Source organism: Ursus maritimus, unplaced genomic scaffold (assembly GCF_017311325.1).
Source record: "Ursus maritimus isolate PB19 unplaced genomic scaffold, ASM1731132v1 scaffold_9, whole genome shotgun sequence".
Classification (NCBI taxonomy): Eukaryota; Metazoa; Chordata; class Mammalia; order Carnivora; family Ursidae; genus Ursus; species Ursus maritimus.
The window spans coordinates 75,570,783-75,859,140 of record NW_024427107.1 but is presented as its reverse complement, the minus strand read 5'-3'; the positions used below and the strand labels follow the sequence as shown (position 1 = coordinate 75,859,140).

Sequence of the window (288,358 nt, the reverse complement as noted above, 5' to 3'; positions counted from 1 at the left end):
AGGCCGCTTGTCACAAAGGCATCCTCAAAAGTATTTTTTCCATTTTAAAAGCCGTGGACTTAAAAGGAGCTCTCCCGCAATCACCTTCCTTTCTCCTCCTGCCTGAGTCGATGTGTTCTTCTCCTCTGCTACCTGTTTGGAGAGCTCGGCACCCACCCCAGGCCGTGGAGTCAGGACACAGGATTTCCAGCCATAGCTCTGCTCTCTGCATCACCTTGGAAGAAAACCACTCACTCTGCAGAGAATCAGGTTCTTCCGTAGCACAGTGAGGAGAGTGTGATGTTGTCGAGAGCACAGGGAAGATCCTCACACGTGATGTGGAGGTAAAGGAAGACGAGGGCTAATGTCACCTATCTGTTTCTGGCCTGTGGTCACATTAACCCCCCTGGCTTGCCATTCCTCCTCTTTAATCTACAGCCTGTAGTCACCTCAAAAGAAATACACGCTGCCTGTGCCTTTTACCCCAGTTAGTAAAACCTCATGAAGGGGTTATTCCTGCGAGTTGCAGCCGAATGCCTTGCTCGCCATTAGAGTGTGAGTTTTCGTTCAGCCTACATCCTCGGTGCTTGGCATGTACCAGATGCTCAGGGGATGATTTTGTCCTGTGAGTAAACCGGGGCCTCGTGTGACCTCAGTTTACTTACAGTAAAGAGATCACTGTTGGGAAGAAACAGTTGGACAATACCAATAATAAAACGGAGGAAATTCAAGTGTGAGGAAAGCTCCCCAAACAAAGAGAGGTGTTGGGAAAAGAGTTTTCTGTGGAAAAACAGGAAGTCATCTTTAAAATCCTCGCATCTTCGGGGGACCTGGCTGGCTCAGTCAGTAGAACATGTGACTCTTGATCTTTGGGTCGTGAGTTTAAGTCCCACATGGGGCGTACAGCTTACTTAATTAAAAAAAAAATATTCCTCACCTCCTCTCTCCGCCTGTCTCCAGAATCACAGAGACAGTGACGGTCTCCTAAGGACTTTCTCTCTGACTCCTCCTTCCCTCCCCAAACCATCCTGACACCCACCTCTAGGAGTTTTGTCCTCTGACCTCCCTCTGGAGCCAATTCCTTTTTTTTTTAATTTAAATTCAATTAGCCAACATACAGTACATCATTAGTTTCAGATGTAGAGTTCAGTGATTCATCAGTTGTATGTAACACCCAGTGCTCATCACATCACGTGCCCTCCTTAATGCCCATCACCCAGTTACCCCATCCCCCCTCCTCTTCCCCTCCAGCGACCCTCAGTTTGTTCTCTAGAGTTAAGAATCTCTCATGGTTTGTCTCCCTCTCTGATTTCTTCCCATTCTGTTTTCTCTCCCTTCCCCTGTGATCCTCTGTGCTGTTTCTCATATTCCGCATATGAGTGAAACCATATGGTAATTGTCTTTCTCTGATTGACCTATTTCACTCAGCATAATACCCTTGAGTTCCATCCACATTGACGTAAATGGTAAGTATTCATCCTTTCTGATGGCTGAGTAATATTCCATCGTATATATGCACCACGTCTTCTTTATCCATTCATTTGTCGGTGGACATCTCTATTCTTTACACAGTTTGGCTATTGTGGACATTGCTACTATAAAGATTGGGGTGCAGGTGCCCCTTCAGATCACTACATTTATAGGGTAAATACCTAGTAGTACAATTGCTGGGTCCTAGGGTAGTTCTATTTTTAACTTCTTGAGGAACCTCCACACTGTTTTCCAGAGTGGCCATACCAGCTTGCATTCCTACCAACAGTGTAAGAGGTCTCCCCTTTCTCCGCATCCTCGCCAACATTTATTGTTTCCTGTCTTGTTAATTTTGGCCATTCTGACTGGTGTGAGGTGGTATCTCATTATGGTTTTGATTTGTATTTCCCCGATGCCAATAGGTGTGGAGCACTTTTTCATGTGTCTGTTAGGCGTTTGTAGGTCTTCTCTGGAGAAATGTCTGTTCATGTCTTCTGCCCACTTCTTGACGGGGTGTTGAGTTTGATAAGTTCTTTATAGATCTTGGATACTAGCCCTTTATCTGATATGTCATTTGCAAATATCTTCTCCCATTCCGTAGGTTGCCTTTTAATTTTGTTGACTGTTTCCTTTGCTGTGCAGAAGCTTTTTATCTTGATGAAGTCCCAGTAATTCATTTTTGCTTTTGTTTCCCTTGCCTTTGTAGACATATCTAACAAGAAGTTGCTGTGGTCAAGTTCAAAGAGGTTACTATCTGTGTTCTCCTCTAGGATTTTGATATATTCCTGTCTCATATTTAGGTCTTTCATCCATTTTGAATTTATCTTTGTGTGAGGTGTAAGGAAATGGCCCAGTTTCATTCTTCTGCATGTGGTTGTCCAATTTTCCCAGCACCATTTATTGAAGAGACTGTCTTTTTTTCCATTGGATATTCTTTCCTGCTTTATTGAAGATTAGTTGACCATAGAGTTGAGGGTCCATTTCTGGGTTCTCTCTTCTGTTCCATTGATCTATGTGTCTGTTTTTTTTGCCAATACCATGCTGTCTTGATAACTATAGCTTTGTAATAGAGCTTGAAGTCCAGCATTGTGATGCCACCAGTTCGGTTTTCTTTTTAAACATTCCTTTGGCTATTAGGGGTCTTTTCTGGTTGCATACAAATGTTAAGGTTATTTGTTCCAGCTCTGTGAAAATGACAGTGGGCACTGACAGTGGTGCCCACTGTCGTCACTGTTGTTCAACATAATACTAGAAGTCCTAACCTCAGCAATCAGACAACAAAAGGAAATAAAAAACATTTGAATTGGCAAAGAAGAAGTCACACTCTCTCTGTTCACAGATCACATGTTACTTTACGTGGAAAACCTAAGACTCCACCCCCAAATTGCTGGAACTCCTCAAAGAATTCAGCAAAGTGGCAGGATACAAAATCAAAGCACAGACATCCGTTGCATTTCTATACATGAACAATGAGACAGAAGAAAGAGAAATTAAGGAGTCGGTCCCATTTACAATTGCACCAAAAACCATAAGATACCTAGGAATAAACCTAACCAAAGAGGTAAAGGATCTGTACTCAGGAAACTACAGAACACTTATGAAAGAAATGAAGGAAGACACAAAGGAATGGAAAAACATTCCAGGCTCATGGATTGGAAGAATAAATATTGTGAAAATGTCTATGTTGCCCAGAGCAATCTACACACTCAATGCGATCCCTATCAAAATACCATCGCCATGTTTCACAGAGCTGGAACAAACAATCCTGGAGCCGCTGCTCTTTGTTCTTTAGTTTCCCTGCTTCTGATTTTACCCTTAGATTAGCTCCACCCTAATTCAGCTCAATAAACTGGATCCTAGGAGGTGAGGCCACAGGCAGGCAGGTGTAGGAGTGGGGGAGGGAGACCAGAGCGCTCATGATTGCGGACACCCAGCACACTGCCCCCAGAGCGCTCATGATTGCGGACACCCAGCACACTGCCCCCTTCCTCTCTGTCGTCACGTCACCTGGCTATCACCTGACAGGAGGCACATGTCCTCACTCTCCTTTGGTTGATGTTGCTGCCCGTCACCCCCAAGAGACGATTTCTGTTCTCAGTGCCTCGAGCACTGTGTCTCTCAAACTCAGTGCTTAGTAAATGCTTATCGACTGAATGAATTTGATGAATGGCAGTTTTGAATTGATGTCTTGGATCGACTAATTAGAAGCTCTCTTTGTTTGAGTTCTGCCTTTCAGGTTTGACGTAAGATTTTAGAAGATCACACAATGTCTCTTTGTTTGCTTTTTATTTCCTGTTTTTCTTCCTTGCCGTGAAAGGCTCAGACGCTTCGGTGCGCCCCTGTAGCTGACTTATCGAGATGGACTCACGTTTCCTGGCTCCTTTTGGAGAACTTCTTTGGCACTAGTATGACCTAGTTAAAAAACAAAACAAAACAAAAAGTGTATTAGAGTCAGATAGACAAGATTTCAGATCCTGTCCAAATCAGTTAGTAGTTTGGGTACAACATTCGTCTCCTGTTCTGTTATTTGGGGTTGGAGATCTCCTTCACCCAGATGCCGTGAGACATGAGGCTCTTACTGCCAGCCAGCACTGAGGTAGATTGTGGCCTCTGCGTCCCCACCCCACACACCTCCACAAGCACACAGCTTGTGTGCTATCCGTCTGGGGAGAGGACCTCACAGGGGTGTTACACTGCACTTCATGCAAGCCCGAGCGTGGGCCCTGCCTCGTCCCTGGAGGCTGCCAGCCAGCTGCAATCCAGCAACGTAATTCAAGGTAGACCACCCTCCAGGTAAGCCATCAGGTGATGCAGACGTGCTGTCCCAAGAACGATTGTCTGGTCCTTTCTGATCTGTCGGTGGCATTGGATTAAAATCGATCCGTTTCCCGAACTCCATTGCTGTTCTTTTCTTATCGAATTACAGACCCAGCTACAGGGCACCCCTCCTTCCCCCCCGCCGAGAGTGGGGACTCCCATGGACAGCAAGGCTCTTTGACACAATATGGTTTGCTTGGAATTCATTACTCTGGGGACTTGGTGAATTGAAGATCTATTACTTTTTTACATTCTGCTTTCTGTGGAGTGCCTGGCATAATGTCCTGGCCACCCTCCAAATCGTTTTGATTGCTTCTCTCCACCCCCCTCTCTCTCTGTGTCCTTTAGCTTTGTTTGATTTTGCTTTGTGTTTGGTGGTGGAGGTTGTTTGGAGATAACATAGTGAAAAAATATATCAATTTTAGGTCTGAAAGGTAGAATTCAAGTCCCAGATACATACGATTATTTGACATTTTAAAACCTGTTGAAAGGAGATAATAAGTGGCATCTATCTGAGGGACGTTGAATGTGTCTGGCACTAAGTAAGTGTGCTTCGCAAACGAAATGTTAAACACAGAAACACACACGCAGTGACTATAAAGAGATGTTCAACTGTCAACAGTTATCATAATTCCCATCTTCTGCTTCCTGTTACACTCGATTATTTTTATTTTTTATTTTTTAAATATTTTATTTATTTATTTGACAGAGATAGAGACAGCCAGCGAGAGAGGGAACACAAGCAGGGGGAGTGGGAGAGGAAGAAGCAGGCTCCCAGTGGAGGAGCCTGATGCGGGCCTCGATCCCATAACGCCGGGATCACGCCCTGAGCTGAAGGCAGACGCTTAATGACTGAGCCACCCAGGTGCCCCACACTTGATTATTTGTAAAGTAGAGGCTAGACTCAGACAAGCCGGATTCTATTCCTGCTTGTGCAACACACCCTGGACAAGTCAGGTAATATTTTGAGACCTCTACTTTCACATCTGTAAAATGGTTCGAAGGGGATAGCTAAGCAACTTTTACATCCTTTGCCCACTGCATAAAAACTTATTTATCCAAGCTGATATGGTAAATCTTCAGCTAATTGGCTCCGGTCTATACCTCAGTGTATAAACATATGTAATTCTTCAGCACTCTCCTTTACTACCCTCCTACTCCCTCCTACCTCCCAGACTTCTTCTGTTTCCCTCCCTTGTTCAATAATTACTTACTCAGTGTCTTCTATGTGAAGGCCTTGTTTTAGGTCATGAGTAGAGCAACAAATAAAAATCCCTTGCTCTCATGCAGTCTGCTAGGGGGGAAAGAATACAAAAGCAATCAGCATCTGGTGTGTCAGCTGTGTTAAGTGCAATGTCTTTTGTTTTTTACATAATAATAGTAACGATGGTTAGTGAATGAAGATTCCCACTTTGGTCTGAGCCCAACCAAGTACCCCCATTCGAAGTGTCGCTGTCCCAGTCCTTCCCAGTTAGTGGCCTGAAGTTCCCATAAGAGCCTTGGTGGGTGTATAACTTCAGGTTCACTTGTAATTAGGCAACTGGCATAAAGAAGGCGTGGTTTTGACTCGTAGCCTTGTGTGCCCTGTGGCCACAAGAAGTAAGGGCTTCTGTGAAAGTTGCCACCAAGCCCGTCTTTTTGTCTGATCAGAGTGGAGTTGATACGGCAGTCTGGGAAGCCTGATCTCACTTTCTTCTTCTTGTCTCTCCTGTGCAGTGAGACGTATCCATCCCACCCAGTGTCCTTAAACTCAGGAGCCAAGTTCAGCAGCCGCAGGGTCCTCAAACCCTTGGCAGAACAGACACCTCCTCCCCGGAATGCACAGGCAATACAGGAATTAATTGTCATACCACTCCTTGCCATGGATTATTAGAATCATCCCATTTTTCACTGACATGGAGCTCAGCACTGTATTCCCCTCCAGAGACATACGCAAAGCTGTCTTTTTGGGTGTGTTGTCTGGGACCACTTCCGGTACTAGGGAAAGTAGTTCCCAAAGCCTGGTTAGAAACACAGAATCATCAGTGGTTTTTTCAAACAGAGGGATTTAGTGTGGGGCCTGGATTATGTAAGTGTTGGGAGGTTGGGAGAACAAGAAGGTGGCGATGGCTCAATGATTGATCATGAGTCATTATGATTATTAATAACTTATTGGTGAATGATAGTACAGGAAGAGGCAATAATTGCTAAGGCCAGGGAACCAAAAGGAGGAATTGGAGACCAGAATTTAAAAGCTGAGACCTCCAGGAAAAGCTGCAAGCTGCCGGTGCTCCACCACTAAGGAGGGTCTGGGGAAAAGCTATGGCTCTGTCCTCTGGTCCGGGCTCTCTGCAGGTGATACTCTGAGTGACAGGGAAACACAACCCATTTTGTTGGTGGTAGCTTTGAAGGGGAGAGGCGAGGGGTGCCAAAGGAAATGAGGTCTGGAGTGGAGCTGTGCTCTGTTGCTAGGACCACCCAGACGGGAACTGAAAAGATGAAAGAAGGCCATTTCTTCTCTTTGTTGCTTCCCATTCTCCCTCTGGCACCTTCCATTAGCAGCCTCTAATAGGAAGTCAGCCTGCTCGTGAGTCAGAATAATGTGCCTTGCAGATTCCCAGCTCCAGTCTCACAGAGCAGAAAGAGGTGGGCTTGGAGCCGCGAGAGAAAAGGTCAGTAACCCCAAACCGAGCCTGGAAAGGCAACACTGAAGCCTGCCTGGCAGGGTGTCTGCCGAGTGCTGGCACTGGACAGACCTGTTCCGTGGCGACGCTGGTCCTGATGGGAGTCAGGAACACTCCTTGCTGCTCCCGAGGGTCCTTCCGTGCAGGTACTTAGCAACCCAGGCTCGTGTACACGGTGCTGCTCTTTTGATTTCCTCTCCTCACGCTCCACCTTCCGTGAGTCTTCCCAAGTCTTGCTGGTTTTTACCTCCCGTGTATGTTGACGATCTGTTCCTCGTTCCCTCGAGTACAACCATTTCAGTCTTCTGTTACTGCAGGAATTACCTGACCTCCTTCCTTCCCTGTGCCTTCCCCTCATCCTTCCTTCCTACTGCTAGCACATCATCCTTCTTCTAAAATAACGTATCATCCCTCCGGCTACACCATCGCAGCGGCTCACCGTGGCACGCGGGATGGCTCCAGGGCTCCTCCACACTCACTCACCCGGCCAATGAGGATCTCGCTTCGCTTCTTCTTGCCTCCGTGCTGGTCTTTGTGTTCCGCCTCTGCCTGTGATTCCCTCTTCCCCTGGTCTGTCTGTGCATCATCTGTGCCCATCAAGCCTTCCTTGCCTGTCCCCTCTTCTCTGAAGCCCTTTCTTATCGCAGTCTTGGTTTCCAAGCGCGCGCGCGCGCGCGCGCGCGTGTGTGTGTGTTTCAACACAGAGCTGTTGGTATCTCCACTGCACTTACGTAACCATCACTGAATTGTAGGCAGAAGTGGAAGGGAAAGAACATAGGCTTTGGGGCTAGACAGTCGTGAAGTTGAACTGAAGGTCTGACACTTCATTGCCAGGTGAGTTTGCCCAAGTGACTTATGCCTCCTTGAATCTCAACTGCATCTGGAACGTGGGCTCTAAGGCCGACCTCCAAGAGCTATTAGATGATTTAATGAAATCACATCCTTAATTTCCTACCATGATGCTTAGCACCCAGTGGACTTTTTAAACAGCGGTCAGTTCCTTTCTTTGACTTGAGTGTGGCTGGTCACCCCCATACACTCTCAGTAGCATCAAGTCAGCAGCAAGATCCTGTACGTCATTACCTCTCCACAGATCCTGGAACAGCGTTGGGCCCATCGCAGACAGTGACGCATACCTAGTTTCTGGAGGGGTCCTGCCTGCCCTACAGCTGGCCTGCCTGGTGGTCCCTGCCAGTGCTCGGCAGCCACGACAGCCGGAGCACAGTGATGTTCACCTGGCCAGGAGTGAGGATGAAGTCGGAGTGCTGTGCGGGGCCTGGAGAGGCCCTGCACATAGACAGCTTGCGCATGGAGCAGGTGCTCTCCCGTCGTGGCGATCTGCGGCACCCTACTCACAGCGTCTGAAGGGCCCTTGATGACCTGCTGTCGGAGGAGGGCCCAGAGTAGTCCGTCTCCCCATATGTCCTCTAGCGACATCTGGGTTTGTGTGGAGCATTTCCTTCAGGGTTGAAGGGGAGACTGTTGCTTGTGGGCAGCGAGGACCATCGAGGCTACACAGTGTGGAGGAGTGAGCGTAGGCTTTGGGATGGGGCAGGCTGGGGCTCACCCCGATGTGTAATTAGTCACTTAACCCCCAAGCCTCATTTACTGCCCTGGGTGCTGTAGATTTCCCTCACACTGACCACCTGGGACCATTACGAGACGACAGTTGATCATTCGTGTGGAGGAACTTTGAGACCTGGAAGAGAACTGTCTTCGGGCTGGCCCTCAAACAAAGATTTCCACAGATCCGCGCTCTGGAAACTCTGCTTGGTAAAGCTCCCCGTGGATAAATGAAGGCCTTCCGATGGGCAGGAAATAATTTCATTTCCATGCAAGTTAATTGAGATCTGTGTTTTCTAAAGGCTAATGGTCTGGTGAGAGACGTCCTGAGTCAGGCTAATGTGATGACCTACTTGTAATTTTTCAGGTACCCGTTATCGAGCAGAAGTCCCATCTGTCACTGTGTACCTGTTTGCCCAGTGACCTCTCCCGCCCCGCCCACCAAGTCTCCATGGCTGGTAGAGGGGAAGAAGGCCATCCCATTGAAAGACCCGAAACGCACCCCCAGGCAGCTTGGTTTCAGTTATTGCTACATTCCTTGAAACAGCTGGACCAGTGTTTGCTTAGGGTGTCTGGGCCAGGCACAGGCTAGACATGGGCTCGAGGAAAAGAAGTCACGACCTCCAAGCTCAGAAGGCTCTCCTTTTTATTGGGCATGGGAAGAAGATTGGAAAGAAAGTGAAAATGTCCATGTATATTACAAGAGCAGCCACGATTCTCTATAAAATATGCACGAGGTGAGGCTGGTCCATCATTCAGGGCAGTTAATGCTACGTCAGTGTCTTTAACGATGTCTAACAGCCCAAGAGGAAGTACAAATCCCATATTGTAAAATCATAGGAGACAAGAAAATCAACCACCCCTTACCCCAGGCTTGCTTTCTTCTATTTTATTTATTATCTTTATACTGCTTATCATGATTCAAAATTATTTTTTTCTCCCTCTCTGTACACACACACACACACCCCCACACGCATACACCACAAATTGCCACATGCACACACATGCACACATACACACACTGCACATAGAGAGGCAGCCTCGTGATACCTCGATCAATAAATGAGGGCTTTGAGGAGAAGATAAGGACAGAATGCATGAAATAAGGTTTAAGAGACCTAGATAAAATAGTTTCAGTTGTCAGTTTTATGATGTAAACTAATTATCTCGCACCAAACAGTGATAATCTTTATTTTATTGTATTGTATTTTATTTAAATTCAATTAATTAACCTATAATATAGTATTAGTTTCAGAGGTAGAGTTCAGTGATTCAGTAGTTGCATATAATACCCAGTGCTCATTCCATCACGTGCCCTCCTTCATGCCCATCCCTCAACCCACCTCCCCTCCAGCAACCCTCAGCTTGTTTCCTAGAGTTAAGTCTCTCTCATGGTTTTCTTCTCTCTCTGATTTTGCCTTGTTTTATTTTTCCTTCCCTTCCCCTATGATCCTCTGTTTTGTTTCTTAAATTCCACATATGTGTGAAATCACACGATAATGTCTTTCTCTGACTGATGTATTTCCCTTAGCGTAATACCCTCTAGTTCCATCCACATCATTGCAAATGGTAAGATTTCATCCTTTTTGATGGCTGAGTAATATTCCATTGTATATATACACCACATCTTCTTTATCCATTCATCATTCAATGGACATCTGGGCTCTTTCCATTGTTCGGCTATTGTGGACATTTCTGCTCTAAACATTGGGGTGCAGGTGCCCCTTCGGATCACTATGTTTGTATCCTTTGGGGTGAATACCCAGTAGTGCAATTGCTGGGCTATAGGGTAGCTCTATTTTTAACTTTCTGAGGAACCTCCATACTGTTTTCCAGAGTGACTGTACCAGCTTGCATTCCCACCAACAGTGTAAGAGGGTTCCCCTTTCTTCACGTCCTTGCCAACATCTGTTGTTTCCTGACTTGTTAATTGAGCCATTCTGGCCTATGTGAGGTGTTATCTCATTGTGGTTTTGATTTGTATTTCCCTGATGCCCAGTGATGTTGAGCATTTATTCATGTTTCAGCCGTTTGTAAAACGTCCATGAATATAGAACAGAAGTTTCAAGAAAGCCGGTAACTTGTTAAAGCCTGTTCTAGAAGTATGCCTGGAACCTATATGTGTGCAGTGATTATCTGTTGAGTTAATTAATTGATTAATTAATTATTATGCTGGGTTCCTAGTCTCCTGTAGCTGATCTCTCCAAATACTTTGTCCCCACATACTTCAAAAGCTAGTATCTTTGTGAGACAAAAACTGTCCAACTTTATAGGATTCTTTACTTTTTTTCATTTGAAGGAGGGGACATGCCAGCCTCATTTTCATGCCTAGCTAATCTTCATTGATTGTGAGCCTATTTTCCATTATGTCATTGAGTAGAGTTGTAATGTTTGCTAATTCCAACACCTATGTCATCTTGTGGTCAGTCTCTATTGATTATCTTTTTTTTGTTGTTGTTAAAGAATGGGACACATTTTCCTATTTCCTGTCCTGTTAAACTTGTTTTGGACTCCCTCTTGGATATTGTGAATGCTACATTGGGGAGACTCCAGAGTCTATAGTATTCTTCTGAGGAGTGTTTTGTTGTGATGTTCCCGTTGTCATTTTTTGGCATCTTTGTTGTAATGAGCAATTAACTTGGTTCCATTGAAATTGCAGTCTCTGTCTATTGGGCAGTAGTTCAAATCTGGGTTAGTTATTTTATCTTTGGTCTGGCTATTCGGAGTCTGCCCCATCCATGCATGATTTGGGGGCCAGCCAGGGATTTGGACAGAGTGTGGTTCCCTTCTCTGCTTCTTTCCTTTGTAGGTTTCTGCCTCTCTTTACAGAGGTTGAAGTTTCCTGAATCCTGTCCTCTGGTCTTTTGGGCCCAAAAGACTATTGTCTTTTATATGGCTGGAGCTCCACCCCCATGCTTAAAGCCATATAAATAGCGAACACTCCTGCAATAATAGGCATGCAAATTGGACCTGATCTGTGGGCTTAGGAGGAAGGTAGCTGGTGTGTGAAAGGCACTGAAATTCTCTTTCTCTTTCCTATCTTCTGCTGTACTTTCCAACTCTTCTCCACATTCTTGCTAAGGAAGCAGAGGGAGTCAGTCTGCAGGATCCCGGCTCTCAACTAGATAGAACTGTGCGATCTCCTCGATGAGACGTGGGGAATCTAGGAGCTCCTTTTTACTTGAGAGCCCCCTTGAGTAACAGTCATAAAGAGATGTTATAATAAAACGTTGCATTTAAATTGCCTCTTATTCTTAGGATGTCAAAGTGCTTAACAAACACGAATTGCTAGAAACCTTTTAGATTAATTAAAATGAACAGATTTCCCAGACAAAGAAGGTGACTGTGTTTGTACTTTCAGATGTTTCCCCCCCACAGGTGAGTGAGTGGAAGCACAAATAAGTTCTTCCTTCAGACTAAGATGTTCTGAGAACAGGTGAATTCAGCGTGAGCACCGCAGCCGTACTGCCCAGTTCCATCGCTCTTCAGAATAATAATGATGCTAATACCGGGGCTTCATGAATACTGCGCTCGGGTGAGAGGATGTGTGCTGCCAGTTACTGAGGGGCTGCGATAAATCAGGCTTGCGGCCTGGCACACGGTTTGCAGACGGCATTGTTTTCCTCTCAGTGCCTCTGTGAGGTGGGTCCCACCTTCACTTTAGGCTGCTGGGGGGGTGGGTCTTATCTCCATTTCACAGCCCAGGCAACCGAGGCCGTGAAGACGCTTGCTGTGGTCCTCCAGCGAGGAAGCGTCAGTGCTGGGATTTTAATTCAAGTTTGTCTGATTCTTGCATTCTTCCCACAGTCTTCTCTGGCTTTTCTATATTTCTGTAGAGATTCCCATATTCTTCTCTACCAATATCATTAGCAAATATGGCGCCCCGCCCCCTCCCCCATTTCTAAAGTCCTGAGGATCATAACACAGTCTCATTAGAAATAGCAGCTCATCACAGACCCTGCTGACTGGGAATGGGGGTTCAGTGCTGGCAGTTGGAGGGCCTAAGGACGGAGTGTTTGCCGAGGTCGGATGGGAGGCCGTGCACAGTGAAGCCAAGGCGTTTGGACTTTCTTCTGCTCTCCAGATCATCCCGTGTGCTGGTGCTCACATTCAGTACTCAGTGGTCCAAAGGCAGAGGGAGGGAGACTCCCATTCTCTGGAGCACAGACAGGGAGCAGATCCTGTAGCAAACAGGTTGCCAAATGTTATTCTCATGAAAACCCTACGGGCAGGTCCTCATCTCTATTTTACAGAGCTAGAAACTGAGACTTGGAAAGATGAAAGGCTTTTTCCAAGGTTGCGAGCCCTTAAAAATGTCGACAGTTTTCTTACCTTCCAGACTGTTCCCTGTCCTTCTCACACTGTTTAGACAGTCACATTCTAATCAGATCTGACGGCCCAATCAGTCTGCGTTGAATACGCCTATCTGTGTGGACGTGCTGTGTAAGGATTTTCTGTCCGGGGTGGACACGTGGTTGCCAAGTTTGCATTTGGAGACTGTTCTGATTTTCCATCCTGACCATACCAGCAAAATACGAGAGCGCCCTTCCCATTGTACCCACAGCAGCCTCACCATGCTTCTGTGTGCAAAGGACCTTGCCCAGGGGTAAGCCCGGCGGGGTGCCTTTGCTCTTCGCATTTCCATTTTGTTCATAGGATTGTTTATGACGCTCAGAGCGGATCTTTGATGCAGGTTGATGTGCTGGGAGCACAGCTCAGACATCCGTGCATTTCACGGAAGGCCGGACTCAGAGTGTGGTGCTCACTGGCAAAACCAGCAGGCACTTTAATCCCTGCGGTCCAGCTCCGCTGAAGACATTTGGACAAGTACTTCTGTGGAGCGAGCCATTTCTCCACCATGCACTGCTGTCGCTTTCCCGACTTCTCACTCACAACACATCATGGGAGGGACAGTGCGGGGGTTTTCCAGGGAAAGGGAAAACGTGCCCAGAGAAGTGGGATCTTTCCCGCCCTCCTGATAACGTTTTCCTGCCGTGTTATGCCCAATGAACTTCTCTTCTTGTGAATCCATCCAAGGTTTTCTTGTCTTCTGATCACCAGGGACACTGCTTAGTTCCGTGTTGACATTCTCCAGGGCCCAACGGCCACATCGAAGAGAAGCCTGGAAGTAAATGCTCCCTGCCTGTCATGTTGCATGAAGGGGGAGGACTCTGGCTACACCCTTTAATGGCACGGTTGTTACAAAGTGGGGCTGCGCCAGCCCTCCCGGGCTGGTAGGGCACACAGCTTGTCACAGATGCTGTGGTCCCAAGGCCAGGATAAGTGGGCTGTTAGGAGGCCACAATAGCTCAGAGCAGCACAGCAGCACTAACAAGATGGTTCTGGAATATCTGCTGATTCCAGACCCACAGCCTGCAGCTGCTGACGGCCGTGGCTTACTTCAGTTCCACTGGGGATCAGATTTGAAGTCTCCCCTTGTTTTTAAACAGAGGAGCAATAGGACCAAAACTGCAATTTAGAAAAATTGTGTTGAGAGCAGACCAGAGGGCAGTTGGCGGCCTTCAAATAGGTGTTTTGATTCATTTGCGTGATTTGTTTACTTAATTATCAGAGAAAATTGAGGTAATATAGTTGAGAATATATGGCAAGTTCCAGAACTGTATACCTGAACTATTTTTGGATATTGTTACTATCTTTGGTACATACTGTTTCATACAGTAATGTTATGCATTTTCATAAGTAATATAACAGTAGTATTATGGTATTTGAACACAGTGGTGATGCAGAGTAAGACAGGACACCTGTGAAATGAGGGTGACCCTCTCAGCTTGCCATGTGGTGAGGAGGCATCAGTGGGAAGCCACGCATGGAGCCTGTCGCGTGGCTTCTGCCAGATGTGGAAGAACAGAAGCTCCAGGGGAACGAGCAGGAGGGAGCTCCAGGAGGCTCGTGGTCAGAGGCGGGCAGTGCCACTGCTCAGGGCTTGTCCTGGAGCTCAGAGGGCCCCAGTGTGACCGGTAGTTATAGGGTATGGGCGGAGACCCCCATCCCTTGAACCATACATTTCATATTAGCTCTAAGAACCACGTTTGGTTGGTGCCCCCAGTTCATACACAGTTGACGGGTTCAGAATAATTAGCTTCCTAACTGCTAATACAGTGTCTCAAGGTGATGGTGGACAGCACATGTCATAGCCACGTCGGGGAGAATTTTGAATGTTACTTCTAGAAGGAATCATAACGTGGAGTCACTCTGATAACCACGTCTCATGTTGTAACCAAGTGAGACAGGGCAGGAGTGTCAAACACATGAGATCTGGTATCTAACTCACCTTACTTAGAACCCTAAGGTTCTAAGGTTACTAGGAAAAATAAATGGCTTATATATGCTTCGGGTTCCTCATCTATAAAATGGGATCTCTTATACCTACCTTAACTTTGAAAAGCATAGAGCCAGAGTCAGGGGCAGGGCAGACACTCAGTATGTCACCTTTTTTTTTTTTAAGCTTTCCTGATTATTTTTACTCCCAAAGAAAAGGAAGGCTCAGAATTGAATAAATCCAAGAGCTTCAGAAACAACATTAGACTCATATTTAGACAGCAATTAATTTTTTCCTTGGGTAAGAAAAATTATACATTTGCTTCTAAAATATGAAGAGTGGTGATTATGATTCATGCACACATGATTCATAGTGAGAGCTGGAGCTAAAACACAGCTAAACTAATAATATTTCGTCCTTGTGACTAAAGCTTGTCTAAGCTTAGAATGTGTGCCCGCCGTTAGAGCAAAGAGTCCCAAGGGCAGCTTTGCTGATGCTTTGATTCGGTGATGGGGCATAAGCAGAGAAGGTGTTCTCCCTTTCCCAAGCGGGGTGCCTCTGAGTCCTCTTCACCTGCTTCCCGCTCTGCACCTGCTTCGTTTCCAGGTATGATTGATTTCTGGTAACAGTGCCCAGAGCCGGACGTCATCCTTTCTGCCGTGGCTTATTACGACAGCTCTTAAATGGATGTCCCAGCCTCTCCAGCAAACCTGTTCTCTCTCTTCTTACTGAGGTGACTTCTTCAAGCATGGGTCACCTGTGTGGCTGAGAAGAAAGGTCGTTGACTTGGGCACTTGCCATTTTCTCACATGCGACCCTCAGCCACCATCACCTCGCTGAGCATGACCGTCATCATCTGTGAGAGAGAGATGGCCACAATTTGATAGTGTCTTTTAGGAAGATTAAATGTATATAAAGAAGCTTATGCAGTTCCTGAAATAAAATAGGTAGACAGCAAGCTCTTCAGTGACCCTTCGTCACTGGGAAAATCAGGCCTCATTTGATGATGGCATTCTGCATGCGCCTACCAGAGACACCTCCCCCACGTGCCTCCGCCCCCCTCTGCTGTCTGTATACAGCTCGCTGTTTCCTGTCTCCTGCTGCTGCTCTCACTTTGTACTTCTCTCCATCAGAGTCTCCCAGGGCCTGATGCTTGGATGGACACTTCCATTGGTTTTCTTTCCCGTGTGCCTTCTGATCCGGCACCTGGACTGTTCCAAGAACATTAGGGTCTCCTGGGGCCCCTGCCTCCCCAGCAGACTGGAGCAAGCAGCGTCCCAGACTGTACCTTCTTTGCGTGATTCTGGCCGTTCCTCTGTTCCTGAAGAACGTGCTGTGTGCTCTTGCTGTGTAGTATGGGTCTGAATCGGGTGTGGTCACGGACTTACGGACTCAACAACCTAACAGGAGATGAGAAGGCGAAACAAATCCACACCTAGGCGTCCACCAAGGGGAATGAGAGGCGTAGTGGGACGGGCTGGGGAAGAAGGCTCACACAGGAGGGCATTGTGGTTTGCAGGGCGTGATCAAAGACTTGAGGAAGACCGTGATAGGAGAGCCTGGACGTGAAGGCCAGGAGCAGTTTCTGCAGACGGCGTGGAGCCGCGGTGGCCACGCAGGCTTTGGCGCAGAGACAGGGGTTTGAGTACCAGCAGCTCCCTGTACCTGAGAGCTCTTTCACACGGTCTTGCCAAGCCCTGTGTCTTGTCTTGCCCAGGGCTATTTTTACAGGTCACATCCTGTGAGTCCTTCTCTGGACGCTCTTTCTAAAGGTACCTGTAACTCTTAGGCCGACCGTAGTCACTCTTCAGATCAGACACCATTGGTGTCTAATATCCTCAGCCCCTGGGCCCCCAGTGTTTTAGGGGTGTACCTCTCCAAAGCGTGATTTAGGGGAGAGGGATCCCAGCCCCAGCCCCAGCCCCAGGGATTGTTCTGATAGGCATGAGTCCAGTATATTGGTGTCTTTCCCTTCCCAGCACCTGGTTCAGGGAGGACGGAAGGCTCACGTCTGGTTGGAGAAGCACAGAGGGACGTTGTGGGGACCTCAGGGAAGAACTGGTTTGTTTCCTCCCAAGAGAGGCACTCTTAGGACTGGTCTCTTCTCTTTCCAGTGTTGTGGATGTTAGCCACCCTGCAAACCTGGAGGGATCCAGTCTTGGATAAAGCTGTCACTTGAAGGCCAGAGGATGGAAAATTGGGAGGAGCCCAAAGGCATTATGACAAAAGTGACCAGGACACATGATGCCCCTTTCCTCTGAGTCTTCAGTGACTAGGGGCGAAAGGGGGTGGTAACACCATTTCTTACATGTCTGTCTTGCTTAAGACAGAGATGGGAAAACTTTTCCTGTAAAGGGCTAGATAGGAAATATTTTATGATTTGCAGGCCATGTGACCACCTGTCACAAGCATCTGATACTTAAACGCAGCTGTAAAGACTCGGTAAACAAATGGACACAGCTGCACTCCAATAAAACTTTTTTTTTTTTTTTAAAACCAGGACGGGTACCAGCCCAGGCCCATGGGTCACAGTCTGTGGACCACTGGTTGCTGCCACTGAGTAAGGACTATCTGTTTCAGGTGGAGCTGTGTCCCCTCGTGCATTTTCTCCCCTTTTACCCCGATCCATCTGATGAAGAGCCAGATTACAGGAAACTCATTATTTCCCTGTTTGATGATTTAGTTTCTTTGTTACTAGAATATAAGTTCCAACAGGGCAGGGGTGCGTTTTCTCTTATTGGCACCTGGCGCAGAGGAGCTCCGTGGATGTGTGAGGGAGCCCGGGAATGAACTTGGGTGAGCTCATGAATCTCTTCGAATTTTAGTTCGAGTTTGTTTTTGCCTATTTCCAAAGGTTAATGATAATATTAGCTGGAGGTGACTGTAAGTTCCATGTGTACCTGTTGTGTCGACATCATTACACAAAGTGGCCCCTCCCCCTTTCACTCTCAGAAGTATCCTGTATTGGATGATAAATCATATGGTTATTCTAAAATTAGCAACTGGTCATGGACACTTGTGTGGGGGACACGGTGTGAAGTTCATTTTATGCATTGCTTTATTTACTCCCTTATGAAAGCTTAGGAGATTAGCTTCTATTATTCCCATTTTAGAGGTGAGAAACGTGAGGCTCAGAGAGGTGGGATAACTTGTCCGTGGACACACAGCTGATGGCAGAGCTGAGATGTCCAACTCCAAAGAGCATGAGTCCTAGCCATTACACTCTGGTGGAGGTATTCCCAGAGGTGTCCGTAAAGATACCTCCTGGCCCATGCTGCCTGCCCTTTTGCACAGCGTCCCTCCCACTGCCCCATGGAGAGGCAGAATCTCTTTTCTCCTCCCTTGGAATCTGGGCCAGCCCTGTCCCGTCCCCAAGCCTGACGAACGGGATGTGGCTGAAGTGCTGCTGTTTACCTTTGAAGCCTGGACCCGAAGAGACCTGCTGCTTTCACCCTCACCTTCTAGAATGTTCTCTTTTGGAGATCCGGCACCAACTTGAACCCTGACCACCCAGCAGGAGAGAAGAGGCCATGTCCAGAGAGGCCAGGCACCATTTTGCAACTTTCAGCCACAGCCGAGTGCTCCCAGGCTGGATGTGGAATCACAGCTGAGCTCTGCTCAGATCCCTGAGCCACTGAATTGGGAGCAAACAAAACCATCGTCCCTTTCAGTCAGTGAGTTCCAGGGTGATTTCTTTATGCATCAGTAGATGCCAAGTGTCACCTGCAGAGTGCTTCTGAGCATTAAGGTGGTGGATGTCCAGTGTCTGCGTGGGTGTGGCTTGCAGGTGATCAGTAAGTAGTGGCTGCTCTTGCATCCAGTGCAGATGGAGGTGGAAACCCCAGAAGCAAGTGAGGTGGGTACAGACGAGTGGCACTGGGTGAAGGGGGGCAGCTAAGGCACTGAAGAAGTAGAATGCAGTAGCGAAAAGTGCACCGTGCATTTGCAATCCGTGTAAGCTTTCCTTTCTAGCAAGTGCTCCCTCAGCTGGAATCCCGTGCTTCCTGGGCCATGGGTATGAGTTTCAGTTGCGCAAGAAGAATATGTTCTAGTGACCCATTGCACAGCGTCGTACCTGTAGTTAACAGTATGTGTTATGCACTCAGAAATTTGTTAAGAGGGTGGATCTCGCTTTCAGAGCTCTTACCACAACTTCCAAGAATGTACAAAGTACATCCACAAAGTACTGGGAGAAAAAATAATACAAGAGCTGGGCATGGTGGGAGGACTCTTGCATAGAAAACCTGCAAAGCGGGGGCCTGAGACCCAGTGTTGTCCTTTGCTTGCTCTCTGTCCTGAAATTGATCTTTCCAGACCTCAGATAGTTTCTTTGTCCTTGGTGCTGCTTGGAGAGGGTTTCTGAAAGGGGTCTTCCAGATGTAGAAAATCCAGCTCTGAGTTTTGAAGTACTTATGACCAGGTTTTCTCTGGCACAGAGACAGTGTCTTTGATCTCTGCTCTACGCTGGATGACACCCCTGTGTCTTCACCCGCCTTGTAAGCTGGTGTTTTAACCAAGCTTAATGCAAAACACAGTCATGACTCCGGAGTTGTGAGGAGTCAGTAACAGAAAGCTGAGCTGCTACAAGCTTGTGAAGGAGGCTGGGGAGGAGGCACGGAGAGCACATTAGCCTCTCAGGGAGGAAGTTGGAGCTAGTCTGCTTTCTTATTCCTTTGATATCCACAAAGTGCCCCTTCCTTCCTTTTGTCCCAAGAAGGTGCCCTTTAGTAGAGGTCATCACACGGGGCTTATGCTCACTCCAACACTCCCTACGTTCTTCTTCAGTGACGGTGGCGGACGCAAGTGTAGCAGGTGTAATGCTGAGGATTACATCCCTTGGCCACCTACAATGGGCCACCCATGGCTTCTAGGACATGGACTCAAGGCGTGAATAAGACATGGTCCTGTCCTTGTGTTACTCATAGATTATTGTGGAAACACATAGGAGGGCAGATTACAGGGCAGTGAGGTGAGTGCAGTGGTACCAGGATGATTAACTCTGCCTGAGGAAGTCTCCCCTGATCTCCAAGACCAGGACCAGTGCCCCACTATCCTGTTTCAAAGCTCCCTGTACTCTTCACTCATAGTGCTTACCACGGTTGGAAATTGCTTTTGAAAGCAATGCATGCAAGCCCCCCTCAAATACATAAGCATTGGAAGAACAGGGAGATGGCTATTTATGCACCGTTGAAGCCTCCGTACCTTGGCTACTGACACCTGCATTGCAGGCCTTTGGGGATGGTTTTTTGAAGGAAATAAGGGAGTAAAAGATCTGAGAAGACTTCTGAGAGAATGAGATATTTGAATTAGGTTTTGAAGGTTGAGTGGAAGCCTGCATCCAAAGCAGCAGGAACAAAAGTAAACCTAAAAATATTGACAATTTAAAAGAAAGGTGTGACCCCATTAGCCCTTTGTTACGGAATTGGCAGAGATCCCTGCTAAGAATCATTGACATCTGAATCTTTAGGGAGGTGGGTTTGTGGAGGACAGAGCCTGGCATAAAATCATTAAGGTTGATGGTTCTAAGCCCAGGTCCCACTGCTGCTTGGCCACTGTGAGCTCCAGTTAACACGTCTTCAAATTGAGGAGAATGTTCTCTGTCCTCTTAGGATCAAATAAAGTAACCCAGGTTGATTCTTTGGCTGCTGCAGATGACAGTATGCATACATATGACTCCCATCTTCTCATTCCTCTATTGCATAAGATACAGCGACCTAGGCACTGAAATAGACCTCTGCCTCAGTTTCCCTGACTGTAAATGGACACATCACATTGTGTTACCAGAGAGACAGCCTTATGTCCAGATCCACCATACTGAAAATCTGTCAGTCAGTCGTCAGTGATAGGCTGAGATACTTTGGGATAGAACATTCGGCATGGCAGCCCAGCAGCTCCTCTTGTTCCCAATTTTGTAAGAAAGATGTATTAGTCACCTGGAGCCTCTGCGAACTTATTTAAAAACTGGGATAATAATGCCTGTATTTCCTTGGTCCTTGTCAATTCGTGTCATAATTTGTTTATTTTAAAGCTATTCAACAATGTATCCATGTTGTTTCAGGGATAGATTAGATATTATAAATTAATGTATGTAAAGCATGTAACCCAGAGCTTGACACATGGGTGATACCCAGTAAGTGGGAACTGAGTATGATAGTGATACTGTTATTGTTCTTAGAAGAGTAGACAAAGTGTGGGAGTTAGAAAGTGAGAGAGGACTTTGGGGAGATTACATGTGGTGTGCATGGACATTGAGAGAAATAGGAATGCTCTGGACAGGTTGATGAGATGGGAATTCCAAGAAAATAGAACATTGGAGTCAAGACCAGGTGCAGAAATAAAATGGGTTCAATTTGGGATGAGTAGGGGGTTTATTATAGCAAGAATGAAAGGTTCATCAAGGCAATATAAATCGAAATATGGGAAATTGTCAGGGAATGGTATGAAATCTGTTTAAACACTCTACATGGTATGACTAGATTGGCATAGCCACATTATAGTATATTTGTAAATCCAGTTTTAGTAGATATCGCTACATTGTTTTTCAAACTGTAGAGCACATTGGAGTAACAACATTGCTAGGATTCACTCAGTCACTGCAAATATTTGTTGTGCCAGTAAGTTGTTGGTACAAATTTTCTAATTTAATTCTCATATCCACTTTGTGAAGGTAAATGTCATAATTCTTGTCTTATAGGTTAAGGCTCAGAAAGTTTAACTTGTGTCTTTGAAATATAGTTTTAGCTTCAGGATAAAACATATGACTTTTGGAAAAATCGAGGTCAAAGGCATATATCAGTGTCATGGAAGAAACTTAAAGAAAAATTTAATTGAAATATACATTTGTATAATCTCAACAGATGTTCTCAAACTAAAAAATCTAGTTTAACTGGTGCACAAATCAAGAAACAACATCATCCATGTTCCTATAAATCCCCTTTGTGCTTTTCTCCAATTACTACCCACCACCACTGCCAAGTGTGGCTACTACCTTGACTTCTGGCAACGCAGGGTTATTAGTTTTGACTGTTTTTGAACTTTATAGATGTGCGGTCATACAGTATGTATTATTTTATGCTTGGCTTCTTTTGCTCAAACATGTTTATGCAATTCATCCATCTTGCTGTATCTAGTAGTATCTCATTCTTATTGCCTTTAGTGTCCAAAGTATGACTGTACCACAGTCCATTCACCCATTCTCCTAAGATCTGTGTAATCTCCATTGTTCGAGTATTATAAAAAACAATACGAACATTCTTATACCTGTTTTTTAATTCCTATTTATATGCATTTCTGTTGGGTATATTACAGAGAACGCACAGCTATGTTATAGTGTATGTACATATTCAGTTTTAGTAGATACTGTCAGACTTCCTCCAGCAATATCTAACAGTGTCAGTGTCTGCACCTCCTCGCACACTTGGTATTGCTGGCCTTTTTCCTTTTGGCCCTTCTGGTCAGTGTGAAGTGGTATCATCTTATGTTAGCAGTTTGCATTTATAAGATTGTAAATGAAATTGAGTATCTCTTCATATGATTATTGGTCTTCTGGCACAGTAGTTTGGTGTATGCTTTAAGACTTAAGTTCCTTTCTTGCTGAACTAACTGTAATGTACTAAAATCATCCAGTTTTTTTTTGTAATAATATTTTTTTGTTATATTATGTTAGTCACCATACAGTACAACCCTGGTTTTTGATGTAAAGTTCGATGATTCATTACTTGCGTATAACACCCAGTGCACCATGAAATACGTGCCCTCCTTACTGCCCATCACCACCCTATCCCATTCCCCCACCCCCCTCCCTGCTGGAGCCCTCAGTTTGTTCTGTGAACTCTTTGATGGCATCAGCTGAGCTCCATGCCTCTGTGTGGTCTCAGCACCAGGGACAGTGTCTCAGACAGCTTTCTGACCAAAGCTCAGGTGAAAGCCCAGGGTCCACACTAAGTAAGAGGTGAAGCCAGGATGGAAAGCCAAGCCTGGCAGATGCTAATCCTATGTTCTCACCACTCTAAAGAGGGTGAATACGGTGTGGTTCATCTTTCCTTCGCTGTTGCCCCAGAGCCATTCCATATGGAATGCTCAATTAATCCGATGAGTAGAGTCCTTATGAACAATGGGCATTCTAATATGGCCACAGTAGGGAGCACACGTGCAGGAAATAAGACTGTGCTCTCTCTGAACAGCTTTATGAATTCAAGAATGGGCTGTATCCCAGCTCTCTCCACAACCACATCTTATCGATGGGGCCTACCTCAGAGTGATATTTGTCTTCTCAGCAACTACACTTGGTGTTTCCAAGTAAGTACTTCTAGCTGAAATATAGTGCCTAAAAGTATGTGCTGTGGGGTCTGGTTCTGCTTCTCATTTACTCTGTTTGAGCTTTGGCTAAATTATTTGCCCTCTCTGGGTAATATTGGGATATCTCACCCACTTCAAAGGTCATCGAAAGGATCAAATTGTCCATGAGTATAAAATACTCAGGTGAGTTCCTGGCACTCACTAAATGCTAGATCTTATTATTAATGCTAATACTTGGGGAGCTAAAAAAGATGATGATGACTGTGTGGTTGGCTCAACATGGCTTTGGGATGCAGACCTGTTTGTGACAGACCTGTTTTGTAAGTGGCGAATCAGTGGAGCAGACCGTGGCTAATTGAGCATTGCAAGGGTTACGTGGTAGCAGTACATAGAGACTATACTTTGAAAAACCACCTGAGAAATAATATTCATAAAATGCAGTGTGGTGTATGGCTCAGAAAATGTTGTGGCCACGGGAAGGAAGAGGAAGTTCCCTGAAAGACTGGGGTGAGAGGTGAGGCTAAGAAAGTACATTGAAGCCAAGCCATAGAGGGCTTTGAATGTTATGCCAAAGAGGGGGACTTTAGTTTCTAGACCTCCCAGAGCCACTGGAGGCACTTGATAAAGGAGTAAGTAGATGAAGCCATTTTTCAGGAGATGGACTTAAGGGGAGCTGAAGGGTTAGAGTAGGTTAAGTTACTGTGTCACTGTCATTAATTCTTGGACTCTGGAGAGCAGTAGGATTGCCCCTGGGGCCATATCCCCTTAATTAGCCATTTGCACTAATTAAGTGCCTCCTGTCCTTCTGTCTTCAGCCACGTAGATCATTTAAGATCTCCTGCAAAGTCAACTTTAGCTCTGCTCTTTGGGAAGCTTCATGAGAAATATAAGGAGGTCAGCATGAATTTGAGAGACCTGGGTCCCAGCCCTGTCTCTGCTGCTACCTTGCAGTGTCCTGGTCTCCCTAGGATTCAGTTCCCAAACTCTATATTGAGAGAGCTGGCCTGGAAAGTTACCCACTGGGCAAAGATTCTATGATTAAATCCTTTGTCACTGTCACCGCAGATAGCTAAACTGGGAACCGTGAAGCATTTCAGGAAGGTCAGGGAGGAAACTGCTGCTTACCGGACACCTGCTCTGGGCCAGAGACTGTGCGAGGCTCTTTAGTCATGGTGACCTAGCTCACCAATCAGATTTACAAAAAAAGGTAGCTGTGTTTCTCTAGTTGAACCTTGTGTCTCTTTTAGCCTCTAGGCCATAGAGAACAACAAAATCCAGAATCTTTCTTCACTCTTTGGTGAGGTTGAAGCCAGGTTCTTAGACTTGCAGAAAGCCACAGTGTTAGAGATGGGGGTTGAGGGTGGGGGATTGGGTGGTTAGCCCTTGATCATCATCTACCCTCACCAGCATCCTTGGAGTTTATGTCTTCCCATAGGATCCTCAGTTGTCAGCCTCTTGTCCCTTACCCCAGGGCTTCCACTCCTGGCTCCCTGGGCCTTTAAGGTCCTTCTGATAGGATACCAGTTGGTGCCTAAGGAACTCTGTGGACCTGCTGTGTCCCCAGGCTTAACCCAGGGATGAGGACACAGGTACTTTCTGCACAGAGATTCCTCCAGGTCGTGTGGGGATTCTCATTCTCCCTTTAGAATAAGAGCACTTAGCAGGGTTTGAGGGCGGGGGAGGAGCATGCGGTCTCAGCGGAGAATGAGCCAGGTGTACAGTCATTTCTGCTTCCTCTTCAACTCGCCCTCAAATTGCTTTCATCCAATCAGACTTTATATGGTTTCTAGGTTGGGGAGGGGGAGAGATCGATTCCATTCTAGGCTTCTAACCTCCTCCTAATTCCTAGACTATGGAAACTCTAAAACCTTTGCTATCAAATGACAGTCTTTCCCATTAAATTCAAAAGTCTGTTTCAAAACTTACAATCAAGGACCGGCTGTTCTCTTTGTATGTGTGCAGTTGTAATGCACCAGCTCTCTTCCGGAGGTGGGGACGCAGGTACCCAGTTATCCTGGGTGGAAGGTGGTGTAGGGATAGAAGTCTGTCCCGGAAGAGCCATCTGTTTAGAGTCACATGATTTCCTGTAATCCTCACTGCTGCCCATTGTGTGAGGCTGTGCAGCCCCATTATGGTTTCGGTTTTATAGTTGAGCGAACTGAGGCTCAGTGGCCAGGTGACTTGTCCCAGTTCACATATCCTAGGAGAGGGCACAGCAAACATGCTCTCTATTCATTACCTAGCTGAGAACTCAATGAGCTGTCTCAGGTGGTAATGAGCTTCCCACCTTTGGAGTGTGTGCGTGTATGTGCATATGTGTGCATGTGTGTGTGTGTGTGTGTGTGTGTGTGTGTGTGTGTAAAGGAATTTAAGCAGATTCAGTTATTAAATTCTCTCAGCAGTTCCTAAGTGTTTTAAAGTCCCTGATCTGTAGACACATTTCTTATGGTTATAGAGCTTCGGATGCTCTATGTTCTTGCTCTTGAAAGTAAAGCCCTAGTTGGAGGTGGGGTGGTGGGAGGTGAGGGTGGTTGGCCTACCTAGCCAGGGTAAAGGGGGATGTGAAAAATGCTTAACACCCTCTTCCTAGATTTTCTCTGCATGTTTACCTGGAGATTTCACAGGCTCTCAAATGCACAAGGAGTAGGGCCGGATCATTGGCTTTGCTGGACTGAGCCCCTGGCTTATCAAACTGCTGGCTGAGTATAGAAATGGTAGAAGAATGTGTGTTTTTATGCTAATTCCTCTCTTCCAACAGAGGAGTGGACAGCTTTTGGATTTATGTTAAACTTGTCAGCACTATGTTAAAGGGAAAATTAGTTTTTGCCATTCTTCTTCCATTATTCAGTGCATCCATTCATTCAATGAAAAGTAATGAAGCACTCAGGGGGCCAGATGAGAAAGCGTTCACAGTTAAGTTTGCCATGTTTTTTGAGAAAAAAATGAATAATTTAAGCAGACGTATACTCGAGGTACTTCCAACATGTCAGACAAGGGATGTGTAGACCAAATGGATGGGGGTATTGGGGAAGATGTCCTAGATTATTGGATAGGATGACCCTTAAAGTGTGTTATTAAGAGTACTTAAGAATTAACTGGAAGGTGGGAGGCTCTTCAAAGCAGAGGGAACAGATGAGCAAGGACTTGGAAGTCTGAAGCAGATTGTGAGGTGAAGGACACCCGAGCTGCAGAGTGTCAACAAGGCACGCAGGACAGGGAGGGAGAGAGGGAGCTGGGAAGGAGCAGGTCAGAATCTGTTCGTTGGACATGGCTTGTGTCTTCCATTTTGCTTTGTGGTCTGCTGAAGGTGAGGCAATGTAACAACATTTGGAATTGTAAAACTTTCAAACTAAAAGGGGTCCCCCAGCCATGGAGAGAAAAGGCTTGACCATTCCCATGGATTGGGCACCCTGTTGCATTAGATACTGTCCACCTTAGCCTAGCTGGCCCAGAAAGCAGAGCTGGAGACAAGGATTGTGTGCACAGAATGCTAGGGAGTGTGATCCTAGGGTCAAGGAAGTAAAGCATGAGAGGAGAGAGAGCCAGCCCGGGTGCCAGCCAGGTGGCCACGTCCACAGTTCTGGATTCGTACTCCCGTAGGTGACAAGTGCAGTGCCTGATGAGCAGGATAAAATGTATCTCAGGATGCCATCCTGGCTGCCGGGAGAGAGGAAATCATGTATTTGTTGTTCCTTGGCCCTTGGACCGAAGTTTGTTCCCAATTGGATGTGCAGGGGTGCAAGGCAGATGCAAGAGAGAGTGCAGTGTAAGGTTCAGGCAAGGTGGAGCAGATCCCACTCCCAGAAAGGTGACTGGAGCCCCAACAGAACTGGTCATCCCTGAGATGATTTGGGTTAGAGTCAAGTGAGGTCCAGAAGATGAGAAGTAGCACAGAGGAAGCATCCAGTTGGCACACTGTGTGAGTTACCTCTGACCTCAAAGGTCATCAGCTCAAAACAATAATATGTGTAGTGTCACAGGGTCGGGAATCTGCGTGTGGTTTTGCTGGGCCGTCTGGCCCAGCACTCTCCATGGTGCAGTTAAGCTGTTGCCTGAGGCTGCAGTCCTCTTAAGGTTGATCCCTTTCCAATTTCACTAAAATGGTGGTCTGCAAGATTCGGTTCCCAGAGGCTGTTGGCTGGGGATCCCTCAGACCCTTGCCGTGTGGCCCTCTCCAGGCTGTTATCAAAGAGAGCAAAAGAGAAGGCAAGCAGAGTGGGAGCCAGAATCACTGTGGTCTCGGGGGCGCCTGGGTGGCACAGTGGTTAAGCGTCTGCCTTCGGCTCAGGGCGTGATCCCGGCGTTATGGGATCGAGCCCCACATCAGGCTCTTCCGCTATGAGCCTGCTTCTTCCTCTCCCACTCCCCCTGCTTGTGTTCCCTCTCTCGCTGGCTGTCTCTATCTCTATCGAATAAATAAATAAAATCTTAAAAAAAAAAAAAGAATCATTGTGGTCTTGAGGGAGGGTAACCCAAGGGCACAGATCCCAGGAAATAAGGTCTGTGGGGCCCTTTTAGAGGCTTCCTGCCGCAGGAACTGTATGGTATTAAACATTCACCGGAGTCCAGAGGGCATGATGCTCTTATGCCATGAGGAAATCAACTCAAAGGTTTGACATCCTCTCCCCCTGGAGTGGAGCCGTTCCTGAGAAAATCAGCCCCACAGATGGGGTATCTGCTTTCTCTAGGCCTGCCTGCCATTCCCTCCTCTTCCATAGAATAGGAGTATTACCAGGCTCATAGTCTCTTCTGAAGATTGCTTAATTGAAGACATGAAAAGCACTCAGAACAGTGCAGGACTTTTCTTGGCATTTAATGTTCTCTGTGTTCCTCGTGCCCAAGATTCTCAACCTTGACAGGATCCTGTGGGAAGGACTGTTCTGTGCATGGTAGGACCCATATCTCCGATCTCTCCCCACTGAAAGCCAGTGGCCTTTTCTGGTTGTGAAAACCAAAATGCCTCAAGGTCTTGCTAACAGAATTGTCCCCATTTGAGAACCTCTGTCTTGTACCAATCAAAAACTCCAGAGAGTTTTTTGAATGCATGACTGCGGATTGGGATTGGGTCTCTGTGATTTGGAGAACAAGGGCAAGGGAAATGTGTGCCAACACAGATGAGCTGCCTGCATCAACCCTCCTGGGAAACTGACTTGCAGATCATGATTCCTGGGCCACTGGCCAAGGTGGTGGTAGTGGTTCTGCCAGGTAGGGCTTGAGAGTGGGGGGCGAGGGGCTCGCCTCAACCTTGGGAAGGTGGAGCAGGAGAAGGGGTGGAAGAGACTTGCCTCTGGAGAGGAGCATGTTGAGACATCGTGTCCTGGGATCATCCCTGAGTTTTGCTGTGCAGTGACTGGGAGCAATATTTTTTCATTTTTCCGCAGACTTTGGTTTAATCTCTGTTATCCACCTTTGCGCTGGGAGCAGAAACTGTAGCCATGCAGCATGCTGGCCGAGAGCACCGGCTCTGAAGGTAGACCAGAGTGCTGGGGCCCAGCACTGTCCTGTCCCAGTGCTGGCCCTTGGACAGGTGACCTGGTCTCCTGCCTTTGTCTCCCCTTCGGTAGAAGCACCCACCTCCTTGGGCAGAGGCGAGCCTCCATAGAGGATCTGTGGGCACGATGTCTGGCCCAGGCTGAGTGCTTCGTGTCTGTGATAGGTGTCTTGCCTGAGAGGGGCATGGTAGAAAAGCAGCTGACCTGTCTTTCACACCTGGGGTGAGAATGTCCAGGGCTGAGCCCCAAATTGCACATGAGAGTTCTTCCCTATTTATTCACGTGTGTGCCTGTGTGTGCCTGTGTGTGTGTGTGTGTGTGTGTGTGTGTGTGTTAGCTTTCTTACTTACTTATTTACTTTTGGTGGGAACACTGTCCCTGCTGAGGGTTTTTTTTTTAGCCATTTTATTTATGATTTTATTTTTAAAACTTTATTTATTTATATATTTGTCAGAGAGAGAGACAGAGACAGCACACAAGCAGGGGGAGCAGCAGCAGAGGGAGAGGGAGAAGCAGGCTCCCCACTGAACAAGGAGCCCAATGCGGGGCTCAATCCCAGGACCCTGGGATCATGACCTGAACTGAAGGCGGACACTTAACTGACTCTGCCACCCAGGCGTCCCTAACCCGTTTTATTGGAGTATGATTGACATGTAAAAAGCCATGCATACTTCATATATGCAACTCCACGAGTTTAGGAGTCAGTACACACCTGGGAAACCATTGCCAGCATCAGGGCCACACACACCCATCATCTACTAGAGTTTCCTCCTGGCCTCTTTCTTATTCCTATTATTATCTTATTATTTATTTTGTTTTTTTGTGGCAAGAACATTGAACATAAGATCTACCCTTTCCGCCAATTTTAAATTTATAATCGCCTTGTCGGCCATGGGTGCCATGCTGTTTAGTGGATCTCCTGGACTTATTTGTCTTGCGTAACTGAAACTTTGTACCTTTGGCCAGTCATCTCCCCATTCCCTCTCCTCTTTAGCCCAGGCAACTGCTGCTGTAATCTGTTTCTATGAGCTTGACTCTTTACAAATCTGCATGTAAGTGAGATCATACAGTATTTGTCTTTCTGTTTCTGGCCTATTTCACTTAGCCTCATGCCCTCCAGGTCCATCCATGTTGTTGCAAGTGGCAGGATCTTTCTTTTTTAAGATGTAGAAGTAAAGCTATGTATAGACCACATGTCCTTTACCCATTCATCCATCATTGGACAGTTAAGTCATTTTGATATCCTGGCTATTGTGAATAATGCTGCAAGGAATACAGGAGTGCAGGTATCTCGTTAAGATTCTGGATTATAATCTTTTGGATAAATACCCAGAATTGGACTGTTGGATAATATGCAAGTTCTGTTTTTAATTAATTGAGGAATCTCCACATCCCTTTCCGTAAAGGCTGGGCCAGTTTGCATTCCTTACCCTGTTTCTTGAATGTGTGTTCTGTTTCCCAAGCAGAATAAGAAATCCCTTACCTGGCTTTGTAGGACCTAGTAGAGGACCAGGCATGCCCTGTGGAAGGGGTTGGTGCTGCCTGGGAGGAAGTATTCCAACCACTCCTGAGTCCACGGGTTTCTAAGACCCCAAAGAATTAGGAGTTTAGCTCTAGCTGCCTCTTCTTCCTGTTTACTCTGCATGGGAGCCATATTCCTGGGAGGGCTTTTGCAGCAATCTCTGTCTCTTTCTCTCTCTGTCTGTCTGTCTCTGTCCCTCCCCCCCCCCCACACGCACGCATGCCAGGGACAGACACACAGCAGGCACTCAGTAGCTACTTGCAAGCAGCTGACAAGCATGTGATCGGCACAGCTATCTGTGGAAGTCAGGAGTCGGCTGGGGAAACTGTGCCTATGTTCCCAGGCCACTGGTACTTTCCGTGAAGATCCACTTAAGCCAGATGGTGCTCAGAAACGATCAGGTCTTGTAGCTTTACCCTAAGATGTATTACCCTGGGTGGCGTTCCTGGACCATCAGTCACATTCATCACCTGGCTCTTGAGAAAGGAAATGCAATTGGTGGTTATTGCTACAGGAAAAGACTACATTAGGCAGAAAGACACTCATCCTTGGCCTTCCCGGGTCCCATTGCTGTGTCAGCTGGGGTTAAAAGGCCATTTTTCTTTCTTTTTGCTGAAGATCGGGGAAATAGATGTGAAACGTCCCTGGGACCGACATTTGGCTTGGAGCCCAGGCAGGTAAGCAGATGGGTTCCTTCCAAGTCCGTGGCTGCCACTCCGGAAAGAGAGCCAGCATGAGCTCCATGCATCTCCTGTGTGCTTGCTCATGGTTTTCCGTTATCCCACTCCTGGTTCTGCAGGCTGGGGATTGCAGAAGAGGCAACCGAAGTTCACAGCATTTCAGTGGCTTGCTCAAATTTACAGAGCTGGTAAATGGGAGTTTCCTTGTCTTTACTAGGACGATATTTGATTAGATTAGGTTTTCTGTAGGGACGGTGCCATAGTCTATTGGTCCAGGTGATAAACCACAAAATAAGAATTCCATATCAGGGAAGGTGGAGAGAGAGTCTTTACTTTTTGGAGTGTCATAGAGGGAATAATCCTCTCTGAGGCTCTGAGAAGTCCTGCAGGCTTGACATCTGTTTAACCCAGTTTCTTCCAACTTTCGTTGAGCATGGAAACCTTTGATTTAACACCAACTGATGTTTCATATAAAAGAATGTCCAGGTTCATAATTTTGTAAGTAAATGCTCGACTACAAGATCTCTAAGGGCTCTCTCTTTGGACCCCAAGCATTTTGTGTTTCCTGAATTTCTAGGTTGCTGGTGAAACATACTGCAGTATGAAATCCTATCAGAGGTATTGACATGGTTGATGGTTTAGTTTGTGCAGAGTCACCAAACTTTAGACAATAAACCACAAATAGTTTACCAGCATTTCAGCTCTTCATCTAAGACAGTATTTCTCATACATTCTAGTTCCATGTCCAGGGTATATTAGAGTCTGGGATTTGGAGGGGTCATTTCCCATAGGTGTGGAGTGAAGTTGTGGGTGGCCCCAGGGGAAAAAAAAAAGATCTTGGCAGCCGTGGAAGGTAGTAGGTACCCTGTGTTGAATGGGTTTAGCCAAGAGCTGAGCCACAATGTGCTAAGGAATTAGGGGGACTCCTCAGATTGCATCAGGCAGCTCCTTCCACATTTGGGGTTCTGCTGGAGAGTAGGCGTCTGACCTACTTTTCCTGACTCATCTTTCCCGGTCCTCCTCCTCCTCCTCCTCTCATTCCACCCTTCTTCCCACTTCTGTACAAAGGCAGTGTTGGAGGCTAAGACTGGGAGGATCCACAGAGACACTGGGACCTCAGTCTTAGTGGATGACCAGACTTCTGGTTTACCACCCAGTCTCTGACCGCTGGTGCTGCATCCTGCTCCCCAGCCATTCTAGAACTGAGAGTTGGCATGCTGCCATTCTGTTCTAGGCCCTGAGTAAGTGGCACAGTGGTTTGCCTTATGTCTCCTGGTCTGGGACATTTGCATTCTTCCACCCTGTCTGAGCTGGGGTACCGAGGAGTGCCTCTGGCTCTAGCATTAGCCCACCTTCCGTTTGACCTCAGGCAGAATCCCAGCTGAGCACTGCCATGCTTCCAGAGCACCCAGAGCCCAGGTTCCAGAGAGACCCACCACAGGGGACTCCTTGACCTCAAGCATCCATTCACCCATCTGATATTTATTGAGTCTTTACACAGTGCCAAGTACTTACAGGAACTCCGGGGAATAGATACAAATCAAACCTAAATCCTGGGGCTTCTGGCATGAAGGGAAAACTAAGTGAATGAGAAATTGTCTATGCACTGGGTAAGCATAATGGATGCACATACAGGCGTTGGGGGTCAGAGAGTACGCAGGGTAATTAAAGGCCAGCTTTAAGGAGAAAATTAAAAGTATGTGGTTTGCTCGATAATGTCAACAGATGATGGTATGTATTCATGGTTTCTCTTTATAACCTTGCCAAGGTTATACTTTTTACCTACAAGGCCAAGTGAGCTCAAGGATTCCTTCTGTAATTAGGACTTTTTGTTGTGTATTTGCCTATTATAGCCTATGAAGTTAGGGTGGATTGTACTGACATGAGTGTTTTGGTAGTGAATTTTGCCGGAATATAATTGGTCACTAGGAAGTCTGTGTCAGTCAGTTCAAAGTAGCTGTCAGCCTGGGAAGTTATTAGGTAATGACTAGAGCTTTTCAGTCATTTATTCCAGAAGCATTTACTGGGACCCATGGGCCCGGCATTGTTCTAGGTACTGGTGATAAAGAAATAAATCATTTTGTTCAATTTTTTAAATATTAGACTTTTTTGCCCCCCAGGAACTCCTGCGGAGACCTTTCTTCTTCCTCTGTAAAATAGATAGCAGGGGTTTGGTCTGCCCACGCTGGGGGTGGTAGGACGCCTGAGCCCCAACCTCCTGGTTTTCCTGAGTTCCCTGGGGGATCCTAAGGAATGCTTCTCCCTGGCCAGGGGCTAAGGGGCATTATCTGAAAACCACGCATTTTGAGAGGAAATGTTTGGGGAGATACTCGCGCTCAGCCTCTATTTTAGACAGGCTACATTTGAATCCTGGGCTGCCACTTACCTGGAATAATTAGTCTGTCTGAGCTTCCATCGCCTTCCTTGTAAAGAGGCAGCAGTAATAAGGCATACCGTGGAGTGTCGCTGTGGGGAGGGTGATCATAGAAGGTCTTGTTCACACCTGACCACTTCGGAGCACAAATGGGGACGCTGTTAATCATTGTACTGTGGGACACTAGCTATTAGCGGGCATTCCCTGGAAAATGACATGTGGGTTAATTAAGATGATACATACTGTGGAATGACAGCCTGTAATTGGTGTTTCAAAAAAAATGTTCATCATGACTTCCATCATTCTTTTATTAATGATGAGACCGAGAGTAAATATCCACACCAAGGTGCTGTGGTAGGATGAGCTCTGTTCCAGAGTCTTGGAGATCTGAGTTCAAGTCCTTATAACAGGTGTTTATTATTTTCCCAGTCAAACTTCCAGCAAGAGTCTGTTAAAGAATTTACCATACTCTGTATTAGGGGAAATCGAGGCTGGAGGAGAGGCCAGGTCTGGGTGGGGACTGAGCAGCTGTGGAAGACAAGGCATTTTTACTCCTTTCTCTTGGGGTCTGACCACTGACCTCTCAAAAGCTTTGCACAACTTTCAGCGTAGGCATAAAACCATCACGTCCACATGCTGCCTTAAATTCACAGAAGATCTCCACTTTGGAAGAATGTCCTCCACCCATCCTCTGCTCCCTCCTCTCCCAGCCCACCCATAGGTGCCTTTAATGCCTCTGTTACCCCCAGAGCAAGTCTCTCCTGGGCCTGGCTCTGGGTCTGCAGGTTGGTGAGCTGGACTCCTTTCTCCACAGGCTCTGAATATGGCTGATTTTTCTTAAAACTCATGGCTCACTCTTGCATGTGCTGTGAGCATCTGTTCCAGGTTACCTGAGGCTAGCAGGGGTGGGGAAGAGAGGTAGCAAGGCCTTGACATGTAAATTGGACAGATTTAATGTGAAATCATCCGTAGAAGAACTGCTATATTTAGCACCCTCATATTCTTGAAAAGCCAGTCATTGCCCCCTCTCTGCCCTGGGCCTTTCCACCTGCTTGGACCCCAGGAGCACCCCACCCCTGGGAGTGAATATGCCATGCCTCTTCTCTGGCCCCACGAGCATTGCCCCCATTTTACAGAAGATGCAGAGTGGCTCAGCCCACCTCACAGGGTCCTTGCAGAGCTGGCTGCAGAGCCATGGCCCCCCTCTGAGTCTGCCTAGTCTGGGAGCCGAGGGCTGACAGCCTAGTGAGGAGGGTTACATGCAGGGGAGCCCCATGCCCAAGCCTAGGACGTGTAAAGGCACTAGAGGCTGGGGTGCACTCGCTCAGGTTGGGAGAAGAGATGCAGTGCTCACCGGAGGAAGGTGACCGCTTTGGCCTGGCAGGTGGTGAGCCTCCCTGCGGGTAAGCTGGGCTACGATGGGCCATGGGTAGAGCAGTGCCTCTTCCTCTCTAAGGCTGAAAGACCCAAGCCGTGTGTGGTCTTCAGAGGAAAATGTTCTGGGGTGGTGAGCCCTGAGGTCAAACTTCTGGAGCTCTGTCCGTAAGAGATGGAGACTCAGTCTAAGAAATTGGAACCAAGAAGTGGGCGGGCAGCCTTGAAGTCAGAGAACAGACATGATAAAATCCTAACAGTTAATTTTTTTTTCAGAGTGAAAGAATTTCATATTACTGACCGATTGGCTATGAGAGTCACATAATACGAGCATATGGGAGATTGTACGTTTTTGTCGAAGTGACGCCGACATAACGTAAAACGTAGGATTTGAAGTGTCTGTTCAGCACCTTCACAGTGCTGTGTGTCTGCTTCCCAAACATCTTCGCCCCCCCCCAGAGATGTCAGGTCCGTTAGCGGCCCTCACTCCTACTTCTCGCCACATCCTCAGAAGCCACGCACTTCCCTCGTTAAGGATTTCCTGTTCCGCACCATTTCCAGGAGCATGTTTGTAGGATACATGACCTTCTGTGTCTGACTTCTTTCACGGAGCATAGTCTTTTCCAGATCCACCCATGTTGTGGGGCCAGGCTTTGTGTACCGGCCGAGTTTGTCCGGAGTTCTTGGAGACACCCGGCCGGGCCCCGTGCAGGCTCTTATATGCGTGTGGTGCTACTGAAGCCGTACGTTGACCCTGGGCGGCTCAGCATTGGGACTGATCACCTGGGAAGGTGGTTAACTGCTCTGTTCTTCCACCTGGGGGACTGCACACCCCAGCTCAGGCACGTGTTCGCTGGGGCCTCAGGCAAGCTGGTCAAGGAAACCTCCTTTTGCACACATTGAATTTGTCTCCTGGGCTCCTCTGGCTGTGTGACCGAATGAGCCAGGCCTACCCTGTGGGTCAGTGCGAGGGCCAGGTGTGTGCTTTACAGAAGAAGCAGGTGCCGCCTTGGGGTGGCTCCGGGGAGAGGGCAGCCAGGGGCTCCTGCTCTTCATGGCTGCGGGTGGGGAGAGGGGGCCAGCCCCGTCAGTGGCCCTGCTACTCCAGATGATGCTTCTTGGAGTGGGGCAAGGTGGACAGAGCGGAAGCTCGTGGGGGAGGCGTGCACTTCTGTAATCTGCACTTTTGCCATGGGCCTCAGTATCTCCATCGCTAGTAATGGTCATAGACAAAGTGCCATGAGGGTCAAGTAAGTAAATGAATGCATCCAAACACTCATAATTTATTGGGCCTTCGTTACCAGTGTGTAGGGACTTGTGTTGGATGCTGGGGAGACGGGACAGGTGACTCTGTTCATGGTCTAGTCCCCTCTTCATCCTCCCTACCCCATTCCTGTGTCCTGGGCACTCAGTCAATTGGATGGCACCTGAACACAGTCAAGAATGAGTTTACTCTGGGGCTCCTGGCTGGCTCAGTTGGTAGAGCATGTGACTCTTGATCGTAGGGTTGTGAGTTTGAGCCCCATGTTGGGCATAGCGATCATTGAATAAAACAAGAAAAAGAAAAGAATGCGTTTACACTATTTCATGAAGTCTACACAGCACAGCTGCCAATCTCTACCTTCTGTCCCTTTCCTTCCTTATTCATGCTAAGTGGCAATGCAGCCTCACATGCTGGCCCCTGTGCTTCCCTGATAGACGACACGTGGTCAAGGGCATGCAGGAGGCTCACAGTTGTGGGGGAAGACACCAGGGAAAGGAGCCCTTGGGGGTTCTATAGCGCAAGGGCACTCCCCCAGTAAGCCTCTGGTGCAAGTCTGGCCCCAAAGCCCATGTTCTTTTCAGCAAACAGAGCTGCCCTTTCATTGCACGGGTGGGTAAACTCAGGTCCATAAATAGAGAAATAAATGACGTGAATGTACAGCAGGGAAGCTGGTATCACAGTCCTAATGCCCCGAGTCCTGTCTGGAGGAAATCAGCAGAATAACTACATCGCTTCGTGGAGCACAGGCTGTGACCCAAAGACCGTGGTTGGGGCTTTGCATGAATGATTTTGATCATCACAGACATGGGGAAAGAGGACTACTATTCTCCTTTTATAGATGTTGAAAATGAGGTGCCACAGAGTAAAATAATCAGCCTAAAGTCATCTCTTTGTTAAGTGGCAGGTTAAAATCAAGGTCCGTAGGAGTCCAGAATGTCTCTGCTCTCTGCCCCCAAAGCACAGCTATAAATGGTTCTCTGTCATGTGCAAATGCCCAGTGCCAAGCATATTGATTGGCACATAATATGTGCTCAATAAATGTTTGCTGTGTAAATGAGACCTGTTTCCAAAGAGACCCACCTAGGACCTGGAAAGATGAGATCCCGCCTCACATCTGCCCACGTCCAAACCCTAGGATCTTGTGGGGCTGAATCTTGAGGTGAGGGGATAACACCAAGGCCACCCAGCTGGTAAGCGGCAGAGCACGGATGCACTCAGGTGTGTCTGGCCCTCAGTTTTTCCTCTTACCCTAGAGCTCCTTTGGTTTTCCAGGTGCTCTGTCTTGCACAGAACAGAGCCCATCTGCAATGCAAAGTAGCAGCAAACCTCCCGCAAAGGAGAGGAGCTCCATCTCTCCGCCAGGCTCCTTCTATTTTGGGGCTGGTGGTTCTGCGGGGAATTCCTCCGAGGACCAGAGACCACGAGGGAGGCTTGGGAGCAGAGGTAATGGCAGGCTGTGCAGGCAAGTTTATGTACAAGTAGAGATATTTAAGTATAATTAATGTAACTGCGGTTTTATTAGATAAACGGCACTGGGGGTTGGGGCATGTTTCCCTCGCAGGCACGGGTGGCGCAGAGAAAGGCAAAGGTATGAACTCCCAGCATCAGAAGCATCCTGCTGGGTCAGTGGGGGTGGTTGAAGTGTGTGGGGAGGCAGGTGGAGAAAGGCAGAGAAACAAAGGCTAAATGAAAGTCTTGAGAAGGGACACAGTGACCCAACTATACCCATACCCGTTCAATGGTTGGGTCACTGTGTCCCTTCTCAAGAATTCACTGGCCTCTATTTCTCTGCACTTCTCCACGTGTCCCCCACCACCACTTCAGCCATCCCAGCTCTGTGTGCCCCCAGCTCTCAGGAAACTGGGTGAAGTACCAGCTTCCCTGTGTGTTCACAAGGGAAGCCTCCCACCAGCCCCACTCTTTCCTGTTGTTTCGACCTCAGTTAGGATCAGTCTCCACCAGTCAGTGGTGCTGGGACCTGGGCTGTCGTGGCCCGTTTCAACCTCTGAGCTCATCAGTAAGACAGGAATACTGACTGTCACAGGGCTACTGTGGGGTCCAGGGAGAGCCCCTGCCGAGGACAGGGACCATGGGAGGGGCTCCCAGGTCACCTCCTCCAACGCCATTCTCTGATGATGGAGAGGTTACTTAGCTTTTCTGAGCCTCTACTCCCTCATCTGTAAAATGGGGAGGATCATAGTAGCTGCGCCCAGAGTTGATGGGAGGTGGAGTGAGCCGATGTGGTAAAGCACACAGCCCCATTCTTGGCATGTGGCTCGTTATTATCAGGTCCACGGCTCCTGAGCTGCTGGCCCCTGGGATAGACCCACTCTACAGATGGGTTTTGTTTGGACTTCAGACGGTTTTGAGAATCACTAAATCATTTCCAACAGTTGGTGTCAGGAGATTTCACATAGTAAATTCAACATCTGTCTTTTGTTGGGAAATAGAGCAACCCCAGGCTGACTTTGATGAAGGGCCACAGCCTCTGGGGCTCAGGGGCCCTGTCCTCTGGCCCATCACCTGGCCCAGAGCCTCCATTCATTCAAGCACGTCACCTGGCTCCAATCTGGGTCAACTCCCTATATCATCAAGGGAGAGACTGAGCCTCAGAAGGTGCGTGGCTGGGTCACAGGGGTATGGCGTTCCCATGGAAGATCTGGTTCCCAACATGGGTGTTATAAATCCTCCGACAGAACTTCGGTTCTCACATCATTCCATCTGTCCATCTATCCGTCCATCTCTTGATCCCTCCGTCCATCCTTTCAGCAGTATTATGTGGATGTGTATTTTGTGGTACATGCTGCTCTGCTCCCCAGACGTCAGAGTCTCCAGAGACACCCAAAGAGAGAATGCAGAGGCACAAAATGTGAGGGTGGGGGAGGGGAGTGCCAGACATGTGCTTAGTGGGTCCTAGAAAGTAAACCGCGTGACGGTTCAGCCTGGGGACACCCACTGAGGTTCTGCTCCATGCAGAGGATCCCATGCTGAAATCAAAATAATCCTTTCAGGCACAAGGGCAATGTTCTCCTAGTGCATCTGGCCCTCCAGCTTGTAAGCTAAGTTTCAGAAAGTAAGTTCCTTGTTTATAGATAACCCTGCTCATGGCACATAGCACAGTCTTAACAACAACAAAGGTTTGGACTAACTCAGTGTCATGGAGAGTACTCCCACCTTGGAGATTGACACCAAACACTGGTGTGTTAAATGCTGCTTAAAGGCTCCGAGAAGTCCTGCAGGATCAAGGGTTAACCTTGTTTAGTCTGGTGAGTCCCAAATTTATTTGACCAGGAGATTCTTTTGGGAAGAAACACTTAATAAAGAATACATTCAGAGCACAGTCTAATTCCTTCCAAGAGGCTTGGAGGGTGGAAGAAGGGGGGGAGAGACGTTGGCACAAGGAAGAGAGACCCATACCCCTATCCCCTGCTTGTACCAGGACTGTGTTGGGCTAATCCCCCCAGACCTAGAAGCTCAAAAGAGGTGAACTGACTTGCCTGAGGTCACAAAGCTGGAAAATGGAGGTATTCAAACTGAAGTCTAATTCAAGAGCACCGTTCTTTTCCCATTTTGGTTTAGAAAAGTCCCACTCTGGTGGGATTAGCTCTGTGACTTTGAGAAGGTGCGGGAGGTGGACAGGCTGACTGACTCCGGAGTGTTGGCAGTGAAAGGTCAGGCCCATGCAACCAACATGGAATCTGTTTGGCTTCTGCCTTAAAATGCATTCCCCTCCCTACTCCCCTCCACCCATTGGCTTCATTCACACCTTAGTGAGAATTACTCTAATTAGCTAATGTTTTCACACACAGCAAAGTGCTACTTACTTAGTTTTCTGGCCTAGGGAGCTCTGTGAAGCAGACTCGAGGGACACACAAGGTAGGAGCAGAAGCTAGGTTTGGGTGGGAGGGCTCCTTGGCCAGAGGCCAGATGAAAGAGTAGTTTGCAAAGACAGTTGCAAAGTCAGGAAAGGCAAACGTTTTTTTAAATGAGATGGTTAAATTCCAAACCTATTTGAATGTGTGACATTCGATATGCAAGTTGTTTTCCATATGTTATGCAGTTTCGTTCAGTTAATCCTATTCACCACATACCCTGGTCCCCTGTGCTCCCTCCTGAGCTAGGTGCTGGGGCCAGCACGACAGGTTTGCCTCCTCCATCCCTGTGCGGTGCCTACTGGAGGCACAGGCATAGCGGGGCAGCTGGGACCCCAACGAGGCCCCCTTGGTTATCATATGGGTTTTGCTACTTAATTTAGCTGTGTGACCCTCAGGCAAGTTCCTTAACCTGTCTGTGCCTCGTGTGTAAAATGGAGGTGATCGTAGTAGTACTGAAGTGCATAGAGTTGTTGGGAAGATTACACTAATTGTATAAAAATCTTAGAATGGGGCCTGACACCCGGGGAGAGCTCAGTAAGTATTAGCTAGTGTGATCATTACTGTACAACCATAATGACTGAGAGGAGATCTGGCTGAAGTGGGGCAGGGGCTGAAGGCCTGCCAGCTAGCCTGCTTGGTTTCAGAGGGCAGCTGGCATAGGAGTCCTTCTGGAGGTTGGGAGGTTGCCGGGTTGGAGAGGTGAGATCAAGGTAGGGGAATAGTCTACACAAGGCTAGGCTGGAGGAAACGACGAAACAGCTTGAATATTCTGGAAACCAGTAGGGTCTCCATGATGCTGGCAGGTAGAGAGGTTGATGGGGCAGGCAGAGAAGGGGACTGGTGCTGGAGGTGGGGGTTGGGAGAAGCCAGTCTTGTGAGGGGGGAGGGGCTCAGAACTCTAGATCCGCAGCCCTAAAATGGGAATAGACACCCACAGGCCAGGATACATTCACTGGAAGGGATTGGGACACCCAGCATCTCCCCAAACTCTGTGGCTCCAAGAGCAGAGACAAGGAGGTCAGCTAGTCAAGAACGGCCTGCAAGGGGGTGGTGGGAGGGAGGGGGAACAGGTGGCTCTTTGGTTTCAGAGTCGTCTTTTGCTGCCTATTACTGTCTTACTCATCCCATCTTCTAAAATTCCAGATCCTCGGAAAGTCCCTCTGAGGGTGACCCTTCCTCTCTGCTTCCCTGGTGGCACTCCCAGGGTGATCACCGTGGCTCCCGTCTTCCCCTTCCAATTGTAAATTTCCGTAGGGTGGTTCCATGTTCCTTACTTGACATCGCCCTTGCTTATTCTGCTTCTGCCCCACCACAGTGCCGGGGAAGGGGACAGGAAGGGAAGGAGAAGGCAAATCTAGACGTGGCCACCTCGCCACCTTCCTCTGCTTCTCATTTTGCTTTCTCTGCCCGCTAGAGAATTACAGTGGTCGACACACACACATGCACGCCCACGGTGACTGAATTCCTTATTAGTGAGCACAGGGTATGGGGCTAGGGATTATGCCTTAATTCCGTTTCTCCTGAGTGTTTATTCTGCACCAACTCTGTGCTCTCGGGATACACCGGTGAGATAAGGCTGCCTGATAAAATATGGGAAGCCCCGTTAAATCTGAATTTCAGATAAACAAAGAAATTGTTCTTTTTTTTTTTTTAAATACACGTTGGTCCCCCATTTCACCTTACTTGTTGTCTTTTTAATTGCTGAGTCTGGCAATGCTAAATGCAGGACAAGGTAGAGGAGGGTTATTCCAGGGGGCGCGTGCATACATCATGGAGATGAATGCATAAGAAGATAGAAATACGGTGGGAAGCACAATGTGGATCGTTACAAGAGGGCATCCTTGTCCTCGCTGGCTACTTGCTGGGGCCCCCTCATGGCCTTGGGCTAAGTTGTTTAGGGAGAGAAGTTTCAGAAGAGGATGAAGGAAAGGGACTTGGTTTTCTTCCGTTTTTTTTATGGTGAAATGCACATAACATAATATTCCCCATTTTTTCCCATTTCGAAGTGTAGAAGTCAGTGGCATTCAGCACATCCGCAGTACCGTGCGGTGACCACTACTCTGTTGTCCCCGAACATTTTGTCACCTGAAAGGGAAATCCTACACCCGTTAGCGTTAGTCCCCATCCCCCTCCTCCCAGTCCTTGGAAATCACTCATGTGCTCTCTGTTTCTACGACTTTCCTACTCTGGAGATTTCGTATTAATGAAATGATATAATGTGGACATTTTGTGCTGCCCCCTTTCCCTTAGCATAATGTGAAAGGCTTGCACGTAGGTCCTACTTCATTCTTTTTCATGGCCGAGTAATATTCCACTGCAGGGAACACCCACATTTGTTTATCCATTCGTCAGTTGAGGCAAATTTAATTCATTTCTACCTTTGGATTATTGTGAATAATTCTGCCGTGAACATTCAGGGACAGATTTTTGTTGGAACATGCGTTTCAGTTTTGGGGGGTACGTACTGAGGAGTGGAATTGCTGGGTCAGGTGGTCATTCTGTGCTTTGTTGTGGAGGAGCTGCCAAACTTATTTCCCCGGTGACCGTATCATCGTACATTCCCACCTCAACGTACAAGGGCTCTGATTTCTCCGAATTATCGCGCGTGCTTGTTTTCAGTTCTTTGCTTGTGCGTTTTGGCCATCCTTGTGGATGTGAACTCATTGCGACTGGCATCTCACTGTGATTTTGATTGCCATCTCCCTAAGGACGAAAGATGTTGACCCCCTTTTCCTGTGCTTTTTGGGTATTTGTACATCTTTAGAGGGATTTGATTTTACTTGACGGTGGAAGGGAAACTGATGGGGTTATGGGAGTGGATTTCATCTGTCCGGTGGAACAGACCCTCTGGTTTCTGGGTGAGAATGGAAGAAGCAGACCTGTCACTTGGGGAGGTATTTTAGGAGACTGAGGAAAGATCATGGAGGCTTGAGTGACGTTGGTTCACGACTCGGTCACTTACTCTCTGACCCTGGGTAAGTCACGCCACCCCTGACCCTCAGCTCCCCCTGTGTGGAATGTCCTCACGGGAGTGGGCTTACGGTTCAGTGGGGTTGTGGTTCCAGGGAGCCCACCCTGGGGCCTGGCATGAAGCAGGAGCTCCGAGAAGCAGGAACAACATCCCTGGCGGCAGCTTGAAGGTGTGTCCTGGCTGGAGTCTGACAGGGACCCTGAGGAGCTGGTCCCTTGCAGCTCTGTCCATTCCCTCTCTGCCCTGTTGCTGCTGGGCTGGGGGTGGGGGGAGCAGGGAAAAGGAGACGGGAGAGGAAGGTGGGGTAGAGAGTAGATACATGTCAGACTGCGTTTTCTTCTCTCTGCCTCTCTGTCTGGCTGTCCCTCTCTCTCTCCAAGGCTCTGTTTATGGACAGACCCCCTGGTCCCCGCCCCACAGAGCATGAGGAAGCCGGAGGCCCCCGGGGTCTGTGCAGTGCAGTGCAGGGAGGCTGGGTGGGGAGGAGGCAAGGTCTGGGTCCTGTGAGGCCCGGGCCCCAGCTCACTTGGAAAGTCTGATGTGGCTTGCTGTCGCCTCTGTGCCCCCACTCAGCCCGCCCCATAATGCTTGGCTTGTCTCTGCAACTGTATGTCATGTTTATGTCAAGTGTTTACCATTCGTCTTTAATTCCTGGATGTCAAATAACACTTTGTATGTGGCTACATATGTCAAGTGAAGTGGGGGAGAAGTGTGACTTAGCGAGTGGGTTTCGTACTTGTCCAGCTCTTACGGCACCTGGGGCCTATAAGGCCATCTCCAGCTCCCCGACTTGTCACATGGGCACAGGAGTGATGGCAGCCCCCCTCCCAGCCCAGCACCCTGTGGCAGGCTCCTTGGGTAGTCACCTTGGAGTACTTACTGTGGCGTGTCCTCATTACCTGGTGTCTCATTTCCCGTTCTTGAACTCCTGTCTTATGCGTTCGTGTCTCCCTGATACCTGGCGTGGTTGCCGACGCACCCATGGCCTCTAGTTAATATTAATGTTTGCTCAATGATTGAATGAACCAGTGGTCTCATCGTGACGAGGGAGGTGGTCCAAGCAGCCTTTGCTGAGATATTTATAAAGGGAAGATTGTTTTTAAAATTTAAAAAGCATCAGTTCATGATTAATTCATGCCCCCAAACAAGTTGTTCACTGTCATTTTATAAAGATTACTACCCAAGCCCGCATGAAGGTGTCTATGTCAAGCGTGTTCTGTATCACGCTGGAAGGGAACTGCCGAAATCCTGGACACTGCTGGGTCTTCCGCCGTCCTTCCCCCCGCCCCCAGGCCTTTCCTTCCAGCCTTGCACCCCCCTCCCTGAACACCGCACACGACCCTGGGTGTTTGCCAGGATGCCCATCATCCCTTCTCAGGGCCCAGGGCCCATAGCCCCGCCCGTGGTGCTGTTGTGGGGCTCCCTTAGCTTCTGTGTCCTCCCACAAAAACATGCGCATTTTTACAAAGATCTGTTAGGCTGGGTTTTGAAAACTAAATGCAATAAAATGACCCAAGTATCCAGTAACATAGCTATTCCAAAATTTTTCCCCCTTCCCCCCAGACCGCACCTGTCCCCTCTGCTTTAAATATACCTTTCCCAAAGGCCCTCAGCTCCTAAATCATCTACTTTCTTCAGTACTCTGCTCAATTTGGACCGTGGGCTCGTTGCGTAGAGATGTGTGGAGTGCTGTCTCTGGGTCAGGCCCTTTCCTCCATGGGGGTTAAGGCAGCCTGGGAATGGATGAAAGCCTGTCCTCCTGGAGGGAAGGAAGGAGGGAAGAGTCCTGGAGGGAGCTTGCCTGCTCTGGAGAAACTGAGAGGAAGTGAAAGGTTTCTTGTGGAAATGACATTTGAGCTGGGACCTGGAGGAAAAGTGAGGACCAGCCCTGGGGCAGGCTTCAGAGAGAACCTTTGAGACCTGCCTTATGCAGACCCCAGCCCGGGAGCTTGAAGAAACAGTAAGGGGCCCGTGTGCAGAGGCATCTTAAGGGAAGTAAATTACCCAAGATAGAGCTGGGAGGTGGGGTGCTTGGGGCACGCTGGCCACGGCTTTGGTAAGGAGCTGAGAGGCTGCTGGAGGGTGATATTATGGGGCTGACTCCTTAGGAAGACCCCTGTCCCTCATGCTGCTGAGCAAGGAAGGGACACTTGGGGGCAGGGACTAAGAAGAGAAGCAAGGACACCTGTGTGGAGGCTTGTATCCACCAAGTGAGCGTCCAGGTGGTGGAGGGTGAGGTGACCGGTGGCCAGCCTCTGTTTAGAATATGTCTTCAAATGGCAGGGCTTTCTGAAATAAATATTGGGGCATCCTGGACCATGGTGTTCTTGCTGCCTTCCTCTCCCCCTTTGCTCTACTACATCCATTCTCAGGTTTTTATAAGGAAATAATCTGAATAATTGGGAAAATAGAAACACAGCATCCTCAGGACCCCACCAACTTGGACATCAGCTAACTTGAATAATACTTCTGTGCAAATTGCCCTTATGTCCATTAATCTCCACTCTTCTCCTGGGAGACAAGTGTGCTTTTTGCAGGTGAAGAAAACTGAGGCCCGACCATGTTCAGACATTGGCTTAGAGTTTACGCTGATTGGGGTTTGAACCAAAACCAGTGTGGTTTTTAAGGCCCTGAGTGGAAAGTCTACGTAACAGAATGGACCCTGGGTACCTGTGGGTTTGTGGGCTCCTGCACCTGAATCATTTCTCCTGGAGCCGAAGGAGCACATCGCCTCGTTGATGTCTGGACCAATAGATGAGGGAGGCATTTCGTGGTTGGGAGGAATGGGAATACTCTTCTGTGGCCTTTCAAGTTCACAAGCTTTGCCGGGCCTGGGGTCCCATCTGGCCCTGGACAGTGGACACGTCCAGGTCAGGCCAGTGTCTGCCCCTGCCCTGTCCCCATGCTCTCCATCTGTGAGATGTCCTTTTGGGCTCCTCTCCACCGTCCTGGGACAGCTTCTTGTGAGATCGTGCCTGCAGGGCAGGCTTTCAGGGATATGTTAAATATGAAATGAAACCCCTCCATTCATTTTACGGGAGATTATTTCTGACCTTGAAGGGAAGAGTTATCGTTTCTCTAAATTACTCTCCATCCCGTGCTCGCCGCCGTGAAAAGAACGTTAGTAATAGCAGCAGCTACTTTGAGCGTTTTCTGTATGCCAGATACTGTGGCGATAAGTGTTTCACTCTCTCACGCCAGCCCTGCAAGGAAGGTCTTATTAGCCCTATTCGCAGATGAGAGAACCGAGGACCAGAGAAACCAAGGCGCTGGCACCAGGGACTAATCAAGGGCAGGCTTTGTGCTGGTGATGGTTTGGTGCCAGGTTTGCTGCTTCCTCTGCACAGAGCTATGTCTCAGGACCCTGCGTGGCCTCAGTTTCCTCTTCTATAGAATGGAGGAGTAGTGCTCACTGACCCACGAGGCCCCCTCCAGCTCTGTGGGTCTGGGGGCTGACAGCTGATGCCTAGAGGCCCTCGCCAGTGGGGTCCACGCCCCTGGAGGTGCCTGCGGCCCCGCAGAAGGAGGAACCCGCGGGATCGCCGACCTCACGGAGCGCGGGACATACTGACTCTCCCCTTGCTCTTGGCGCCTGGGAGGCTCCAGGAAACGCTGCCGCATGCGGCTTTTAGGGCCCTCCCTCTCCTGTCCCTGCTTGGCTTTCTATTTTGGCGGGGAGGGTGGCTGGACGAGGGCGCCCACGCGTGTGTGAGAAAGTTGAGAAGGCTCGCAGATCCTGTGGGTTGTCAGCGCGAACACAGACGCAGGCTGAGTCACTGCGACGCTCGGGAAGCTAATGACAGGCGTCGGCAAAGCTGGATGCCCAGGCGCGGTAGCCCGGCGCCAACAGCGCGTCTGAAATGCCAGCCTTGACTCACTCTCTGGGGGCCCGGCGGCTTGCATTCACCTCCTCTCCTGTTTATGCCGAGGCGTCGGGAAGGGTAAATAGAGCAGTCCTCTGCAGGGGGGCTACCCTCTGCTGTCACTGCATCCCCGCCCGGGCCAGCTCCTCTGCGGGATCCACTCCAGCACGATGCATGGCACCGCCTTCCCTCTCCCCTTGGTGGACACATGCAGTGGACAGAAGGAGCTCAGGCTTGCGCTCAAAATAAGGGGTACAGTTAGCATCTCAGTCCCAAGTAGCAGCTGCTTCCAAGTCTCAGGGAAAGTGTATTTGATTGGAAAGAAGAGTCATCAGCGTGCGTTCATTCCTATGTGCCTTTCTCTGGCATTTGTCGATTCTTGCATCCCTCCTCTCCTTCACCCCACAGATGTTACTGTGTACTATTCTCTACCCTGTTGTATTGCTAAAAAGTGGTGGCTGTCCCTTCCTTTAAAGGGCTCAGAGTCTGACCTGCAGGAGAGGTAGGCTTCTAGAACATCACGTGGTCAGGGCTGTTTCCGTCCGCATGCAGCCAGCTGGGGCTTGTGCTGGGAGGGGAGGCATGGCCGCTCAGGGGGGGCTTCCTGCAGCTGCTGCTTGGACATGTAAGCCTGGGAGCTCATCAGGTGGAGGTGACAGGTGGCCAGGGTGGGTAGAGCTTGAGTACGGGAAGGCCTGCTTTGAGGACATGGAGCAGTCCAAGGAGGCCAAGGGGAAGGTTCTGGCTGGGTGCACTGACATAGAGAGGGTGGGCTGCAGGGCAGGAATGGCCTAGAGTTTGAAGTGCCTGGCGTTCCTACCCAGAGCGTGTGCTGTGCAGAGGTTAAGGTCTGGCGTGTCAGGGCGGGCCACCCCTGCCCTGCGGTCGGGCTGTGGCTGTAGAGTCTTACAGAGCATATCCCGCTCGAAGGACTTAGATACCTGAGGTCCAGGCATGGCTTTTCCCACAGATGCCTCTGATCCTGGGACAGACCCTCAGTCACCTCCATGTCCCGCTTCCTCGGCCCCAAAATGAGGGGACAGAGCTGTGTGATCATAACAACTTGTACTTCACTGAACATTTACCATAGGCCAGGCTCCAAAGCAGTTTCCAGTTGGGAAATTGAGGCACAGTGAGATGAAGGTCTTGCCTGAGGTGACACAGCTGCTGAGGGCCGAGCTCTGGATCCCTTGGTCTGGCCGGGCCCAGGCCGACCGCCCATGTGGGTCATTGACTTCTCTGTGCATCCTCACGTCATGGCACCTATCCCCGTGGACCACACTTGTGACCTGGCTCTCTCCTTTCCGACCTGTGTCTTCGGGGGGCCCGAGGGCCATGGCTCAGTTGTCTCTACGTCCCTGGTGCTCTGAGCAGTTCTGTGTGCTTGGTCCCAGTGTGTGGAAGGAATGCCCGTGTCCACGAGATGCTCCATCTTTGTTCCTAAGGAACTGCTCTGACCGGGCAGCGTGGGCCCATATTCCAGATGTGAACACTCAGGCTCAGAGACGTTACAGGACTTGTCCAAGCTCCCAGGTACAGGCAAGGCCCTGGGGTGGGGGCCTAATGCCAGTGAGATGCTCTCATAGCAGGATAGAAGCCTGACTCTCGGGGGACCCTCCCTCCTCGATTAACTGCTGATTTTCATGCCTAATGGGATTATTTTCCTTGAGCTTGTAGCAGATTCTCCCCGCGGTGATTATGCCAGGAGTCGGTCCCACGGTAGAATGTCCGCCTGGAGTAAATCATCTGGGGGATGGGCATCCCCTGATGTGGCTACAGGTGTTTGAGAAAGATTCCTGCTGCTCGCTCTTCCTCTCAGACCCCAGGAAAGACAGCACGTTATGATGGGGGGCTCCGGGCTCCCACGTGGCTCTCCCAAGAACGTTCTGGGTCGTGCCCTGGCATCCCTTCTCTGTCCTTACTGTTCTGCTCTGTAGCACGAGAGGGCCTTTCCTGAACCCATCCCCACTTACCCTGTCGTCATTCTTTGATTTATAGTCTTTTGAGCACATTAGCTTTGCATGCCCTTTTCATAAAGTAAATGCTGATGCGTGTTAAGATCAACACGCTTTTTTTCCATTTAATCTTTCAAAGGCCATGCACTTTGAAGATGGATGTTTTAAAAGAAAAAATGCATATTAAAGGGAGATGTATTTGTAAAAGGATTTGTTTCTAAATAGTATCTAATGAGGTGTTGAAATCGTGGTGTTTCTCCAGAATACAGCTGTATCACCCTTATCTGTGGTGGATTTGTTCCTAGACCCCCAGTGGATGCCCGGGTCTACCTGTAGTACAGACCGTACGTGGACTGTGTTTTCCCTGTACATCCGTACCTGTGACAGTTTCATGTACAGATTAGGCACAGCAGAAGATTCACAGCAATGACTAATAATAACATAAACCAGTTACAACAACGCTGTAATACAAGTTATGGGAATGTGGTCTCTTTCAAAACATCATACCGTACTCCCCTTCCTCTTGCGATGGTGGGATCTGATCAAAGGCCCACATGATGAGAGGGAGTGAGAGAATGTCGCAGGTGCTGTGACGAAGCGTTAGGCCACTGCTGACCTTCTGACGCTATGTCAGCAGGAGGGCCATATGCTCCCAGACCACGGTTGACCGCGGGTAATTGAAACCACAGAAAGCAAAGCTGTAGAAAATGGGGGACCACGGTAGTCTCGATATTTTCAGCAAATGTCTTCAGAGGCGACTGAGAATGGTCTAAGACATATGAGAAAATGCAAATAACTGATGAAACATTTTAGACATATTGCAAGAAAAAGCACAATTACTCAGTATTAGTTGGCGTGGAGGCCAGGCCTCCAGGGACCCTGGAACTTGGAAAAGAAAGGAGGGAGGCCTGCGTGCCTGATTCCGTGAGCGGCCTTTGAACTTCTGTCGGCATTGTTGAAGGCAGGAATAAAATAAATAAAATAATAACCATGGGCTGCTGAGGGATTGCCAATGCCAGGACCTGGCTGAAGTTCTTGAGACACGTGACTGTCTCCGGCCCCAGCACGTGGCGCTCTGGCTCGTTCTCGCGTCTGTGGGGAGACCGAGTCTTCAGAGGACTCAGGCTCAGCTATGATGCAGGAGGGGGGAGGGGACCACCCAGCAAGAGGGTGGTGACAGGGACAGGGTGGCAGCTTTGGAGACAGAGAGAAGGGGTTGGATTTGAGAAGCTAACGGTCGTCGGGACTGGTTGTCTTTGGGGTGTCCCCGTCGATTCCAGCAGGCTAGAGCAAAATGCCAGTCTGGGCGGCTTACGTGTCACAGAAACGTGTTGCTCATGGTTCAGGAGGCCGGAAGTCTGAAGTCAGGGGGCAGCGTGTCTGACGAGGGCCCTGGTCTAGTTGCAGGCGTCTTGTGTCCTCACCTGGCGGAAGGGGAAGGGAGCCTCTGGGCCGTCTTTTAGAAGGACGCTCATCCCATTCATGGTGGCTCTGCCCTCCTGACCTACTGGCCTCCCAGAGGCTTCACCTTCCAAAAACTTCACTTTGGGGGTTAGGTTTCATCATACGGATTTTGGGGGACACAGTTATACCATAGCAGGGGGGGAGGGGAAAGAGGACTACATGCTGATGCCCAGTCGACACTAGACAATTGGGGAGGGGGTGGCCCCCTTCTCCAGCTTGGGGGCCAGTCGTCAGGCCTCCAGTGCAGGGAGCGGAGAGTCATCTGTCCCGTGACCCTGTGGGCTGCGGCTCTCTGGAAGAGAGAACAAGGATTCTCTCCCACCCACACCATGAGTTTTGCATGTCTTTGAGTGTACCGTTCTGGATCAGAGTGGCTTATGACGGGAGGGAAACGAACACACAGAAAGAAAAAGCTCCATGAAATCCGATGACGAAAGAAAAAGCAAATTCAGAACGAAGCATTCCTACAATTAACTGAATGCATTAGCAGTTATTCTTGGCGACTTCAGCTCTATGTGTCACTGGAGGGCTGGGACTAGCATCTGTTGTCAACCTTCTGTGTTGCCCCCGGGGGGAAGATTTATCTCCAACTCACAGAGGAGGCCACGGAGCCTTGCGGAGTTCTGTCACGTGCAGTAAATTGTAGAACAGATATCTGGCTCTTGGCTTGTTTATCCCCGGACCCGATGATCTTACACACACACACATACACACGTGCGTGCACTGCCCTGAAGACCCTGTCCAGATGCCACTCAGAACTACTGCTTTCTACACGGCGATCGCTATATCAAGACCACGCTATGAAGCCCTGTCAGAGAAGAGCTTCATTTCTGGAAGAGAAGCATCCAATATTTCTTCCCCGAGGGGCCTCCTTGCCCTCCGTAGGTCACACAGATGGACAGCGGGTGCATTTCTCTGGGCTCTGGTTCAGGACTTGGCTACATGCATGGATTCCCCATCTGAACTGGCATCGGGGTTCCCCCTTTAGCCCGAGTCTTCCTCCATCCCATTCCGAGTCTCATGGGGTGGGACCCAAGAATCTGTTTTTGTGTGTTTCCGAGGTGGTTCTGTCGGGGAAGGTCCTCGCCCCGAGTGCTCAGGAAGGCTGGACTACCCCCAATGTGGTCCCCGCCATGCTGTGGATGGAGAGATTAGGGGAACATCTGCCCTTGCCCTGCACGCGCTCCTCCTGGACACCTCACGCTGCGCTTGTCACGCCTCACGTCAGAGCCTGGTGCCAGTCCTCAGTGCTGGACAAGCCTGGAAGGGCTCCGCGGGCCGGCCTTGTCAGTGTCTGTAAGCACAAGGGAGACGCTGTCTCCCACATGCTCCACACCTGTGCTCACACTCCTTTCTGGAGCCGTGGGTGTTTTGTGTCGCTGTTTTCCCTCGTTGAGATCGGCCTCCCTTCCACGCTCACACTCTGGCAGCAGCTTGGTCCCCGATGCCGTCCTGTATTCATTAATTCCACAGCCACCGTGGGAGCCGTGGAGGGCTCAGAAAGCCATAAACAGACACGACTTCTGCTCTCAAGGGAATCAAACATCTCCACTCTCAAGGAAGAATAAGTTACGTGCTTATTTTTCCAAAATAGTTTCTGTTCCTTACTTTATTAAGACCCTATTTGACACTGAATACAGTTTCATACTTTTTAAAAATGCCTTTTGTTAGTTACCCTTGCATATCATTCTCTTGGTTGGTTTTCCCTTGATGTACAGATGTGGAAATCCGGGCTCAGAGAGGCAACGTAATGTACAGGTGGGTAACTCCGGGGACATTGGCTCTGAGCTGGGGCTTCCCGACTTTGCAGCCTGTTCTCTCCCCTGCTGTCTTCTGAACCTTATAACTTGTTCCTCATTATTCCGAACTAAACGTGGTCTGCCTGGGGATGATGGGGTCTTACGACTTTGAGGCTGAGAGGGAATTTCGTTGCCACTGAAACAATGCAGGGGCCTGGGGTCCCTGAGCAGCGGGGCCCCTCCTTTGCCTGGACGCCGTCAGCGAGGAGAAGTTCATTGCTTTACGAGATGGGCCCATCCCTCATGGGAGCACTGTGATGTGAGAAGTCTCCCAGAAAGGGCAGGCCGGGGGGGGTGCCCGATAAAGATTGCTCTGAGCGAACGCAAAGCAAGCGGCAGCCACTTCAGTGTGTGCTATTCCCAGCCTGCGTCCAGTCTTTGTTGGGGTTCGTTCTGTGCCAGGTTCTAAATGCCTTATGTGTACTAACATTTTTCCAGAAAGGGCAGGCCGGGGGGGTGCCCGATAAAGATTGCTCTGAGCGAACGCAAAGCAAGCGGCAGCCACTTCAGTGTGTGCTATTCCCAGCCTGCGTCCTGGAATAAAAATGAACAATGGCCAGTCTTTGTTGGGTTCGTTCTGTGCCAGGTTCTAAATGCCTTATGTGTACTGACATTTTTCACTTTACAACCCCATGAAGACAGTATTACGATGGCTCCCATTTTACAGAAGAGGAAGGTGAGGCCCAGGGAGGGCAGCAGCAGGTTCCAGGTCAGCCGGTGTGAGTCGGACCCAGCCGGCTGGTCCGCAGCACGTGTGTGTAGTGCCCTAGCCCGACGCTGTTCTCTCCCCGGCCCCCAGGGAAGGCCGCTCTGAAGCTCGTGTCCCATTGTCTCTGCCACGTGCATCAGGGGTCCCTCACTTACCCCCACCTTTCTCTCCGGTGCCCGTCCCTAACTCATGCTGGCCAGGGGCAAGCTGCCCCCACACACGCAGGTGCGGGCTGGTGGCGCTGCTGCCTGGGGGAGGAGCCTCACTCCGTGTGGGGGAAACAGCAGGTGCAGCTGTGCCGACGCCAGGTGGGCTGAGGCCCTGAGGACCTGCTGGGGGGCTCTCCTTGCTCTTTGTTTTTAAATCCTAGTTAGTGAATGTAAGTGTAAAACTAGTTTCAGGTACACAACATAGTGGTTCAACACTTCCTGTACGACAGCCGGTGCTCATCACAGCAAGTGTCTCCTTCATTCCCATCCCCTGTTTCCCATCCCCCCCCCCCCCAGTTCTCCTCTGGTGACCACCAGTTCGTTCTCGAGAGTTAAGAGTGTGTTTCTTGGTTTGTCTCTCTTTTTTTCCCTTTGCTTATTTGTTTTGTTTCCTAAATTTCAAATATGAGTAAAATCATAATGGTGTATGTGTTTCTCTAACTGACTTCACTTAGCATAATATAGTCTAGCTCCATCCACGTCATTGCAAATGGCAAGATTTCATCCTTTCTGTTGGCTGAGTAATATTCCATTGTGTATGTACCCCATGTCTTCTTTATCCATTCATCTATTGATGGACGGTTGAGCTGTTTCCATAGTTTGGCTATTGAGATAATGCTGCAGTGAACATTGGGGTGCACGCATCCCTTCTCCTCGCTTTTTAAGCAGAGGGAGGTTTTCATGGATGACCCTGGACCAGGCATGGCCTCATCACTCAGACGTCTGCCTTCCCAGGGGTGCCTTCCCCAAGCATCCAGGACTCTTTCCCCCCATCCTCATCACGCTTCTTGGGACTGGCGCTTGATTGCCCTGTCCCAGTCCTGAGCATCGTGAGGACGAGGTCAGCTCTTAAGCTCACTGGACATGCATGTTGGGAGTTGAGCGTCTCAGGACCACACCAGTTGTGGTCAGATGATTATAATCTCTAGCTTTGGAGGTGGCAAGGGTTGTGGTAGGAAGCTAGTGCAGAGTTATCCGTGGTGTGTGGGGGGTGGATATGGTCCCTGTGTGTGTGTATCATGGGTCACGTGTGTTGCGTGTTACGTGTGTGCAGGGTATGTGCCATGGGTGTCTTGTGTGTATGATGACTCTGGCCTGTTGGTGTGTATGTATTATGTGTGTATAATGGGTGTGTGTGTCTGTGCCTGTGTCTGAGTGTGCACTGGGTGTATGAGTATAATAGGAGTGTGGAGTGTTCTGAGCGTGTGCCGTGTGCACATGGAAGGTTTGGGTTATTTGTTATGCAGCAGTGGATACATAATTAATAGTCCATACACTCTGTATTTTGAGAAGCCAATGAATTCCACCAGGTGGGCAATGGGGACACTGCCGTGACCACACTTCGAGCCGTTTGTGTGTTTACAAACGTTGTTGTGTGACTCTCTCTCTCTCACACAGAGCTGGCATCTTCCTGCCCAATGGGACGTTTTAAAAATAAAATCTGGCCTATATTTTTAAAAAATGCCTGTATTGTGTGCGTATGCTCTAACCCCAAATTAGACACTTCCTGTGCTTTCTCTCTGTTGATCCTGAAAACCACCTTATGGGGCAGGTACTCCTTTACTCCTGACTGCACCAGGAGGAGACTGAGAACAGAGAGATCCAGCAAGGTGGTGGGCCCAAGGTCAGGCAGCCCCCAGGGAGCTAGTGATCACAGCCCGGGGTAACTCCAGCCTCCAGTCTTTACACAGGTGGTTCTGAAAGAGTGTCAGCATCAGAATTCCCTGGAGGGTGTGAACACCGATTCCTGAGCCTTATTCCGTCCTACAGTGTCTGGTTTAGTAGGTCAGGTGTGGGACCCAAGACTTTGCTTTTATAACAAGTGGTGCTGAGGCTGCTGACCTGGGGCCACCTGTGTAGACCACTCCTCTGAATATGCTCGCTCTACTCCTCGGGTAGAAAGGGCAGAGGAGACAGTTGGGACCCAAGCTGATGCTTTCGGATTCCTGCAGATTCCTGTAATTTCTGCCAATTGGACCACGTACAATTACCAGGAAAATCAATATGGAGGTTTTTTTATGATTGTATTTATTTATTTGAGAGAGAGAGAAAGAGAGAGCACAAAAGAGAACCTGAAGCAAACTTTGTGCTGACTGCAGAGCCCAGTGCAGGGCTTGATCCCGAGACCCTGATCACAACCTGAGCCAAAACCGAGAGTCAGACGCTCAACCAACTGAGCCACCCAGACGCCCAAATATGGAGTTTTTAAACACATGTCACTTCATTCTGTGTCTTGGTTCTGGCGGTGTAGTTGCCGCACGATGTTGCGTTAGCTTCAGGTGTGCCACAGAGTGGCTCAGCTGTTCTAGGCGCGACCCAGTAATCACCATGATGACCGTGGCCACCTCTGTCACCACACGTCGTGAGAGTGTATCGACCGTACTCTTCATCCCTGTTCTCTATATTGGTGAGGTGATTTTGGTTTCGCTTGTTTATTCGTTTGTTTTTTTAGGTTCCACATATAAGTGAAGCCATCTGATATTTGTCTTTCTCTGTTTGACTTAATTCACTTAGGGTAATATCCCCTAGCTCCATCCATGTTGCTGCAAATGGCAAGATTTCATTCTTCTTTATAGCTGAATAATATTCCAGTGCAAATACACACCATGTCTTCCTTATCCATTCCTCAGTCGGTGGATGCTTGAGTTGCTTTCATATCTTGGATTTTGTAGATAATGCTGCAATAAACATAGGGTTGTGTGTATCTTTCCGAATTCGTGTTTTCATTTGCTTTGGGTAAACACCCAGCAGTAGAATTAAGGGATCATATGGTCTTTCTGTTTTTAACTTTTTGAGGAATCTCCATACTATAAAACTGGTATTTTATACATGAGCTCATCTTCCTCATTGACTAACTGGGTATCTGGGTTATAATGAATCACATGGCCTTAAAAAGGAGCAGGCAGCTTTCCAGCAATAAGCTGTGTTTGCATTAAGTTCCAGGCTCTAGCTAATTAGTCCTGAGCAATAGGACAAGAGGGTGCATCCTCCCAGGAGAAGACAATGTTCTGCATGATATTTTCTGTGCATTAAGTATTTTTGCTTCTAAATACTAATTACCCAGGAAAATACTGTCACAGCCATTCTCCCGGGAAGGGCCAGAGATGCAAAACCCTCATCTATAGCTCCTGGGTCAATGCTGTTCCGTACAGTGCTGACTCCTGGGTGAGCCAGGGCCAGGACTGCCGGCCACCGAGATGTTTTATGGAGTGCACGAGATACGCATGCACCCCCCGCCCCCGAGCACTGTTTGGTGTGCAGTAGGCTGGAATGTTAGTGTGTGCTGTTCTTGCTTGCCCTCTGTTCCTTACTCTGTAGCAGCCTTCCAGAGTCGGGAGTCAGGGAGGGTCAGGAATTACTGACCCTGGCAACCACAAGCAGGGGTCAGATGGCTTTGCTGGCTCTGCAGTATTTTAAGGATTGAGACTGAGTGCGAGACAGGGAAGTAGGGAAAAGGCAGCTGTCCATGTGTTTAATGTGATAATGAAATTAGGTGCAGAGTGGCTTTATTTGCTGGCCCTCACTCCAGCTCTTACTGGAAGTGCCTTGGCATTGAAAGTGGGTTTCTTTTTTTTTTTTTTTTAAAGATTTTATTTATTTATTTGACAGAGATAGAGACAGCCAGGAAGAGAGGGAATACAAGCAGGGAGAGTGGGAGAGGAAGAAGCAGGCTCACAGCGGAGGAGCCTGATGTGGGGCTCGATCCCAGAATGCCAGGATCACGCCCTGAGCCAAAGGCAGACGCTTAACCGCTGTGCCACCCAGGCGCCCCTGAAAGTCGGTTTCTGACCTTGACCGGCTCAGGTCTGCACCTCAAGGGCTCTCCCATTAGGGAGATAGGTTTTCAGCACATTTTGTGAGCTAGACCTCTCTGGGCGTGTCAGCTTGAAATTCTGTCTTGCAGGATTTACAGAGGCTGTGTTCTGGGATCTGCTGCATTTTAATTTGGTCAGCAGAATTCTGCATCTTTGAAATGTTTCCCTGCGTGGCACCCTTGCTACAGCTGAGATGCAGAGTTAAGGCCACGTTAATCTCTTGTGCTCTTATTCTTGGGAGCTGGTCTGGCATGACCCCACTGGCTACAGTGAGGTTGCACTCTGAACCCCAGTGATGGTGGTCTAGTCATTGAGGCGTCAGGGGAGCAGAAGGAAGAGAGGCTTTGAAAGGAGACCTAGGTGCCAGCTAGGAGAGACTGGATCTCCTCCTAGCTGCCCTCCTCCCTCTCTCTCATTCTCCCCTTCCTCAAGATCATGCCAGCTGCTACCTAGTGAGAACCTCCTGGTTCCCCAAGAATCTGCTCTTTGCAAGTCACCTCCTGTCCTATGGGGGCTCCTCCTAGGTAGCTCGTATCTCCCCATTACACATGGTGGCAAACTGAGGCTTGGAGAAAGTGCGGACACCTTCCAAAGTACACACCGTGAGAGCATTCTAGATGAGGAAAGTGGGTCCATACTAGAGCCTCTCTGATCCTTTCCTTCATCTGCATTATGGGTCAAGAACCTTTATCACAAAATTCTTATTTGACAAAATCAGGCAACTTGCAGAAAATACTTTACGCAGCACCAAGAATATAGTAAATTATTGCTGTCTACACAATTTCGTATCCTCGGAAAATTCAGCCTGCTTTGAGTCTTTCTTCCCCTTGTTCGTTTCTCATCCTAGACGTGGGCTATTTTAATTTTGTTCCCTCCCGTCTTCTCCATCCAGCCCTCGTTATTGGCCCTCAGGTCTCCTGGCTTGGAAACGAGCACCCTGTCAAGTTGGGTCCACCATATGCTGGGCAGCGGCACCCACTCCCTCTGCTTCCCGTGCTCGGTAGAAAGCATATCAGGCCTTGCCACCCCAGGCCCCTTAGCACTTTCGAGATGGCGTTTATACTAACAATGGTCAAGTCATTTTTTGTTCCTGTTCTTAATCATTACGCGTGTTAGGAACCGTGCAAAGTGCTCTGCATGGAAAACTCATTTAATCTGTCCATCCTGTATCAGTTTTGTGCTGTTATCAGGGCTCGTGTTGTAGGGGAAAAGGTAAGGGACTTGCTCAGAGTCACACAGGTAGAAAGTGAAGAGCAGGGACTCTTGCTCCATTGGCCATTGGGCTGCTGTTGCCTCCACAGCACAGATAGGTAAGGAAGGACTGTAGACTGGCCCTGCTTTAGGATTAGGATAACTGGGTCCAAGTCTGGGCTTTCCAAGAGTGAGCTGAGTGACATGAAGTGCGTCTTCCTGTCTCTGTGTCTTTTCCTATAAAGAGAACCTCTGAGCAATGACATCCAGTGGACACACCATGGTCCCATTGGACAGGTACATTGGGTTCCCCTTATGGAAGCCCAGGCTTTCTGTGTTTGGCTGATGGGGTCTCAAGCTGTCAATTTCTCTCTTGTTTTTCAGGTAATGAACCAAAAAGATCATGTCTGAAGTACAAGGAACGGTTGAGTTTTCTGTAGAGCTACATAAATTTTATAACGTGGATCTCTTTCAGAGAGGGTGAGTATGCGTCACTGTATCTGTCGGTGTGTGTATGCATATACGGTGGGCCCTTGACCAACACGGGTTTGAGCTGCGCAGGTCCAGTCGTACGTGGATTTTTAAAGATAGCATAGCACTGTGGATGTCATTTCTCTTCCCTAGGATTTGCTGAATAACGTGTTCTTTCCACTAGCTTACTTTAGAGTAAGAATACAGTGTATAATACATTCAACATACAAAATATGTGTACTTGACTGATTATGTGATCAGTAAGGCTTCTGGTCATCAGTAGGCTAGTAGTAGTTAAGTTTTTGCAGAGTCCAAAGTCCTATGTGATTTTCGACTATGTGGGTGTGGGTGGGTGCCTCGAACCCCACCGTTGTTCAAGGGTCCTGTGTGTGTGTGTGTGTGTGTGTGTGTGTTTCTCCTGGCAAGAAGTAGAGGTGGTAAGGACAGGTGGTAGGACATTTTGGATTAATGAGGAAAGTATTTTCATTATTTTTCCTGCCAAGTGGAACATCCGAACATTTAGCACGGTTGAAAATCACCCATATATGGACAGACTTGAGAATGCTAATTTCTCTCCTCCCTCCTGCACTTCCGTCTGCCTTCACTCTTCTGGGCTGTTTTTCCCAGGACGTAGGTACATCAGTCAGTTTTAAAGGGAAGTAGATTCATCAGAAATGAAGCTTGCTTGTGTAGCTCTGAGAAAAAGGGGTCTGCACGATCAATATTGGGAGAAGCCGTCTCCCCAAAACTGCATGTCATAAGACCCGTGCCTAGATATCTCAAGACCTGAAAACTTGCGATGTCCTCTTTACATACAGAATTAAAATGTAGTTGCTTGCGGTGTTGGAGGATGTGTTCTGAATTTGGTATTTTAGACGCGTGATCTCAGTAGGTCTTCAGGATAAACTTCCGTCTCAGGGTCACCGCAAATATTAACAACATGGAACGGTTCTGAGAAGTAGCTGGTCCCGCGGCAGGAGATCCGTGTACTCCCAGTGGCGGCCGCTGCTTTCCTGGGTTACAGACCAGGAAACCTAAGTTCACAGAAACTGAATTTGTGATAGGCTCCAGTTAACAGAAACAGGAGGTATCCGTGTTGTGGAAAACTGACCTCCATGCTTCAGAGCCAGAATGTAACTCCAATCCAGAGCTGGGGAGAAAGAGGAACAATAGTTTTATTGCTGTGCGGGGCCAAGGAGGCGGCAGCCACCCATGGCCTTCAAAGATCTGCAGGAGGAGGGACTGGGCCACTTTATTGGGAAATACAGGGTCTGGCTGGTTTCAGCAGGAATTGTGGACGAGCTGCCGGCATCCTCCTCTGTCATGGGTCCTTCTCAGGGCTGTACCCAGTTCCTGAAACGCCGGTCTAAGAAGGGAGGAGGGGAGGTTTGCGGAAGAGAGGAAGAAGGGTACTTTAGAATTGAGCTTTGCTGAAGCATCAGTGCGGCCATTTTGATTTTGGTTCAACTTTATGGTTTTAAGTGGTTCCATCTGTTGGTTGGTTTTTGCTCCATAACGAACCACCTTGCTGAACCGTAGTGGCTTCAAACAGCAGCTTTCCATTTAGCTCTTGATTCTGGGGGCAGGTAGTTTGCGCTGGGCTCCAACTGCGTGGTTCTGCTCAGCTGGCATGGGCCTGGCTGCCCTCACCACGGGCTGCGCCAGGACTGGGCCCTCGGCTGGGACGCGGCAGAGAAGCCCTACAAGCAGGAGAGAAAACACACACAAGGAGCTGCTACCTAGCCTTAGACTCACAGAGGGGGGTTTCCGTGGCCTCCTGCTGGCCAAAGCCAAGTGCAAGGACAGGCTGGATTCAGGGTGGAGAAGTAGAGACCAGCTCACACTTGTGCCGTCTGCTGCCCAGGTCAGTCTCCAGTTTCCAAAGGATGGTTCTGAAGTTCGTGCTTCCAGTGCCTCTTGTATATGACGGCCCCTGGTTACATAAGGGGAAATTCAGTGGCTGGGGCATTTTGGTAGGTGACCTGAAAGAGGTGGTGAGGGGCACAGGGAATGATCCTGGGACCAGCTATGTTCCAGGGATGGGGGGGCACACGAGGGGTTCTGACGGGTTTCTGGAGCTGAGTTTTGAGGAGGCAAAGCTCTGTGCATCGTCCAGGAGTTTATCGCCATCAGTCTGCCCCTCCTCACTTGAGCAGAAGTTGTGCAGTGTGGTGAGAAGAGTCTGGGCTTGGGGCCTCCTGAGTCCTGGTTTGGTTGCTGCTTCCTGGAGCCCCTTTGGTACCTCCCCCTGTTCTGCTGTTCAGGTTCAAGAATGTCATGTGTCCATCATAGTGTTAGACACTTCTGATTATTTCCTAAAGCCTCATCACCAACCATAGCGTGAGTGACAGTATCTTTATTTTGCCTGATGGGTAACTTGGGATCAGGGTGGTGGAACTGTCCGTAGCCCTAACAGCAGACTGGGGATCTGGGGCTCAGTTGCTTGTTTTCTGTTATGTAAGCTTGTACTCCAAAGTGGGCTGCCTTCTCCCCAGGGCTGCACAAAACATCCATCAAGATGTGGGGAGAAAGTATTAAAACTTCCACTTATAATTGTTCTCCTTAAAAATCAGAGAGAAATCAAACTCCCTTAATAATCAGAATCCGGACCGACCCTGGAAATCTTTGGTGTCCACACGGCACACAGTCGTGAGTTCCACTCAGTAACTCTGGCACCAAATAAAAGAGGGCGTCCCACAGCACAGAGGACTTGATGACATCACCTCATGGGGCAAATACCACAGTTTGTGACTGGGCAGTTATGCACATCCGTAAACCGTCATAAAATAGCAAGTGGCTTACAAGCAAATATGGTAAAACAATCATGAACTGAAGGTACTATTACGAATGAAAGCATAGCAAACAGCAGGAAATGGCAGAACCACACTGGTCTGCTCCCGCACAGGCCTGTTCACATACACACTGAGACGGAATGACAAGCTGATCAGATTCAAAAATAGGAAGACTGAGAAATTTGAACTTATTTAAACAACTTATTTGATACATGGGTTTGTAACCATAATTCTTCATGATACACCTTATCCTGATGGTCTTCTGGGTCTTCCGGTATTAAGTCTTGTATGAAATCGTCACCATTCGCAGGACATTTCAAGGCGCACATCCAGAACTTGGAAGAGGGCCCTGCGCAGTTGGTTAAGGAGTTCACAAGACGAGTGTGGAAACCATGACTCACTCAGCCAGCCCAAGATCCTCTAGGCCTGTGTGTTTTGGGGAGTCTTCTTATGTAGCCGTGCTCACCACGGAAGTCTAATATGTAACTAGACTAAATTAAAAACAGAACATCGAATTACTGTAACAGGCATATTTTTAGTAAGAGCAAAAAGGTTATGTGTTCCTTTAATATAAAAAGTAATTTTTAAAACATGGATTATTACATTCCTTATCTTTTGAAAGATCCTTTTCTGTACTTACAATGTGTATTGCAAGGAGTATGCAACCGTAAGGGTATAGGATTATAAATAAATATACGTATATTGGGGTTACATGCTTAAAGATGTTTTTACTGTAGTTATGAAATTATTGACCATTGGTGACCATGGGTCTAGTGGAACAAGGGCTCTCACAAATTTCTTCCAGCTCTTCATGCCAGCCCTTCATGGTGTTGGTACCTTGATGTGGATGAAGGCATAATCTTCTGATAAAACATGCTTGCGATGGGCTTCATAGCAGCCATGCCCATGAATATGGGCATCATTTGGAAGAAGGCAGTCAGACCTCTTAGGGGGATGGAGTGGGTTCTTAGATCTCTAGAGCCCTGTCAGCAGTAAGACCTTGAAGTTCAGAGTCCCCAGTCCCTTGGGTCCGGCCTGAAGAGAGCCGTGGATAGGCTAGGTGCAGGACCAGCCAGGATTCTGCATCTTCCAGAGGGGTGCCCGACAGGTGGGGTCCATGCTGCTCGATCGCCAAGGGTTTTCCTGCTCCGAATCCCACAGGAGCCATGTTCATAGAGAGATGTCATGACTTTACCCAGCAAACACTCCATGGGGATGTGATGACTGTAATCCAAGCCTAGCAGGCGAGGTGCACCCCAGGTGAAAGAAAATGGAGGATTTCCACGTATCATTGAAGAAAAGGAAGGCTGCGTTTCAGGAGGCTGGCCCATTTTTGGGTGCGAGGATGTGCTCCAAAGGTTCTTGAGAGGTAGAAATTACTTAGGGGTTGCAAAAGAAGGAACGTGTCCTTCCTCAGACTAAACTTGACTGTGGGCATCCACATTCCAGCAGTTTCTCCAGATAATGTGACATGCCCCTTGCACCTCCATCCTGATGTCCCAGATCATCACCGCCCGTTCTGGCCAGGTAGACACCCCCTCTTGATTCCTTGTGAGATGCTGCGTCAGAACCACGTGGATGCAGAACTGAGGATACTGCGTGAGATTCTGCCCCGATCAGGGATTGCTTGCTTCTAGCACGCTTACGTTCGTGGATGGTTTTTCTAGTCCCAGGATGCATATTGCCTTTTGGTGATGTTTGCTGTGAGCAAACAGTCAACTTGCATTTATTCAAAGTCTATATTGTCCGAAGCAAATTCTCCAAGGAAAAGCATCTCATGAAACCAGTCGACAAGCATTGTGAATTGTCAACCCGTGCTTGGCAGCAAGACTCATCCTGACAAAAAGGGCAGGGGCAGGGAGCCAGGCACTGGGGAGCCAAGCTTGGAGGTCAGACCTGAATGTGAAGCCACACTCTGCCACTTGTAGGCTCTGAGAGCGTGAAAATGTCCCTTTAAAACACTCTGAGCCACCATTTTGTCACCTGTACAGTAGTGATGACTGTATCACGGGGTAATCGGAAGTCTTATGGTATTAACCGCATGAAGTAACGTATGCAGAGCAGCTGGCGTGGTGTCTGGTATCTAGCACATGCCGTCTAAATTGTCAGTACTGCTAACAACGACGCGACCGCCTTGCTTTCCTGTTTACAGCCCTCCAGCCTGCCCATGCTCTCACCTAGCTTAGTGTTCAGAACCCAAACGGTTTGACCTTAAACTTCTGTGCTTTATTGTCTGTGCTCAGATCGTTCTTGACCCTCCTCCTTTCAAGGGAACATCTACCTTGAGAGTTCTACCCTATTAAGTTCTAGCTTAAATGTAATCTCCTGTCCAGACTCTTTTTTACCAATATGTATCTACTGTATTCAGCCCAGTTTATAGGAATCCTTCATTCCCATATTTTTAAAAGCCTGCCTCTCCTATGTTTTATTCCGCCATCCACTGACACAGTCCTCACTATAAACCCTAGTCAACATATTCTAAAGTGATAGGCTCTAGAAACGCGAAGATGACAGACTCTGCCCTCAGAGTGTTTACCGGCCAATGAGGGAGGCAGATGCACACAGGAAATGACCACGGTGTGGGCTAAGTTCTGTGACAAAGACAGGCTTCCGATGCTAGGAGGAGCAACAGCAGGGGGAAGCCAGTCTGTGGGCAGAGTCAGAAAAGGCGTCCCAGGAAGAGATCACACAGAACGGTCTCTTGAAAGGTGGGTGGGAGTCAGCCGCGCAGGGGACCTGGAAGGGCAGGACCACAGAATGGCTCAGTGGTGTCAGGAAGCAGAGCCCACCAGAAGGCCACGGGAAATTGAAGTGTAAGAAGGAGGGAGTGGAGGGTCACTGAACTTATCGCAGCCTGTCTCTTGTTAGACTGGTAGTTATAGGGAAGTTAATGTCAGTGCCACAGATGTTCTGAGATGGCAGTGGTGGGGGACAGAGTCGGGCTGCGGAAGGGAGGAGCGGTAATGTCTTGTCTGGCTTTGTCTTCTTGTCAAGTGGCTTGAGGCTCCCTAAGGGTAAGGACCTGATCTTACCGGACTTTATATGGCCTGTGCCCGGCCTGCCACGGAGCCTGGCATCTCCTAAGAGATCCATGACAGCTGGTGTAATTTTCTACTTCTTTGACAACTTCCTGCAACTCAGATGGGGGTCACATGGGTCTTTATTAAATGATGCCAACAATGAGAAAACAGTTCCTGATTCCTAACGAACCGTTTACATCAGTGCATCTCAGAGTGTGGCCCGCGGGCAGCAGCGTCGCCATTCACTGCTGTTGGAGCTGCAGAATCTTGGCCGTGTCCCAGACCTACCGAGTCCAAATTGCTGCTCATGAGGCTTCACAGGTTCCCCAGCTGAGCCTGATGAACAGCACAGGAAGTTTCTATGACAGCATCCACCTAGGCTGTGTGCCGCAGTCATCTGCAGAGCGGGAAAATCCACCCTCCAGGCTACTTAGATTTCTAGGGTGGGACCCCGGGCACCAGCACTTGTCAAGTTTCCCAGGGAGTTCCCAGGTGGAGAATGGCTGGGCTAGGACCACATGCTGAGTCACCTCGGCCTTGCTTGGAGACCTCTTCTTCCAAAGAGAAGAGACCCAGGTCCCTTTCTTCTTAGCAGGACTGTGGCATCTCCCCTTCCCCAGGAGAAGACGGGACCTTGCCTCCCTTTGCACACACATGCGTCCTGCTCAAGAGCCCATGGAGATTCCGTGTTAGCTTTCCAGTGTGGATTCCGGGAGCCAGAAAGCAGAAGGGAAGGTCTTACTTCATTTATAACACTTTTCTCATAAGGAGATACTTAGGTGATCAAGTATAAAGTACACAAGTATAAACCCCCCACTACATGAATATTCGTAGTCATCAGTTTATTAAGAGCTCATTGATACTTATTTAAGAGCACGTGAGCCTTCATTCCCAATATCGTTCACTGAAAGGGAGCCAACGTTTGTCCTTGAAAATGTATTTCAATTTCATTTTAAATCTTAAGTCAGACAGAGCTCTCCATCAAACTGGCTTCTTTCTGAGCGAAGGTTTCCCCTGACGTTGGGATTCATCTCCTGGCCTTTCCTACACGCCTTCTCTACAATCTCACCTAGAAGATTTTCTGCCCCGAGGTTTCAGATAATTACAGATACATTCTGTCCTACCGACAGAATAGTTGCACAGAAAGACCTACAATCAGGATTATCAGATCTGATGTCTAAGGTCAGACACTCATGGAACTATTAGGATTGAAATCCCCTTTGGACAAACTCACCTGCCTTTTCTCTACCAGAGTGAAAATGGTTGAGTCGTAAGTCAAGGGATTCCTGAAAGAAAATGCCACTTGTGTTTATGCCTCGACGTCCCCATCACAGCCTAATGGCCAGTGACAGCCAGCTCCCTGTGAAATGAGTTAACCAGCCCTGATGTGCCTTAATAGACTCAGAAATACAATTATCTTTGCTTGCCAGAGATCAATTAATTGATTTGTCTGATTCTGTCAGAAACAATCCTTTTCTTCACTTCTCTTATTAAAATGTGTTGTGATCCTTTTCATTCATTCCCTCATTTTTGAAAGGGAGTAGGGATTATAAACGGTTGAGAGCCCCATTGGATGTCCAGCTTTGCAGGGTGAGGAGAGGCCAGGATGGCTCTGGGGGGCAGGGCACATGTGAACCCACTGGTGACTATCTCCAGGGTCTTGGCAGTAGTGCATTTGCTGCCGAGACAGAGTGTGCGCCCTGATGAATGGCCGGTGGGTCCAATTTTCACAGCACAGAAACCATGGCGCTAATGCACCATTTCAGGCCCATGGCTTTCCACGTGTGCAAACACACAGGTTCCCTTTACTTTTGTATAAGTCAGTGTGATTCAGGATTTTTATCACTCAGAGTGAAGGGTTCCATCTTGCGCGGGGAATGTGGGTCAGCTCCACGGTCTCTAAGAATTTAAATTCCATAGTTGTGGTTTTAATAACCATTTGATCTCTCCCTCCCTGTAAAAAGGCATTATTAGAATTATTCCTATAATGGTTACTCACGTATTTATGTAGTTGGCCATCCTGGATTATTTTTCTAGCAAATCCTCATTGCTGTCAACAATGGTCCTGTCCCATTTTTCCTTCTTTTACCTTTGAATCTGTGACTTTCTGAGCCTGCTGCTTTAAGCCTTTTATCCTCTTAAGCCCTGGCTGAGGACAGGCTCGGCAGGTCTGGGAGGAAGAGACCCTTCCAGGGGGCTCGGCGCTGCCTGTGGAGATTAACATGCTTCTGGTGAGCTCAGAGCCGCCCATGGGGGAATCAGAGGTGAGGCAGAAGCCCTGGGCAGTGCGGCCCTTTCTAGTTTTGAACTCAAAGTGGTTCTTGTGAAGGCCTCTCAGGGAAGGGAAAGGCCTCTGGTTGCGAAGGTGATTGAGGGAAAGGACCGCAGATACAGATCTTGATTCGGATCCTGTTTTTTCTGTTATTAGCCAGGTGTCCGTGGGCAAGTCGCTAACCTTTGGCCTCTGTTTCTTCACTGGTTTTGCAGGATCATATTAGAAGCCAGTGAGGTGATATTTGTAAAGCTCCTGGTTAAACTGAGGTCACGACCTTGCAGGGCTAGTCAAGATGGCCCGAAACGGACCGCTGATCTGGTGGGTGACTTGGGTGTCCCTGCCTGTGTTTTAAGCAGCTGCTTTAATAGTCACCACAACTAATCCCCCAGGAAGAGGGGAAGGCTTCTTGGTTTTAAAATTGTTTTTAGGGCCACCTGGGTGGCTCAGTCGGTTAAGTGTCTGACTTCGGCTTGGGTCATGATCTCAGGGTCCTGGGATGGAGCCCTGTATGCAGCCACGTAACATCGGGCTCCCTGCTCAGTGGGGAGTCTGCTCCTCCCTCTCCGTCTGTCCTTCCCCCTGCTCGTGCGTGCTCTTTCTCTCAAAGAAATAGATAAAATCTTAAAAAAAAATTTTTTTTTAAGTTGCCAGTGGAAAACCTAGTGGACACCATGCTGGTTCGGATTGGCCTCACTGTGGGAAACCTTGCGTCCTGTTCTTTACCTCATACTTGGGACCTCCAAAAAGAAAATGCCACCGTTCTTTTTGTTTCCAGCCTTATTGAGATATCATTGACTTGTAACATCATGTAACCCTAAGGTGTACATGTGCTGGCTGATTCGGCCGATGTGTCTATTGTGAAAGGATCACAATAAGGTTAGTTAACGCACCCATCATCCCCTGTAGTTGCCTCTGTGTGTCTGTGTATGTGTGTGTGGTGAGCACATGTAAATTTACTCTTTTATCAACTTCCAATGCACAATACATTTCTAAAGAAGTAATTGCTTTGTGGACTCTTGTGAAATATAGTCAATAGAGATAGACTAAATCGCAGATGTTTCTTTTCTAGAAGGTTCTTTGAATGGATCTTGAGTCAGAGTAGATGGTATCAGGGAGTAAGTTCCTTAATGGCTCTTGTTTGGTTTCATTGGTTATCCAGTATTGCTCAAAAGCAATTTTTAAATGCATTTATTTTATTTTTTTTATAATAATTTTTTATTATATTATGTTAGTCACCAGACAGTATATCCCTAGATTTTGATGTAAAGTTCCATGATTCATTACTTGAGTATAATACCCAGTGCTCCATGCATTTAATCAGATTTCCTCACACACATAGGCACAAATAAGGTAATTTTGCCTAGTGAAGGAATCATGGTGACATTTATGTCTTTTTTTAATAATAATTTTTTATTTAGTCACCATACAGTACATCCCTAGTTTTTGATGTAAAGTTCCATGATTCATTGTTTGCGTATAATACCCAACGCTCCGTGCAATACGTGCCCTCCTTACTACTCATCACCAGCCTATCCCATTCCCCCACCCCCCTCCCCTCTGAAGCCCTCAGTTTGTTTCCTAGAGTCCATAGTCTCTCATGGTTCATTCCCCCTTCTGATTACCCCCCCTTTCTTCTTCCCTTTCTTCTCCTACCGATCTTCCTACTTCTTATGTTCCATAAATGAGTGAAACCATATGATAATTGTCCTTCTCTGCTTGACTTATTTCGCTTAGCATAATCTGCTCCAGACCCGTCCATGTTGCAGCAAATGTTGAGAAATCGTTCTTTTTGATGGCTGAGTAATATTCCATTGTATATTTATATCTTGTACTTCTCCTAATTTTCCACACTACACATATTTCTTTTATAATCAAAATTCCTTCCCACCTTCCCTCTCCATGTCCCCTCCCCCTCCCTCTCCTTCCCTCCCCTTCCCTGTCCCTTCACCTCTTCCTTTCCCTCCCTCCCCCATCCCCTTCCTCCTCTTCTTCCTCTCCTTCCTCGCCCCTCTGCCCTGTCTCCCTCTCCCTTCCTGTCCCCCTCCCTCTCTCCCCTCCCAGGGTCCCTCCCTCCCCTCTTCCTCCCTATAATCCTCCCTCCTTTCTTCCTCCCCTTGTCCCCCTTCCTCTCCCTCCTTCGCCTTCCCTGTCCCTTTCTCCCTTCCCTATCCTCCTCCTCTCCTTCTCTCTCCTTTTCCCTCCCCCTCTTGCTCTCCCCCTCTTTCCCTCCCTCCCTTCCTCTTCTTTCACTGAGCAAATACTATTTTATATGCACACGTGTTTTCCTTTGCAAAAATGTAGTAGACCAGTTTGTTCTCTATTTTTTCTCTTTTCCTGTTGGGAACACTTCCTGTAACCCTGTGCATTCCTTTACAACATGCATAATAGCCGCAAAGGATTCCCTTACAGCGTTCAACCATAATTTACTTAACCGGTGCTCTCTTCTTGGACATGGTCTTATTTTTAAAAAATATTAGAATGTATTTTATTGTTGAGAATTTGTCATGACATTTTTTTAAAATTAGGAAATGTTTCACGCTTGATAGGAAAAACCAATTACCCTGAAAATGACTAAATTTTGCTGCTTCTCATGCTTTTAAGTCCCTGATAATGTTGATGGAGGTTAATACCGTGGTTGACCAAGCACTTTTATTATCCAACAAGGGGAGGAAGGACATGACTTTCAGCCTAACAGTCCTCACTCTCAGATCTCTGTTCCATCTCGTCCGGAACCCCTGTGAAAGGCGCAGTCTGCAGCTCCAAGGACTTCAGCCCTGACTTGGGGGCTCCGTGGACTCGGGCAGTAGATCTCCACCCCTTCCGTGTGAGGAGCTCTTAGGAGCCGCAGAAGTCTGAACAGCGCCCCTCCAGCCAATGCCGGGGTCTCCATGGCTCCACCGGCCCCATGTGCTGACATCAGGTCTCTGAAGTTCCTGTTGGAGGACTTGCAGGAAAAGGAGAGTCACCAGTCGACAGCTGGCCCTTTCCCGCTCTTCCTAAAAATAGGCTGATCTTTGTGCTAGCCAGCACACTCTGTGTTCCCTAAACGGGTGAAATTCTCGGCTTTCTTTGAAAAACTCTCTTTCATTTCATTTGATGAAACCATCTCTTGAATTCTGTCTCAACCCACTAGAGTCAACCAGAATTTCACTGGAGAAGAAAATTTAAAAATTCTGTATCGCTACAAATAACCTCTCATAATCCCATAATTTGATGGGGAGTGTTATCCGTCCATTGCGAGGACGCAGAGGCTCACGTAGGCTCAGCGGCTGCTTGGGTTCACACGCTTGGCCAGTGGCCAGAGAGAGGGGTTCTCTCGGGGTGCCTGGACCTCAGAGTCTGGGCATTCCGTCTGTACCCCACCAGGCATGTTTGTTTCCCTGGGGCCGGACTGGGTGTTCCGATGTTGTGAGGTCTGTGTCACTGCTTCCATAAATACTCTACTTGGAACAACAGAACTACGGAGTACTGCTGTCAAGGGGAAATCAGGCTCAGACGTGCTTTCCTTGCTGCCCGCTACCCGCCTGCATCTCTTCCGTGCATAATGAGAGGATGATATACGGGGAATTCAATCCTCCTGGCCAATGAGGGTCAGGCAGGAGGGGCACTTTCTCAACCAAGCGTATTCACACCTCCATGACAAACGTTCTTCCCCGAAATAGAACCTTCACAGATGAGCATTTGCTCCCCCATTTTCTTACCCACTAGAACTTTCCCTAAGTCATCCTCCTCAAGAGGAAATATGTGGCGTCCCTCCCATGGAGTTCCCATTCACATCCCTCCTAGTGAAGCAAATCGGTGTCATCTCCTGTTCCTCTGTTTATGCATTTATTAACTCGTTAATTTACTCATTCGGGGGACACTGAGCTCTAGTTTTCCTCAGCGCTGCCCTAGGAACTCTGGCAGAACAAGGAGAAAGACAGAGACATGAACTCAGGTTGTCTGCAGTGGGCTGCGGGAGTCAGAGATGCAAGCCAAGAGAGCGATGTCCCCAACGGGAAAGCAGGGCTCAAACAAGGGTGCCCCCCCCCACCCGGGGGGCATCAGGACAGGTTACCTGCAAAAGGGGGCTCACCAGGCTCATAAAGACTGGGAGGGGGCCCCAGGCATTGAGATCCCCATGTGCAAAGGCCCAGAAATGAAAACGCATGGCATCTCCTGGAAAGTACCACGGTATTCAAGACGGCTGCGTAGACGTGGTCTTTTCCGTAGAGTGGGAGGGGGTGTTAGCCCTGGTCATCGTGACGGGCAGATTTGCTGTGTCCTGGCGACGGATGGCACCTTGTAGCTGAGGGAGGGCTAGGGGACAGTTGAAGGAAGGACATTATGGATTGCGGGGACTGTAGAAATGCCTCTTTGGAGGGAAAGAGGAGGATACTTGGGCTGGGGAAAATGATGACGGTGGTGAGGCTAGCTCAGAGGAGAACACTTGGGCGATGCTGAAGCAATGGAATTGGAGAATTGGGGCTTTTACATAACGTGGAGGGGAGAGAGGAGCTGCCGTGGAAATCAGCTGTTCCCCTGGGTGAATTAGTAGATGAAGCCGAGGTAGGGGGGGACTGGGCAGTCAGGGTAGATGTCATGAGTCCACAGTCCAGAGGCCACAAGGGAGCGGAGTCCGAGGACAGGCAGATATCTAGGGATTCATCAGCTCAGGGATGTTCAGTGACTTGTGACACTTTGTGAGCTCAGACTGTGTGTCAGGAGCTTTAGGACCTCAGTTAACGTGGTGCTATTGACTGCTCTATGAGTTAGGTATTATTACTTTCATCTTCCAGATGGGTAAACTGAGGCCCAGAGATATACCTGGTGATCCCACAGCAGAGCCAGGGTTTGAATTCATGTCTGTCTGTCTGCAAAGCCAGGATGATCAACACTGTTCTGTATTTGTTGGCAAGGCAGATGCCAAGAGAAAAATCACCATTTCAATACATTTGAAGGTGGAGAAACATGCAAAAGTGTCTGAGCTCAAGCTGTCGAGGAGGTGTCAGAAGCACCAGAAGAGAGGAGAAATCGCTGACGGGAAGAAATGCGAGAGCCTGAAGGAGGGAGCATCTCCAGGCTCGCATGTTGCGGAGGGATCAAAGGGTGTGGGGACCCAGACTATCTTGAATTTGGCCTCAGGTGGTCAAGGTTCACCTTCGTCAGAGTAGTTTGGATGGTGGGAGCATGGAGCCAGAGAGGCTGGTACGCAGACAGGTGTGAACTGGCCCTGCAGAGGAAAATCTCCCCAACTACCGGGGAGAGAGGACTCCTGACTTGGGCTTTCCTATTCAGTGTGATCAAGACACGTAGAGCCGCTGGGCGTGGCCATTCCCCACCTGCTGCCCTCTGGGCTGATGCTGCTGGGAGCAGAGGGTACCGAGAGGGCCCCTGGGGCAGGCAGAGTGCATACCAAGGAGCTGGAACTGTTTCTTGTGGGGTTGGTGCAGGGGTGGGGGGTGAGGATGGGATGTTGGAAGCAGGTAAGTGATCAGATTTGGATCAGAACGTCATTCGGCTGGAGTGTAAGGCAGAGATTGTAGCCGGAGGACCAGTGTCTGCTTGCTGGAGGGTTGGCAGGCATATATTTGAATTCATAGTTACTGGGGGAGGTTACTTATATGAACGGGGTGGTGATGACGCAGGAGACATTTACCGAGCCACGTGACAAAGAGGTTTCTTACCGCACTCCAAATCCTATTGATGAGCGATTTCTAAGGTTTGTATAAAGCACAAATCCCACCACTGATCTCTCTTCCCGTGGCTTAGTGAGCTGTAGAACCGTAAGAAACAGTCATGAAATGGAACCAGAGTGCTTTATTTATAGCTGGGATGGTTCCTAAGACTCTCCCAGTGCAGGGTACTGAGCAAACAGATCGGGCAGGGAGGGTTAGGCATAAGCGTGGAGGCCGAGGTGGGATTGCTTCCTGTCTCTCCCCACTCCAGCAGAGATAAATCTTTAGACTCAAGTGTTTAGAGGTAGCAGGGAGGGAGAGGAGAAGGAGAGAAGATGAATGAATGTTTGGGTCCCAGGAGGGGCCCAGGGTCCATCGGCTGAGCTGTAGTTACTGAAAACAAGGAACGCACTGCAGGTAGAAGACTATGGTTCTTGATATGTAAGGCGAAGTAACCCCGCCCTTTATTAAAATGCATCCCATTCATTGTCACATTGTCACTGCTTCTCTGTGGACACTCACTTCCCAGGCCATCCAGTCCCCTGGGTTTAAATGCCATCTGTGTGTCACTGGCTCCCTCGTTGATGTCATCAACCTCTTCCCTCTTCCAGACTTCAGACTTGCCCAGCATGAGTGGGACTCATTATCATCTCGCTGTCCAAAGGACACCCAGACCAAATGCCTGGTCTCCCACCCTCCCTCCCAAACCCCTTCCGTCAGTCACCCCACCTCAGTTAATGGCAACTCCGTCCTCTGGTTGTGGAGATTAACATCGGAGAGCAATTCTCAGCTTCTCTCTGCCTCCCACCTCATGTCACTGCAGCCAGAGATCCTGTTGGCTCTGCCTTCAAAATGCATCCAGAAGATGACATTTGTCACCCCTACCGCAAATGCCCCGGTCAAGCCACCATCTGTCCCGTCTGAATTTATACAATTGTCTTCCCTGTCTGGTCTCCCTGAGGCCGCCCTTCGCCATCCCTGGTCCCCCACAATATAGAGGCCTGACGGTCCTTCTAAAGTGATGCTCCTTTGCTCCAGCTCTCCAAGAGCTCTTCAGTTTGCTGTGAATGGAGCCAGAGTCCGTGGGACGGATACTTATTCTCCCCTCTTTCATGTCCTGCCTGCCACAGAGGGGTCTCTGTAGCTCCTTGATTGTGCTGGACATGATCCTGCAGTAGAACCTTTGTGCTGGCTGTTCCTAGTGTCTGGAATGTTCTTCCCTTCACTCTTTCAAAGCACTGCTGCAAGTCCCCTCCCGTAGCGGATGCTGTGACCTGCTGCCTGGGGACCTCTAGCCGTGTGGCTGGGCACCTGCTGCCCGGGGGTCTCTAGCTGTCCAGCTGGTTACACGCTGCTGGGCACCTGCAGCTGGGTCCCTCCTCAGGAGGGTTACATCCGCAGGAAGTCTCCACCTTGCCCAAAGTTGCATGCAACCCCTCCCCCTGCTCTGGGGCTGTTGACATCCTGTGGCTGGTTGATGAGCGCTGCAAAGGTCTGTCCCCCTTGCCCTGATCAGGGGCATCTCTGATGGACCATCCCAGGTTCTGGGCTGGCCATGGTTTGACCGAATCTCCTGTTGCACTTACAGCTCCATCCATCTCTCCCGCCCTCCAGTCCTACCTTCCTCGCTCCCCCATGGAGGTGTTCCTGAGATCATGCCTCAACATGCAGATCTCCAACTCAGAGACTCTTCATCAGGTCTGCCTGATGAAACACGGATTTGTACAGTACAGTGCTGTAAATGTATTTTCCCTTTTTTTAATAAAATATTTTTTATGTATTAATCAGAGAGAGAGAACACGAGCTGGCGGGAGGGGCGGAGGGAGAAGCAGACTCCCCCCTGAGCAGGGATCCCCATGTGAGGCTCGATCCCGGGAGCCTGGATCCCAACCTGAGCCCAAGGCAGAGGCTTCACTGACTGAGCCACCCAGGCACCCCTGTTTTCTTAATGATGTTATTAATAGTATTTTCTTTTTCTCTAGCTTGCTTTATTCTCAGAGTGCTGTCTATAATACATGTAACATACACCATATGTGTTCAGCCACTGTGTTATCAGGAAGGCTTCCAGTCAACACTGGGCTGCTGGCAGTTAGTTTTAGCAGAAGTCGTAAGTAGCAGGTGGATTTTCGACTGCACGGGGGTCAGAGTCCCCCAGCCCCCAGGTTGTTCCGGTCAGCTGCACATGATTTGCATGGCTGGCTCTACTTTGTATGTCTTAGCCTGCAGAAAGGATTGCTTCTACGGGTCCCAGACACGCCTCTGTTGAGCTTATCCACCCATCTATCCACATATTCATTCATTTGTTCCTTTGCTCTTCCTGTCATCATGCCTGTATCAAATAGGTCATAGGAAAAAAAAAAAAAAATGAACCAGCTCGTGTTTAGGCCCTGCTGTACCCATCTATCCACATATTCATTCATTTGTTCCTTTGCTCTTCCTGTCATCATGCCTGTATCAAATAGGTCATAGGAAAAAAAAAAAAAATGAACCAGCTCGTGTTTAGCCCCTGCTGTATCCTAGGGATGGAGCCAGGCATTTATCTACAACGTTTCATTTAATTATCCTGGAGAAGCAGATATTATCTTTCCTATTTTACACATGAGCAAACAGCCTTCAACAAAGTATAAAGCAGAAAATCTTACTTGAAGGCACGCAGGCTACTACCTCTCTGAGCTTTGCACCTGCCCCCTCTCCTGCTTGGAGCGTCCTTTCTGCCTGTGATGTTCTCCCTTCTAGCTCCTGCCCAGATTTCCTCAGGTCTTCTCAGATGCCACCTGTCTCGGGACACTGATGGCTCAGCCTGGGTCAGGAGCCTCCTTCACGCTGCCCTTCGTTCTACCACTTATGCCGGTCACCTCCCTCTTGTACTGTAAGGGCCTGGCATCCGGGTCCTCTCAATTCCTACTTCCCAGGCTTGCCCCTCAGGGCTCAGTTAAAGCTTGGGGGTAAGTGGATGACTTGGGTTGAAATATTTTGGCCCACCTCACCGAGTTCTGGAACACTACAGTGGTATTTATTGTCTACTGTGTAGTTGAGACAGGTCTAGCCATGTTTATGGTTATGACGCAAGTAGAACAGTCCCTGTTCTCATGAATACATGGGTCCGGTGGGAGAGATGGCCATTCAACCTAAGCCCTTTGCTAAGTAGATGATTCAGCTTGAACTGCATGCTATGATATAGAGAGCAGGTGGCCATAGGAGCAGGACAGGTGACACCTGGTTTAGATTAGGGCTCAGCAGAGGCTGAGGAGACTTGAAGATTACTTTTAAAAATAGCTAAATTTGAGTGAGAAGAATGAGGTCAAAGGAGGGGCAGGCAGAAGGGATGAGGTCCCAGGCAGGAAACTCCTAGTCCAGAAAACACACCAAGGTCACCGTGGCTGCTAGAAGGTGAGGGGTGTCAGATCATGCGTGGCCTCTGTGCTCTAGTGAGGCTCGCCTGCCGCGGCACATTGGGCAGTCTGCCTTTGAGAACTACAGGTGACCACACGGACTGAACCTCAGAGTCATTCTTGACCCGTCTGCTGTTGTTACTCTCCCTATCCTTCTTGTCCCTCGACAATGCCTTTGACTTACAGGCACCAGTACCCCAGATCCGGCTGCTCTCCCCACCGTCCTCACTGGGGCCATCCCAGTGCAAGCCATGTCCGCTCTCATAGAGCCTGCCATTGCCGCGCCCTGCTCTCTCAGGGGCCTCCCTGTCCCCACTCTCCCTGTGTTGTCAGTACAGCAGCCAGAGTGTCCTTTTAGAAGCTGAGCCAGGGAGTGGCACTTCCCTGCACCAAACTTCCCAAGGACTTGACTCCCCGCTTCTCTCAGGACAGAAGCCCAAGTCCTGGTGATGTCCCATGAGGCCCTTCCTGACTCTCTGGCCACTCCAGCCATTGTCCTCTTCCTCCTACATGGCCCCCTGGGGCCCTTGGGACACTCCCCTCTATCTGGAACATTCTTCCCGGTATGTAATTTCCCACCTCCCATTAAGTGTTTGCTCAGATGACCTTCTGTAGTTACCCTTCCTTCACACCTGCAGCTTCCTGCCTCTGCCCCCCAGCAAACCACGGAAGTAACTCCTCTGTGACATCTGCATTCTTTCTTTCTTTTCTTTTAATAATATTTTTTATTATATTATGTTAGTCACCATACAGTACATCCCTGCTTTTTGATGTAAAGTTCGATGATTCATTAGTTGCGTATAACACCCAGTGCACCATGCAATACGTGCCCTCCTCACTACCCATCAGCAGCCTGTCCTGCCCGGAAAGGGAAGCCGCGCCAGGACAGGGGTTTTATCTGTTTGCCTTGCTGGTGGATCTCAGCACTGAGGGTACCACCAGACAGGCCGTGAGTACACGACAACTGTGTGCTTCATACATAGACGGAATAATGGGGAGAGACATGGTGCACTGGCATTTTATTTTTATTTAACTGTATTATTATTATTATTTTTTTTAGTAATCTTTACACCCAATGTGGGGCTTGAATTCACGACCCCAAGATCAAGAGTTGCATGCTTCTCTGATTGAGCCAGCCAGGCTCCCATCTAACAGCCAGGGGAACCAGCCACTCCCCTAAATGAAAGCCCACCCCTCCTTTTCCACCCAACCCCTTTCCTTCACTCCCTTCAAGCAGAGCAGGGGTCTGGCTTCCACGGGAGGCCGCCGAGTAGGGATTCGAGAATATGACCATGTTCGTGTAGCTGCTTATTGAACAAGCAAGGGGGCAGGGGTTTGTGGTCTGGGAAGGAATGCAGGTGGAGGTGCTTCGGGTATTGAGGAATTTGTGTTATTACAATGACAGAGTGTGACAGAATTGTAGAGATGGGATAGAGGAGAGGTGGTCTCTAGCAATGAGGAACTCAGGGGTCCGGGGGATCTGATATCCTGCCCTACACCAGGAGAGTAGCTGTGGACCAGAGAGGCACACGGTGGGTGAGCCAGCTGCCCCAGGTCCCAGGAGAAGGTCTGTGGACAGCAGGGATAGGCAGTATGGGGAGAGACACCTAAGCGGCATGGGTTCACAGGTAACGCTTGGACAAGGGGCTGGGGCCCCAGTGGTCTGGAAGTGGCCACGGGAGCCAGGAACTCCCAGATGTCACCTCTGAGCCCAGTGGTGTGCAGATGAGATTTTAAGAAACTGGTGCCCACTGCCAAGGGCTTGAGGGAGCCCGTCCTCGGGAAGCGCAGGCTTTCACACAACAAGGAGACACAGGGAACGTTTCAGGGCTTTTGCTGATCATGAAATGAGAGTTCCAGGGGACCCAGTGGTCTGGGTCAGGAGGTAGCAGAATGATTAGGGCATGGTCAAGGGCAAGGAAGAGCAGAGCATTCCGGGAGGCTCGCGTGGTGGAAGATAAGCAGTCTTACCCTTTGAACGTTGGCCAGTGAGAACACAGGGTAAGAGGTTCTAGAGCTGGTCTCGTAGTGGAGACTGGCCCCGGCACACTCATTTCCCCGTGCGTGCCGAGGCTCAGCCTGGGAGGTAAGCAAAGTTCCTGCAGCTTCGGGTCAGGCCTGGGGGCCGTAAACAGAAGGCATTGGTGGGATGGAGTTAGCTCTGGAGCCCCGAGGCCCCTCTAAGGCCCACCTGTGGTCCTGGAGATTGAGCTGTGTGCTTGGGAAGCTGAGGTCAGGGTGTCCTTGCCTTGGTGTGGCTGCTCATGGTGGCTGAGGAAGGATCCAGCAGAATCATGCCTCATGTTCCTTCTTGCCTGCATATCCCAAGACCGAAAACCCAGGGCACCATGAGAGTCAGTTCCCTCCGTGGCCCGCTCTGGGGTCAGAAAGCCCTGCAGTGGGCGGGGAAGTCTCCCTCTCCTTCCCAGCCCTCCATCCCGGGTTTCTCCCAGAACCTTCTCAGGACACGCCCTCTCGGCTTCTAAAACTAGTGGTCAGGGGCCCAACTCTTCAAGGAAGGAAACGCATGCAGACTTCGGGAGCCAGTGCGCGTCTGTTGCAGCAAGAACTTAAGGAAGAAAATGATACTGGTCTATAAACACGCATAGACTTTGTGGTGGTCGCTTCTGAATTCTGTGGGCACGTTTGTGGAAGCATGTGGCTGTGCGTGCATGTGTGGCTGTGTGCAGGCATGTCTGTGGTCATGTGTGGCTGTGTGCAGGCGTGTCTATGTGCATGCATGTTTGTGGTCATGTGTGGCTGTGTGCAGGTGTGTCTGTGGTCACGTGTGGCTGTGTGCAGGCACGTCTGTGGTCACGTGGCTGTGTGCAGGCATGTCTGTGGTCACGTGTGGCTGTGTGCAGGTGTGGCTGTGTGCATGCATGTTTGTGGTCACGTGTGTCTGTGCACATGCATATTTGTGAGTACAGGAGGCTGTGTGCAGACACGTTTATGGTCACATGTGGCTGTGCAGGCGTGTGGCTGTGCGCATGCATGTCTGGTCACATGTGGCTGTGCGCATGCATGTCTGTGGTCACGTGTGGCTGTGTGCATGCATGTCTGTGGTCATGTGTGGCTGTGTGCAAGCGTGTCTGTGGGTACATGAGGCTGTATGCAGGCATGTCTGTGGTCACGTGTGGCTGTGTGAAGGCGTGTCTGTGCACATGCATATTTGTGAGCACATATGACTGTGTGTGGGCATGTTTGTGGATACTCATGCATGCTCGATTACACAGATGGGCAAACAGGTATACCTGAACCCTGTCATGAGGAACTGGGGACTCTGGGCTTTGGGGAAGGACCCTGGTTCTGCTCCTTTCTTGTGTTCCTTCCCCCAAGTGATTCCTTGATTATCCACCTCCCTGTGCTAAAAATGAAGTCTCTCTGAGTGTCACAGTCTCCTGCTCAGCCACCCTCTCCGACGCCCTCCTCTCTCCCAGGGGTCTACAGAGCTGTGTTCTAAGAACAGCTGGAGTACTGAGGATGCTTTAAAGTCACCGGAAGGGCTCCTTGTCACAAGCACAGGTTAAAGCACCACCCCTTTCTCCGATCTGAAAGGAGGCTGTGCCTCTTGTCTCTTTGTAGCTGGCGCGTGAATTTGAGGTCAGAGCAGGGATGGGTGTTCCCGCTGACCATGAGCTGAGGCGGTTCTAGGCCAGGTCCTAAATGGCTAGGCGGTACCCGAAGAGTCACTGTATGTCTCTGCTCCCAGGTCGCCATCTGTCACTGGGGCCTGGATCAGCCCGCTCCCGGGTGCTCGGGATTGATCATGGCCCTGCCTCGCTGGAACGCGGGGTGCTGCTGTGATGTCTCTGAGCTCAGTCGACCTGATTTCTCTGTATCATAACCTATTTCACGGTGTTGCAGGGGTCAGAGGTGAAGAAATACGGAGATCTTAGCACCCAGTGGGTGTTCTTAATGGTGATTCACGGCAGCGTCGAAGACAGGGAGAGTGCCTGTCCTGTCTGCTGGCTTGAGGTCACCAAGAGCGTCTGGGATCGCGGCACGCCCAGCGCCTCGAACAGTGTGTAGAGCACAGCAGGAGCTCGTTAGAAGTTTCCAGATGGAGGGTGTATCATGAGCACCCCTTTCCTGCCCTTCCTCAGAGAGCTTCATACCCTCCCTGCAGAGACGGGCCCGGTGCTGGGCTGAGACACTATGTTTTTGTTTTGGGGACAGGAGGGGCTCGATAGCAGGAGACATGCGCCCAGCCATGTTGAAGGGCAGTGGAGCGGGGTCAGAAGAGGCTTGCATTTTCTCCCGTTTTAAACAAATTGTGGTAAAATACACAATAAAAATGTACCCCTTTCTCCATTTTTAAGGATGCTGTCTGTGGCTTTAAGAGCATTCACTTCGCTGTGCACCCATCCGTGCCACTGTGTCCAGATCGCTTTCCTCTTCCGCACCAGAAGCCACAGACTCCTTAACCGCCAGCTCCCCGCCCCTCCCCCAGGCGCTGGCACAACCCTCCACCTCTGTGTCCCTGCACTTGGTGGCTGGGGCATCTTGCTAGTGGCATCACCCAGTGTGGGCTCTCTCATGCACGGCTCATTTCAGTTCGCGTCTTCAGCGCTCATCGGGGTTGGAGCAGACGTCAGAATCGCCTTCCTCCCTAAGGCTGAATAACGTCCCATTGCGTGGATGGACCGCATTTTGTGTATCCATCCGTCCGTTGGTGGACAGATGCTTGGGTCACTTCCAAATTTGGCGACTGAGGCTGACCCTGCCACAGATGCAGGGTGCCACTGTCTGCCTGAGGCCCTGCTCGTGCTTTCTTTGGGCAGACACATGGTACCCAGCACCTTTTGAGTACTTTGTCAGGCTCTCTCCCAAGTGCTGGGGACAGAGGGAGAATTTAAACAGTGAGACCGTGTCCCTGTCCTGGGGAAGTGCTCAGTCTTGTGGGATAATGGAGCCCTGGGGGACGGGGCTGATGCAGGGACCAAGAGAGCCTAAAAGAGGGCATGGTCGTTTATGGATGTCAGGAAGTGAGCCTCACCCATCCCTTCCGGGGAGAGTGGATGTAAAATGGCATGATGACATCTGGGCAGAGCCGGGCTTGGGGCTGGGGATGGAACATGCGTGGCATGCAGAAGGTGAGGAGGGGATGCGTGCAGAAGGGCCAGCTCACAAGGACCCTAAGCGCCCGGCAAAGGGACGTGGGTGCCACCCCGTTGGGAGCGTCTCTGAAAGCAGAACAGCTTCATGGTCGGGTGCTCAGTCCCAGATATAAACAGTGAGCGGGGGCAGGAATCCTGGCGCCCAAACCCTTGGGTTTGCTCTCCGGCTGTGTGACCCCGACACATCCCCCACCCTGGAGCTGTGCCCGATCCTATTTGTGGGCGATGGTAGGGATCATAGCATGACACAGTGAGACCTTAGTGGCTACGTGGACAGGGCTCCTGTAGGATGTAGGGCGTCGCCAGGAGGCTCAGCACAGAGCTGGCGGCTAGGCAAGGGCTCGGTGCCTGTCACGGCTCTGTCGTCTTTCCCTTTGTTCCCGCGGCATTATTATTTCAGAAGAGGCTCTCTGGCGGTGGCAGTACGGAGGGCGGGTTGGGTGGTGCTGCCTGCACCCGGGGGCAGAGACGCTCTGCATGTGAGCGTGAACTGCCCTTGCTGTCCCAGAGCCCCGTGGCCTGCTCTCCGTGGCCAGCTGGTCAAGGTCCCAGCGAAGGGCTGCAAGTGAGAGGAAAGGAGTTCTTAGGGCTTCCTGCCCATCCCCAAATGATGAATTGGGCCCGGCTCCCAGAGATCACAGGTTAGCTGTGAGGAAATCAAATCGAGGAGCCAGGCGCCCTGCAGGCCGGGCTGGACGGTGGCGGGAACAAGGCACAGCCTCCACCCACGCGTCCCCTGCGTCTGGACTGGAAGCCAAGGATCCCTTTCCTTGGAGACCAGCCCTGCCGAGGGTACCAGGGGGCCTACCTGAGGGGTGTGGTGGGAGGGGTGAGTGGGGGAGGCTCTCCTGTAACACGGAGCAGAGAGGAATTGCCTTCAGATTGTTCTAGTTTTAACTGCGAGGCTGCCACGCTCAGCCGATGAAACGCTCTCATCACTGTTTAAATGCGGCCGGGCCCCGTTCTGTCAAAGCTCAGTGCACTCGCCTAGGCTCCACCACCCCTTCCGCTGTTTCCTGAAACCCTGGAAGCATGGTGGAGATGTTTGGTGTCTCTGTTCCTGACTCCAGCCGGTCCCTGACCTCCTGGCTTCAGGGCAGCAAAGCAATAAATAGAGCTGAAGTGGCCAGCGGTCCACATTGTTTACATGTAAAATATATGTTTACTTAATTTAGTAAACACAGTGCAATTGTATCAAATCTGAATTACTGCCACAGAGCCACTAACATTCTTATGATTGTTTGAGGTTTTTAAAAATACACACAACACATTGCACAAACAGTAGGAGGTGGAAGGGGGACAGTGGGCAAGAAATCATTTAAAATACTCCGTGTGGCTGCAATGTAACATGACCTCCACTGAGCTCTGGTGGCCCCTGGGTTGTGTGTCACCTGGTGCTGGGGCTCTGTGCTGGGCGGCTGGCACGGGCGCCCATCTGGCTTCATGGACTCCTAACCATGGCTCTGGGACAGGGCATTTTCACCATGAGGACCAGTTTGGACCAGTTTGTAAACTGGGGCTCAGAAGACCACCTTGGACTCTAAGTCCTGTCTAGTGCTTTGTGGGGAACCTCCCACGGTCCACATTACATGCATCCTGTTGCACAAAAATGCATATTCATTTATGTAAATTAGAAAATGCAGAGAAACACAAGGCCTGTTCCTCAAAACCATTACTGAACTTTTAGAAACTTACAGACCTCTCTGCATGAAATAGATACATGTACCTACTGTCAGCAGCTTAAACAAAAACAAGATTCTCTTGCGTTCATTGAATCATGTTTTTTTTCTGATTATTTACTAAAAGTTGAGTGAATGAATATTTTCGAATATCTACAGCCATTTGCTGTCGCCCAAACTCTGGGTGATGTGAAGTATTGCCAGAGTGAGGTGGAGGTCAGGATCAAGAAAGAAGTGGTCAGCTTCTGGCCCCAGAGTGACTCAGGATTAAGTCATTCACTCAGCCCTCAAATAAACAGGTTGAGGAAGCAGTCTGTGGAAATCAATAAGGTACAGGTTCTTCTGGCAAGGAGCTCACAGCCGGGGGCTTGGGTTTAACAGATAAAATGCCTGCGTTAATCCCTTTCTAATCCCTGGGGAGGGACAGGATGGCTGGGGGAAGCAGGAAGGAGCTGGAAGATAGGATTCTAATGGGGACAGACTGCCCAGGAGGCAGGTGGGTGGTGGGGAGGCAGAGTCCTCCATGCAAAGACACTTAGAGAGCAGAGGATGGGGACAGGTGGGGCCCACTCTGCAGGTGTCAGGGAGGGAGGCTTTGAGCTGAGTCCTGACCTGTGAGGGCAATTCCCCGAATGTTTGAGGCTGGCATCCCAAGGAGGGGTGGTGGCATGTGTGCAAAGGTACGGTGGTGTGCAAGAACAGGAGGCGGGTGCAAAACCACAGCACATTATAGCAGGAGCAGAGACTGCCCTCTGCCCCCCCCCCACACACACACTCACTGTCCCCCTGCAGCACCTCATGGGTGTGCTTGGAACTCCTGAAACAAGTCATCTAAGCGGCCAGGCTCTTCTGCCCGCCACACTTTTGCTGATCTCTTCACCGGGGATGAGAGGGAAATCACTCTTTTCGTCATATGTTTCTTTTTGAGCTCCTACTTCCCTTGAAAACACAGTTCTCATATCCCTGGTGTCTTGCGAGGAGCCAGGTTAAAGGAATGGGTGGTAGCAAGCACAATCGTTTTTGTCCTGGCCAGAGAGAAAGGCCCATATGAGTCTCTGAGAATGGCAGCATCATTGGAAAGCTGGAAGCAGGGAGAACTGTGGGCCACAGGCATTGGCTCACAGAAGTACCCTTTCCTTGCAGACCAGAAGGGTCAATCTTGGGCTAGTGCAGGGAGCTCACCTGGGTTCCAGGGGATGTGGTGCTTGAGCCTCAGACTACGAGCCAGGCAGTCCAACTGCAAATCTGAGGTTGGCCACCTCCCCACCGAGAGCATCATTAACCAGAAGACCAGTGGACAGTCTCTTAGTTGCACCTGTCCTTTTTACTTTTTTTTTTTTTTAAAGATTTTATTTATTTATTTGACAGAGATAGAGACAGCTGGCGAGAGAGGGAACACAAGCAGGGGGAGTGGGAGAGGAAGAAGCAGGCTCATAGCAGAGGAGCCTGATGTGGGGCTCGATCCCAGAACGCCGGGATCACGCCCTGAGCCGAAGGCAGACGCTTAACCGCTGTGCCACCCAGGCGCCCCCTTTCCACTTTTTCTTGCAAATAAGCATGGAAACATGGCTCTCAGGCTTCCTGGGAATTTAAAGACTGGTTCTAAGCACTGCAGAAGGTTCCTTGGTCAGCTTGGAACAGGAATTAAGTCTGGGCTTCAGAATTTTTTAGTTCAATCTCCTTATTTTGAACATCCAGACAGAGAGGCCTGGGGACACTGGGTGACTTGCTGGAGGCCACATGTGAGTTGGGGGTAGCCATGCTTCTAAAAGACTTTTGACTTTGGTCTCCCAGAGGAATCCCATGGCAACATACCAGGGACCCTGACTGTCTTGGGAGTTGTGTGGGGCCCTGCCCAGATTCTGCTAGGTTTTTTTTTTTATCCCAGCTTTAACCCAGCCTGCTATGAGAGAAGTGGAAACCCAGCTAACCAGAAAATGATAGGTCACTAGAGAGTAAAGACTTTTTTCAGATATCCACTAATTTGTCATCAATGTGAGGTTACTCAGGATTGACTGTGTTGTCTTATCTTTGGAAGAACTTTCTGGAGTTCAAAGAGTCTGATAAACCTTGGTTTAAAATCTCAGCTCCCCTGTATGTTTGCTGTGTGACCTTGGGGAAGTCTGTCAATGTCTCTGAACCTCTTTTCTCATATGTATTCTGGAATAATGCTTACTTTTAGACCTGCGTTTGGAAAAGAAATGACACTACTCTCTGTCATCCTAAAGCTAGTAGAGCCATTTTATTTCTTCCCACGTTGCATGATAGCATAAACTGGCATTTTCACATTATTGATTAAAATGCCCAGAGACCCTCAGTTAGTACCTTGTATGCCTGACGAAATGCGTGCCAAAGGAGGCGGTGTATTTCTTTCTTCAACTAATGCATTTATGATCGAAGTCTTTCATTACTCAGCACTTTATGGTTTGGGGTCTCTGTGTGAAGTCAGAAAACACTTCTAGCACTGATTTGCATGGCATGCTAAGGACACAGGAATGAGAATGAGAGATTTATTGAGAGAGGCTGACAGCTCACCATGGAGATGATTGATTGCCTGAAACCCCAGAATATAAGTCCTGCTAAGAAGATGTGGGGTGGGGAGGCAAGGACAGAGCATGGGCTTCGAGGATGACAGAACTGCCCCGAATGCCCGTTCTGCTAATCGTTAGCAGCAGAGCCTTGGGAAAGCCACTTAACCTCTGTGAACCTGTTTCTTTCATTAATAAAATGAACGTGGCCATACTTAGGTGGTTCACTGAAGCCTATGGAAAAGGTGTCCTCCAGGACTGAGCAGTGGCATGTGCCAAGATCAGTGCTTGGGAGCTAGTGATTGTACTAATTTTATTTGGAAAGGGCAGCACCCTTGAACAGGAAGCGTTGAGATTGTGGCGGGGCAGTGAGTATTCTCTGCACACCTGCTATGGGCCTGAAGGTTGAGGGGCCTGCGGCTGCTCACGTTCTGGCCTTGCAGGACGAGTTGTGGATCGCTGTCCGCTGGAGGGCCATTGCCGGGAACCACATAAACCAGCCGCTGGAGCTTTGAACTCCTAGCACCTTGATTACAGGGAAGGGAGAAACATAAGAAAAGGCCATCGTTAATAAAAATGAGGAGCTGGTGCCTGGCTGCCTAAGAGTGGACACCCTCACTCTATAGACAGAGAAGAGTGTGTGTGTGTGTGTGTGTGTGTGTCAGAGAGCGAGCAAGAAAGAGAGACACAGAGAGACACAGAGGAAGAGAGACAGAGAGCGAGCTTGAAGAGATGAATCCGTCAAGGGGAGAAAGCCATCCAAGGGCAGGTTAGGTCCCACATTCACGCCGGCTTTCCTGGGTTCCGCCCCATACAGCTCTGTGAAGCAGTCCCTAATTCTTCTCTTTGGCATTGGGGACTTTTCCCTTTCTTCCTTCTGGGCAATTCCCTGAGCATTTAGATGGTGCCATGAATCCGTCCAACTCCCTGACCCAGGTCTTCTTAGCACCGGCCTGGGCTTTTTCAGGCTTAATGCTGATGCTGTCCCTGGGGCCGGTCGCACGGAATCCTGTTCCGCCGCGTCCCTGGAGCCTCGCAGCCATGCTGGGGGGCGGACCTGCTGCTCCCCCACGTCCGGCCAAGCCCGGGCCCCCCCACCCTGCTCCATGCACCTGCAGGCCAGCAGTGCATGGCAGAAGCACGCGACCCTCAGTGGTGTCCACACCGTCCGCCGTAATTACAGAGCACATCTCTGCGTTAGATGGAGCTGGGGGACGTCTTTGTTGTTCGGTCTGAACAGTTTTGCAGAAATAAAGATTTGATTGATGAGGAAATGGGGAATTTTTACGCAGATGAGGAAAACCCTTGAAATCTCCAGGCCGCCTTCAAGTCCTGGCAGTTTCCATATCCAACAGCAATTAAGAGACAGGGCTGAGGGAAGAAGCCTAACCAGGGCTGTGACAGTTTCTTCTCAGAAGAGACGCATTCTGATGGAAGGGGCTGGAAACTGGTCAGGGATTCTTCCTTCCAGAGGACAGTTGGCAGGTGTGTCTGTCTGTCAGCCCCCTATCTAGCTGCTTTCATGCCGGCCTCAGTGGCCTGCTTCACCCACCCTCATCGCCTGGATGAGAAACGTGGCTCATGCTACATTGCCTGAGAGAGGAGGCAAGGTAGACAGACGGTGGTGTCATCCACAGGGAGGCCCAGAGCCTCTTGTGTTTCCTGAGTACGGGTGTGTGCGGGCACCTAGCAAGTGCTGCCTCGGACTCCTTACAGCGGACCTACCAGATGGGCATACTTATCCGTCTTTGACAAGTAAAGAAACTGAGGCTCGGAGAGCTGGAATGATTTTCTTCATGTCACACACCTGGAAGGTGGCAGAGGCAGGATTCAAACGCGGGTTTCACTCTGAAGACCGTACCTCCCCAGGGTAGCACAACGCCTTCCATGAAGACTTTCTTTATCAGCATAATAATGGCAATACATCCATTAATCAGTTAATGATCACTGGAGACTTACTCTGTGCTGTACTGAACTGTTTTTATGTCATGCTCACTCAACCCTGTGTGTTGGGCTTAATTGTTTATCTGCATGTTACAAAGGAGAAAATGGTAGTTCAGAGAGGTTAAGTAACTTTCCTGAAGTCACACAGCTGGGAGGGGATGAATCTGACTCTTAACAAAGTTCTGTTCCATTTCACAGTTGGTGCCTTTAACCACAACACTTAATCCTTTGTGTGGGCCATCTGTTTACACAGTACCAGATACTGGGATAAATATTTGGGAAAGAAATATCTATTTGTAGTTCCTCATTCCCCATCCTGTACCCCGGCCAAACTCAGCTCCCCACTATCCCTACACACGTCTCCAGGCACCACCCCTCTGCATTTTTCCAAGCTTTCCTTCTACCTCAAATGCCATTATGGCCTAGACCTACCCCATCTTCAAGGATGAGCCCAGATGGCATGGGAGCTTCATCAGTACTAACTTACATTTGTCAAATGGGTCAGACTCTGGACCAGTCAGGTGAACTCAGGCATAGCAATACGTAGTGTGTACAAAATTCCATTAGAGAGCATCTCTGGCTACCAGCATCTCCGCCGTGCTCTGGGTCGCAGCCTGCAGTCTAAAACTACGGAAGTGCACCGTGGTTCTCGGGGGAGTCTGGGTCTGTGGGACGCCGTCCCAGCCTTGTTCCCCAAGGCCAGCAGCACCACAGGGCCCTGATGCGAAGGGGTGACATCAAAGATACCGTCTTCTGCTCCGGCCGCTCTGCTGTCATTCCTGGCCTTGACCTCCCTGCTCACATTCCTGGTCCTTGACGTGAGAGATCCCTGCTGCACACTCTACGATCTTTTAGGGACTGGTTTTCATTCCCCCCTGCCTCCCACTGAGGCACTAGCTTTCTCCTCTGACCTAACCTTGCCCTTTATCTCATCCTCTTGCAAACTCCAAGAGCCTCCTTAGGGTTATAATTACTAGCTGTGAAGTTCGTTTGTTCTCTACGAGGCTGTAAGCTCCCTGAGGGTGGGGACCGTATTGTCATTTTTCTGGGCCCTCAACCTCTGTTGTGGGGCCTTGTCCCCACGTTGTTCAGTTCAGTTGACCGTAACTAAGTAGCGAGAATGTGAAGTCAAAAGATTGGCGGTGGCTTTTTCCATCACTGTCACTGGTATGACTTTTTTTTTTGTTTTTTTGTTTTTAAAGAGCTATAAATTTCTTTTTTTTTTTTAATGATTTTGTATTATATTATGTTAGTCACCATACAGTACATCCCCGGTTTCCGATGTAAGGCTTGATGATTCATTAGTTGTGTATAACACCCAGTGCACCATGCAATACGTGCCCTCCTTACTACCCATCACCCGTCTATCCCATTCCCCCACCCCCTCCCCTCTGAAACCCTCAGTTTGTTTCTCAGAGTCCATAGTCTCTCATGTTTCATTCCCCCTTCTGATTACCCCCCTTTCTTTATCCCTTTCTTCCCCTACTGATCATCCTAGTTCTTATGTTCCATAGATGAGAGAAACCATATGATAATTGTCTTTCTCTGCTTGACTTATTTCACTTAGCATTATCTCCTACTGGTATGACTTTTTTATCTTATTTTTTTTTTTTTATATATTTTAAAGGGATTTATTTCTTTCTTTGAGAGAGCATGAGCATGAGCGGGGGAAGGGGCAGAGGGACAAGCAGACTCCCGCTGAGCGAGGAGCCCCATGCGGGCTTGATCCCAGGACCCTGAGATCACGACCTGAGCTAAAGTCAGATGCTTAACTGACTGAGCCACCCAGGCGCCCCCAGGTATGACTTAATGCTTGAACTCTTCGTGCTATTATGACCCATGGTACCCCAGCCACCTTTGTTGCTGGCCAGTATGTATGAGCAGACCCCAGTTTGAAGACTACTTTTGTATCTTTGGGGCTTCTTCTTGCATGCCACGTGTTTTTATGCTCTGTAAGTCTGTGAGTGAGGTCTGATTTTTTGGAACTTCAGCTTCCATATCGGAAGGCTGGAGGAGGTAACGACCATCCTTCCTGAATACTGTCCAGGTAAAAGCTCACGTCACATGGACAGCACCTGATGTGGGGCCTGACTCAGGGTTGGTTTGCAAGGACGGGCGGCTTCCTTCACTCTTGCTCTGATGTTGCAGTTGTTATTGTCAGTATTTATGGGGTCTCCCAAAGCAGCAAGAAGATAATTTATCCATCTGCTTATAGAGTGTCTTTTCTTATCACTTAATATCAATGCTGTAGAATTAAATTATGTCCGAGTGTATTAGTATAATGGATTAGACGATGGGCCAGAATTAGCAGTCTTGTGTTCTTCAATGGACTCTGCGAACTAGCTGGGTGGACATGGGGATCCTTTCCCCCCGTTCTAGGTCGACTTCCCACTTGCAACATCTGGTCCTAATGATGAGAATAGGCCCGACTACATTTTAGAAGGAACTGGTGTTTATGGCGTCTCATGCACCACGCCAGGCACTTCACCTGTAGCGTCCCATTGGTTCCTCACAGCCATTGACTTCTAAGATGAGAGCACCAGTGCTCGGAGAAGGAGCATGGATTGCCGAAGGCCACACGCCACTCATAAGTGGAGAATCCGGTATTTAACGCCCAGTCTGTCGGAGGCGAAAGCCAAGGCCTTGGGTTTCCCAGTGCATGTTCATACCACCCTTTTGATCGCTCCACATGAAAGACCTGTCCTCTCCCTCCAGCTGCTTGGAACTGGGTGTTGGATATGGTCTTGCCAATTAGAAAAATTCTTTCTTCAGAGACCCCTGTCACAGTGTGATTTTGCACGGCAGATTTTCTGGTCTGAGGTTTTAAATTACCCATGTCATTGCAAGCTGTGCGGGAAGCTTAAAAGCCTGTTTCTACCTCACCTCATTTAATCAAGCCACACAAATGCAAAGAAAACCCAGGGCTACTTCCTATCAAAAGAGAAGAGACCTGGCCCCTGTTGAAGATGCACGATGTCCCGGGTAGCTTGTGATGGAATCCCACTCTATGCGCTGCTAAGAGGGAGTCTTCATTTTCCCTGCAAATGGTTCTTTTCTGGCTGACCTGGAGACTGACACCAGCAACTTTTCAGAGAGCAACACTGACACGCGGCCACTCATGCAAATTAGAAACCCCATCTGGGTTGACTCATTAGCTAGGAACAACAGGTTCACCGGGGAGTGTGAATCACAACAGCAGAGGGGGATGCTGGGATGGAGAGACACTTTGCAGCGTTTCGGCGCCCGGCAACCTCATTTTTTATACTTGGCATCTCCAACTGGGCTACTTGCATTGCTGATTTGAGCTCCTTGAGCCTCCTACTCTGGTGAATAGGGATGGGAGTTCACCAACAAATCAGGCTGATATGTAAAAATAATACCCACCATTTATTAAAGCCCAGTGTTGCTCTGCACCTTGATTCTGATTTCTGTCTCTATCAACTCCAGAAGGTAACTGACCATCCCCATTTGCAAATGAAAAAACGGAAGTGCAGAGAGTTTAAATTGTCTTAAGTTGGACAAAAAGCATCATCATTGCTGTTATTGCTACTATGGGTTTGCTTTGTTTTGATGTGAGTAAGAAGAGGGGAGAATGGGGGGAGAGGTATAGCTACTTTGTTCAGACTTTGGAATCTACACTCACATGGCAAGCCTCTTGCAAAGGTCCTTCTTCTCCTGCTCACAGAATTATCCCAGGAGCTTAATGAGTATAGCTTTTTTCAATGAGGCATCTCAAAGCAATGAAATAGATTTCTCCTGAGGGCTCAACAGTTGGAGTCCTACCTAACAGTGACTTTCTTAGAACTGTTCCAAATTGCCCCCTTACTTAATCTGCATGGGCTCTGTATTTCCTTTGGTTAAAAGGATGGAGTGGTGTTCGTGAGGGGTGCAGTGACGTACTGAAAAATGTTTAAAAAGTGGCTCAAAAAAAGTGCATCATGACATTTGTTGATTTCCATGGTGTAAATACTCCCACCACGGCCAGTTTCAAGCTACCAACTTTGAGGTCGAAAACCATGAAGTTGTATACTGTTGGCATACCACTGCCTGGTGGGGGAAACACCATGAAAAATGCAGTAACTGTGTATGTATTTTTACAGACATTTAATTTAGAAATGATTTGATTCAACAAATATTAAGTGCCTGCAACTCAGTTCTGTTATTACGAGAGAGAAAAAGAGCAGGAGCAAGAGCAAGCAAGCAACCTCACCGTAGGTCTGTGCAGAGGGCTACCCTGGGATCTCTGGCTGAGTCCTGATCTGTCTATTTGTGCTAGGAAACTGAGGGGCTTTTGGAAGATCTTATTTCCATATCTGTAAGTGGGAATGTAATATACAATTCAAAGAGCTCTCATGAAAAATAAATGTGGTCTCTGTTGGTGTGGCTGCCACATAGCACTAGACATGAAGAATGAACAGAACCGCAGAGGGTGTGTCTCCTTCACAGTTGGAAAGGATGCAGGGGTTGGCAGTTCAACCTTTGACCACGTGTGTCCCTGAAGTTTTCAGGACATCCTTATAGATTCACAGCATACCCATCGAGTAAAGCTGAAGGCGCTCGATTGTCACCTGGGGCTTTAGACCTAAACCCTGTTGGAGAACGCATTACAATGAGCTGGGTTCAGCTTTGCGGAGAAGACCCTTTCCCCTGAAGAAGCAGCTTTAAACTCCAGTGGACAGAAATATCTGCTTTGTTTCTACCCAAAAGTCTAACCTGGATTCTTAGATTTTAATGGCTCTTTTGCAAGGAAAAGCTCAGCTTTCTATCCAAGAGAAAAGATAGTGAGAGAAATCAGGTTGCCGATATCGCTGCTTCTGAGTTTTCCTCCATGGTAAATGCGGCCCCAGTGAGGTCTGGAATCAGATTCCATCCATCAGGATTGTGTTTGGCTTCAAATGATCAGACAGATGACTAATCCTGGCTTAAAAATTACAAGATGTCACAAGAAATCCTGAAATAGACCATACTGCCATGTCACCAAGGACACGAAGAACTCAGACTTCTTCTGTCTTTCTGCTCTGTCATCGTTTTCATGTGGCTTTTATCCTCATGGCCAAAACATGGCTGTTTTAATGCCCACTGGTATTTTCTTTATGTATCAAGTCAGGGGACGACAGTCAGAGAAGGGACAGACAGCCCGTGGGTCATGAAACCCAAGACTTCTCCTTTAAAAGTATTCCTCTTTGCTCCATCTGGCAATGCATGTTTTTTTCTCATTAGCCAAGAGAGGATCACAGGATCTCTCCTAGCTGCAAGGGAGTCAGGAGCGGTGAGTATTTTTAGCTTGGCATGTTTCTTTCTCTGGCAAAAACTGTTTTTTGCTTTGTAAGGAAGGAGGGGACTATGACCATTGAGCAGACAGGTCAGAGTGTGAGTGTCTTACAGGCCCCTCTGGATGAGCAAGGAGATGGGAATGAAGGAATGAGAAAGGTCATCCCCTTAACATCGGTGGAGTCTGACTGAATTGTTACAATCATTATGTTTTGATCATATCAAAGTAACCAGGCAAATTTTGCTGAAATATTAGAATGGACTTTTCTTCTTATTTTATTTTATATATATATATGTATTTTAATTATATTAGTCATCATTAGTTTTTGATTTAGTGTTCCATGATTCATTAGTTACATATAACACTCAGTGCTCCATGCAATATGTGCCCTCCTTAATACCCATCACCGGGCTAACTCATCCCCCCATCCCCTCCCCTCTGAAATCCTCAGTTTGCTTCCCAGAGTCCATAGTCTCTCTGATTGGTCTCCCCCTCTTTTTCCCCCCTTTCATTTTTCCCTTCCTTCTCCTAATGCCCTCCCTGCTATTTATTCCTTATGTTCCACAAATAAGTGAAACCATATGATAATTGTTTTTCTCTGCTTAACTTATTTCACTTAGCAGAATCTCCTCCAGTCCTGTCCATGTTGCTGCAAATGTTGGGTAATCGTTCTTTCTGATGGCTGAGTAATATTCCATTGTATATATGGACCACATCTTCTTAATCCAGTCATCTGTTGAAGGGCATCTAGGCTCCTTCCACAATTTAGCTATTGTGGACAATGCTGCTGTGAACTTTGGGGTGCATATGGCCCTTCTCTTCACTACATCTGTATCTTTGGGGTAAATACCCAGTAGTGCAATTGCTGGGTCATAGGGTAGCTCTATTTTTAACTTTTTGAGGGACCTCCACACTATTTTCCAACGTGGCTGTACCAACTTGCATTCCCACCAACAGTGTAAGAGGGATCCCCTTTCTCCACATCCTCTCTAACATTTGTTGTTTCCTGCCTTGTCAATTTTTGCCATTCTAACTGGCATAAGGTGGTATCTCAATGTGGTTTTGATTTGAATTTCCCTGATGGCTAATGATGTTGAACATTTTTTCATGTGTCTGTTAGCCATTAGTATGTCTTCATTAAGTGTTCATATCTTCTGCCCATTTTTTGACTTGATTATTTGTTTTTTGGGGAGTTGAATTTGAGAAGTTCTTTATAGGTCTTGGACACCAGCCCTTTATCTGTAGTGCCATTTATAAATATCTTAGAGTGGACTTTTCTTGAAAAAGTATCTCATTATTTGCTATTGAGGCCAATAAAATCCAACAGAGTGGCTTGTAGTCCTGTTATGGTGGGTGGACACTGTCAGAACAGATGAGTCAGCCTATGAGTGTACAGTAAAAATATATTGGTCATTTCCTGGGTCTTTTTTTTCCTTTTTTTAGTTAATTTTTTAGAACACCAAGGCCTCTCTTACTGGCACGACTACCCTTTCTTCCCTGTTAGGGTAGAGAGTTCTGCCTTGGAACCAGCGGGTCTTCCATGGTCAAGTTAGATCACAGTCAGGGCAGAGTTCCAGAGTTCACACTCATAACCACTATGCTATATTGTCTCAGGACACTCAAAGAAAGAGGGTTTTCTTCTTAGCCATGTGGGCACAGCCATGTCAGAGCAGAGTATTACTTCTGGTGTCTGCCATTTTGTGTTATCAAGTCCTGTGTGCCACAGGCGTCTCTGAACCTTGTCCCACCCAAGCCATCACCTTTCCCCCAGCTTCACCCCAGCCATGAGCTTGGATAGATTGAGATCACAGCTGCGGCATGATGTCTGTTCCACATGTCTTAGGTAATAGTAACAACAATATTTTCTCTTTATCGACATACTAAAGGTTGAGCTTCATACTAAGGGCCATACGCCCACATCCTGTTTGTAGCTCATGATGGTTCTGTGAGGCTGGGGCAGATAGCATCACCTGTGAGGAATGAGGCTCAGAGAAGGAAGTTATTATTTGAGGTTTGCCTGTTTGGCTTTGGGACCTAGGCGTTCTGACTCCAGAGTCTCAGTTTTGACCCTTTTGCAAACACAGTGATTTGTGCTTTAGGTCATGTCACCTGTCTCTGGGTCAGAGTGGTTATTTCATAACATGCCTGATATGAAAGTGATTATAACAAAATATCATAGATCTCTGTATTCCCACGTAGAATATCATTTCTAGTTTTGTTTCATAAAAATTGCATGTGGATTCTTAGTCACTCACAGAACTGTAGATGTTGGGAGTGGATTGTATAACCCCATGGTTTTTGAAGGAGTCTCTGTTATTGGAAAGATCCATCGATCTTTCTTTTTCTTTTTTTCTCTCTTCCTTCCCTTCTTTCTTTCATTCCTCTGACACTGATGGAATGCCAACTGTGTGCGAGCACCATGTTAGTTGCTGGAAATACAGAGATGAATAGGACATGGTTTTCCTCCTCCAGCAGCTGCTGGTGGTGGATACTTCTATAATCAACCAAGAACAAATGTTTATTAGATGCTTTTCTCTCCTTATACAGTGCTAAGAGCTCTAAGGAATACAAAAGAAGCAAAAGATAGCATTCTTATTCTGAAGGTGCTTTTGAGAAAACAAAGGGAAATACATTAGTGATCAGAGGGAGAATGTGATTGGACTCCTGGTGATAATAATGATGGGGAAGTTGAAGGGAGCCTAATGAAGTTTAAAACACCTGGGTTTGCCCCCCCCCCACCACCAAATAAGAGTTTGGTTTAGTCAAATGGCCCTACATTTTAAACCCCAAACTTTCCATTAACTAACCATGTGACTGTAGGAAAATTACCTAACCTCTCTGAGTCAGTCTATATATTGTTAACATAGGGGTAGTCACTGCTGCCCATGAGCTCTGTCACGAGGAAGAAATTTGAAAGCCTGTATCCATTAGTTTGCTATAATAAATTCCTACAAACTAAGTGGCTCAAAACAACATAAATTTAAAATCTAACAAGTCTGGAGGTCAGAAGTCTGAAATGGCTCTCACAAGGCTAAAATCTGGGTGTTGCAGGGACTGTATTCCTTTGTGGAGGTTCTAGGGAAGAATTTGTCTCTTTGTCTTTTCCAGTGCATGTAGGCCACCTGCATCTTGGGGCTGATGGCACCTGCCACCTGGGAAGGCTACAGCGGCTGGTAGGGTCTTTCTCACATTGCGTTACCCTGTTACTCTCTCTTCTACCTCCTTCCATTTGGAAGGATCCTTGTGGTTACACTGGGTGTACCTGGGTAATGCAGAATAATCTCATTTCAAGGCCAGGTGTTCGGCAACCTTAATGCCACCTGCAAACGTAATTCTCTGTTACGGGTTCTGGAGATGAGGACGTAACTGTCTTTGGAAGGGGCATTATTCTGCCTACCTCATTATATAAAGGGCGTAGTTGATGCCACTCTTACAGATGGAAGCCCATAAGGTAAAAAATGACTGTATGTATTTATATCCCAAAAGGAGTCATGTGCAAATCGAGACAAATGTGCTGGCACACTGTCTGAAGGTTTCTACCTCCTGGTTTCCGCTTCCTTCTTCCATCCTGACGGCAACTCACTCCCTCACCCCTTGTTCACCCTCCAAGGACTTGAGTTAACTGCTCCCTTCTTCACAATGTCCTCGTGAATGACCCCAGCTAGAAGAAGGTGGATTTAAGATGGTTAAAGGAGATCCATGTGTGAAACAATGAGGTCATGCCTGGAGATGTGTTAATATTACTTACTGAATGCGTGAACTTGGACAAATCTTTTCATCTCCGGGAGGTGGTTCTCTCATCTTTAAGATGGAAATCATAGTAAGGGTATCAAAGGTTTCCTGCAGGGATCAAATGATATCATGTATGTCAGGTAGGACACGTGGTTTATGGATTTATGACCTGGCAGAAATTCATGTCAGATAAAAGAGAATTCTTAAAGGGGTTTAAGCATTCTGTTTAATCAGGGCAGAACCCAGTTGGGCCAGTCTAATTGAAACTTATTTCTTTCAACCCGTGCCTGTAACGCATCCGAAGTTCAAAATGATAACTGATTCCTTGAAGTAAGACTCAGCAACATCAAGTGCTTAAAAGGAATAAGAACTCAGACAGTGCTTTGGAATTGGGTATAAAAGGTTTTAATGTATGCAGTAAAATGTGATTCCTATGAGGTGTCACAGGCAAAAATTTTTTATTTTATTTTATTTTTATTTTTTATAATAATTTTTTTATTATGTTAGTCACCATACAGTATATCCTTAGTTTTTGATGTAAAGTTCCATGATTCATTACTTGCGTATAGCACCCAGTGCACCACGCAATACGTGCCCTCCTTACTACCCATCACCGGTCTATCCCATTCCCCCATCCCCCTCCCCCCTGAAGCCCTCAGTTTGTTTCCCAGAGTCCATAGTCTCTCATGCTTCATTCCCCCTTCTGATCACCCCCCTTTCTTTATCCCTTTCTTCTCCTACCGATCTTCCTACTTCTTATGTTCCATAAATGAGTGAAACCATATGATAATTGTCTTTCTCTGCTTGACTTATTTCACTTAGCATTATCTCCTCCAGTCCCGTCCATGTTGCTGCAAATGTTGAGAAATCGTTCTTTTTGATGGCTGAGTAATATCCCATTGTATATATGGACTACATCTTCCTAATCCAGTCATCTGTTAAAGGGCATCTCAGCTCCTTCCACGATTTAGCTATTGTGGACAATGCTGCTATGAACATTGGGGTGCATATGGCCCTTCTCTTCACTACATCTGTATCCTTGGGGTAAATACCCAGTAGTGCAATTGCTGGAACATAGGGTAACTCAATTTTAAAAATACATTTATCTCTGAATTAGAATGCTGGCTGCCCTTTGCTACTGGGTAAGTAGTTCGGTATTTCCATTGTCTTCTCTGGGTAACACCTGAGACGTTGCTTTCTCTCACAGAGGATTCATAGAGGCTGCAACAGGATTGCATACGTGGAAGTTCCTGGTCCAGGCCCTGGCAAACGATGCTGAATAAGGCTTGCACAAAGCGATAACTGCTCTAAGCACCGCCTGATAGAAAAGTGATATATCGCCTCTGGCAGGGAGTGACCCATTTTGTGTTCAGAGAAGAAGCCATTAGAATATTAAAACTGGTGGTGGTGGTGGTGGGATTTACATCTCTTCCTCTGATGATGAAATTATGGGAACACATGGGTCTTTTTATTAAAGAAACACCAGAAGTGACGTCTGGTATTTGTATCCATCAGCGTTTGCCAAGGATTGGCGTGTGGGGAGTTTGCCAGCAAGTTCGCCATTCTGTCGACACCAAGCTTGATTGTGAATGCGGTGGCCACGGTGGCTGCCCCTCATTGTTCTGCTGTCGCTGTTATTGCTCCTGTCGCTGTCGTTAATTTATGAAGCAACATTTCACGTTTTAAAGATGTTCTGTTAAAAATCCAAATTCCAGGGCGCCTGGGTGGCACAGCGGTTAAGCATCTGCCTTCGGCTCAGGGCGTGATCCTGGCGTTATGGGATCGAGCCCCACATCGGGCTCCTCCGCTATGAGCCTGCTTCTTCCTCTCCCACTCCCCCTGCTTGTGTTCCCTCTCTCGCTGGCTGTCTCTATCTCTGTAGAATAAATAAATAAAATCTTTAAAAAAAAAATCCAAATTCCTGTCTTCCCTTGAAAACCCAAAAGACCTAGCAATACGCAGTCAACCTTTCTTTTTTTTTTAATGTTTTTTTATTATATTATGTTAGTCACCATACAGTACATCCCTGGTTTCTGACGTAAAGTTCGATGATTCATTAGTTGCGTATAACACCCAGTGCTCCATGCAATACGTGCCCTCCTTACTACCCATCACCAGCCTATCCCATCCCCCACCCCCCTCCCCTCTGACGCCCTCAGTTTGTTTCCCAGAGTCCTTAGTCTCTCATGCTTCATTCCCCCTTCTGATTACCACCCCCTTTCTTCTTCCCTTTCTTCTCCTACCGATCTTCCTACTTCTTATGTCCCATAGATGAGAGAAACCATATGATAATTGTCTTTCTCTGCTTGCGCAGTCATCCTTTCTGCACAGGGGTAATTAGTGGCCGCGAAGGAGCAGGTGTCTCCTACAGACAGGTTGTCCCCCCCTGCCTCAGTCTCCCTCACACAGATATGTGAGCTGATTTGTGATCGTGCTTCCCCCACGGATTTCACGGTGGGAGTAAACTGCCTCTGTGTAACGAGCCATCACTCCCGAGGAAACGTAGAGTGAGGGGCTGGGAGCTTTTGTCATGACATGTTCATCAACTGATCAATACGTAACCTTGTTTTAGGTGTGTTTCTGTTTACAGCAGTGCTATCTATCTGTCTTTCTATCCATCCATTTATCTATCATCGATCTATCTATCCATCCATTTATCTATCATCTATCTGTCCATCCATCCATCCATCATCTATCATCTATCTATCTATCTATCTATCCATCAATGTATCTATCATCTGTCATCCATCTATGTCTCTATGTATCTGTCATCTATCATCTATCCATCCATCATCTATCCATCCATCATCTATCTATCTATCTATCTATCTATCTACCTACCTACCTACCTAATCTATCTTTGATCCACTAGCATTGAACTCATGCCAGTGGCACTAGACCTCAGGCCTGAGTGCAGCTCATCTAACAGACTGTTGTCTCTACTGGTGTCCTACATTTAGGGACACGGGGCAGGACTTCAACTCTACACTACGGGCCATTTTAAATAACAGAGTCACCAATAAAAAACACAAAAATACAAAAAAAAAGTAGCACTAAATAGACTGTGGAGGACATGTGTTTACAGCATGCGAACTAGAAACAGAAGGTAGTGTTGTCTTGCTTGAGCTCAGGTGAAACAGGTGCACGGGGGAGTCAGAACTTACCCATCTGGGAGCACATCTGCGTGACCATGGAGCCCCTGAGGTTGTAGATACGCGTTAGCAAGTAGAAGAATCCATACGTACAGAATCCGTAAATAATGACAGTCAACTGCCTGTGATCGGCACGTATTTTCTCTCACCATGTAGCTTGTCTTACAGTCCTCTTAGTGGCACGTACTGCAGGCCACGAGTGGTTAGCTTTGGTGAAGTCCAATTTATCAGTTATTTGTGTGTGTGGATCGTGCTTTTGAGGTTAAGAACTCCTCCATTATCCCTAGATTTTAAAGCCGCCTTTTATTTTTCTTCCCGAAGGTTTCATAGTTTTACAGTTTGCATGTAAGATTATGACCCACTTTGAATTAATTTTCATAGAAAGTATGAGATCGAAGTTGAGCTTTTTGTTTGGTTTGGGTTTGGGTTTGGTTTTTGCCTATGGACATCCAGTCGCTTCAGGACCATTGATTGAGAAGCCTACTTTTTCTCTATTGAATTGGTCTTGAACTTTGTCAGCAATCATTTGAGCATATGTGTGCCCTCGTTCCTGCTGGGTGGGGTTAGAAACTCAGACCCCCCCCCCATAGTCTGTACTTTTAAAAGGTGGGATTCTCATCACCATCTATTAGTAGGAAAATCTGAATCTGGCTCCCTACTCAAAGACCTTCTCTTGCCAGGTGAGGAGGGTGCTAGGTAAAGCTTGGCAGTGGTGGACATCGAGGCTCCCACTTGCTCTTTGCAGGTGTGTGTGGAGGTGAGGCCACAATTTTTGTGTCTCGTGGCTGTGTACGGCTACTACTGTCTAAGAGTTTTCTATCTTGCTAGGCTGCCCCTTTTCTGTCCTTTGACTAGAAAAAGCAGGCATTTTGGGGGGGGCGGGTTTTTTTGTTGTTGTCGTCCTGCACCCATTAGAATTTCTGGGTGGTTGGCTTCTCTCTGGGGTCTACGAGGCAAAAAGAAAATGCAGAGAACTCACCAGCATGTCTTTATCTGGACCTTGAGGTCCATAGACTGTTTGCTTTCTTCTTCATCTGTAAAAATCTTTTGTTTGTTCTATACATGCTGTCTGGAGGTTTTAGTTATGGTGGGAAGGATGGGGAAAGTATGTCTACTCCATCTTTCCTGGAAGCAGATGTCATAGCAGGTCCTTTTTTTTTTTATCATCATTTTACAAATACAGACATATGTTCAGAGAAGTTGTGTATTCAAAATCACACAGCTCCTAAATGATGTCACCCAAACTCCAGCTGTGACTCTAGCAATGGTGCTTTGCTCTACATCTCCTCTGCTTATCACACACACACGTACAACAAACACGAGCCTGTCAACAGAACCTTCTATTAGTATATTCACAGTGCAGTGTCGCCCCCAGCCATAAGCTCAATGAGCCAGCGGAGACTGATGTGTTCATGGTTCATTTTACCTCTATTTCACTTTGTTTTATTCACATCCCATTTCACAATAGGCTTGAAATCGGTGGAAGGGGAGAACAGTGTGACACCAGAAGTATTCCTGAGTGTTTGCAAGTGGAAGGGCCATAAATTGCAAAGGCAGGGACGTGGAGAAGGTGCTTGTGGCCCTGTGACGGAAGTGGCCAGATAGGAGGGTTACTGATAGTGTGGGAACCTGCACGATGTCCTGAAATGATGGAATTTGGAAATGGGAGTGATGTATTACAAATAAGGGCACAGAAATACGTTGGAGGAGTGGTTGGCAGGTCCCCCAGGCTCAGCAACCCAGCTGTTGTTTCTAAAGGAAGAGTTTGTCTGTCTCGCAACATGATAGGAACTCAGTTTTAGGGATGGGTTTTGCACCAGGCATTAAAGCTTCCATTTTCTCGTAGGATGGACTTTCCTGACTAAACAAAAGCCATGCCCCTTAATGTACCTATTCATATGGCCAACCCACTATCCCTTTCCCTCTCCCCTTTGCCACCAAACTTGTATGTGTCTCCGTGATCTCACTTCAACTCAACTTCCTTTCTCCATCATGGTCCCATCTGATCCCTCTCCCACTGTCTCTCCTCGATGCCAAGTGACTGTGCACACTGCCTAGAAACTTCTATGTTCCCTTTGGTCTTTAGGAGTAAGTCTAGGTACTTTTAGAAGAAGCCAACATTAAGAAGTCTGATCTTCATCAGCCTGTCTTCTGTTTTTTCCTTAGGTATTACCAGATCCGAATGACCTTGAAGGTGTCCTCAAGGATCCCCCACAGACTGAGCGCCTCCATCGTTGGGCAGACAGGTGAGCAGGAGGATGGCAGTGGGACACTTGTTTTCCACTGGTAAACAGTCATTTATCACTACATGCCAGCGCATAGCAGAGTGCAACGCACATAGCGACATTCAGTAAATCGTGTTGAATGTTGGATGAGTGAATTTTGGAAATGGAGGCCCACGGTTGGTGTAACCCTGTGTCTACATTGTTGCAAGGGGAACCTGGCTGAAGGAAAACACACTCTCCCAGGGTTAAACCTGTCTGTGAAGGGTTGGCTACAGTCAAGTCAGGAAGGAAGACGCTGGCAAATGGCATCCTGTTGTCAATCCCGACAATCAGCTAGTTAAAGAGGACTGATTAAGTTGGCAGTTGTGGTTGTGCTCCCCAGGCACAAGGAGGAGTCAAAATCAACACTCCCAGCTTGGGGAGAAGGATTGCCAAGGACAGCCCAGGTTCTAACCTGGAGGAGGCTGAGTATTAGTGGGCATCCGGGACTCCCAGCAGGTGCTTGATGTAATAGAGTGTTGAGTCCAAAATATAGAGCTTATTACTTGGATAGACACCAAGAGGAAATACTTACATTCATAAATTTGGGAGAATGTGTAGATCAGTCATACAGTATGAGGTAGAAAAACATAGGGATGGAGGGGGGACGTCTGGGTGGCTCAGTTGGTTAAGTCTCCACCTTCGACTCAGGTCCTGATCTCAGGGTCCTCGTATTGAGCCCCGTAGTGGACTTCCTGATCAGTGGGAGCCTGCTTCTCTCTCTCTCTCTCTCCCTCTTTCCCTCCCCACTGCTCATTCTCCCTCTCTCTGTCTCTCTCAAATAAATAAAATCTTTAAAAACAAAACAAAAAAAACCCTATAGGGATGGGAGAGAGAGAAAGGAATGAGATATGCAGACAGAGCTATGGAAAATCTGGTTAACTTTAACGATACAAGTAGAGGTAGTAAAGATTATTGTAGACATTAAATCCAGTGAAGTTGAAAGCTCTGGTCATAACTACCCTTCAGAGAATTCCTTTTGGAATTTCCCTGGCAATTGGGCCACTTCACTATTGGCAGTGATATTATGGTGAGTGGAATTGCATGCAATGAAGTACCGCCAGACTGGGGGTGTAGACGCAGTGGTTGGCTTAACTCCACCTGCAGGAGGCGTGGGCGGCGTGGGGCAGAGCAGGCTACTCAGACCACACAGGATGACATCAAGGACTGCTGTGGTTTACAGGCAGTAGGTTCACCAGAGCCTGTGGTCTAGAAATAGAAAGATGCTGGAAACCACCCGTTCCTCCTCTGACTCTGGGCAGAGTTAAGTGTCAAGTACTAGGCAAGTCACCCCCTTTCCAGGGCATTCCTTGTCTTCCACTCTGCTCCTCTCTGGGCAATGGAGACTGGCGGGCCCCTGGTCTCCCATGTCCCGTGTGCATTCCGGAAGCCTGCGGTTCCCTGCTCTGCTGCTGCTGTGGAGCGCCCCATCTCCACCCCACTTTCTGCCAGCAGACGGTTGGTGGGATTGGCAGAGGGAGTAGGAATCCTGCCATTGCATGAACTCCTGTGTGACCCCAGGCATTGGCAACTTGAAATTTAATTTCCTCACCCCCAAAATGAGGACAAAAACCCATCCTTTGTAGTGTTCTTGTCTTAGAGATTATAAAGGAGAAGGATATTTTACAGTCCCAGAGATGATACAAGTCCATTGCCAGGAGAGAAACTGGCCCAATGTCAGGGTCCAGTCAGTCTGACCTGTGAGTGGCCACATAGTCGGGTCTGCGGGGCTAGGTGTATTCTCAGGGATGAAGCTGGGACCTGGAAATCGGGTGGGATCTGCACCCCAGCCCACCTGCCCACAGGCATCCCCAGGTACCTGACAAGGACTCAGTTCCTTCCCTGTGACTCTAGCGCCTGAGCTCTGTTCATTCACCAGCGGAGCCTTCTCTCGGAGCTGGTGGTCCCCATCACCCACCATGGGGACCCAGAGGGCTGTTGGATATCCAGCCACCGGCAGAGCCCGGCAAGGGGCTTGGGGAGAGGAAGACTTTCCACGCAGAAACAAAGACAAATGAAATGCAGTTTAGGGGAGGGAAAAAAAAAAGCTTTTCTTCTTCTTTGGTCTGACTTGACACAGGGATAACTGGGGTACACTTGCTATGCCCTTGGAATATACACGAGCATACTGTTTAGGACGGAATGCTAACATAGAGGCCAGCAATAATTACCATAAGGATTGCTCCATGAGTGAGCAAGAGATAGCATTCATGATTTCTTACTCGAGGTGAATTTCCAGTTGCATTATTTTCAGTTAGATATCACTGCATTGCCAAAAACTTAGTGGTTTAAAACCATGATTTATTCTCGATGTTTTGAGTTGGCTGGCCTCAGCCAGGTCATTCATGTGCTGCTTTCTGCTGCGGTTTCTGCAGAGAGGGTGGGTTGTCGGAGATCATGACATCAGAGGTGTCTGATCCTTGGTTGGCATGGCTGGACTGCTCAAGGGAACGGCTGAGCTTGTTTCCAGTCGGGTGGTCCAGCCTCTCACATGGTGGCTCAGGTCACTGAAAGAAAGAGGGGGAGTGAGGGGAGAAAGGAGATTCTAGGTCTCTGACAGTCTGGGCTGGGAACTGGCACAGGGTCTCTTCCCCACATTGCATTGGTCAAGGCCGGGTGCAAGGCCAGCCCACATCAAGGGGAGGGGAATATACACCACCCCTGATGAGCGCCCTCTGCAGGCAGAACAATGAAAGAGGTTTTAACAGTCGTGTTTGCATGATTTCCATCACCTGCATGTAGTTCTAAGTAAGCAAAAAGAAAGAAAAATAGATGTTTAGACAATAAGGTAGGATATACTGAGAAACAACCAGAAGGCATCAAAGCACATGGGACCTAATGATGTCTTTGACATTCATTAGTGGAGTGGTCTTGCAGGGACACATGATTTAATTTGGCTCTTTTGTTCCATTTATCTCTAAAACAGAAAAGGTTTGCTGTGTCTAGAAGCACAGAATTCAGTAGTGGTGAGAGCCACAGACTCTGGGCTTTCCAGGTTCAAATCCTACTTTCAACACTTCTCTGCTGTGTAGATTTAGAAAAGGTTTTTGATATGATTGATGGATGGATTGATTGATTTTTGGGTTCCTCACCTGCAAAGTGGGGCTGGTAAGAGGTACCTACCTTCTGGGTTTGTGTTAAGGATTGAATGAATTATGCAAGGAAATGCCTGGAACAGTGTCTGGCACAGAGTAAGTGCCTGGAGTAAGTGTCCCTGTTGTGCACACAATGGTTATCGGAGGGGCTCGCAGTTTTCCGAGGGAGACAGAGAAGTGTCCCACGAGTCCAGCAGAGGTGGACGGTGAGATGGGGTCCCAAGTGAGATCTGGAATTGGGAGCAGATGTTGGCTCAGCAGGCAAAGGTAGGAAAGGATGATCTGGGGAGGTGTAGCAAGATGACTGGGGCCTGAGCAGTGCAGGGGTGAGCACAGAAGTGGGGTGGCAGGGGGCGCCTGGGTAGCGCAGTCGTTAAAAGCGTCTGCCTTCGGCTCAGGGCGTGATCCCGGCGTTCCGGGANAAATAAATAAAATCTTAAAAAAAAAAAAAAAAGAAGTGGGGTGGCAGGGCCGACGGAGGAAGAGAAAGCACTGCGGGGGACGGGGATGGGGGGGCACGCCATGCGGACCAAGCACTCGGACTTCCTTGCCGCGGGTTGGCTGGATGAAATGAGAACACTCCAAAGACACAAACCCAATGCTGTTCAAACGCGACGTGTTGTCTCATAAATGAAGGGGCAGAATTAGACATTTTTGTTCTCTTCTTCAACATGTCCATCCCCTGGTGGCCACATCATGTAGAGATCGTTTCAGTTAGGCAGACGACTTCGATACTGCTTCTCGAGATGGGAAACAATTGCTCATTGAATTTTCTGGGCTTGATGTTTATGGTGAGATTCTGTAAATAAGAGAAAATTAATAATTCCCCGTGTGAGACGCAGCCCTTACCTGCACGCCACTGTGTTTCCTTTCATTGATTTGGGGAAGTTTTCTTCTTGTCTGAGTGAAATGCGTGTCTTATAGAATAGACTGTGATGGGCTCTGAACTCAGAAGGGACCGTCCCCCGGGCATTCTGGAAAGATCCCAGCATTACAGAACAGACATGTGTGCAGTCGGCTGACTGCCCAGCCAGGGTGACAGGTGTCCCATCTGCTCCTGGAACTGGGGGCAAGGCACAGAGGGGGCAAATTCTCCATGGCCATGGGAACAGTGGGGGGTGTTTGACCCTGGTGTCCAGTGGGAATTTAAAGTCCACGGCGTCTTGGTCATTACCAGAAATAGAAAAGTATAAATTACAGGCAATCCTGTCACGACCCACCAAGGCCAGGACATCTCCGGGCTGTCCCCAAACCTTTCAGATGCCTCTTATAAACCAAAGTACCGGGACCTGAGACATACAGAGATGAATTTTGGTCACTTAAAATGTGAGGCTTCCTGTGTAACAGGAAGAGAAACCAGAAGTAAGAAACTTTAAAATGTGATTTGCTCGCCTCACAGCCTTGCTTACCTTTCGTGGGTCTCTCAGAACGGTCACCTCGTCTTTCCTGAGGTCTGGGCTGCGAGTACTCGGCATGTCCGTGCCTGTGAATAGATATTAAGTCTACTTAATTGTGATGATTCCCTTCCACCCAGATGGTGCTATTTTAATAGATTTTGCCATCTCTTCCTCCCTGGAGATGTTAGAAAACATTCCCCTGTGGTGGGGGAGGGGTGACCACTGAAGTCAGAGAGGGCAACAGAAAAGGCATCCTCTCATCACGGCTCATCAAAGCCAGAGAGAAGATAGCACGGGAAATCGTGGAAATGTATAGAAATTACCACGATTAGTTTTAGTAACGCTTTGAGAGGTGATTTCCATTAAGTAGAAGCATTTAAGAATTTCACCATGTAGGGGACGGCGGGGGGGGGCATTTATTCTTTAAATGAATCAATATAATTTCTTTTCAGGGTCCATTAAAGTGCACCTAAATATCAAATATGCCTGTTTTCATGGAGAATACTAAGCAGGTATAACAGTCGCGCTCCCAGGCTCTGAGTACCCACCTGGGGTCAGAGAAGAGCGCTGCTCGGGGCTGTCAGAAGGATGTCTCTGGTGAAGCCCAGATTTGAGCCATGTTCTCTCACCTGTTTGGCTTCTGAGAGCAGCAGTCAGCTCAGAAACACTGAAGCCCAGGTCCCTCACTTTTGACCGCCTGGACAGGCAGGAGTCTTCTCTGCCAGGTGGCCCTGTAACCCAGCTGTTACTGGGCCAAGCCCGGTGTCGCCCCTCCTTTGTCCTTGAGATGGCATCTTTAAGCCTGCTTGACCAGCAGGGCTGTCCTTGGGAAGCTCTCTTCAATCTGCTCTGTCTCTGCCTCTGCTCTTGCTGTTCCTTCCACTCTGAATGCCTGTCCCTCCCTCCCTCCCCCTTGGGTCCAGGAGACTGGCAGAAGGAACTGATGCAGCTTCTGGGAGGGAGAGGTCCCCCCGCATCGAAATTACCAGTTACCCATCTGAGCGTCCTTCTCACAACTGCACACACACACACACACACACACGCGTACCTCCCCCATTGTTGTGCTTCTCCCACACCATTTCAGCGTGTTCTCATTCCCCACACCTGCAACTTGGCTTTGGAGGACTTCCCCAGGTTGCTGGAAGCACTTTGTTCAAGATTGGAACTTGCCCGAGCCTCTGAATCCCACTGCCCCTCACAGCCGTTCCAACCCCTGCCCGCACCCATGATTCTTAGTACAGGGACAGGGAAGCCCCGTGCCTTGTCTCACGATGGGACAAGCTGAGATGTTACTCATATTCCAGAGTCCCCTGCAGGATCAGGCCGGTCCCCTTCTTGGGGGACCTTTGCTGAAATGCACCCATGTCTGCCTCCCCCGCCTTTCCCTGCCCCGTGTTCCCCGTGCTGCTCTCACCGGAGCACATCCATAGTAAGTCACCAGCCCATGAGCCCTTGTCTCTAGGTCTGCTGCTTTATCAACTGTATCCAGAAACCATTAGAAATTGTACAACAGTTAGTTGTATTATAGAAAGTGGAGTGTGAAGTTAACCAGACCTGAGTTCACCTGGGTTCCTTGTGACCCTGTGCCAGGAGCCGCTGTGCGTAGCCCCCTCTGTAAACGGAGTAATAGTGATAGAAACAACCCCATAGGGCTGCTTTGGGGATCAGGGAACGTGCCTGGATACACCAGGAGCCCCCACGTGCACACACACCAGCTCACGGGCTCCTTGCTTCAGCTGCCCACCACGTGTGGCAGGAATAATCTCCCCGTCCACCCCGGAGTAGGTGTGCATTCTGTGGAGACACTCAGCCTCAAACCCGTTTCTGAAAGTCGGCCGTGTGAGGCTGTTGAAGCAGAGCCTGCTGGCAGACCCTGCTCTCTCGGGGCTCTGGCGTGGTGCTGGGGGGACCGAGGGGCTGAGTGACAATGACAGAGAGAATGATGCGGGCCTAGGAGGAGAGAGGCCTGGCTGCTCAGGGCTTGGGCAGCTTCCCCGCCAGGGCCTCTGTGCTCTCTTGCCAGGTCTGACTCCGTCAGGCACACCTGACCTCCAGGGGTCCTGGCTTCTGGCCTGGGGTCGTCGGGGCTAATCTCTTTGTGTTCAGAGAGCAAGGAAAGCCCCCCAGCAGGTCCTCAGGGCCTCAGCCCACCTGGCGTCAGCACAGCTGCACCTGCTGTTTCCCCCACACGGAGTGAGGCTCCTCCCCCAGGCAGCAGCGCCACCAGCCCGCACCTGCGTGTGTGGGGGCAGCTTGCCCCTGGCCAGCATGAGTTAGGGACGGGCACCGGAGAGAAAGGTGGGGGTAAGTGAGGGACCCCTGATGCACGTGGCAGAGACAATGGGACACAAGCTTCAGAGTAGCCTTCCCTGGGGGCCGGGGAGAGAACAGCGTCGGGCTAGGGCACTACACACACGTGCTGCGGACCAGCCGGCTGGGTCCGACTCACACCGGCTGACCTGGAACCTGCTGCTGCCCTCCCTGGGCCTCACCTTCCTCTTCTGTAAAATGGGAGCCATCCTCCTCATCCTTCTTCATGGAGTCCTGAGAATTGACAATGTGAATATTATGAAAGGGAGATTGACATCTTAAGCGCTCAATACATTCTGGATCTTTTTAATTTTATTGAAGAAGCCAGAGTCAGACACGGGTGAAATCTATATGGACTGAAACAGTAGCCCTGATGGGGTTTTGCTTATTCTGTAAATGCTCCTTGAGTGTTTCCTGCATGCCCTGTGCTGTCCCCAGAGCTCTCAGAACTCCCAGAGGCCACCCCCCCCCCACCATGTTGCCTTCCCGGGTGAACTTCCCATCACTGGAGGTAGGTTCCCAGCTGGGATTTCCATCATGGTTTGAGACCTTGGCAATGAAGACAATATTATAAGATAGTGTATGTTGATTCCTAGTCATTCTAGTCTTATGAAAATGAGGTCGCTTTTTACTGCATTTGTGTGTGGGGGGAGGATATTCAGGGATGTAAGCAAATCTTCCATGAAGAGGATGATGCTTAAAACCCTGGGACCATGTTGCTTTATTCTGTTCTAACTTCCTGGTGCCTATCACCATGCCTGGAACATAGTTGGTGTTCCCTGTACGTTTATTGAATTAATGAATGAAAGATCAGGGAATGGAATGTGGACCAAAGAAAGAAAGAAAAGAAGCTGAATTCCATGCAGTTAAAAAAAACATAGGGAGCTCTCGAAGGCTCAGCAATACAGGGAGGAAGCATCCCAATGGAGAAGACTGCTGTTTCTGTTCTCAATTAATAGTCATTAAGCTGTTGTTTTAAAAAAAAAATGATTATTTGGAAAACAGTGAAGTGTCCAAGAGGCAAGACAACCTCTTTCTGATTTGGCCACATGGTATCTGAGAGTCTAAGAATGAACCAAGTTGTGTGGAATTGGGAGTATCCATGAGGGAGATGTCTGGGAGGGGAGGGACCCCCTCAGGCCTCCAAGTGTGGGGACCGCACCCTGCGGGATCCCTGAGGGATCCAGTTTCTAGATGCCCCCTCTCACCCCTCCTAAGTCCACTCTAAAAGTGACATGAGATGGGAAGCAGAGAAAGTATCAGAGAGGAAATTGACATGGACACACAAGATGAACTTGGTACTCTGTGAGAACCTTGGAATTCTGTAATTGTAGCTAATAAGTTGATCCTAATGGCAGATAATTGGATGGTTTCATCTTCTCTGCTCAGTGAATTAGAGCTAGGTGAAGAAATGCTGAAGTCTTACCACCTTAACATAAGGGACCGGTTCCCTGAGGGTGGACCTGCTTGGCAGAGGGTCCTCATTCTTGACCTGCCCACAGGTGCATTTTCACCTGGTGCTGATGGAAAAGGTATAATCATCAAAGAAGTATTTGTTTCTGAGCTAGCCGCAGTGGTTGAGCACATGAAATTGTGACCGCCATGAATAGCGGGGACCCTCACTCTCTGCGGTCCAGACTCGCCCGGACATGCGGCCCAGCTGGGCCCAGGGCTCTGTCTCCACCATGAAGAATGATCAAGTCTGTCCTGGCCAGTATTTCCACAGTGAAAATGAGGGAGTCTGTGCCCCGTGACATGTGGGTTTTTTTTTTTTTTTAATCCAAGGGATCATGGATACGTATATCAGAACCCCTGGAATAGAGGGAGGGGGAGCATTCTCAAGGCCAAATTCCTGCTGAGGGAGATTCTGCACCCCCCACACTGGGTCTTGAGAGCAACTTTAGAACCTCCGGCTGGTTGGCCCCAGGCGCTCTGACTTTTGGTGACCCCCTTCACTTCCTAGGAGATGTGGAAATGTACCAATTTCCCACGTTGAATACACATTGTGTTCTGTAAAATTTGTTTTTATTTTATTTATTATTTTTTATTTAGAGAAAGAGAGAGAGTGTGTGTGTACAACCTGGGGGGAGAGGGGCCGAGGGAGAGGGAGAGAGAATCCCAAGCAGGCTCCACACTCAGCGTGGACCCCGACATGGGGCTTGATCTCATGACCCTGAGATAATGACCTGAGCCGAAATTAAGAGTCAGACACTTAAATGAGCCACCAGGTGCCCCTAAATTTTGGTTTTAAAATTAATTCGTTCCAAATAACTATTTGTGAACTGTTGTGATTTTTCTTCATACTTAGATGAAATGTTGCAAAGTAAGACAGTCTCCCTTTAAGGTCTTTGCAAATGCACTGTAACATTTATAAAGACTAAATGTGCCCAATGTATTATTTCAAGGAAATTTAATGAAGTGTTTATATGTCGAATCCCATTCTTTTGCTTTTTTTTTTTTTTAAAGATTTTATTTATTTGTTTGACAGAGATAGAGACAGCTAGCGAGAGAGGGAACACAAGCAGGGGGAGTGGGAGAGGAAGAAGCAGGCTCATAGCGGAGGAGCCTGATGTGGGGCTCGATCCCATAACGTCGGGATCACGCCCTGAGCCGAAGGCAGACGCCCAACCGCTGTGCCACCCAGGCACCCCCCATTTTTTTGCTTTAATCTCAACCATTAGGCCCTTGGGCAGCTTGGAGACTCCAGGCATCCTGACAATGGTGGCCAAGCCATAAGGCAGCCCCAGCTGATGGGCCGGTGTCCTACATACGGGGCATGGTCCAGATTCACTGGACAAGTTGAATCAGTGGCCATTTCAATAATAAAAAAGTGAAACTTTCTATTTCCACATTTATTTTAAGAACTAAGTTTCAACCATGCCAGTAGGACAAATTGGGCCTTGTGCCAGAGACCGAATAGTGGGGTTCTAAGGGCCTTTGAAGGCAGAGAAAGCTGGACTCACATCTCAGCTCAGTCTCTTATGGGCTTTGTGCCTCCGGGCAAGTCACTTGATCTTCCCAAATTTCAGGTCTTTTATCTGTAGGGTGAGGATCATAATTTGTACCTCACAGCACGCTTAAAGGCTGAAGTCGGCCTTCCCCGCAGTGTGGTGTTAACACGGATATTGGCTAGTAATCGTATGGGATTGTGAGTGACGCAGACGTGGCACATCAGGTGTTAAGCCAGATGTAAGATGACTTTTCACTCGCATTAAACTCCAGATGCGGGCAGACCACACTGGCACGGTGTCGTCACGTGGCCGCCAGACCCTGAGCTCCGGCTGTCTCCTGCTTCCTCTTCCTGACAAGCAGCCTCCACTATCGAGACCCCCTTAGGGTCCAGGCTGACTCCTGAAGTTCTGGCCGTGGCATGCGAGCCACAGGCTGTGGGGAGAGGAGAAGCGCAGGGAGGGTGTGCAGTCCCTTCCTTTTCCCGGGATCAGTGGTGGGGCTAGTGGGGTTCCTATATCTCGTTTACTAGGATTTATTTCTCAGGCCCCACCTGAGAAACAGAGACGCCGAGAAGAGCGGCCTTTGAGGTGGGCACCATTCTAGGTTTGTCTCTGGGAAAGAAGAGCCTTTGATTCGTCCTCTGTCACTAGCGGCCTTTGCCCTGAGACTGCCGGGAATCAAGATGAAGATGGCAGACCTGTGAGATAATGGTCCTGAGGCGTAATCCCTATAGAAAACTGTCTTCATTTTCCGTTTTCTTTCAAGGCTGTGTTTAATTCAAGAAAAAAAATGTGTTTTAGGATAATAAACCTTTGCTAATTTTCCTTTTTTTGTAGCAAGGAGAGCAGGGGCAGAATCACCCCCATTGTCAGGAGTATCTGGCTAGACTTTAATGACACTGATTTGTTTTGCTAAAGGAGGAAAGACATGCTGCAAAATCACTGTATGCGTTTATTTGGGGTCTTAGGGATTGCAATCTGGGAGATGCAGAGACAGCCGAAGTCCGGCATGCTCTGAGCTGTAGGCAGGAGGCAGGGTTTTGAAGGCAAAGAGATGCAAGCTTCCATAAAGTGTTTGAAAGACTCACGATTGGTTCTGACAGTATTAAAACTGTCACGTGATTGGCTGTTTAGTTAACAGCGTTGCATGATCTCTGTTTCAGTCCAAAGTGTGAGATGTTTTCTAGGATATGTTACCCTTATTGCTCAGTCCCGAGGACCAGGATGTTTTCCAGGATGGAGCTAAGCTGCGGTTGTCCAAAGTCAAAAGTCCATTTCCCAACTGGTGTGGACGTGCCTGGGTTCCATCCCCACTCCACTGTAAACAGAGTCCCCGAGCCATGCTTACTCCATTGTGACTCATACGTTCCACCAATCTCTCCTAGAAAGCAACAACGGCTTTGTTTTTATTTAAAAGAATGATGCCGATTTCCCTTTAAGTTAAATTTTAAAGCAGAACAAATTTTTGCAAACAAATGTTAAGTAATGCCAGTAGAGGTAGTCTGGGGATATAGTAAAAATCATCCATGTTTTATGTAAATAACTGAAGTTGGGTAATTGGCTACATTAAATCCATTGGTAGACATAAAGTTCCCAGCTCAGTGTCTGAACAGTTACATTGTACTGTGAGCCATTTTTATTTCCTGAAAGAGCAAGATTCAAAGGTACTCTCAGTTTTATAGAGTGCCTCTGATTCATTGCCCTATTTATATGTGCCCAGTAAATAAATTAGGAAAATATTACTTGGGACAATGGTACAGAGCAAAATTCTCCCACAGAGGCAGGCAATTTGAACGAGATACATTTTAAACCAGACCCGGGGTGTCCTGGAGAGTGGGGTTTACTAGATCAGGAATTCCCACAAATTGGCTTTCAGTGCGTCTGTCCAACATGTCCCTTCTTTCCAAAGACAGCCAGAGACAAGAGGATGGGATTCATGTTAAAAGTTTTCTCATGCAGGAAAATTAACAGAAAATGCTCCTCTTACTTTTTTTGTATTTATATTGTATTTGGGCCATTGCAGAAACCGCATTTCCCATTTCGTCTTGTTAGCTAATTGGGCCCATGTCAAGGGAGAAGCCAGGAGGAATGCACTGCCTCTCAAGTGTGCTTTTACTCAGAATGCTCTTGAAGGAAGAGCCCGAGAGTTTTGTTTTTCAACGTTGCATTCTTCTTTTACCTTTTTGGTAATAGTACATCCACTTTGGGTGGGCAGTAGGCTGTAAAGACTTGACTTACCTTGACCCAGCATGTACATATCCTCGGGGGAAGGTTGAAATCTCCACGCGCAGAACCGTCAGCCACAGCTTCCATCTCTGAGCAATGCAGTGTCCCTCTCCAGCACTCCCACGGGTCAGGTCACCACTGCCAAAGGCCGACCTTTATAACCTGCTCACAGAAGCCAGAGGACTAATTTTTACTTGTGGATAATTCAGATGGTGTTAGTTCCCTGCTCAGAATCCACAGATGATGATGACGAGGATGGTGGGGACAGTGGGGAGCAGCAGTGGCAGCTAATGTTTATATTAGCTATAAACTAATATTTATATTATCTATATATAATATAATATATATATTAATTATATATAATTAATGCTTGATAGGCTCCGGGCACTGCTCCCGCTCTTTGCAAATATTCACTTCTTCACAACAACTCTAGAGGGGAGGTACTGTTGTCATCCCCATTTTCCAGGTGGAAATACTGACGGAAACCCCTGGGGAGCGGTGGGGTCAGGATCCCATCCCAGGCAGTCTGGCTCTTACCTACAACATTGTATCACTTCTTGTATACCTTGGAGCAAAATACAAACTCACTGGCAGGTGCTGGTTGGTGCCGTTTGATCTGATCCGGGACTTGCCCCTCCCACTCATCTGCTGCCCCTCCGCCCCAGCCCTCGTACTTTTCCCTGGATGCACCAAGCCCATTCCCAGCTCGAGCTCCTGGACTTGCGGTTCCCTCCACCTGGATTCTGGCTTGCTGTTTCGGTGTCAGCTCGATGGCACCTCCTCAGACAGGCCTCTTGCCTTAGGTTTCTGACTAGATTTCCCGTTGTCACTCAGTTCCCTATTCTGCTTTAGTTTTCTTCAGACAACTTCAGCTGATTTTATCATATCCTCATTTATTGTCGGTATCTTCTCTAAGATGTAACGGTAATGCCCACTTTTAGTAAATCATTACTGAGTGCCTTCTATGCGCCAGGAAATAGAATATTTTAAATATTTTGTGTATGGGAACGTACTTAACTCATTACACCCCTACAGGTGTGGCCCCTCCTCCCCCCTTAGTGCTGGAAACAGGACCTGTAACAAACAGCAGCTGAAGGAAAACATCAGCTATGTTGAGAAATGGCCCTGCCACCCAGCATGTCCAGCAAGAGGGTCTGCACTTCACCTTGAATCCCTCCCCCGCTGTCACCGCTACACTGAATCAGATTTCAAGTTCCATCAGTTGGGACTTTCTCCTTCTTGGCTCTCTTGGGGCCCCTCCACACCTCATGACATAGCTATGGCTCAGGTTCCCATTCTTCTTTCGTGGGCTCAGCCTCCTCACTGACCCTCCTCCCTGTGCACCCCCAGAATCCACCAGTCATGCACAGGAGCACTGTCAGAGTCGTGACAAACCAGGCCTGCAGGGCTGCCCGGCCCATGTTCCGTGGATGGGCTTAAAGGACATTGCATATGCCATCCCAATTCTACTACTTAAATATTTTAAACTTTCATAAAAGAGGCAGCGAATGAAATGTTTGTGTTATTATCTCAGTCTACTCCAGTCTATCTGGGTCTGAATCCTGGTTCCACCTCTTTGAAACAGTGAACCAAGTACCTGGTGCCTCAGTTTCTCTGTACGGAAATGAGAGCGGGGCAGAACCTCCCTCCCAGAGTCACGTCGAAGGTTCAGTTAGGTAACACGAGTCCCCAAGGGGGGGTCTCAGATGTCAGCTGCTGTCATCCTCGTCACCGTCATCAGCCCGTGCTGGACTTGCCTTTCTCTCCGGCCATCTTTCAGCCATGCGTCACTGTGGGAGGGACGCAGCAGGTGCACACGTCCGGTCACATGACCTGGTGCCAGCAGACACCCCCTCCGTGGCTCCCGCACGTGACGGGCACGGATGCCAGGCCCAGATGCCGCAGCTGCTCAGCACAGATTGGCGCCGTGATGTGACAACAGACGGCAGCCCAGGTCATGGTTATATTGTATCACATGCAATGTCAGCATTTACTTTGAGCTCCCCTTGCTTCCTATTTGACTTTAATATTCATGAGGAAGAGCATGAGCATTTGTTGGATATAATCAGAGAGAGAACTTTCCAACAGAAATCAATGACGAACCTTTGTCTTCCAATCAGTTTCAGGGCTCTTGAAATATCAAGGGAGATAGTGATCTTGGGAGTTAAAATGAAAAACAGAACCAAAGCCAGTGTTGGGGATAAAGGATAGGAGCAATCAGGCATTTATCACACCGACACTTATAAACAGTAATTATTGTAAATGTTAAATATACTGTATCTTATGCAATCAGGGGAAAAGCAAAGCTTGCCTGTGCCTCCTTAGCTGTTGATTCCAAACTTGCATGTCAATCAGAATGGCTTCTTGATTTCATTGATTTTCTTTCACAAATGTTATACATTTGCAAAGTATGAACCAAATGACATTAATAAAACCATGCTTCCACGTTTTACAGATTCGACTTCCATATCAGATTGAGTTGGGAGGGAGGAGAGGGGACTCCATCGCCTAAAAATAATTCAGCGTGACAGCGTGCACGAATGCCTGAGTGCAGGGAAGTCGGAGCTGGCTCCAGGGAGGCTCTGAGCTGTGGTTAATCCACGCGGAGCCATCAGCGAGCAGCCAGAGGTTCGAGCCAGCGGTGCAGACACGTGAGTGCACGTGGAGGTTTCTGCGGCTGGTGGAACGTCCAAGGGTGGACAGATGGAAAGAGGCTCATGAAGAGGCTCAAGGAGGAGCTGAGAGAAAAAGACCAGGGAGGGATTGGATTTCAAAGAGGAGGTCCCAGTCTCAGGGCCAGAGTTCAGGTTTCTGATAGGAAGCGGGAAGCATCCAATAGCAGTAAATTTCTAAACTTTGGCTTCAAGGTCTTTGAAATCAAACTTTCCGAGTTATCCTGACATGTGTCCTGGCTTGGCCGGGACTGCTTCCTGTCCCCCTTCTCTTTCTGTGGTCCCCACCCATGGGCTTATGCCCCTTCCCTGGTGAAATCCTACTGGATCATCAAATTCCCCAGCTCTGTTTCCTCTTCCCATTTTCACAGAGCCTTTTATCCTCCAGGCAGGAGTAATCTCGCCTCTTATAATCTTTTCCTAATGTTTTATCTGAATATCCCGTAGGTTCTTACCGCTTCTGACCACGTGTGTGTGTGGCATATGGATTAGCACTCCCCCGAACGTGCTGGCACTAGAATATAGGACATTTGCGTGTATCTCCCTCTGTCTCCCCTGCCCTTCGCCCCTTTACTCCCAGTCTGCCTTCAGAACTTTGCCCACAGGCCGCTTGCCCTGGGAAGTCTCCCCTGGCCTGGCTGCGTGCCGGGTGCCTCTGCTCCGTGGCATGCATGACTGCCATCATGTACGTGTGTGCAAATACCGGGCTCTTCCCTTGGTCCCTGCGGTTTCAAGCTCGGTGAAGGCAGGAACCATGTGCTCCTGTGTATTCTCAGCACATGACCCACCACCCAATGGTCTCCATCAGGGCCAGCAGCCTTGTTCTATAGGTAAGAGGACTTGTGTCCTCTATAAAGTCGTAGCTCCCGAGACAAAGCCACCATGGGAACACGCATGCCAGGTTCTCAGCCTGGCATCCTTCTTAACAGGCTGGACTGTCCCTCTCACCTAGGAACACTGTCTGAGAAATCTGTCCCCTGGGAGCCTTTACCGCATTGGGTGCCAGTCCTCCTTGGGCTTCTGCATGGGAGGGACCCGAGCCAGGGGATTACTAACCAAAGGAATGGAGCAGCAATGGTGGAGTTTTAGAGTTGAATCAGGAGTGTGTGAGGACCTATCATGGTCTGACTCTTCTTTCTGGTTAGTTTACTTTCATTGAGAAAAGATTCTGAAGATCATTGCCTTGAAGTCTTTGAAATAGGAACCGGAAGAAATCAGAAATGGGAATTAAATGGGCAATTCAACACATGTTTAGGGCCAAAAGGGACTTTAAAAATGCAGTGGAAACCTTGCAGCCTCAGAGTCATTAAATGGATTGGCCAAGGTCACTGGTCAGTGGAAAAGCTGGTATTTTAAATTCAGGAACTTGAGATTTAATGGATATTTTCTCCGACAAAATTTTTGTTCCATTATGAGAAAGTCCCTCCCTTCGCCATTGGAATAGTGAGGAATTTGTTTAAGATTCCTGGGTTTTAATTTCCCCTGTGGAAGAAGAGGCCTCGTTTTGTCGTTCAACCAAATGGATCCAGCACCATGAAGCTCCCAGCATAGCACTTGGCATGGTCATGGCAGTTGACTCCTTGGATGCTGTCCCCCTTTTTCTACCAATGGAACCCTACTTTTCCTAGGAAAATGTACATCTCCTGTCTTCTCAGCCATGTGGCTTACTGATTTACTTCCCAGCTGTGGGCCTGGCTCTCATGAGCTTACACCAGTCAACATATCCCTTGGTCCTGGTCTGGGGAGGGACCTGTCTTCTCTCTCTATTCTTCTGGATATTGGGGTGCAGAGATAGTGAGTTTTGATTCTGCTGTGTCCATTTTTCTATGATAGAGTCTTGGACTGTCTACACAAGGATCAGAGGGAGTCAGAGTAAGGGAAAGCAGAAAGAACATCAGGGTTTCGGGTTTCACCCCGAGCCAAGAATTGAGCCATCCTCAAAGCTAGAACTGCTGTTGGGTTATGATTTGAGTTTTCTTTCTTGTTGAAGACCGTGCGAGTTGAACTTTCTGGCCCTTGAAACAGCTTTCTCATGAACACAGATATTTAGTAAATACGAATTTTCTTAACATCCCCTTAATTTTAAAGTAAGTGTCTTTGAAGACAGCAGAGGAGGCCGCGTGTCTCGGGGTCCACCATACTTTAAGGACTCTGATTGGAGTGTTAGAAAGACCTGCCTGACCTCCTTCAAGGTAAATTCATTTAAGAGGACTCTGAAGTTGCAGGTGTCACCTTAGGACTTTTTACCAAGCCAGCCTCTTCCGCCTCCCTGGAGGCCTGGCCAGGGGGCTTTTTAGGAGTCCTTGATCCACAGCCACGTGGCCAAAACCCTCTTCCAGAGCTGAGTTACAACTGTGAGCGCCTGGGGCTTTCCACATCTCTGCTCCCCCTTCTCTCATGAGGCAGGTGGGTTCTTTGGGTAGGTTTCTCCTAATTGCAAAATGTGTGCGTGTTCATTGAGAATATATTTAAAACCCAAAGTGCAGCTACACAAAGAAACCCATAATGCCACCATCTAGGTATCACATAAGCAAAGTGTTCAGTGAGTTATCTGGTCACATTGTTTTCTTTCCTTCTCTTTTTCCCCCTCACCTCTTTCCCTTTCTCTGCTCTCTCCATGTCTCTTTCTAAACTCTTCTCTTTCCGATCTCTCTCTGTATATATGTAAACAGAACGAGATAATTCCACAGCTTGTACTTTAATTTCTGTTTATTACAAAGGTTGGCATTTCATTAGTTAGGCCAGGAGCCACATCTTTTTACTCCCTTCCTAACGTTCCATATATTGGGTCTCAGGCGACTTATTTAACCTCTCCATTAGGTTGCGTGGTCTGATTTCAGTGTCGTTTCTCGTGAATGATGACGTGATGAACATTCTATGCCTGAGTTCTGCCAGCGTCTTTGTTGGCTTAGAAATGTCTTACAAGAGTCAGTGCCTAGTTACCTTAATGAGCATGCATATAGATGACCTTTTGAGGTCCCAACCTTTCAGGAAGACTTGCTAGTCTCCCAGTCTAAATATAGCTACCTTGATCCAGCCACTTCTCAGCCCACTTGTTTGTTCCGTTTCAGGCTAATATCAGCTAGCTCTGCATGGGGCATTTTATGAAAATTCTATGTAACAAACAGCCGATAGTTGATACATTTTGCAGATCACAAGAGCACACAGCAGGGTACGGAGGTGCAGAGTCCCTGCCACCTGTCCTAGGCAGCCGTGCATAATGCCGACTGGGGATGGAGGCCGCAGAGTGAGTTTGCATCTTGACCCAAGCCCAGGAGTGGTGCACATTTGCTCCTCCTGCTTTGATTTTGGATTCCATGAGGACAAAGGCTGGCAGGGTCTTAGGGCACTTTCCCTCTGTCAGCCTCAACTTCCCCACCATAAAATGGGAGTGCTAATAAGCAGTGTTCATGGTACTGATGAAAGAGTGAAGTGAGGGGTGGAAACAATGAGAGGAGAAGCGGCAGCCCGAAGGATGGCTCACGTCCTTCCACAATAAATGGCACTACGTATTTCCTGGTCTAGATCTTGCTGTAAGATGTTTTGATCAGTCATTCCTTAGCTCCGACTGAAGCAGAGCAGTTGCCAAAGAGGAGAGAGAGCCAGGTGGAGCGCCGGATGCTGGCTGAGCAGACACAGCCCCACCTTTCCCTATCAGGAACTGGTGTGACCGGTCCACAGTGGCCAAAGATGGGAAACAAATGAGAGTAACAGAAAGCACAATTTTAGAGTGCCTGGGTGGCTCAGTCGCTAAGCGTCTGCCTTTGGCCCAAGGCCTGATCTCAGGGTCCTGGGATTGAGCTCTGCATTGGGCTCCCCGCTCCACTGGGGAGCCTGCTTCTTCCTCTCCCACTCCCACTGCTTGTGTTCCCTCTCTCGCTGGCTGTGTCTCTCTCTGTCAACGGAATAAATAAAATCTTTAAAAAAAAAAAAAAGCACAATTTGGCAGTTTTGAATTTTGCAACCAGAGGAGCCTTGCCGGCCTCTCAAGTGCCATTTCTGCGGCAGAGCAAAGATGGAGACTGGTACCCAGGACGGCATTCTACCTCCACTGTGTACCCCGTGACCTTGGTCATGTCATGCAGGCTCTCCCCGTCTCACCTGATGCTTCCATATGATGGTGCTCATGAACACACTTCACAGGGCTGTGAGGACGGTGTGAAATAGCAGGCACCCCAAAAAGTGCCTGGTGCACAGTACGTGTTCAGTAAGTGTGAAATCTCCAGAGCAGGGCGGATGGAGTGAAAAGGGTCTAAGCGGAGGCCCCGGGGGGAGGGGGTTAGTTGTGCCGCTGACCACATTCTCTAATACTCAAGGTACCTAGAAAGTGGAGGTAGCCAAGGGATGGCACCTTGCTCCACAAGCTTGGGCCGTTTGAGAAATGTGGCTTTGTGTCCTCACCTTACCTGAGCCTGGGTCCTGATTAGAGCAGATGCACGGATGGACCCTGGGACGGGGGAAGGCAAGCCAGCTGTAGGGAAGAGATATCTAAGCTCCTCAGAGCATATAAATTGTAGCAAAGTTACTGCATTAAATTAAGGCAACAAATCTTGTGTAGAAAGGTAGATATTCCATAAATGCCTTCTGGTATAACACAAGATGATCATGGATCGACCATAGCAAACTTCTGCATAGAGTGTATTGCCTAGACCACACGTAAGTAAGAACCTTCCCTCCCCCTGCCAAAAAAGAGGGGGGGAGTGGAGGGAGGATGGGCAAGAGAGACACCGGCAACATAACAACAGAGCCACAAGCAGGTGCACCTCTGAGGGCGAATGCTGACGCCTGTTCAGACCAGGAGCCCCGGTTAGTGGAACCCCAGACACTCATCAGGCACAGATATAAATCTGTTCTGGAGGAGAGCATCCTCCATTCATGTCCCCAGGATGTTCACAGATCCTGCTCCACTAAATACAAACTCAGAAAAAAAATTCCAAAAGCGCAAATGCACCTGGTATTCCGGGCTCCATCCCTGTGTTTCCCTTCTGGGACCGCCTGTGTCTCCTGAACACCTGGACCAGCGGGCTCCCCTGAGCTTCTGTCCACAGAAGCCACTGGTGGAAAGCCGGAAGTCAGGAAGGAGGGAGAGCAGCACCTCCTTTCCCCAGCATCTCTGGTGGGGCCCCTGGCCGCTGGAGCAGCAGGGCAGGCAGAGCGGGCCCCAGAAGCCTAGCGGTGCCCGCGCAGCTTCCCTGCCTCCGCTCTGCAACAGCAGCGAGTTCCCGCAGCCCCGGTCACGCTGGCAGTGTTTCCAGGTGAGCAGCAGCAAGTTGGAGCTCCAGGGACAGCGGCAGCTCCTGGAATCCATGAGCACCGACACCCCCTCCCTGTGGCGTTGCCAGCCCGTCCAGTACCTGTGTCCGAATGCCTGCACTGGGTCCCTTTCTGCTCAAAAGGTGTGGAGCCCCTTCTGCTCTCCTGAGTGGACGCGGCTACAGTGCAGGAATAAGCTACTGGAAGTGAACATCAACAGACACAACAGACAGCTGGACCAAGCTGGATCTCCCGAGCCAAGTTTGTGTTTCTTAAGTGGGGCCTTTCCCCTTGAAATTAGGAGAAAAACTATGGTTTAAGGAAAAAAAAAACCAGCACATGTTAGAGATTAGAGTGTTGGCTATGTTGAGACCGTTGAGTTCTCTTGCAAAGGAAACAAAATGCAGGCATTGACTGCTCCCTGGAGACCGACAGGCATCCAGGGTTGGGTGCCACGTGAACCCTCCATGGGTTATTTCTCCGCAGATTTAAATCCCGCTCAACGCCGACCCCAATATCATTGCGCATTCCCCATGTTCAGAATAACACTTGTCGCTGCCCTGACACATGCCTTAGATGGGACCTTCATCTCCCTCACCAGGGGTGGACAGGTTCTGACTCCAGCACACCCCCTGCCTCACGAGGAGCTCAGCAGTGCTTCACGACGGGGACTCTGGTGGCGGGTTCCGGAGTGTTCTGTTGATCCTCCCTCCTGAGAAGCAGTGCAGCATTTAAAACCCTTGCTTCAAAGCTCTGGACACTCTGTATCTTCTTTATAAAGTGTCCTGGCTACACTTCTGGCCTGCTGTGTGTGACCTCGGACCATCTCAGCTTCCTCTGTGCGCAGTGCTACGGATGACCTCTCTCATCGCCAGCTGACCCCTCGGGCTGGTGGTGCCCTGCCACTTGAGTTAATTAGATGTTTCATGATCATGAAATTAAACGAAGAGAAAAACTTTGGCTGGCACTTGGAGAAGCTCCCAGGATGCTGGAGATGGAACACGATTTGCAAAGCAGGTGTGTGAACAGAGCTGCTGGGCTGACGGGCTGCAGGTGAGCCCAGTACCGAGGGGGCTAGTTGAAGTGTGCTGGGGATGACTCTGGAGAATGAGGTGTCCCGGTCCCTGCCCTGGGAAGACACGACAGAGGTGGGCACAGTCCAGGGGAGGGTCCAGAGCCAAGCCAACCTGAGCAGAGCTTGGGAACTATTTATTGAATGAGTGAAGGCATGATTCTCTCATTACTCCATGGACCCATTCATCTGCAGGTACATTCTTCAATGGCTCTGAGGGGAAAGTGCAAGGTAGAAAATGAGAAGAAAACCCTCCATTATCCAAGGCTTGTGATTCCCTTTAGGTGGGGGTTTCATGGTGATTATGAGCTGATTTCTCCTGATTGTGGAAGCTTGGAGAACAGTGTGCAGGAATCTGCCTCCTTTGAGATGTGATGCTCTGAGATTTGATTGACAGTTGAAAAGTCTCTAATGCTGCTGGCTGAGCTGAGAATGTATTTAAAGGGAGGGAGGGAGGAAGGAAGGAAGAAAAGGTTTTCATCCACAAAGAAACTGGACATGTGCCCAAGGAAATGAGGATTCAAGTTGACAGTGGGCAATAGAGGCTTAGCAGGACGGTGCATGGATGACAGAAGAGCAAATGCAGGGATCACTTTCCGGACAGCACCAGTGGGTCAGGAGGACCTCTGTTGCAGGTAGACTTCCAGCCTGCAGAGGCAAGCACCATGCCAGGAAGGAAACCCGTCTTTACTGCAGACCCGCAGTGTGACCGCACCTCTTCCAGGCTCCACAGGGTGGAGAATCTTGGACACATGTCCTAGAAAAGGTTTCCAGGAGACTTTGTCCTCTGGTGATTTGTTTTCGAAAAATTTCACGTTTTTGTTTGCTTCTGTTACAAAAATATTTTGTTTACCAACATGGCCCTGGTCTTGAGACTTCCCAGCACTGGTCTTCCTTCCTGCATGGTATCAGCTCCCCCCACAGCCTGTTTGCCTGCCAAGTTCCAGTCCCAAGGGCTTCTTGCACTCCCCCACAGCCCCTGCTGCGTCCCCTCTGCCTGCTTTACCAGGATCTCTCCCCTCCGTGTGGCTGCTTCTAGCTTGCCCTTCCGTCTGCTTCCCTTACCTTCTTTTACTCTAGATCCTTCTGGTGTTGTACCAACCTGCAGATTTACCCCCCCAACACCCCAGACATTGCCAGTGTCGCACCCACAACGTGCCTCCTTCCTCCCTTTCTCCACCCTTATACCGTGCAAATCACTCACCAGCTGATTATGAGCTCCCCCAGGCTGGGGAATTTGATGTCCATATTTTTGGCCGCCATACTCTCCTGCAGAACGAAGTGGGCACTCGGTAACAATGTATGTAATGCTTGCATGAGCGGACTGGATTGCTTCCCCTCAGGCCATGGTAGGAGGGAGCGTAATGGAGAAATCCGCATTGATTGGCCATTCCATTCATTTGCCGCATAATGAATACAACTATGTTACTTCAGTGTTTCGCACTGTTCATTTTGTTACATAAGTGACCTCCCTGAGCATATTACAAAGAAGGCTTAAGATCTCTTTGACTACTATCTAAAGGCAGGACCTCGCCCCTTCCCAAAGAAAGCATTACTCACTTGCTGTGTGTCCTCTGCCTTGTTTTTATTTCATGCTCTACTCACCATCAGGTACTATGTAGATGTTGGGTTTTCTTACCTTTACAAAATCTGTTCACATGCTCTGTTGGGCCCGCGGGGTCTTGCAGTCGGCTTACACCAGCTCCCCAGAGCTGCTCCTCTCTTCCCGGGTTTAGAGACTTCACCTAGTAGCTTAAAACTGGCCATGGGTGGGACTGGTTGCAGCCGGAAATCCGCAAACACGAGAAGCCTGGTGTTTGGAAAGCCACTTGTTAACGCAAGTACCAGCATGCCAGTCTTTGGGGGGCTTTGGTAAATGGAGATGACTCTGTAAGCATTCGTGCACGCGTCCTTGTGCAAACATGTGGAGGGCTTCTCTAGGGGAGATTACAACAAGCCCCACCGCTAAGTCAGTCTCAGGGTGCGCAGATTTAATTTTTTTTAACAATGACTGCCAAAACTGCATCTCACCGGGTCAGTTTAAACTCCCATCCGTAGTGTATGAGACTCTTTCTCCCCGCACATCTAGAGGGGTGACGCCTAGTATCATGTTTTCGTTTGCATCTCCCTGAGGTTGACCCATCTTTTCACGTGGGTATTAGTCCTTTTTATTTCCCCTTCTGTGAATTTCCCATTTATAACTTTTGTTTCTTTTTCTTTGGGTCATTTGCTCCTTTGTGATGCAGTTTTGCTCCTTACCTCCAGCCAAATGCATCTTCCAGAGAGATTCTTTGATCTGGTGGAAAATCTCTTCTCCTGGGCTGTCGCTTGTCCTTTAACTTTGTTTGTAGGTAATTTCTGTCATAAAGTCCGACCTTTCAAGTCCAGTGTATCAAAGATTCTGCCTATTAGTATGTTCCAGATGAGTTCTCCTTTCACGCCGTTAGGATTTATTCTTCCCAACAATCTGAGCCTGTAAGGACACTCCCACTTACAGGAGGAGAAACTGAGGCTTAGGGAGGTAAAGGGTGGGACAGGATCTATGCCTGGGTCTGTTTGGCCTCATTATCACTTTGCTTCCAGCCAAGGCTCCATGCTGCTACTTTGGGGCACCCTTGGAGCCCCTACCAGCCGCTCCCAGCACCTCCTGCTGACTGCCTGCCCGGCATCTCTAACTCCTCACTGGGCATGTTTCAGTCACACAGATGTTCCCTGCTGGGGTCTTCTTGTCCTTCCAGATGGTCCCCTTGGGTCGGCCTTAAAATAGCACCAGGCCAGCTCTCCTTCCCACGTGTCTCAACTCTGGTCCGTAAGCAACGCCTCCTTTCAAATTCCAGATGTCTAAGCTTATCCTAATACATCAGTCTGTATCCTGTGGACCTTCACTTTCTGAGGCATGAAACGTGCACTGGCCCTCTGGTCCCCAGACTGTGGGGGTCTGCATCAAGCTGTCTGAGTAGGCACTTCATGTCTGGATGAAAGGAGGTGACACCTCTTTTCTCTCCTCCATTGGAGGAGGTACAGAGACTGACTTCCCAGCAAGGGCTCTTTCCAAACATCTACGTATACGCTCTTTCCAAAATCCTTTCTTGCTTCTCCACCTGACGCATGTGACCCCCCTGACCTAACCGAGGGTCAGGAGCCATGGTTCCCACCCTCTCCCTCCTGAGCCTTGCTTTTGAGTCTGGCCCTTCACGTTGGTTTGAGGGTTGGTCGTGGCCCGTCAAACTTCACTTTTAATAATCCATAAAATTGGTGGTTTTTGTATGTTAACCAACTGGAATTTAAATAAAAACTTTAAAAAATGCAAAAAAAAAAATCCAAATAAAAAAAGAAAAGAAAAAACCCATCATGGAACTTTAAATCATTTTAAACAATTAATGATGTAAAAACGAGGCCCTTTGTTTCGTATGTGATAATTGAATGTTATAATCAAAGATTCGTAATGTCAAGTTTATGAAAAGCTTTCATTAAAGAATCTTGCTGCTGTTAAGAAAAACAGTTGTTTTCATCTTTAGACCGTGAGCTCCCCCACTCCAGATGAAGTGTGCCATATTTCCTTCAGTCTTGATTTTTGCAGCGTGTAGGACATTATAACTGAAGGATCACTTGCGTTTTTTGGGTTTTTCCCCATAGTATAGCGTAAGTTCCAGGAAGACAGAAACTCTCGCTTCCTTGCTGCACACAAGAGCCAGGGACCCGTCTTCTCCCTCCCTTTAGGGCTTTGTGCTGAATTGGTGGACAGACGGCTGGATGGAGGCATGAGAGCGAACGACAAGCTCTCCCATCACTCCCAGGTGTCAGTGAAAGAGCCCTTCCTCTCACCTCTATCTGTTTGAGAGCTTCACCTGGACACACACTCCCCAGTATTGATTGCTTTGGTTTAGAGCAGTTCAGGTCGATATTGTTAAAGTTTAAAGCACAATAAAAGTCATGACTCCTGAAAATGAATGTTCTTGTTTATCTTCTTTGAGGTAAATGTACTTCACCTCAGTCTTCTGAAGTACGTACCAATGGCTGACCCACATTTTTATGGATCGGTACCAATGACACTAAAAAATTTCTGTTGATTGTGCAGCTGAATATACCAGCCACTGTGCTTGGTATTTTGTAAATATTATAAATCCTCCGAACAATCTTTGGAGGAAAGTACCTCTGTTCCTATTTTCGAAGGAGGAAACAGGATCTCAGAGAGTTTATAAAGAGTGGAGTCAAGGAGTTGGGTGTTTCTGAGTCATTGCTCTAGTTGGGTTGTTCACTTTTTTTCTCAAGTGGATAACTAGACTTCTCTCTCTTTTTGTAATTTTTTGTAATGGTCAGGCGAGAAGGAAATGAATTTTTTTAATTAAAAATGTTAATGAGTCAATAGCTTTTTGCTTTTGTCAAAACTAATAATACATATTTTTTAATTCCACATTCAACAAATATCTATCAAGCAGCTACTGAACTGCTCTGTAGGCTTTAGGTCTGTTTGAGCAGAAAGAACCTAGTGGGCACCCAGGACTTAGTCTAACATAGGAGGGGGCCATTTTTATGCCCGCTAATATCACGACCCTCAGAGAGGTGCATTGTGGAGTGAGAGCTTCTGTAATTATGGGTTTGACCCTGTGAGGGAGATTAGAAAACACTTCCTGGGAAAAGAGATGTCTGAACTGAGGGCAGAAGGGTGAGCAGAAGTCAGCTGGGTCCTCAGGGAAGGGAAGCCCCACTGCGGGTGGAGGGAACAGCATGGGTGCCACTGATGGGGTGACAAGGAGGGACTGACTGGCCAGTGTGGGTGCAGGGCAGTGAGTAGGGGAGCCAAGGGTGAGACGAAGACAGAGAGAGGTGGGGAGGGCAAATGGGCTTTGAGGAGGTCATGAGAAATTGTTTCCTTTTACCCTGAGAGGTGTGGAAAGATTCTGAAGGCTATTTGCATATTGGAAACATTCTTCTCTGGAGACATGGTGGGGAGTCAGTCCACAGGAGGGCCAGGTGGAGTAGAATGAAGTCCCTCGATGGGCCAGGTGAGGGGTGGGGAGAGCATGGGTAAATCCACTGGTGGCTGAGATGGAGCGAAGTGGGAGCGTTTGCTGGGGGATTACATTTGGAAAGTGAGGGAGAATACAGCAAGGACGGCTCTTAGATTTCTGGCTTCCATGAGAGACCGGATCCTAGAACCACTTACTAAAATAAGGAATCTTGGAAGAGAAACCAGCTTTTTAGCTTTTTTTTCTTTTTTGTTCTAGTGTGAGACAGAAAAGTTTTTGTTTTTTTTTTCAAGATTTTATTTTTAAGTAATTGCTACACCCCACGTGGGGCTCAAACTCATAACCTGAGATCAAGAGTCGCAGCCAGGCGCCCTGGAAAAGTTATTTTTGAACAGGTTAAATGTGTGATGCCTTCGAAAATCCAAGCGGAAAGTTGCAGGTATCATCTTACTGTACAGGTCCTGAACGTAGAGGAAAAGTACGGGTTAGGGACATACATTTCATTGAGTGCCTGTGTGTTACATTCCATTTTATGTACCCGACTCAGAATGCAAGCAGGCAACCTTACTGGTCTCCTAGGGCTTCCATTCTGGTTGGAGGAAGAGACCATCAGTAAGCCTCAGTGGTATTGTGCTTTGGAGCAAAACAAACCCCTGGAAGGGAGGTAGGAAGCGCCGTGGAGGAGTGTAGGCACCCCTGACTTTCAGAGAGGAGGAGCTGACCAACATGGCAGGGCCATGGGGGTGTTGAGCCTGACATGGGCTCACACTTCCCCTAGAATCTGAGCAGTGTGTTGGGTCCTCTCTTGGTGGTGATAAGGGGCCAGGAACCAGGTTTTTGTTGTTGTTTGTTTTGTTTTGTTTTTTTGTGGGAAGAAGGGAGACTCAGAGAGTGGGGTCATGAAGAGCAGAAGCCGCCAGTAGACATTGGTTGGCTGAGCTCCTTGCTCCGGCAAGGGAGGAGATAGGGTAGTGGCGTGGGGGAGCTTGGAGTGTTGACTTCTGTATGTATTTGAATTCTAATGAGAGAAAGTTGACGGTATTTAAAAGCCGTTGGGAAGAAACTAGTTTAGGAGAAGCTGAATATGTAAATTAAGAAGAAAAAATAATTGAAATAGTCATTAGAAGTTTACTTTTTCTCTGGCCTGATGCCAAATGGCGTGACTGTTGAGATGAGCTGTAGCATGACCGAGCCCCAAGAAACTCACCCAGATGTGTAGACCAGCAATGCCAGGACACTGGGTGGTCCGAGGAGTGTGGAGCCATGTGTTTGGCAGCCCGGCATTGGGTGGGGCTGGCTGCCCAGGACGTCCAGCCGTCCCCCTGTCCCCGGACCCCGACAGCTTACACTGGCCAGGGGATAGCAGCCGTGGTGCATAAACCGCAGGCTGGCAGGATTGCCTCCTCGCCAAGGTGGAGATGGGAAGACAAACGAGCATGACTTAGCGGGCCATCTGGTGATTGAATCTAAAGCTGCAATAATTGATTCTGAGGACGTAGGCCTAGGTGTGCATTGATTTTTGGAGCCAACTGGCTAAGGTTGGCTGACACCCAGGCAGGTGCTGCTGTGACTTTCAGATGCTGGTTATGGAATTTGCTCGGACACAAAGGCATTGAGAGATCCTTGGCAAGAGCCCTTCAGTGCCCCAGCGAGCGTCAGGGCAGGGCGGGGAGGGGGCAGGAGGTGGGGCCCTCAACCGGGATGCCGGATTCTGGACTTCACTGCTGGTTCTGCCCTTGGGCTGGATTCTCCATCTCCCTGAGCCTCCTAGTTCCTATCTGTGAAATGGGTTTATAGAACTATGTGATTTTCTTTTAGCTGTCAGCCCCCATATTGAATGTGTGGATTCTGAGACTTAGGACAGCATCTCAGAGATGAAAAAGGAAAAGCTGCCTTCCGTCGTGAGGGCTCAGTCTTCCTCTGGGGTTGATCACGGTCCCCAGGCTAACCCTACCCTTATTTTGCTAGATTCCTATTGAGCATTTAGTTTATTCAAGTACTCACCTAGGTCACTGGGAAGACCCAGATGACTGGCCTATTGTCTGTGCCTTCACAAGGCTGGTAGAGGGTAGAGATGCTGGCAGTGGGTGGGTGGGGACAAGGGGATTCCAAGATGAATAAATAGAAGTTGAACCATATGGGACACAACAATGGTGTAGGACAGAAAGACAAAGTGGGGGTAGATGTGTGTTTTCAGTAACAATAACTACACCAGTCATTGTCTTATCTACCACAATGACCCTTTAGAAGAAGAGGGTTTCATGGTTACACATGAAGAACATTAGGCTCCCGAGAGTAAGTAATTTACAAGTGAGTGGAGAGTGTGAACTTGAATGCAGATCGGATTTCAGAGCCTGGCTGCTCTTAACTACACTGAATGGGAACATCTCCATGAAGAGGTGACATTAGAAAGGTCATTGAGACACGGGCAGGATTTTGAGATGAAGATGAGGCTTTCGATTCATTAAAGAATATTAATTGTGTGCCATTTATGCCAAGCGCCTTGTTAGACGCTAAGAGCACAGTGGTGAGCGACGTGCTCTGCAGGCTTCGAGGAACCTTCAATCTAGTTACAGAAAAACACAGAGAGCTGTCTGTCTGCACGACGGGTGTCCTTACAGGCTGATGCAAAATGTTCTGGGGACAGAGGAGGGGGCAATTATCCCTGCTGGGGCTCGGAGGGAAGAACTTCCGAAGAAGGGACAAAATGAGGAGGGCCTTGATGGATGAAAAGCAGAAAGCTAAGTGGGGAAAAATTCCAAAGAGAAAGAATATTCAAAAAAAAGATTTCTAGGAGGGGCCTGTGTGGCTCAGTCACTTAAGCGTCCAACTCTTGATTTAGGCTCAGATCATGATCTCAGGGTTGTGAGATCGAGCCCCATGTCAGGGTCCACGCTCAGCACAGAGTCTGCTTGAGATTCTCTCCCTCGCTTTTCCTCTGCCTCTGGCCCTGCTCACACACACTCTCTCAACACAAAAATAAAATCTTTAGATATACGTGTATAAATATATTTGTGTGTATGTATATACGTTTACAGATTACCCACTTGGGGCAAGCACTATGCGAGGACCTCTGAAAATTATCAGTAAACAAACAGGTGTAATCAGGAAGAACTTGTGTTTGGCGTGGTGGAAGTCACTCTGAGCTAATACCTCCTGACCAAAAAACATAATTAAGAAAGTGATTAGAACATTGAACAATAACGTTCATTTATAGTGAACCGTAGACACTCGTTTCTATCGCCTGGCTCAATGTTCATGACCACTCTGTAATTAGAGATTACATCTCCATTTTACAGAAAGCAAAGGAATTCAAAGAACATTATGACCTTGTACTAAGGAAAAATGTAGACTCTAACCCAAGCTTTTCAGTGCCCCCTGCCAGGTCCCAGCAGCCTCTAAAGAAGCTCTTGAATGTTCTTCACACCTTCTTGACATATCTGTATAGTTGACCAAGCATACTGTATTGATCATCTGTGATAGGTTAGGAGTGCAAGATTCAACAGGTGATTCCATGGAGGAAACACAATGATGATGGTCTTTGTTAAGAACGGGGGCTGTCTTGAGTCTAAGTCCTGCTCGGGTCCTGGATTCTCACTATTTTTGATGAGTGGTGTGTGTGTGTCTGGGGGAGCAATGGATAGGACGAGAGCATCTTCTGAACGCTAAGTGGTATTGAAGAGTAAATGTATGGGATCCAGGGGTGAGGCCATTGCTCGCAGCGAAAGCATTTGAAATAGGTCAGAAAGATGGAAAGGGATCAGTTCCTGCATCAGGCCCTCGGCTCCTAGTCCCTGAAGTGCCGACACCAAATAAGCGGGTGTTTGCTGTATACGCTCCTGCTGTGCCTGAGACTGGCCCAGCTGTGGGTGGGAGCTGGCGGGGGCAAGGGCAGACGTGCAGATGAAGAAGGATCCCAGAGCTTGTTCAGGACATGTGGTAGCAACCCTTCTGTCCCGCACTTGCTGCGTGTGGAGTTGAAGGTCAATTGCCAGGCTTGGCTGGGCCAGGTGTGAGTCAGGGAGACCCATCGGAATCCAGATCACCGGTCGAGCTGGGACTCTAAGGCATGCAGGCCAGCGGGAGAGCCTGGGGGCCTTGAGAGACGGAGGAGGTCTGAGTCGGAGAGGGGAGCACAGGCCCTGGAGTAATTCCCAAGTCCACACATGGACAGACTGCACTTCTGTGGCATTTGGCACAGATGTCCTGCAGCAGGACAAGAAGCTGATGGAGGGAAGGGGAATGTGCAGGACCATCCGTGTCCCGGAGGACCAGCTCAGGCCACTCTGGGCCACCCCGGGGTTTAGAGGGAGGAGGTGACGGATGAAAGATGGGGGCTGAGAACGCAAAGCCTGGCTGCAGGAGCAGGTCTCAGCCAGGATGGCCGGGCTGACCTGCACGTGCGGGGAAGGTGCCTTGCTCGCTTGAACCAGGGGCGGTATTCTGCCAGTGCTTCTGGCGCATACAGTTGTCCTTGCAGCCCCTGCCCTAAACTTTCCGAGTGCCCCACCCCCTTGGCTCGTGGCCCTGGCCCCTCCCCCAGATCCTCACATTCCCTCCAACCCATAAATCGAGGAGGTATGCCCAGCACAGCAGATGGCCGGCAGGACCCCGCTCATCACTCTTCCTGGCATTTCTTCTGATCGTTGGGCACCTGCACTAGCCAGCTCAGAGTAGCCTGCCCCCTCGCCCAGCTGCAGGCGCGGCCAGGTGTTTGCCCTGATGAGCGGGATGCAGGAGTGCAGTAGGGAAAAGTGAGGCAGAGGAGGACAAGGTCCAGGTGAGAGTGCCCTGGGACAGGAAAGAGCTCCACTCATTCACGGCTCAAGGAGGGGCAGGCTTGGAGGCAGGAGGGGGCTGAGGCTGCTTATCTTTCTGGACAGGTCAGACCTGGCTCAGCCCCAGGCAGCAGGGCTGGCTCTCCCTCTGGAGGGGCCGTCCATCTCTGTGGAAGAAGGCAGAGTGACCACCTGCTCTCAGCTACTCGGCAGTGACCCTGGGGGGTCCCTGGTGTTGTGGTAGCAAGTCACAGCTGCCTCCTACGTCCTGTGGCTTCCCATCAAGGCTGAGGTTACCGTGGGCTGGGGAATGGCTCTGTGCTCCTTGGAACATATTGGCTACCGTGACTGGGCCTGGACGTGGTCGTTGCAGCTCCCACAAATACTCAATTAGCTGCAATTGTGGTTGGTCTTCGTCGTCCTTGGGAAGCATATGGCTGAGGCAGATAGGTGGCTCAGGAAAGTCGGAATCACATAAACAGGGCTCTTTGTCTCCCATTTGCTGTCTCCTAATGACTTACTAACAGAATGGGTTTCAGGATTAGAAGACAGGGCCTTAACCCATCTCAGAAAACCCCATGTTGTGCCTTTCAGGCGTGCTTGGCGCCTGTTGTTTGCAGGGGAACGTGGGTCAGCGTGGGTGCCGGGCCATCGCGAGGACGTAGCAGGAAACAGAGCCAGCTTCTGCAGCCGGCTGCTCGAGCTGACGTTCAGCTCACTTCCACAAGGTTTATTAAACGCCGCTGCCAGATTCTCAGGGATTAGGTCACTTGGAGCTTTGGGCAGCCGTGCACTCTATAAATATTGGCCAGGCCTGGACACCGCGTGGAGACCAGCTCTGTGCTCAGCCCTTGCCTTGACTGCAGCGTCCACGCCGATCATTTAGGACCTAGATGTTATTCCGAGGGCCACGAAGGGTGACGGCGTCCGGTTTATATTTTATATTAACAGACACAAGCGTGGTAATAGAAGCATGTTCGATATTGAAAGAAAATCCTAAAATGACAGAGAAAGCATTAGGTTAATCAGAACCACATTTTGAATGTGAATTTGCAGGATTCGCAGATGATTGGCTAAGGGGGTGGGAGGAAAAGGAATCAGAGATGACCAGGAAGCACTGCAGTATTATGGGTAAGAGAGTGGGGGAGAAGCACATTTGGGACACAAAAGCAGAGGTTCTGTCGCGGGTATTTAAGTTTAGGGTGTGTATCCAACATCAAAGGAATGTCTGGGGGCTGAGGGATCGTGCCCACCCCCGCAGCAGAGAGATGGGACTAGCGTCACACGGGTGAGCACTCTCAGCTTCTAAGTGGTATATAAAGTGTTGGAAGTGGCTAGGGTCCCCTGGGGAGGGAGAAGAGCCCATAAAGGAGAAAAGATGCGGGTCCAAGACCCTGATGGGGGTCTATAATGCGGGGAGGTGGGAGACACAAGAGGAGACATCCTATGGCATTGCGGGGGAAGCAAGATGGCCAGCAGTAAAAAGCCATAGTTATTGTTATTTTTTCCTCGAAACTGAGGCTGGGGGAGTTACAGTTCACCCCAAATCTCTCAATGAGGAAATAGAGATTCTCCATGCTCCTCCATCCTTGCAAACAATTCACTCCTGACTTGGTCCAAGCCTGCTCTCTCTCCAGAGCTGAGGGCACTTGAGGATTCCCCTTGCATGTCCCCTGAGAGTTTTACGAGAAGCTGGTGGAATTCTGTTGTGAGTCCTTTTTACAGTCACATCCGTGACACACTGCTGTCCACGTAGCCGCACCTGTTACATGTTACCCCCATGCCCCCTGTGCTCTCACGGGTTGTCTTTTTCGATCTCTCCAGCCCTGGAACAGGAGTTCTCTCCCATCCCCAGTTCACAGGGGAGGAAACTGAGGCTCACACCTGTGAGCAAGTTCATTGTTCACAGGAACACAGAGGACAAATGGCAGAGCCCAGGGCAAATGCAAGGCATTTCACTCAGCTCCATTTCTTGGTCTTGCAAAAGCAGGAGGCTGTGTACTGGACTCTGCCGTTGAAAGGCACAGGGAAGCCCCCGAGTTGGCTGGATGGTTAGGACAGATCGGAAGGAAGCCAGGTGGGTCACTGGAGTCTGTTAGAGGTGACCTGCTGGCCTTTTACATTTGAGATTATAGAGCTGTGCATGTTACTGGCTAACAGAGTATTATCGAGTGCTGGCCTTACCGGGCTCCCTCTAATAGGTAGGTCGCCATGGTTATAATTAAGTAATTAAGCCCGCTCCATGTAGATGGGAGAAGCTCACTGCTGAATTGCTGCGGCAGCCCCTGTTCATTTTCGGTAGGTTAAATAGTGTTTTTTTCTGCGTTCTTAGGTTTAGTTTCTGTACACATGAATTTCTGCCAGGCCGTGGTATCTGCTGCGTAACTTGATTCTTCACGCAGAGTAGGCTAGGAGTCCGATATCCTAGGTGCTGGAACTATTGCTGGCATTCAGAGACTTCTGGGCGCCCCCCACCTTACCCCTCACTCATTAATAATGATGTCATGCATGGGATCCGTGCATGTCCGTGTCCCTGTAGGCCACTGTTCCATCTTTCTAGGACATCACTTCTTCTGCAAAACACAAGTGATGGAGTAGTGTGAGTCCAGCGAGGAGAGAACGAAGTTGGGAAATGTTGGAGAATATTCCTTGTCGTTGTGGTACCATCACCAGTGACTGGCATCATGTCCACCATACGGCCTGTGTGGTTGTTTAGTTAAATAACGCACGAGTGAATAAACAAACTTACGGATGAAAAGACGCAACAAAAGCATCTGATTTGCAGTCCTCGATGGACCATCTGCTGTATTTGTTGCTGAGCATGTGACTTCACCTCTGTGGTCCTGAGCCGCCTCGTGAGTAAAATGAAGACTCCCATACCCAAGGTCAAGTGAGATAAGGGATATAAAGTACCTAGAACACAGACCGATCCCAGGCTAGCTTCTGTGGAGCAATTCGCAACGGGGGAACAATTTCGTATTTATTAATAGCTTACAGAGAAGTGATGTTTCCAAACCATGTAGCTAATAACTAAGTGTCCGTGCTCCAACGCGGTTGATTGTACACAACTTCCCGCCTCAGTTGAAATGGTTAAGTAGGCCATGTAGGTGTTGCAAATAACGCAGTGTATCTGGAGAGATGAGAAATGCATTCAGACAAGGAGAAGTCTGTGGAAATGAGCAACAAATTACCCGTTCCCTGCTCCCGGGACAGATGTGCGAGATGGATACACCCCAAAAGGAACTCTGATTGTCCATTTCTGAATCCCACTGTCTTGCACGGGACCTGACACATAGCAGGTGATTAATAAGGATTTAAGGAATACGTGAATATGTTTTATAGCAAAAAAACACAGAAACATATTAATCTGGGATTATGGGTAAGGCATAAACTCATATCCTTGCTCGTTAAAGCAAAGTATTCACTATTCCGTGGGCATCCCGTATTTTAAGTACAAAGGAAGAAAAACGTTTCTATTTTTTCAAAAGGCAATACAAATGACAACTAAAATGTAGCCTTTTATTGATGTCACCAATATGATGTGCTTCAAAAATTGAAGGTACAAGTACATTCACGTCTCTTCAGATATTCCACAGAAGTGCTTTTGTATCTGAATGTTCTGTTAGCAGAAATGCTAGCCTGCTTCCCCCGTCTCACATTGGCTGAGGAGCTCCGGGCTTACAATAAAATGGAATCCTGTTTTGAAAGCCAGGCTAGGAAGGAACTGGGTCTGATCTGTCTCTTGCTATGGGGGCTTCTCATGGGATACGGGTGTTCTGTTGAAGGGGGTTCTTTAGAGTTTCAAGGGGCTTGTGGACTCAATGGGGAGCTCCTTGCTGGTCCAGGCATCTGCATAGGGCTTGGGGGCCCTGCCTCAGGACTTCCAATGATCACTTTTTAGGTGATACTTACGTGTTCAGCCATTGCTATTCAAAGCCCAACCTTTGTGCCAAGTTAGATGGATCTACAGAACTTTCCAGCTCATAATGTAGCCAGACCAACCCTTCTACTCACGGACCCTTGGGCCATTGTGAACATCCAGAGTCATCATCCTCGGGTCCAGCTTTGCTCAAGCTACCTTTATTTCCAGGAAACGGTAGTGCCTTATGCATACACTATGTTAACACCTCTTTGTTTGGGTAAAGTTTATCCCAGTCCAATGGGTCTCCCCAGTTCCAAACTCCAGAAAGAGTCATCAGCGCCTTGGCTGTTTGCTCCCAGGGGTTATACTCTCCCTGCGTGGATTGTTTTACTTGTAGTCTTGTGACAAGGGTCTCCAAGGAAAGTAGCACTTTGGAGGAATCACAAAAGGGCATGTCATACCTCTCTAGCTTGACAATGAGTGTTCCCTGGTCCTACCAGCCAGAAAACACTTAAGCGATACAGGAAGTCCCTCTGGTCATTCTCTAGAGAAACAGGGAACATCTGCTTCAAGGTGTTTTTCTTTTCTGCCTATTCTTTAAAACTGTTAGAAAACATAATAGTTTGGCTTCAAGGTGACTTTCTGTCCTCCCTAGAAGTAGCCAGAAAACCACCTGGCATAAAGAATCATTATCATCTTCATCGTAGGAAGGAATGAATCGGCTTGGGTTTCGAGAATTTTACAGTTAAATGTACTCCTTTACTCCTCATCGCCTCTGAGTCTCAGATTCATTACAGAAATTAGGCAGGGCAGGGTTCTTGCCTTATCTAAGCTCAGATTTAATGGGTTGCCCAAGGCCATACAGTGAGGAAGTGTGGAGTGGGGGAGTTTAGAAAGTAATTTTGCTTTACTGAAAGAGGTCCTGTTTTATTTTTTTTAAAGATTTTATTTATGATTTGACAGTGAGTGAGAGAGAAAGCACAAGCAGGGGGAACGGGAGAGGGAGAAGCAGACTCCCCACTAAGCAGGGAGCCGAATGTGGGGCTCGATCCCAGGACCCTGGGATCATGACCTAGACAAAAGCAGATGCTTAACCCACTGAGCCACCCAGGCGTCCATCTATCCTTTTTTAAAAGATTTTACTTATTTATTTATTAGAGAGAGAGAGAGAGAGAGAGAAGAGGTCCTGTTTTAGATAAGGAAGCCAAGGTCCTGACATTGAGTTGCTCTTAATCTAGCTCGGCTTTTCCATCTCCATGAGCTCTGACATGTTGGGATTCTCACACTGGAATATGGCCTGGGTTTGAAAAAATTCAGGGATAGTTCAGCATCTTCTTTGGTCAATAGTCCACATCTCACCCAGTTGTCTCCAGGCCTGGAGGGTTGGAAGGAGCCTCCCAGAGTTTTGACTGTGGAGCACAAGCCTGATTCTCTGGGGAGCTCCTACGTGCAGGCAGAGCCATGGCCACATTCTTGGAATTAGTGGAGTCAATGCTCACGAGAGGGGCGCAGGCTTGCACTCAGGGGCAGACGGCCCATTATCAGATAAACAGCACCCACAGTCTGTAATCTGCACTCACAGAGGCCCCTGGGGCTGGGGGGGAGCCCAGAAGAGGGAAGGTCATCCTCCAGGTTGTAGACATTTAGAGATAACGTAGATACGCAGATTGTTGCTGTCACTTGTTGGGGGGGGGGGACTCAACAGAACCTAAAAGTCTTTTTACTCTTGCCTTCTGGCCTGGAATTCCAGATTAAGCTGTTGGAAACCCACTCTTTGATTGGTGGGGGCCGTGAAGGGGTCCCTCTGCCTCTGCCCTATTCTCTTTCCCCTGCTCCCCCCTCTCCTTTTCCTTTCCTTTCCTTTTTCTTCCTTCTCCTACCTTCGTTCCACTACCCTGTTTGCCCTTAACATTCCAGCTGTCCTTCCAGATACTCATGCGTTGTACCAACTCTGACACACGCAGAAGCAGACAGGTATTTGGGGAGACTCTAGTCTACGCCTTCTCATTGGAGCACTTGAGTAGAAATCCAGTTACCAAACAAGTAAAAGCATTCTAAAGAGAGGTGTGGCTCTTTACCCCACAGCTAAGAAAGGGCAGCATCCAGAATTTCCCCAGGGTCTTTAAGATTGGAGAGAGCATGCGTGTTCCTCATCTCTCGGTGCCCAGTGCTGGGGCATGCAAGGAGGCTGAGCTGGAGTAAGCGCCTTCTGTTTGCCAAGGAGGGCTCCCTAAGATGAGCTGGAGAGCCAGTACAGGGAATTCCAGGGAGAGGCCTTGCAAGGAGAAGAAAGTCCCATTTCCTTCAGAATGTCAGGACGAGGGAGCCAAGATAACGGGCAAGGTATCAGAGTGTGCATTGTCCTTGTTGAGGGAGGAAACCCAGTGGGAACGAAGCAGGCAGGCACCATCTCAGCAATGCCCACAACCCCAGAGAGTGTCCATGATCAGTGAGCCCTCCCTCGTAAGAAGACACCTGTTTTATGCCCTACTTAACAGTGATAAGAAAATGACCCAGGAAGTCCCAGAGACCCTAAGAAATGCCTCATCCTGGGCCTAAGGGGGGCACTTTGGGATTTGCTGATCTGTAAATACCATTGAGTCCTGTGGTCTCATTTGTCAACCTGCTCAAAGTCAGAGGAGTTTAATCTCCCATGGAAATGTGGCCACTGACTCTTGATGTCGGCTCAAGTCATGACCTCGGGATCATGAGATTGAACCCCACGTCAGGCTCCATGGTCAGTGGGGAGTGTGTTCAAGATTCTCTCCCTTTCTCCGCCCCTCCCCCTGCTCACAAGCATACCACCCCAAAATAAATTTTTAAAATCTTAAAAAAGGGATGCCTGGGTGGCTCAGTCAGTGAAGCATCTGCCTTCGGCTCAGGTCATGATCCCAGGGTCCTGGGATCAAGTCCCGCATCGGGCTCCCTGCTCAGCGGGGAGCCTGCTTCTCTCTCTCCCTCTGCTGCTCCCCCTACTTGTGCTCTCTCGCTCTCTGTCCAATAAGTAAATAAAATCTTTAAAAAAATATCTTAGAAAAATATGTGACCAGTGGAACTGTATTCAACAGAGAATTCGCAGACCTTTTTCTAAGCACAAAGGGTCATCCTACTGCAGACTGCACACCCAGTATGTGCTCGGTCTTGGGATCTTGATTTATTTTATGCTCTTTATGTCTCTGTGGATCCCAGGAGGTCAGGGTGGATATGCCCATTTTTCACATGGAAAGCTGTGGTTACAAGGGGTGATGTCACTTGCCCAAAAAGACCAGTGATTGAACTGTTTTGCTGGCTGTCCCTCCTGGTGCTAGACGGCTCAGTGCTGCTCTGACCTTCAGAGTCTTTGCCCCATCCGTCCTCTGCCACGGTGTCGGGCTGGCTGATAGATCAGCTGGGCCTTGACAGTGATAGAGAAAGGGCCGGTGCGGCAAATAAAAACAGAAAGACATTTGTGCGCAAGGATCACTTCTATTTAAAAGCCACATCAATTTGAATCCGGCGGGTCTAAATAGGTCTGCATTAGCCTGGTAATTCCATTGCCTTCATGACGAAGTGCAAATTAGAGCAGGCACATTGGAGCAGCCTTGGTAATGACCTGAGATTTTACATGTTTTTCTTCCCTCCTCCGAAGCTCAAGGCAGGTGTCAGCTCGGGTGTCACTGCACTGGGGGGTGAGAGTGACCCTTTGTTCCTGCTTCCCGGGGATTCTTCAAGCCATCTGAGGACGATGCACACGGCACTTGAGCTGTTTTTCTTTGCCGGTTGCACTGATTTTTCCTGTTATTTCCTGGGCTTTCTTGGCAAACATGCTATTTCATTCTTTCTGTAGTGATTTATAGAGGAACTGCCTTTTGCTAGGAGATGGATGCATTTTATTCTTCTTGGCTGTTAAATAGAGAGACGGGAGGATGAATGCACATGGAGCCCCTCACATCGCAAACACCAAGACTCCTGCCTCTGTCCCTTTGAGCCGTGGTCTCTTCGTCTGTAGTGAAATCTTCCCTAGTAATTTCCTGGAAGGATTGAGGAAAAGTAACGTACGTGAAAGCATGTTGGAAGCTGTCCAGTCTCACACTATTGTATGTCTAGGTACTGTTTGTGTAAAAAGTACTATTTTATGAATAGGTAATCATTGCCTTCTATTATAGAAATATTAGCGTTACTTATTTGAAAGTATTTTTATATTTTCCTTAGGGTGCAGTTTATGTGTTAGGTGGTCCTGAGAAATTCACCTGTTTGCTTTCCATCACTCTGGTCAGCAGATGTGGGCAAGTCTCTGGTCATCATCAGATAGAAGTGTCTTCCTGAGGTTGGACTCAACTTGCAGACAATGTTTAGGGATGAGGGTATACTTACAATGCTTTGGAAGCCACCGAGTCGAACAAGTTCTTTTGAAAACTTGATGTCTAATGCCATTAGAATACACTTACCTGAAACTCAAGACAGAGTGTTTTCCACATCATACGTGCTATGTGAACAATATTTTCAGGAGAGAGATTCTGTGGGCGCTAGGAAGTCCTTGGAGAAGGAAAAGACGTTTCTGTTCTTGTTTCTCTGTTCTTCTCTTCCTCCCTGATTTCCGGAGAGGAGGATTACGGAAGGCCTCACAGAGGAGGAGACATGTGAGCAGGTGGGAAATTTAGCAGGCACCGGTTTCCAGCCGAGGAGTGCTGCGTGACAAGGTCATGTGGTTTGTAAGGGGTTGGTCAGATTCTTCTGAGATGCCAGCCCGGTTCACTCAACAGAAATCTTTGTAGGATGGGACGTCGTTCTTCTATGGTTTTAATCTTTGGACAGCACCATGCATTTGGGGGCCATTACCTTCCTTGAGCTGGACTGACGTGGAGGGGGCTGCAGGTACAGGACAGGCCTGGGGTTCATGGGCTCCTACTCGTTCTTGTTTTGCAGACAGCAGCAGCCTGCAGTCAGCCTGCGCCCATGAGAACGCCATGCATAGCCGGGTCTTTCAGATCTTATACAGGAACGAAGAGGTCCCCATAAATGACGCCGTCATCTTCCGCGCTCATTTGCTCTTAGACGGAGAAAGGGTAAGTCCTGCAATCCACCGCCAGCCACAAGCGCTTTGGTAGCCATTGCTGGGTAAATGGTAAGTGAAGGAGAAGCCGTAGATTTGCTGTAAAGCCCAACGGGGATTTATGACTTTAGAGAACCCATGCACTTACTTACTTATTCTTTTTTGGACTTGCTCTTCCATTCATATGCTTCCTCCTGCCATGTTCCGAGCAGTTTCCTTTAGCTCACTGACTGACACTTTGATTCATTCTTCACGTGTCCGTTTGCTCATCGGTTCTGGGGCTCCATCAAGGAGTCAGTCAGCAGGCACCTGCTAAGTATATGGTTTGTGCAGGGCTCTGTGTTGGGCCCTTGGACGGGAGACAAAGCTGCAGAAGGTGGCAGGAACTCTGCCCTCCAGGGACTGGGAATTTCGTAGGGAAACAGGTGTAGAAAGCACCACCCTGCTGGGTGACGTGCACGACGCCGGCTGTGTGTACAAATAAACAAAGGGCCCCAGGATGGAGAGGTGAGCTCTGTGGGAGGCATCGATGGTTCCATCAGGGAGCTGGCTCCGAGACGCACAAACTAAGAGTTCCTCAGACGGAGAGAAGTAGAAACGGCACCTCATGCATGAGAAAAGCCCAGACACCTTGGGGATCTCATTCCATTTGTGGGAAACTTGATTGAAAATTCTCTATTCCTCAGGTGAACACATTTCAAAGGAGTATCTGAAGTCTAAGCCGTTGCTCCCACTTCCCCAGTCCCACCTCCGAGCCCCATCGCCACGTCCCAGCTGCTCATTTCCTGCTAGAATATCTTCAACGATGTGGAAGTGTATTCCCATTTTAGGGAAGTCAGATTAGACACACGTCCCCCACTCACATTCCTGAAGTGGTGTGTGGAACAGCTCCTGCTGGCCGGGTGATACCTTCCTCCTCTCATGCCCCATGGCTTTCCATCCACGTCTTCTGTGGTCTAGGTGGTGACCAGGCTCCACTGTGTGGCTAGAGGTGAAAAACTGTCACTCATTCTTCATTCATTCATCCATCCACCCATCAATCCATTGGAGATTTATTGAGTTACTGACTCGTACCTACTATGGGCTAAAGATAGAACAGTGAACAAGAAAATATCCCTGGTGTCTTGGGGCCTATATTTTACTGTTAGATCAGTACGTTACAGTGAAGAAAAATAAATAAATCACGTACGTCCTATCCCTGAGCCTCCCACTGCTGCGGGCTCAGTTACTCATCTGTAAGACGCACCCACAAGGGCAGACGAATGGGGGTTGGCACCCCTGTTGGAGGTCCTGTGAGGCTATCACTGGACCCAATGTGGACGAGAATGCATGGTGGGCCCACCCTGCAAGGCCTCTGCCCAGAGCTCAGCTCCTACACGCCCTTCACACGAGATGGAGCTGATTCCCTGGAGGACAAGGCCTCCCTGAGAAGTCAACATTGAGCTGAGATCCCAAGGCCGAGGAGCCAGGCGTGCTGGGAGCTCAGGGAGACGGCATCCCTGGGAGAGGGCATGGCAAGGACAAGGGCCCTGGGGTGGGAAAGAGGTTGATATGTCCCAGCAAAAGCGATAAGCCAAGGTGACTTGCACAGCAAGTGGAGGGAAGGAGCAGGAGGCGAATTTGGAGAGCTAGGTGCGGCCAGACTTGGTGTTGTGGGCCATGCGAGGGAACGCGGAGCTTATTCTTGGGTGATAGGGAGCCGTTGATTTCATCAGAAAGGTGGAAGGGCACGGTGTTTATCTTAGGTTTTGCCCCTCATCCCCCACCCCATCAGTGAGCTTCTCAGGGCTGGCGTCCCTCTCTTTGTCTTCACAACACCGGTGCCTGCCATAGGATTCTGTTGGAGACGTCCGGCAAGTGTGAGCAGATGACTTAGTTGGTGAACGAATGACCTGAATTTGGAATCCCTCTTTCTAGGGGCTTTGTAATCCCCTTCTTTCCAAACAGAAACGAATATCCCCAGGGTGCCCTGTGAACCTTCAGTTACCCTGAGCCCCATCTTTCTTGTGCCATCGCAGTGACTACAAACACTTCATCTGTAATTAAAATCGAAGAGACCCAAACTAGCTCCTGTGAGCTGGCTGGCGCATCGTTCCCCTCTCTACCTTCCCCACCTGCTGTGGACCCTGGAGCTGATTGCCTTCTCTGCTCAGTAGTAGCCTTACCTTCTGTTTTCTGTTTGGGTTCAGAGGCCTGGAAGTGATTGGAGGAAGGGAGGTGAGTGGGGCCAGAGTCTTCATTCCTCAGGCTCCTTCCCGCTGGGTCAGAGAGGGCTGCTTGTGCAGTGTGCTGGAGCCTGGCTGTGCGAGCCAAAGGTACACGTCTCTTTCCACCTCCCCATTCAGCCATGTCACACGGGGAGCTGGAAACGAGTTGTGGTGGAAATATTTGCACCAGAGAAATCGGCAATGCTGTAAATCAGGGTTTTTAATTTTCTTCCTGAGAGCCTGTTGTTAAACCTTTAACCAAGGTCTCCGCTTAGGTCAGAGGGCTCCATCCACGTAGCTTTCTCTCCAGTTCTGATCACCACTCCCTCAGCCTGTATCTCCTGGTCCAGGGCGGCACGGACGTCCTGCGGTGACCAGCCCTGACGCACGGGCCCTCATCTGTGGCTTTCCATAAACCCTCCCCATCCCCTTGTGAATCATCTCTTTCCTGAACTGCACAAATTCTTCATTTTGACCTCATCATCTGCTTCCTTCCTGGGCCCAGTTTAGGAAGAGAGCGCAGAGGTTATTTTGAGTGTTAAGGAACTCCAAATTAGGCTGTGTGCTCACACTGGGCTCATCCGGATTCTGGCAAGAGAACATCGCTTTACCTCTTGTGGACCATCATCCTCCGGCATGTTGACCTCAGAGTCCCTCCGGCCCTGGGTTGGGTGTGGGAGGTTGGGTTTGCACGTTGCTCAGGTGTCTTGGTCACCTTTCCTCTGAAGTTACCACGTGCTCCCGCCCCAGCAGCTGGGGGCCTTTCCCAACACCCAAGTTCAACTCGCGTGAGGTTGTAACAAGCCTCGGTTTTGAGGTTGAACAGGGAGTCTCTGTGACGGTACATAGTGCTTCCTTCCTCTACCAAGTCAGTCATCTCTGCAAGCCAGCAATTTGTTACAGTGTTGGGGTAACCCAGACACCAGCAAACAATGCTACAGTTCATCACTGTACCCAAGGCAGTGACAATTAAAGGTAGTTAGATATGTCCATAAACATTGTATATTGAGAATGGATGCATTAGCCCTTTTCCAGTGAATATCTGCTGTGTTGGACAACCCCAAACACTGCCTACAGCCACTTGGCCAGAGTTCGTGTTCCCGTATGCACACAGCCCGTCATTGTGAACAGACACATGACGGCTACGCATCAAGCACACTGTTGCACGTGCTGTGGGAAACGCAGGCATGAAGATTGTGTCCACACTGCGGGGGCACGGGTCAGTGTGAGACATGAGCATGGACAGAAGCCATCCCAGTCTAAGGCATAAGACAGGCTGTTTTCATGACGGTTGCAAAGAGTGAGTGTGAAGGTAGGATGACTGTTTTATTTATATACACTCTGTGTAATCACTCAGAGAATTTGGGAAGGCTGACAAAATGCATAGAATAGTAAAAGGAAAAAAAAACAACAACAGAGTTAGCCAGAGTAGAGGAAAAGCACAAGAAGGGGGTGGAAAAGCCAGGAAGCCCGGGATGAATGTCATAGACCAAAATACACAGCCATGGCGCTGGACGTTGCTAATGACAGCCGACACACTGAGCACTCAGCTCCCCGGCAGCCAAGGCAAAGAGGGCAGTTCTGAACAGCAAGATGCTCAGTGCCCTGAGGAGGGAGAGGGGCAGATTACATCAAATGGTCTTTATCAGCAAGGTTGCAGTTTTATAGGCTTAAGAAAGAATAGCATTTCTCAAAGTGGGATTCCTTGTACCCACACCACAGAACCCTGGAAAACTTGTTCAAAATGCAGATTCTTGAGCCCGTCCCAGACCTAGGGAGCCGGGCAGAGGGAGTTGATTCAGAGTTTTGAATTTTTACAGAATGCATGGAATTCCCACAGGAGGCTGTGAAGAGCTTTCGAGACCGAGGGTAGCGTATTGAGGGCAGGGAAAAGCAGCAAAGAAGACGGCAGATCTGGGGAAGAAAACATCGTTCTCCGTGGGGTAGGAAGCAGCGCAGGGGTGAGGCCGGACAGGAGAGCTGAAGACCGAATGCTTACCTGTTCTAAAAACATAGGTGCCCTCAGGAATCAGGAGGAGGAGAGCTGGGGTTTGGAAAGGTCCATCTGGCGGGAATGTGCAAAGTGGGGCCCAAGCTCCAGGGCGGGAGGCAGTGCTCTGGTCCACGCGAGTGTTCTCGAGCACCACGCGGAGGTGGCGACAGCGGGGACTGGTGGAAAGCGTGAGCTATATTTCAGCCGAGAATATAGCACATCCTGTGCTCAGGAACATTCACGGGGAGTTGATGGTATGGTTTGGGCATGAAATGGGCTTGGGGTCCGCTGACAGCCCAGGGTACTTGGGAGAAGACACATGTGTTTTGGGGAGTGATAGGAATTCAGGTCGAGTGATGATAACACCCATATGACCTTAACATGAGCAGACCTTGTGTTTATTAGGCTGTGTTGTGTGGCAGGCACTGTGCTGAGTGCTTTGCTTGGGCGATCTCATCGAATCCTCACTGTAGGGCTGTGGTGTGTCACAGATGACGATACAGAGACGTGGAGAAAGTAAGGAATCTGTGCCAAGTCATGCCGCTAGGAAGTGGTAGAGCTGAGATTTGAACCCAGGCAGTCTTACCAGGACGTCTGTGTTTACAAGCAGTATGCAGGCCCGCCCTGTGGGGTGGGTGTAGGGAGGGTCCTGTGGCGGAGGGGGGGGGTGGCCCACAGTAATTTAGAAATAACAACAATAACTAATATTTGTTGAGAATGGTCTTTGTTCATATTCTGTGCTCAGCCCTTTGTGTGCAGTGCTGTCTAAGGAATAAGGGTAATATTTTACCCTCGTCTTCCAGATGAGAAAACCAAGTTAGAGAGGTTGATTGGCCCAGCATAGAGCCAAGAAGGGCACCCATTATAGCTTGATTTCTGAGGTCTCCTTCTTTCCCACCCGGCTGTGTGGCAGCTTAAGAGAGAAGCTAAGGGGGCGCCTGGGTGGCACAGCGGTTGAGCATCTGCCTTCGGCTCAGGGCGTGATCCCGGCATTATGGGATCGAGCCCCACGTCAGGCTCCTCTGCTATGAGCCTGCTTCTTCCTCTCCCACTCCCCCTGCTTGTGTTCCCTCTCTTGCTGGCTGTCTCTATCTCTGTCGAATAAATAAATAAAAATCTTTATTAAAAAAAAAAAGAGAGAGAAGCTAAGAATGGAGGGGAAGACGTGAGAGTCATCGTTATGAGGGTGTCGAAACCAACCAGGGAGAGAACGTGAACCCCAACAACACAGATGAGAGAAATCACACAAAAAGGCCAAAGAATCAGACGAAGCCTTGACCGAATCTGGGCTGTGGGATTCACTCACCAGCTGACCTTGGGAAAGTTGAATTGGGAACTCGCTACTACACTGAGCCTCAATGTCCTCATTTGTGAATGGGGACAATATTTCTGAATTCACAGTTTTCTCCACATTGAACAAGATAGACTGGGCTGTGGACTGCTCCCCAGGAGCTCCTCTGCAAATACTAGCTCCTGTTACTATGCCCAGTGCCGCACTACGTGGCTTCCTGGCACTAAACATTGACTCTGAAAGGGAGGTGAGGTCTTTAACCAAGTAGGACAGAGCAGTGGAAGGGCATGAGTACAAGTGCGTTTGCACACGTGCATGTGCAAATGTGTGTGTGTGTGCACCTTTCTGCATGTGCCCATGTACGAGTGTGTGTGTTTGGAGGGAGGGGAAGGCAGCCAACAGCCTATGATGAAATCAGTGGTGAGAGTAGCCAATGACTTCATTCTGGAGCGTCTTGGAATTAAATTATTGAGACATCAGCGAGGTCATAGCCAGGCTCAATCTAGCCACAGCTCATCCCGGCCCAGGATTCCTCTCCTGGTTCCAAAGGAATTGCAGCAAGTTTAAAACTGGAGTGTACGGTGAATTTTTGCTAGCCAGCATGCTCAGGAGGTGGTTAGGGAGGCTTACTTTGACAGTCTCACTTCCTAGGAACGGGTGGCAAGAGGCTCCGTTGCTTGGGTTGTGTGTACGAAGCAAGGTTTGTGATTATGCAAAACAAAGCTAGAAACGGAAGTTATTCATAGCACTTGGGTCCAGCAAAATGTTAACTTTTATATGCTTTTTTTTTTCTGAACAAATTTTAAAACCCTGGGGACCTAAAGATAAATTCCAGCCATATGTCTCTGCCTGAGTTATGCTTAACCGGGAACGTGCTTCCAGAGAAGCCTTTGGGTAAGAGATTTCCACCCTTGTGGGATGAGGACATTTTGCGAAGAAACAAAACCCGAAAGGAGTGGGGGTGGAGAAGAGCTTTATTTATTCCTCAGGATACATGAATACTTTCTATGTGGTAGGCTCTATTCCGGGAGCTGGGGATCCAGAATGAATTAAGACTACTCTCTCCCTTAATGGTGACTGATTACTGTGGACACGAGGCAAGAAAATGGCCAGGGGGGTTTAGCCACAGGCCAGACGGGGATTGTCAGTTAATGCAGGGAGCCTGACCCAGATGAAGCTTCTAGATGCCAGCCCTGCATTGCCAGATCCAGGGATTTTTGTTGTTGTTGTTGTTTTAATAGAAGCTGGAAACTCACAATAGAAATGTGAAGTTGCCTGATTTTTGGATGTTTGCAATTTGTGAGTTGCAACTTGCAGCTTTGTGCAGACTGAACAAATTGTGTCTGCAGATACAGTTTGGATCACAGGCTTCCAGGTTAGGAACCTGAAACAGTTGTAATAGGAAGCATTGAATGCTGCAATGGCAATTAGAAACCAGGGTTTTGTGGGTTGCAGGGGGGAAGGGCTCCGGCCAGCCTGGGCGTGGGGAGGAGCCCGAGTCCTGGCCCAGGAGCACAGTGCTTTCCCGGGTTTCTCCACTGAGCAGGGGCAGCTTTGGGATCTGGCATTCGGCAAGCAACCTTCCTAGAGGTGGGGTGGTGGTGGTCAGTGTGGGAAAAGAAGTACGGGGGAAGCTGGCAGGTAGAACAAATAGATCCCTTTGCAAAATGATGAAAATAGGAAAGTTACGAAGGAAAGCAGGTTGGATAGGACCCGAAATGCCAAAGTGTCTCGAAGTGTAAATGGTTGAATGTAACGGACCTCAAGATGGAAATGAAAGGTCTGCTTTCTTTGGAAGCTGAGCCACCTGGGAGAGCAGCTTCACTTTCCTGAGTGTCAGCGTCCTCCTCTGGGCACCTGGATGGTGGTGCCCATCAGACGGGCTTGCCTGAGGGCAGAGATGCTGCCCCCTCCAACACCACCCCATCACTAGCCAAACGGGTGTCCCCTGGTCAAGTTCATAGCTCCCCCCTTCCCAGAACAGGTGCCATGGAACATTTCCCTCCTGCCTTAAAGGATTCCAGATCAAATCTGTTGGGGAAATAAGGTTCTCAGAAGTCCTGAGATACAGCAAACTCGTTTAATATTTTTTTGCACATTTGCTTTTTCCTACATTTGACTACATAAATCCCTTCCTTCTGTTTTCCTGGTAATCCTCGCAGATCTCCCCTTCCACCAGAATTCCATGGAACATGCATAGCGAATTCCGCTTTACGAACAAATGACATTAACCTTGTGGCGAGATGCTTCTCCTAAACTTTGAGAAATACACCAGCCGCAGTTTTGGTTTGGGCCAGATCTGACCCCTAAGTCCCTCGGCTGTGTTTCTCTTGCAGGTGGAAGAGGCACTAAGTGAAGTGGATTTTCAGCTCAAGGTGGATCTGCACTTCACCGACAGCGAACAGCAGTGAGTGTCCCTGACTTCTCCGAGTCGCGGTCCTATGGCTTCCTTCCTGCGACCCTTCCCGCCTCTGGGGCACGCCATGGCCAGGAACCTCAGAACACGGCTCAGAAACCCGGTTCCTGAGCAGCTGCACAGCCCGCCCAGCCCCGGGGCTGGAGTGTCCACGTGGTCATGCCAATGGCACGCATTTTAGGCCGGTCGCTCACGTGCTGCGTGCACAGGAAACAGCCTGCCGGCCTGCCTTCCTTATCTGGCACCTTCTCATCTCTGACACCTCCATTCATTTCAGTGCAGTATTATTTTCATTGGGTCTTTAAATTAATGACCCTACGATGCGGCAAGTCTCAAGGCTCCTTCTGAATCCGAGGAGATTGGGCTGGGATTCTGCATCTTTGAACTGAATGTCCGCTATTATGTTTCAACTCTCTGAAAATTGAAAATCCGTTTATGTGTAACCTGCTGATTAAACAAGCAGGAGACGACCGCTCTTCTTTCCCATACTGCTTCCTGTCAGCCTGTTCTGGGGCCTCTTCTCCTCCTCCTCCTCCGGGTGAGCTGTCAGCCCCAGGTTCTATCAGGTCAGGAAAGGATGGTCCCTGTTTCAAGGATCATAAGTCCGGTCAAGGATATTAGCAAAACTGCAACCTCTCATCCAGTTTATGACCTCTTCATTGCCCCCTTCCCTGCCTGCACCCACCACCCCCAGCTCCAGGCTAGCTCAGGTCAGGAAGCTCCCAGTGCAGGGGCGGGGTGGGGCGGTGGGCGGCTTCCTACTTGCTCCTGCCTCCTTCCCCGCTGGGGAGCGTGGGCCTTGCAGGGTCAGGCACGGTAAGGAGGGAGGAGATTGCAGAGGGGGCAGGGGTCAGGAAGGACGGGCTCAGCTGCAAGCAGCATCATGCAGTAGAGGCTGAATCACTGGGTCTTTTGCTCTTGGGGTATCCCTCTGCATTCCTCGGGGTCTACCCATTACTTAGGCAAGCTTCCTTACTCCCCCCGCCCCACAGCCCTGCAGTTCTTTGATATTAGCGATGCTTCCTGTGGCTGGCTCATCCACTCCTTGCAGGAAGCTCTTCTGGCATATTCTTCTCCAAAGAACCCACATCTGGTCCTTGGGAAATGAACAAAGGCACTTGCGTCCCTCACTGGGGGGGCCTCCCTCCCCCTGCAGTCCCGCTTACTCCTCCTTTGGCCGATGCAGCCACCCTCAGCTTCTCTCCTGAGGCCTTCTGCAGGATGAGTCAGGCACAAGGACCTACGTTCTCCCAATTCTAAGGGACCCAGGTCAAGCTCACTTGAAGATCCCTCTCACGAGGCTGACAGTTATGGAGGAGACACTCCTTTCCCCCTGTTCTGTTAGCAGACTCTCAGAGAATAATTCTGACCACACTCCACAGATAATTCTCACTTCTGGTGTCTCCAGTCCCTCAGCAGATGTTTCAGGCTCTGCTGTGGATAATGGAGAACCAGGTGGCCAATGGTCTAATGCTGGCAGAACAATCCTCCAATCCCCCGATCCCTTCATCCCTTCAAAGTTCAGACTCCCTGTTGGAACTTTCTCCCCTTTCTCAAGGACTGTCTCATCCCTGAGATGGGTCTGGTGGTTATGGGAGTTTCCATAACATGAGGAGTTGAAGCAGATGGGATTCTCTGAGATGTCGGTGACCTGATGTGTCTGCACCTTGAGAATGGACATCTGCTAATGTGCACATGGTCATGTCTTGCGCCTGGGCCATCAGGAGTATCTGTCCATGGTCCTGCCATGGGCTCTGGGCTCAACATCACAGATTTCTCTTTCTTGTCTGGACCCAAGCCCCTCTGGCCACCTGCTTCCCTCATCCCTGCTACTTATTCCTTCGTGGGATGGTAGTTGCTTGGGAAATCTTACTCTCACACCATCTGCACGATATGTTGCACTAGCACCATATTGAACTCAGAGCCCCTGCAGGAGGCTGGCTTTCTTCCTAACTTAGAAACTCAGAAGTGAAGCCCCTGCCTCTGGTCTCACATGCCCCCTCAACCATCTGTGATTTCTATCATTCACCCATCTCATTAACCCACCCGCCTTCTTGTCCTGGGCCTGCTTCCTTCAGAGACATTCATCCATTACTCCATGGTAGACATTTCTAAGTCATCAGAGAACCCTACACCTCAGCCTAGAAGTCTTCCATCCATTCCCCTGGGCAGCCTGAATGACAGTCAAGGTAGACCCAGGAAAGGGGACCATCTTGCCGTCAAAACAGTAGTTAACGGAGATGGGCCCAAAGTGAGTGAAGTTCAGCAGCTCAGGCTTTGTGCTCATCAACCATGAGATGCTGGCCAAGTCCCAGAATGTTCCTACATCTCAGCAACCTCATATATAAAATGGACAATATTATATAATCGTGGCCTCATAGATCTGTTATGAAGATGAACAGAGACAATATCTCCAGTGTGTGGCCTACCGAATCGATGTTTTCTTCCTCTTTGTGGCTTCCTAGATGCCCATGGGGCCAGACTTCTCTGTGTTCCTTCCTCTCTATAACACAGAGCACTTAATCACAATCAGAGCAGGGGGCTTCATGGAGTATAAGATTAGCTAAGAGGAGCAGGAAGCCAGAGTCTGGGGAAGAATTTTTAATGCCATATTTTTTCATTTTCATAAATTGGGTTTAAGATGATACAGTGTCTACAGCACATCCTGGGGATGTGCATTAGGCTTTGAAACATGACCCCGGCAGAGGCTTCTTAGATCCATGTAGGCCACAGTGGAGACCAACCAGAGAAGCACAGTGGAGACCATCAGGGGTTTAGAAGATCTCTTGACACCCGTCTCCTCCAATGGTTCTCACTGCGGGCAGGGCAGTTCTGTCCCCCAGGGACATTTGGGCCACGTCTGGAGACATTTTTGATTGTTACTTGAGGGTCCTGCTACTCGCATGTAATGGGTCGAGTCCCCGAGAAGCATCCTACAGTGCACGGGACAGCACCCCCTCCCGACAAAGCGTCATCCCATCCTCAGAGGCAAGATCACCCCCTCGAGCCTACCATCTCGCTTGCACCTGCTACATTGCAAAGGCTCACGAGCACATGCTTGCACAGGGACAGAGAGCTCACCCCTTCCCATCAGATACTGTTCTGTCCCTGGGCAGCTCTGCCTAGAGGAAATTCTTCTTTACTTAAGGAGCGAGTCCTTTCTGTGTGCCTTCTCTCGGTTGCCCTGAATTTTGGCCCTTGCAACCACTTAGAAACATTCTCAGTCAGGATGACCCTTTAAGATCAGATAAACAAGACTCTTCAATAAAGTCATCTCTTCATCTCCAATTAAATATCAAGGCTCTTTCTCTGTGTTTTGTGGGGGTTTTTGTTTGATTTTTTTTTTTTTGAGTTCCTTTATAGAAACGCAGACATTCTCCTCTCACTGCTCTCAGGTTTACCTCCATCCTTTCTAAATTGAGACCCGCATGAACTGAGTTTTTTCCCCATTGATTGGCTCTATCCATTTTAGAGTACAAAAGAGCTTAACAGCTATCACCACCTTTATTCTGAGGTCTTTACTCCTGTTGATGTGGCTTAAATTCTTCTTCACATTTTGGACACCTTCACTACCCTGACATGTACTTCACCTCCTGTGGTTCTAGCCTAAGCATATTTCTGTGATTCCTACAAGCCTGTGTCTGAGTGGAATCCAGTACAGTCCAGCACAGCAGAATGGACCGTGGTCAGATGAACGTGGGTCTAGCATTTCAGTTTTGTCTTGGGACTTTGAACAAGTCCGTTAGCTCGTGCCGGCTTTACCTCCTCGTCTGTAAGTGGAATGATAGTAGGAAAGGCCTCATATGGTTGTCATATGGATTAACTGAAGAAGCACTGGATTCCGTTCATAGTAAGGCCTCGGTAAACTGTCAGAGTTAAAGTGACTATAAATGTTCATGACTTCCTGAGGCTCAGGAGGTCTACTCCTAGCCCCTTCGCCATCAGGCTTCTCCCGGGAGAGAGAGGAGGCCCTGTTTGTGCTCTGGTTATGGAGTCACACTGGGCTGTTGTGATTTATATGCGTGGCGTTCATTTGCACACAGGCCTTAAGCAACAGGATTCCAGGAAGCAGAGCCCTTGGGCTTGGGACGTGGGAGTTTGCTCCCCTTCCCCTCTCTGTGTCTCATTTCTCCATCTACGGAGGAAGGAGAAGTTTGTCCTCTGTTTTCTGAGCTCTCTGCTCTACTCAGGGAAGATGCCCCACCCAGGCTTCCCAAGTACTCTGGTTGAGAGAAACTTGGAGAACCTGAGTGACTGGTTTCCAGAGCTTGAGATGCGCTGGAGGAGTTTTATTTAGAGAAGAAGCAACTCTATTTTTATCACCAGAGGCTCTCTTGGACCCTGCCTACCAGCCAGTTCATCTCTTGGGAATCAGACAGGCACCCATGACAAAAGGCTAGAACAAAGGTAGGGAATCCTTAATGAAAGTGGTCAGACTGTTTAACCTTTATGCTTCTGGGCTCATTTAGTCATTTGGTCAGACAGTTATTCTTTTTCATAAGCAAACATTGGGCAGCTTCTGTAGTATGTGAGAGATGATGCTGGGTGTTGGGGATAGAAAGGCAGATCAGTCACATTTCCTGGCCTTGGGAGGTAGAGATCTAGTAGAGAGCGCAGACTTACAGAGGAAGTGCTGTCCTGCATGTGGGGGGGAGAGGAGCAGTGGGGGAGGGAGAGGAGCAGTGGGGGGAGGGAGAGGAGCAGTGGGGGAGGGAGCCCAGGAGGGCTTCCATGTTGAGATGAGCCCTGAAAAGGGTCCGAGTGTGTCTCCATCACTGGCCTGACGGGGGCTTGGTGTCCATGGCCGCAGAGCATGAGCCCGGGCAGCCGAGAAGTAGCTGTGAGATGCCACCTGACTTCTTAGTCTTCTTGGACGCAGAGTTTCTTCATCTGCCAATCACGGGAGAATGATTTCTACCAGACAGGGTGATTGCAGGGATTGAATAGGATGATGTGTGCGTGGTGGTTGGCCCGGGGTGAGGCTGTCACACAGACCTGCCCGGGTGACAGCGGGGATGGCCCGCCATCACTCACGGGTGCTCGCTCACTTGCCTTGCAGGCTGAGGGACGTGGCGGGGGCCCCCCTGATTAGTAGCCGCACGCTCGGCCTACACTTCCACCCCCGGAGAGGTCTGCACCACCAGGTTCCTGTCATGTTCGACTATTTCCACCTGTCCGTCATCTCAGTGACCATCCACGCTGCCCTGGTGGCTCTGCAGCAGCCCTTGATCAGGTAGGAAGGGACTATGATCCCGGAGGGGCGGGGCACCGCTCTGGGTTCCTCGTTACACTCTGTTTCCAGCACGGCCGAGGGGCACGGGGCTGGCCGGGACTGCTGCGTGCAGACCAGAGTAGCGTCTCCCAGGCTGACAGTTGAGGCTGGGCCTCCCTCAGGAGCAGGGGAGAGGTGGGCGGGGGGCATGGAGAGGGCATCAGGAGTCAGGGGTGCACGGGCAGGGAGCTGGGGGCTGCAAACTTGCCAACAGTGTGTCAGACTGGGCTACACTAGAGACGTCTGACCCGGGCCCCGTGCCAGGCTTTGCTTTCCTAACGGTGCCTTATCTGAGAAGTCCCTGCATGTCCCTGAGACACACAGTCTTCCTCTCTAAACCAGGAGCACTCATGTCGCCCGTGCACGAAAGATTTTAGTGACTCTCAGATGAGGATGGGGCCAGGCCTGGGGCAGGGGCTCTGTCTTCTGCCCCGTCCCCTGCTTGCTCTTTGTTCCCAAGTAGGACCCCACGTGTGGCCCTGTGCTCCCCGCATCAGTGAAACCCTGCAAAGTGCTGAGGTTTTATGAATGCCACAAATGGGTATGTTGAGCTGGTATGTTGAGTTGTGTGCCTGGCATGGCCAGAAATGTTCGCCAGGTCGCCTCGAGACCTTGCCCATGCACGTGGGATGAGTTGCTCAAGTGTGCAAAGGGACATTCAGGGAGAGAATCTTGCAGCCTAGAGTCTCGGGAAGGAGCTAACTTTCCAGTGTCCCTTTTCAGGACAGCTTCTCAGTGCTGGGAGTTAAAAATGCATGTGGGAGAGACTCTGGTCCCCACTGATGGTTGGGTAAGGCCCAGGCTCTGATGGCCTTCTGGGGTCAGAGAGTAGGGAAGGAGGAACCTGGATCCTGGCCAGGTGACATGGCCAAGAGTTGCTGCTCCTGGAGGCCTTCACCAGTCCCTGGGTCCCTTGGCCGAGCTCCATCCGGGCTGTGCTTGCTGATGGGGCTAATTCAGACACTGGCCTTGAATGCTAGACAGGATGTATTAAATCAACCATAATCCCCAAACCAAAAAGTGTCGCCCAGAGATAAAGTCTCAATGGGCTAAAAGAGCATGGCTTCTGAGAGAAAAGGGGGCACTGCATAGGGCGGGCCTGGAGCCGTGTTGGGTTTTGACCTGGGGAGAGCCTGTGGGGTGGCGGTAAGCTCAGGGGTCATGAATGGAGCCAAGGGCACTGGAGGTGGAGAGAGCTGGGGTCATGGGCGGTGCGTGCAGAGTCCCTGGCCCCTGGCACACGGCGGGCTAGTGTGGACGTTCTCCTGCCCATCGAGGATTGAGCTCCTCCATGGAAACTGGACCTCCGTAAGGGAGACTGTGGGACTAGTGATCATTCTTTCTCAAAAGCTATATGGAGGGCCTGCTGTGCCCCAGGAACAGTGTTAGGACACACACAGTAGACTAGGGAGACATCACCATAGACTTCTCCCTTAAGGAGTGCAGAGTCGAACGGAGGGAGCCCATCTGCACGGATGGCGTTATCACATAGCAGATGCTGCGCAGAGTTTGACAGAAAACGTTACAGAATCCAAGGGAAGCAGACCTGAATTTGGGACATTGCAGGAGACCTAGAGTCCAGGACGCAGCAGAGGGTATGATGATCCTGGAGAGGCTCCCCCTGGCTGTGCGCTTGCTCTGAGGCTTGGCGAAGAGTGGCCTTGGTGCAGACGTGAGGACACAGTCTGTCTGCTGTCAGGCACACAGGGCTGATGGCCAGAGGTGGTGTCCTGTGCGTGGCTGGCTCTCTACCACCGAGGTGAGCCAATAGCCTGGCTGGGAAAAGATAGCTCCCTGCAGGCGGTTCCGGGCCCCCGAGACGGAACTCTTGTGCCTGGGTGACATCAGGCCCATCCTGATGTCTAGCACCGCCAGCCAATTTCTGGGGCTCCTTGGAGAGGTGTCTAACTTCTCTAGATACCTGTTTCAACATTGAAATAGGGAGGGAAGGGAAGGGAAGGGAGGGGAGGGGAGGGGAGGGACGGAAGGAAGGAATTTAAGATGTGAGCAGTGACACTAACCCACAGAGATGACAGGGGTACAATGAGATGTGTCACACATGGTGAACACGAGCTCGGTTAGTGGTGGGTGTCCTAAGCTTTAGTTATTTCTGGAAACCAGGAAGCTCTGGGATGAACAGATCAGATCTGGGACCCTAAAAGGCTTGGAGCCTGGCAGGGCAGAGACATACTTAAGTGTCTAACTCTAGTTCGGCGTGCAAACCATCCTGGGAGCATGATGTAGGATGGGGTTAAAAGTGTTGGCTCTGCGGTGGAGGGGTCCAGGTTCTATTCTGAGCCTCCCACTGGTTAAGCGTGTTAGCCCAAGCACGTGACTTCAGCTCCCTGAGCTCCCGCATCCATGCATGCCGGAGGGTGTTAGGAGGATTAAATGACATAGTGCACATAGAGCCCTTGGCCATGCATTCAGTGGATTAATATCTATGCGGTACCTACAACGTCACAGGCCTGGTTCGGCCTCCCGGCTAGCACCTCACAGGCACCTACTGACTGAGGAAACCTGAAGCGTGGGGAAGAAGTAGTTCTGCTCGGGGGAAACCGGGATGGGCTTTAGAGACTTGGAGGAGCCAGACCCAGGGGATAAGAGATTGCGACAGTGAGAAATACATCGGGGAGGGTAAAGGTCACATTTAACAGTATAACTAATGACGTGTTACAGAATCGAGAATCCGTTTGCTGTCTAAGAAGGAGGCATGGAAGGTTTTGAGCGGGAGCCCGACTTGAATAGACGTGTTTTGTGAAGATGCCTTTGGTGGCCAGAATGGGTTGGGCTGGAAGTGACATCAGGGGAGCGGCAGGAGGACCAGCTAGGGTCACATTGACCGAAATGGCCGTGAAAAGCAGGTGTCACTCCTCTTGCTGCTGGGAGCCCTGATACTATCTAACGAGGATTTGGGATCTGGAAACTCCTCTTAGAAAATGTAAACTTCTGGGGCACCTGGGTGGCGCAGTCGTTAAGCGTCTGCCTTCGGCTCAGGGCGTGATCCCAGTGTTCTGGGATCGAGCCCCACATCAGGCTCCTCCGCTAGGGGCCTGCTTCTTCCTCTCCCACTCCCTCTGCTTGTGTTCCCTCTCTCGCTGGCTGTCTCTCTCTGTCAAATAAATAAATAAAATCTTTAAAAAAAAAGAAAAGAAAAGAAAATGTAAACTTCTGACTGAAAGAGCTCCTTGCAAATCAGATGCAGCAGAGAAGAGTGCACATAGACGTCCAGCGTCAGAGCCTGGCTTCTCCCGAGATCGGGGTAAAAATAGAACTGTCTTCTGTTCTCTGGAGTTTACAGGAAGGATTTCTCTTAGTTAGCTCCCAGTGGCTGGGAACAGAGGGAACCCTTTAAAATGATGGGAAATACCTGTCAAATAGGGTGAGTTCTAGTTCTTCCAGAAAAGTGAGTTTCACAGCATCAATTAAATTCAGTCAGGAGGAAGCAGGTGTGAAATTAAAATTTAACCTCAAAAGACCTTCTGTCTTTCCTGAAACACCCCAAAGAAGAGAATCTGATTTTTAATCCTTAAATGGGGAGAGCTGGATTTCACATGATGGGTTTTCCAAAAGCCAATCAAGCCCACCGTTAAGAAAAATAACCATTCATTCCGGTTATGAATTGGCCGTCTGTCCCCCAGTGCTCGTGCTCACACACACATTCTCTGTTTTCCTGCAATGGTCCTTTTATCCCTTTATAGCTGAACTGTACACTTGCTTTAAATCGCAGTTCCGAACAAATCAGAGTAACGGTTACATGACACTCGATTATATTTGTGGTGTTATCAACAGGAGAGATATAAAGACAGTAATGCTTGCGTGAGATTTTATTGTATTCGTGGTATTACGGACAACAGCTGAAGCATTTATGGAATCATTACTTTTTGCCTGACACTGTATTTATTTTTTTTTAAAGATTTTTTATTTATTTGACAAAGATAGAGATAGCCAGCGAGAGAGGGAACACAAGCAGGGGGAGTGGGAGAGGAAGAAGCAGGCTCCCAGCGGAGAAGCCTGATGTGGGGTTCGATCCCAGAACATCAGGATCACGCCCTGAGCCGAAGGCAGACGCTTCACGACTGAGCCACCCAGGCGCCCCCTGACACTGTATTTAAAGTCGCGTTGGGCTGATCTCAAAGAATCCCCAGAGCCCCTGGGGAATGTGCTGGGACCCCTCCTTCCCACATGTCAGCCCTACGGAGGCACCCAGAGGCTAAAAACGTACCCGTGTCACAGAGCTTATGGGTGCCGTCGCTGGGCTCGGAGCCCGGGCTGACCGGCCTCACTGGCAGCCTCTAACCGGAGGCCCTTCTCCATGAGGATCACCTCTAACTCGTCCTCCTTCACCTAGCTGGCTTTATAAACTGCTCTTCCGTGCTCACTGTTCTGAGTTCGCCTTCATCCTATTACATCTGCCTCCCTCCCTAGACCAAAATGTCTTAGCAGAGAGGGCCAGGCCCGCGTCCTCTGGCCACCCGGCCACCTGACGCGCTGCCCGCTGTGTGGCAGGCACCTCGTACATATTTGCATAAATGAATTAAACAGAAATATACTAGGAGCTTTATTTCCCTGTCGGGATTTNNAGCAGGAATGCAGGTTGCTTGGACTAACTCCTGCCGGGATGATTTCTGGAGCACCTGTGCTGGAGGGGGCTAGGGTTGAGCCGCCTTCTACGGAAGAACGAATGGAGGCTCAGGGAGGGGCAGGGTTGAAGGAGCTCACCCCGGACCGTGCCCCAAAGGGAGTAGAAGCAGGACCCAGACTATAACGGATGGAGTCCCCGTCCTGCTGGCCCGGAGCCCATCCCATCTGTCCCTCCAGTCCCGTGGCCTTGGAGCTCTGCCTCAGTGACTCTCGGCAGGCACGTGGTTGACCTTTAGGGGCATTTCTTTGTCCACGGAGTAGGAGGTGTGGCATTTTGCCTTTCAGGATCTCATGCCAGTTGCACAGCCTTGTGGGGCAGGCGTCCTGGGGGTGGGGGGCAAACTACTTCTAAATAACTTATCTCGCAGCACCCTGCTCACAGCCCCGAGGGACTGAGCTCATGGCTCCATCCCTTCCTTCACACTGTTTGTCTCCCTCTTCAATCCCCCTGCCTTTCAGTTTTACTCGTCCGGGAAGAGGCTCCTGGCTTGGTAAAGGCGGGCCGGACACGGGACCAGAACAGTCCAGCCTCTCTCTGGAAAACCTGGTCTTCGGAGCTGGGTACTGCAAGCCAACTTCCTCGGAGGTAAGGTCCGCACAGGACGTGGCCCCAAGGCCACCCTCGGTTTTGCGGGGGGACAGGGGGGTGTTGGTGTGTGTGTGTCCCTTCCCCTCAGCTGTCCATCCATTCCTGCTTTTTTGTAAAACATGTTCCTGATCCCAGGCCCTGGGGTAGACACTGGCCCCAGCGTCCTCACGCGCGTCTCTTCTGGGTGGTCCCCTGTGAGGCCGTGTTGGGAGGGGCTTCCCTCGGAGAACCTGGAAAACCCCTTGGCCTTGAACTGTTTTCAAACCCTGGCTCCGTCTCTCACTTGCTCACTTTTCTGAGCCTCAGTTTGCCACCGAAGGGTGAGGTCATGAAAATGTAATCATCTTCTGGGGCGGCGTGTGTGGTCCTTGCTGTCGTGAATGTGAAGTTCCTAGCCCAGGGCTGGTACTCAGTAGGTGCTCGATAAATATGCATACCCTGACCTTTCCCTCGTTCTTTCTTCTCCATCAACACCCGTCCTTACCCCTCTGGGAGGCGCATGTCTTTGGCCACACTCAGCGTCACTCCGCCCATATCTCTCCTGAGCCGACACAGGATTAGTTTAATCAGCGACCTGCTCAGAAATAACCAGCCCGCATTAGTCTGGCTTCTCCAGAGAAACAGAACCAACAAGAGATAGACGGAGGAACAGATTATAGTATTTCCAACGAGCATTGAAATGTTTATGTATATGCAATATATATATAAAGAGATCTGTTGAAAAGGGTTGTCTCACATGTTTAGGGCGAGGCTGAGAAGTCCCTAGATCTGTCCCCTGCAGGCAGGGGCCCCGGGAGAGCCGAGCCGGTGGTGGGGTTCCAGCCTGAGCTCGAGCGTGCAGACAGGAGAACACTGGGGTCCCAGCTGGAAGGCGGGCAGAGAGAGGACATTCTGTCACTCAGAGTCCTAGCTGGTTGGGTGATGCCCACCCACATCAGAAAGGCCACTCCACGCTCAGCCTGCCCAGCCCCTGCCCCCAAAGAGGCACCACCCTGTCCTGTGCAGTCCCGCTCCCTGCTCACGGCATCCGGCATAGCGGGTTCTGCATTCTGCTGGCTCTCCGGTGACGTCAGCTCTCCCGGCCTGCGCCCCAGCCAGGAGGCCCGGCTGCAGAAGCTGCCCTCAGTCACGTGCCCATCTGGTCCGAGCCTCCGTGTCCCTGATCTCCCATGAGGAGCTGAGAAGAGAGCTGCCGTGACCCTTCTGCGGGACAGGCAACCCAGACCCAGGACAGGGCTCTGTGCCCAGAAGGAGCAGACTTTAAAGCCAAATAGAACTGCCTTGAACCTGTAGATGCAGGACCTCGGGCAGCCACTGAGCCTCTAGGAACCCATGTCTTCAGTATTGATACGGACCCAGCAGAGAGCAACAAGGGAGTAGAAGGGGGAGGACCGGCCAGCCCGGGGGGGATGTGTCTGCATTACTTCATGCACATGGATGGCTTCAGGGCCTGGGCATGAGTGGAAGGCAGGGACTGCCAGCTCCCTCTGCCTCCCCACGGCCACACACTGACCCTTCATAATTAGTGGCTGCTGCGTGCTGTCCTGGATCAGCCCTGACCCCCTGCTGCAGGCCATGCCTGGCTCCAGACTCCTGTGGGTGGCCTGAAAGCTCCCTTGTGACCTCATCACAGCACCACTACTCCCTCAGCTGGGTCCTCCTCACTCCCCACATATGCTGGCCCCAGAGCCTCCCCAGGAGATCTCCTGCAAAATCTCCAGCTCAGCCCATTTTCCAGGTAATGTGGCATAGGACATGAGGGAATATCAGAGGCCCTAGATCAATTCAAAGCATTTTGGATGCATATTCCAAAACAGGGCTTTTGCTCGGTGCACTGGAGCCTATGAGGACGGTTATGATCAGTGTATCCCAGAAGGAAGTCTTACGCACATCCTCTGATGCCTCGTTCTGACGCCACCACCTCTGAGAAGTACTCGCTGATTTCCTAGGAGGAAATTCTCTCTCTCAGATGGTTCCTCCACGTGCAACTCTAGGCATCTCTGTCCGTCCTCCACTGGGGTCCGAGCGGCTGGGGATAGAGGCCGGCTCACTCAGCATCACGTGCCCAGGCCAGCACCATGCAAGGCTGCCCTTGGAGAATGTTCAGAGCCCTGGAACTGGGGCGTGCTGGGGCAGGGCACACTGACTCCGTGGCATCTGAGAGGCTGAGCGTGACCCAGCCGGATCCCTGCCCTGAGACGGTGTGACATGGGAGAGAGAAGATTATGGTCTCAGACGCCTGCCATGCTCCTTAGCCCCATGTGACTTGGCGGAGTTTGACTCACCCTTGGAAACTCAAGTTCTCAACCTGAGAATGGGATCATACCTGTTTTTAGAGAGGATCTCAGGAGTTAATATGTATAAAGACAGTACAAAAATAGACCCATAGCAGGCACATGATACAGTATAGTTTTTTTTCCCCCTTCTATTGCTTTTCTTGGCTATTTTTGGGGATGTGTGTCAAAGAAGACATCCCTGGCTTTTACAAGAGTCAGATAAAATGGCTTATTTGTGGGTGCTCAGCAGTGAACTTGCTCATGGAGCTTAGCTCAATGGGTTATTTTCAGGACCTGATTCTTTTCCTGTGTATTTTCCATTTGGGTCCCATCCAATTATGCGGGCTCAGTGCTGCACACCCAGCCCGTGCCTTCCCACCAGGCAAGGGCTGCCAAGCAGAGAATAAAATCCACTCCCCCTTCCTCCCCTAAGGAGCCGTGCATCCAAATCCCCAAGAAGCCCAGTGCATTAGCAAATAACATGGGGATCCACGCAGACAGCAGCATCCGCTGGATTAGACACCAGGTGTTCCCTTCAAAATAAGCCTTTCTGTGCAAAGACTTTTGCAGAAACTAGAGTTCCAGAGCCAAAGGAGCTGACCTGTGAAAAATCACGGGAGGCCAGGGTCCCTTTCCCATTAGCCGAGGCCCCCCCCCGTCCCTGCATGCAGCCCCACTCTTTCCTGAGGCACCCAGGAGGCTGGAGCCCGCATCCCCTCCCCATCCCGAGCCAGCAGCTTTGCCCTACGGGAATTATTTCCCCTCTCTGATTCGCGGCTTATCTGTCAAAAAGGGACACTAATGCCCGCCTTGCAGGGTTGCTGAGAAGATTAAATGAAATAAGCATATTAAAAAGCCTGGAGCGTAGAGCCTGGCACAAAGTGCTTGGTAAAACCCTCTGTTGGATTATTTTTCTTTTAGTTTATCCACATAATTAAATTGAGTGTTACTCCAGAAGCCCCCATGTGGTCTTGTGGGTCGGACACTGAAGGAAGGGTCTTAGGTGTGGTTTTGTTCTTGGGTTCAGCACTAACCTGCTATGTGACCTCGAGTCAGACTCTTGCCCTCTCTGGGTCTCAGTTTTCCCATGTGCATAAAGAGGATTGGATGAGCTCCTGCGGGGCCCCACCCCCTCAGTCCTTTCTCTGTTGTTTTCCCTGTGATATCCCTGTCACCGCCTGTTGCAACTGGGGCATCTGATACGTGCTTGATTTATTAGTCCGGATTCTTCAGAGAAACAGAACCAGAAGGATGTGTGTGCATGTGTACACAGTCACACACACACACACAGATTTATTCTAAGGGATTGTTTCATGCGATTATGGAGGCTGGCAAGTCCGAAATCATCAGGTTAGTCCCGTGGGCTAGAGACCCACACACGAGTTGCAGTTTGAGCCCAAAGGCAGTAGTGACCAGATGCTTTCTTCTTGGTGGTGGTGGGGCAGGGGGTGGTCAGTCTTTCTATGAAGATCTTCAGCTGATTGGATAAGGCCCACCCACGTCATGGAGGATAATCTGCTTTCCTCAGTCAGATGATTTAAATGCCGATCTCTAAAACGTAACTCCAGAAACACCTAGAACAGCTGGACCAAGGAGCTGGCTACTGTGGCCTGGCAAAATGGACACATGAAATCTGCTATCACTTAGTAAATTGTTCAGGCTCTGGCTAGCTCTCAGTGAAAATCAGGAATCCAAATCCGAATAATCCCCTTTTTCCCTCCAGCCACCCCCCCCATCCCAGCATCACTGAAATCCTACGGTTGTTCCACTCCCTGGGGGCAGGATGGCAGCGCCTGGTGGAGAGGCACAGGCTTTAGGACTCTCTTTGTCCTCAGAGCTCGGCCTCTGTGGGCAGGGACGTGAGTGTGTCATGTGCTCATCTGTTGGTCACGTATTTAGCTCTACTGTGTGAGGCAGGGCTAGTGTGAACGCACCTGGGTCTCTCCCACAGTGGGTCGTGGGGCCGGGTGCATGAGACAAAGCAGTGATTGAAGGTTTAAAAGTCTGCACTAGTGTGTAATGTGCGATGCCAGTCATTTCACATCGAATGTTCGAACACCTGCTCTGTTAAGCCATGGACGCACAAGGGCTCCGTCCGTCTCCTCGACCGCTGTGTCCTATTTCCTTTTACAGATGAGGAACCTGGGACGGAGGTGAAGTTCTAGCCCTGCAGTCACATAGCCAGGCAGCCTCTTGCCCTCTCTCTACCCAGTCTTTAGCCCCGAGGAGGTTAATGGTTAAGCAAAGAAGGGGCACGGACTCCCACACTGCAAGGCTGGGCATGATTCCATTTTGTCTGCCTCCGTGTGTCTCTCGCAGCACATGTGCACGGGAGGCCTTTGTTGAATGAACAGGTGTCAGAAGCCGTGGAATCCGAGAACTTCTGAACGAAAGAGAATGGAAGCTCTTGCAAGTAGACTGTGAGGCATTTCATTTTCCAACAGATGTGTTCTAGCTGGTATTTTGGGCCTCCCGGGTCCTTGCCTCAGCCGTGGAAATCACAGGAGCCGTGCGGAGCAGATGAATGTGTCTGAGATGAATGTATTGGCCACCAAAGTGAAACCCCTCCATCCTCAGCGTGTCTTAAAACATGCTTTCCAGACCCAGGAGCATGTCATTGAGAGAATATTCTAGAATACAGCTCTGGACTCATTTCCCTTTTAAGTCGGATTGTGGAGAATGACAGAACAGCAGGCACGGATCTGGTGGGGTTGGATGGGGATGGAAACTGAGGCACAGAGCTGACTTCCAGACAGACATCTCCACCTCCTAGGCATGCTTCTCTTTTTATCTCTTTGCCTCCATGTTTCTTGGGTTCTTTGTACTTGACCCTTGGTTTCAATTTACCCTCGCTCGTGATTGTAAACATCCTCATATTCCTTGCACGAGAATCCAGAGTCCCATAGCTAAGGCCCAGACATTCATTATTGCTGTGAACACGTCGTTAGATCACCTCTGGCGTGTGACGTCTCCTTGAGCAGAGATGCTACCATTGGTCTATTCACTCATCAGATACCCATCGAGCACCTACTGTGTCTCAGGGATGGGACAAGGAGTTGGTGACACAGCACGCATGGGAATGGCAGCCTCAGCCCCCACCTGGTGGGCATCCTCATTCTGTGGCCCTCGGTGGCCGTCTGGGTTGCTGGCACACTGCAGCTGCTCCTTAGTGTTGGAGGTGTGGATGAAGAGAGATGGTGTAGCGTTAGGCTCTCGATCACATATGAGGAGTGACCACTGCCGACTTAGCCTCAGACACCGTAGACCCAGGACGCACTATACTTTGGGGACCGATGGAATGTTTTAACGTCTTGTAAAATCAAAATGAAGTGTGTGAATAGCTACCGAGCTAGATGATAGGTAATTATACCGATGCAGTCATGAAAATAGAATTTTAAATATATTTTCTAACAGATGAAAAGTGTCTGGGGCCCACAAAAGACATAATTCGGCTCTGGGAACAATTACGATTAGTCGCCATTTTTACTTCCTGATGACAGACATGCAGAAGAGAGCCCAGTACACCCAGATAATTTCCCCGCGGTGGGCAGGTGCACACCTAGAACTCAGCTCTCTATCTGTTCCCATGCTTTGCTACAGCTCATTTCCCCAGCGTGACGCCTGCCCGGGGAGGGAGCGTGCGGCACAGGCTTCGACGTGGGGGGGAGAGAGTTGGGTGCAGAGGAACAACTGTTTGAAATCTGTGAGCAGCACACTCTTTAAGGTTAAATACCTGGGGAACACTCAGAAGTCACCAGGAAAACACAATAGTTACTTAAAGAAAAACCTGTGTTATGGTTTAAAAAACGTGTTTGATGATGTCTGCTGTTTCAGGAATTAAGATGTCAAGCCCTATTGTACTTACTCTCTCCACCAGAATTAAATAGTTTAAAGCTTTCTCATTTAAACGATTATCTGATTTACTAAAATCTTGCAAAACAACTAGCAAGTCGCTCTCTGGCACAGGCTGTGATGGGCTTTGACTCTCTGGGGCGTTGCATTCATGTGCGTATGAATCCGGCGAAATGCCACGGGTCATTTCCTCAAAAGAATATAAACCCCTGAAAATGGACTTTTCGTGCAAAAGTCTGCAGTATTGCTTATATATGCACCATCCTGTTCATTAGTAAAAACTGCCTTTATTCCGCATCGCCTGCCTTCGGAGGCCTTCTTCCTCTCTGGAGTTTCTAGGCGCGATGCGATGTCAGGTTGGGGCCAGGATGGGGCAGAGCATCCCTTCCCAGACTGCCCTGTGTTTTCGCCCTGTCCTCAGTGCAGCGGACACCCTGTCGACACAGGCTGAGTGATCACCGGGCGAGTGGGCAGCAAGGTGCACAGGCAAGCACACTGGGTTTGAGTACAGAAACCTGGCAGGGCTAAGGTCAGGTTCTGCCGCAGATGATCTGTGAGAGCTTGGCAAGTCACGTGACCACTCTGAGCCTCTGTTTCTTCTTCTTTTCTTAAAGGGGAGAATGAAACGTGTTCACCCTGTAAGGTTTGCCTGGGACTCAGGAGGGGAAAAATATTTCCCCTCCTGAGAGCATCTCTTTCTCCCCACTCCCTCTCCCCTCCTCTTCTCCCCCCGCCCCCGCCCCACCTGCCCCAGGGATGGTGTGATAATGTCACCACACATCACGTTCACCATTTAACATAATTATGTCAGCTAAGTGACATGTGTTAGGCTCTGTGCTGACCGTTTTTACTGTGCTTCCTCATGGCTCCTGGAATAGATTCACATCATGGAGGTATTCTAGTAACTTCGGAGAGTTGTCAGTAGTAGGGCAGCTGGTCCCTGGTCCCTGGTGGGGCCTGGATACGTGCTCAGGTCCCACTGCGTCAGGCACTCACCTTGTGTCGCCTTTGAATCGCTTTCACCTGCTCTGTTCTGGAACCTTCCCAGTAAGTGGGCGGCCGCCTGCACATTCACCGCCGAGCGCACGGGTGGTGATAGGTGTCTCTGTTGGCGTCAGCTCCCTTTTGCGGTTGAGGAACCTGAGCCCAAGCCATGCTTTGTGCTCTCATTGAGACAGTGGTTATATTTAACTCAGGTGGACGAGGAGTGGACCGTCAACAAGTCAGCCCCAGACCTACCCTCGTGGAGTTTGCAATTTAGCCAGAAAAAAGAAAGAGATTGAAAAAGTAATTTGACAGGAGATAAACATTAAGAAAGAATTCGTCTCCGGTGTTGTAGTTGGCTGGAGCACTGAAGAAAAGGGCTTACTACTCGGGGTGATTGATGGAGAGCTTCCTGGAGGGAGGGACTTGAAGCAGGGGACACGGTGTAGGACTCTAAATCTGTATCGTCTCTTGCCGTGGACTAGTGGTTTCTTAAGTCCTTTGTCTTCCAAAGCCAGACACTAATAGGGGTCTTCCAAATCCTTTGGCTCCTTTTTGTTTTGTTCTGTTTTTTTTTTTCTTTTTTAGAGAGAGAGGGAGAGAGAAAGGCGGGGCCGGGCAGAGGGAGAGAGAGAGAAAAAAATTAAGCAGGCTCCATGCCCAGCACAGAGCCTGATGCAGGGCTCGATCTCACCAGCCTGAGATCATGACCTGACCCAAAATCAAGAGTCAGATGCTTAACCGACTGAGCCACCCAGGTGCCCCTGGCCCACCATTTTTAAAAGAGAGAATGTCCTTTCCTTGAAACTTCATTTATTGCTTTACTTAACATGTTTCTACAGAGCACGTAATTCGATCGCCCTCGTGCTGGAGTGGGCACGCGCAGCCCAGAGAGACATGCAGACTCCAGACCGGGACTAGCGCTGCAGGAATCAGCCGTTTGCTGGTGGTGCCGGTGGTGCCGGTGGTCCACTAGTGAAGCGCTGAGCAGGGCTAGGTTCCCGACACTGGGGTGCAGTCCAGAAACACTCCCCGGAGGGAAGGAGCTCTAATCTGAATCCAAAGGAATGAATCGTCAGTGTGGGAGGGGTGAGGAAGAGTAGCATTGGGGGGACAGAGGGCAGTGAGGGAAAGGGCGTGCCACGTTGGGGGACTCCAGGGAGGTCAGTGCGGCCAGACACGGGGCTGGGAAGGTCACCAGTGTCCCGATCCTCGGGAACCCTGTAAACCTGCTTACCACGGCAATGTCGCGTGCAGGGGATCTGCGCAATCGGAGGTGTCCTCCTTCCTGCTGTTCTGGCCAGGACTGATTGGCAGAGGTAGGGCTGGGGCAGAGAGGGAAGGTCGCAGTCTGTTGCAGTGGTCTGCTGGTGAGTGCAGTAGAGGCCTGGGCAAAGTGGAGGTGAGGCAGGCGGAGGAGAGAGAGAATGGATGTCTTGGCTGTGACTAAAGTAGAATGGAGGGAACTTGAACAATAAGCACACATGGGGGCTGTGTGTCATGGGGCGTCAGGGCTCCACGGTGAGCTAGCTCCTCATAAGAAGAACTGGCAAATGTGATTCACGCTAAAGTGTGAATGGCTGAGGTCATCCATTTTGGATGACCCCACTTTAGGCATTTACATTTTTTAAATGAGCATTTAACTCAAAGAAGGGGACATTGGCTGTTCTCTCTGCCTACAATATCCTTCTTTCACTTCTTTCATCACTCTTTCCCCGGAAGAACTCCTATTTATCCTTCAAAATCCACTCTAGCAGTCACCACTGCTGTGAAGCCTTCTTTGACCACTCAGATACCCTAACCCACTATTTTGTCTCTCCTACATTTGCACTTTGGACAGGCCTCTGCTGTCTTGTCTGAATGTAATAATTGCTTCACAAGTCACTTTGCTCCACTTAAAAGCATTCCATGAGGGCACAGTCGTTCATCTGAATGCTCCCAACTAAATTAACTCTCCAAGGGGATTTTACCCTTCTTTCCTAGGATGAATCACAGTTGTCGCCTTGAGGAAGGAGACAGATGACAGGTTTGCTCAGGAACCAGAGTTTTAAGCGGAAACAGGATTGGGGACTCTGGGAGTGGGCTCCCAGTCTCCAGAGCTCCTTGCCCTTTTCCTGGGTGTGCCCTCCTTAGGGATGTCACAGCATGTCCCGTGGAAGTCTAAGTCGGGAGGATTAGGGGCTGAGAGGTCAGGGCTCCATGCGCTATCCAGACACCGGACAGAGGTGGCCTCTTGGGCAGATGCCGTCGCTGTTCGATGTTGTCCAGCTTGCCAGCAGCCTGCCAGGTACTCACATGACAATCGCCTCCGTTGCTCACGTGCTCAGAAGCCAGCAACAGGTACCATTGCCACGTGGAGGAGGTCATGGGAGAAAATGAGTAAGCTTGAGAGCCAGACACTGGCATTCAGGCTGATGTGCGTCCCAAATCTGTATTTGATCCTTCCCTTTGTAAACGTCATATTGCATATCTAACCTTCAATGCAGCCAAGACTCTGGGAGTTGAGCTAGGAACAAGGTATACATTCAAGAAAACACACCAATCATTACTTAATAATATTGTCATGAATGTCAAGGAGCTGCTGTTATGCAGAACCTGGCCTAGTCTTCCTACAGAGGAGCTTCCCTGAGCAAGACAAATTTAGGCTGTGATGTGAAAGGATGAAACACAGCCAGAGGTGAGGGGGGACATAAGGCTGCCCTGTACAGTTGTGCAAGTAGCACACTACACAAAGACACCTGGCAGAGCAGATGAGTTGGGGCTGAAATCCCACCCACTCTCCACTTGCCAAGCCGGGCATCCATCCATAGGGCTGTGTCCATCCAGAAAAGGGACCTTCCCTCTCTCCCATTCATCCACCGAAGAGGCAACCTATGGACTAACATGGTCCTGGAAGAGGAAGAATGTTTGAGCTCTGTGTGCTGTGGCAAAGGCCCTGGGGTGGGAAAAAGTGATGTGATGAAGATGCTGCAGCCCCGGGCTGGGACCTGGTGACTGAGAGACGGATGGATATCCTCGGGTGGGGAGGGAAGCTGCCCCCTGCAGGAACCTGCAAACTGTGCGCTAAGGGTAGCAGGCTGAGCTCCCAGGTGACTGTGATGAGCAAGCAGGGCATGGATGTGAAGCACCCCGATGGCGCGTGGCGGGGAGTTTGGGGCTCCACACGGCACAGCTGGGGTAGCCGCTGTCTGGCACTCCCTCAACCTCCCCCACAGGGTGGCTGGGCTCCAGCCAGCACCCCACACGCTGCCGTGCTCTCAAGGTGGTGGTTAAGAGAGGAAGCAGAGTTCGAGTCTCAACGGCCCTTGGCAGGTGTTAATCTGACTCTTGCAAAGATACGTCCAGCGTTGTGTGAATTTGAAAACCAGGTCTGAGCATGAAATGTTTCACTCCAAACATGAGTCCAAAATCTCTGAACCACTTCTTGCTCAACGGTGAGAGCCGGTAGCTGACTTTACCCAGAATACTAAGAATTCATGTTGGTCTTTCTTGCCACCTAGCTGGGCAGATATTAGCCAGTGGGTGTAGAACAGGCCTTTTCTATTTAATGTGGTCTCCGCGGAAGGGGCACCGTCACGGGAGCCAGGATTTCAAGCCTCTAAGAACAGGTTTCCGCCAGAGAAGGTGCTGTGCGCCCCGGCAGAGATGGTCCAGGCAGATGGGCTAAATCCGGAGATGCAGAACCTCGGTGTGTGTGTGGGGAGGGTGTGGAGGGATCTGGGAGTGGCTCCCACATACCCCGTGTTCTTCCAGCCACACCTGAGGACCACATTTCCCAGCCACACCTGCAATTCGCTGGAGGCTGTGAGACCTGGCTCCAGTCAATGAAATGGGGACAGAAGAGATACAAGCCTCTTTCCTCCTTACTCTCCAAGCATCTTGCTTGATCCTCTGGGCTTCCTTTCTTCCATGGTGATTTCAGGAGTCACGTGTTTGGGACTACGGTGGCACAAAACAAAAGAACCGGGACGAGGAGACACCGTTTGGAGGAGAGCTACACAGGAGACCCACTGACCAGTATCAGACTTTGGGAAAACAAAAAACAAACAAACAAAAAAAATGATGTGCGGTAACCGAGATTTATGGCTTGCTTATCACAGCAGTTATTTAAAGAAAAACACTGTTGCTTTCTATGGTCTGGGCTTAGCAAAAACCTAAAAGCGTGGCGTGGAGCGGAGAGGTCAGGAATCCCGAAGTGGAGACTTCGCGGTTGGCAGACACGCACGAGGACCCGCGTGACACGGGGGCAGAGCGCTTGTAAACCGTCAGCTCTGAGAACGCGGAAGGCCGACCGTCCTCAGCCTCGGCAGCACTGATATTTGGGATTTGGGGGTAATTCTCTGCTGGGGGCTGCCCCGCGTGCTTCAGGGTGACTTAGCACCCCTGGCTTCTGCCGCGTAGATGTCAATGGCACCCACTCCTCCGTTGTGACAGCCCCCAACATCTCTAGACGCTGACACGCGTCCCCTGCCTGGGAACCGCTGGCCTCGTGGAAGAGGATGGGAAACAGAACGTCAGCCGTGCGTCTGCGTTCCCTGTAGCTGTGTTTGGTGAGGGCTCACGGAGACGGCAGGCTCGGGGAAGGGTCAGCTGTCCTTCACACAGTCCTAGAAGGGGACGGAGAAACCTGTGCGGACACCTGGGGACCGGCAGAGGTGGAAAAGCCTCTTCTTTTTGAACAAACACATTAAGGTTATTTTAAAAACAAAAAACTGAACACAAACTTTGACAGACCCCAAGAACACTTCTTAGTTGAATAAAGTGACAGTGGCTCGAGGCAAAAACCAGATTAATGCCTCAGCTCTCCTAATAGCGACCCAGAAAGGTTCAAGTCAGCTTCTACTTGGTTTCTATAGAGACCTGGGGGCAAAAACCAAACAAACAACCAAATAACAACAAAGAAATGGAGCAGCCTTAAGAGCACAAGGAAGACTGGAAACAAATAGATTGACAACCCACTGAATTTTCAAGAAAATTGTGTTGCTGGAGAAACCACAAGCTTGGACTACAAGACTGTTGGGCTATGCAGGGCTCATCTGAGCCCGTGGGCCTCCCTCCCAGCATGCGTCCCCCAGGGACCACACTTCCCCTGCCACCGCAGCCTCCCAGAAGGCAGACCCAGGGACCAGGGGTTGCATGGGTCCAGGGGGATGGGCCGGAGAGGCCCACCATGGAATTTGTGCCTCGCCTAGAAACCTACAGACCTCCGTCTACCGTGCGTCCCCCACTCTTCTCCATCCCTTGTGGGAGTGTCCGTGTCAGTTACTGCTTCCTGTTTCCACCACTGCCTGTTGTGAAGGCCAGTTAATTTATATCCGTACGTCTTCGGTCGTTGGAATAATAAGAGTCATATCTGATCCAGGGTCAACAGTACCTTCCACCACCCAGAAACCCTACAGCCGGAATACGAGGCAGTGAATGCCTGTGACCAGGGCCGCCCCCTCACGTGAGGGTGGTGTAGGTGCAGGGAGAAGAGTGAAGCAGGGGTGGTGATCAGGACGGCAGAGGTGGCCAACTGGCTGTGTCCTCACCAACGCCATTTCTCTTAATGTGCACACGTGCAGATGTTTGCCAAGCCTCCCTGGCAGTTCGTTGAGGACCATATGCCTGGGTTCAAGCCCGTGGAATACCTGAGAATTGTCCCTTAAAAATATTCTGCGTGATGCCCCGGGCTATCCGTTCATTCTGCGGTGCCTTTGAAGAGAGCATGGCAAAGGTTGGGAGTGTCCCGAGATGAGATGCCCCTGGAACCCTGAGTCCCTGCTTACAGGAAAACAGCCCACAGCACTGCTAACCCACAGTGGCCTTCGTGTGGGTGATGACTGAGCTCCCGCAGGGTTGTGCACTGAGAGCTCAGGGCTAGTTGTTACTGTAGCACTGTCAGACCTACCCTGACTGTAACTGCGGTTCTCCGGAGAAAGGCGCCCATGTATACCAAAGACCAGAAGTCTGAGCACAAAACCCATCTAGTGTGGTCATGAGATGCAGGGTGCACGGTGGGGTTTAGTGGAAGAGGAGCCAGATCCCAGAAGGTCTCCAGTGCTTGGTCCAGACATCCTTGGTGGTGATTCGTTTAGACTCATTCTCACAGGCTCTGTGCCGAGGGTACCCAAGGGGGGACACAGAGCAGGTGTAATGCAGAGAGAGAGAGCACACAGGATATGAACTCAGTGACCCTCTTAAATGATTACCTCCAGTAATGAAAACACACAGCAACTGAGAGCCTGTTGGGCAACAGTGTTGTGGACGGCCGTGTGAGAGTGGTGTGCACACTCATGCACATGGGAATGCCTACACGGGCACGTGCAGCTATATTTGCAGGAGAAATGAAGCAATTTCCACACAAGTAGCCATGTTCTGTTTTGAACCCAGTGAACAGAGGAGCAGGACAGTGCACCCTCATTTCCCCGAGGCCCCTGCTTCTCGCGCCTTGGTCTGAGATGTTAGGTAGCCCAGGCAGGGCAGACACTGCAGGCAGATGGCTGGAGAGAGTCCTGGGAACCAGGGGGTCATCACAGCCTCTCCCCGCCATGCAGGCAGCACTGGAAGGCCTAACTGCCCTCTGCCCTCCTTCCTCCTTTTCCCGGTCTTGCCCGGGACTAAAGATCAGCTTGCAGTTTGAGAGGAAGAGAGAGAAATTGAGACAGCCTCAAGGCTGGCCTGTGTGCCACACCCCCTAATAAGCTGGCTCAGGAGAGTCTGTCGTTCAGCTCAGCCTATCAAACCTACCTTGTCAAACCAGGTCTACCCACTGCCAACATATGTCTGTCAAGCTTCACAGCTTCCCTGCTGTCAGTGTATATGTTAACATACATATAGACATCACAAGTCCAACAAATTTGTACCTCTTAGTAGCTCGGTGATGGTAAACAACCTTGCACATGGTGCCAGGCCATCGGCAGAGACAGCCTCTCAGGGACTGCCCCCTGCAGTTGGGGAAGGAGCAATAGTTATAAACCAGGAGTGCACAGCAGAATTTCCTGGGGAGCCTTTTAAAAATATGGCAATCTGAGCTCTACTGCCAGGGATTTTGATTCAGCACCATTAGGTTGAGGTTTAGACCACAATATTTAAAAAATCTTCCCAAGCGATTGTGATGCATCCTTTGGTTGAGGTCTCCTAGAATGGACCAACAGGTACAGACTTCGGAGTCGGACACACTTGGGTTCCAACCCAGGATCTGTCACTCTAGTCCTTGAGCTCATCCCCTCTGAGCTAGAGAGAATGCACACTTAGAGCGCTTGACGTGGAGTCAGAGCTCCAGAACATTCCTGGCTGGACCAGGGATTGGCGTTGTGTCTGTGAAGAAGGCAGTGGAAGCTCCACCATATACACTTCTGCATATTCTCTTAGGCATCCTTTCCTCCAGAAGCCTCCCAATGCCTCTCCTTTCCCCTGGCCCTTCTTTGAGCCCCAGATAACTCTTGCTTACTCTTACCATTGCAACCTTTGTGTGTCCTTGGCATTGCCTGTTTGCTAGCCAATCCCTCGTTAGACTTTGAGCTGTGAGACCACAGGTGCTGGGAGCTATTCCTTCCGAACAACAGCTGTCCCACAAACAGACCCTACGTGAGTAGCCATTGTTACAGGACAGTTGGTGCTCCCTCCACGCTTCATCCTATTTAATGCCCATGATAACCCTCTGAGCTAAAACCTCATCACCTGCCTTTTGTTCACGAGGAAACTGAGGCTCCAGAGAGAAGAACTTACTTGCCTCAGGTCACACAAATAGAAAGGGGCAGAGGAGAACCCTATGTGGCAGACTCTGTGTAACACCTGTGTGCTAGGTGCAGAACCTTGAAATCCGTGTATGGAAGGACCTAGTCCACAGTGTAAAGAACCTCCTCTCTCTCTCTCTTTTTAAAGATTTTATTTATTTATTTGAGAGAGAGAGAGAGAGAGAGAAAGAGGGCATGAGCCAGGGTGTGGTGGCAGAGAGAGAAGGAGAAGCAGACTCCCCACTGAGCAGGGAGCCCAATGCAGGGCTCAATCCCAGGACCCCCGGGATCATGACCTGAGCCTAAGGCAGACGCTTCACTGACTGAGCCATCTAGGTGCCCCCAGAACCTCCTCTTTTTGACAGCAGCCTCCCACGCTGCCCTGCACTGTCCCTCGGTGGCCTTGCCCTCACCTCCAGCTTGTACAGAACATTTCTTTCTCCTAAATGTAGTAGCAATGCTCCCTGAGCCTGTTTGTGCCCATAACTGTTCCATCTGAGAAAATACAAATTATAATTTGAGCATAACTATTCACTGAGGAATTGAAGACTTGGCATGAGTTACCAAAAAGAATAATTTTATTTTCTGGCTCGAAGGAATCCCTGGACTGGGAGCAAAGAAATCCATATTTAAATTGGACTCTGCCATGACTAGATTTGTCCTTTAGTAATTCAGCAAACCTTCAAGATTCAGTCTCTCCTGGTCAGTAAAGTACCAGTAACACTTGGCCCTCTTCTTCTTTAACATATTCAAGAACTTGGCCACCTCAGTATGTTCTGGGACTGTGTTCATCTTCAGTAGACCTGCAGTGAGGAAGACACATGCTGTCCTGGCCTCACAGACAAGCAGGGCATTGGTGTGGCCTCTCGGAGGGATATATTAAATACCTAATTATATCAATAAGTCCTAGGTTATCATTGTGATCAGAGTTCTAAAGGAGTAGAGCAGGCAATGCTCTTCCACCCTTTCCATCATCACGTTTATGGCCTTTCTTGTCACTTCCTGGTCCTGCCCCTAACTCTGTCCTGTCTTCTTGCCAGGCATCTCTCCCCTCTCTCTGCCCTCATTGCTCCCCCTGCTTAGTTGGTTTGCTCCTCTGACCCCCTTTTCTTTCTGCTTCTGCCTCCTCCTCAGCTCCCTCCCCAACTCCTCCTTCTTCTCCCCACATCTCCACCTCCCATCGCGACCTCACCTCCTTTTCCTCGCTGTAACTCCCTTTGCTGAGAGCTTCCCTTTCATCTGTGTCACTTTTGCTTTAGTTTCTACTCTTTGGCTTTTCTCCTCATTACGTCTTGTATTTTCCTGGCTCTTTGTATGCCTGGTAATTTTTGATTCAATGTTAGGCATTGTGTTTACCATTTCATTTTCATTTTCATTATATAAATAAAATAAAAATATAAAAAGAATACGTATATATCAAGATATATACACAGAGAGCTTTGTTATGGGACGCGTTTAAGTTATTTGGAATTAGTTTGATCCTTACCACTCTTCCTTTTAAGGTTTTCTAGGAGGGACCAGAGAATTCTTTCCTCTAGGGCTAATTTTATTCAGCTGCTGAAACGGTGCCCGTCTGAGCTCTGCCCATCGTCCCATGAATCGTGAGGTCTCCCGCTCTGGTCTGTGCATGCGCCCATCATTCCCAGTTGTGTGCAAGCTCTGGGAATTCTGTCCCGTGCTCTCGTCCCTAGCGCTCCGTCTTGTGATCTCTGGGCCGTTGGTCTCCTGAATGCTCAGCCCCATCTCCTTGACTCAAGGAGGCTTCCTGGATTTGCATAAGTTCCACCTTCTGGCATCATGTCCTGGAAAATTCCTGCTGGTAGTATGTTAGGAAGGTAGTAGGACTCACTTCAGTTGTAGTCTATGCAGTCCATGGCCAATGTCTGAAAACTGTTACTTCATGTTTTTATGTGGATTTTTAGTTTTACAAATGAGAATGTACCTTGGTCTCCGTTACTCATTGTTGGCTCAAGCAATCGCCCCACCTTCCAGCCCCCCTCTTGGCAGAACCTTTAAACGTGGATGTTGGTGCAGATCATGTTGTTGCTGTTATTCTCTTTCCTGTTTCCTTGTAAACCGGGAGCTGAAATCTACGCGAACTATTTGCCTAGAGAGCTAGATTAATTTTCTTGGAAGTCTTTTGTGGGTTAGAGGTATATACACATAGTTTCCTTTTATCCTCACCACGATCACCACCACCACCACCATCATTATTGTCATTGATGTGCCAGATACACTTCCAAGCTCTGTACATCGATTTACTCATTTAATTATAATGACAGCCTCTGAACCAGGTTATCATTCATGTCACTTTTAGGATGAGGAAAGGAAAGTGCAGAAAGCTCATGGAACCAGCTAGCGGCAGCATCTAGAATATGAACATAGGCTCCAGAATCTCCAGGCTCCACAGTGAGGCTACTTGCTTCTTACTAGCAGCTGAACCCAGCAGGGCCTTTCCAGGCTGCCCCGGAGGGAGGAACGGCCCTGCAGCTGCTGACAAGAGTCACGTTTGAACTGTATTTAGAAGGAACCCGGTCTAAAGGTAATGGCGGGTTGTCTCTAGAGTCCGCTAGAATGATGATCCAGCCATGAGCCCCAGGAGGTTCTTGACATCTGTGGGTAACCCAGACATTTATAACCCAAGTTATATACCCACCACGGACTCTGGGGCCACGTGGCTACGTTCCATTCTGAACTCGGCTGCTGCTTGTGTGTGATTCTAGGCAAGTTCCTTATTCTTACTATATCTGAGGCAAAGTCATCTGTAAGATACAAAAAATATCACTGTGGAAAACTCACAGGTTTGGGGTGAGAAGTAAATGAGTTAATATATTAAAACACATAAGATAGTGTGAGGCACAGGCCAGCCTCCCATGAGCTGTTACACCGTTTGTGGTTTCTGGTAACTGCTAATCCCCAGCACAAGGGTACCCACACCTGTCACCCAGGTCGCTCCTAGAGGAAGGGAGCAGAACAGGCAGGAGGCCCTTACACAATCCAGGCGGGGACCTAACCCAGGGAATAAAAGCAGGAAGTGGGGGAGGCATTTTAGTGGGAGAATAAATAAGTCTAGATGAAGGAGAAAATCCAAGGGTGACTCCTTCTGTTTTTGATGAATTAGGGAATGTATGGCCTTTTCTGTGTTAACTTAAACTGCTCTTTCGATATTTTCTTAGTCTCCATCTCAAATATTTAACCAGATTTGATATGCTTTACTACGTGATTGCTGAGTGCTCTCCGTGAGTTGACTAGGGCTCTGGGCATTCATTGGTCCTCAGTGGGTGTTTATAAAATGACCGAAGTCAGGAAGTCTGTCCTCTGGGATGAAAGCTTCCAGAGGCAGGTTCCGGGCTTGGCAATTCTAGGAATCACAGGAGGACTGGATATTGTGATCCCTTCTCCAAAGTAGCAGCCTATTCTCCCCATCGATGTCCTCTTTTCTTCCTAAAAAATGAGCAGGACCAAAGGAATATTCCAGACCCCACACTTTGTGTCTCCAACGTTATGCATAATTGAATGTGTTTGATAGTTTCTATCATCTTGAAAAATCACTTTCCAAATACTGAAATAATAAAAGATCCATCAAAGAACAGTGGTGTAATATTACCTTCTGTTCCCATGGAGACCACATTGCTGGTGTTCAGCTGTGTGATTATTAATGGCATTTGCCTGTGTAACGTGTGTTGGGTCTGCCTGGTAAGTGGCACATGATACCTATCGTCACCTGCAATGTGTTCAACTCATTTCAACTGAGGTTTATTGTTGGGATTTTAGAAATGGTTTTATTTGCTAGTTTGGTTCAATTTAATTTTCTTGAAGGGCCTATTGCCAATGCCAGGTGAGCTGTTTCTGTGTTGCTTAAGCTGATGGGGAACCATTCTCTTCATACATGGTGTGTGTGCGCACGTGCAAGGGAGACGGGTCATTGAACAGGGTCTCTCGAGTGTAGAGTCAGTGACTGTCGCACACGTTGGGAGGTCTGCATTATACACAGTGTTCAGTCTGGGCAAACATCATCTCTTCTGAGTCTTCCACCATCCGCCAACATTTCTAAGCCTGAGGCCCATTCTCCTGGTGGAGAAACTGAGGATCTGAGAGGCTAGGTGTCTTTCCTGAGGGCAGTTATTTGAACCGAAATTCTGGCCCGCCTCCATATAATTCGGAAGTGACTGCTCCGTGTGTTTTGTGTGTTGCACGAACGTACTTACTAGTTACAGCAGAACGTCATGCTCGCCCCACGCGCTGTTCTCACGGTCAGTGTATTTGCAGTGACCAGCACGTGGTGCGTATTGAATAAGGGATAGCGCTTGTCTCTTGTTTTCTCTCCCTTGTTTTTAGTTTTTCCCTATTTTTAACCCAGCTACAATTAGAAGTCATAGAAGTAGAATTATTACTGGTTTCGCTCCTGTGCACAAACGGTTTTTGGTTAACTCGACAGCTACATGTGCTTGAATTCGGTTTTTGTTTTCTGCCAAAGGCTCATTGCTCACATCTTTGGAAGTAATCTCAGTTATCATGTTTCCATAAACACTAAATTTGCATCCATTAGAGTCTATCGATTACCCTCGGTATGAAGGGATGTAGGTTAAATATGCCTTCCACCGATAGTCCCACTGTTGCTTAGAAGAGAGGGAGTGTCTCGTTATAGAAATGAGAATTCTCTCAACTTAAAAGCCTGCCCAGGAGAAACCCTTACATTTCCTGTCTTCTTCTCATGGGTCTTTCACAGTAACATTCTACATCTTATCTTGTCCTCAATCTGTCCCCATAGCCACCAAAGTTCCGAGGAAGAGACCGTGTCTTTTCTGAACACTGCATAGCCAGGGCCTTGGACGTGGGAGGACGCTCACTCCGTTTTCCTGTGGAAAGCAGTGAGGAGGGAACAGATGAGTAACCCGGTGAGGAAGGACAGCAGCAAGGCTGATTTTTTCCCATCGTATGGAGAAGGTTATTGAGATTCCAAAATCAGTTCTTCCAACACTTAAGCTAAGAGCTCTTTCAACTGTACCATGTTGTTGTCTAGATAAGAGCATCCAGAGGTATATGGGTAACTGTAGCCGGAAAGCACATGTTCCATATAGTTATCACTTGTTTAAATGTAGATTGCAGGAACGCTTTGCAAACTCGATGTGACATGCTTGCCGGGTGCCAGGAGGCGATGGCAATTCTGATGACGATGTTCGTGACAGCCAACACTTGCGTCGATGATCTCATGAACCCTGACAGACAAGGCTATGGTGTCCTCAGCAAACAGGCACTGAGAGGTGGTGTTATTTGCCCAAATTCACACTGCTAGTAAGTGAAGAAGTTTGGTTGACTCCATAGCCGAGGTAAACTCTGCAACCCACTAGTTATGGGGTCTCAGACCTCAGTTTCCCCCCTTACAAAACCATGAGCCTTGCGGTTCTCTTCCAAAGACACGGTTTCTGCTGTGTGAACACACTTCTCGCAGTGCCCGCCAGGACAAAGGTTGCTGTGGGTACATGAGACTTCGGGGAGCTGATTCCTACCCTCCGGCGTCTCTTCCATCACCAGCTGCTCAGCTCAGTATAGAAGCAGTGCCAGCTTCCACGTGCCATCTTGTTCACAAACATAAGCAGTGGAATGACCACATCCTTTCCTCCAGTGAGTGAGAAAGGCAGAGCATGAGAGATTTTTCTTCTTTTCCAGTTTTCCCCTGGCCCATCTTTCAGGATCCAGAATGAATGCTCCTTTCCCAAGGAGGCTCTGCCTGACCGCCCAGACTGGCTCGCTGCTCTCACGCTGCCCGCGCGGTGCACTGCCCACCCCATTGGAGACCGTTGTCTGCCTTCCCTGCTAGACCGAAGCCCCCGGGGCAGACTGTGGCTTCCTTCACGCCGTGGCCGTCCTCATGTGGGTGAGCACCTGCGCTCGGCAAATACCAGATGCGTGAGTGCTCGTGTAGTCTAATCAGAGTCCGATCCCAGAGTGCGGTAGATACGCCCTCTTTTATTGAACCCCGCTCCCCCCCCCCAGTTGCTGTAAATAGTGTTGATAGTGGCTTCATAGCCAGTTTTGTTGGAGTCACTTATAATTTTATTGGTGACCAGCAACCCCCGACCAGCACTCACCCCGGACCTCCCATTCTTAAAGTAGACACAACAGTGCAGCCCTCCTGGAATCTTGTCTGCAGACCACCGCGGATATAGACGGGCTTTGTGTCTGCAGGCCCGGGGCTCTGCCAGCTGTCCCTTTCCTGTGGCAATCGTCTGCTCCAGGATTTATTACTGGAGATAAATCTCATCCCTCACTGACTTCTGCCATTCTTTCTGTCTCACTGGCTGCTTTCTCTGGGTAGCAAAGAATCCTGTTCCATATTGATCTCATTCACTTTCCCAGGAGAACTTTCGACGAAACCGTTGCTTGCTCGTGGCTGCCAGAAAGTCTGCTGGTGGCTTCAGGGAATACTCTAGCCTTTGCTCAGCCTCACCCCTGGGATGTGAGCCTTCAAGGGTGGAGGCAGGGCGGGGAGCGTGCCCAGCCCGTGCACCCCTCCCAGGATGCCTGACCTGCACTTTTTGAGAGTCAGGACTGCTGTGGCGAGTAATGGGAACACGATCCCTGAGTTCCACTGTGCTCTCTGCCCAAAGACCTTTGGCCCTGGTATGCCATTGAATATCATCACAGCCCCGGGTTGGGTTAACCCCTCTTGTGGAAGGGGAGCCTGAGGCCCCGAGGGTGGGTGTAACCTGCCGAGGCTTGTCGCTGTGGTCATCTTCAACTGCTGGATTGACGCCTCCCGATGCAAGTGTTCCGTGTGCTACTTGCCAGCTGGCTGCAGTGATCACGGCAGTGAATTCGCAGACATAAGGGATGTGGTTCCGTGGCTCATAATCAGGCCATACCCCATGCTTGCACTTTGTAGAACAATGTTAGCTAAACTTTGCACAGTTCTTACTCTTTTCCAGCCTGTCTTCGGCTGCGCACGCGTTCTCGGATTTACTCTTCACTTGCCCCCTGTGAAGAAGCTATTAGTATTTCCCCCATTTTACAGATGAGAAGACTGAGGCATGCAGAGATCAGTAACTGGCCCTAGGTCAGGAAGGTTGTGAATGAGGGCGCTGGGATTCCAACCCCAGGGGCGGGGCTCCGGACGTCTCATCTCAGACTCTGTGTCTCCTCAGCCGGGGCCCTGCTCCTGGGACCCAGGCCTGTGCTCCGTGTTGCTCATTCGAGCCAGTCTCCAAGAACCTCAGAATCATCCCAGGCCCCTTCTTCTCTCACACGCCAATGTCAGAGACGGGCTCCCGCGGACTGTGTCTTTGTATCTTCGTTTCCACGCCTCTCCTCGGCCCCTTCCACTGCATGCTTCCGCTGCACAACACACAGCTTCTGGACATACCCGCTTTCTTTTGATTCTTTTCCCTCCTCGCTGTCTCCCCTTGGCTCCTGTGAGCTACTGAACCTGAAAATCATCCTCGTGACAAAGCAGAGGGGCCCTGGTGCTGCCTCCGGCCTCAAGACCTAACCCGTCTTCATGGGTTGTCCCCGCACGTTCACTCTGCCGACATCATCTCGATTTTATTTTTACTTCTGCAAAATGTCGCCCTTCACATATGGAACGTTCCCCCTCCTACTTTTACCTGCTGATTTCTTTTAAATAATAAGATGGCATTTCCCCACCCGGCCCGGGATGGATGCCGATGCCTTACTGTGGGCCACGTGGCCTTGTGTGTAACTTGATCCTAGCGCTGACGGAGCTGTACCCAAACCATCTGTCTCTATGCTGCCACACATACCCAGCCACGCGGGCCTCGAACCCAGAAATCACGTGCCAATAATCCTCTTCATTCTCCAGCCTCGCCCGGAAACAACAGCCACTAAATGACTCTTGAGCAAATGCAGACATGAGTGACTTGGGCACCATGTTAGCACTTCCTGCATTCTCCTGAATTCTGGAATATTGCTGTTTGTAGTGACACTCACCACACTCAGGCTCAAACACATCCCGAACGCTTCTCGAAAGAGGTTCCCTGCCTCGCAGTTGAAGCATGACTAGCAGCAACATTTGAGTCGAGGAGATGACAGAGTAGCTCCCGAAAGGGAGGGAGTCTTGCTGACCAGGAGTGTCGGTGTGGGGCTCTGGCTGGCCCTCTGGGACACGGGTGGGGGGACGTGAAGGCGCCGAGCCTGGAGGCGGGCAGCCTGGGATGGGAGGCCAGTGTCAGGGTCAGAGCAGGCTGGTGTTGGGCAGTGAAAGCCGGGCCAGGTGAAGCCACAGGGAGAGTGGCCGGCTTTGGTCTCTGAAGCAGAGGCTTCTGTAAGGGAGCGGGGGCCACAAGCACAGTCTCCAGGTCGGGTTGGGGGCTCACTTCCGGCTGCAGCGTCCAGGGTGGATGGGGTGCTCACGTCCATCGGCGCCTCCTGTTCTTTGTGGTGCCTGCTTGGTGCTGACCTCTAAGTGGGCCCCAGCGCAGTGGGGCTTGCTGCCTTCTCTCTGCTCCTCGGTGAGCCCGTGGCCCTTACGGTTTTGGACAGCCTGCCACTGTGCTGCCGTTTCTTCTCCCTTCTTGCACCTGCCCTTCTCTTGCTTAAATCCACAAGCAGCAGCTTGCCAGGGACATAAACTCCCTCAGTGTTGGATCCTTAGCAAGCTAAAAGCCTATCCCCAAAAGATAGTTCTGCCAGATTCTAAAGCCAAATCTTCAAGATGTGAAGCCATCACTTAAACCACAAGTGAATTACACGAAATTGAAAGCAACGCACAGAACGTAAACGCCCCCTTGCGTTGCTCCACCTGCCCGCCTCCGATAATCCGGGAGTGCGATCCGCTGATGAGGAAAACCGAGATGACGCTCTGGAACACTATAATGGGATCAATAAAAGTAATAGAATTAACCGTGATGATAATAATGTTACATTATTCATTGTATCTACTATTTAGGAAGCAACCAGATAACGCACTTAATCTCTACCAGGCATTTGATTTGTTATAGAACCGATCCTGTCAACAATCTTACATTATTGATGGCATCGCATTCCAAAATTGTTTTTAACAGAGAGACTCGGCGTGTCCACGGGTGCAGCTCTGACAAGGTTACGGTTTGCAGAGCTAGCTTCGAGTTTGGTTTGACCCCGATGATGGACCAGACACTCATTTCACACCGTCTCTCGGTTTTATAACATCATACGTAGTGACTGGTGGTTTTGAAGAGAAACAAATAGGGCTGATAGAGTTGGAGAAGGGTATTTTTTTTTCCTTTAAAACAGAGCCTTCCTCCAGCTAGACTGTAAAAATACATTCGTCAGAAAGGTGTTTGGGGTTTTATGATGATCGGACAACTAAATTGCTTGTTCAGTGTGAGTTGTGTAATGTTCTCAATTAGATTAAATATTAAGAATCCCATTTGCCAACTGCTCACAAAATTGCTGAACATTACACACGGTTTGGGGAATTGCTTTTAATGAAGAACAAATGGAAGTAAAATACCAGATACTGGAAGTGCCAGCGCTGGAGATGTTTTGAGAGAGGGATCCAGCACTTTCCCACGTGGAGTGTTCAGTATTTTCTGTGCTGGAATGACGTAGGACTGTAGTCACCTCAGTTAAGGAATCTGCTGTCTGCGGGTCCTTGTTAAGAAACACAGCGGTGACGTGGCCTCTTCACTGCGTTTGGAGGCTCTGTGTACAATACTGAGCAGAGAAAGGCCGGAGGGTCCCCTGTGTCGGGAAGACTGCAGGGAAGTGGGCTCCAGTCCCCTCTTACTTCCTCTTTCTATGCCTCGATCGCCTCGGCTCAGAGAACAGCGAGGCAGCGTGTGCATAGGATGGTGGCTGGTATCAGGGCCGGCGTCCTCACTCTGCCCTTCAGGACTCTGTCGTCTCTCCTGCCACCCCTGCAGCCTGGCGGGCCCGCACCTCTTGTGTGTTCCCAGAATGCAGTGATCTGTTCTTTGCCAGGTGCCTGTTCTTCATCAGGGGCTCTTCTGAGCACCCTGCTTCCGTGACCTGTCTTAGCTGGTCCTCACCACAGTGCTTGGCAGTAATTGCCTTTTTTATAGAAGAGTCAGGAAAGGATCACAAATACCCAGTGGGTCTCTACCCCATAGAAGGTGCTCCCCTTACCTGACAGAGGGCCACCAAGTAACAAGCCTTCGATAGATGCAGACCAGCGTGGACGACAAGTCAGATGCCCCAGCCTCGATTAAGACATGTCGCAATGCAGTGTCACTGCGGTCGTGTTGTTGGCCTTACGTTGAATAGCTTCGTCTTGAACCCGAGGCAAATGCAAGCAGTAGAGCCGCACAGCACTGCTAGCTTGCAACATGGCCAGAGATGTGATCCAAGTTTCACTTAAACTGTGTTCAGATTATTTTTGGTCTCTTAATTTTGACAATTTCTTTTTTTTTAATTTTATAATTTTTTATTATGTTATGTTAGTCACCATACAGTATATCCTTAGTTTTTGATGTAATGTTTTCCATGATTCATTATTTGCGTATAACACCCAGTGCACCATGCAATATGTGCCCTCCTTACTACCCATCACCGGCCTATCCCGATCCCCCACCCCCTCCCCTCTGAAGCCCTTAGTTTGTTTTTCATAGGAAACTGCATTCCTGACCCTATGTCCGACAGATCCACCAGTGTGCCTCCTCATCCCTAGACCGAGGCTTCTGTTGCACTGTACCTTACAGGGTTGATTTAAAAGCCCTAGATAAACTACAATATCTTATGCAAATACTCTTGTTCTGGTTCCTACTATTGCCATGATCGTTCCCGTGAAAGCCATACTTGCTTTGAGCTGGTTTCCTATAGACATAAACATTCTAATATGGTAATATTGATACAGTGGTCTCCCATTTGCCTTAAAAATCTCTCAGAACAGACTTATCTGTTTCAGCAGGGACCAAGAGAAGGCCCTTCTATAGGGAGGCAGGAGTTGGCAGTGGTTAGGAGTGTGGGCTCGCGGATCAGACTCACCCCATTCAAGCGATAGCCATGCCCTGTACCGAACATCCAACTTTGAGACAGACAACTCACTGTTGCTTCCCCCACCTCACTCCTGGACACGAGTCTGGGTGCTCTGTGCGCCCCAGATAAGGAGGCTTGTGAGGAGACACATGGGCGTTTGTATGTTTGCTATCAGATCCCAGAATCCACGTTCCGTGCTGGTTTGTCTGGTCTACTTTCCAGGCTCCCTACAGAATGAGCCACATAGAAAGAGCTCGCCAGATGTACCAGGAAGAGAGACAAGGACCAAATCCACAGGAGAGACCTCATAGCTCCCTGTAGGAGAGTAATTACAGATGCTGAGTCTGTGTCTGTCCCGGTGTTAGTGGAAGGATTTTAATACCTTTCATAATTAAAATCACAAAAGCATAGAATTTTACACCTTGAAGAGAACATAGTGAACCACTCCAACTCCAGCTTCCAAAGTAGAAACAGTTACAATAGTTGTCATGTCCCACTGAGACTGACAGCTCGCTGATCCTGCAGATATGTTGGAGTTTATGGTCTTGGAACTGGCCTCTTGGGGATGGGAGTAAAAACCAGTCGACCCTCCACACACATGCATAATTAATCCAGCAGTTCTGATGGCCGTTACCCCTGTTCTCACTGTCTTGCCCTCAGTTGGGAAGACTTTGATTCTGGTGAATTCGTAATAGTGCCCTGTGGTCTAAGAGAGCACGGCTATGCTGTTTTGGAACCCTGGATTTGTCTCTTAGTAATTATGGGGTCATGGGCTATTTACTTAATCTCTCTGGGCTCATTCCACTTTTATAAGTTTACATTCTGATTTCAACTTCCCTGAAGGTTTGGAGGACCAGAAGCAGCAGCTAGGGAGAAGCCAGCATCCTGGAAGAGAGCCCCAGCACATGCCTTCCCCTTCCCCTTTGATGAGCGCACTGGCACACATATTGCACCTTTCTTATGCGTCTCTGGGTTCCTGAGAATTGTGTTTTGATGGACATGGTATGCCTGACCCTGCATGACCAGATCCCAACTGTCCATCTCCCACCATGTCCTGCTTTTCTATCTTGGACTTATGTGCCTTAACAGCATAGCACAAAATCTAGCTCCCTGCACTTTATTTGTTCACTCTGTATCTTTGTTTATGGTGGTTCCCAAGTTTGACATGCCCTCTCTCATCCCTTTTCTGCTTGCCTAACCCTTCAAGATTCAGCTGCAGCAACACCTGTTCTAGGAAGCCTTCTCTGCTCACATCTGCCCACACAATGAGTATCCTGCGGTTTCTCCTGGTGTGACACCTACTTGCAATGATGTGTCTGTGTCCCTGGTCCCTCTGACTGGAGGATGTGTTCCCCAAGGTGGGGCAGTGCATGCTAATCTCTGGAGCTCAAATGTTTGTTTTTTTAAATGTATTTGTTTTCAAAGATTTTATTTATTTATTTGACAGAGACAGAGAGTGAGTAGAAGCAGGGGAGGGGCAGAGGGAGAGGGAGAAGCAGACTCCCTGCTGAGCGGGCAGCCTGACATAGGGCTTGATCTCAGGAATCTGGGATCATGACCCAAGCTGAAGGCAGACACTTAACCGACTGAGGCACCCAGGCGTCCCTGGAGCTCAAATGTTTATAGCACAGGGACGGGCACCCAGGAAGCACCAAATACAGAGTAACTGGGATGATGATGATACATGGAGTTGGGCTGACCCCACTGACTAGGTGAAGAATATAAAGAAAACCAATGAGACTCTCAATCATAATACTTATCATGTGAAAATGTAGTTCTCTGAAGTCAAATGAATCAATAGCAGCAATATATATTCATTCATCCGAAACACATCATAGGCGTTAAGGTAACTTAGAAGACGGTAATGACTTATTCCGGGTCAATATATCAACTTATTTAATTACTAATGAATTATTACCTTTTAAAGTTCTGAACAGTTCTAAAATCTCTTGGTAATACAGGAATTGACCAGTTTACCAAAGGAAATGCCATGAGATACATCAGCAGAAGGATTCTTAGGAAATTCTTACCTGTAATAACCGTCAGACTAAGGCTGCATGTCTGTTGTGCTCTGTGGAAGGTCGAGAACTACCCCCCTTCACCCTCACTCTTGCCCCGTGAGGACAGCTAAGTCCCTGCACAAGGTGTTAGAGCTGGGGAAGTAACAAAGGTCAGACATGACCCCGGGGCCCCAGGTCATTCCTGTAATTCCAAGTCTACCGAATGTGTATGGGATTCTGTTGCTTTGCCCCCACAAATTACAAGTAAAAGGAAATATACATCAAGGTGATGTTGGCACAAGCTGAATCAAAATGGTATCTTTTAAAAATTGCTGTTTAAACACAAGAGAGAAGATAATATTTAGGAATCGGGAATGCAAACAATGGCCACTGGCCTTCTGAAGCCCTGTGCCCAACACCGAGCAGCTCTCCTTGTGGGCTCGCTCCGGTCCCGAGCACCAGGCAGTACGATGTCCACAGCGGGACAGGGCGAGCTCCAGGGACCCCATCCTCGGAGATCAGATCTGCCGTCGGGGGTGAGGGGGACGGAAACGTGATGCCTTCTCTCCACCTGAGCACTGAACCAATCGGAAAGTAAGACAATTAGACAAACTGGAGATCAAACTAAGAGGAGATCGCTTAGCTTACATCTTTGATCACGGGGGCTCCCGGATCTTGAACTCTGGAGGGAACTACTTACCTGGTCAGTGCTGAATAGATGCGGGCCTCCCTGCTGAGCGCCTCTGCCAGGCCTCCCCCAGGGCCAAGGGGACGGAGACAGGTGCCTCCCAGGGAGGACTTGCTATCAAGAGAAAGGACAAGAAACAGCCCAGTTTTTTATCCCCGACTCACCAGGTGCCCAGCAAATGGGCAGAGAGGAGCTGGGGTGTCATGCTAATGGGAGTCCCTGCACGTTGAAAAGATAGCAAGAGAGGAGCAACAGTGTTGTCACGCACACACACGTCTCTAGACCCCCTCGCTGGGACCCTGGGCGACTGCTCCCCATGATGGCCCTTCAGAGAGCTCTGGCAGCTACTCAGCCTCACGATGGGGGTGCTTCCTCTCTTCTAACTGTTGTTTCAGTCCCCCGCATGGATACATTGCCCCCTATGTGAAGGTAGCTGGGCGTAGATGAATTCTATTCTGTCCCCGATTCCCAGGAGGGGAGCAGTGGGGACAGCAAACTTACGGAGGGAAAGAAACAGCAAGCCAGAGCCGCACAGAGCTCTTTCTGTGGTCACTCGGTGGTCACTTGTGGACCCTTTGGTGCTGGCACGACCCGTGGGTAGAGGGCAGGCAGCAGGCACGTGAAGTAGAATGGAGACGTGGCCGGATGGGAACGTAACCTAGACCAGGGAATGTAGCCTCCACCCCCTCGCCAACCCCCATGCCCACCTGCTCCCTTCTCTCCTGCTCCAGGAACCGTGCAGGCTGCCAAGAAGAGGACAGTTGGGGCAACTTAGATCAAGTCGTATTGATGTGAAATCATCTGTGATTTCTATAGTTCAGCTATTTTTGGGAAGAGACACTTGGTGTCCCACCCACAGCTGGCCACCGCAGCCCCGTGTGTGCGGGCACAAAATCAGGCGCTGTCCCCGGGATGGCAGCGGGCTGGGGTCAACCAGATGAAAGAAAAGAAAGATGAAACTGTTTTCCCGGATCCCAGCTAGCTAGTTGCAAAGTGAAGGCTCGCCCAAGGGGGTTTCAGTTCCCTTTGGAATGTACAGAGCGGGGTTCCTTTGTTAACCTGGGCCCTAACTGGGGTTAGAGGCTTCACTCTTCTGCATCCTGGACGTGGAAACACAGGCTAATACTATGTAAAGCCCCTCCAGCTCCGTCCGCAGAGTAAGCTCAGTGCTGTGAGGCTTCCTGCCCAGCCTGTGTCTAAACTGCTGATCCGCTGTTTGCCATCAGACCTGCAGACCAGTCACCACTCTGGGGTTCAGTCTCCCAGGCTACAAGATGGGGGGGCACAATTGTACTTATTTTATAGGGTTGGCATAAGAATTAAATGATTAACATACGTAGAGCACTGAAACAATGCCTGGCGTGGAAAAGGGTCAGATAATAACGTCAGCTGCTTATTAAAGCTATCGTAGTTTCCTCATTGATTAAAAATAAGATAGTAATGAAAACCCCCCTGAATTACCGAGAGGAAGGATCCAGGCACACAGCAGGCATGTACTGAACAGTGGCTACTATTAATAGGAGTCTAGATGGCGAGGTCTGATAGAGCTCGCATTCTTATTTCAAATAAACATCCAGAATATTAAAACCCAATTCCATTTATGCGTTCTCCCACAATTGTAACGCCGAAGATGTACTGATATTTCTGTATGAAAATGTGTCTTAACTTTCACGGGGGTGTTTGTATTAAATGAAAAGTTATCAGTGCTTATCATGTGCCAGATAAATATCAGATTGTGTGTGTATCTCACATAAAACATAAATGTGTTTATATAGAGCATAACGTTCCGTAGCACGATTTTGTGGCATGGAGCAAATCCCAGTCCCAATCCCAGTGCCCACATTGTATGAAAACCCGCGGTTCTAAGAAGGGGGAAGTGACAGTGATTTGGATCTTCAATCCAGGCCTGTGTTGTCTTGTGTCCGAAAGACCTCCCCCCCCCCCCAGGGGATGCTACAGCTCATTCATTCATTGATTCTTTCTTCAATCATAGAATTTCTATGTGCTGTTTCAGTTCAAGGAGAAATGACAGATTGCTTCTATTCTAGCCTCAGGGTGTTCAGGGAGGTTGGAGAGATCATGGTGGTCTGAGGAGGTGCGTGCAGGACGTAGGAGGAGGGAGAGGATGGAGCAGCTTCACAGAGGAGAGGACGTCTTGATGGCGAGTTTCAGGCAGCCAGGGACAGGTCCTTTAATGGAGAAAAGCAGCTGGAATTCGTTTGTGGAGCGAGAGGGAGCTGAGGACTGGAAATGTGGGGACGCCAGGCTTTGAATGCCATGCTCAGGAATTCGAACTTTATCTTGTAGACAGCGGGCAATGCTATAAACTAACTTGCACACGCTAGGTCTACGCATGGAAGGTAAGACCAGCCTGGTGAGACCCTTTAGAAGGATGCTTTAATAATTAAAGTAAGCAATGCGACTCAAACTAGGGCAGAAGCAAGAGCATGCTAGAGGCAGAGCCTTCAAGACTTTCTTAGAGATTCTGAGGTGAGAAAGAGATCTGGAGTCTGGGAGAGTGTCACAGCTGTCATGGATGTGGGGCCAAATGGGTCCACTAGGGATGACCAGAGGGAAGAGAAGGATTGGGTCAGGGCAACAGCAGTTAGCTCCTTTTAAGATGCCTCTTGGACAACGGGCAGCTGGCCAGCCAGCACTCCGGAGTAGAGATCTACAGCCCCGGGTGGGGGTTAGATCTGCAGATGTAGATGCGACCCGATGTGACCTTCATTCACAGGAAGGTCAGAGTTGAGGGCAAGCTTGCGTTCTCTGTTAGGTAATGAATGGAGTAAAAAGCAAACCTTCCTAACACCTAGTAAGGACTGACTATAACCCAGACACTCCCGTGGGCACTTTGGCTTTATTACTCTCCCCACTTCCCGTCGGAAACGGACACTCCAGAGGATGGGGGGCTAGCCCAGGCACACTGTTAGTGAGTGGCTGATCCTATTAGCCTCCGGATTCTGGGTTCTCATCCAACCATGTCCCAGCAGAGCTCCCAAGGAGCTTCAAGCAGCGTTACAATCCATTTTGTTCAGGTTTCTAAGTGGATCACTGTTGATGTTTGAGCCGCATAATCCGTAGACACGATCCTGGAGGCCACGATGGGTGTATCTGGTCGTGCCCACTGACCTTACCCTGGGCTGTCGCCCAAGTCTGCCTTCTACCAGAATAGTCGTGCTTGGTTAGCAGGCACCCTCCTTACATCCCCTGTGTGCCTGTGGTGGGCTGGGCCTGGCCTGGGGCCTCGTACTGTGAGTTCAAGAGCATGTGTGAGGCCTGGGTGTCATTGAGGGCTGCCGTTCCAGCCTGGGCCTCCTTTCTTGGTGCGGGGAGATTGTGCTTTTCGGTCCATTCCGTGCAAGGCCCGTGGAGGTGTGTGGGCTCTTCCACGCCGGATCCGCAGGCCCGGGGTCGGGGAAAGGGGAGGCTAAGGGGATTCTGCAGCAGCTGGCTCACTTTCAGAAACTTAACACTGTCGACGCTTTTATAGGGAACAAGATTTGTTTTGTTGATAATGATCTCAAGCCATGCATCTTTTTTCAGGATTTCTCTGTGGGTTACCATTTTGACTTCCTATGATCTCAATAGGCATATTGAATCAGATTTATGAAGATTCCCCCGAGATTACTTATGTGTCTCTTGACAAAAATCCATAGGATATTGGTATCTAGTTTTATTTTTTTATTGTTTTATTTAAGTTCAGCTAGCCAACTAAGAGTATATCATAAGTTTCAGATGCAGTGTTCAATAATTTCTCAGTCGCGTGTAACACCCAGGGCTCATCACATCTGGTTTTAAAAAGTCAAAGTTCATATCAGACTTCAGAGATCCCTTGCCTGCAATAGGTCCTGAAGCATTTTCCATCGGAGGCATTGGTGACAAGAAAATTCAGTTGCGAGCAGGTGGCAGGGCCAGGAAACGGGACGCTCAGGTCTGCTCGAAGCAATCAGATTGTGGGCTCCGAGCTCCTGGATCTGATGCCTGTGTTAATCCCCTGTCTGCTTTCATTTCTGCTTAGTCACGGCTATGGGAGGCATTGCACGATTCAGATTAATGCATCAGTCAAAGCAGGCCGGCCTGCTGCAACATCTGTCCTCCGCCAGGCACGGTCTCCAGGGCCCCTGTGCACACTGGGAGGGACTGCCCCCACTTAGCACCTGAACTGGAGAATCACTTCTTCTGCGGGCAAAGCAGGGTGACCTTGTACAAGTCATTTGATTCTTTGACCCACAGCCTTTGATCTATGAAACAGAAATTGGAGTTCCTGCCACATATTATTTGATCTAATCAGAAGGAACTTTTGAGGTATGGTTAAGTGATAAAAGGGAACAAAGAACCATCCAAAGCGTTTTCCAACTTGTGAGTGTGTCTGTGTGTGTGTCCAGGACACGTATTCATATATTAAATGCACATAAAACATGTACGCACCCATGCATATGGCCGTATTCTAGAAGGATCCACAAGAAATTATTGGACCTGGGGAATGAGGCACTTTGTATTGTGTTTCCTTTGGTAATACTGAGATTTTTACCATATGCCTATTCTCATTTTGAAAGTCGGAATTAGAGCATCTGCTCCCAGTGACATCAAGGTAATGGGAGCACGTAGATGCTTCGTGAACAGTGGGTTCCTTCTCGCTCCGTAGCTCGGGGAGTCCCCCACACACCCTGCAATGCACAAGCTCTGCTCGTCTTTCTACAACTGTGCTGACTTCTGTTCCTAACATATGAGGAAGGATAAGAAATGGGAATAAATGGATTACCTTGAGTGCCTAGCTGACTGAATTTTCTGCTTATGAAATGGAAAAGTCTTTGATTGCAGACCTCACTGAATGTTTCTCATCAGTTCAAATCAAAAGGGACCTGGTGGCCTCGGAATGCAGGTTTCGGTGGCGTCCCCGGGGAGCAGAGGCTCTGATGAGGGTCTCTCCAGGGGATGCGGTGGTGCATGGCCCTTATCCCCTTCTCTGGCCCGAGTCAGTCATTTCCTCACACTGCCGAGGATGTTGGTAGCCAACAGCAATCGGCTAAGCCTCTTTCTGGAGATTGCTCTGAGAGTGCTGCTGGCCCAGGTTACCTCCTCCAGGGGTAACGCACCCTCAGTAATGGTCAGTACTTGGGTGCAGAGACCTGGCCTCGCCTGCAAGGCCACCCGGCCCTGTGGCTCCGGAGCTCCCCGTGGGACGGACCAGGGTCTCTGTTGGGCTGCAGGACCGTGCAGTGTCACTCCTCCCTCTGCCCATCCGACTCTCCCACAGACTTGCTCCCGACAGCACACCCACCGTCTCCTGCAGGCACGGCTCTGTCTTCGAGGCTTCTTCCTAGGGACCTGACTCATGACCGTCTCAGAGCTAGGTGACACCCGCATCCTGCTTTCCCGATGTGTAGCGCCCTGGATGACCCACCCATCATGACGCCGTGATTAGCTCGAGTACAACACACCCATGATCGTCCACCTTTATGGCACCGCTGGGACTGCAGATGACATGCAGATGGCCATTGACCCCGATCAGACCTGTCCTGCCCCTGTGGACCAACTCAGCCCTCTCCGATGGCAACAAGCAAGGACACCAGTGAGGCAGGAGACTGCCACATCACCTGCTCACGAGACCCACGGCAGGGAATTCTACCAGCTCCCCGTGTGGCGTTTCCTACAGCCGGACAGGCAGAGCAGTGCGGGATCATGAAGAGCCAGTTGCTTCCTCCCCTCACGGCTGCACGAGCAGTAGATGGACAGGCAGGTCTCGCGTCCATGGAATTCTCCAGCCCGGTAGCGACACCCTCCTCTGCTGCCCAGGCCCCTCCCTGGGGGGTTCCTTTCTCTGCCCCCAAAACCAGTCCCTCCTGAAATTCACCCCAAAACATCGTATCTTCCTCCCACCATGTCTAGGTCTCCAGGTACACGGTGGGCTTGGCCACCTTTTCCTCATCGCCAAACCACGTTTGGGTCATCGTACCCACTTAACGCGCCCAACGTCTGCAAGCAAATGACAGCATACAGAGCACCTGACGCTGTACCCTCGTGCCCAGTCTCTCGCCAAAGGCACTGCCGGCCCTGAGTATCTAACCTCACATCTTCCAGCAGCACATCCTCCCTCCTCTCGGCATTATGTCCCACTCACCCACCTCCCACGAGCATCTCTACAAACTCCTCCTCTCCCTGCGAAAGGAGACCCTCCTGCCCGTCCCCATCTTCTATGGTGCGCCGTGCAGTGGCCAGGAAACGAGGGCTTGTGAGTGGGTCCCCTGAGGTTGTCCCAGACCTTCCAGGTCGGTGCCATCCTCCTCCTCCTCGTTGTTATTATTACTCCAATATTGCTATTGTTATTATTTTAACGTGAACACGTAAGATAGAGGCTCGGCAGGTTGCAGTGTTTTTCCCACACAGAGAGGTGGGGGAAGGACTGAAACTCTTCCCCGGGATTGCGAACCCCTGCGCAGCTCTTCCCTGAGCCGGCCGTGGGGTGGCCCTTAGCGTCTGTGTCTGTCCCACCCACAGGGGAGCTTCTACGTGCCGTCCGAGACCTGCATGCAGCACGCACACCGGTGGCACCGGGAGCTGTGTTTCCTGCTCCTACACGCCTACCGGGGACTCCGCACCTACTTCCTGGGCATCCTGACGGACATCCCGGAGCTGCCGCACATGGAGCTGGGTAAGGGGCTGGGCCTGGGGGAATGCCTCAAGCCAGCGGCCCAACTGCCCCGTTGGGGGCCAGGCTTGAGAAAGCTTGCGATTCTGTCAGCGTCACAGTGACAGGTGCCATCCAGGTATGTTTTCTGTGCGTTACCTCGTTCTAGCACGAGAGAGTTTCGGGCATGCTTATACAGCAAGAAAAGGCAGGAGCACCCCGAGGCCCATACACTCATGCGTTCATTCACCCAGCAGGCATTTACTGAACACCTGCTACGCATCTGCCACTGTCGTACACAATGTCAAGTTGCTTGGAAGGGAAAGTAGTTACAGGATTGCAACTGACAAGAGTGGAAAACAACCCCCAAGAATATGTATATACACATATATACATAAATATATACTTGTATATATCTTTTATACATATTATAGATAGGTAGGTAGGTAGATAGATTTTAATCTGCATGATTATAGAAACCTCTCTACAGCCATCATCTCTGGTTTTCTGGGGATGAATTGCTTTGTATACATCATCAGACATCATGGAGATCATTGGGCCTGAATCCCTCTTTGCTGACAGGTGTTGGAACTGAAGCTCAGAGAGGGCAGTGACTGCTCAGGGTCGCACAGCAATGCATGGCAGAACCAAGACAAGAGCACAGAGCTCTGCACTGACTCTTGGGGCAGCGTCCCTTATGTCATCCCACACATTTACAGCAGGCGACACAGTGTTACTCTGCTCACAGCCTTCTACAGGGGCCCCTTTGCTTCCAGAACCGAGGCCAGGTCCTTAGCCTGGTTCAGGCTTAAGCACAGCCCTGCTGGGGTACCTCAGCTTCCCCACCCACACCCCAGACCTCACCTACTGGGACAGCCATGGCTTTGACAGGATTTAGGGCCTTGTACGATGTCCATTCCTGCACTGGACACACCACATGACAATGATTTATTTGCGTGTTTCTCTTCCCCGCTCGATGTGGGGTGTTTGTGAGCAGAGCCCCCTCAGGTCCCTCGTGCACAGCGCCTGGCAGGTAGGGTGAAGGAGTAGGTGCAATGCTGTTGATGCATTGTCCTGCCGTCTTCCCGTCTGGCCTCAGCAGCTCTAACACCCAGACAAGTCAGGCGCTACTCTTTGAATCATGCAATAGTGAAGCTGCATTTTTTTTCAGGTTCCAATGTTATGCACACAATAAAGACACGCACGGAATCAGAGCCCGCTTACATTGCTCGGGGAAAATGGAGACTGTGCAGTGTTAGTTGACTTCTGGCTTTAGCTTGTTTCACCCAAAGACACTGAATGTATTTGCTCATTCGTTTATGATCGTACTTTTACGGAGCATCCGTTATGTGCCAGAAGCCACGAACAGAGCCACGATCAGTATGACGGAAGTTCACTGTGGCTGGTGGGACTCAGAGAGCTGATGAAGGTGCTGGGGGGCCGTCACGGGCTCCTCAGGCCATCGGTGCGGATCCGGAGACGCTGAGGGACTGCTCCCACTCACGTGGGCAGCAACGTTTTAAGTAGAACCGTGCCACGGCCAAGTGCAAACCACGGGCCGTACTACCATGGGACTGGGGGAGAGTTCAAAGATAGGCAGAACTGCGAACATTGAATCCCAGGTGGCCAGAGGCCGGAGGTTCCTGCTGGTAAGAGCCGAGAGCACAGGCTCCTCTGTGGGTTGGGATGGTGGTGAGTGTTGCAGTCGGTGGGGCTGGGCTCAGCTCTGCCACTCCGCTTCTCTGTGCTTCCCTGCGTTCACCTGCATGATGGAGCTTCAAATCCATGTCCCACACGTGTCACACACGTATGTGCAGGTGTGTGCATGCCCGCGTGCACATACCTGCAAAAGCCCAAAAGAATATGGGACCCCTTTGAACCACACAAAGTGCTGTGTGAACGTGGAGGCCTTCTGTTCCTCAGAAGAGCACCCATGAGATGATATGGACCTTTGTCTAGTGTGGGGTCACATGGTTCCAGATGAGGCTTACCTTTTTTTATAAATATGACCCCTTAGGAAGTCAGAATAGAAAGGAGAGTCCTCGGGAGTTGTGTTTCTTTCTGTGACTTTAATGCCAACTTAAACATACGCTTTTTTATGCGCTTCACAACCACAACATTTCAGCATGTGTCCATTTTACCGTGCATCTTTTTTTTCTTCCCAGAGTCCCTTGCTGTTGAGGAAACGCTCTCTCAGCTGTGCTCAGAGCTACAGGTAATTAGAAAACCAGCCCTGCGGGCCCCAAAGGCAGTTGTGTGATACAGGACCAACACAGGTCCCGGCTGGATGTAGAAATCAGAGATGAAAGCACAGCGTGTGTAAGCTAGACCTGAAACTGAAGAGATACTCTGCCATTCTTTGTTATTCTCTGTTATTAAGTGTCCACTAGACCCCTTTTGTAAGACTAGCTCTCTGTGAGATGTTTTGAAAAAAATAAACAGGTTCACAGGTCTCTGTCCCTGGAGCTGATGCTATGTTTGTCTATTACTCCTCCATTTAACAAAATGTATTGACTACCAGCCATGTGCTTCTCCTGGAGGGCGATGGAGACCTTGCACCTGTGCCCAGATGGCCTCTGCCAGGGCAGGGGGCTAGCAGGGTGATGATGCTGATGATGGGAAGAGTAGTGTGCATCTTCCAGAAATTCATCGAGCATCTATGAAGCAAACGTGCTTAGTAGACACTAGGCGAATGCATGCTGCTGTTACCTGCAGTGTCTGGAACACTTTCCCCTCCCATTGTGTGGATGGTCTGGGTGGGTACTGCACGTCGTCTGTTTATAGTGAGAGGCAAATCAAGATGGAAACCGGTTGGCAGCTCATCAGTGCTGGACTGGTCTCAGCTGGACTCAGAGGACTGTCGAATTGCGAAGTGACATCGCCGTCTCTCACACCAGTGTTTTCAACTCCTGCTGCACAGGGGAAACACATTTGGGACTTCTAAGATGTACCTTTGCCTGGGTCCCATCTAAACCGGGTGAGACAGAGTATTGGGGAGTGGAGCTCAGCCATTTGTGTTCCGAAAAACTCCCCAGCTTGATCGAAACCGCAGGGAGATACCACCTCACACCTGTTAGAGTGGCTGTTATCGGAAAGACGAGAGATGTCAGGTGCTGGCGAGGATGTGGGGGAAAGGGAATTCTTGGGCACCGTTGGCGGGAATGGAAACCAGAGCAGTCACTGCAGAAGACAGGACGGAGGCTCCCCAGACATTTCAAAATACGACCACCCTGTGCTCCAACGATTTCACTACTGAGTATGTATCAAGGACATGGGACCACTATCTCGAAGAGATGTCTGCATCCCTGTGTTCACTGCGGCGTTATTCACAATAGCCAAGGCTTGGGAACAACCTGGATGTCCACTTACGGACGAATGGATAAAGAAAACATGGTGTCTCTGTATAGTGGAATACTATTTAGCCATAAGAAGAAGGAAATCCTGCCATTTGCAACAACGTGAATGAATCTTGAGGGCATTGTGCTGCTTGTAATAAAGACAAGTTAACAGATGATCTCACTTACATGTGAATGTAAAACAAACAAAAACCTAACTCATAGGCACTGAGGGCAGATTGGTGGTTGCCAGAGGACGGGGAGATGGGTGAAGGTGGTCAAAAGGTACGAACTTCCAGTTATAAGTTGAGTAAGTTCTGGGAATAGACCATGCAGTGTGGGGACTAAAGTTAACAACACTGTGCTATTTGAAAGTGACTAAGTATAGATCTTAACAGTCCTCATCACAAGGAAAACATTTTAAGTTTAAGGGGCATGATGGGTGTGTTAATGAATGTTATTGCGGTGATCATTCACAATAGATACATTTATCAAATCATTATGTTGTGCCCCTTAAACGTACATAATGTTATATGTCAGTAATATTATATCTCAATAAAACTGGAAGAAAAAAACGTAGAAAGAAGAAGGTCCCCAGATGGGCATACTGTGCAGCCAGGGCTGAGAACCCCTGCTTTAGAGCAGGTTATAAAATCAGTGAAACTCAGCATTACCGTGGACAGACGGCAGCCTGCTGGGAAGGTGGAGTGCAGAGCACGTGCTGGGCGCTGGGGTGGGGGCGAGTCTGGGGCGGAGGGGCCCTTTGAGTGAGCCCTGAAGAAAGGGTGGGATCATCAAGGAGTCACATCACAGCCTCTGCTCCTGATAAAGGTGGGGACACGGGAGGAGCACAAGAAGTCCGTTTAGAGAGTTTAGAGAGCGTGGAAGGGAAACAGGAGGCTGACGGAGGGCTTGGATGCCAGGGCTTGGAGCGTCCACTCCCCAAACCCGGAGGCGGTGAAGGCAGTGCACCAGGGGGCTGGCTAAGCTGACCAGGAGGCCGAAGACTCCAGGGACCATAGCTCCCCCTTCTGCCCAGGAAGGCACCCAGGGCAGCGACGCCTTGGAAAAGCCCGCAGGCTTTGCAGGTCCAAGTCCGGGCTCCAGCCCTCTGCACATCAGCTGCGCGATCCCGGATGTGCGATTCAGCATCTTGATGGGCCTCGGATTTCTCACCTGTGTGTCGTGGCTGTTGTGAGGGGACCAGGAGAGAGCTCACGAGAGGACCCTGTGAGTGCCCGGCTCAGGGCTCCTGGGTCTGCGGTGCAGAGCTGGCCTGCCCTCCGGGGCTGGCCCGCCAGGCCCCATCCCTCCCAGCCTGGACACCGCCCAGCATCCCAACGAGACACTGTTGCCATCTGTAAGTTATGGAAAACTGAGTTTTAGCAGTTTCAAGAACGCCAGCTGTTAGTAGCTGTTACTCACCACACCCACCATCTTTCCGCCGCTCCCAGGGTGATGAACAGCCAGAGATGGGGTGCCCTGTGGGTTCTCTGCTGGTGCTGTGCCGCTTTCTCTCAGATTCCCAGAAGCTTCTCGTCTGAAGCCCAGGAAGACGGGCTAGCCCGCGGTGCTTCCGCCGGAGCACCCCACCTCCACGAGCAAGGACAGCCAGCATGGATCCGGCCCACGCTCTGGGCCAGCCGCAGGGTAAGGGCTTGTCGGGTAGACTCTTCTGGCCTCCCCACAACCACTGAGACTTTGGCTTCCTGGACCCGCTTGGCCGGGGCACCCAGTGAGCGGTGGAGGGAGACGGGGCGCACACTGCCAGACTGCACAGCGCCCAGCCCACTGCCTCGGTGTCCTGCTGTGCTCACTCCTCGGGGCCGGGCAGGGGCTGCTCCCTGTTTCTTCTTAGACCTCACTCGGTGGTGGGTGGGTTGGGGGACCACGGAAGTGATGGGGAATCAAGACATGTTGCAAAAGCGGTCCCATCAGAACCAAGGAGACGTGGCTTCGAATTGCTTACCTACTCACCGTGCAACTTTAGACAAGTTGCTTAAACTTTATGGACCTTGGTGTTCTTATCGGTAAAGTGGGGGTAAAATGGCTCATTTTTTATTAAGCTCTTTTTCTCTGAGCCAGTAGGTCGCACCCTGGCTAGCTGCTGGCTGTTATTTCTCTGTGCCTGCTGTGCATTCCTCATGTAACGTATACAGCCGTTCTATGGAGGGAGAGATCCTCTTGCTCTCAGCGGATGAAGAATCAGGGCTCAGCTCACAAAGGGTGGGTTGTTTGCTCAGAGTCACAGCACTGGCCGAACAGGGTCGGGCGCTGGGCGCTGCAACGCCGGGGTCCTCTCTCCCCACCAGGGTCCATCCGGGGAAGCAGAGTCATCCTTTGCAGAGAACACAGGTGGAATCTGTGAAGTCTCTGCATCCAGCCCTGCAGGGCAGTGAACGGAGAAAATGCTGCCTGCCGTGTTTGGTACAATTATCACTGCCTTCTGGCTTGTCACTTCCCTGGCCATAAAGCAGTTTCCGGTGCCACATGTGCCCTGCGGGGAATATGGTTAAAAGGCCGTGTTGCTCTTGTCTTCACGACCACGAATGGTCAGTGTTTCCATGGGAACTACCTTAGAGATTTGATTCATTTCGGCAAACATTTTGTGAGTCCCCACGCCTCACCAGGCTCTGTGTTAGGCCCCGGGGACTCACTAGAGACCCCCTTCCCATGGGGGCACACAGCCGAAGGGGGTGACTCGTTCACTCTCGACCCTCCAGTGCCTAGAAGGGTTCGTTCCTGGAATGAACGAATGCACTAATGAATCACAAGAACGCTACGTGGTACCCAAGGTGAGGAAGCCAGTGACCCCAGAGCAGCTGTCGTCACCCCAAGGCTGCTGGCTGATCTGCAGGAGGAGGCGGGAGTTGGCGTGCTCGTTCACCGACCCAACCAAGCCCTGGGCGTTGCTGTGCCATCGTGCGCCGAGGAGGAGCAATGGTCAGAGTCCGCTGCTGTGTGGGCTGTGCAGTGCCATCCGGAGGGTGCGGGCTGGCTGTCCACTTTGGACAGGCCATGTCCCGTCTGGGTGGCTGGTTTCCCACGTGTGGAGGGTCGTTCTGAGGGTGAAGTGAGCTCACACGTGCACACAGTACCACTGTCCCTCGTTGACCCTGTCCCAGTGCGCCCCACAGGCCGGTGGGGGCTGCAGATGTGGACACAGACGTGCGCGTGGCTGTGGGACCCCAGGAGAATGTGTCACTATCTGTGGGGAGGCAGGAGCTAGTGGATCCCAGAGGGGAGGCTGTGTGGGAGAAAGCCTCACAGCCTCCTGTAAGAGCACAGTCCAGGCAATGGAGGTGAGGCTGGGGGAGTGCCCGGGGCAAGGCAGTGCACGTGCATCAGTGAGCGGGGCTCCTGGAAGGGGAGGCTGGGGGGCACTGAGGCTCTGAGGGGGAGCCTGCGTGCCCTGCACGGTGCAGAGCTTGGACTAACCCCCAGGTGACAGGGAGCCATGCAGGAGACTGATGAGCTTGCTGGGGGCTGTGTGGAGGGGGACTGTGCGTCTTAAGGCAGGAAAGGGTGGCTAATTGGGTTTACAGCCAAAGCAGTGACAATGCCAGCTTCCGCGTGCTGGATTCTGGCTCCCACGTTTGAGACACCGGGCACTGCCTCCAGCAGCCCTGAAAACACAGGGGGACACATAGATATGTCCCCATTCATTTTGCCACAGTAGACTCTGAAGGGTGGCTTCCTTAAAGCCTCTGAACCACTGAGGGACACTGGGGGGGGGGCAGCTGTTTTGATGCATCTGGTCCCTGCAGTGGCTCAGGTGAGAACTCAGGGGGCGGTGAGTCTATCTGATACATCTCATGAAAAGCCAAGGAGCGGGTCGCCTTCCTCCTCTGGCACTGGCCCCAGGCTGCAGGGATACTGCCCCTGGTTTTGAGTGATTGCGTTGCTGCAGGCTTAATTTTGTACCCAGCAATTAAGTTAGCCCACCTATGCAGGGATACCCCCGGGTGATGAGGAAGGAACCAGGAGTGGGGGTGGGCTTCAGCCCACTCTTTTGTTTGCTAAAGAGCTGCCCTAATGCCCACAGTGAACGAAACAGAGTCCCCTCCCCAACACCCCCAAAGGGCACTCAATGCCCACCAAGCATTGAGAGGCAGGACATCGCCACCTAGTGGCCAGCCACGCCAGGTAGGGAACCTCCATCAAAGGGGATGGACAGGGGAGGGGCGGGGGGTAGGCCTGGAAGCATTTCCGTGATTTAAAAGAACTTGAAAACAGAGAGTTCTGTAGTCATGGGGCAATTTGCATGTACCTTTATTCCAAGTGAATCCTATAAACATGCATTAAGCACCTACTGTATGCTGGCCACTGTGCTCTCTTTTGGGAATACAATAGAGACACGTTCCCAGGACTAGCAGCCTCAGGAGGAAGGGGCTTGTTCAGAAGATGCCAGTAGGGTCAGGGCTTGACCAGGGGTTGTAAGACGAGAGGCGCCCGGCCCTCCGGGAGGCAGGCCATGAAGGGGTCCAAGTGTGTCAGGTGGCAGGGAAGGCGCAGCCACTCATTTGCAGAGTGAGAATGCACAGAGCAGAAGCACCAGGGCCAAGTGCATGGAGCACAGGAAGCACGTGGTGGGGGCTGGGCTGGAAAGGGGAGTGGGAGTACAGGAAAAGGTCCCCGCTGTGCAGTCTGATCAGGGAAGGAACTTGGTGCACTCTACTTGGACAGGAGGGTTCCAGTGGAGCTCAGCCACGTGCTTTGGTACCAGAGACAGGCTCAACACACGCTGATAATCTCCCTGAAAGCAACTGCCAATTTGCTTTCAAAATTCAGCAAGACTGGGTTTCCTGTCGTAGAAAAGATGCTGTCTGGGTTGCCCCCATACACTGCTAGGAGATCCTAAATTGCTGAATGGTCTTTCCTCCAGCTGTACCTTCCTAGCAAGAAATGCTAAAAATTAGTTATCAGGCATAAATGGACAGCTACCAGTAGGGGTGGTGGGGTTTTGCTTGTTTTGTTTACTTAATTGTGTGAAATTTTTTTTTTGTCAATTGCCTTGCCTGAGCGTTTTTAAAATTATTTTGCTGAAGCCTGAAAACATCTTGTGATGTGGCTCAGCACAATGATCCCGCTGATAAGGATGTTACATGACTTCTCCGTGAATCCTTGCTTGCTGTGTACGTTTGGGCATGTGGGTTTCTTTAGCCTCCGTAGCAGAGGAAACTAAAAGTGTAGAGCGTTCTTATCCCCTGTGATCACAGTGACTTCGTCCCTGGCCAGCCACAGTCCCCTGTGGACAGAACCCTGGAGGGAACTCACAGCTCTGATCGTTTTGAGTAGCCAGGAAGTGCCAGAGCTCGCTAGAGGCAACGCTTTTGAGTGACACCCATATCTCTGTCTAATTTTAGAATCTGTCAGACTTGAATATGCATACGAAATACCTGGCAATCTTGTTAAAATACAGGTTCTGATTCGATCTGGGCCGGGGCAGGAGATTCTGCGCCTCGAACACTTTCCCAGGGGATGTCCGTGCAGCTGGTACGCCCCGCTCTGCCATGCCGTGAGGCTGAGCCCAGAGTCTGACTCTCCTCAGCCTGGCTTCCCTTCCCCAGCGAGCCCCCCCCAAGCTGCACGGCCTGCTGAGCATCCCCAATGCCCAGTGTGCCCTCAAGGCCCCCTCCCCTCGAATGCGGAGGTCCACGGACCCAGAGGGACCTGGCCTCGTTACAGAGGTTTATCTTCTGTAACTGCAAGGCTCTGGGGGTTAGGGAACGTGGTTAGTTCAGCGAATGTATAGAGGTTTTTCTTTACCTTGAGAGCACAGTACAGTTATCGCCTCCTCCAGGAAGCCCCCGTGATCCTTTGACAGCACTCAGTATGTATCTTTCATAGCACATTGTAGGTGTATTATGAGTCTCTAAATAAATGGCTATCACTGAGCCGTCTGTGTCTTCCAGGACTGGCTGTATTTATCTGTGGCTCCCCAGAAATCAGCACACCCCTCGCATATAACAGTCACTTGATAAACGGGGGGGGGGGGGGCAGGCAGGAGTGAACAAAGGAGCACGGTTAGAGCCCGGATGAGAAGCGTGGCAAGGGTGGCAGAGGCGAGCGGCTGAGCACCTCCAGGCAGCTTCATTTGAAAGAGCATCAGGCCGGTTGTGTCCTGGTTCGTGTGAAGGGCCTCTCCTTGGTCCTGCGTGCGAAGCCCCTCCATGCCTATCATCTGTAATTACACAGGCCCAGGCGTCTGTGAGAGGCAAGGAGTCCTCTTGTGGCCTAATTAGAAGCTTCCTTAACCTTATCTGGAGCCATTTCTGTAATCAACCAGGGGAAAAAATCGTTCTCCCAAAGACACATTCAACGAGTACCTTTGCTTTTTCTCCTTTTCACTCCAGCGGCTGAGCTCAGAATTCATGCTGTGTTTGCTGGTCCCCCTGCGGGGGTGGTGGGAGAGCTGTGGGGGCCAGAGTAGGCAGCCCAGTAAGGGAAGTCCAGTTACTGAGGCCCAGGGGGCCTCTCACTGATGCAGAGTCACCGGATTTTTCACTAAAGAGTTACCCAATCCCCACAACTCGTCCAGCACCATGTGGTCACTGGGAATACGGAGAAGCCTATCGCTCAGGGTGCAGGCAGAGGAGGGTTGTAGGAACAGTGTCTGGCCGGCGGTGCATTGAGAGTGATGTGTGCAAGGTCAAGTCAACTTCAAGGACAGGGAGGTTAGACTTACCCTTGGAGCAGAGTAGACATTTCTAAAGTATCATCAGAAGTAAGGAGGACTGCCTTGGCTCTTTATGCTGTGCCCTGGTGGAGAGCAGACATGTCCCAGGTGGTGAAGAGAGGGGGAGGGGAGGCTGGGGGATGAAAGGAGAGGGCCTTCTAAGGGGCCTGGCGCTTGGAAGGAGCTGGGGCGTCCGGGCCACGGCGAGCAGGTGCTGTGGCTGGGGCAGGGCGTGCGCTGGGCAGGAGGGAAGGCACCAGACGTAAGACAGGCCATGGCATCAGGGGTAACATGGTGCCAAGTGCTGAGGCAGGTGTTTGGTGCTCATTAGCAAGGGTAACTGGCAAAGAGGAGGTCCTGGTCCACCCCAAAAACCTCTTTCCTGCCTAGAGGTGTTCCAGGGGCTGGCTGTGTCCCCCACGCTCCTCAACCCATTGCTCAGTTTTCTGCCTCTGAACACCTTTGGCCACAGATTGTGGGGCTGAACCAAGAGTGGACAGGCCCAGGTTGACCCCTGACACCCGACAGAGCCAGGGCAGCAGGTGAGCCTTCCATCAGAAGAACGTAGGGCCATTCTCCCACTTTGGGGCTTTGGAGCTGGTGTATTCATCCAAAGACTGACCTGCCCTCTTGGAAGAAGCAGCTCGGAGATGCCCCACTTGGTTGATGCCCTATATCTGGCAACCAGTCCTTAATCATAAAATACCAATACCCAAGAACTAAAGAACCTTGCTGAGTGCCACGTTCCTCCTTCCTCCTCCTTCTTCCTCTTAGATCAAGGCCTCGTTCAGCCCACCTGCCTTCTCTAGCATCAGCCTTGAGTCCAAGAATAGCAAGACGAACTTGTACTGTTGTAAGCAAGGCTTTGAACTTATTTTTCCTGTTGTGATTACATCCAGTAAGTGGCCATTTGCTTTGCATACCCATTTTACAGATGAAGAAACTGAGGCACCGGGCAGAGAAGGAGAGCAGAGATGGGCTTGAAATGGCTATTGTTGTCTGTCCCTGATGCATCTTCCATGACAGAGCGATCCCCGCTACTCCCAATTGTTAACTCACTTTCCTATCACCTCTGCTCCGTGAGGCTCCCTGCCTGCAGACACCCTCCTTTATTCATCTTTGTATCCCTGTTTATTCAAAACATGCCTGGGACAGGGAAGACACACCTTGAGGGCTTGTTGAGTAAATGGTGGGGCCTACCCCTCAGTGTCAGGCTTTGACACCTGGCTCCCTGCCTCTCCTTCGAGACCTGATCTCCCCTCTCCCCTCTCCAGAACCTAAGTCTGCCCAGCGAATGGCCTCCCAGTTCTAAACTAAAGCTATCCAAAGTTCTTCTAAAGGCTCTAAGCCCTCTCTAGGCTGCCATCTTCAAGTTGTAGGTAAGGCAACCCAAGATCCCCCCTTCAGCTATTTGGGATGATGGCGGGAAGATGGTGGTAGGGCTGTTGAGCACACACCCTGTGCAGATCTCCTAACTAGTTGGGTGGTCTGAGGTTATAAAGATGTTAGCATCTCTTGGGAAGCGTGTTCAACACCTACTATGGAAAAGTGGTGTGGTGCTGTGGGTCTGTGGTTAGACAGCCGTGTCACTGAATCCCAGCTCCGTGTGGCCTTGGCTGAGCTGCTGAATTCCTCTGATTCTCCTTGCATTTTTCCTGTGAAATGATGCACAGTAACTCTGCTAAGGGGTAATGGTGGGCACGAAATGGGGAGCACACACAAAATGCCTACTGTTCTACCTGCCAAATAGTAGCCTGAAGAAGTAGAAACTGTCACGATTGTAGAGGACTCAGCTCAGAGTATAATGCGGTACAGAGTCCACAGGAAGGAGGGGTTCGCTAACAGCAGGGAAGTCAGCGGAGGTCAGGAGGAAGCCCGCAGTGGCTTCACAGGGAAGAGGTCCTTCACCACCGCCATTTTGCCTCTGCAGATGTTGAACAATCCCGAGAAGATAGCTGAGCAGATAAGTAAGGACCTCGCCTGGCTCACCTCCCACCTGATGGCTCTGTGGACCCAGTTCCTAGATACGGTGACTCTGCACTCCCAGGTGACCTCTTATCTCACCCAGGAACATCACACCTTGAGGGTAAGGTGTCAAGTGGTGGAAAATCTTTAATCACACACCAGTGGTCCCTTGAGGGAGCTTTCCAGCAGTTAGTTCGTTGGGCAGAACAGGAATTGGGGTTGACTTCCGTCGCTCCGCCGAGAGCTCTCAGTGCCTCTATGAACGGGTTCGGCCTCTGAAACTTTGGCCTCCGCCATGCGTAAAATACCTGCGTGGGCTACCAGAGGACAGCAGGGGGCATGTCCCAAGTGCTCTGCAAGTGTGTTGGAGAGGTGTTTTCAAATGTGCGACACTGTCCTTGGTGTATTTATCTGCCACCAGCGTGGGTGCCTATGGACAGGTCCTAACACGGAGAGAAGATGTCGGGCTCCTCATTTACAGGGAGAAGACCTAACATCTGGGTCTGCAAAGGGCTTGGTGTATGCATGTCCGTGCCTGGCTTTGCAAATTCTGTTTCCTCTGCATTTACCTACGGTCAAGGTTTTCAAGTGTCTTCTAGTAGAAGAAATAAGACCTACGTAAACAAATTGTAGAAAGCAGTGTAAGAACAGGTTCATGAATATGCATTAAGCTGTGTCCATAAAGCAGCTCGGGGCTAAGAGAGGGCCCCTGTGGAAGTACTGGTTTCAGACCCTCAGCTCGCCTTTGTCAGGTTCCCCTTGGAAAATCAAGGTAATGCCCACCCCGTGAATTAAACTGTTTGCGCGATGTTATTCCTCAGGTCCGGCGCTTTTCTGAGGCCTTCTTTTATATGGAGCACCAAAAGCTCGCAGTCCTGACCTTTCAAGAGAATCTGTAAGTAACCAATCGCATGCCCACGTCACACTGTCAAAGTGGCCACCCAAGACATTCTCGTTCAAAGGCCCTTCCTCCCTCCGTCTCTGACTGTGAAGGAGAGAAATCTGCCCACCTCTGCACACTCGAGCTGCATTTTCTCTGCAGGCAAAAGAGTCAGACAAATTGCCGAGGCGGGAGCTGGCAGGTGGCAGAGAAGGTCAATAGCCAAAGTTTTCTTTTGTTGAATGTTATTATGGTTCTATAGACAGAATCAAGACTTCCTAGGTCCCTGAAGACATCTGTGCTGAGTCTTCTTTGTGAAATGAATTAGAAGCAGGTGGTGTGGCCACAAGCTATGTCAGAAAAAACACAGAACTCGCTGGAGACTTTGCAGTAGTTTCGAAACACATTTAGCATAAGAATGAAGACGGAACTACCTAATTAGGCGGACTGATGAATTTCTAAGTCTGCCTTCCTCCAAAATTAAAGAAAAAAACGGAAACATACTAAAAAAGTCAGAGGGTTAACAAAAAATGAGGTCATTCTCTCGTAGATCTCCCCGGTGGGCAGGAACCGATGGGTCCCTCCAAGACAGGGTGGCCTTTGCTACCCAAGTTCAAGGGGTCCTTTTTGGTTCTGAATGATACACTCACCTCAGAGAACACATGTGGATGGAGTAATGTCCAGTAAGTCCAGCAGGACAAACATTTCAGGCTCATCTGTCACGCAGGACAGACCTGAAGACCTTTCCGCCCTCTGCTTTATAACCTCTCCCTTCTCTCCACACTTCGCCCGGTTGGAAAACGAGGCTGCATTTACAGTTTGCCTCGTGGAATCTGACAGTGAGGGGTGGAAGGACATCTATGGTGAAAATAGCTTGTCTGGAACCAAGTAGTCCTTCACTCACTCACTTCTTCATTCCTTCCGCCCGGCGACTAAAATCAGAAGCATTAGGGTGACAAACGTGAGCAGAACTGTGAGGGCCGCTGAGCAAGATGCTATAAACCAGGACTGTTGCAGGAACCTTCCTGCGTCCCCACAACAGGCGAACCCTCGGTTGCCGGGCATGCTGTGCCCCCCAGGAGCATGGGCACGTGTGGAGGGACAGACACGTAGGCAGCTCCTCTTCTAGAGAAGTTTCGTGGAGATGCTGACCACCCGAGTACAGAGGATATGGTACTTGGCCGACCTGGGTTCAAAACCCTACTCCTCCATTGGCCTTCAGCAGGTCCTTGAGAAAGTGCTGTTCGGTTGCTGTTTTGTTTTTCTTATCCTCCCCTAGTCTTAGTTTCCCTAAAATGGGCAGGGTAAGAGCTGTAAGGACCCAATGAGACATCCGTGCCCACGGAACACACTGTCCGAGCCACAGACGCTGTTCACAAAATGTGAGGTGATGACTCAGACGTTACACGTTGTCAATGGTGTGCGTAGACACTGCGACACCGCGGGAAACAAATTAAAGATGCTGTCCTTGCGGGGCTCTCGTTCTAGGGCAGAAACAGGCATGACGTAAATTGAATTATCTCAGGTAGTGACAAGTAAAGAAAACCCAATCAAGGTGAGGACACAGGACATGATGAGAAGGGAGATGGCCAGTGTCCTCATAAATGTTGAAGGACGAGCTCTCGGGAAAACGGAAACAACATCTCGGGTCTGTAGAGTTTGCTGATTTCCATTGTGTGAAGCCTCCCCCAGTGGTCGCTTTCATGCTGCCAGGATGTGATCTCTGGACACGGGGCCGGGGAGAGATGCTCACAGTTGGCTTGTGCAAGCCGGTGGGACCGCCTCCAACTCAACACTGGGTGTGGAAGAAGGACTGCTTTAGCCACAGTGCTGGGAGACAGTCTTCCCGAGGATGGGATATTTGGGTAGAGCCTGGGGTTATATCCAGCCAGACCTTGATATGAAAGAAGACCAGTCAGAGGGAAAAGCTGGTGTCAAGGCTCCTATAAGGGAACAGGGAGCATGAGGAGTAGCAGGTAGGCAGGTGTAGCTGGAGAATGGAGTGAGCAGAAACGAGAGGGGAGGGAGGCAGGACCAGCGAGGTGGGTAGGGACCAGCCCACGTGGGACCTTATGGACCAGGACGAAGAATTCAGACTTCGTACCACAATAATTACGATTAAGGCCTTTCTTAAAGGCTGGCAAATAGTATGGTGGACAGACCTTATCTCAAACTTACATACATGGTTTGAAATCTTGGTCCTGGAACTTATAAGATTTGTGACACCAGACCAGTTACTGAGGCTCTCTTAGGTTTCTGCTTAGAGGTAAAAAGGAGAGTCCATCCTTCAACAGATATCCACTTTGTGCGGACTATGGGCCTGGCACTCTTGTGGGCATTGAATAGTCAGCAGTGACCAAAACAGACAAATCCCCCCTCTCATGGGGCTTGTATTTTAATGGCGGAAAGCATATGAATGAATACAGTATGCAAGCGCAGTAAGTGCCAGTGAGAAAGCTATCAGTGTGGCGAGAACGGAGGGTGCTTTTCCTTTGAGTTGCCCCCGAAGGGTCCCTGAGAAGACGACATTGGGCCAGAGGTACGGACCGAGCCCTGCAAACACCCAGGAGACCAGAGTATCTGTCTCATAGAGCAGTTGTAGAGGAACGGAGTACTAGTCACTAGTACTACTCACACTATTAACCTGTGAGTTAAGGCCTATACAAGGCTAGAAGCAATATTATTCAGGAAGAAGTAAACTTTTTATTAGGTCATTGAGGATAAGAGGTATGGAACCGAAAGGGGCATTTTATGCCAGATTGAGAAAGTTACTGGAGGAAAGGTACAGAGTGCTATGAACAGAGTTTCATCTCAGATTGAGGCAGCGGGCAGATATGAGGCCGGGCCGGCAAGCGTGGGCCCGCATGGGTGTACCCTCCTGGGAGGTCCGAGCTGGAGAGGGCGGGTGTGCATAGGAGACAGGACCATCCCCCCAAGTCAGCATGGACAAGTGGACAGATAAAGTGGCCCTGGTGACACTCATCTGTCAAGACCCATCCAGTTCAAGCCCCATCTTGTCCAAGCTCAAACTACATTGTTTCTCAGACTGAGGGGGACAGTCATTTAGTATGCTGTGACATCCACATTGTGGGTTTGGGACAGCACTTTTACCTGAAATAGGATAGGATAGGCCAAGATGGAGTAGGGAGTACCAGTAAGACGTATTTCTGAAACGTATTTGCTTCAGTGCGTGTTTCCAGGAGCGTGCGATTATACTGGGTCACCCTGTGAAATGGAGACTGCTTCTTGCCATGGGTTGCAGTGTTTGAAAATGCAATGTTGCAGTGTTTGAAAATGGTTTAGAACTGGCTCGTAGCAAGCGTGTGTTTTATTGTTTCTCTCTTCTGCTTTACCGGTGTCTGGCCTGTGCTTTTTACACAGTGAGGAGGGGCTCAGTTGAGAGCTTCTTGAATGAATGAATGAATGAATGAATGAATGCATGCATGCAGAAGTGTTGATGGGAAGGAAGACCTGTCCTGGGGATTTAACCCCTATAACAAGGACAACTGATTGATCACTCTGCCTTCTAGGTTTTTCTGTAGTAATAACTATAATGCTAATTTTACGAACTCATTCATTTACAAGACGCTGTGTCTATAGTGTTGAACACAAGAGGCTCTCTCCCTTCCTGGTGCTTTGTCTATGAGATGCCTCGGGTAAGAAGCCCAGCTAAGTGCTCTCCCTGCGTTGGCTCATTGAATGCCCGCGCTAACACTATGAGCTAGGAACTGTCTGTATCCTTACTTCACCGAAGAAGAAACTGGGAACACCTGGGCTCAGAGAGGTTAGTTAACTTGTCTTAGGCCACACAGCAAGCATGTGATACACACACAGATCTGCTGGAATCCAGATCGCACACTCCTAGCGTCTTTGCTATGGCTCCACTATAGAGTGGAGAGCCGTTGTCCTAAGGAGCTGAATGTGGATTCCTCAGCATCCAAAATAAAGCATCTGTGTGCTGTTGGCTATACTCCTGGAGTCAGGGAGACGCAGGTGATGAACTGGGCCCCGGATGCGGCAGAGAGCAGGTCTCTCGAACTTGTCTTCCTCCCTTGGAACTTCATGCCCGTTGACTAGCATCTCCCCATTTCCCACCCAGCTCCTGGCCACCACTCCTTTATTTCTTTGACTCTGAATCTGACTATTTTCAATTCCTCCTGTAAGTGGAATCACACAGCATTTGTCCTCGTGAGGCTGACTTCTTTCACTTGCACAGTGTCCCCAAGGCTTGTCCACGTTGTCACATAGGACAAGGTTTCCTGCTTTTTTAAGGCTGAATAATATGCCATCGTCCTGCGTTTTCTTTATCCTTTTTCCGTGCACGGGCACTCAGCTCGTCCATAGCCGGGCTGCTGTGACTAGTGCTGCTTTGCCCGTGGGAGTGCACGGAACTCTTGGAGACCCTGATTTCCATGCTTTGGGATAAATACCCAGAAGCAGGATTGCCAGATCATATGGCGCTTCTATTTTTAATTTTCTGAAGAAATTCCATACTGTTTGCCGCAGCAGCTGTGACGTTTCACGTCCTCACCAACAGGGTCCGGGGCCTCCAGCGTCCCCACATCCTCTCCAGCGCTTGCTTTTTTGTTGGTGTTAAGAATAGCCATCCTAGGTGCGAGGTGACAGAATTGTGCGTGTGCTGTAGAATTTTTAGTCATTTGTTTAAACACATGCTCACATGTGTTTAAAGTACTCGGTCACATTCCCAAAGTTACAAAGTCAAAAAGCCACCTTCCGGCAGGAGGGAATTGCCTGCATAAAGTAACCCAGACCCACCTCTCCAGGACCTCTCCTGCTGCGTGATGGCCACTTGATTAGTCACCTGATTCATTCATGGCTGTGAGCTCTGTAGGTCCAGAATCAGGTTTCCATCCTGGAGATATACGCCCTCGCCTGGGGACTCGGTCCTCCGCACGTGGGTGTCCGATCAGGGTACTTTTTTAATAAACTAAAAACTGGACCAGAAGTTCTGGGTTCAGATGATAACTAAAAAGTGCAGGATTGATTGCAATAAAATTCCACTTAAATATTCAGAGAAAGGTTCACAATATTAGGGAGTTGCTGCAGGCTTCATGGCTTTGAGGAAGAGAAGAAATGCGTTGCTTTTCCTTTTTTTTTTTAGAGACAGGGAGGGGGGAAGGTAAGGGGGAGGGGGAGAGGGAGAGAGAATCCCAAGCAGACTCCTCACTGACCACAGAGCCCAGCTTGCAGCTAGCCCTCCGCACCTGAGATTATGATCTGAGCCAAAACTAAGAGTTGGACACTTAACTGACTGAGCCGCCCACATGCCCCACGTTGCTTTTCCTTTTTGATCATAGGTTAAAATCCAATTGAGAAATAAGAAAGAAATAAAAATTCATATTTCCTATGCGTATTAAAAATACAAGTATAAAATATCCTATATGCATATACATTCAGTATATTTGTTCCCGGGAGTGGAGAATGAGAGAATGTTCCCTGGGCTTGTGTGGAGTTCTGCCGCTATGAGCTGTTCTGTGGGAGCAGGTGACCTTTCTGTATGGCTGAGGATGACATGGGGGCTTCCAGAGGTCAGGCTGCTCTGAAAAAAGCAACAGTCAGGCAGACAGAAGCTGGCTATGTGTGTGTTAATTCTTCTCCCAGAATCACCAGCCCGATAAGGCCCTCTCCTCCTCTGGTGTAAGAGTGACTGAGGGGGCATGGGGAATGATGGAATGTTAATACTCTTCCTTCGTGGGAGGAAACAAACTCACTCCTTTCTGCAAGGACTTGAGAAGGGAATAAACATTTCCTACCATCCCATCTTTTGAATGAGGAGTATCGATGATTTCAAACTCTGAAATCTAACTCCTGCTGGTGGAAGGGTGTTTGGTTCACAGACAAAGAATACGGGGCGTTTTTTATCCTACATGAAGGAACCAAAACTCATGGCTCCTGAGCGAGGGGCACCTATGTGCAAATCCAGGTTGCTGGTGTCCACAGAGTAAGCAATAAGACAGGAAAAATAAGTAGCAATCTGAGATGGTTCTTAATACAAATGCCACAACCTAAGATTCAGACCCTAAGTACTACAGGAGGTTAGAAAAGCAAGAGTAAAGGATACAGAGCTTGAAGTTGTTCTTCCAAAGTACTAATTTAAGATTCCTAGCCATTTAGAAGCTCAGCTCCTGCTCCGCTGGGATGATATTCATAATATCCCACTAAAATAGAACATGACACATGCCCCGATCATACGACTCACGACCTCTAAGCTCAGTGCCCAGACTAGTGGGGCTGGGTAGGTGGCTGGGAGAAAGGAAGAGAGGATGGACAGACAGATGGTGTATTGTCAGAGCCTGCTGGACGTTTTCTGTATGTTTTCTTGGGACCAGGGGATGGGGCAACGATTCTTACCTTTAAAACGCTCTGATACTCACCCAGTGCGTGTGTCCCCAGGATACAGATGCACAGCCAGCTGTCTCTGGACATCCGAAACTCGGAGTACCTCACCACCATGCCCCCGCTGCCCGCGGAGTGCCTGGACATCGATGGCGACTGGAACACCTTGCCAGTTATCTTTGAGGACAGATACGTGGACTGCCCTGCAACAGGTTGGTCTTTGTTCTAGAAAGACTCAAGACTGAGACGTATCAGTGAGTCCCGGTCAGTTGCCCTACTTATGTTCCAACAGCAGTGGAACCAGATCAAGGAAGTAATTTGGCAGCTCACGGAGGAGACGCAAAACCTCCAGCTAAGCTAGTTATTTGAGGTGACCTGTGTCAGTGCAGTCGACAAATCAACGTAACAGAAGGGCAGCTATGTAGGGATCCCCTTCCTGACTCCTTCTGGGTAAAGTCCTACCAAGTGCCTCCGTGTTTTCACCTACGAAATGGGAACCAGATTCTCCCCTTACCATGAGCAGAGGATGGTCACCCTTTCTTACCTTAATGCACAACTCGAATACAAAGTCATTTCTCACTGAACTTCGGTGGCATCCCGTTCGGACTCCTGTGGAGCACTTACTTCATGCCTCGCACCAGGCAAGGTACTGGAGAAAGTGGGTTACGTCCGTGATGGGATTCGTGCCTGAGCAGCTTAGCGTGGGGAGAAAAGACAGCACGCTTGTGCCTATCTGTGTGTTTGTATTCACATCGCGGTCTGTCTTGCTGGGCTGCACAGTGTGGTCAGCTGGAGAGAGCCTGGTGCCCGCGGGGCATTCTGTACACGTTAGTCCTCTGTCCCTCCCACAGCCCCGCTCATGGAAACCCAGAAGCTATCACAGCTGAAGTAGACCCATGATCCCTTAAAGAGCCAGAAAAGAGCCGGCGGGAAGTGTGACGTGTTTTATCTTTTGAACCTTACTAAAAACAAAACAAAACACCTCATAAGCCCAATTTCACAGAGAGAAACTGAGGCACAGTGAGCAGAAGTCCATATTAAAGAGCACGCAGCTTATGAAAGCCAACGTTCAAAGCAGGTCCCTCCAGCTCCAAGGCCCAAGTCTGCCCTGCCGTCTCTTTGTGGGGCGTTTCAAGCCGTGATGCTGGGATGGCCATCATTTAAATCATGGGCCACTGAAATTGCAGAATTTCCGCAGCAGAGATTTGAAAGTCAAGGCGACTTCCAAGGACAGCACAACTTTGTGATGGAGGAGTGCTGCTGGAGTCTCAGCTGTGCCCTGACATCTAGCGTCAACACTGAGTATGACAGCGACAGGGACGAGCACCAGAGATGGCTGCCCACCCAGCTGGTCAAAAAAAGCTTAATACTTTGCACTGAGGCTGCGCGCATGCGTGTGGACATCTTTATTATAGTTATATACTGTAGCTACAGAACACTTGAACAGGTGGGGAAGAAATTTACAATAAGCACCCGAGATCAGACCCTAGGATGTTACTACTAGGCTGCCTTGTGCGTCTTTTTTCCTTTCCATATGAATAGACACCCTAATGGATGCAAATTTCAGTTGTACAACTCGTGCATACAATCATATTGCATATCTTTACTTTTTATAAATCTTCATATCTGCTCAGCCCATCCATTCTGCCACACCTGCTGGGAAGTCAGCCTTGGGCTTTCACGTTCTTCCCAGCTGGCCCTACTCTGCTGCCCTCCAAGTCAGTGCTCTGGACTTAGACGTGGCTGGTGGCCATCTTTCTGGGGCCATCTTCCCCTGCAGGGTCCTCGAAGCCATGTTTTGTCCATCTCTGCTTGTGTTTCAGAAGCAGCATCTCTTTGCAGCTTCTGGAAGGTGCTTGGGACAGGGAACTTGACTGAGTCTGTGCCCCCTGCACAAAGGATCCCATCTTCCCAGAAGGACCTCAAGGCAGTTGCTCTCAGAGGGTTGGCTGTCTCCCCAAGGCTTCTCTCTACAGACCTCTCACCCATCCCTTCCCTTTTCCCAAGACTACTTCCCCACTCAAAACTTTTCTTGACCTTTTTGTTCCTTCACAATGTGCTCTGATGATTCTTTAATCCCAGAGCAAAAGCATCAGCAAATAAAGAACTATTTCCTTTTCCCCCAGGAGTTAGTGGCCTTAATGTAATTTGCAATGAGGTCATCAGATTCGCATTCCCTTGTTTTAGCGTAGTGAAGAAAGGGAAAGAAAAGAGTCCCATTTCCATATTAAAATAGTAATATTTATTCATGGTCTGCTACATTACATGGCTAGATAACTATTGTGTGCCAGACCCTTGCAAATTCTGTCTGTATTGTCTGCGATCCCTCCTCCCAGGTACCCCTCACTCCTCTGTCCCAAGGCAATTGAACCTTTTACCGAAGAGCTTTAGCAGTTGGCCCGACTGCCTCAGTTGGAATCTTTGCTCCAGCCATTAGTGACCATGAAATCGGGCAAAAGGAATTGTAATTTATATTCCATAGACCTCCTGTGAGCAGTGGATGGTTCCATCCACAGAAGACGTAGGAATGAACAGCACAAAGGAAGTTATGAATTTATGTCAGCTGATACCAGTCATTAGGACTAAATCCATTCTCTCAGAATTAGATCTTCTGCTACTCTCATTTTTCCGTAGCTGTGGTAGTGAAGCTAGCGTTGCTATTTTGACAGTCTACCTCCTCCCTGGGCTTTCTGTGTCCTGTCTTAAGCTGTCCATGATAAATCAGAGGCATCTTTCATTTTTGTTCCAAGAACCTGCCAATCCCCCTGTTGCCTGTAATATAAAGACCAGACTCCGCATTCATACAGGGCGTTCAGGTCCACCCATATTGTGGCTTCCCTCTGCCTGTCTAACCCCATGCCAGCCTCACACCCCCGGTTCACTGTTGCTCCATCTCCTCGGGATCTAACTGATACCTGGCCAGACTGTGCACCCCAGGCTTCTGGGCCTTGGCCCTTGCTGTTCTCTTGGCCTCATATGACTTGTTATCTCCATCTCTGAAGAACCCAGTCCATATTCCCCAGCATACAGCCCACATGCTTTAGGTAGGAGAGCCAACTGTACTGGACTTTGTATGCTTCCCAATATTTTGGAAATCCCTTAGAGACAGAGACTAGTTCATTATTATAACTGATCCCCACTTCCCCTCTCCCTAACCCGTGGCCTAGTGCAGGGCTTTGGGCCCAGGCTCTGCCAATGCATTATTCATGGATTAAAGAACATTGATGTTGTGGTTTTTTCCAACCAATATAAACAGTTCGTGAGAGTAAGTCTTTGTTCTGCTGTGTTTCTGTTCTATTCTCAATTCATTTTATAAACACAATTCCCTATGCGGCCGCTGTGGTATTAGCCGTGGGCACACTGGGATACTCACACAGCACAACTCTTCTCTCCACTGGGGATGGGAAAAGCACAGGTGGATTGTTGTATGGTGGTGGTGGTGTTAGAGTATGTGTGTGTAGAGGGGACACTGGGAATTTGCTCAGAGAACATCTAACCTGCTGTTGGCTATGGGAAAATTCCCCCAGAGGGAGGGACATTTGCTCAGTCTCTCAAGATCCAAAGAACATATCCACGTAAGGAAGAGACCCATTCTTTCCTGATCTTTGTTCTAATCTTTGACCCAGTCGTGAATTTCACCCCAAGGTGTGAGCTGGTGATGTGGTTTGTAAGTGTCTCGGTGGCTCACTTCATAACCTCCAATAGTGCTTATATTCCTTTAACTTCTATGAAAGCCATTTGAAGGATTTAAAAGTTGTAAATAAAATAAAAGCCCAGTCCCCTCTTTCTTTGCCTGGTGTATGTAGAAATTGAATAATGTATCAGATGGCTTTTCTAAGAGAGCTGTGGTACAGACAGACATGGGAGACAGGTGTTTTCTTCCACTTATGCTTTATTAGAAGGGAGAGAAAGAAAGAGAAAGGGATAGGGAGGAGGGACAGGAGCAGGAGGAAGAGAGAAGAGAAGACAAAAGAAAAGAGAGAACAGACAGAGACATAGGATGAGAGAGAGAATAGTTTACCCTGAAGAAAAATAAGAGAAAGAAGGTCATGCTTTGACCCCGCCATCCTGCCGGGAAGAGCAGAGTGACCTGGGAACCTCTGTGGTCTGAATGCCATGCAGGATAATTGCCCTGGTGACAGAGCTCAAGCTTGGAGGGTCTCTCTGCTGAAGGCAGGAATCCGTCCTCCCCACGTGTGACAGTTCATATCATGACTGTCCTGTGAGCTGTGTCTATGAGGCCTGCTGGTTTTGCTATGAATCTGCCCACACTAGAGTTGAGGAAAGTGAGCTTGAATGGGAAAAAAACCAACTTATAAGTTCTTTCATTGTCCAAGGCCTCACTGCTGGTGGCTGCTGGTGTCAGGACCGGAAAGAAGGTCTCCTGGCTCCAAAGCTCGCTCTGCAGTGTAAATACAATACACGATATAGAGAAATGCTTTAGTATTTATAAGTAGTAATTGTTAAAACTGTTTTGATAAGTAAAAGGCAAATCATGAATTATAATATTTGACAGTTTTGCATTAGTGCAAGTTGATTCTGACATGAATTACCTGGTGTTAGGTCAAACAGGTTAAGGGCACAGCCTCTGATAAGACTGCCCTCATGTCAGACACAAGCTTCGGGGTTCCTAGGCCACCTCCCCTCCCGACCAACTGGCTACCAATTTGGGTTCCTACCACCCCCTCCAGTTTGATGATTTGCTGGAACAATTCACAGAACTCAGGAAAGTGCTATGCCTGTTATTACCATTTTAATATAAAGGATATAAATAAAGACCAGCCAAAAGAAGACACCTGTAGAGCAAGGTCTGGAAGGGTCCCAAACATGAAGCTCCCATGCCCCCAGGACTGGTCATCCTGGCAAATCAATGTGTATTGCCCACCAGGGAAGATTACTCAAGCCCCAGGGTCCACAGGTTTTACTGGAGTTTCATTATCTAGGCATGGTTGGTTGAATCATTGGCCACATGATTGAACAACTCTCTACAGAGTTCACACTGGTACTACGTGGCTCAAAGTCCCGACCAAACAGTTGGTCTTTCTGGCATGGCCAACCCCCATCCTGAGTCATCGCCTTAGCATAAACTATTAAAGGACTCATCATGAGTCACCTGGGTAGTACAAGCTTTCAAGGCCCACCACCAATAACAAAAGACCATTCCATCACTTGGGAAATTCCATGAATTCAGAGGTTGTTCCCCAGGAACCAGGAACAAAGTTCAGCCAATTCTTTTATTTATTATACAGTCAGGCTTTTGGATAGTTTGTGGACATAAGTTCTTAAAGTACAATACATTTTTCTTTCTTCTTTTCATAGGGCACAATTTGAGCGTTTACCCTAATTTTGATGTTCCAATGACAAATCCTGCAATAATGGATCTAAAAGACAGAGAAGAGAACCCTATTGTAAATAGAAAATCACCTTTTAGGGAAGACCTTGCATTGCCCACCATGAAACCACCCCAAGTGGACTCTGATGAGGATGTTATTAGCTGTCGAGAGCCAGATGACAACATAACCACACCAAAACATGCAGACATGTGCTCCGAATCTCAGGTGTACCTGACAATTGGTGAATCCCAGAACAAAGCAGGTTTGCCTGAAGAGGAATGTTGGACTGGCCAGAGGCCTGATGTTGGAACACATCCATCGGCAGATGAGGACCTGCCCCGAAGGAGTCCAGTTCCAGAGGATGGCCAGGCCCTGGCACTCACCTACATTGATGTGAAATCTAGCAATAAGAGGCCTTGCAGTGCTGAACCCACAGTGGTCATTAGTGCTCAGCAGGAGAGTGGGCACTCTCCGGATAACTATGACTTAGACAGAGCTGTGCCAGGCCAAGCAGGTGGAGGTCGTCAAAATACCATCCTTTCAGAGAAAACAATGCTGCATGAGTTAAGTACTCTAGGAAAGGTTGCAGACCAGGAGGGCAAGGTAGTGCTGCTAAGTCTGAAGCTCATCCCCTCGGAGCCCTGCGATCCACTGAACTTGACTTTGAGGGATCCCTTGGATGTTAGGGCTTCCCCAAAGGACCCTCACACCGAGGAGCAGGAGGAAGTGTCGGTGCTCTCTGGGGTCATCAAGAGATCTTCTTCCATCATCTCTGATTCAGGCATTGAGAGCGAGCCAAGCTCTGTTGCCTGGTCCGAGGCGCGAAGCAGGGCCCTGGAGTTACCCAGTGACCGGGAAGTCTTGCACCATCTGGTTCGAAGACATGCCCTGCACAGGAACTCCTTAGAGGGTGGACACACAGAGAGCAATACGAGTTTGCCGAGTGGGATCCAGGCGTCTCTCACCTCCATTAGCTCATTGCCTTTTGAGGAGGAAGAACGGGAGTTGGCACTCACCAAGTTGACCAAGTCTGTGTCTGCACCCCAAATCAGTAGCCCAGAGGAGTCTGCTGAAGACACGGACACCATGCAGCAAGGTGGAGGTCTTGCTGAAAGTCCAGCCGTACCCATGGAGAGCCTAGACTCCCCGGGATCCAGAATCCAGGATGCTGGGGAAGACCATTCCCTTACGCAGGTGGTTTCGGGTGCCGACAGCCAGCAGGGCCCTGGTTACATAGACATCCCCAAAGGTACAGAGAGTCAGTTTGATCCTCAAGGACCTTGTCTTGATGGCAGGACTGAGAACCCTCTGGGTGTTGAAACCAAAGGTCTTAATTTAAAAATACCACGTATCATAGCACTTGAAAACCCTAGGCATGGATCTTGTCCTAGAGTACTAATGGAGACCCCAGAGGGCATGCCTGAAGACTTGAATGTGGGGAAAGATGCTCTTTCTGACAGCAGCATCTCAGATGATGAGACGATCGCCCACCATAAGGTGCCTGAATGGAGCTGTAGGGCAGCTGCTGATGCCAGCGAGCTGGGTTCAGTGAGCGAGCAGAGAAGCTCACCGTGCATCATTGATGATGCAACATTTAGCAAAGGAGCTCATGCTCCTCTGGAGGCTGGATGCGAAGCAGGCACCGTGTGCTCCACTGTGACTCACTCCATTCACTCCCAGGTTTTAGGAAACCAAGAGCCAAGGACAGGCACTTCCGTCATGGCGTCCCACCTGAGCCCTGCGGAGAACTTCACTCTGGACAGTCTGAAAGCCGTGGAGGTTGTCAACCTGTCTGTGTCTTGCACTGCCACGTGTCTCCCTTTCTCGTCTGTGCCCAAGGAGACCCCTGCCCGGGCTGGATTCTCTGCTAAGCAGACCCCATTGCCCATCACTCATCAGCCCTTGGGTTCCTTTGGAGTTGTCTCCACCCATTCCAGCAAGTTGGAGGAAGAAGTCAGTGAAAGGATGTACAGGTAAGCTGACCGCTGGCTTACCCACCCCAGCATGGTCTTAGATTCCCCACATACTGCTCAGGGTCATGCATACTATTTCAACATTGAGATAAGAGTTATTTCCCGATTGTGATAAAGTTATTACATTTATGTCCTACAAGTCAGAGATACAGAATAGTAGAAGTAAAAACTATCAGCAAGCCCATCTCTCAAATGCAGCCACTGCATAAGTTCTTCTGCAGTCTTTTTGTACGCATCTCTATTCTATTTTTCTTTTGCAAAAATAGGATAATTCTGTACAAACTAAGGTTTTTTTCAACGTAATATATTGGGAATGTTTCTATACTTTTTAATTTATTTTTGCATTATTATTTTGAAGTTTAAACCATATTCCATTGTATAGGTGTACCATGATTTATGAACAAACTCCTTTAGAGAGGGACATTTGAGATTTCTTTGAGCTTGTATTATGATCAACAACTCTGTTATGAATGTCGCTATACCTCTGTCTTTGCCTGTTTTGAGAGGGCGGTTCTTTAAGGGCCTTTGCAAGGAATCTTCATCAGATTTGCCTCCTCAGTCCCTTAGTGTGGTTCTTACGCCCTGTCATTCTGTCTGCAATGCAGGAATCCATCCCTTCATCCTTGTGTTAGGTTTGTATTCAGATTGCTCCCTCATCTATAAACTGTATGTTTGGTTAAGTGTATTACAGAATCCTTTCATTACTCTTCTGCAAGATGCTGAAGTTACATATTAATGACACCCACGAAAGAGATTCACAGGCAGGCCAACCTTGGACCCCTCGCTTTATAAAGAACATTAAGTACCTAGTAAGCTCATGGCATCAGTTTAATAAATAGACACGCACTGTCCAATGCCTGGCTGTGATGTCTTGGCTGTTATGGTCCTTACAGCCTAATAGGGAGACGGAAAGATGAGAGGAGTGAACAAGGGTAGTTGGGTAAACAGGAGGGTTCCTGTGTGCACACAGCCGAATCAGGAGGACCCGATCTGACTGGGGATAGCAAGCATACATAGAGACGGGGGCCCCGGGGAAACCTTTTAGATGTGACTGCAGAGCAAATATGAGACACAGTAGTGATGGAGATGATGGGGATGGTAACGGTGGTGATGATGGTGATGATGATGGTGGTGATGATGGTGATAAAGCTGGTAATAGATCATATTTTTTACTATTTAATCAGTTTTGAGTACTGTTCTAAGCATTTTGCGTAGACTATGTCACTTAACACGTAAAATAACTTTATGAATTAGATAATGGTGTATTCCCCTTTTACAATTGAGGACCCCATGCAGAGAGGTTAAGTGGTTGGCCCACAGCTAGTAAGTGTCAAAGCTGAGATTCTGACATTAGCAGTCAGACTCCTGAGTCCATGCTCTTAATCACCACCTTGTCTGATAATCGGGCAAAGATTGTGATAACCCGGTGGGAAGCGCATTTCAGACAGACCTGAATGCATCAAGGCACAGAAGTAAGCAAACTTCCTTGGTAGGGGAATCCTGAGAACTGTGTTCTCTCTGGAAGGAAGCAGGTGAAGGCCAAGTCTTGGTAGCCCTGTGGGCCACTCTAAGCAGCTTTCATTCTGGGGAGATCTTTTCTAGGATGGCACGGATCTTTGGAGCTGATGGGCATCTTCGAAGTCCGATTGCACGCAGGAAGCACATAGCAATCTGCAGAACCTAAACCACACAAAACTTTTGCTTTTTCTCAACCAGGAGGTTGAGAAAAATCTTCCCTCGCCAGCATCTCCTGAGGCCTCGTATTCTGCCTTTGCTGCTCGCCAGTACTTCCCTGTTAGATGTTCATCACTCCCACGTCCCAACCAGCTCAGCTCATCTCCTGCTCAACGCAGCATGCGCGGTGCGGCTTCTGATTAATTAGTGTATTCTCCAGTTTTTATCAGGCCAAAGAAAAATTTAAAAAAGAACTGAAGATTGATGGATTTCTGTACAGTGACTTATCTGTACTAGCTTCTGATATACCGTATTTCCCACCAGAGGAAGAGGAAGAAAATTTGGAAGATGGGATTCACCTGGTAGTCTGTGTCCATGGCCTAGACGGTGAGTCCCAAAAAGGTTTCGTCCTCAAAGTTCTGTACTATAGACAGTTTATAACACTTATGAATGAATTTAAGTCAGGTAGTTGTTCAACAGTGTTATTAGCAGCCAGGGGATGGCGGCGTGCTGGGTCTAGGGAAATGGTCTGGCCGTGGTCCCAAGGAAGAGATCTCTCTGGCACAGAAATCTGTCGAGTAAATGGCATTCATAAATGAATGCAATAATGCAGTGAAGGAATAAATGGAATAAATAAATAATGGAACGAATGAAGAAATGGAGGGAATAATTAATAAAACTAACAAGCAGAAATGAAAGAATGGAGCAAATGGGTGGGTGGATGGGGGGGTGGATTATTGGAGTGAAAATGTCAGGGGACGTATGAGTAATTAGAATATATGGGCTAACGGAAGCCATGAGCCACAAGCACAAGGGAAGAGATGGAGTGGAATGAATGTGTGGATTGATTTGGGATGGGCTCAGGCTAGTGGCCCAAACTGTTTTGTTGCTTATTTTTATTCATTCCTCACTTATGGGGCAATTTTTGTATATCAGATACTGTACCAAATTCTGGGATTGCAGACACCCAACATGGTTCCTGACTTTAAAAATTTCTTAATTTCATGAGATCAGCAAATATGGACCAAGAGCGGAATGCTACCAAAGAACTCTCTACCAGTGCACCAGAGATCCAGGGGAAGAGAGAGGGGAGTGGGAAGGGTTCCTTCTCCCCACCCTGCCTCCCAAATGTCCTAGGCCCCAGTGTCAGCTTTCTTTGGGTTTCTCAGTCAGTCCAAAGGCTCTGTAAGATACAGAACTTACCAGCTCTGCTGGAAGATCTTGAGGTCTCAGTTCAGCCTGGACCAAAGGCGAGCACTTGGTCCTGCTCGCCCTTGTGAATTCCAGCCCCTCCCTCACCGGCTGAAGGAAGTGATAGATCAGCCGCAGGTGCAGGGCGTCGGAGTTCTCCTCAAACTCAAGTTTACATCATAATTGATCTGAAAACTGGAATGTGGAACATGATTTCTGGGAGAATCTTGACATCCACTTTATATGGACTCCAGTGTGTAACTAACGTCACAGAAGAGAAAGGACCTCTCTAGGGCTTCACAGGTGACGAGTGGCAAGCCTGTGCTCACCGTCTTCTGGTGATCACGTAATAGGGAGCGGTGGTGTGCCATGCTTCTGGGACACGCCATTCTTTATACCTTAATTCCCAATCCAGGGGCCCGTGCATTTAAATGTCTGGCTGTATGCCGTGGATACCGGGACACTCGGTCAACAGGTCTGTTTGGTGAAGTGTCCCATAATGCAGTGGTAAATGATACATTCTAGATGAGGAGGAAGGGGAGGAGGGGGAGAAGCAGCAGCATTGGTCTGTCACTCACTAGGGGCCGGGCACCCTTCTAGATGCTTAACATCTATTAATGTCCTTCATTGATGCTCACAATAGCCCTGCAGACTAGGTGGTGTCATTTTCCCTTTATAACCGGGGAAACTGAGTAAGAGGCCAGCTAAGCAACTCGTGCAAGTTCCCACAGTTAATGCACTTGAGCCAAGGTTAAAACCCAGCTGTCAGGCTCCAGAGCCCATGGTTTCATCCTGGCGTATGCCACTCTTCCCCCATCCAAACTGCCGTCCCCATCGCTGTTAGAGTCCTCTTTTAAAAATCTTACCAGATCTGGTCGTCCCAGTCCATTACCAAAAATCTTTCTTTGTAGCTCTCAGAAAATAAAACAACTTCTGTCTTAGAAAGCTCCTGTGTTCTGACCCTCCTAACTATCACGTCCCACCCTTTCCCTCCTGCGGTTGCGTCAACGCCACGCCTTTCCCAGGGATGCGCGCCTTCCCACACTGCTGTGTCTCGTCACCCTGGGCTCGCGCTCTGGTGAGCTGTCCCTGCACGGCGTCAATGTCCGTGCTCCCCAGGTCCCAGCGGTTCACATACCTTTCCCAATTTTACTCCACCCAGGTACCTTGTACTGGGATTTCAAATTTTATATTGAAATTGGCATACTTTTTGAATATATAGACTTAAAAAAAAAAGAAACTTCAAATCAGCACCACAAGTAAAATATGAGAATCAGCTTCCACACATAAAGAGTAATACTAAAAATAATCACAATGATACAAAAATAATCTTACTGAAGTTTGGCCCCACTGTCAGAAGACTGGGCCAGAGACTCACTTTTCTCTCTTAAAAAGTAAGAAGCTACTGAAGACATACTTGAGGGTTTTTGTTTGTTTGTTTTTTATTTATTTTGTTTTAGATTTATTTATTTATGAGAGAGAGAGAGCACAGGGGGAGGGGCAGAGGGAAAGAATCTCAAGCAGATTCCGTGCTAAGCGTGAAGCCCGATGTGGAGTGCCGTCTCACGACCTTGAGATCATGACCTGAGCTGAAATCAAGAGTTGGACGCTCAACCGACTGAGCCCCCCAGACACCCCTGAAAACATCCTTGTTTTTAACTGGGACTTCCAATGGGAAGGCCTGCAAGGAAGACAAAGAATGACTTTCTGACTCCTCAAAATGATGCCCTCTTAACACAGTTGCTAGGGAAAACTTAGCATCATATCATGCATGACCAGCGTGCCCCTCTTACATACCTGATATTAAATTAAATGAGAAAGACTCTCAGTGACTTCGTTAAGATGAGAAATCTCGTCAGGCCACAGACTTCTATTTTTGTCCACCATGCATGTTGGACGAGGAGGTCATGAAGACAGGGTAGCTTCATCGGTGTCTGGACTACATCAGACGGCGGAGCTGTCAGTTACAGTGTTATCACCTGGGCACACAGTCACCAAAAACACAGCCGACCCTTCGCACAGGTTTCTCTTGGAGGTTACTTCTCCGGTTCAAGGTATTGATGTCCAGACGCTCCAGGGTTATACAGGACCCATTTGTTCAAATTTCAGTTACAAGGATAAATTTATATTAACAGAGAACTGAAGAAGTTGATAAGAGTTACGAATATTCACACAACTCTTCCTGATGAGCCGAAGGCCCAAGATTTGTATCCTTGCAAATGTTCCCAATGTTACACCCTATCCAATCATATTTTCTGAGAAAGTTTCAAGGTGCAGAGAGTTCTCTCTCACTCTCTCTCTCAGTAGCTGAAGGACAGGCCCTTACTTAGATTCGTTATGCTAAATATAAACAGTTGCTGCTTTTCTTTTAGGGCCAGGTCCTGGAAGATCAGTAGGTCCATTTAAATACGAACCACAACAGGACCAAAGAGCCTGGTCTGATCCCCAGAAATGAACAGAAAGAATAAACTTTAACTTAATAACACAAACTAGATACCTTTCCTAAAAGAGCATTTTGTGATGGTGACCCCGCCATCATGGGTGGCGTGTGGGGATTTCGGGTCATCCTTAATGGTTAGGGACACCCTTGCACACCTGTAGTTTTCCCCAGTTCCATGTGGCACTCCCACCATCCTTTGAGTCAGTAGGTGGTTTCATGAAGAAGGATATATGTTGTTTGGAAACTATATCACTCACGGTTCACAAACTACTTTGAAATTCTGGTAGTATGGGAAAGTTCCCCTGTCTATCCTCTGACTAGCTTCTAACTTTCGACTCTACAGGGATCCATTCAAGGAAGAGGTCAAAAATTCAGTACAGTGCAGTGACCCCCAGAGCCTGCATGAAATCCACACCTAACAGTCCTTGACTCTGAAGCTCGGTGGGTCATAGCAGACCCTCCCTCCACGTGGTCTTTTTTTTTTTTTAATGATTTTTTATTATATTATGTTAGTCACCATACAGTACATCCCCGGTTTCCGATGCAAGGCTCGATGATTCATTAGTTGCGTATAACACCCAGTGCACCATGCAATACGTGCACTCCTTACTACCCATCACCGGTCTATCCCATTCCCCCACCCCCCTCCCCTCTGAGGCCTTCAGTTTGTTTCTCAGAGTCCATAGTCTCTCATGTTTCATTCCCCCTTCTGATTACCCCCCCTTTCTTTATCCCTTTCTTCCCCTACTGATTATCCTAGTTCTTATGTTCCATAGATGAGAGAAATCATATGATAGTTGTCTTTCTCTGCTTGACTTATTTCACTTAGCATTATCTCCTCCAGTGCCGTCCATGTTGTAGCAAATGTTGAGAATTCGTTCTTTCTGATAGCTGAGTAATATTCCATTGTATATATGGACCACAACTTCTTAATCCAGTCATCTGTTGAAGGGCATCTTGGCTCCTTCCACGATTTAGCTATTGTGGACAATGCTGCTATGAACATTGGGGTGCATATGGCCCTTCTCTTTACTACGTCTGTATCTTTGGGGTAAACACCCAGTAGTGCAATGGCTGGATCACAGGGTAGCTCAATTTTTAACTTTTTAAGGGACCTCCACACTGTTTTCCAGAGTGGCTGTACCAACTTGCATTCCCACCAACAATGTAGGAGGGATCCCCTTTCTCCACATCCTCTCCAACAATTGTTGTTTCTTGCCTTGTCTATTTTTGCCATTCTAACTGGTGTAAGGTGGCATCTCAGTGTGGTTTTGATTTGAATTTCCTTGATGGCTAATGATTTTGAACATTTTTTCATGTGTCTGTTAGCCATTTGTATGTCTTCATTAGAAAAGTGTCTGTTCATATCTTCTGCCCATTTTTTGATTTGTTTATTTGTTTCTCGTGTATTGAGTTTGAGAAGTTCTTTGTAGATCTTGGATACCAGTCCTTTATCTGTAGTGTCATTTGCAAATATCTTCTCCCATTCCGTGGGCTGCCTCTTAGTTTTTCTGACTGTTTCCTTGGCTGTGCAGAAACTTTTAATCTTGATGAAGTCCCATAAATTCATTTTATCTTTTGTTTCTCTTGCCTTTGGGGATGTGTCATGAAAAAGGTTGCTTTGGCCGATGTCATAGAGGTTGCTGCCTATGTTCTCCTCTAGAATTTTGATGGATTCCTGTCTCACATTGAGGTCTTTCATCCGTTTGGAGTTTATTTTTGTGTATGGTGTGAGATAGTGGTCAAGTTTCATTCTTTTGCATGTAGCTGTCCAATTTTCCCAGCACCATTTATTGAAGAGACTGTCTTTTTCCCACCGGATGTTTTTTCCTGCTTTATCAAATATTAGTTGCCCAAAGAGCCGAGGGTCCATTTCTGGGTTCTCTATTCTGTTCCATTGGCATATGTGTCTGTTTTTGTGCCAGTACCATGCTGTCTTTGTGATCACAGCTTTGTAGTACAGCTCGAAATCCGGCATTGTGATGCCCCCAGCTTTGTTTTTCCTTTTCAACTGTTCCTTGGAGATTCGGGGCCTTTTCTGTTTCCATACAAATTTAAGGACTATTTGTTCCAGTTCTTTGAAAAATGTCCTCAGTATTTTGATCAGGATGGCATTGAACTCCCTCCGCGTGGTCTTGACTGCAGGTGCGACAAGGATGATCTGCCGTTAGCAGTGGCCTCAGAGTCCTTAGCTGTCACGGCTCTGTCCTGTGGCCACGGTGGGGCAGATGGCATCCATGGAGCTGGCACCATCATGCCTCCTGTTCCCAGGGGTGATCCTTATCCTATTGCACATAACTGTGCCCTGCCCGGCCCAGCCGGGGGCCTCGCTGGCTGCCTGTGGATGGCACAGCTGGTCTCCGTATGAGGCGGGAACTTGAAGAGGGGACGTGAAGATTGTGGGACATCAGCCATCATGTGGCCCCCCATGCAGAGTGTCCCCACTAAACATCATTGGCTGTGGAAGAGGAGGAGGCGGTGTGCTTGCAGCTGTGCTGTGCATGGAATGTTCAAGAGCCACATGTTTGTAGATCAGGGTGGAAGTCCACCGAGGTCGCACTGCTAGAAAGGTCCTGACCTGGTGTTGGGGAGGCGGGGGGAGCCTAGGACCACTAGGATGGGCTCACTTTCATTGTTTTTATTACCTGCTTAACAAAAAAAAAAAAAAAAAAAAAAAGGAAATTGGGGGAATGGAAGAAGGGGGGACCTAAATCCCTTGTGTGTCCATTTCGATATGAGTGACCGTGGGTCTGGGGTGGGGTTATCTGTCGTTTTTAGGGAACAGTGCGGACCTCCGCCTGGTAAAGACATTCATAGAATTGGGGCTTCCTGGAGGAAAACTGGACTTCCTAATGTCCGAAAAGAATCAGGTATGAAACCAGAAACATCAGGACTGAGAGAACCTCTGAGGTGTGTCTGGAAGAGCCTCGTAAAGTCACCCTGGTAGTCTGTGGACACTCCCATAGAAGGGGACCCTGCCAAGCCTGGAAGGTCTGGAAAGAAAAGACTCATTATTTCCTTTTGGGAGGGTCAAGAAAGAGTAAGAAGTGGGGACATGTGGGTCAGGTGACCAGGGCACGAGGGTGGGTGACAGCTTGGAGCGTAAATGGTTCGGGTGTCCATGGGTTGCTCCTGGGTGAAGTGGGTGTCACAGGCCAAAGGCAGCCCCTGTGAGGCAGCCACCTGGCAGAGGGATTTGCCTGGAACACCCCGGGGACTACTGGACCGGGTCTAGACAGAAGTAAGGAGCTGGTGTGGGGGGCAGTGGTCACTCAGGAAGGATTATGTCCCACCACCTATTATCATTACTGCTTGAAAGTTGTAAATTTCATAAGCATGTGGATTTCCAGCACATCCCTTTAAAAGCACCCTGCCTGGTGAGCTCCTGGTACCATTTTTTAAACCTGCGGTGTCTTCCAGAACATTTCTCATCAAGGTCAACTCAGGCCTTATAATTACTACCATTGATTCAATAAGTTCACGTTAAATTCAGTGTGTAGCTGAGGAGACAGGGTCTGAGACGCTGGAGCATAAGGAACAGAGTCGCTATCTGTCCTCGCTGTGTTGTAAATGGTTTATTACCTAAGCCTGACACTGGTGTGAGGAGTAGGCGGCCTTACCCCCTGCAGGACTCAGGAGGAGACAGGCTCGCCCTGGGAAGAGCAGCCCCAGGCGCAGGAGGACAGGAGAGCCTGCTGGCCAGCAAGCACGGCTCTCTCTTACTCCTCTAGGGCCGTTGAGTGGCAGGTGACCTGAGCCACAGGCCTCCTCCTCACCCTTCTTCCCCACCCTGATGAACGCTCACAAGACCCCTTGTCCATCTGTGTAGCTTGGTGGTCAGAGCAGTTCCAGGGAGCCCACGACGCTGGAGGACAACTCCACTTACGACAAAGTACTTTTTAGATTGTCCCCAAATCTCTCTGCCTGTGGTTCCCATCGGTTTCCACAAGTTCATCCTTGAAGGATAGCCAACAATCTAGTACGTCTTCCTCACGTCTGCCCTTTCGGACTCTCAAAGTCAGGTCTGACGTTTCTCCTCTTCCTTATCTGTGCATATCCTCTGACCATCCCCGCTTTGTCACGGATGGCGTCAGACCCTGCTCTGGACATGGCCAAGGCTGTGCTGGGAAGAGAGCAGAGTTTCAGGGCCGGGGGGCTTGGGTGTGAGTCCTGGGGGCATGGGCTCACCCTTAGAGCCTGGCTTCTCCTGGTACCGTGGGGCCAGCAGGCAGCAGGCGGGTGCGGCCCCTGGTGCCTGAGGACGTGTCCGTGGGTGCCACATGCCTGCTGCTCTTGCCCACCAGCTTCTCCCATCGGTCTCCCGCAAGCTTCCTGACTGAGGATTCTCCAGCGCCCCGAGTCTCCTCCTGAGAGCCCCAGTGTATGGGCCCCTTTCCTTGGTGCTGAACCCCCCACCTGTTACCCCAAGGTCAGACTCAGGCACACTCCCAGAATGCGCCCCCATGGAAGATGGCGGGCTTGTGCACAGAGCCTGGCCTTGCTGCGACCCCACCCAATGCCTAACGCCCGTCCCCTCACTCTCCTTCCAGATGGACACATTTGCAGATTTTGATACCATGACGGATCGGCTGTTGGATGAAATCATTCAGCACATCCAGTTGTACAACCTCTCCATATCCCGAATTAGGTAAAGGAAACCACAGGTAGTTAATGCTGGGGGAAGAGGGGAGACGTTTCTGGGTGTTGGCTGTGGACAAGTTCAGCATCCTGCCCTCTCTCTACCACCTTCAGAAGCTAACTGGTGCCTTACCGGCGTCAGAGCAGAAGTGAGTGGGGAAGAAGGAGCATTTCATAGCTCGGTAGAAAGGGAACTGGACTTCAACACTAACCCCCAGGTTGGAATTGCCGTCCTAACACTCCCGTGTCCGAGGACCGACCCTACCATGCAGCACATCTCAGGCTTTCCAAACATCGGAGCCTCCACTTTCCCACCTGCTAGGTGGGACGAGCACCGACATCAGTGGGGAACAGCGGAATGTATGGCCCGCCCCGTGAGAGGACGGCAGTCCACGCTCATTTGGTCCTTCCACTCCGACATGAGCTTGGCCGAAATGTTTCCTCACTGAGGCGAGGGTCAATGGCTTGTGTGTTTTGTGTGCTTGCAGTATGTGGACAGAGTGGTGAGTCCACATGCATCAGTCATCTGAGGCCCCAGAGATAAAATATCAGTTCTTTCTTTCACAGAGGAGAAGGCAGAAGTCTATGGAGATGAGGTGAAGGGCTAGGTAAAGCCATTTCATAGGCAAACGTTCATTTCCTTTCTTGGCCTGTTTTGTGCTCACCATGAGCAGAGCCAGGGACCCCTCCTGTGACAGGGTTTCCATAAACAGGTGTTCAATTTGGAAATAATGCTGCGCTGGGTCGTCAGACGTGTGAGTCGCAGTGTGACTGGAGCAGAGCACGCAGCGGGGGTGTCCGACGGCGCGGGCCGCCAGCGGGCGACTCCTTACATTTGTAATGACGATGGGCAGGGAATAAAATCGCAGAGGGAGTCAGAAGTCAGGTCGGGAGCGGCCTCATCAGCCAGGCCAAGGCAGTGGGGTCTCATCCTGTGAATGGCCAGGACCCCCCGGCAGCCAGAGACGAGACAGAGCACAGGCGGGGCTGCTCTCAAGAGGCACCAGCCACACGTCTGCACTTGTCTTCGGGCCGCACTGGGCGGCAGAGGCCTCGTGCCCAAGGTCTCCGTCTCAAGCTCACTGTGGCCAGAGTCTGGAAAGCCAGGGAGGGTGGGATGGCAGCCCCCATTCTCTTTGCCAGATGCCCTGAGTTGGAGTGGGGGACGGGGGCCCCCTCGGTGCTCCCGGCACAGCTGCTGTCCTCCCCCCCCAACACTCACATGCGGTTCTGTCCTGACAGCTTCATCGGCCATTCCCTTGGCAACATCATCATCCGGTCGGTCCTCACGCGGCCCCGGTTTCGCTATTACCTCAGCAAACTGCACACGTTCCTGTCGCTGTCCGGGCCGCACCTGGGGACACTGTACAACAACAGCGCGCTGGTCAGTACAGGTAAGTCCTCCCGGTCCGCTCGGGGCAGAGGGCTCTTCCTGATGGAGCCAGTGTGTGTGTGTCTGCTCGTGTGTGTGTACGGACACATTTATGATCTTTATGTATGTGTGTGCATATGCCCGTCTCCAGGTGTGTGTCTTATCTGTGTGTGTGTGTGTGCGTGTGTGTATCAGAATTGCTGACGACTAAGCAGGAAGGATGGAAGACGTTGACTAAAACGTACAGGAGGTCAGCCATAGCCAGATTCTACACTTCTTGCTGGAATGGAATGACACGGCCTGCAGCTTTGAGGTTCTCAAAATTTCCTCTGTCAGGTTAGGGACACTATGGAGAGTAAAGAAGCAAGGCTCAATGAATCTTGGACAATGAGCAGATTTTCCAAGGCAGTGAATGGTGGGACAAGTTTTCTGTGCAGAAGAAAGTAGTATGTATAATAACATAGAAGCAGACGACAGGTGGCTCTTTGTGACAGGAATACAGGGTGAGCTAGAGGGGCAGGAGAAGACGTGACGCTCTTAGCCAAAGCCTGATGATGAAGGACCTCCCATGTCATGCTGGTGTCTGTGGGAGCACCACGGCTGGCAGATGGCATACCGAGGAGGGCATCGGGTCTCATGTAATAATAACTAGTTTATTGAATTATACTCCTGACAAAGACTTCAGTGGTCCCCAATTGCCCCCAATCCATTAAGTGGCATCTGGGCCATCCCAGTAAGCTCCCACTCCCTGCCCATCTCCCAGCCCCCTGCCACTGCTGCCCTGAACCTTGCCTGACACTCAGGGCAGACTGGGCTGCTTGCCTTCCTCACTGACGTGGGTCAGATCTGTGTGTCCACCTTTATGTTATTTTAAGGACATTATTTGAAACGTTGATCATTTGCCATTCTCTCTGTCTCCACAAACCAGGGAAGTCATCATTGGACAGAAACAATGATCGAAATCACCTTTAACTTTTTTCACACTTAAAATCTAGTGACATGACAAAAAGAACTGTATCGTATTCATTTCCTTGCATTTTTATCACTCTCACTTTTGTCGTGGGGACGCAATACTCGTCAGCGTCAAGACTGGCATAACCAGGGTCAGGGACGGACCCTGACGTGGGAGGCTGCTTTCAGATTTCTGTGTGCTACGTGGATCTGTAAGGAGCACTCATATATATGGCTTTGTATTTGGGATGGTTTCCTTGGGCTAGATTCATGAGAGGAGGTCGAATGGGTCAAAGGGCGCAGAAGTGTCAGGACTCCAGACACCAGTCGCTGTATCGTTTTGCAGGATGATTTTATATCCCTGCCACAAGTGCATAAGAAGAATTTTCCTCTAACTTCCCAAGAATTTGTCGAAGTGCCTACTACTCTCTTATTTGAAAATTTAAAAAATCACAGTTTCATAGTCATCTCTCCCCAATTATTTTTGCTCTCTTTATAGTATATTTTTGATTTTTGTTTTGTTTCATTTTGGTCTTTCTAGGCTTGTGGCTCATGCAGAAATTAAAGAAATCCGGGTCCCTTCTGCAGCTGACCTTCAGGGATAATGCTGACCTGCGCAAATGTTTCCTCTACCAACTAAGCCAGAAAACAGGTGAGCGCCTTGCTCCGCGGCTGCTGTTGTGGCCACGAGTGAGAGCTGGCGGTCCAGCCCTGAGGCCCAGAATTGCTCCAGCACTGAGTGGACGCACTCAGGGAAGGGTATAGCCAGGAGGGACAGCCTGCACAGGCTCTCGCGCAAACAGGGGGGCCGCCAGCTGCCCACGGACTCCGCTGCTCCCGAGAAGCGCGTCCCAGATGCACCAAAGTGTGTGTGTCGAGGTCGTCTCGACACACAGAAGCTGGAGCCTCTCGTTCCTGCCCAGCTTTCACTGCCCTGATCGCAAGCCCTGGGTCTGCGTGCCCACTCCCTGCTCCTTCCCAGGCACAGATCCACCCACAAAAAGGCAGGTGAGCACCATCCATCTAGGTTGATCGTGCAGGGGGAGACAGGGGTCCTTACCAAGCAGGGCTGAAGTCACACCTTCACCCACACTGTGATGGGAAGTGCACAGGAGTGTTGGAAGACCCTGCCTGTGTTGTGGGAACGAGCAGAGGGCAGCTGTGGCTTGTGTGTCCAGCCTCTGTCCCATGTCACCCTGTGAACACCGCCCCTGGTGACGTCTCTGCACCTCTCTGAACGTGACACCCCAGGCAAGTCCTTCCCCAGTGGGTCTCTGTGCCAAGTTGAGCTTTCAGGATTCCCCCCAGGAGGAAAGGAGGGAGGAGGATTGGGCAGAGGGGAAGCTGGAGGGCAGCGTGGTCACCACAGAGAGCTCGGGAGCTGGGGCGACCCCGCAGAGGAGGGCGAGGGGCTGGTCTTCATAGCCCGGCCCTGCATCCGCCAGTCACCAAGGCAGGCTGGCTCCTAGCAGGTGGTCTTGGGATGCCAGAGGTCCCACTGCGGTGCAGGGGCACTGGGCTGAGGGCTGTGCAGGCAGAGGGCCTGGGGGGCACCTGCAGTGTCTGTCTGCAGGCCTGTGCTGGGGCGAGGACGCAGGAACACGCCGTGTTATCCAGCCCCTCTGTCTCCAGCTGCGGGCAGGAAGGCAGGTCCAGAGTCCTTTTCCCTCCAGCGGCGACACAATGAGCACCGCAGTGGGAGCTGTCCCCGTTGTTGAGAAGGAGGAGCAGAGTCCTTGCTTTGTTCCTTTTGGACTCCGTAGCGCTGGCCACCCAGAAAGCCCCCTTTGTCACCTGCTTGCTGCTCCCCTCCCCCAGTCGGGAGAAGCTTGCTCTTGTCTCTTTAGCTTCGGGCGGAGGAGGACAGGCGGCACCCTCTGTCTGAGGCACAGAAGCTAGAGTGAGGCGGCAACAATGTCGCAGCTAGCCCGGCTTCCCGCCGTCCCCCTCTCTGTGCTCCGTGTGCAGAGCAGGGGCTGCCCTCGTTAGGACCGGTAACAAGCACCCTCCTGGCTCCTTGCAGGTCTGCAGTATTTCAAAAACGTCGTGCTGGTGGCTTCGCCCCAAGACCGCTACGTGCCATTTCATTCCGCCAGGATCGAAATGTGTAAAACTGCCCTCAAAGACAGACACACAGGTAAGCCACGTTTAGTGTTTTGGGTGTTTTTTTTTTTTTAACCGACCTTCTGATTTAAAAAGCACAAGTAAATTCGTGAAATTGCCAATGCCAAGAGGGCACATGGGCTGGTCCGCCCCGCACAGCCCATGCCTTTCTCTGGCTCCCGCTGCTGGCCCCCTTCCGCCCCGCCTTCACCGCCGCTCCCCTCCCCCCAGGGCCCGTGTACGCGGAGATGATCGACAACCTTCTGCGCCCCCTGGTGGACGCCAAGGACTGCACGTTAATCCGGCACAACGTGTTCCACGCCCTGCCCAACACTGCCAACGCCCTGATCGGCCGCGCCGCGCACATCGCCGTGCTGGACTCCGAGCTCTTCCTCGAGAAGTTCTTCCTGGTGGCCGGGCTCAACTACTTCAAGTAGCGGCCGGGGGCCCGCCCGAGGCTTTGCGACCCGTGAGCGCTTTCGCTGAGACATCCTTCGCAGCCCTCTGCCCCTCGGGGCGGAGCGCGGGGAGGACCGCGCCGAGGCCAGGAGGGTGGGGTGGGAGCGGCCATTCCAGGTGCTTCGATTTCGGAGATGGGGGAAAAGCTGAACCAGTCCACCGTCGTGTCACCTGACAAGACGTTGCCCGAACCTGTCCAGCCACCTGGAGCCTCTTTCAAGATGCTTTCTAGGAGAAATATGAGAAAATAAAGAAACAGAACACTTGGAGTTGGTGAGCCCACCTTTTTACCCACCGCTGGCTCACAGAGTCCGCTCCAGTTTCCCTAGATCTGTCCGGTATGTTCCTAGCTCATAGCTTTATCATCCTGATTAAATTCAGTGCACACAAGCATTTCAGAACTCAGGTGAACCTCTGTGTGGACGTGGTACCTATTGGTGTAAATATAACCCTGGATAGATTCAAATGGACCGCTTGTTCCAAGACAGCGCGATGCCCACACGATCATTCTCTCTCATGTTTTCTCCACAAGGGGCAAAGGAAGGCTTTATAAGCTCCAGTCCTATTTCACGAACAGCCGCGGGTGGGGTGATTTAAGGTATGGGGGGAAAAGGCGATGCTCTTGGTAAATGCAGGTTTGTTACAAAGAAAAACAACTAGAGGGAACGTGGGGAGCTCCGTGGCTTCACCTCGTCCTGCAGACTGTCCATGCAGAGCCCTGGCCCACAAATTATGTTTGTGAATGCTTAAATCTCTGTCTGTAGTCGGGGAACACGAACTTGGATTAAGCCTAGCAGAAGGGGCACTGAGATGGTCGCACAGGCGTGAAGCTCCTGGTGATACTGTTCCAAAGAAATGCTATGTTAGCATTTGATGCAGTTGCAAAAAATAAAAATAAATAAAAAAACAAAAAACCATTAACATGGCCAGCTGCTTCTCCTCTCCGTGGAAGGAGAAACATCTAAGCGGAGGAGTGCTGGATCAAACCTCAGGGGAGCTCCAAGAAGGTGCTGGCTATCTTTCAATAGAAATGTCTTCTTGCCTTAGGAAAATAAAGGGCTAGGAGAGGTCACCATTGATACAAACCAATAAACAGCAGGGACAACAGTGAGATCAGAGATGAGGACAGCAGCCAGATCGAGGACCCAGCTTAAACTGTTACTGGTAAGTCACTTAAGGGAAGTTTTGAAAATTGCCAGGATGTTTGATAGGGTCCCAAAGACTGAGCCCACTCTTGGCCTAAAGGCAGCCTGGAGAATCCCCTAGTCACACTGAAGGAAGGCGCAAGCCAGGACCGTAGGGATGGCTAAACAGGAGACCCACCTTCAGGAGACAGAAGCCCTCGTTTCTGCAAAATCCCCTTCTCACGTGTTTCGTGCGGCCAGGTTCTTGGTCCCAGCGCCTGGACCGTGACCTTCGCTCCCCAGGGCCGTGGTCATAAAACCAAGTAAATCTTGGCTCATCTGAGAACTGTAGTCCTCAATGTTAACAGTGTGGCTTGGCGAAACAAATGCAGACCGCGAGAAACCAGGCCGGGAAGGCGGCTTTGCAGGACGGGAGACCCGTGGGTTCCTCGTGAAAGAAGGTGGGGGTGGAGTTGAATGAGCCGCAAGGGCCGACTCCCCCACAGTGCAGTTAGGGTTTCTCTGTGGGTCTCCCGTGAACTTTCCTTATATCCTAGGCTTCACCCGTATGGGATCAAGGAGTCCTGTGGGTATTTTTCCAAGTTCCCGCTGTACGGAGACGGGCTCCTCGTGAGCAGCACGGATCCGCAGTGTAACCCGGAGGAACCGGTTCCTGCGGTGGAGCCCACGATGTGTTTCCCGGTCTAGACGCGTGCTCATGCTCCGTGTAGGACCATACGTTAGTAGCAACTTCTCCTTTTTGGCCAAATGAGGAGCCCTGCCCCTCCAATGAGAGCATTTCATTTTGTGTTTCCTACCCATCAGCAAAGTTTGTCATTCCCTGGTCACTTGCAAGACCGTGCAGCCAGCGGTTGTGGAGCAAGGTGAATCCAATGACCATCGTCTTTTCCAAAAACCAGATGCCATGTTTAACTTCAATATGCTGTCTGGACATAGTGAGAACTCATGGCAATAAAAGTCCAGCTGCATGCACCCCTTGTTTATAGGGGTGATGTGCTGTCTTTGTACCCTCTCTGGCCTCTGAGCATCTATTCTATTGTGTAGAAAGTATATCTCTATATTGTAAATAAGAGGGTCCAGTGTTACGTGTCATGCCTCATTTGAAAAGGCTTTTTTATGTCTCTTTCTAATGGAGTATAGATATCTAATATATATATATACACATAAATATATATATAATGTAAAACAGGGACATTATATTATTTATTATAAAAATCATAAACAAAATGCCTGCCAAGATAATGGTCTAGTATGTTTTCATTCTTAGCATCATTTCTGTTCTTTGTTTTTACGGTTGGTTAAGTTTCTCAGAAGTAGTTAGAAATAAAGATTGCTACTCCTGGGATTCATTGGAATCCGTTGTTCACAAGCCAAATGTAGCCAAGAAGTAGATGGGAACCAAAAGTCCCCTGGGGGCCAAACTCCTGCCTGGATGGCAGGTTGAAGGCACTGGAGTGCTCTGAGCCCAGGGAGAGGTGGGAGAGAGGAGAGGCTCCTGCTGGCACCCACAGGGCACAGGAGTTTGCTGAGCGACTTCCCTCCATGCCTGATGGGAGCACGGGGACCCGAGGCGCAGACCCCGCCCTCAAAGAGCACAAGGGAGAGGCAACCTTGTATGAAGGAGGGCTTCGGCGAGGCAGTTCATTCGTTCATTCATTCATTCACTCATTCAGCAAATCCGTATGGAGGGCCTGCTGTTGCAAGAATGTACAGGTCAGATTGAGCAGCTCGAAGTCTGGTCAAATGGGAAGGTGAAGGAGGTCGGCAGCCACCCAGGGGTAGGGATCAAAGTGTGCTCAGAGGAGGGACACCCAGCCTGCCCTGGAGATGTGCGGGGTCAGGAGAGGGCCTCGGCCAGAGAGGATGTCTACGCCCAGACACCAGGCCAAGTCAGTGTTGGCATGAAGGTGGGTGGCAGGGAACCCCCGGACAGGAAACAGAATGTCTGAGAGGCTCAAGGAGGGACATCCGGGACCTCCAGCACACTGGACAGGCTGATGGAGATCGTGCTGGGGTCCAGAGCGACAGGGCAGGGGTGTGAGAGGTCAGCCGCCGCGCGGGACTCTCTTCCCTTTCAGGAGGAGATTCCCATCATTCACACTAGTAGGAGAATGTCCTCTCAGCAGCAGGGGCTCTGCCAACCCCTTGTGTTCACATCCTTCTTCCGGGTTAGCTCATAGGACAGACCCAGCCCTTCGTCTGGTGGGAAGCCCAGGGCCACTCATGCCACCCCCACTCACCTTTGACGACACCGTAGACATGTCTTCCCGGCTTCTCACGGAGAAAAGCTGGAGCAAACGGCATCCCCTTCTGTGCGCGGAAGTCATCAGGTGAGATGCCGGCAGGGGTGTTTGGGGGGTGACCACACCAGCTGCTCTTGATCATGTGTGTATGTGGGTGAGAACCCTCTCTTCTGTAGACAGCTGGGCAGTCTGCAGCCCCAGCAGGTTGAAGTCACGTGCTCAAAGCTACAGTCCCTCATTCAGTCACGGACATTCCCTCACAGCCCGCCACGAGCCGCGGATGGGACACGAGGCAAAAGCAAAGGGGCAGACAGAAACACAGCAGCCCGCCCTGATGGAGAACGCAGAAGAGAGGAGGGGAGCTCTCAGAAAGTCACAGGCCCGGTGAGATGGCAAAGGCCAGTTTCGGAAGGAGCCCTGAGAGGAGCCCATGGGATTCGGGGGGACCCCAATACAGTGTGCAAATGGGAAGGAACAAACTAGAAATGGTAGCATGTGACCCAGGTTTTCCCGTGAAGCATAAAAACATTTAAAAGTGCGGGGACAGGACAGAGTCGTCAGTGAGCCCTCATTTGTGTGAGATGGTGGCACTTCTCCAAGACACACCCATTGAGTTGAAAGCCTGCCCTTAGGTATTTGCAGACGTAATTGTCACTTCTCTTTTGCTGTGCGGCTTGTTTGGGTTTCGTAGAGTATCCTTCGGAGCATTGGCAATAACCAGGGAGGGCGTACAGTTGCACAGGTTGTATAAAAAAGCATGGCGATGGCACGTAGAGGAAGAGTTGTGCTTGCTTCCGTTGTTATTGCAAGGTATCCATTCCAACATCCTTAGGGAGGATGTGTGTCAGTCTTTCACGGATAGAGCCAAGCACCATACGCTCGCATCTGGACCAGTTTCATGTCTTTGTTTCCTATTTTTTTCTTTGCTTATTCTTCCCATGCTTTATTGAGCGCCTATTTTGTGCTTGGTACTAGACTAAAGAACTATTAACATAAATCACATAATCCTAAACACTAAAAGGATCGGAGGGATAATAGCATTTAATGTTTTATTTTTAACTGTTCGTTGTGAAATGAAAGCCATGGGACCTCAGCATCTAAGAGGAACAGCGTATGTTTAATCCAGACTCTGAGGGTTAGCAGTTGAGCTTTGCCCTTCCACCTCTGCTTGTCCACGCAGGGCTCCATTCACCTATCGCAAAGCAGGAGTGCACTGCAGTGACCTTCCAAGCCTTTCTGCGTCCCTTCCTCCTTTCCTTTTTTCTTTTCTTTTCTTTCTTTTTCTTAAATTTATTTTTTAATTTTTATTTTTTTACTTCCATTACTTTTTCTTTACCCGTTTTTGGCTTTTTCCATGGTACCTCAGCATTACGCATAATGCTAGCGATGTCTCAGTAGAGAGCACCATTGAAAACCTCTGTAAGCAGAGCTGAGCTCTTCCCACGTCTTTTCACATGGAATGGTGGTAATCGTTCTCCTTTCCAGTGCGCTCAACTCCGTGTGCCAATTTCAGTTTGAGGGTCGAGGGCCCCAGTGCCTTCTGTCACACAAGAGAACGTCCCCCAGTACGTAGAGCTGGACTTCTGGACCAGATGGGAATGTGTGGATGTTCTGGGTCATGCTTTATTAATCTCTTTAAAACAGGTCGTTTCCCATATTTGCAGAGCGCAGAATGTGATTTGTTTTCGTGGTTATGATTATAGGGCTCTGAAACAGTGCTCAGACTCAAGCTTTTATGGTTCATCACAGACTCAGAGATTTTGGAGGTAAAACAAACCTCGGCTCTCGCTTGCCTCCTTTTTAACAAATGAAGGAGCAAAGGGATAGAAACAGCACACAGTGCTCAGTCTCGGTTGGCGAGGTCTTTATGTATGATTTCATTTTGTAAAAGCCGCACAGCAGGGGCGCCTGGGTGGCTCAGTTGGTTAAGAGTCGGACTCTTGGTTTCGGCTCAGGTCGTGATCTCAGGGTCGTGAGATCTAGCCCTGCATCGGGCTCCTCGCTCAGCAGTCTGCTTAACATTCTCTCTCGCCCTCTGCCCCTCCCCCCACTCGCACATACCCGCTCTCTCTCCCTCTCTCTTTCAAATAAATAAATAAATCTTGAAAACAAAGAAGCCACACAACCTACAAACGATGCTGGTACAAGGCAAGTAACTTGAGGAAGGTCACACGGTTCCGCAAGGTGGAGTCCAAGTTCGATCCCCGAGCCTTCACTTTATCTGTTAGACTCTGATTCCTCCAACCTAGAGAAGTTCGTAAATTGTGAAAGTCACACATCTTGCTCAAATCCATGCCAGGTTATCATCATCATCTAAACCACAATCTCGTGCACTTTCTAGTTGAACGTATTGCTGTACCAGAGACATCTTCATAAGCAGCAATCAGATGGCAGACAACATAATTCCATGACAAAGGTGGTTTCATTCAGAGCAGTGCTTGGGGGGCTCCGTCAGTGAAGCGTCTGCCTTCAGCTCAGGTCACGATCTCAGGGTCCCGGGATCGAGCCCCATGTCAGGCTCCATGCTCAGTGGGGAGTCTACTTCTCCCTCTCCCTCTGCCCCTCCCCATTGCTTCTGCTCTCTTTCTTTCTCTCTCTCTCTTTCTTTCAAATAAATCAAAATAAAAAAAAATAAAAGGTGGTTTTGGAAACCATGGTCAAGAAGCACGGTCTGGCGGTTGGCTGGCAGTCTGTGCTCCTCAATCATTGTGTCTAACAGTCTCTTAGTCCTCCTGGCCTGAAGCCACTTTCCCCAACCACGATGCCTCCCCATCCACAGCTGCCCTAGACTACTTCCATGCACACCTCCTGCCTCTGTCTGCTCCTCCCGTGTTGGAAAATCCATGCAGGAAGCAATCCCCGGTGCTGTGGGCTCTGAGCATGCACTAAATGCCTGTGGACCATTCATTCTGACTTCGGGATGAGTCTGGGCTCCTTGTCCTGCCATCAGAGACAAGTCTTCTTAGGGTTCTGGGAACCAGTCCTTTCTCACTGTAACAATGTTGTGTGTGTCCTCGTAGGTCTCCCACATGCGTACGTGTAGTTTTTGAGAGCAGGAACCATGTGTACATGATCAGGGTTCCCTGCTGCTCTCCCCAGGGCCTGGCACAGAGTTGGGGCTCAGGAAGTATTTTCTGGGAGGGTCAGTTCCTCTTTGAGAGCTCGCATTTTCTTCCCCATTGTAGCCGATTCTGATGCGGGAAGGGTTTGACCTCAGTCCATGTTTCCTCTATAACTTTCTGAATCTGCCAGAGGAAAGTAGTTTCATGAGATCAGAGATCATACTGGTAGGTTTTTAAATGGGAAGAGCCATGATATCTCCGGGGTGTGCTTTGAAACCAGTGGGGTTAGGGTCAAGTTTCATTAGCTGTAAAATAGACTTGAAAGTACTTTGAGAGGTTGTTGGGGGTACGTACAGATAAAAGAGGGGAAAACAGAGGGTCTGGAGCAGTGCTTTTGTACAGTAGGTGTTTCAAAATTTGGGGGGTGTGTAGCCTAGGAATACTTTATAGGAAAAATTTGGCTGTAGGGAATTTTCTTTGTAATAAACTGAGAAATTATCTACATGGCCTCAAAGAGATTCGTACATGATGGCTTGAGGGGGATCACCTTGTATGAAACTTCAGGCTTAAGCCTCCAGCATTCAGAACAGTCCGTGGTGATTCCAGGATCCACCAAACTGGAGTTTTGCAGCTCAATTCAGTGCATATTTGGATGATCTATGGAGTAAAGCTGTTTTCTTGCTCAGGATATAGTTGTTAAGTTGAGAGTTAAGAAAAGGCAGGGACTTGACACACAGCTGAGAACAACATTACAGCTCATTTAAGGAGTTTGGAAGTTTGAATTCTGTAAATGTCATTCAGAATTATTTTATTGCATGGAACCGAAAAGACATCGTGAAATGTCTTTCAGCCCAAGGTTGAACTTACTGCATATGGGAAAAATACCCTGCTTCATGCTTCTTGTTCCAGAAAGTTTAGTAATCATCCAGGTATGTCCAATAACCTAAGCATATGTCTTTCCTTTTTTTTTTCTTTTAACGAGAGAACCTCACTTTGTCCCACCTACTGTCTTGTCTATATGTAACTTAATATGAAAGTCTGTGATTTTAGCATCATTCACCAATTCCTGTAACTTACTCTTGAATGCATTCCTTTTTAAACAGTGTTTAGGCTCTGCCCGTTCTATGTGAAGCACAGGTGGCCACAGAAATGTATCACACCAGACCCTGCCCTTCAAGAATGTATAATCTAGTAGGGGGAGAGGAGACCCACATAACTAGAAGGATGTTCACATAAATAGAATAGTGAGTCAAGAGAACAGGCAGGAAACATGGAGAATATCATCATCCCAGTGCCCCTGAAAACAAAGCACCCCTGGCATCAGGGCGTAGACATCCCTTCAGGGTCTGGAAGCAGAAAACCAGCCAGGGGAGAGCCCACAGTGATGTCAGCCCAGACAGGACCTCAAATTTTCTCTGGGGCTACCCTCCCCAGATCAGTGTCAGGTTAGGAAAGTTACAAAAGGAGAAGCCTAATGGTGCCTATTACAGCCCAATCCATCAAGAAACACCACCACCTGAGGGGCATAGTACTTGCCTGTAGCCCGCAGCCTTCGGATGCTCCGTGACTAGTCTTAACTACTCCTTTTCAAATTGATAGACCAACGTAGAGGATCAAATAAATAAAAGGCACGGCGGTAGGTGTCGGTAAGCATTGCCACGCTCAGATCCGACCCCGAGAGCTAGCCTGTGGCTTGCGTCCATTATCAGACAGCACAGGGTTCTGGAATTTATTTTATTTTATCCCAGTTGTCTTTGGTTTTCAAATGTGACCTTCTACACTGTAGAAGGGGAAGAGAGGCAGGGTCTTTCGCATGGTCCCTTTCTCTGAAAAAGAACTTGAATGTACAGCTTGATGCCACTGTGAATTCCTCATGTGTATCTCTTCTGGTGACGATATCTGTATACAATGGTCACCACCTCCCGCACAGCCTTGCACACTGTCTGCGAAGCAACACTAGTAATAACCAAGTCGATAGTGCCAATAGAATTCTACTATTTTTCTACATCTGCTCTTTGGTTGGCATTTTGTGTAGCTTGTGATGTGTATAAATGATCGACAACAACAATAATAAAATCCTTTGACTTTCTTTTGCCAGGACCTTGTGTTTATGGGCTGCACGCCACTCCCCAGGAATGTACTGAGGGCTGAAGGCATTATTTCTACGCGTGTTGAGAGGGCTTTGGAGCATGATGGTTATTTCTGGGATCCACCCTGTAGCGAGGGCCTGGGATATCCTGGGTGGCTGAACAGAGCAGGGAGGGAACTCCAAATGGAACCCTGGGAGGATGGGGTTGGGGAATGGGAGGGTCATTCTGTGACCCAGGTCTTCATCCCTATATTCAAGGCACCCCAATTACTTGGACTTTCTAACAGAACTGCTCATTCAGAATGCCTCTGGAGGGACATATCCTCAGTCTCTGCACACGGCTTGGTTGAGCCGTCTGGAGGACCAGAGGCACACGCCATGGGAGGGAGGACCCATTGTTTCCTGCGGTACTGAAGGGTTGGCCATGATGAGTGTCACGCCCCAGACCCGGTTCCCGTAGAGAGCAGCCCCTGACTACAGCTCCTGCCAGAAAAGGGGCCCCTGGCGGTTCTATGGTTGGTGCAGCCCAGTGTCCACACCACTTGACCCTACCCCACTGGCCACAGCTCGTAGGACCAGGAATGGACGATGGAGCAAGGATGGAGCTTCCGTAGACCGGCAGACAGGCAGAATAGGGGTGGAGAAAATGAGCCAGACCAATAAGGATATCTCTGGAACCTGAACTGGAGGATGGTGTGAGCATCAGGCTTTTGCAGCAGGAGAGGAAAGCCACCTGCTCGGGCTGAGTGACCGCACAGCAGGGCATGAACGGGAGGCAGCAAATCGCGGAGAGCGCGGCAAGGTGACCAGCCCCTGCACCTGCCTGGATCCGTAACTCCAGTTTCTGTGGGGTCAGGAGAAGAACCCAGGGTCCTGGGATTCCCATGCGGCACGGAGGATTCTACATCCAAGCAAAGGTCAGGACCCCCGGAGGAGTGCAGTTCAAACACATGTGAGTGAAGGTAAAAATGGTCTCAGCTTAAACACTCTTCCCAAGTTTATGTTCTGTGTGTTTTTACAGGTTCTTTACATCGTGGTTCCAGTCAAGCCCATGCAATAGGGAGAGCAGATAGGATTGGCCCCAAATTAGGCAGAAAGAAACTGAGATGCCAGAAGGCTGATGAAATTAACCCTCAGTTTTTAATTAACCGTCAGTACTGATGGTAAGACTTCCATCCAGCTCTGATTTGATGCAAACATTTTAAGAGTCTCTGGAACCCGAACATGTCGGGAAAGGGTTATTACAGGTTCCAGTGTTGCTCACGTGATCCTAGAGGACCCTCACCAGGCTCTGGAAGGCAGGGCTGGGAGGGTGCAGATTCCATGGCACAGAGAGTTCAAGTGTTTGACCAAAACTATGTCACTAATAAATGCAAAGCACAGCACTCCGTTCCCATCTCCCCTCCCAGGTCTGCTCGTGCTTTGCATCACATTTCAGTAGAGATGCAGCTGAAGACCATTTCGGTGGTGGCTGCTGTCTGGGAAGAGCCCCTCGTGGGGGGCCGGGGGGCAGTGAGTCTCAAAGGGGAGGCAGGAGGGCACACGGATGCAGGATGAACGAGACGCAGGAGCGGAGGACAGTTTGAACCAATTTCTCCACCTGCTCCAGGCTTCGATTTCAGAGATCCTAAGTCACTGTACAAGTGTGATTATAGGGGAACATGCATGGGCAGCCAGGGACAGGAGCGTCCACTGGTGTCAGACAGCAGGCTGGGCACTTTCTTAACCCTCCGAGCCAGCGTTACTGTCCGTGTCTCACGGCTGGGGAGACTGGTTGAGCGACCTGCTTGGGTTCACACTGGGAATTGGAATTGGTCTCTGAGGGGCTTCGTCTCCTCCTCGTAGTAACCTACAAGACCTCGCTACATCTGGCCCCTGGTGCTTCTCCTGCCTCATCTGCTTCCCACCTCTGCGCACCTCCTTCTTCGAGGCTTGTTTTCTCCTGCCCAGGCTCTCGGGCCGCTTTGCTGTTGCTTCAGGACACCAGCAGACACACTGCTGGAGGCTCGGCCCTGGCTGCTCATCCTTCCCTTCCCTCTGGCCTTTAGGGCAAAGTCACTGTTAGTGACGCTTTCCCTGTTCACCTGCTCGGCAGTCTCCCGTCTCCCCACGTGGACCCAGACCCTTCACAGTCCACTTCCAGCCCCACATTTTCTCCTGGGCACTTAACCACCATCAAAGGTGCTCCCCATCCTACTTACTCATCTTATTTATTGTCTTTCCTCACTGGAATGTGAGCTCCATGAAGGAGGGATTCGTTTTTGCTTTCTGCCCTGCTTCCAACGTCTGATCCCAGTACCCTGGCACACGGTGCGGCTTTAATAAAAAAATGTGATGAATGAATGGATGAATGAATGAGCATTTGAACACCTAACCTTGGGCTAACCAAGGCCTAAGCTGCAGCCCTTTCTGCTACAGCCGGTTGCCTCCCTGGGCGCCTTTCACCAGCTGTGTCCCCCAGCACCTGGGTCCTCTCCAGCGTTTCCTCATTATTTCCCTCTCCTCCACTGGGGAAATAGCCTGAGGCTGCAGGGCTGGGCTGTGGGGAGACCCCCACCTGGCTCACACACCTGAGGCTGGCCGGTGGCACGGCCTGCAGAGGGCACCCAATGACCAGCAAATGGGGCGCCCACGGAGGCTTGGAGGGTCTGCTCCTGGTTGAGCAAGCTGGCTTGGAAAAGGAAGAATGGAATTTATTTTGGGGCACAAGAGAGGCGCATGGAAGTCAGGAAGCTAGAATCAGGGAGAGCAGCATGACTTTTTAGGATTTTTGGCTAGGATTAATATGGTGAATGAATTTATCCCAGTCCAATCCACAAGTAATAGAGATGTTGGGGTGCAGGCCGGGGCGCCAGGCAAAGACATCCATGTGAGGACAGGCTGCTCCCCTAGTGGACCCAGCTAGCTGCAATGAGGCAGAAAGTCGCCTTCTCAGGGGGCACCCCAAATGCCCCCTGAAACATGGTGTTTGCTACTTTCATTTCGAAGGAGCCCCCTGCCTCCTGCAGGGCAAAAGCAATCCTTAGGGGAATGGCAGGAGCCAGTCATGCTCTGATTTCGCAAATATTTATTGACACCAACCATGGTCTAGGCTGTTGAAGCACCTGAGAGAATCATGTCCCAAAGCCGGCAAGACGCCTGCCTTCCTGACGCTTACGTCCTACCGAGGAAGCTAACGATGACAGGGGACAGAATAGACGAGGAAAGATAGTATTCATATTACTGCTTTCTTCAGAAACTTTTCCCCGCGTCCCAGAGATAGAATTATTTTTCCTCTCCTTTCCTTTTTTTTTTTTTTTTTGGCCTCTCTCTGAGTGCACATCATGTCATAGAATAATATTATTGATCATTTATAAATATTATAGCTAATAATAGTTAATAATATTATTAAAGCCTGCTTATATTATTGGGAGTTTGGCTCCCCTTCCCCTGTCAGATTGGAAACTTCTAGAAGGAATGGCCATTGGACATATCAATGAGAAGTAAAGCATGGATGGACCTTTCTAGGTTTCGAGCACCTCATCTGTAAAACAGTAGCAGTAACCTGCCTTTGCCACATACGTCCAAAGTTTGCAGGGAAACCAGGTCACCACTTCTTGGCCCTATGTCCTTCAGTTTTCTCTCTAGGGCCCCATGAAAGCCCAGATAAGGAGTCAAGGCTGCCCAGTCCTGCTGCTCCCAAGATGCCAGAGCAGGGGTGGGACAGAGGGGGGAGCCTTCTCCCCAGGCACTGAGCTGGGCTCAGGGGACAAATGCCCTGCCTGAAGCAGCTCCCTCCTGTCTCCTTCCTGGACCTTAGCTCCTACGAGCAACTGGCACCATTTTCTTTTCCATTGAAACAAGCATTTAATTTAAAGCAAATTCATCCCCCTAAATCTAACCACTTTACACCTCTATTTTCTCTCCTATTAAAAATACTAAACAAAATATCATTTAAATTTCAGACACAACTTCAGGCCAACCTGGCTGAATAAGAGCTGAGCAAGACCTCTTGGCTCAACATTCTCTCTCTGCCAAGGCAGAAGGGGCACCGGCTCTATGCTCGTGCAACGCTGTAAAAGAAAGACATATGGTAATCCCTTCCCTGACCCCATCCCCCTGTGTCCTACCCCAGGTAAATCAGGCTCCATCTGCAGGGCTAGGACTGCTATGCTTTGCAAGGACACTTCCTAAACTCCGTCCACTGCCATCCCCTACTCATGCACATTTCTAGAATCTTTGCACATGTAAAGTACTGCTGACATTCTTGCCTCTTGAGGGAGTCTGTAAATATTAGTGCTTCCGCTTTACTGTCCCATGATTCACGTAGAGGGATGAACTTAGACCCAAAGATAATCTAAGGTGATATGATATGCAAAGTGCTCTAGGGACACAGAGGCAAAAACGATCAATGATGCCAAGGGCAGCGAGGGTGAGGTATGTCTGGGTCGTGAACGAAGATGCAGAGTTCTGCAGATAGGGGATGTGGAGGACGGTGTGTAGTCACAGAAAATGGTCTGTGCAAAGGCACAGGTGTGTGGGGACCCATGTCCGGGGATTGATGAGGGCCGCTGTGCAACAAGAAGAGGGGACGGCTTGGGGCAGGTGCTGGCTGGACGTGAGACCTGAAGAGCACTGGAATACAGTGTTCTGAACTGGAATGTGGGAGTGCATGCGTACAATGCTCAACAGAGGAACCGAGCTTGTGGGAAAAAAATGCTTGATATCTGGACGCCTGGGTGGTTCATTCAGTTAAGCTTCTGCCTTTGGCTCAGGTCATGATCCCAGGGTCCTGGAATCGAGTTCCGCAATGGGCTCCCTGCTCACCAGGAAGTCTGCTTCTCCCTCTACCCCTCCTCCCTGCTTATGTTCTCTCTCTTTAATGCTCTCTCTCTCTCTCAAAAATAAATAAATCTTTTAAAAAAATGCTTGATATTCAATTATGCTCTAAGTAGCCCAGCAAAGAGAAGCAGAAAGTTGAACACAAGCTACACGATATAGACCAGTGCTCCCCAAAGAGAGCAATCCAGCAAGCTGACAGGTGTTGGATCAGTGCTGGTGGCCCCCGGGGCAGGTGGATTGCCAGAAAACTTGGCATGTCTCTAAGAACAGCTGTAATCTAGTTTGTAGTATTTTTCTTACATGCGTATTTTTAAGTGATATTAATTGTACTAATGGATAGCATTATAAGCCAAGAATTCTGCCAAATACCTTGCATGGGATGCAGTACGGTTCACTGCACATCTGGCTGGCTGACAATGGCCTTAGGCTGACTGGCCAGGCAAAGGCAGCTGGATGCCACTGTCCCAAGAGGGAAGCTCGTTGCCTGCAATTGCTGGCCGAGCGCCTCCTGGCCAGTCGGCCCCCATACTCTTTTAAAGGCAGAGACTCAGGCACTATCAGTTAAAGGGACACAGGTAGTGCGCGAGGTCATTGGTTTTCAAGGACCTACCCCACTTCTCCCCCGCTGACCCTCATACCACAGACCTTTGCTTCTGTGCTCGGCAGGTCCCTGTGGGCAGTAGAACTTTCTGTGGCACCTGCTTGCTGCTCTCTTTGTCTTTTTTTTTTTTTTAAACTAAACGCAGGCATTATGCCATTTAATCCTCAAAACTCCATGAAATATGAATAGATATTATTCCCATTTTATTGATGATGAAACATAAACTCAGAGTGTAACTTGCCAGCAACACACAGCTGGTCAGCGGAGCGAGGGCACCAGGAATCCACCTCAGGGTGTCTGGGAGCAGAGTCTATGCTCTTAAAAACCTCACTGCTGGAATCATTTCAACCTCTCTTTTTCTTGTCCCTCTTTTATGCTAAACGAATAAGCTTACTCCAGAGACTTTATTAAAGGCTCTGACACCTGTCAGATGGTGGGTAGGGATGGAAGGACTGTTGGCTGCAGCACCTGCTGGCTAGTGTCTCCGCGAGTGGTAAGAATCAGCTAAGGTGCTCCCGGAGCTCTTGGCCACACTGAACCCAGTTCCTCTTTCCTTATGATACAGACACATCAGTGCCTTTAGAACCAAGAGTTTCCCTTAAAAGCATCTGTTCAGTTACCTTATTTTACAGCCAAGAACATTGAGACACCAAAAGAGCACCTCATTTGCTCCAGGCCACACAGTGGGTCCTCTTGGCCTGGGTGCCAGTGGCCAGGAGGCCTGTACCCCAGCCCCATGCTGGCCCCACGGCCACCCAAGTTCCTGCGTGTCTGTGGGGGGTACGTACCAACCCTACCAAGGCTGAAGGCATGCTCACTCCAGTTGCTTCTCCGTTGGTGGACGATGCTGAGGTTGGACAGAGGGTTGCATCTGCAAAGCTTCCTGGTCCCAAATGCCCTTGCCTCTACCCTGTCCCTTAAAAAATGTTCATATGGTTGAAAAACGAAGAGTGGTTTTGCTCATTTCAATCACGAGGGTGCTCTGAGCCCCTTTACTGTGAGACTGGTTGTTGGACGAGTTTTCATTAAGTCCTGGGCTTGTAGGTTGAACATCAATATTTGCTTTCTGGTTTCATATTATCTTAAATCCTTCCAATAATATATTTTTCAATAAATTAATTGGAACTTTCCAATAAATTAAATGGAAAAGGCTTTGGGCCATGTTCTCTTCTTCACGCCTTTTTCCAGTCACCGTGGCGACAGGGCCCATAGTGGCCTGTCCTCTTGGATGAAGGGACGATAATTAGAAATGAATCAGAGTAATTGAAAATGGATATTGGACTCAGAGCACCGTAGGAAAAAAAAGAATCAGCCCTTGCATTTGTAAAAAGTTCATTTCACAGATTCATCTTTTAAAAATACAAATGTGATATGTCTAACACCTTTCGGTGGTTCCCCACTGCTCTTAGGGCAAAAGCTAAATTTCTTACAAGACCTGACCTGATCCAGCCTGCTCTGAACTCCGCCTCCTTTACTCATCATTCAGTCTCCAGAACCCAGCTCAGGGCCCAGATCCCCGAGCTTCGTAGCAGCTCCCTACGCTTCACTCATCCGCCGTGTTCAGAGAACCTGCTTTGGGGTGGGCCCCAAGGATGTAGACGGGGCATCGGAAGCTGGGTCTTGCCTCGGTCTACTGTACACCTTGTGGATGAGGGGTTGAGACTTCTAGAAGGGAGCTCAGTGGACACTCTTCCCAGCACGACAACACTGTAACTGGTAAAAATAAGACAGAAAACAATCATTCAAAGTGTCAAAGCCAAATCTGCCCTGGGTCAAGTGAAACAGGCAAGTTAGCCTTCCTTCCTACTGCAAAGGGGAGAGAGACCAGAGCTCAGCTGAGCTGATGCTAGGACAGAGGACGTTGGGCCGTCTGTGTTTGCTGACTGGTTTTGTCCAAAGGAAAGTAAGGCTTCCCCTATGTTAGGACAGGAGGAAGTTTTAGAGCTTGGAGCCAGGTGTTCACAGAGTTAGGCTCCTAAACTCTGGTCACTATCTCCTCTGATGATTACATTCCAAGGGGAAATTCCCAGGTCCCAAGAAAGACTTTCTTGGGCTATGAAACTGGCAAAAGTCTTTTAAGAAGATGTGCATCTCAAAGGGGCAGAGACAGAATCTATAATTGCATGTTTAAAAAAAAAATGATCTAAGAAAAGGCAGGTCAGGGGCCCAGAGCTGGGAAGTCTGTCTCAAGTTCGGCCAAGCTGAGGGGAATGTGAAGGTCTTCTTGGGTTTCTGGAAATTGTTCTCAGGGCAAACAGAAATGGAGAAGCACTGGTTCAAGAAAATGTCCTGCATCTCAGGAAGAACAGAGGACATCTGTAGCCTTTGAGACACGGTCTGATCTGCTGCCTCCCCCCAGCTCCATGTTACAGAAGCTCTGTCCTGGGCACATGCGGCCAGGAATACGGGGACTCCTTCTGCCCCAGCTCCCAGCCTGGGGCTAAGCTGGGGTGCGGGACAGGCTGCTGGCCTTTTTTGTCTCTACCCCTTCGGCTCCATGATGCAGAAACTCTATCCCAGGCAGACACGGCTGGGGGGACTGGGTGTCTCTTCTCCCACCCAGCCCCCACTTGTGTGTGGAAGCTCTACTCGGTGCGGAAGCCCACGGAGGCTGGTGTCAGCTTGCTCCCAGCTCGCTGTGTGAAGGCGGTATGCTAGGAAGGGCGAGTCAAGAAGACCAGGGGCCGCCACGATAACTGCCCCACACGCGCATACTGCCCACTCATACAGGACATGTGTCCTCGTCCCCACCTCTGGTGCTTTGGTGCAGGGGATCTTCTCAGAAGGAAAGCAGGTCAGATGAAGAAAGAGCCCTGTTGCTCTGGTGGCCCAAAGGACTGGCTGTGTTTGGAACACAGAGCAGAGCTCGCCACATTCAGGGATGTTGGACACGGTGCAGGTCTTGGGGATCCCGGTAGTTGCTGGTGACCATCAAGAGAACAGGGACCTCAGTCCTGCAACCACAAAAAGCTGAGTTCTGCCAGTAATACGTGAGCTTGGAAGAGGGTTAGGAGGCTCCGAAGAAGAATACAGACCACGCAGCACCGTGATTGCAGCCCGAGCTGTGAAGCCTCACCCAGCTGCTGATCATAGAAACCATGAAAAACCAAACGTGAGTTGGTTTAAGTCCCTAAGTTTGTGGCAATTTGTTCTGCAGTGTGGGAAACTAATACACACGCAGAAGGAACCCTTAGGATGTTGTGGCACATGTATACCATGTTCTAGAGAGAGACAGAGAGAGCGCACTCAGGAGCAGGGGGAGGGGCAGCGGGCGGGGCAGAGGAGCCCGAGGCGGGGCTCGATCCCAGGACCTGAGCCGAAGGCAGACACTTCATGGACCGAACCACCCAGGCGCCCCTATACCACATTCTCTTGTATGTCCATTTATAGATCAAGAATCTGCCACGCAGAGAGGGAACTTGCCAGAGTCACACAGCTCAGAAGGGCCGCCAAGACGGAAGAATGAGTGTTCTTTCTCCTCCGGCTTAGGGATTTCCCGATGGACCCAGCTGCCCCCCAGCTGAGTGCTTTCTTCCTCGGATTCCTGTAGAAATGTCACCGGTGGCAGAGCGGGAGTGGCTGCTCCCATTCAGTAGCTGGAGGAAGTAAGACCCCAGAGGTTTGGGGACTTGTCTGAGGCCATGTAGCTGGATCCCGTATCATCGCCCATCGCTGGCTTCCATGCCACAGTTCTTTGCTTGGGATTTGAGAGGCCAGGCCCAGATTGAGCATAAGAAACCAGGCTTGGGAATGTGTCAAGTCTTGACTCTCTTGAAGCCATGGGCATCACCACTGTGGGCAATGATGGCCTAAACCAATTTGGGATAGGAAGATAATAGATTTCTACATCTGGAATATTAAAGAAAAAATTCCTCCTTAATCTCTTATACAAATGCTGTCAATGCCTCCTTGATTACTCTTAAAAAAAGAAGCTGAAGAAGAAAAATAAAATGCTCACAATATGGGGCGCCTGGGTAGCGCAGTCGTTAAGCGTCTGCCTTCGGCTCAGGGCGTGATCCCGGCGTTCTGGGATCGATTCCCACATCGGGCTCCTCCACTGGGAGCCTGCTTCTCCCTCTCCCACTCCCCCTGCTGTGTTCCCTCTCTCGCTGGCTGTCTATCTCTGTCAAAAATAAAAAATAAAATGCTCACGATAATTAAGGCACGTACTTAATTTAGATTTTCTGAGCTACTGATTTGTCCTGCGTGTGGTCTGAGGAACTATGGTGTGTTCCTCTGCTCCTGCCAGTGCTTGCAGCAAAAGGAATTCAAAAAGGCAAAGAGATGTTGCACCTCGCTGACTGGATACACTTGCAGAGACGGAGGTGACGGAACCCCAAGGACACAAAGAGAGAGGCTGGTGTAAGCTCTGCGTGCTCCCTCTCTGATTCCTGAGTCCGCCCAGGGAGAGGAAAGCGGTCCAGCTCTGTAAGAAGAGAGACCCCGGGGGCACACCACACGCTGGCCCCAACACTGCGGGAAGTGGCCTCGGCCAGAAAATGAGACCAGGATCCACGACAGGGGACAGGCAGAGAAGTTCCCACGAGATGCTTGCTACCCAGTAAATGTTATTGGGTGGAACTAAATACTCCTTTATCTAGCACAGTAGTTAGTAAACTGATGTTCCTGGTCAGCATTCATTTTGTTCCTTCTATACCTTCTTCTACCAATCAGAATTTGGGGTCTCCGTGCTCAGAGTTGCTTCCCCAACAAGGACTCACCGCTGCAGGAGAGGAAGCACCACAGACTTCACACTCAAGTCCCAATCAGGCATCACATCGCCCTCTGTACCTTCTCCTTCCTCCCTGGGCAGCGCTCATCCCCTTATTAATTCCTGTAGACGCTTTCTGAACAAGGCTCATCTCCAAGATTTGTGTTTTGTGTGTAAGTCTCTGCAACTAAACTCTTCTCCACTAGAGGGCAGAGTTCACTGCTTTTTAAAGATTTGTCCTTCACAAAAGGGCCTGCCATACTGTCTGTCGCAAACAGTTTCAGGACGGGTTTTTGGTCTGTAAGCAATAATACATAAAGGGCTCTCAATACCCACAGAGCCAACTGCTTAATATAATTTGGAGTCTTGTCTGCCAAAGTTGGAAGTCAAAGCGATTGAAAACAAAAATCAAAATGAAAACTTACATTTTCTACTAAGTGATTTTTCTTCTTACCAAACGCTGTCACAGCAATGAAATGTTCAAACCAAATAAACACATTGTTATGCCTACATTTTGCATTAATTGCAAATCAGTCACTCCAAGCCCTTATTAAATAAATGTTAAACAAATATTTAGAGACCGTCAGTTTGAAGGGTGAGGCATTATTGGCTTCCTTGGGGCATCTGCTCTACTCCAGCCAGCTGACTCCCTCCTGCCCGAGTAGGTGGGGCCCTGGGGTCTTCTCTCCCCTCCCCCCCTTGCAGAATCAGGCCCATTGCCCCGCCCAGGCGTCTTTCTAATGCTAGGGCGGGAGATACTTAACCAGCTGCTTCACCTTTACTGCAGTGGTGTCCAAACTTGCTGGGAGGTGGGAATCACCAGTCGTGGTTGGTACAGACACACATTCTTGGCCTCTGTAAATATCCCGCAGGAGCCCAGAGCTTTAATCCCATCATCCAGCAGTTAGGTCCAATGAAGACTGCCCTTCTCCCTAACTAAGTGGCTCTTAAAGTGATTGTCCCTTAGTATCACCTGGGAGCTTTTAAAAATCCTAATGCCCGCTCCCCCCTGGAGTTCAGTCAGAGTCTCTGGGGCTGAGCATAGGGATGGATGTTTTTACGTATCTACAGTCACATGAGTGTGCAGCCTGGGCTGAGAATCACTATGTTTGACCCTGATGTGATGGCCAAGCCTGGTAACTCGGTGTTTCACACATTCTTTCACTCCGTCGCTATTTTTTTTTTTTTTTTTTTTTGAGAGAGAGAGCAGAGGAGGAGAGAGAGAGAATCTTAAGCAGGCTCCACGCTCAGGGCAGAGCCTGACATGGTGGGGCGAGGAGAGGTGGGGGTGCATGATCAAGAATTGGATGCTTCACCGACTGAGACACCCAGGCACACCTTTCATTTATTTATTTTTATTTATTTATTTTTTGAAAGTGATCTTAGCTCTTGAACTTGAGGTGTCTCCTGTGTGCTCCGAGACAGAGGCACTTACCTACATCGATAGATTGTTGCGAGGCTTAATTGAGATAATACATGAGAAGCCGTCAGTAAATAGTAGGTGTTCAGTAAATTGTGGGTGTTAGATTATTCATTTATTCTATAAAACGTATATTGCCAGGTGCTGGGATAAGTTCTGTGGTGATGGTCAACCCGACATTCACAGGGAGAATGTCCCACGATGTGCTCAAATTTGCTGATATCAAGACAGCATACCATGCGCCCCAGACAATACCATAAAGTACAACTGAGAAAGAGTGATCTATTCAAACCCTCTGATGATCCTATTAATTAAGGGGTATTGGGGTCTGGAGACACCTCCTGAATGGGTTGGAGATGCTTTTGGCTCTGTGAATGGGGACCATGGTGGGGCTTAACTGGGCCAAGAGGCCATTGCAAGAGTGTGACCTGGGGAAGCCAGACTCAATCCAAGTATGAAGCCCTCCCAAGTCATCCATTAAAGACAGTGATAAAGCCAAGAGGTAGCAGTCAGAGGCCTCAAGACTCCCAAAGAAAGATCCGCTGCGGAGAGCAAGGTGGAAATGCCAAGTGTTGCCATGAGGAAAAGAAAATCCAATGTAGCCACATCTTCAGATTTTTGCTTTGAAGAATTGAAAAACATGGATTTCTTCGTGAAATCTTCCATTTTCCAACAATTGGTACAGATTTTTGAAAATTAAATATACTACAGCAAAAATACTTCGGGCCAGTGGATCACCATTCTGTATACTTACTCTTTGGTCTGTGGGACTGCTAAACCCTATGAAGGGCTCAGAACTAGTTTGGAAAATCAGAATAAACGTTGTCACTAAGTTAGCCAAACGCAACATTGCATCCTTATAGAAATGACCAAAACTGTTTGTTTTGGCTTCCAACACTCTCCTTGATGAGCTCCCTGGACCCACAGGAAGGGCTCTCCACCCAACGTGGACAGTGTCCTAGTATTCGAGAACACCCCTTCTCCTTTGGTCCACGGAAATGTCCTGACTTCCTCACAAATCTCTCCCCGTAGACACTGAAGGGCCGTCTGTGTATGGTGGGGCACATCTCAGGTTAACCGCTTTCTGGATTTTGTCACTTAAGAAACTGTTTTTTTCTCTGTCTGAAATGTTTACTTGAAGAGTTTCACAAACCGTATTTGTGGATTTATTCCGCAGGGGAGTGCAGACAGCTGCCAAATTTGTTTTGTTCTTTAGTGAACGGTTTCCTGTAACTTCCCCGGGCCCCGGTCTTCCCCGTTCTCTAGACGCATGCCAAGGCTGACAGGTGGAAGGCCACTCTGCGGAGGCAGCTCTGCTGGCCTCCACTGTGGAGTCTGGCTCAGGGCAGAGGGCTTCGCACGGCTGCTGCTCCCAAGGGGCTCAAGACGAGGAGCCTTTTCCCCTGCTAACTGTGTACCCTGCCAGGGTCTAGCTCCCCACCCTTGCTCCTCCCTCCTTTTTCCACAGCCCCTCCCAGCCCCCAGCCCACCTGGGCCTGCGTGGACTCGGCCTCCCTTGTCCCCAAGAGCAGTGGAAGTGTGACGCCTGCCCAGTCCTTGAGTATCTGCCTAAAACATCAATTCCTCTCCTGTCTCTCTGCTGACTTCTCTACGAAACATGAAGAAATGGCCTAGAATGTCCGACTTATACCCCACATCTTTCTCATCTTGCCCGGTTTCTCTTATTCTTATGCATCTACATAATAGCCCATTTCTGTTCTCACAAACCCCAGCTCCCATGCATGACAGCTCCAAGGACACAGCAGGTGTGCCCCACAAGAGTTCTGCACCCCCTCCTGGGGGGAAGGAGGGCACCCAGGGCCAGGCGGTGCGCGTGAAGGAGCAAGAGTGACTGTCCCCCATGTCCTGGCTTCCTGCTGGCTACGTGGCCCGCCCCACAGAGACAATGGACTCATTTTTATTTCGTTCATTAATTCAGAACATCTTTCCTAAGAACCTCTTCCGTGCCAGGCGTGCTGGGGATACTCAAACAATTAAGCCATAGGCCTGCCTTGGAGGCTCTTGGGGTCCTGGCAGGAAGACACAGGTGGGGGAGGACAGATTCCAGCAGGGGTGTCAGGAACAAAGCAGAGAGGATCAAAGGCAAGAGAGGGCACAGGAGGAGGGAGGGCTTTGGGCCGAAGGGCATCATCTTGGAGAGGAGATGCTTGAGCGCTCAGTGATAACAGGGGTTCGGCCAACTCAGACGGGAGAGCGGAGACACTGTAGCAGCAGGGGTCCTTCCTGCACGCCTTGCAGGCACACGCTGCACTCTGTTCTCTGCTCACTCACCCAGGAGTCACTCCCTGAGCCCCTGCGGGCGCGGCGGTGACAATAGAATTCACACAGCCTCCTGTTTCAGACATTACAGATGGAGAGCCTCGAAGGGCATGTGAGGGGACAGGGAGTGGCTGGCGAGAGCCTGTCAAGGGCCAGACCGCAGAAGGGGCTGAAGGACAGGCTTCCTCGGACTCAGCACTACTGACGTAGGTACCCAGATAACCTTGGTCGCGAGCTGCGTCCCGTGACTGCAGGGTGCTTGGCAACATCCCAGGCCTCTACCCAAGAGGGACATCCTGTCCCTCGGCTGTGACAACCAGAACATCTCCGGACATTGCTAAAGGTCGTCTGGGGAACAGCATTGCTCCCAGGTGGGAACAGCCGCTTCGGGGTAAATCAGTGAGACGTTCTAATATCGAAGGAGCAGCTCTGTGCTTATGCACGTGGGCTTAGTGATACCGCTGCATGCACACATCCGTGCCTTTACTTGGAAACAGACGAGTGTGTGACGTGGAGACTTCCAAACCTTCCATGCACACCTTTGAGCAGGCTAACATGCATGCTAGGAGTCCCACACTGGCCACAGCAAAAATGCCAGCTCTCACAGGCAAATGTCTTCAGGCCCAGGACTTGCTTTTCCTTTGAAAGTCATACCATTTGTTTTTGTTGTTGTTGTTGTTTTTAAAGATTTTATTTATTTATTTGACACAGAGAGAGAGACAGCCAGTGAGAGAGGGAGCACAAGCAGGGAGAGTGGGAGAGGAAGAAGCAGGCTCCCAGTGGAGCAGGGAGCCCAATGCAGGTCTGGATCCCAGGACTCTGGGATCACGCCCTAAGCGGAAGGCAGACGCTTAACGACTGAGGCACCCAGGTGCCCCTTTGAAAGTCATACCATTTATTGAGATACGACCAAGACACCCACATCCTCTGCCCCAAGTAAAAGCGAAAGATACAAGTTTGGGCCCCAGGCCAGAGACCAGTGCTCCTCATTGCCCTTCTGGATGGCCTTTCACCGGTGAAGCAGAAAATTTAAGAGAAAAATGGAAAGCAGAGACACTTTGCAGACTCATTCGTGGGATTTCAAAGCCTCAATTCCATCATGATGCTTTCAAAGGTCCATAAAAGCTACAGTGTCACTCATCATAGGGCTTTCTCTTCACAAAAGGCCAAATATAGCATCAGTCTGAAGGGCTAAAAGGTAGATGTTTAAAATGGTTCAAAATGACCCCTGGCTTTCAAGTTCTCCTAATGACATGGCGAGGGATGGGCGAGACGTTCCTTAGGCCCCTTCTTCCTCTGAGGTCAGCGAATGCCAATCAGCCTCATTGTTGCATCGAGCACCCTGCCCGCTTTGTTGGTAGCCCCAGAGTCTACAGCTCCTTAATAACCTGGGCCGGCGAATCTCCTCGGAAAAGAGGCAACTGGAGCTCACCCAAGCCTCCTGCTTCCACCAAAACTTTAGTTATCCCGCCTAGAGCCCCTTTCCTTCTTGGGAACTCACTAGTCACAGTAGAGAAGGTTGCACAGGAAACTGCTCTGGGAAAGGAGGTGGGGGTGGGGCGAAACGCAGTCTCTGGTTAAATCTCAGCCAACGGATCCAGACGGGGCTTCTCGACCTCAGCACAACTGGCGTTTTGGGCTGGATCATTCTTGCCGTGTGGGACTGCCCTACATGCTATCGGATGCTAGCACAGACGCTGGCCTTTATCCACAAGGTAATACGTCCCAGTAGTGACAATCAGACATGTCCCCAGACCTTGCTAAATGGCCCTGGAGCAGGCGGGGAGTCATCCCAGCTGAGAAACGCTGGACTCAGATGAGATTAATTCTAACTGGGATAAAAAGCTTGCCCTAGAAAGTGGTGTTTTGTTCCCAGGGGCACAACAGGAAGGAAAGAGCACATGGGGTGTGTGGAGGGGGGTCGTTTATTGAGCAAAGACCAGGAGAGTTGATTTGGGGAAGTATCTCGGCGTCTGGTGTGGCTGGATGGGGCAATGTTCTGGCTGAGGAAATCCCTCGGGTCCAAATGTGACGAAGTTGAAAGGCAAAGTTGCCGATGGACTCTAGGTTTCGTTCAAAGCTGGCCAGATAACAGTTTTTATTTTCCCAATTCCAGGACAGTAAACCAAAGTATGCAGAGTGGCTATCCCAAGGCCATGAAGGTAGGAGTGGGATTCCCTTATGTCTCTTCCTTCCAGGAACAAAATGGTGGCATTCACTGGAGCAATTGTGGTCTTGGATCAGCCAGATGTCTGGTCAGGTGGCAAGAAAGCAAGGAGACTCCGTAAGAGCTAAATAATTTAGGACATGATAAAATGGCAACCATCTCTCCTGGTTTTGGCTCACACGTAAATTGAGGGAGAGGAATTACACGGGATGGTGGAGGTGTGGGATGGCTCTGTCCCAAGCACCCTTTGGTGTCCCCAGCATCTGCAGAACAGACACTCGCAGAGTGGAAAAGGTTGGGAGGGAGAAGGAGGACCCCTTTTTACAAAGCTTATTTTCCAAATGTCTTGGCAGGATGCGCATGTTGCTAACTGTCTAATGAGGCACAGATTGAAAACGGCTGAAGACTTGTAGTGAAACCAGGGCGATGGTACCCAGAGGCACCGTGAGGAAGTTCCTCTAATTGCAACTTTTAGTTATTACCGACACGGTCCCCATACTTCAGGGATAAGTGCCAGAGAGCTGTTCTCACTTTTTCTACTCCGTCTCCAGGAGACCTAGGTGATCTGGCACAGTCTCCGGCTTCAAGACCAAGGAGAAGCCAGCCTGCTTGCCTTCGGAATGCTAGTGTCGCTCCTGAATATTCATATAGAAACTCTTTAGGGAGCCCATAATATGTGATGGGCATTGGGCTAAAATGACGCCTGTGTTAGTTCTGTTAATACTATTAATGTCATGACGGCTGTTAGCATGGAGTGCTTCCTACGTGCCAGATGCTGTAATAACGAGCTCATACACATTGACAAGTGCACTGAACATTTTGGGGGTATACTTGGTGTCAGGCACTGTGTTAAATGTTGTGCACATTAAATCTATCCCTTAATTTCATCCTGATAATGATTCTATGATGTGAATATTATTTGCACACCCTCTGTACCAATGAGATACAGGTTTGGAGACTAAATGACTTATCCAAAGTCACAACAATAAAGACGAAGGGTAAAAATTCAAGGTCTGGCCTTTTGGCTGCAAACTGGTTGCTCACCTTGGGAAGCTCGCTGGGGGTGACTGTGTGTGGAAGCAGTATACTTTAACTTATACTAAGTTAAACATATGTACAAAACGGTGCACAAGTCAAGAGTGGATGGTTCAATCAATTTTACAATTTTGTTTTATATATATATATTTTTTATAAAGATTTATTTATTTATTTATGAGACAGAGAGAGACAGCCAGCGAGAGAGGGAACACAAGCAGGGGGAGTGGGAGAGGAAGCAGCAGGCTCATAGTGGAGGAGCCTGATGTGGGGCTCGAACCCAGAACGCTGGGATCACGCCCTGAGCCGAAGGCAGACGCTTAATGACTGCGCCACCCAGGCGCCCCTGTTTTATATTTTTTAAAATAATTTTTACACTCATAGACTCAACACAGATCTTTAAATACAACAGAAACTCTTACTCTTTTTGTAACTATATACTCCCAAGGCAATCACGGTCCCGAAGCCTGCCACCATGAACGAGCTTTGCTTGATATTATACTTTACATAAATGGAGTCAGACTTCATTACTCCCTTGTCTCTGGCTTCCTTCGCTCCGCGTTATGTATGTGAATTTCATTTTTATGGCGTTTTGGAACACAGTCATCGTCACTCTATTCCACCACATGATTATATGGCAATTTTACTTATCCATTTAATTTTAGATGGACCTTGAGATTTTTTTCCATTTTTGAGCATTAAAAGTATTATTGAATACGAAGAATATCATATTTTGAATATGAAGACTGTGCAGTTGCCCGTGTGTTTTGTGCACCTATGCCCATGTTTCTGTAGGGACGTACTAGGGGTGGGGTGGCTGGGGAAAAAGGAGGCATGTTTTAGGTTCCATAGATACTGCCAACAGTTTTGCAAAGTGGTTGTATGATTCTCACTCTTTCTACTAGTATAGATAGCGTCCAGTTACTATGTTAAATCACCGATGCTTGAGATTGTCATTATTTGGCAATTTTAGACATTAGGCGACTGGGTAATGAAATCTCATTATGGTTTGAATTTTTATTTCTCAGCTGGCTAACAGTGGTGAGCATCCTTCCATGTACGTACAGGTTATTCTGATAGTCTCACGTGTATTTCTGCCTTTAATACTTGTGTTAACATATTTTTCTCATTGATTTCGCAGAGCATTATATTTGCTGTGTATACTCTTGGTAGGATGGTTTGTATCCACCCCAAGGTTTGTCTTTTCATTGTCTTAGCTGTGTGCTTTGATTAAGGATGGTTTGCCAGAGTTCTGTTTTATGGCTTGAGCTTATTGCGCCCTATGTGAGAATTCTTTATCCAATTCCAGCATCATGAAGATACTGTACTGTGTTCTTCCAGCAGCATGGCCGTTTCCACTTTCACAGAGAACTTTTTAATTTGTCTTAAATTGATTTATGCCAGTCATGAGGTGGAAATCAAAATTCCTTCTTTTCCTCCATTTGGGTATCCATTGACAGCACAATTTAATGGAAAATCTATCCTGTCTCCAGGCCCTGGGAGTGTTCTCTTTTTCGTGAATGAAGAAATCATACATATGTAAGTCTGTTTCTGGTCTCTGTTCTGCTCTGTAGTTTACACTTACACCAGTACCACAATGTCATAGGTATTGTAGCTTTGTGATAAGTGGTATTATCTGCCGATGCCATCCAATTCTGTTCTCATTTAAGTTTGCCTTGGCTTTTACTGTCATTTTGTAACACCATATATCTTTTGGAATCAGTTAATCAATTCCCATTTTAAAAACTTTTGGTATTTGATTAGAATAACCGTAAATCTATGGTTCAATTAAAATGAAATTGACGTATTTATCAGAGTGATTCTTCCAATGTATCAGGATGCATCTCCACTTTCATCTAGGATTTATTTAATTTCTCTCCTTGTGTTTTGTAGTGTTGTGAATATAGGTCTTGGTTGTCCTTGATTAGATTTACTGCTAGAGATTTGACATTCCCCTGTTACTTTAAATGGCATTTAAAAATACATATTTTAAAGTTTTTGACGAAATATAGAAATGGTAATTGAGTTTTGTGTTTTGACCTGCATCCAACAATTTTCTAAATTCATTTATTAATTCTCAAAGACGACTGGTCAACTTTGTTCTATTTTCTACTTTTGCAGTTATAGCATCTGCAAATAATAACACTTTTTTTCTTTCTTTCCAATCCATATAACTTCTTTTTAAATATTGGGTTTCATTGCACTAGTTACAGAAGTGTCTGTGGATAGTACGGATTAAGGAAGTTTGCTTCTATTCTCTGCTAAGTTTTTTCTTTTACATTGTGTAGTAATGTTGACATTAATAAAATGCTAACCTTCCGTCTCCTGTGATGATCACATGATGGCCTCTCCTTTATTCTGTTAATATTGTAAAATTATATTATGTTGCAATTATGAAGCCACCTTTACATTTTTAAGATAACTCAACTTGATGGAAAAGTATTTTGTGTGCGTTTTATCTTATATCTATTAGCTATCCATTACACAGATTTTAAGATTTTTGCATTTGTGCCTGTAAGAAAGATTGGTCAACAGTTTTTCCGTTTTCGTAACTTCCATCTCAAGTTTCCATATCAAAGTTATGCTGGGCCTTCATCAAACAAGTCAGATAATTTTCTTTATTTTCCCATTTTCTGAGGAGGAAGAAGGAATCACGATAACAGTGTCACTTCTTCTTTCAAACGCTCGGGAGGGCTTATTGGTCTGGACCTCAGTTCCTGAAGATATTTTCATGTACGTATTTGTTGTTTTTAGTATGTATGATTATTCAGATTCTATTTCACTTTGTTTCAGTTTTTGAGAAGATGTATTTTTGTAGGAATTTTTCCATTTTATCTGCATTTTCAAACGCAGGTGTTGATATTTATTATATAATTTTCATGTCTACAGGACTTAGAATGCTGTCCTGTTTGATCATTCTTGTTATTTCCTTGTAATCCCCCGTCTCTTATGTCACTCTTGCTAGCGGATTTGCAGTTCTGTTGGTTTCCTCGCAGAACCAAAGGGCTTTGTTGATTTTTATCTGAGGAAGTTTCTGTGTCATCAAATTGTATTCTTGTGTTGATCATTTCCTTTTGCGGATTCCCTTTGAGTTTAATCTTTTTTTTCCTAAATTCTGCAAACATACATTCAGATTATTGATTTTGAATGTTTCCTTATTTTGTATACACACCTTTAATTATAAATTCAATTATTTTATAATTGGGGTATTCAGTAATGTTTCTTTTTCTTTTCTTTTCTTTTAAGATTTTACCCATTTATTTGACAGAGAGACAGCCAGCGAGAGAGGGAACACAGGAGGGGAGTGGGAGAGGAAGAAGCAGGCTCCCAGCGGAGGAGCCTGATGCGGGGCTGGATCCCAGAATGCCGGGATCACGCCCTGAGCCGAAGGCAGATGCTTAACGACTGCGCCACCCAGGCGCCCCAGTAATCTGTTTCTTTTTGATTGACCTTTTGTAGTTTATGTCTTTTAAGGAATTTGTCTATTTCTTTTTTTTAAATATTTTATTTATTTATGAAAGAGAGAGATAGAGAGCACAAGTGGGGGGAGGGGCAGAGGGAGAGGGAGAATCAGACTCCTTGCTGAGCAGGGAGCCCAAAGACACAGGGGCTCCACCCCAGGACCCTGGGATCATGACCTCAGCTGAAGGCAGATGCTTAACCAACTGAGCCACCCAGGTGACCCAGGAATTTGTCTATTTCACCTAGATTTGTGAACATATGGTATAACTTTGTTCATATTTTTTATTATCCCATCAATGTCTAAAGAATCTATAGAGCTGGCCCCTCTTTCATTCCTGATATTGGCAACTTGTGTCTTCTGTCCTTCCTCCTTATTCAGGCTATAGTGGTTTATCACTTTTATTGATCTTCTTAAAGAACCATTGTTTTCCATTGATTTTCTATTTTCTTCTCTTTACAATCTCATTGATTTCTGCTCTTTACTTTTTCCTTTCTTTTGCTTGATGTGGTTTCAATCGCTTTTTTTCACTTTCTTAACGTGGAAGCTTAGATCACTGCTGTGAGGGCTTTGTTCTTTTCTAATAGAAACATTTAATTCTATAAATGTCTCTTGAAGCCTGTGTAGCTGTATCCACAAGTTAAACTATGTCATATTTTCATTTCCATTCGATTTAAAATGTTTTTAAATTATTTATAAGTGTGTTGTTCAATTTCCAAAGTATTTGAGGGTTTTACTCCCAGGTACCTCTGTCAGTTTCTTGTTTAAATCCATGCGGCCAGAGAATATACAATTTATCCCTCATAATCCCGCCCTCTCTATCCCCCCAGAATATGGCCTAACTGCGCGAACGATTCCACTGCACTAGGAAAAAAAATCCGTTTGTTGCTGGATGTTCTATGAATTTCAAATGGATCAAGTTGGTTGACAATGTGTTAAGTTCTTTTATATCCTTATTGAATGTCTCTGTTTTGTTCTTCTGATTATCAAGAGAGGAGTATTGAAATCTCTAATGATAATTGTGAATTTGTCTATTTTTTTTGTTTTAGAGCTATTGGCTTTGCTTCATGTATTTTGAAGCTGTGTTGGTAGATGGATATAAAATTAGGTTCGTTATGTCTTCTTGGAAAATAACTCCTCTGTCATTTTGTAGTGCCCCTCTTTATTCTCAGTACCATTCCTTGTCCTCGAGTCTTATACGTAGCGTATTCATGCTGCTGCAACAGCTTGTGTTAATGAGCGTTTGCAGTGTACATCTTCTTCCATGCTTTCCTGGTGATCTATGTGTATATTAACGCTTATTGTTTGTTGTTGCGTATATATGTGCGGCTTTTTAAAAAAAAATAGATATTATAAGGTTTGGCCTTTCTTTTTTGCTCTCAGAACTGAGAATATCTCCCCCCTCTTTTCAAAAAAGATTTTATTTATTTATTTGAGACAGAGAGAGAGAGAGAGCAGGAGCGGGGAGCATGATCAGAGGGAGAGGGAGAAGCGGACTCCCAGCTGAGCAGAGAGCTGGATTTATATTTAGTATAATTAGTTCTATCTGGGGGCTTACACATATCATCTTGTTAGTTGTTTTCCATTTGTTCTACCTGTTTTTGTTCTTTTTTGTTTTTTTCTGCCTGTTTTTGGATTAACTAGATGTATTTGTGATTTTATTTTATCACCTCCATTCGCATGTTTTATATCTCTTTTTAAGTTTTTAACGGTTACCTTCCGATTTCAATATATATCTGTAATTCATCACAGCCTACCTTTGAACAATGACCTACCACTTCATGTAACGTGTTATAAGCTCATAGCCTTGCAACAACATCAAGTCAATCTATCGCTTTTATTTTTGTCATGCATTTTTTATTTTGCATAAGCCACAGTACATTGCTGCTATTTTTGCTTTAGAACATTCTCTTTTAGAATCCCTTTTTAAAGAGGAATGCATGTATATATTTGTATTTGTCTTTTTTCCAGATCCTTTAAATTTCCTTGTGCAAATCCAATTTTTGTATCATGTTATTTTTTGCTTGACAGAAACAACTTGTATCAGTCAGGGCAAAGAAGTCGAGCCAAACAAATGGAATCCAATGTTAACATAATATTGTTCCTCATGTAACAGTTCCGGACAAGGGTTTATACTGGCAAGGAAGGTCCTCCTGTACTCGGCATGCCGCACCTGAGAAATGGCCTCTTTCCCATCTTCAGTGCCTGACTTCTGACATTGCCGTACGTATCGATAACAGGCAGCCAGGAGGACAAGAGCATGGAGGATGTGGACGGTTTTTCTGTGTGAGGAAGGCTGGAAGTAACATCCTTGCTTCTGCCAGCCATCCAACAGCTAAAACCCACACTCATGGTGATACTGAACTACAGGGGAGGCTGAGAAGTGCAATAGAGCTTCGTGTTCAGAAAGAGAAGGACATGGTTTTAGACGAAAGCTAGTAGTCTTCTTAAAGAGATATGGCCTGCACACACGTTAAATGTTACCTTACTTTCTCCTCCAACAGCCTTGCAAGAAATGTTATCATGCAAATGGAGATAAATTTTCAGAATCCAGATAAGCCAAATGGTCACTTATCTTATGGATAAAAATGTCTTTGGAACTGGAGGCTAAGAAAAATTTCAGGAACCAGGCAGCTCTGGAGAAAGAGTATGAAGAGCAGAATACAGCAGACCTGGCTGGAAAGCATATTGCTTGGACAGGGCTGAAATGCTTCCTACCGGGGGAGGATTAAGAGAAATGTGATGGTGTGGATTAGAGAAATTCACAGAATCTGCTTTGAGGAAAAAGCTACACATGGACAGCATTCAGAGGGGAGAAAAGTGGAGCCATTTCTAGATATGCTATCACATAGCAAACTCTTAAAGGAATTGTGAAAGTTTTAGGAAAAGAAAGATAATTTTTGTTTTTATTTTCTTTTTTAAATAGGCTCCATACCCAGCATGGAATCCAACATGGGGCCTGAACTCATGACCCTGAGATCAAGACCTGAGCCAAGATCAAGAGTTGGATGCTCAGCCGACTGAGCCACCCAGGTGCACCAAGAAAGATAATTTTTTTAAAGATTTTTATTTATTTATTTGAGAGAGAGAGACAGAGAGAGAGAGAGAGCATGATCAGGGAGAGGGCAGAGGGAGAGGGAGAAGCAGACTCCCCGCTGAGCAGGGAGCCTGATGCAGGGCTCCATCCCAGGACCCTGAGATCATGACCTGAGCTGAAGGAAGACACTTAACCCACTGAACCACCCAGGAGCCCCAAGAAAGATAATTTTTAATGGTGAAATAGACCATCTCCAATTTTTTGAACAGTTCTCATGTGCAAGAATGTTCTGATTTGATATCATGGAAAAAGTATCCAAAAGGAATTTCTCCTAACTCACGTTATTCTCTTTGCTGGAAGAAAGATGTGCAGCGTGGAAGCTACTAGATGCTGCTGAGCCCTCTCTGTGTTTTGTCCGGCACCTGCTCCTGCTGCTCTTTACTGTATCGCTTCTAGGAGCCACAGCCTCTCCCCAGGAAGAACGGTGCTGTGGTCTCCGTGTTTTTATCCACCTCCCATCAAATTCATGGGCCAGGAGACTAAAGCTTGCAGTGATGGTATTAGGAGACGGAACCTTTGGCGGGAGGGGGTGTGTGTGATGAGGTCATGAGGGTGGAGCCCTCATAGATGGAATTAGTGCCCTGATCAGAGAGACCCTAGGGACCCCCCCACCCCTTCTCCACAGGGGGAGGACACCGCAAGTGGTCTGCAACCTGGAAGAGGCCTCTCACCTATTATGCTGCCCCCTGATCTCAGCCTTCCAGCCTCCAGAATCATGAGAAATAGGTTTCTGTTGTTTATAAGCCCCCAGGGTGTGGTATTTTGATACAGCAGCCGGAACGGACTTAGACGAATGGACCGAGCCCCAACACGTCAGCAGCAGGCTTGGAGAGAGCCCCCAGTGCCTGCGAGTTACAGCTGCACGTCCTCCAAGCCTTACCCTTTTGTTACCTTATGTGTGCCATTTTAGCTCTTCTTATTTCCATCGTAAGTACTATAAAAGCATTTCCTAGGACATACAGAAGGTTGCCTTTGCAGTTTTATTATCACCAAGACCATGTGCCTAGCTCATGTCAATATTTATGTCCCCGTTGCATAATGTCAACCTCCAAACCTGCCAGCATTAACCTCTCTGACTCATTTTCGAAACCTCTCCATAACCTTACTACCGTATCATTAACCCCGAGCCATGTGCACGAGTAGCAGAGTTGAGATTTGAGTCCAGACAGTTGTAGATTAAAGGTCTTTTTAAAAATTATATTATTCTATTTCTTTACAATTTTCCATTATATAAATGTTTTATTTTTTCCTTGGAGTCAGTAAGACCTGAGTTTGAGCATTGGCTTAACCATAGCACCACAGTTCCTTCTGCAGATAACAGAATTCCCTCCAGATGATTAATTGGGAAGAGATTTAACCGGTGCAAGGCTACCTCTGAACCACTGGGTAGGCTGGAGAAGCAGGCTTTCTGGGCTTTCTGGAATGACTTCCAAAGCCACACTGCACAAGTGGACCTCCCGGGGAGCTGCTGTCTCTAACAAGGTCAGAATTCAAAAAGCTCTGCCTCAACTTCAAGATCTGAAAGTATGCCACTTTGGTCATGCAAACAAAATGGGTGCCTTGATACCCTACCTCTTTCTTCAGGAACCAATTCAAAATGGAGCCTCACACAGGTGTTAATGTCTCCGATTGGTGGATTCTAAATCTCAGCCTGCGAGCTACCTGCAAGGGAGTCTGGGAAATGTAGTTTTAGCTTTCTTTCCTTGGCACACCCAGTGAGCACTGCAATGATTATTACATGTGCTGACCCACTGATCCTTCCTACTCTGATGAACAGATTTGTTTTTAACAGATCTCTTAGAGATCTCTTGGTCCCTTCCATCCTTTGTCTTACTGTCTAAAGTGAGATCTTAATCATGTACTGCCTGTCTCTTTGGGCTGTGAAGTCAGAGCAAGATGCTGAATGTCAATGCCCTTGGAAAACAGCAGATATCTGCAAGATACTGTAATCAATACAGACATTTGAGATTGTGTGGCCAAAATATGGAGGTTATTTTCTACCAAAATGGGAACTTGTATATGCCTTATAAATGTTAATAGAAAGGGAGTAGTGTAGAACTCATTTATGACTTACTGTGTGCTGGGAACGTTCACAGATAACTTCATTGCATCACTTATAATTGCAAATCATAATGATGCTGGAGGTTAGAAACAAGCACTTCCTGCACCAAGATTATTTGGTTTTGTTGAATGCTGTAGCAGGATGGGGCAGTCAGAAGGCAGTCGCCACTGCTTTTCAAAAGAATTGGGTCTTCTATTTATTAAAAGTACTTGAAATTCTATGTTGTGTGGGGAAAAAAAGAACAAACAATGGATTTCAAAGTGAAAAAAGACAAGTCTGGTTCTTGGTTCCTGAAGGATCTTGTTCAGATGCTCTCTGCTGTTTTGATATATGAAAAGAAACCCACATTTTGTGTGAAATATGGAAACCAAGGAGAGAAACTGCTTGGGGCCAGTATTATAGCACTGTGGCAAGGAATGATAAATAGATACAGAAAGATAATTTGCCATATAAACACCGAAATGAATTGGTTAGATGAGACTCAAAATTTGCCAATTAAAAATTTTAAAAGGAGCGTAATTCTTTATCCAAATCTATCCGTTTTCCCTCCCAGTATGTAAACAAGAATAAGGAAAGATGGAATTGGCCCAACACAAATTGCCTTCGATCCTTGGTCCTAACTCAGCTTTTTCTTTTTCTTTCTTTTTTTCTTTAATTGGCTGTTTTAGCAGGATGGAGTGACCAAGTGGCCCGTGGCTGTCTTTATACTAACCTGGGCTTTGACGTACCGTTGCCACTTACTAGCTTGAGACGCGGCAGTTTTCTTAGACTTTTGCGGCCCCAGTTTTCTTTATGTTTAGAACGTGGATCATAGTTCCGATGTCAAAGATTTTGGGAAAACTGAAGGAGCCAGTCAAGGTGGAGCGTTCAGCACAATCCTTGACGTGCAGTGAGTGTTCATAAGTGATCTTTCTCCCACACTCGGCCCTTCCCCTATGACGCAGAGACCTCTAACATGCAGAATGTCATCTCCAAAAATGTGGCTGGTAATCACACTGTTGGGATGGTGGAATGGATGGCACAGAAATTACCCCCTTTCACAGCCAGGGTAGGTGGAAGGTAACGTTAGTGCAGGTGCCCAGCGGTGACCAGAATGGCAGGCACAATGTCTAGATGTGATGACATCACAGATCAGATAACATCCAGAGAAGGAAGCAGGGTAAATCCTGCAGAAATACCTTGTTACCCACTGAGTGATTGTTTTGATGGGAAATACTTGGATTCTGAGACTTTTCTTTTAAGGCAGAAAGAACTGGAGGCAGGGACAGGGGAGTGGCTAGCTGCTGGCAGGTGGCAGGGCCCATATCATAAAGCTGTAACCCAGGGGCAAGATTCCAGGGACTAAGCAAGAGAAGAAATGTGGAACGAGGTCTAGAGAGATATATTTGTTAGACAGACATCCAGATGGGTATTTTTGGATAAGAGACAAGAGACTAATCTAAAGGCTGTAATTGGGGTCAGGGAAGTGAAATCTGGGATAAGGAGTTCTCTTAGAATTGAAGCACAGGCTCAGGCCTGGGCCAAGAGCCACGGGGACAGGAGACTGAGTTCTAGAAAACACTGGTGAGAGCTCTCCTCGGCTAAGTTCGGTGGATCCAAGTAGGACGGGGGCTGCGAGCTGGGTATTGGGTTTGACACCAGAAGCCTCTGTTAACTCATCACTCAGGGTGATGAGTCCTCTTCATCCTGTTTTTTGGACTGCCTCAGGTATTTCTCAATTGACTTAAAATTACATTTGGATTAAAAACATCTAGTTTATATTCCCAATCTCTCTATTCTTAAGGAAGTCATTCAACTTATAAAACATTCGGTGTGAATCCTAACTACAGGGTTGGGGGAATCCAGTGTTGTAAGGTCTAGGAAAAGATGGACCCATCATTATCTTCTTACTCTCAGCCCACAGTGTTCAAAACGGCAGCAACAAGGACCTCCCAGCGCCTGAAATGCGCTCGCTGTAATTGAGCTTCTCTGTAAGTGGCTTTCAAAAACATGGTACCAAAAAAAAAAAAAAAAAAAAAAAAGAATGTAGAATATCTCATATCTCATTTATAGTTTTTATTGATTACCTGTTGAAAATGGCAATATTTGTGGCATATTAAGTCATAGATATTATTGAAATTAATTTTACTTGCTTCTTCCTACTTTTTTAATGAGACTACTACAAAATTTTAAATTACCTATGAGATGCACACTCTATTTCCTTTGGACATGCTGCTTTGAAATCATCGCTGTCCTTCTTCAGGCAGTTTCATAGATTGACCCCAGCCCGGATGGTGGGACACCTGACCAATGACACCACATCGTCAGGAGTGAGCCTTGGTTTAATCTAACCCGCCCAATCAGGTACAATGACCACGGCAAAATGTAGAATTCAATCTGAACAATCCTACTTTGTCTAAACTTCTAGAAGCTGCAAGGCAGATCCTGAGAATGAAACCAACCAGAGGAAACAGAGCCAAGAACTAAATCCAGATAATCACTCAAAGTAGAGCATCTCTGCAGCTGGAGAGCTACGCCTTGGGCTGTTCAGTTCCGTGAGCCCAAAAACCTTCTTGTCTAAACCATATTAATTCTTTTTTATTTCTGACATAAAGAATGCCAGCTCTTCCTAAGCACTTTTCAACTCTAGAGAGCCGTCCACGTACACACTGCCTGATGTCATTTCTGCTGGGCACGATGAAACCCAAGAATGGTCAGTGACTTGCTCAAAGCCACAGTGTAAACTCATACAGGTCCTGAAGTTGCCACACCCAGTGTAGCATTGAGGTGACTCAGAACAGCACAATGTCTGTTTGTCTGTCCCTCCTGCCCTCTGCAGCCCTGTTCAGTGTAGGGCTGGCCAGCGCCCAATCCCGAGCCAATCCTGGTGAGGGCTCAGAGTGCGTTGGAACCTTGCAGTCTGCCAGCTGGGCTATCTTGAAATAGTCCCATTGTCCTAAACCTAAAACTAGCTGTCTGTTGAATGAGGCCAGGACACCTGCTTACAGCCTTCTCTCAAACCTTAAGTTGTGGCCTATGGGTTGCATTTTTCCTTGCCCTGGTCATTGGCGTCACCAACGACTGGCACCAAAAATTGCCAAGTTTGCAGTGATTCTAGGAGAGGTGAGTAGGGGATCAGGAGAGGGGGGTTATGCTGAGACCCGCCACATGGAATCACGAGCAGGGGAAATGCAGGTTTCTCCGCTAACTAGAAGATTGTAAGAGAAGAAATACCCCAGCTGTTCAGGAGCATGTTTCTTCTGACAACCTCATGGCCAGCGGTCAAGCTGCTGGTGTAGCTTCAACACCAAGTTCACAATTCTCTCCTTGGGCTGCAGTGGCCTTTTCTGAATTATTCCCTAGAACAATGTAGTGGTTCTTCTTTCTTTACGTTTTTTTTGTACCCTTGAATTTTCTCGATCTCCCTGAATTAGGGTACCTTGGAGGCGCCCAGAGAAGTCCAGACATTACTTGTGTGTAAGCCACTTAATGCTCCAGGCACAGGGGAGCGTAACGGTGCCCATGAGAAGCCCACCATCTTATTGCACGGGAGAGAGAAGTCACTGAGTGCCTAGATGCTGCCGGGACATTTCCCAAGAACTCATCACTCTGTGAGATACTGGAGCTGTCCGGGAGTGAGTCAGCACTTTCCAAGGTGTAATTAACAACCACTCGCAAGGACCCTCTCCCAGCCGCCGAACTCCACGCGGGAGCTCCAATTGCTGGAGAACACCTGTTTCCAACGTCAGCCTCCTGCTTTCTTCTCAGCTGGCGTCTGCGAAGAGCCTGGCATGTGGTGTGCATGGGGGGTAGGGAGGGAGGGACAGCCTCTGCGTTCTCCCCCCCAGAACCCCACTGTCTCACTGTGCATGTACCCTATAAAACGCTGTTGTCCTTTCCTGGATTAGCATACACAAGTCCCTTAATAGACAGATGAGGTTCTCATTTCTTTATTCTGCACACATTATGACATGTTTTCCATGCTGAATAATGAAAATGTAAAAGAGGAGAAAGAGAGAGAAGTAAATAATAGATTCTCAAGTCTTTTCTTTTTCTTTTTTTTTTTTTTTAACTTGAGAGCTTTTGAGGCAAATACAAAAGCTGCTTGTCGTGAATCTTGTGGCTTGGTCAGGCGATACGCACTCCCACGTCCTTCTTGGGCACAGCCTTGTCCTACCAGGGTCAGAAACCTAAGTACTTGCCACTTTTCCCATCTTTGCTTGTTTCGAGAGTTCCAAATGTGATTTAGGGCATTTCAGTTAAGTGCATCCACTTGGACTCAGAATAGAGCTAAGGGGGAAAGCATCTGCTTAGCTGATGCTGACCATGGCCTGGTTCTGGATCCCACGGCTGGAAGTGGCTTTCCCGATGGGCAGCCAATGTTCTTCTTTCAAAGCCTTCCATCCTTGGAGGCCCAGAGTCACCTGCAGTGAGGTCTGGGGCTCTTTCCTGGGAGCCACGCTGGTCCTCTCTTTCTCCCCAACGATCCTATTACCTCCTTAATACCCTCTAATCAGTCCCCTAAAACTAGCTAGACAGGCTTCTGTGCTCTGCCAAAGAGCCCTGATTAACATATCATTCAATTTATATGCTTAAAAATAGAAAAACTGGCTTCAAAACAGATCACAGGAGTCCAAGTAGGGGAAGATTGACATGATCAGTCTTTGTCTAGACATTATAGCTTATTAATGCTGCCTGAGCCTGGTCTGTGTGCGCAGCCATACGATACCGTTGACTCATTTGGAAACTAGTGCAAGAAAAAGGCCCCAAAACTTCTAAAGCACTTGCTTTGTCCCCAGTACCCTTTCCTAAGAGACTCTTGGCTACGGCTGATCCCTTGGCATGAGCTGCCTTTTATCTGCTTTAAGGAGAGCCAGGCAGGGAATGGGAAAAGGGCTTTCTGGATTATTTAACAAATCAAAGAGAGAGTGTGATGTTTTCTCTTCAGAGAGAGGAGAGAGGACAGGGTGAGTATTATAGAGTCACATGTAGCCGTGGGTCGTGATGTGGAGTGACCACAGAGTCCCCAGGTTCTACAGTGACACCTGCTTCAGAGACACGCCGGCAGCCAGGCTACCCTATAAACAATGCCCTGCGCCCAGCTGCTTAGAAAGAAAACAGCTTTGAACAGCAGATGCCCTGTTGAGAACCACACGGGTCGTCCGTGGGTAGGAAACCACAGTACTGAGAACACTTGGCTCCTTTCCTTCAAGACTCACGAGCTTCAGAGGCAAAAAGTTTGGATTCAATCTGGTGCTGTTGGGTTGTCATTTTAACTTTTAATATGTACCCAGATGTCGAGTCAACATCCCCGACAGACACGGGGCTGCCTCCAAGGCATAGCATACACCTCGACTTTAGCACACAACCCTCCTCTATAATTGTGCATTTACACAACTCTTCCCCCACCCCCCGCACTACGGAGGGATGTTGTGGGCAGGAGCTGGTTGTGTCGAGATGGTGAAAGCAAGGGTTTCAAAAACAGACCAGAGCAGATGGAAATCCCTCCTTCACCAATGTTTAAGGCTGCTTGATCCAGGAGTTTTCAATTCTCTGTGTCATGGTTGCTTCATTAATTAAATGGGCATAATAATGCCTCACCACCCAGGCAGCCAGAATGAGATACTGTGCAGGGCACTTCCCAGAGCGTCTGGTTCATGGAAAACAGTCCAGAACATCAGCCAGTGTGTGCTGTTTCTATTTTCGGGACACAGTCCTGGAGTGCCCAGTGAACGCTAAGAAGTAATACAGGCTAATGACACCTGAGCGCTCGCGGGGAGGAACCGCCCGGCAGAAGAACTAAGTTCAGTCCAGTGGTTTACCGAGCACGGGCTCCCTGGCCTTGGACACCAGGACCTCACGGGACCACAGCTTCCATCCCTACCTGGAACCCGCAGTGACAGCTTCTTCACAGAGCTACGATGACAGCCAAGGGGAGCGTGCAGGTTCGAGTTTTTTGTTGTTGTTTTGTTTTTAAGGATTTTATTTATTTGTTTGACAGAGAGAGCGAGAGAGCACAAGCAGGCAGAATGGCAGGCAGAGGGAAAGGAAAAGCAGGCTCTCTGTTGAGCAGGGAGCTGGATGCATGGCTCCATCCCAGGACCCTGAAATCATGACCTGAGCTGAAAGCAGATGCCTAACCGTCTGAGCCACCCAGGAGCCCTGCAGGTCCAGGTTCTTTGTGAGTCTATAGAAGGGGACTCCACAAATGTCATGATGAATGAGCCCTTGTCACACCCACATTCGCACTGGCCACCTCTCAAACCCAGCAACTTTCCCAAAGGCCAGTGCACTTTGTCCTGTCAGTGTACCATCCACGTAGGTGGGGAAGCAAACAGGAGGGGCCTCCAGGACCCAGGGAAGTGCTCCCTACAAGCTGTGGGGCAGAGGGAGGGTCTCCAGCTGGGGGGGCTGCAGGGACAGGAGGGTCTGCCCCTGAGCGTCCCATTCTGTGAAAGGGCATCTGTAGGCATCTCTGTGCTCCCCGGGGACTGTCCTTCCTAGTGACGCTGCTCGGGAGTTGCAGATGACATGTGCCCCACACAGAGGAGACCCCCCCACAGGTCTGAGACACACAGTCACCTAGTGTCCCCTGGGCTGGTTCTGGGTGGCCCAGGGACAGGCGGTGCTCACTCTAAAGCTGAACTATCTTCCAGCAACATGTTATTTGAAGCTCCCAGTAGATACTCTAGTAGAAATAATGTAACAAAAATGGGCCAGCTCTGGGCTAGCCCAGCCGTGCCATTTTAATTCATGGTGTAGCCGAACTCCCTTCAGTAGCAACCTATGATCTGAGTCCTAGGATCCTTGAAACAAAGGAGAAGCAAAGAGAGTATGTGTCAAGTCAGTTCTTACACACTTTCTGGATATAAATGCCACTTGAGCAAACTTTAAAAAGTGGCAAAATTGGTATTTGGGATCTAAGCACCCAAGAGACAGATGTCAACTTGGAATCAGTATGATGTATGGCAGACTCTTCAAATTTATTTATTTTTATTTTTTAATTTTTGTTATTTTTAAAGACTTACTGATTTATTTGAGAGAGAGAGAGAGCGAGAGAGCAGGTGGGGAGGGGCAGAGGGAGAGGGAGAGAATCTCCTGCAGACTCTCCACTGAGCGGGGAGTTCAACCAACTGAACCACCAAGATGCCCCAGACTCTTTAAATTTAACTGATGCAGTGGTAGGTATTACCCTACCACAAATATCAAGATACGGTGACACGGTGACTTGTCCTGGGCCATCCGTTTGATTAATATGAAAGCTCTTATTTGGCTGGCGATCTGTTGGGCACCACAGTCCACCTGCCTTCCATTACCCAAATCTGTCTTTCTTCCTTATTTAGCAAATGCTTTCCCCTGTGCCTCAGCGCCCAGAAGGACAGATCGCAGGGAGGGCAGAACATGTTTCTTTCTTCTTGCTGTTCTCCTCTATCAAAACTTACGTTTTCTCTACTAAGGACACAGGGAAAAGCCATGTGGTTATGTACAGTCTCCTTTTAACCACCTGAGAGGTATTTACGTGGGGGTATACGTAATCCTAAGGAATAAGCCTCATACCAAACCAGCCTGCGTAGAAAGGGCAGTTTCTGGTTCAAGCATCTTAGGGCATCACATGGAACAGAGAAGAAGGGAACAGATCCTTGACAGAGTTTGTCTTAATAAGCCAAGTGATGTGTATGTTTTCTCACCTTCTAATGGAGAGAGTGACCCACGGGTGGACCGGGACTCCGAGATGAGGGATGGTGGCGGGCTGGCAGCAGGGTGCCCGCTGCAAGAGGACGGGGCTGTGTACCTCGGGTGTTGCAGACTGGGGGCCCTTCTGCGGTTTCTGCAATCCTCCTTATCCTTTCTCAGAGGAGAGAGGGATGATCCCGGGAAACTGGAAACAATCATCTCCCAGGAGAAAAGGAGTTTGAAAGAATAGCTGAGATTCTGCATTTGATTAGCTCGAATGAACAGGTCCAAGTTGCGGGAAGGACAGATTTCAGATTGCGGAACATCCAGACAGGCCGCCTAGACATACTGGCCTGGTAAAGTGAATTTTTTTACACCCAATTCCCCGGGCTTCACCCCCCGTTGTCCCCCTTTCCTGCTTCTGGGAGATGTGGGAGCTCCCAGGCGGGACGACTACTCATCTCTGCATGCGGTGGTGGGCTTGGGGCAGGTGATCTGTGGCTCACTTAACTGAGAGATACAAGGGACAGCAAACACACACACCGGTCAGCTTCATCAGGGAGAAGCCATCTGAGGAGCGTGCTTCCCTGTCCATGAACCCCAGCGGCTCAGGAACACCCTTGGCCACCACATCCCCCCCCTTCCTCACCTCTGCTATGGGCGGGGGAGGTCATGCAGAGGCAGTGACCTCAGATTGACCCTTGAGCTGCCCCTCCCCCAGCAAGCAAGGGGCAGTTCCTCCCCTCCCCCGTCCTTGGAACATGCGCTCTGACCCCATCTGGGTCATTTACAAGGCGCAGCCCTGAGAGAGCCACGTGGAAGTGATCAGACCCGCGGAGGCCTCTCTGTAAACTGTGAAGATCCCGCGGGCAGGTGGGAGACTCCTGGTCCTGCGGCCAAGACGAGCTTCCTGAGTAAGTCCCCCTGCTCCTCTAACCTGCTGCCCCTCCCGGAGCGCCTGTCCCTTCATTCTCGCGCCCTGTCCTCCTCGCACAGCCCTGGCCTGTTGGGATTTCCCAGGAAGCTACCAAGGATGCTGGAGACAACAATGGGGCCGTCAGCCTGGGCCCTGGGCCAGGGGCATCCTGGGGACCCTGGCTTGGTGGCTAGCTCCGTGGGCAGGGTGGTGGCTAGTGTGTCTGAGCTGGGGGACATGCCGTGGATGCCCTGGGCCTAGCCGGCTGTGGAGCAGGGGTGCAGGTGAAGACGGGGTGACTGCTGCCTGTGGGGCAGACACATGGGGCTGGCAGGCCAAGCAGGAGAGCAGGACAGGCAGGTGAGGACCTTGGCTGCCCTTGGGCGAAGCCAGGAGGGTGCAGGCTGCTGGCCACACTGTGACAGTCTGAGGGGGGTGCTAAGGGCTGGAATCCCTGAGAAATCCAGAGAGGAGGAAGGTGTATCGGCCCTATAGGAGGGCATGTTTGTACCCCAAAACCCCATTGTTTCTCTGTCCCTTGAAGATGTATATCTTTCCACGTCTTTGAAATGTAAGCACCAGTAGATAACCAAACACTGCCTAGATTGCCTGAGGATGGAGGAGAAGGGGAGGGGTGGCTTTTCCAAATTCAGACTGCCACAGAAGCTTCTGGCCCAAATCTAGTCCACAGCCGCTGCCCTCAGACCTGTGGTGTGGGGTCTCCTCTGTGTGGGGCACACGTCACCTGCCACCCCTGAGCAGCGTCACTAGGAAGGACAGTCCCCAGGGAGCACAAGGATGCCTACAGATGCCCTTTCACAGAATGGGACGCTCAGGGCCAGACCCTCCTGTCCCTGCAGCCCCCCCAGCAGAAGACCCTCCCCCTGCCCCACAGCTTGTAGGGAGTACTTCCCTGGGTCCTGGAGGCCCCTCCTGTTTGCTTCCCCACCTACGTGGATGGTGCACTGACAGGACAAAGTGCACTGGCCTTTGGGAAAGTTGCTGGGTTTGAGAGGCGGCCAGTGCGAATGTGGGTGTGACAAGGGCTCATTCGTCATGACATTGTGGAGTCCCCTCCTATAGACTCACAAAGAACTTCGCACCTGCACGCTCCCCTTGGCTGTCATCGTAGCTCTGTGAAGAAGCTGTCACTGCGGGTTCCAGGTAGGGATGGAAACTGTGGTCCCGTGAGGTCCTGGTGTCCAAGGCCAGGGAGCCCGTGCTCGGTAAACCACTGGACTGAACTTAGTTCTTCTGCCTGGCGGTTCCTCCCCGCGAGCGCTCAGGTGTCATTAGCCTGTATTACTTCTTAGCGTTCACTGGGCACTCCAGGACTGTGTCCCGAAAATAGAAACAGCACACACTGGCTGATGTTCTGGACTGTTTTCCATGAACCAGACGCTCTGGGAAGTGCCCTGCACAGTATCTCATTCTGGCTGCCTGGGTTGTGAGGCATTATTATGCCCATTTAATTAATGAAGCAACCATGACACAGAGAATTGAAAGCTCCTGGATCAAGCAGCCTTAAACAGGGATTCGGTGTAATTTCTTCCTGGGATGTTTGGTAGAATTCACCAACGAACAGTCTGGCCCTGGCGTCTTTAATAAATGCATACCTGTGCACTTGTTTACCCTTCTTGTGTGAGTTTTGACAGCTTTTGTCCTTCACGGAATTGGTTCACTTCGAGGTTGTCAGATTTGTGGGTGTAGACTTGTTCACAGAACCTGTTCATTTTTCCTTTAATGTCCAGGGGATGCGAAGTGATGTCCTCCCTGTCATTCTGTGTCATTCTGATTCCAGTAATTCGCATCCACATTCCCTCTCTCTCTCTCTCTCTCTCTCTCGTTTTAATTAGCCTGGTTAGAGACTTTTTCCTTTTCTCAGTGGCTAGAACTTCCAGTGATATGTTGAATAAAAGCTGTGGGACTGGAGGTCCTTGCTTTGTTCACAATATGGGTGGGACCAGTTCCGTCTTTTGCTAAGTATTACTCCCAATGTACGTTTTTGTATATTCTCTGTATTATGTTGAGGCGACCCACCTCTGTCCCCAACTTGCTGATGGATTTTGCCATGAAGAGGTATTGGCTCTTGTCAGATGCCTTTCTGGGTCAATTTAAATCATCATGAGGTTTTTTTTTCGCCTTTAGCTTGTTGACATGGCGGATCACACTGGGGTTTGAATGTGAGACCACTCCCGCGTATCTGGAATAAACCCTATTGGGGCACCCAAATGATTCTTTTTATATGCAATGTTACATGAATTAACACTCAGTTTATTTAATTGTTGTGGGACTATTAAGATTACATATTTCATCTTGGTTGAATTTCAGTTGTCGTTTATGAGGAATTATTTCAAAGGTAAAAGCATAGATTTGTTCGTAATTATAAGTCGACGTAACAAACGATCACAGATGTGTGGACTTAAAACAACAGAAATTTGTTCTCTAATAATTCCAGAGGACAGAAGCCCAACGTCAGGGTGTCCGTAGGGTTGGTTCCATTGGAAGGTTGAGGAAATGTGTGTTCCATGCCTCTTTCCTGGAATTGCGCAACGTTGGCGCTCGTTGGCTGGTGGTTGTGTAACTGCAGTCCATGCCCCTATCAGCTCGTGGCTCACCTCCCGTGCATCTCTGCGTCTCACACACCACCCTCTGTTCTCTTACAAGAACACTGGCATTGGGATGTAGGGCCCACCCCAAACGCAGCATGAACTTACTTGGAGATCCTTAACTTAATTACACCTGCAAAGACCTTATTTCCAACTAAAGTTGTGTTTGTAAAAACTGGGGGTTAGAACTTGGACATATCTTCTGGGGCGCAACATTCAACCCACTCCCACAGTGTTCCATGATTCCCTCGATAGCCGGGGATGTGAAGTGATGTACCCTGTTTCATTGGTGTTTGTGTCTTTTCTCTATTTTTGTCAATCTTAACAGAGGTTTATCAATTGTATGTAGTTTTTGGAAGAACTAGCTTTCTGTTTCATTTTATCCGGGGGTCCTACACTTGTTCGTTTCCCTGGCCATCTTCCACGATTCTCCCGTGGTCGTCTCTTGCATGACTTCCAGGGTTTGTAGTTGTAATTAGCAGGGAAGGGCAGGGAAAATAGTGTCTATGCTATCCTTTCCAGTCTGAAGAAAAAGTAATTCTCATTTTCAGGATGAAAAACTGGACTCATTGTGTTAGTGTTCAATTGTCCCCAGATGTTAAGAGGAGGACAAGACTTGATGGGTTCTTCTGACTCTAAGCCTACTTTCTCTTCCACATCCTTGCACACATTCTTCCTGTGGCTACACAGGAACACCCCCTCCTCACCCCAACATTTGGTGTCCACACTCAGTGTTTTCAAAGCTTCCCAGGCAGGAGGCTGACCAGCTGGAAAGGCAGCTAGAATTATCTCCAAGGCTTGGATATGGACCACCTCACATAAGACCAGGATTTCCCAAGGGTGAGCATTGGTAGCTCCGGTGGTGTCCGTGAAGAAATGGCCTTTCCTAAAAACTCACATGGGGGGGACTCACCATCCTTGTTTGCAGTGAAAATACTGCAGTTATTAGCATCATTTTGATGAAATGCAGTGGTTCCGTAAACAACCCCACGCTTGCTTGGTCTCTGGTGTCCCTGGCCCCTCAGTGTACACCCCTCATTATGCAGACTTCCTCCTGTGGTTCTGGAATTGTCTGCTTCTCTTCTGCTTCCACCATATCAGCCATGGCGCTGCTCTGTTTTCCCCACTGGAAGATTGTTTTGTTTGGTTATTGTTTTTCCTATTAATTATATAATAGATTTGGCCTCTGGAAACTCAGGGGATATACTGTCGTGCATGAAACAGGAAGGACGATGGCAAACGGGGTCCTGAGAGTGGAGGCTGTGCAGATGGAGAGATCTGAGTTCACCCCCTGTCCCTGCTCCCTCCTGCCAAGACGCGCTGTGAGGAACGATATCTCTGAGCCGGATTTTCCCCTCACAAAAGGGGGATAATCAGCTGATTCTTCTCCTCATGGGTCTTCTCAAAGGTGTTTGAGAGTCTGTTACAACCACAGGGATGGTTTTACAGGAAGCTGGGCCTTGTAGGATAAGAAGTGGTTCTTCATCTTGTGACTTCTGTCTTCTCCTGTCCTTTCCCAGATAGAATTCACTCTTTCCTTTCCCTTCCTCATCTCCCTTAATTTCTGCCTTGTAGTCATCGCACATCTCCCTCAGGCTCGCTCCTTCTTTCCTTCCTTCCTTCCTTCCTCCCTCCCTCCCTCCCTCCCTCCCTCCCTCCCCCCCTCTTCTTTCTCCTCCTTCTCCTCTAGTCCTTTCTTCCTCCTCCTGCTTCTCTCCCTTTCCTCCTGCTTCTCCAACTTCTACCGCTGCCCAGCCTCTAACACCGTGAAATGTTTACTGTGACCATGTCCATAATCTGAGACAGAACAGAAGTCTCAGCATGGACTTATTTCCAGGTGACGTTGTTCGAGGTAAATATTGTCTGGTGGTCTAAACTATCTCTCAGGAAAGAAGGTACACCCACCATCTTCCTCCGTGTTTATTTTCATCACTTGTCTAAGGCCTTCAAAAACCGATTGCTGCGATGGTTCTTAGCAAGAGTCTGTGCTTCGCTTGGTGACGACAGACAGAAATGTGTGGTGTGAGTCGATGCAGGACAGACGGAGCTGGACTGAGGCTGTGGTTACTCCGGAGAAAGTCATGCATTGGCTCCCCTACCAAGCTCTCCGAAGTGCAGGCTGAGGACATGGTAGGAGTTGGAAAGGAGGACCTCTGGTGGCAGAGAGCTGTTCCGCGGGGAAAAAACAAAACTTTCATTTGAGAAAATGCTGTATTAAATCTTCCAAATGATCATATTCGTTAATGTATTTGTCAGCACTTGTCTACTGAATGCTCACTGTCTGCCGGGTGTACTCACAGGCACGGAGGTTGTGGCTGGTAGTAAAATTAAAATCCTTGCCCTCATGGGGCTCCATATGTACTCGGGAAGATGTGGCAAACAGAAAGGGGGCAGATATACAAGAAATCGTAATATAAGGTAGTGATAAGTCCCAAGAGAGAAGAAAAGTCAGTGGAAGGGGATAAAGAACAAGCAAAGATGCAACCCTAGGCGGGGTGGGTGGGAAAGTTGGTGTACCAGTGAGCCCTGGGATACTGTAGGGAGTGACGCAAAAGCAACAGGGAAAACAGCGTTGTAGGCACAGAACGAAGCAGATACAACCTCCCTGGGTCAGGAGGGAACCTGGCACCTTTGAGAGAGAGAGGAGGAAATTAGTGGGAAATGAAGTGAGAAATTAAGTAGCTAGGGTCCAGATGATGTTGGTCCTTGAGGTCCATGGTAAGGATTTTGAATTTTATTCCAAATAGGAAAAGAAGTCAGTGGAAGATTTTGATCAGAGAAGGAGGGGGAGGGGCTGACCTACTACATTTTTAAATGATCGTCTCTGAGTCCCAAGTAGAGAGAGCACAGACAGATGTGTATCAAGACTCAGAAGGAGGGCAGTCATTTACAAGTTCCTGTAAGCTGGCTAGCAATGATGGTGATTTGGACCAGTTCATTTCGGGTGCTTTTGGGATTTATTTTGAATGTATGAAACGGCAGGAGTGGATGGTCGCTTTAGTTTTAGATCTCAGGAGTTAAAGATAAAACTAAAGGTTTTGGCCGGGGTGCCTGGAAAGTGGTGTTACCAATCAGGAAGAATTCAAGGAGGAGATAAAAAATCAGGGAAGTAAGACTCAAAGGTGTGTTTTGTCCATGTTGGCATCGAGACGCTAGTGAAATATTCAGACAGATTTCAAGTTAGATGTAGTATCAAGAATTTAGGGAAGAAATCATACATATACATTTATATGTAGTTTATTAAAAGCTATAGGAAGTCCTGTAGTAAGACAAACCACTTTATCCATTTTCAGCCCAGCATTTTCCAAAGCAATTTGACTAAGAAACCTTTTTTTTCTTATGACACGTATATGTGTTCTGGGGAATGAGTGTCCCACAGAACACATTTTGAGATATGCTGGTGGCTAAAGCATAGAACAGAGACCTCATAATTACATGTCTTGAAAGTTCACTGATGAATTAAAAAAAGAAGAGAATTGTCCTTGTTCGTGTATGGGGTAGCTTTGTAGAATCACTGCTTATACAGTTTGTCTCTTTGTGATCATCCCACTGAAATTAGTGAAAAACCTTTGTTGGAGGGAAAATATGCTTAAATCCATTGGAGGCTAGATAACAGTTTTCTTCTGCCACCTTGTAAATATGCCCAAACTCTCAAGGTCTGAAGCAATTCATTCTGAAAGTAGGAGGGGAATAGCAGGAGAGCACTTGGCAGGTTGTTTCTAATCTGTCACGCTGATGGAGGTTCATAAAGCATGTAGGCATCGCATCCAGCACAAGATTTCAAACTATGACTAAAAAGTCATTAGTGTTTGGTATTTAGTGAAATGTACATAGGTTCCAGAGATGGCTTTTAATTCCACATGCTAGGATGCCCTGACATGGAAAGAAATGGAACGGATGGACGCAAATACGAATAAGCAATATCAGAGCACATCCGAGTTAGAAGGTGAAATGTCGTTCCCTCTATCTTTGTTTCGAATCTGTGCTCTGTGTGTGTGTGTGTGTATGCACACATGTGTGTAAACTCCCACACTGTGGACCGGATTGTGCTGATGTACGATGTATTCTGGCAGAGGGCTGTGATCAATCAGTTGGAAGGCTAAGACGATAGATGGATGACTCCATCCATGACTTAAAAGATAGAGAAGATTAAAGAAAGCCTAATTTGAAAGTCTGTCAGTGGTGTTTGCCTCCGGAGCCCACATTGGATGACTGTCAATTTCCGCTCGCTGTCCATTTGAGCGTTTTTTGAATTGTGTCTTTTATCTATCTCCCTGCTGTCTCCCCTAGTCCCATCCACCTCCTGTTCTGAGCCTCACACTTGCTTAAAATGAACTACCATGATATTACCTGGTTGGCCTTCCATTCTTGCATCCTCCAATTCATTCTCCATTAGCTTTAAAAATACAAATACAATAAAGTCTCTCTCACATCCCTTGGCTGGCTTGTCATCATCTTCAGAATAAAGTTCAAAATATATAAACTAACCTCAAGATTCATGGCTTCCACCTCCTATCTGGGCCCATTTATGCTCAGTGTCAACTTTTTCGATCCTGCATATCTCACAGTCCATCCGTGACTGCCCTGCCTCTAACTAAGCTTTACTGGTTCTTATATATCTGTCAATCTGTGTCTTTTAATGTGTGTATTGAGATCTTTTTAAAAATTATTTGTTTATTTGAGAGAGAGAAAGAGCATTTGTGGGAGGGGCAGGCAGAGGGAGAGGGAGAGAGAATCTCAAGTCGACTTTGCACGGAGCAGGGAGCCCAGTGATGGGCACAATCTCACACTCCTGAGATCACGACCTGAGCCGAAACCAAGAGTTGGATCGTTAGTGGACTGTGCCTGTCCAGGTGCCGCTGTGTTGAGATCTTTTCACTTGAAGTTGATTATTGACATGTAGGGTTTGAATCTGCCATTGTATTTTTTGTTTTGATCTCCTGCCTGAGTTTCTCATTCCTCTGTTGTCCTTTCTTACTTTCTGTGGATCACACAAACTACTCTTTACATCTTGACTTATTTATTGTCGTTTGGGATGGGTCACTTGGTATAGTTTTCTTGGTGTGTTTTCTCGTTAAGATATACATACTAACCACATTCTACTGATATGCTGGTATTTTACCACTTTGGGTATAGATCCTACTTTCATTTGGGACCTTTTACATCCCCAACCCTTATGTAACCATGAGAGGTATTTCCTGTCTACGCATTGAGCACTGTGCTGAATGGTGGTATAATTTTAGCTTCAACCGTCAAATATGACTTAAGAAAGTCATGAGGGCAAGGATGGTCAGTTGCATTTCTATGCATCTTTAGTCATTCCAATGTTCTTTCTTTAGTTCCAACCTTCTTCTCTTAACATGTTCTTTCTGTTTAGGGAACTTGGCCTAAAATTAGAAGCTGTTGATGGCTGCACAACACCACGGATCTACTAAAAACCATTGGGTTCTACTGTTTAAATTGGTGAACTATATGGCTTATGGGTTGTACTCAGTAACACTGCTAGAGAGTAATGTGTGCGCCCTCACTCTGGAGTGACTACACTTTAGTTACAGCCCGCTGGTGGTTGGTTTTGTTCAGTCTTTCTATAGCCTTGCCAGTTTTCCACCTACTACATTTTTGATTAATCAAATTAGAGGGATTAAATCTCCAACTGTAATTTTATACTTTTCTCTTTCTTAAATATTTTATTCATTTATTTGAGAGAGAGAGCATGCACGAGTGTGAGGCGAGGGGCAGAGGGGGGAGAGAGAATCTTAAGCAGACCCCCCCCACACACACACTGAACACGGAATCTGACATGGGGTTCGATCTCATGACCCTGAGATCATGACCTGAGCCGAAATCAAGAGTTGGACGCTTCACTGACTGAGCCACCCAGGCACCCCTGTAATTTTATATTTTTCTGTTTCCCTTTCAGTTTGTGTGATTTGTTTCATGTATTTGAAGCTCTGTCCGTAGGTATATACACCTAGATTGTTGGGTCTTCATTGTGTCTTGACCATGGAATCGTTACGTGATGTCCCCTGATAATCTGTTTTGCTCTGAAGTCTATTTTATCTGAGATTAATATAGCAATTCCAGACTTTTTTTTTTTTACTAGTATCTGCATGGCAAATCTTTTTCCATATTTTAAATTTTAGCCTATTATTACGTAACAGTAAATTTCTTGAAGACCTCCTACAAATGAGCCATGCTTTTTAAAAATTATTATTCACATTGCCAACCTTTAGCTTGAGTTAGTCTGTTTAACATAAATATTGATATGTTAGGATTTAAATTAGGTTTTCTCTTTCTTTCTCTTTCTGTCCTCTTTCTCTTTCTTTCCTGTTTATTTTTAAATCTGTTTCCTCTTTCCTGCCATTCTTTAGGGCACGTTAAAAAATATTCTGTTTTGGTTTATCTAAAATGCTTTTGAGTATATTTGTATCTATCTTAAAAAAAAAAAAGACTTTATTTATTTATTTGTCAGAGAGAGAGAGAGAGTGAGTGTACAAGCAGGGGGAGAGGCAGGCAGAAGAAGAAGCAGGCTCCCTACCAAGCCAGGAACCCAATACAGGACTCGATCCCAGGACTCCAGGATCATGACCTGAGCTGAAGGCAGGCACTTAACTGATTGAGCCACCCAGGAGTCCCTATTTGTATCTATGTATCAGTTGTTCCTCTAGGGATGACACATACATACAAAACTTATTACAGTCTCTTAGTACCAACATTTTACCACTTCCAACGGGGTGTAGAGACCTTACCACAAATGAAGTCCCTTTATCAGCCCATCCGTGTGATTTATTACCTTAAATATTACCTCTATTACACTGAAGTAATATCTCAGTTGCTTGTTGTCAGCTGGTACTAAATACCTTACCTGAATATTTTTATATCCACTCCATGAAATAGTTATTAATATTGTGCTATTTTTATTGATGATTAATACTTTTTTCAATATTGTTATAGATGCAGAAACTCAGATTTAGAGATAAGTGTTTTCCCTAATATTACTCCGTTGAGTGACCAAGTCAAGTTGTCGTTCAGGTTCTATGTGGGTATAGAATCTTATTTCTGCATTATCGCCCCTTTCCATGTGAAACGACTCACGGATGCTCCAAAGCTGGGAAATGGGGTAAAGAGGAAATGCTGGGGGGCCAGGAGGTCTGGCCTGGTCTGCTACAAACAGCTTTGAACTCGGACAGGTCTTCAAACCAGTCCGGAGCTCATTCCTCACCTGCAAAGGCAAATGTTTACATTCAACAGTCCCGAGCATCTTTGGATCTCAGGCCGTCTGAACTAGATATTGGCCAGCACATTTGGTTATGATGACTTTGGTTTTAATATAATGTGGAGACTTGTGTCCCTAACGAAACCTAGCCTTTCACCTTAGTTCAGGTCTGTCACCAGAATGTTCTAGAAAATATTAACCCAGAAAGATGCTGTACACAGGATTGGAGGTCCTGGAGTTAGCGTGGTTGGGCAGGCCACAGCCTTCATCCCCCTTTGGAGAGTCAGAATGTTCCTTAACCCACAGCATCCTGGAAATCATGATCCACTTTAATTTCTATTAATCCAGCATTTTTCCAACTGGAGTCCATCTCACAACACAC

The 288,358-nt window shown here is 48.9% G+C and overlaps 1 protein-coding gene across 1 annotated transcript; it reads left to right on the top strand.

The window, feature by feature from the left end:
- Positions 1-58,030: 58,030 nt before the first annotated feature.
- Positions 58,031-237,519, top strand: FAM135B (family with sequence similarity 135 member B). Its single transcript, XM_008684168.2, has 19 exons — positions 58,031-58,107; positions 100,828-100,907; positions 140,417-140,556; positions 148,371-148,441; positions 153,510-153,683; positions 158,826-158,952; positions 193,910-194,063; positions 196,205-196,254; positions 205,984-206,139; positions 206,840-206,913; positions 213,313-213,467; positions 218,575-220,561; positions 222,456-222,622; positions 228,645-228,736; positions 230,417-230,514; positions 231,747-231,898; positions 233,369-233,479; positions 234,851-234,964; positions 235,162-237,519. Exons 1-19 carry the CDS (start codon positions 58,031-58,033, stop codon positions 235,365-235,367), a joined length of 4,185 nt encoding a protein of 1,394 aa, XP_008682390.1. The 3' UTR covers positions 235,368-237,519.
- Positions 237,520-288,358: the final 50,839 nt, after the last annotated feature.

Bases quoted from the DNA above. Each gene is read 5' to 3' on its own strand.
- FAM135B (XM_008684168.2), top strand. From the start codon at position 58,031: ATGTCTGAAGTACAAGGAACGGTTGAGTTTTCTGTAGAGCTACATAAA. The intron at 100,908-140,416 runs GTGAGCAGGAGG...CTTGTTTTGCAG, and splicing joins CTCCATCGTTGGGCAGACAG to ACAGCAGCAGCCTGCAGTCA. The intron at 206,140-206,839 runs GTAAGGTGTCAA...GTTATTCCTCAG, and splicing joins AGGAACATCACACCTTGAGG to GTCCGGCGCTTTTCTGAGGC.